The sequence below is a fragment of the Mustela erminea genome, chromosome 8 (genome assembly GCF_009829155.1).
Source record: "Mustela erminea isolate mMusErm1 chromosome 8, mMusErm1.Pri, whole genome shotgun sequence".
In the NCBI taxonomy this organism is placed as follows: Eukaryota; Metazoa; Chordata; class Mammalia; order Carnivora; family Mustelidae; genus Mustela; species Mustela erminea.
The window spans coordinates 38,173,846-38,410,000 of record NC_045621.1 but is presented as its reverse complement, the minus strand read 5'-3'; the positions used below and the strand labels follow the sequence as shown (position 1 = coordinate 38,410,000).

At 41.7% G+C, this 236,155-nt stretch overlaps 3 protein-coding genes across 7 annotated transcripts in view; 1 reads left to right on the top strand and 2 right to left on the bottom strand.

Moving 5' to 3' along the window:
• Window positions 1-49,836, bottom strand: part of CAB39 (calcium binding protein 39) — an 88,365-nt gene extending 38,529 nt beyond the window's left edge. The window contains exons 1-2 of the mRNA XM_032355124.1: window positions 49,735-49,836; window positions 14,268-14,423 (exon numbers count right to left, since the gene is read on the bottom strand). Of these exons, the coding sequence (XP_032211015.1) occupies window positions 14,268-14,381 (114 nt within the window). The 5' untranslated portion in view covers window positions 14,382-14,423; window positions 49,735-49,836. The remainder of the gene's footprint in view (window positions 1-14,267; window positions 14,424-49,734) is intronic.
• A 40,961-nt stretch (window positions 49,837-90,797) lies between these two features.
• On the top strand, window positions 90,798-123,673 carry LOC116597417 (nuclear body protein SP140-like protein). Of its 5 annotated transcripts, XM_032355127.1 has the most exons (7): window positions 90,798-90,932; window positions 93,984-94,061; window positions 115,958-116,114; window positions 117,020-117,188; window positions 119,546-119,629; window positions 120,966-121,043; window positions 123,330-123,673. In XM_032355127.1, the coding sequence occupies exons 3-7, from the start codon at window positions 115,959-115,961 to the stop codon at window positions 123,491-123,493; spliced, it is 651 nt and encodes a 216-aa protein (XP_032211018.1). In that variant the 5' UTR covers window positions 90,798-90,932; window positions 93,984-94,061; window position 115,958; the 3' UTR covers window positions 123,494-123,673. The 5 variants fall into 5 exon arrangements, with proteins under 5 accessions (XP_032211018.1, XP_032211019.1, XP_032211017.1 ...); XM_032355128.1 differs by lacking the exons at window positions 90,798-90,932; window positions 93,984-94,061 and adding an exon at window positions 106,162-106,253; XM_032355126.1 differs by lacking the exons at window positions 90,798-90,932; window positions 93,984-94,061 and adding an exon at window positions 106,167-106,272.
• Window positions 123,674-130,550: 6,877 nt separating this feature from the next.
• On the bottom strand, window positions 130,551-229,431 carry SP100 (SP100 nuclear antigen). Its single transcript, XM_032354323.1, has 27 exons — window positions 229,282-229,431; window positions 199,979-200,141; window positions 198,677-198,845; window positions 195,887-195,970; window positions 193,816-193,878; window positions 192,872-193,021; window positions 191,334-191,417; window positions 188,151-188,267; window positions 187,339-187,419; window positions 184,349-184,441; window positions 183,156-183,209; window positions 182,966-182,983; window positions 182,611-182,715; window positions 178,592-178,708; window positions 177,590-177,643; window positions 161,965-162,009; window positions 157,255-157,326; window positions 154,688-154,735; window positions 153,319-153,423; window positions 151,245-151,387; window positions 149,680-149,721; window positions 147,239-147,280; window positions 134,745-134,860; window positions 132,860-132,968; window positions 132,507-132,578; window positions 131,796-131,939; window positions 130,551-130,810 (listed from the first exon to the last, which is right to left on the bottom strand). Exons 1-27 carry the CDS (start codon window positions 229,311-229,313, stop codon window positions 130,685-130,687), a joined length of 2,448 nt encoding a protein of 815 aa, XP_032210214.1. The 5' UTR covers window positions 229,314-229,431; the 3' UTR covers window positions 130,551-130,684.
• Between the last annotated feature and the right edge of the window lie 6,724 nt (window positions 229,432-236,155).

Here is a 236,155-nt window from a genome sequence, read left to right as displayed (position 1 = left end):
CACAGAAAATCAGGTGCATTTCTATACACCAACAAGAAGACAGGAGAAAGAGAAATTAAGGACTTGACTCCATTTACAACTGCACCCAAAACCACAAGATACCTAGAAATAAATCTAACCAAAGAAGTGAAGAATCTGTACTCAGAAAACTATAGAATCCTCATGAAAGAAATTGAGGAAGACACAAAGAAACGGAAAAACGCTCCATGCTCATGGATTGGAAGAATGTTGTGAAAAGGTCTATGTTAGCTAGAGCAATCTACACATCTAATGCAATCCCTATCAAAATACCACCAACTTTTTTCACAGAAATGGAACAAATACTCGTAAAATTTGTATGGAACCAGAAAAGACCTTGAATATCCAGAAGAATATTGAAAAAGAAAAGCAAAGCTGGTAGCATCACAGAGTCGGACTTCAAGCTCTATTACAAAGCTGCAGTCATCAAGACACTATGGTACTGACACAAAAACAGACACAAAGATCAATGGAACAGAACAGCGAGCCCAGAAAGGGACCCTCAACTCTATGGTCAACTAATCTTCAACAAAGCAGGAAAGAATATCCAAGCGAAAAGACGGTCTCTTCAACAAATGGTGTTGGGAAAATTGGACAGCCACATGCAGAAGAATGAAACTAGATCATTTCCTTACACCACACACGAAAACAGACCAAAAATGGATGAAAGACCTAAATGTGAGACAGAAATCCACCAAAATCCTTGAGGAGAACAGAGGCAGCAACCTCTTTGACCTTGGCTGCAGCAACTTCTTGCTAGACACATCTCCAAAGGCAAGGGAAACAAAGGCAAAAATGTAACTTCTAGGACTTCATCAAGATAAAAAGCTTCTGCACACCAAAAGAAACAGTCAACAAAACCAAAAGATAGTTGATAGAATGGGAGAAGGTATTTGCAAATGACATATCAGATAAAGGACTAGTGTCCAAAATCTATAAAGAACTTATCAAACTCAACACCCCAAGAACAAATAATCCAATCAAGAAATGGGCAGAAGACAAGAACAGACATTTCTACAAAGAAGACATCCAAATGGCCAACACACACATGAAAAGGTGCTGCACATCACTCCCATCAGGGAAATACACATCAAAACCACAGTGAGATACCACCTCACACCATCAGAATGGCTAAAATTAACAAACCAGGAAACCACAGATGTTGGCAAGGATGCAGAGAAAGGTGAACCCTCCTACATTGTTGGTGGGAATGCAAGCTGGTGCAGCCACTCTGGAAAACAGTATGAAGGTTCCTCAAAAAGTTGAAAACAGAGCTACCCTATGACCCAGCAATCGCACTACTGGGTATTTACCCTAAAAATACAAATGTAGTGATCTGAAGGAGCATATGCACCCGAATGTTTATAGCAGCAATGTCCACAATAGCCAAACTATGGAAAGAGCCTAGATGTTCAATGAGGGATGAAGGGATAAAGAAGATGTGGTATATAAACACAATGGAATATTATGTTTCAAAAAAATGAAATCTTGCCATTTGCAACAATGGAACAATTAGAGGGTATTATGCTAAGCAAAATAAGTCAATCAGAGAAAGACAATGATCATCCATCTCACTGATATGTGGAATTTGAGAAAGAAGGCAGAGGCTCATAAGGGAAGAGAGGAAAAAATGAAACAAGATGAAACCAGAGAGGGAGACAAGCCGTAAGAGACTCTTAACCTCAGGAAACAAACTGAGGGTTGTTGGGATGGAGGGGGGTTAGAGGGTTGGGGTAGCTGGGGGTAGACACTGGGGAGGGTATGTGCTATGGTGAGTGCTGAGAATTGTGTAAGACTGATGATTCACAGACCTGTACCCCTGAAACAAATAATACACTGTATGTTAATAAAAAATAATAAAAAATAAAGATTTATTTATTTGAGAGAGTGCACACCCAAGAATATGAATGCGCACACATGAGCAAGGGGAGGGGCAGAGAGAGAGAGAGAGAGAGAGAGAGAGAGAGGAAGCAGACTCCCCACTGAGCAAGGAGCCTAATGTGAGGCTCAATCTCAGGAACCTTAGATCATGACCTGAACCAAAACCAGGAGTCAGGCACTTAACTGACTGGGCCACCCAGGCAACCCTTGTCTTATATTTTTCTTTCTTTGAATTTCTTTATACCCACTCTTTAGTAAAAGAAGCATTTTTAAACAAGTGTCCTCTAAATACATACCAATCTATATTTAATGCCTTAAATATCAATTCATTCTCAAAAAGGGATCTATTATATGATCTCATTGAAAAAAGGAAGTTTTTTTTTTTAAGGATTTTATTTATTTATTTGACAGACAGATATCACAACAGGCAGAGAGGCAGGCAGAGAGAGGTGGTGGGGGAAGCAGGCTCCCTGCCGAGCAGAGAGCCCGATGCAGGGCTCAATCCCAGGACCCCGGGATTATGACCTAAGCTGAAGGCAGAGGCTTTAACCCACTGAGCCACCCCAGGTGCCCCGAAAAAAGGAAGTTTTTAAATCAAAGTAAATTAAGATAAAGGATGTGAGATGGAATCTAAAAGAAAGCTGAAAAATATTGCTGGTGCTGAACATTTGATAAAAGCAATTCTATTTTCACATGAATTCTTGCGTTAATTAAAAAAAAAACAAACTACTCCAATAAACACAGACCCACACATCTCTCTCTAATAAAGAAAATGTCTCAGCAGTCTAAGCTGAAAGATCATGGACTAATAATAACCTATTAATAACCTTCTGGTGTCAAAGATTACTCTAAACAAGTTGAGTAACCATGAGTCACTGTCAAATGGCTATGCTAGAAAAGGCTACTCCCTTTGCCCCTCTTAAATATGCCAACATAGAGCAAACTTATTCCTCTCATGAAATGAGTGAATATAGCCATTCAACACTGTGAAACACATGTATTCACAGCAATGAAGGCACCCAAGTATAAGCTGAACAGGCAGTTGTACCTTCTTTATATAGCATGCGGTGGGCAAAAAGTATGTAAATAGCCATTACATACACAGATTTGTGTGGCTGTTAGCAATGAAAGAACAAATTCCACCCCATCCCACTCCACCCTCATGCCCCAGTTACCTAAAAATAAGGATGGTAAGATAAACCATTTTTTCCCTAAAAGTGTAAGGGAAGTAGTTTTCAAATTCTTTTAAAAAGGTGTGGCATGGTACCTAAGGAACTAATCTATTTTTATTATATACAATTCTTAATAAGGCAGCTGTGTACCATATAAAACAAGCAAAAATAATAACATATTACAAACGGGAGAATAAGCATTCAAATGTTGTATTTACCATCTTGTCTACAAAATCACAAGAAATGAATGAGAAAATGCCCATGGATATAACGAGTAAAGCAGAAACAGGCAAAGATTCACCATGGGTTTGGCAGAGCCGAGAGTGAAATCTCATTGTACTGGTTATATTAGGAACAACAGCTTTCTTTATATGGATCTTGAGAATAATGACAGGAAACTATTATACCTCAAAATAAGACGGATGGCTATTCTTTATGAAGGAACCTTGCAAAATATGGTGTTTTTTTCAACATAAGGATGTGTCAACCACGCAAAGCTTGTATTTCTTCTACAAGACCTAAGTGGGCTCTTGGCCTGTGTCAAATACATATCCAGAGACAGAAATCTGCTCTCCTGAAGGGAAGCCAATTTCTACCTATTATTTTTCCTAATAGCAAGATGAAATTGGACTCTCTGTTTTACTTCCACTTACAGGTTTTAACTCTACGTCCTGCCACTATCTGGAACCTTCCCTTTCCTCATATAAGATGATCTCCTAAAAACCTTTAACTAAGAGCCTAGGGCTCACATTTTATTCTTTCTCTACTTCACATCTCCATCATTCAATTATTCAATTATTATTCAATTAATCAATTATTCCTCATGGCAGAGTTCTCAATCTCTGTGCCAGATGGACATTCCTCTCCCAACACATTCTAGTTTCTCTATATCCTCAAGTATGGACTGGTCTATATACAGCAGAAGATAGTCACTTCGAATTTAAATACTGTATTTCTATTATTGCCACCTAGGCTTTCAATAGTCTTTCTGGGTACTTCACTACATGACCTCTTCTCAGGGCAAAGGCATGTGGTTTGTAAGCCACCTCTATCTCAGCTGGCCCATGGATCGTCTTTTCTTACTCTCTTTATTGAATTATAATTGACAAAGAAGAAACCACAGAGATTTTAAAGTGTACAATTTTATTAAGTTTAAACTTATGTGTATATCCATGAACTCATCAAGATATATTAAACATACCCATCACCACTAAGAGTCCTCTGAAGTCCCCTACTTTGCCAACCCCACCCTAACCCTCCACATCCCTGCCAATCCCAAAACAACCACTAATCTACTTTCTGTCATTATGGCTATCCATAGAATTTTGCAGAAACAGAACCATACCTTATGTACTCTTTACAGACTGGTTTCTTTCACTCAAAATAATAATTTTGAGATTCCTTCATGCTGTTGTGTACAATAATTCCTTCTTTTTAATTGCTGAGTAGTATTCCTTCATGGATGTACCACAACTGGTTTATTCACACACCTGGACTATTTCCTACTTTACACTATTATAGATAATGTTGCTATGAACAGTTATGTACAAGTCTTTGTGTGGACATGTATTTCTTGTTCTCTTGGTAAATACCCAGGAATGGGATGCTAGATGCAGAATTAGCTTTTAAAGAAACTGTTAAACTGTTTTTGGTAGTGGTTTCCCATCTTACATTCCCACCTGCAGTTTCAAATGTTCCGCATAATCACCAACATTTGGTACAGCCTGAGTTTTCAATTTTTGCCATTCTAATAGGTGTGTAGTGGTATCTCCTCATGGTTTTACTTTGCAATTCCCTAATGATTCATATCTTTTCAAGTGCTTATCCAAAAGCCGAGTGTTTTCTTAGGTGAAGTGTATATTTGGATTTCTTGCCCACTTTTTATAGGATTGTTTGTTTTCATATTGCTAAGTTTTCAAAGTTCTTCATATATTCTGGATGCAATCTTATATCAGATATATGCTTTGCAAAGATTCTCCCTCCTTCTATGGCTTGTCTTTTCATTCTTTTATTAGTATCTTTTGAAGGGCAGAAAGTTTTAGTGGTGATCAATTCCAATTTACTAATTTTTCTTTTAATAGAGTATGTTTTGGTAACAGGTCTAAAAATTCTTTGCTTAGCCCAAAGAACTCTGTTTTCTGTTTAGAAGCTTTAGAAGATTTTATGTTGTCTTTTAGAAGCTTTATAATTTTAGGTTTTACATTTAGTTGTGTGATCCATTTTGAGTTAATTTTCATATATGGCATGAGTTATGGGTCCAACATTTTTTTCACATATGTAGCTATCAAATTGTTTCAGCACCAACTGTTGAAAACAACTACCCTTTCTCCTCTGAATTCCATTTGCTCCTTTCTCAAAAATTTTCCATATACATGTAGGCTTATTTCTAATTCTGTTCTGTTCCACTGGCCTATGTGTCTTCTTTATGTTGATGCCACACTGTTTTGATTATTGCACCTTTAGAATTCTTGAAGTCAGATGCTATAAACCCTCCGACTTTGTTTTTGTTCCAATTTGTTTTGATTGTACGTCCTCTGAATTTTCCAGCTTGCCAATTTTTATAAACAAGCCTGCTAGGATTGCAGGCTTGTTTATAAAATCACAATTTGGGGAGATATGACACTTTAACAATATTGAGTCTTCCAACCCACGAACAGGTATATTTCTCACTTATTTAGGTCATTCAACTCTTAGCAAGATTTTGTAGTTCTTAGTGTATAGGTCTTTTGCTTTGTAAGATTATCTCTAAATGTTTTCTATTTTCTCGATACTACTCCAAATGATTTTTTTTTTCAATTTCAATTTGGGATTTTCCATTGTATTATTACAAAAATACAACTGTCTTTGTAGATTTATGTTGTAACCTGTGACTTTGCTGAATTTATGTATTAGTTCTACTAGCGTTTTTGTAAATTCCTTCAGCTTTTCTATGTAGATGATCATATCATCCACAAATATAGTTTTACATCTTCCTCTTCATGCCTTTTATTTTTTTCTTGCCTGACTGCACTACAAACTCCTAGAACAAAGTTGAACAGAAGTGGTAAAAGTAAACATCCCTTTTTCTTTTTCCCCTTTCTTATTCTTGTTCTTGGAAATACATGATTCAGCCTTTCATCATTATGTATATAGTGCTAGCTGCAGGGTTTCTGCAGATGTCCCTTGTTAGGTTGTAGAAATTCTATTCCTAATTTCCTGAGAGTTTTCATCAGGATCGTTTTTTCCCCCCTCTTCTTTCTTTTCACCTACTGACATGTAGTTTGTCAATACAATCAACTATACTGATTGATTTTTGAATGTTAAACCAGCCATGGGTTCTAGAAATAATATATCACTTGTCATGATGTATGGTCCTACTGTTAGATTCAATTTCCTAAAATTTAGTTTATAACTTGCGCATCTATGTTCACTAAGGGATATTAGTCTATAATTTTCTTGTAATGTCTTTGGTTTTGGTATTAGGGTAATCCTGGCCTCAGAGAAGGAGTTAAGTATTTTTTTCTTAAATTTCCTAGAGAAGTTTACGTAGAAATCATGTTATTTCTTCCTTAAATGTTTGGTAGAAATTTTTAGTGAAACCATCTATGGCTAGATTTTTTTGGGGGGGGGGAGAAAATTACTAATTTTGAATTACTTTAATGGATATAAGTCATCTATTTTTTTCCTTGAGTGAGCCTGGGCAAGTTATGTCTTTCAAAGAATCTGTCCATTTCATCTAAGTTGTCAGATTCATTGGCATGAAGTTGTTCACAATATCCCCTGATTACCCTTTTAATATCTGTAGAATCTGTGGTGATTTCAACTCCTTCATTGCAGATACTGGTGACTTGTGTCTTGTTCTGATCAGTCCTAGCTAGATTTTATCAATTTTATTCATCTTCTCAAAGATCAAGCTTTTTGGTTTTGAGTTTTTTCCCTGATTTTTATTTAATGAATTTCTGATCTGATCTTTATTTACTTCTTTTCTTCTTACTCTGTTAAATTTGCTCTTTTACTGGTTTCTTAAGGTGGGGACTAAGACCTTTCTTCTAACATTTGCATTTAATGCTATAAAATTTCCCCAACTAATGTTTTAAAAGCAACATCACACTAATTCCGATTTTGTGTTTTGTTTTTATTCCACTCAACTTTCTAATTTCTTTGATCCATGAATTACTCAGATGTTTAGTTTCCAAATATTCTGGAATTTTTCTAAGACTGTTATTGATGTCTAATTAATTTACTACATCTAATTAATTCTACTGTAGTCATGGAACATATATTATATAAATTTATCCATTTAAATGTAATAGAACTTCTTTTAAGGCTCAAAATATGGTCTACATTTACGAAAAATGTGCCATATGTCACAAGGGTGGAAGTGTTCTGCTGTGGTTCTGTAACTATCAGTCTATAACTATCAGTCAGGTCAAGTTGGTTGATAGTATCTTTCTGGTCTACTAGAAAATCCTTGCTGATTGTCTACTTACTTGTTCTATCAAGTACTGAGATTGGGGTACCAAAATCTCCAATTAAAATTGTGGATGTGACTGACTTATCTGGCAATTTTATCAGTTTTTGCTTTAAGGCTCTGTTACTAGTTGCATAAATATTTAGAATTGCTGTATCTCTTGGATTAATTGACCTCTGTTTTATCATGAAATGATTTTATCCCTGGTAATATTCTTTTGCTCTGAAATCTACTTTTGCCTGATATTAATAGAGGCACTCCAGTTTTTTCTTTTGACAAGTATTAATATGGCATATCTTTTTTCCATTCTTGTAAGCTGAGTCCTTATCTTTACTTTTTAAATATTCATTCATTCATTCATTCATTCATTTAGAGTGTACAGGAGTACAGGTGAGGGGAGGGGCAGAGGGAGAGGGAGACAGACAGCATCCCAAGCAGACTCCACACTGAGCATGGAGTCTGTTGTGGGGCTGGATATCATGACCCTGAGATCTCAAGCTGAGCCGAAATCAAGAGTTGGAGGCTCAACTGACTAAGCCACCCAGGTATCCCTGTGTCATTATCTTTAAAGTTCATTTCTTACAGGCACATAAAGTTAAATCAATCCAAATCAACAATCTCTGTCTTTTAATTGAGGTATTCGGACCATTTATATTTAATGTGATTACTGCTATGGTATCTGAGTCTATCATCTTGCTGTTTATTTTCCATTTGTCCCACCTGTTCCTTAATCCCTCCTTTTCCTCTTTTTCGGCCTTCTTTTGGTTTAATCAAGTATTTTTAGTGATTTTGTTTTATTTTCTCCTTTGGCATGTAGTTTTCTTGTTTTTGTTTTTAAAGATTCTAGTGTAAAGCTGTATTTTTTCTGTATTGCATTTTATTAGTTAAGACCATGCCGTTGCTTCAACCTCTGCACCACCACCCCTAGCTAACTCCCCTCCTCTGGTGTTGGATTCAGTTACATATAGAGTTTACTATCCTTCTATAGTATTTGTCATTCACAAACTCTGTTAGTAAGCCCTTTAATTCTCTTCATAGAAATCAGTAACAACAAATCAACCACTTAGAGTTGAGGATAGTATCTTATAACAGATCATTAGAACCCTGCCTAGAAGCTCTGAGTGGTCTACTAATCATGTCCACTAGGTATAATTATTCATCCAATCATTAAAAATGTCCCCTGGGCATCCTGAACTACAGGGGAAGATAATTAATGAAATAAAACTATATGGAAGACACTGGTTAGATCTCCTGAGAAGGGTCATTTATCTCACTACTTCTATGTGTGGTACTACTAAAAAGGAATGTGATTCTTGGCCAACATCATAAAAATCTTTAAGATATGTGGCTATTATACACTCTTATTAGTCATAAACTCAAAATACAAATTTTACATACTCTCAGTAATACCTGTTTTATCCTATTCAATAGGAATTAAGAGTTCAGAAGAGTCATAAGGTAACAGCATTTCAATTTAACTGTGCCTTATATTCCACTTTCAATAAATGTAAATAGTTTTTAAGCTGTCTTTGGAAGGTTTATAGTCTAACAGGGGAAGAAAGATAAACAAACATCATCCGTATATTAAAAATGTTAAGTGCTACAAAGGAAAATAGAGCAAGATCAAGAGGAACAGGAATGCCAGAGAGGAGAGTTGCATTTTAAATAGGGGGTTGTGTGGGGTGCCTGGGTAGTTCAGTGGGTTAAAGACTTTGCATTCGGCTCAGGTCATGATCTCAGGGTCCTGGGATCGAGCCCCAAATCAGGCTCTCTGTTCAGCAGGGGGACTGCTTCCTCCTCTCTCTCTGCCTGCCTCTCTGCCTGTTTGTGGTCTGTCTCAAATAAATAAATAAAATCTTAAATAGGGCGTTGTGTGAAAAGTGACATTTGAGCAAAGACTTGAAGGTGGGGAGTAAGCCAAGCAGAGAGCTGGAGGAAGAACATTCTAAGCAAAAGAAACAGCCAAATGCAAAGGCTTAAAGGCAAAAGCCTGACTGGAGTGTATAAAGAAAGGAAGTCAATGTGGGGAGAGCACCTGGGGAAGGGACCATTGAAGCCACAGTCCTGACTATCCGGGGCAAGGGTCATTGTGTATTTTTCCGCTGAAGGGTAGACAGCAAATATTTTAAGCTTTGCAGGCCACATAAGATCGCTGTTGCATATTCTTCTTTGCTTTTTAAACCAATCCTTTAAAAATGTAAAAACCAATCTCAGCTCACAAGCCTCATAAAAACAGGCCTAGACAAGGATTTGGCCTGTAGAACTTAGTTCAGACCCTTGTAAGGACTCTGACTTTTACTCTAAGGAAAATATTATTTGACTCATGTTTTGAAAGAACCACTATGCTTGTAGGGAGGCAAGAGAGACCAGTTAAAAGGATACTGTAGTAATCCAGAGCAGAGATAATGGTAGCCCAGACGAAAGTGGTAACTAGCAAAATGGGAGACGTGGTTAGAGTCTGGCTTTTTAAATTTTCTTCCCCCCAAATAAAGTGAATGGATTTGCTTCATGAACTGGATATGGGAAATGTGAAAGGAGTCATGCATGATGCAAGACTCTTGGCCTAAAAAACAAGAAGGACCGAGTTTTATTAACTATGGTTGGAAAGACTGTGAGCGGATGGTGAAGTGTTTTGCTTCAAAATAAAGTAGAATTTATATTCCTTCAATCCTGCCACAACTTTGTAGCTATTTTTTTACTTTTCTAGAACTTAAGAAAATTTTTTTAAATTACAAAAATCTTACTGGCACTTGAATTAAATTGCTTTAAGCTTAAAAATTAATTTTAGAAGAAATGGCATCTTAACTGTATGCCAGCTGATAACATGGACCAGGTATTCTTTGGTGCCTCCAAATAAGGTTTTATAGTTTTCTACATATAGGTTCTTCATACTTCCTGATTAAAGTATTCCCAGACATCTTATACTTTTTTGTTGCTATTGTAAATGAAGTACTTTCTCAAAATATAACAATTTCTAAATAGTTCTGATTGGCATTTAGGGGTGCTATGAATTCTCTATCAATTTAGCTGCCCTGGTGAACTCTCACTTTCAAATTGGTTTACTTGTGTTTTACACAGATATACGAATATCTCAACAACGTAATTTTCCCTGTTTATTTGTAGTAGATTTATGTTTATTTCTAAACAATTTCTTTATGTACTGGCTGGATTTCCAGAACAATGCTAACTAAGTCATAGCTAGCATGATTTTATTGGGACTACCTTCAAGTTTTCAGTCTGAAGTGTGAAGTCTAAGTTGTTTCTCATGGTTTTTAACGAGTGATGAGATTTTCATCTTCTCATTGTTTTTAGGTCTCAGTTCCCTCTTCACCATTTGCAGCAGTTGCTACTTTCTTTTGAAGCTTGATAACAAGGTGAGTCAGAAAATTCATGGTCCTCCTCCCTCTTCTTAATCTATTTCAGAGTAAATAATTTACATGGATTGCCTTTCAGAATTGTTCTTTTCCTCTGAAATGAAATTTTTCATAAATTCAACTATTTTTCTTTGCTTTGTTTATCCAAATAGCAGGAAGTCTATTTTTGCTAAGGTTTAAAGCAGCAGTTCACCTCAGTGTTACTGACATTTTGGGCCAGATAATTCCTGGTTGTGGGGGCTGCCCCATGCTTAGCACATGTCTGGCCTTTTTACTAATTAGATGCCAGTGGCAATCCTCCCTCCAGTGTTAAAACCGATAATGTCTCTAGACATTGCCAAATGTCCCATAAAGGGGAAAATTGCCCCTGGCTGAAAACCACTGATTTATTAGTAAAGTAGATGATATGAATTCTAACAGATAGAGAGAGTGTGAGAGTGTGTGTGAGCGAGTGAGAGAGAGCATTGAGAGAGCGGGGCTTGATCCCCAGAGATCATGACTTGAGCCGAAACCAAGAGTTGGACGTTTAACTGACTGAGCCATCCAGGCAGTCTTAAACTTGTTTTCTATAATTACAGAACTCATCTCCAATGCCACCTCCTCAAGGAAGCTTCCTCACATACCCCATCCAAATTAGGATACTCCCCCTACCTGATGCAACTGTCCTACACACACATACACCTTCCATTAGCCACCACAGATTTCAAAGTATAGACCTCTAGGGACCCTTAAGACCCTTTCAAGGGAACCATGAGGTCAAAATTATTTTCAATCAATACCAACACATTATTTGCCTTTTTCTGTTATACTGCCATTTGCATTGATAGCAATGACCTCCGAGACTGAGTCAAGACATGGACAGCAAACTGTACTAGCTATCACTGTAATCTATATCATCATGCACTCAGTTAACAAAAACAAACAAACAAACAAACAAAAGTCAGTTTCACTTAAGAATGTCAGGAGGAAGCAGGAACAAAATATTCATTTTATTAAATTTTGATCTTTGAGTACACATATGTCTTTTTAACATTGGTGTGATAAATGGGGAGCATGCATAAACACCTTCTGACCCTTCCGGAAGTATAACTGGCTGTCTTAAGGAAACATACTTGTACAATTGTTGAGTTATGAGCTGAACAAGCCACTTTTTTAATGGAAAATCATTTTTACTTGAAAGAAAACTGACACATCATTCAGGCTTGGACATCTGGCAGGTATTTTCTTGAAAATGAATGAAGTAAACCTGTCACTTTTAGAGGAAACACCCAACAGTATTTGTTACCAAATCTAAATTTTGAATACAAACTGCAGATCACTTCCCAATATGTAAGACTTTTCTGTGTGTTAGCATTTGGAAGATATGTGTCTATGTCAGTTATCTAATATTTCCTAAATGATCAATGAATGTTACAAAATCATACATGGATAAAAGATCTTTTCAAAATACAGAGTATTAGGGGTGCCTGGGTGGCTCAGTGGGTTAAAGCCTCTGCCTTCGGCTCAGGTCATGATCCCAGGGTCCTGGGATTGAGCCCCGCATCAGGCTCTCTGCTCAGCGGCGAGCCTGCTTCCTCCCCTCTCTCTCTCTGCCTGCCTCTCTGCCTACTTGTGATCTCTGCCTGACAAATAAATAAATAAAATCTTTATTTATTTATTATTTATAAATAAATAAATAAAATCTTTTAAAAAAAAAAGATCTTTTCAAAATACAGAGTATGAAAAGTATATTCACAATACTTTCAGGTTCTATTACAACCAAGGAACTATCAATTGTTGAATTTTGGTTTGGTATAAAAGAAAATTCAAAATTATTTGAAAGCCTTTTCTTAAAATATACCTCCTTTTCCTACCTATACATCTGTATGAGGCCAGATTTTCTTTATGTATTTCAACCAAAATAACTAACACATGACAGCAGACTGAATGCAAACACAAGTATGAGAATCTAGCTGTCATCTGTTACACCAGACCTTTTGTCTTTTAAGTTTTATCATATCATTAACATTTATCAATATCTTATGATGAGAATGTGAGAGACTAAAACTTCCAGGGAAGATCTAACTGACTAGCCTGTAACAAATCTTAATCCCACGAGTATGAACTTCTCTTCTTCACAAGAAGAAGAGAATGTAAACCAGAGCCTTGGACTTAAAAAAGATGTTAAGCAGTCGAATATTCAACAACCCAAGACAGGAAACAACCTTCTAAAAAAACAGGGTGGTAAATGTCATTCCAATGAGTGTTGAAACACTCATTCAAATAATAGTAGGGAGTCCCAGCCCATGGGAGTTAGGTACTGTGGAGGGCATAAGTGGACCAGAGATAACACATGGGTCAAAGAGCCCATGTTCTAATAAGGGAGACAAAAATCTGACACAAACAAAATCATGTTTAAGATGATGGCAGTGCTGGCATTTCCAAGGGAGGTGGCCAAAAGAGATAGGGGTAAGGATGAGGAAGGAAAGGGTGTACTCTGGGAAGCCATCTAGGAAAAAAGAAAGGTACAGGGTGGTTCTGAAAGATGAGTGGGTCTGAGGTAGAAATGGAGGGGGTGGATAAGACAAAGGCATTAAAAACAGTATAGCTGATTATTTGCTTTAGTTGCTCTAACAAACAGCGGCAAGCTGAGATTGTTAGAGTACACAGAATAAAGGGAAGAAGCGTTGAAAATCACCTAGAGAAGCAGAGACCAGGTCATGAAGGGTCTTGTGCGCCATGGAAGGAGTCTGCAAGGAAGGTTTAAAGTAGGGGAGTTATTTTACAAAGAATACTAAGGACTAAGCTACTGCTAAGGTCCTTAAGAAAGGTCATGAGGGTCTTCATCAAGTGGGAATGGATGTCATGATCAATTCATAAATCCCTTAGGAAGCAGGGGTTAATACTATTTTGTGAAAGATCACATCTTAAAGAAGAAGGAGATAGACTGGGATGAAAGCCAAGTTTTAGGCTATGGTGACTGGGTAGAGGGAAACACTAGTCATGGATAAAGGCAACACAGAAAGGAGGAAAGGAAACCAGGAGAGGTACTGCTCCAAGACAACCACCAGTGGAAACAGTGATTTCAGGAATCAGATAAACCACTTCAACAATGAAAACAAAACAAAAACAAAAACAAAACCACCATCCCCCCAATTTAAACAAACTTGAAAACCTGAAATGAAAAACCAAGAAAAAAGTTAGAAATCAATCTATTAGATGGCAGTACAGAAGAAAGCATATGGTGTTTAAGCATTAGCAAATGCTACTTTAGGACTCTATTTTAAAAACTCCAAATTGGGAATTATTGATCTTTTAAAATCACCCCATAATCTGTCTTGTATTTGATCCTAATCAAAAAATTGAAAACATAAAATAAAGCCAAATACATACCTTTTCTGCTTTTTTGTCAGATATGTCTTGCTTTTCCAGAACGGCCATGCTCTCCTTCAGGTTCTTCACAATGTCTGCTGGAGATTTGTGTGACTTCCCGAACGGGAATGGCATGGCGGCAGCGATGGATGCCTCGCTGCGCTCTGCCTGCTTTACCTGCGGACACAGAAAGGCACAGGTGAGAAAAAGTGGGGTCAAGAGAAAAAAACATGCTTTTTAAATCCTAACATGGGAAGAAAATCAGTGTTTGAGAAAGTCACTTTATGAAAGAACTTTCAAAATGAGCAGGAACTGAGAAACCCACAAATAATCAAAGGAAATGATAATGCAGAAATATCTTAGAATTACAGAACACTTTGTACTTTTCAAAATACCTTTTTATCACCTGCTCTCCTAACCACTCATTTGAGGAGGAACATGCTGGTGCTGATGAGCAGGGCAACTAGTACTGCCAGGCCCCATACTGAGCACTTTAATTCATCACCTTATGTGATCTTTTTAAACAATTCCCTGAGGGACATTACTACCATTATTAACTCCCATTTACAAGTGAACTTTAATGAGGTCAAGAAACTGACTCAAGGTACTAAACGATAAAACCAGCTCAGGTCTGTCTTGATCCAAAGTGTCCCTAGTCACTGGACTATACCTCTAATTAATAGATATCTCTATTTTACAGTTGAGGAAACCAAGGCAAAAAGCTAGGTAAGGAGCTCAGCCAAACAGCACTAGCAACAGGCTCATTCTCTTGGTCTTGGCCAGTGTTTGTTTACACTGTTTCCTCCCAAGCAACCAGTGGGCACACACCTACTTCTCTTTAGTCAGTCAGGGTCTCAGAGTTGGAGAGAATCTTGGACCGAGCCTTGAACAATCTCCAGGCAGATCCTCAAGTCCCTTAAGTAACAGTTTCAATGTGTACTCTTTCTGCCTGGATAAGACTATCTCCTATGAAGGAACTCACTGGATAAAACCCTGGGAATAATGAACCTCTGGAAGTTCTTGATTTTTTGTGGGTAGCAGAAAACAGTATTTCGACCACATAAACCACAATATTACATCATGTGAAAAGAGGACATCAACTATTCCAAGAAGTCACCATGAAAAAACAAAGTTACTAACAAGACAGACAATGGAATTAACTTGGGAACGTGTCAGAACTTATAATAACTTTTACTAGATAAACTGAAAGAAGTTAGTTCATAGACATTAAACAACCTCATATAAGATACCAAAAGGTAACATTTTTGAGAAGAACCTTACAGAGCACTTAGGTCAGTGGTTTTCAAACTGTGACTTTCAATCTCCTATATTTAACTGTCCCTGGGGCCCACTGCCCACCTCTGCCCAAGTTTTTTTTTCCCCATGTCAACACAAAATATCTCCACTGCACAGCATCATTAACACTTCTTTTGGACTTTGCCTAAGACTTTACTTGAATAAAGTATTTGAATGTTTTTTCTCTGAAGTCTGAAATACAGGGACCTGCATGTCTGTTTATAAACACACACTTGGGGGGAAGAGCATGCAAATTAACGCTAATGTTAAGCCTACAATGAAAACATGAATAAGTGTGTTATTTCTTGACAAGTTTTTTTGTTATTTTTTTTTTTTAAAGATTTTATTTATTTTTTTGACTGACAGAGATCACAAATAGGCAGAGAGGCAGGCAGGGGTGGGGTGGGGGACATGAAGCAGGCTCTCTGCTGAGCAGAGAGCCCGATGTGGGGCTCGATCCCAGGACCCTGAGATCATGACCTGAGCTGAAGGCAGAGGCTTTACCTGCTGAGCCACCCAGGTGCCCCTCTTGACATGTTTTGATATGACCTGTTCTGACCAATCTTTACACCCAAGTTATCACCTATATAACTTACCATCTTTCTATCAGCTTGTAAATCTGTTTGATCACAGGACCAAAGAGAACCACAGGTTCTCAAAATCCAAAGATGCATAAAATTTTATCTAAATATCTTTTCTATGACAAGAAGTTTAGATCAATTATAACTGAGTTATCCCCAATGGCTATTACATTATCTGATTACCTGAGTGGGTACACAAATTATGTTCATAGGCACAGATATCCACAAATCTTGCATCACTCTTTCCCATTACTTTTTTTTTTTTTTGAGGGGTTAATGCAGGTTGCTTTTTCATAAACACAGTGAATTCACAATCACAACAAATCCTCTGAAAATACAATCTTTCCTATTTGTACTCTGCAAATAACAGCAATGATGCTACAAATCAATGCTGGGTGGAGGGTAGGAATGTTTAATGGTATTTTGCAGGAAGTGTTACGGTGCTACGCAACAGAGATATTTTCAGCTCTGGCTCAATGGTTGAAGAAGTGACTTTCCAGGGCAAAGGGAGTTTTAAAAAGTTCTGCCATAAACCAAATACTCATCATAGCAGAAAGGGTACAGCTGCTGAAGAGAACCCATATAATGTGCTTCTGTGAGGGAAAAGAGGAAGCATGACACAATCATTCCTTTTAATTAATATACTATGCAGCCAAATTTTGCAGAACATATAAACTAGTAAGACTGTACTCTGAGGAAATACAGTTAGTAACAAGTACCCAAAACAAGAAGTGGACACTCCTCAGCAAGATCCTTGGAGATGAAACACACTCAGGCACATGTCTGAGTTTTGGAACTGATGTTCCCAAGTATGGTGATACCTGGGCGGAGAAGCAATGGTAAACAAAGATTAAGATGGTTAAAAGATACCTTTCAGCATAAGGACCTGCCTGCCTTTCCAGGTTCCCTCTTTTCCTTCTTTACCATCAGCAATATTTCATTACAAGTATTTGAAGGAGTTTTAGGGATTCGTAACAAGAGCCCATTGATGAAGGCCCTTCAATAATTCTGCACTGCCCTTATAATAAAATCCAAATTCCTACCACGGCCCTCCTAGGCTTTACCCATTTCCAAGTCATGGCCCAGGGCCCCGGGCTTTATCACAGAGGTCCAGCCACACTGATGTTCTTTTTGTTCCCAGAATATGCCACCTACTTCCAAGCCAGAGTACCATGTTTGCAAATATGGTACAAATCTTAATTTTTAAATCTAGATGGTGGGTACCTGGATTTTCTTTGTTACTCAACTTTTCCATATGTTCAAACTATTTCTTCATACTGTTTTAAAACTGCCTAAACTACGTTTTGGACATAACTGGAGTTCATGAACAGAAATGGACAAAAACATATAATTGAGGGCGCCTGGGTGGCTCAGTGGGTTAAGCCGCTGCCTTCGGCTCAGGTCATGATCTCAGAGTCCTGGGATCGAGTCCCGCATCGGGCTCTCTGCTCAGCAGAGAGCCTGCTTCCCTCTCTCTCTCTCTGCCTGCCTCTCCATCTACTTGTGATTTCTCTCTGTCAAATAAATAAATAAAAATCTTTAAAAAAAAAACAAAAACATATAATTGAAAAATCCATTTAGCTTTCAAATACAACCAATTTCCTCCATCCCTTCAAAAAAAGGTTTTTCGGTTCATAATATATCTCAACAGGATTCTTCAGGCTGAGCCAAAATTACTAATGCAATTGGGAGAAAACCAGCCACTGTTAGCATTCTAGAGGGCTGTGGAAACCCATACACCTACAGTTCTCAAACTGGAGGTAAGCTTGCTCCTGATGCTGAACTGTGCTGTATGCTGTATCTATCCCAAAGATAAAGAAGCCTTACACAGGAAATTTAACTTGAAAATTCGAGGCAGTCGACTGGGGATGGTGGTGGGGGCGAGGAATAATTAAATATACTGGTTTCATATTAAAACCAACATTTATGAACTCTATGCTAAAGCTGCAGGAAAGGAGTCTGTGTGAATACCAAGCACTGTATACCCCTTTGCTTCCATGCACTGCTCTCCCTTTCTTTCTGCATTTATTTCAATGACTCATCTTTACCACAACGTTGATGTCCTTCCGGGTTCCACCATTGGCTGTGTTCTTCTTACTCTATATTCGATTGATTTCATCTACCCGTGGTTTCTTTTTCTTTTAACTCTTATTTATTTATTTATTTGAGAATGAGAGAGAGAGAGAGCGCACGCACAAGTGGGAGGGAGAGAGAGAGAGAAGCTGAAGTAGATGGTGAAGAACGCGGAGCTGGATATGGGGCTCAATTCCATGACTGTGAGATCATCACCTGAGCTGAAACCAAGAGTCAGATGCGTGACCAACTGAGCCACCCAGGCACCCCTACCTATGGTTTCAGTAACCTGAAATCCATCCTGTTCCCCAACCAACTGGCCTACATTTCCAAGTACTGCTTTCTATAAATGTCCTCCAGGCAACTCAAAACTCATCCCCAAGCCCTACTTCTTTTTTTAAGTTCCCCTTCATGGCAAATGAATTCTTTCATCTAGTCCCAAACCCTGGTCATCATACTCGATTCTTTCTAGTTGCTAGCTCTTCCATATATAATCAGTTCACCGTTTCAGTCAGTTCTATTTTCTCAATCTCTCTATTCTCAATTTCTCAATCTCTACAGACACCAAATGCAGAACTTCATTATCCTCCACGTAGGGCAGTGGTTATAAATGGGGCCAATATCACCCTTAGGGGATGCTCTGGGATATCTGGTTCACATAATGACTAGGATCACTGAAATCACCAAGAAATTAAAAACAAAAACAAAAACCACTTTTTTTTTTAAAAGATTTTATTTATTTGACAGAGATCACAAGTAGGCAGAGAGGTAGGCGAAGAGAGAGGACGAAACAGGCCCCCAGCTGAGCAGAGAGCCCGATGCAGGGCTCGAACCCAGGACCCTGGGATCATGACCTAAGCCAAAGGCAGAGGCTTAACCCACTGAGCCACCCAGGTGCCCCCAAAAACACTTTTTGTACTTTTGTTCACATAAGCAAAGCTTCTATATCTTTGGGGGTTGGGGGGGGGAGTTGGGGTGGGGGTCAGAATAATGAAAGTCTTTGTATCTACTGCTGCACCTACGTGTATCACTGAGAGTTAAACTTCTACTTTAATGGTGACATTATTCATTATGCAAAATTCAAATATTAAAGGATGACTCAAGGTAGACCATGAAAGTCACCAGCACAGCCTATAGAGACAATGGGTATGAACAGTTCGGTATACATTCTCCTTTTCATTACTTGCTCTGTATTTGTGGTCTTTTGTACTGGAAGTCTACTCTCTTCAAAACAGATGGAGACCAGATGATACTAGAAATGGTCACTTAATATCTCCTAAGAGCGTAAGGCTCCACCTCAAAAAGTGCTGAAGAACATACAGAACACCTACGGGGAAAATAAAAGTCTAACACTGTTAGAGTGAGCACTGCAAGGCACTGCCCTCCTTAGGCATCTGACTGCTTCTGGCTTGTGTGACCCCCTCTTAACTGTAACTAATTCTATTCACCTATGAACTGATAAATACAGAAAAGTAGTCAAGTGGTCCATAGGACATGCAGCCATTCACGTAGTGACTGCGCACTCACTATACGCCACAAACTAAAGGCATCAGGGGCACCTGCTCTGAGGAAGACAACACTCCCATGTGCACGGATATGGGTGTATGTGTGTAGGGACAATAAGGAAAAGTGCTGAATGACGACACATTCCTAGGCAGTTGAGTTCACAGGAATCTATACTAACCTGTTAGATCTGACTCATAAACTTGGCGGTAAAAGCAAAAACTGCAAACAAACAAAAAACCCCACACACAGTAAGATGATTGCTACAAACAAAGACTGTTAAAGTACCTTAATTAAGCAGTCATGGAAAGTGTGAAATGTTGTACACACCTGAACCCATTTTTAGATAGCCAGTTCTGAGGCCTAATGTCCTGCTTCTAGGGCTCATGTTCCTTAATTCAAACAAATACTGAATATCTACAACATGCCAGATGTCGTGCTAGGTGCCAGACCATCCATACAGTTGTGCGGTGCAATCAGATAAAGCACAGTGGTTAATTACACGGCTTTAAAGATAACCTGCGTTCAAATCCTGATTTCACCGTGCTTTAGCTTACTCAGACTTTTCTAAGCCCCTTTTCCTCACCTCTAAAATGAGAAAAACAATAGCTACCTCAAAACTTAGCATAAGCATTAAATTACATGTGTTTAAATGTGCTTAGCGCACCATCTGCATTTGGTCAAATCTGAATAAACAGTAATAAAGGATAGCTACGCAGGCTTTTTTTTTTTCCTTCTAAAATCTGATTTGTGACTATTTCCACAATGAAAAATTAGCAAAAAAAAAAAAAAAAAAGAGACTATTCACAGACTGGATAACAAAATTAATGATCTTATTTTTCTTTTTAAACTTGCATCTTAAAAGTTTTGATTCAGCTTCTGGAGGAACAGGATACATGCCCTTCTCAGCTGTAAATAAGATGCAATGACTTAGCTCCATTAAAATAAACTATCAATAGCTTGAAGAAGCAATTGAACCTTTGGTTAATGAACAAAGCCACCAAATACATACCTCATCATTAACTATGTCAAAACCAAAATTAAGTGCCCAAGAGATACAAGACTTTGGCGTGTCTTTTGCAATTAATATACCCTGACTAGACTTCCAGGGGCTAAGGATGTTCAACACTGGACACTATGTAGGGGTCAAACTGCCACTCTTGCATAGCCTAGATGGTAAACCAGAGAGCTGTAGTAGTAGTAACAGTGGCAGTATTTAAAATAAGGTCTCTCATGTGACACTTAATGATTACAAAGCAGTGTTCAGTCCTCTGTTCAATACCTCCCGCTAATGACTTCCCATTTTATTCAGAATAAAATCCAAACTCCTAACCAAGGCTCGTAAGGCTCCCTGTGATCCATTCCTCTCTGTTCTCATCTCTTGTGCTTTAGACTTGAGGCACACTCTCTGGCTTGAATTCCCCGGCCAGGCCTAACACATTCCCCATACTGTTTATGAAGAGCTCTTAGCTCAAATCACCACCGCTCTCTCCTTCATTTTACTCACACTTCTACTCAAATGACACCCTATCAATAGGGCCTTCCCAGACCACTGTTTCCAAAATAGCACCTCTGCCCTGCACTCATCTCTTTATCTTCTTCATTGCTCTCTCAGCACTTATCACCATAAACTGACATGTTTATCTGCTCCTTTCTGTTAAAAAGTCCTATGAAAACAAAGACCTTATTGGTTTCACTCATTCACTGTTATAGACCCAGAAACTGGAACAGTTCCTGGTACATACCTTGAAATATCTGTAGAATGAATCAACTATTTCTTTTGATCCTCAAGGAAAGAGTGGAACTCTTTTGATCCTTCATTCCTAACAGAAGTTTTATTTTTTTCTGTTCTATAGACAAATAAACTAAGGCTCAAAAATACTGGATAATTTGGGGGCACCTGGGTGGCTCATTGGTTAAGCCTCTGCCTTTGGCTCAGGTTATGATCTCAGGGTTCTGGGATCAAGCCCCGCATCGGGCTCTCTGCTCGGCAGGGCGCCTGCTTCACCCCCCCCCTCTCTGCCTGCCTCTCTGCCTATTGTGATCTCTGTCAAATTAAAAAAAAAAAAAATACTGGATAATTTGTTCAAATATCATGAAGCTAGTTAGTAAAGTGCAAGGGCTGGGACTTCAAACAACTATGCACTATCAGGTTACCAGTATCTTTCATATTATAATGAGTGTTTATTACATAGCAGTAGGCTTAAAAAATGTTTCTCTCTGCTTCTTTAAGATTTATGTGCCAGGATGGCAACTGAATTATTATTTTCGAAAGTAGAAAATGGGGAAAACAACAAAAATCTTCAGTAAATATAACTGAACACTGTAAAGTCATCTAAAATAAATGCTTCTGAAGACTTCTATGGAAATGAAAAAATGCCCACAATTCTTCCTCCCTGAAAATATTTTAGATACAAAAGTGCAAATATATATACATATTGTGTCTGTGTATAAAACAATCCCATGTGTGATCTACATGTGCAGATACATATACTAAGAGAAAGAAATATCAAAGATTAGTAACAGGTAGTGAGAATATGAATTGTATACTAAATTTTTAAGGTTAAGTATTTATAATGTGCATGTAATACTGTTTTTTCTTGATAAAAGTGCTTTTTAAAAAAAAAAAAAGATTTTATTTATTTATTTATTTGTCAGAAAGAATGAGAGAGAGAGAGAAAGAGAGAGAGAGCACAAGCAGGCTGCAGAGGCAGAGAAGCAGGCTCCCTGCTGAGCAAGGAGCCCGATGTGGAACTCCATCCCAGGACCCTGGGATCACGAACTGAGCAGAAGGCAGCGGCCTGACTGAGCCACCCAGGTGTTCCAAAAGTGCCATTTTTAAAAATTAATACAAGCTCAGTCCTTGTATGAGGAACCAGGTCTCCACGAAGGCACAGGAAATACACAAACAAGATGAACTTGGGACATGTTAATTACTTCAGGAAGCAAAGATGAATGGGTTCGTGACAAAAAAGACACAGGAGTCAATCTGAAAGGCTCTCATAGACCTAAGAAGATATAATTTGGGCATTAAAAAAAATGACCACAGGACGCCTGGGTGGCTCAGTTGGTTGGACGACTGCCTTTGGCTCAGGTCATGATCCCGGAGTCCCGGGATCGAGTCCCGCATCGGGCTCCCAGCTCCATGGGGAGTCTGCTTCTCCCTCTGACCTTCTCCTCGCTCATGCTCTCTCTCTCACTGTCTCTCTCTCAAATGAATAAATAAAATCTTAAAAAAAAAAAATGACCACAATGAATTGACACACAAACATCTGAATATATATAATATATAAATTATTACATATTTAATATAGTTAATATAAGTAAAACATTAAAATCCATGAAAACTATAGTACTAAAAAAATCCATTGGTCATCTTGCAGTTTGTGAGAGCAACAAATCACTATCCCCAAAACTGGTAAATAAAAGAAGGGGAACAGCACATTTATCCTGTCTTCTCTGAGACAGGACGTGTCTGAGGGTAACCAAATAGGTGACAAGGAAAAGTACTTTCTAGAAGATTCACACAGCTAATAAACATTAAGAAAAACAGAAAATTGCCATTTTGTAATCCCTGATGAATCTAGGATCTAGGCAACAATCATCAGTGATGATCGTTAAAATCCTAGATGAAAGGGTGATGGAGAACTTCAGTGGAAACACTGGAGCTGAAAATTTGGAAGACACTGGTCTATTGCTAAAAATAGGACAGCCAGACATCAATCTGTCTCACAACATAATGCAATAGGAAACACAAAGCTTCATCATCTATAAGTATTTGATCTCCTTTTCCCTGACTATAAAACAAAAATTCTGAATCTAATCAAGTTTCTAGAGCCCAGTCCACAGGAAACTGGGGATAAACAACAATTTAAACAACATCACTGGAAGCAGTAAGTCAAGCCCAGAACAAGGGACAAGTCAATTAACTGGGTTTCTCCAACAGATGAAACAGCACAAGACAGGGTGGGGAGCAGAGAATATTAAGAGACTCACAAGACACAGTCAAATGTATGGATCTTCTATGGACCCTGATTCACATAAACCAACTGTCAAAGAGGTATCCTGGCAATCAGAAAAATTATTTACTGGAGAGATAATCAAGGAATCTGTTAATTCTGTCAGGTAGTATAATGGACTATCGTAGGTAAGAAAAAAAAATGCCCTTAGTGAAACATACATGCCAAAGTACAAGTAATTTGGGATTTGCTTTAAGATATTCCAAGTGCCCCTCAGAGTAAGGTGGGGTGGGGGAACAGATGAAACAAGGCTAGCAAATCATTAACAACTGTTGAAGCTGAAAATTCATTATACTAGATTCTATTTGTATATGCTTAAACACTTTCATAATTTAAAAAAATTAATAAAAAGTTCCTATTCTGAAGAATTGGTATGTTTCTTTTAATTGGTATGTCTATTGTGTTTTGCTTTGTCCCTTTATTTGCCAAACTGTCCAGGGATAAATTTATGGGTAACTACAAAAGACTACCTTAATCGATGTTTCTGACATAAAACAATCCATTCTCCTCTACAGAGCCTCACAGCTCTTTTACTTCACTGTTCTAATCTACACGTGTTCACTGTGTCCACTGTAGTTCCATAAACAAACTTTTCTCTTTACGGCAGATAGGAAGAGGAAACACATCTACAGAGGAATAAGTACATGGGCAAGTCCTTCAACAGCTGACTTACAGAGCCCCTCTTGGAAATAATTCTTGGAAAACTACTGCAATACCACCACGGGTAGCCCCTCCTTGGGAGCACCCTTCTCTACTTGTCCAACATCCGGCCCATCCCCATGTCTAAATGCCAGCCCCTCCAGGAAGAGCCCACAGTGCAAGTTCCCTCCCTCCTCACACGGAAGCTTTTAAAACCTTGACGAAGCTGTGCTCTTGTTATTTACAAACGTATCAGCCCCGATGACTCAGGAAGCCCAGTGGGGGCAAAACTGATTATTAACCATCTTGTTACACACTTTGTACAGGACTCCAGATACACTTATTGATGGACACTGAAAAACTCTTCTCAAAAACAGAGAAGGCCACAGAAATGACAGATATATAAACAAACAGGAGTTAACTTGAAAGTTTTAATTTGAAACCTAGCCAGAAAAGGGCCAGGGGCCACCACTTAAATGGTTTCGTAGGTGAAGTGAGCAGGAAATCTTAGGAAAGCACCTATAATTTACCTGTTGCTATGCACAAAGCCGGACCCCTACTTGCAGAGCAACTCTAATTTGCCCATCTGTATGCTGTTTGTGCCAAGGATATAAACATGGCAAAATTCTGATTAAAGTGCGATGGATTCAGATAGTTAACCAACATGGAATACTGCTGGGTTCCCAAGACCGAGGCACAAATGGTAGAACTATCCTCTTTTGGATATTCACAACTTTTTTTGCACGGACTGATTTTATTAATTTTAAATTAGAATAAACTTAACAATACTGATCACTTGTGCATTATAGTGTGATGTATATTCTCTAGCTCAGTGTCTACAGGCTTTTTTTTTTAGTTTAGTCAACATGCAATGTTATGGCAGTTTCAGGTGTACAACACAGCGATACAACAGTTCTGTGTATTTTTCAAGATAAGTGTCCTCTTAATCCCCTTCACCTGTTTCACCCTTCCCCCCCACCCCACCTCCCCCTCTGGTAACCTTCTGTTAGTTCTCTAGTTCAGAACCTGTTTTTTGGTTTGTGTCTTTTTGTTTTTTAATTTGTTCACTTGCTCTGTTTCTTAAATTCCACATATGAGTGAAATCATATGGTATTTGTCCTTCTCTGACTGGCTTATTTCACTTAGCATTATACTCTCTACCTCCATCCATATTGTTGCAAATGGCAGGATTTCATTCTTTTTATGGCTGAATAATATTCCATTGCATATAGTTACCAAATCTTCTTTACCCATTTATCTATCTATGGATTCTTGGGCTGCTTCCATAATTTGGTTATTATAAATAATGTTGCAATAAACACAGGGATGCAAACATTCCTTCAAACTAGTGTTTTTGTATTCTTACTACAATAAACACTTTCTATCCATAAAACTATCCCTCCCACCTTCTTGAACTCCTATGGTAAATACTTCTTATACATCTTTAGATTCATAGAAAAGGCTGGCCATAATGAGTATGGATATCAGGATTCAAGGCAAATCTCTTGACTCCAAATTCTCTTTGCATTTATCTGTCTTTTCATCTTACATATAGATCAAGGATTACAAAAGCATACAACAAAATAGTATTAAATTATCAGAGTATCCAGAAATAAATACTCACCAAGTGACTTTTTAAGAAATACTGATTTTTAAAATTCTGATCAAACAGACAAAAGGCAATTTCTAAGATTACTGAGTTAAATAAATGTGAAAAGATACCCCTGAATCTTCCTTACCCCCACAAAACAAAAACTGGCCCATCCTTCAGTTTCATACACTTTGGAATGGATTTTTACTGCTCATTACTGAGAACTGAAGTTCCTTTTCTATTAAACATCAGAAATGCACACATAAAGAGCTAGGCTATGAAAACTATATACACCCTTCCAAGTTCAAGTAAGACTGCCAAACACATGCAGAGGTCTGAGTGACCATGAGCTTTTCGATCCTCTTGTTTTAAGTGAATTACAGAATGAGTACTTAATGAAATGGGCTTAGTAAAAGTAATGTTTAGAAATAATTTCAATTTTGTGTTCTTCTAAAACTGGCTTTCTGTTCATCCTTGAGAGTTTCTTTTACTCACACTAAACATGGGAATGTCAAATTATGAATGCTTATGAAATATTCTCTAATGATAACGTTCATTCTAGATTTGAGCAACAAAGTAAGAGATACACATTTATAGGAGAGGGCTTTGCTTTAGTAGCTGATTTATAGACAAAAGTTATTTTACAAAAACTTGTTTTAAACCACCAGCCTGTGTTAAAAAAAGAAAAGACTCTCTGCTCAGCGGGGAGCCTGCTTCCCTCTCTCTCTCTGCCTGCCTCTCCGTCTACTTGTGATTTCTCTCTGTCAAATAAATAAAATCTTAAAAAAAAAAAAAAAAGGGGCGCCTGGGTGGCTCAGTGGGTGAAGCCGCTGCCTTCGGCTCAGGTCATGATCTCGGGGTCCTGGGATCGAGTCCCGCATCAGGCTCTCTGCTCAGCGGGGAGCCTGCTTCCCTCTCTCTCTCTGCCTGCCTCTCCGTCTACTTGTGATTTCTCTCTGTCAAATAAATAAAATCTTTAAAAAGAAAAGAAAAAGAAAAAAGCTGTGTGTTAATTTTATGAACAGGAACCTCCTGATAAATTTCACTTATTGAGAGAATCATATTACTCATGTCAAGTTTTACTGTGGTGATTTCAGTGTGCTATGCAGTCATTATGGACTTTCAAGACTAAAGTTATGATAACTAGGTACAAGAGAATATTTCAAGCTACCTCAAATCCTTTCTGGAGCAGGGTGGGGTATATGTAAACACCCACTCCAACAGTTCTACAATTCACTTTAAAGACAGAGTTGGAAGTATTTTAACTAAACTGAACACACAGCTAAGTAACTCTTAGGAGTTAAGAAGTGTACTAACTTGACTTCTGCAGAAAAAAGTGTGCTCTTTCTATACAGATTTGCTCTTCACCCCAGCTGAAGACTGGCCCCAGGAGCAGTTTTCAAATGGCTTTTGTTGTTTAAAGGCGGTCTGCTCAGGACTAAACTACAACCTTTCAGGTGTACTGAAAGGGAGTGCTCTTAAAAATGTTTTTCTTCTAGTTGTGACTAAATGAATACCAAAGTTTAAATCAGCTTAGTAATATTACAAATAAAGCTGAGTTCAAAAAAACTAAGGTCCATGTCTTCACGTTTCAACTTTCTGTATGAATATAGTTTGGCAAAACTTGGTATTTTATATCAATAATTCCATGCAAAATATACCTCTAACAATGTCTTTTAAATAATGCTTCAGAGCTGAAATTGTTGGATCAACACAGCTCTTTTCTGAGTCAGCAGGGGGTCACTGCAACACTTCCCCAAAGGACAGGCTGTTTTATAACTTCTTCAGCAAAAATACTCAGGTCACAGCTTTGGGTCTTATCTTTAATGGGTGACTGGATGTCCCCTCCCTTCTGGGCAGGATCTGCCCAGCTTTACTTTGTATTAAGGTATGAGGCCAGTTGTCCCGGGAAATCATAAAACAAGAGAAGATAAAGAAACTCCCTGCCTTCTCTCTACTAGCCAGATGCATCTGAGTCAGGACCGTCACTGAATAGAAGTGTCAGTTCTTAATCTTTATCAACACAGAAGAACCAACCCCTGCTCTGAGCACCTTAGAGAGCAATTTCTCATGAAGAATGACCAGCCAACAGGCTGCTCTGGCCACAAAAAGACCATACAATATTCTGTGCAGTTGTCGATGCCAGATATTCCAGTAAAAGAAACCAAGGAGATTCTGAGTGACTCAGGTAAGGCAGCAGTCTGAGAGTCGGAACATGGAAGATTCTCAACTTGTACCAAAAGCTTACACCAACTTACACTACCATCAACTGTGCATCAGCTAACCAACAGTAGGCTCTAGAAATCCTTTTGATTCCTGCCAATCTGTCAGATTAAAAACTGCTGTTTTCTTGATCTCCTCCTCTCCCTATACCTCTCAACCTTGCAATTCTTTTTATTTGAATTGCTGATCGTTGCTAGAATGAATGTATTTTCATGCCTATTGTCCATTTCATTTCCTTAGTAAAACTGTACATCTCTACTGCTCATTAGTCTACTGGGTTTGGAGTATGTCTTCTTACTAATTTGTAGGATACTGTATAATTATCAATATCATCTCTTTGGCTGTTTTGTTTTTTTTTTTCCCAAATATGTGTCCTACTTTGCCATTTGCATTTCAACTTCTTAAACTTAACATACAAATCATTTTCTTATAGCTTTATCTACAACCATTTTCTTTATGAAGTCCAGATTTTCTATTGGGCCTGTAACTACATGCTGAATTAAATGCGAGATTTCATATTTACAGGTATCAGACATAATTTACAATTAAACAATGACTAGCCTTCTCTGAAATGATGTTCTAGAACAATCTAACAAACCTCACTAAATTATTCAACTTGACAAAGCACATCAACTTTTTTTTTTTGAGAAAGGCTACTTTATTTTATTTTATTTTTTTAGATTTTAATTTATTTATATGACAGACATAGATCACAAGTAGGCAGAGAGGCAGGCTCCCTGCAGAGCAGAGAGCACTATGTGGGGCTCAATCCCAGGACCCTGGGATCATGACTTGAGCCGAAGGCAGAGGCCTTAACGCACTGAGCCACCCAGGCACCCCAAAGCATGTCAACTTTTATATTAACGCTCCTTAGTTGTGGGGAAGCCAATCAAGAAATCCACTATAACAGGAGTTCATGACCTTACTCTAGCTAATCACCAACTAATTAAGTTATCTGGAAGGGTGGGCAGCAGAGAATACATTCTTAAATATAACTACACTAAAACACATGTTAAGTAAGTACAATGTTAAATAAACACAAAACAATACATTTTTCAAAATTACAGGTGTATGATTTGAGAATATTTTTAAGATAAATCTATAGACATGTCTTTTATTTTTAAAAAAGATTTTATTTATTTATTTATTTGACAGAGAGAGACAGTGAGAGAGGGAATACAAGCAGAGGAATCCGGAGGGAGAAGCAGGCTCCCCACTGAGCAGGGAGCCAGATGTAGGGCTCGATCCCAGGCCACTGGAATCATGACCTGAGCCGAAGGCAGATGCTTAACTACTGAGCCACCTAGGCCCTCCTAGACATGCCTTTTAGACATGGATTCCAACATGATGTGACCAATTTCTCGTTCCTAGACTTTACCCCAATCTAAGCAAGCCAGAGGCAAATACCAGGATTAGAAGGAAACCGACAATATGCCATCAAACCGCCGTAGCAATTTCAGTGAACATGAGGTAGGAATATCTTGCGGTAGACATGTCTCCTCCTGTCCTAAGCACTGATGCATCCAGGACTAGGCTAAAAGGAAAGTGAGAGATTCCAGTAGAAGAAACCCAAAGCTTTCCTTGAGCAGCCTAATCAGACATGTTGTTATGTAAATTACTACCACCACACTAGCCTGTGAGCTGTTAGTGTGCAAAAGACAGGGATCTACCTTTAATCTGCACTGCACTGAGCATAGCTGGTAGCAAAATTCCTATACAATTTATCCAGTTTGGGTTCTGTGGCAGATAAAGATGAACTGTGGGGGAGCTGACTCAGAGGACCCCCGTTATTCTCCAGGGATTCCAGCTTGTCACCGTCCTTAAGAGTGCAGTGTTTCAAACTGAACCCTATATTCCATATGTGATCTGACCTGCCAAGACTACCCATCTGTATATTTCATAAATGTACTCTCAGAGTCCAAGAGCTTTGATAGTCACATACATGGCTGCTTTTTACTGAGCAGTTTAATTGACCTAAGTCTTCTCCACCTGTTTTATAGGGAGCCACATCTTCACCCACTGTATACTTCTACATTTTGAGACATACCTGTAGGACTGAACAATTCTTCCTATTGAGGCACTTCCATCTTAGATTCAGTATACAATAGGATATTTCAAATTTTTTTCTTGGATTTTAACATTTGTTACCCAGTGTCTTATTAGCTTTCCCTACCAGATTCCTGCCAACTATGAATCTGATCAGCAAGTCACAAAAAACAGTACAAATAATGAAGCTTTCCAATTAAAGCATGCCATCAATCTGTATTGTTTGTACAGCCATTTAAACAACCACAAGGCCACCAGGCCACCTAACTGCATTACCACTAGCAGTGACAGCTTACAGATTTCTCTGACCGTATGACACACATATATTCACACATAAAAAATAAGTATCATACACACACGTACAGTACCACCGAAGAGTACTTATCCTTACCTACTAAAATTACCATGTTACTCTCTATTCTATTTTATTCTGTCCTAGTCCGCCGTTTCCTTCCTCCCTCTTAAAATGCTAAGCTGATTTCACAAAAGAATAACAGGATGAAATCTGTAGTTTGTAAAACTTCGAATCAATCTGAGGAGCTCTTTTACTAATGACAGCTAACTTACTCATGATGTTGAACTTTTCCAATTATCGTAAGGTAAAAAGATTTCATGACTAAGCTTAAGACTCAAAATTAGGGGGCACCTGGGTGGCTCAGTGGGTTAAAGCCTCTGCTTTCGGCTCAGGTCATGGTCTCAGGGTCCTGGCATCGAGGCCCGCATCAGGCTCTCTGCTCAGCAGGGAGCCTGCTTCCTTCTCTCTCTCTCTCTGCCTACTTGTGATCTCTGTCAAATAAATTAAAAAAAAAAAAAAAAAAGACTCAAAATTAGGAGGCGCTTGGGTGGCTCAGTGGGTTAAAGACTCTGCCTTTGGCTCAGGTCATGATCCCAGGATCCTGGAATCCAGCCCTGCATCAGGCTCTCTGCTCAGCGGGGAGCCTGCTTCCTCCTCTCTCTCTGCCTGCCTCTCTGCCTACTTGTGATCTGTCAAATAAATAAATAAAATCTTAAAAAAAAAAGTCTCAAAATTAGTTACATACTACAAAGTCTTATTGAGAAACATCTGTAATACATGAATAATTAACTAGTTCCATAAATATGTTAATGGCCTTTTATCAATATGACTTGCCATCTTTAATTTTATCTACATTGATTCATTTACAAATGGTCTTAAGGATTTAAGAGTGACATTGTTATAGTTTTAGAATTAGTTCCAGAAAATGTGAATGTCACAACTATTTCTTTACAAATTAATACTGCATTAAGCTTGCGGTTCCATAGTGTAGTGGTTATCACGTCTGCTTTACAAATTAATACTGCATTTTAATAATACAAAAGGTCAATCAATGTCCTCATTTTAAAATGTGAAGCCATCAGTCTTCAGGCATGAAATCATATATCCATTTTTCTTCTAGTTAAATTTACTGCTCACTTTGCTGCAGGGTTGTGTAAACATAGTCCACATGATCATGGGCAAACATCATGGTTTCACTCATGTTTTAGTAAATAAGAAAAGCAAAAGCAAAAGCCAATCCTGCTCTTTTAAAAAGATGATAATTCCCTAAAAAGAATGTGTAATTAAAAACTGGAACTGTAAACAAGTGAGAAAATTGGAAACAAAGTTCAAATACTGAAAAAAAAAGGGCTTTTAGAAAATTATTTTTGTGTCAAGATAGATCAAAAAAGTAAAAGAAATGCTGTGGTGGGGCGCCTGGGTGGCTCAGTGGGTTAGGCCGCTGCCTTCGGCTCAGGTCATGATCTCAGGGTCCTGGGATTGAGTCCCACATCGGGCTCTCTGCTCAGCAGGGAGCCTGCTTCCCTCTCTCTCTCTCTGCCTGCCTCTCCGACTACTTGTGATTTCTCTCTGTCAAATAAATAAATAAAATCTTAAAAAAAAAAAAAAAAAAAGAAATGCTGTGGTTATAAAAGGGTACACCTGAGAGTGGTGAAATAATTTTTATTTTTTCTTTTTAGTTATTCTGATGAAAAAACAAGTGCCTTTTGAAAATTTACAACCTTCAGGGGCGCCTGGGTGGTTCAGTTGGTTGACCGCCTGACTCTTGATTTCAGCTCAGGTCATGATCTCAGGGTCATGGGATCGAGCCCCATGTTGGGCTCTACACTCAGCGAGGAGTCTGCTTGGGACTCTCTCCCTCTCCCTCTGCCCCTCCCCGCCAACGCGTATGTGTGCTTGCGGTCTCTCTTTCAGATAAATAAAATCTTAAAAAAAAAAAAATCAACAACCTTCAAACTTCTATCTAGAGGATCAGATATAAACCTGGAAAATCATTCTCCTTCAAGGTCCAGCACTGCTATTTCTGTTCTGGCCACACGCCCATGAAAGCACAAACATGCCACAAAACCAGCCTGAGCTGCAGCACCATAGTTGGAGATCTGAAGATCTGTTTCCTTTTTAAACTGCACTAAGGCCACCGTATAGTGGTATTTAGTGTAAATAGGCTTTTTCCAGCAGAAAGTATTCAGAATCACAGAATACACAGTTCCTGGGCCTTTTAGAGGTTTGTGTAAAACATTTTACTCAAAGAGGATTTCTCCTAAGGAGTCAACACATCCTTTCCACCCCTCAGCCTGTGGTACACATTTACTAGTTGTTGTTCCAGGCCTTTGAATACAACTGGGGAGACAAGGTGTACACACAGAAAGACTGTAATCTATAGAGACTAACGCATGCCACAAGACCCGTATGAAAAAGCCCAAATAAATGATATGAGGAGCAAGTTCAGAGGAAAGGCACAGTATTGTGTGCTTAAGACCTCAGAGTTAAACTTAGATCCTTCTTGAGCTGCGTTTTATAGATAGGATAAACTTGGATCAGAGTCAGAAAATGTATTACAATTGAGAGCTGGAGAGCTTCATGAGACAATCTGAATTATGATAAGAAAACAAAAATTATTTTGTAATTTTATCAAGCTCTGGTGGGTAATAAAGTATCAAGTGAAGAGGAAGACAGAAGGTAAAAAAAAAAAAAAAAAAAAAACACCTCACTGTAAACTCAAGGGCTGTTTACAGAATAATCACATGCCTTCTTTTATTGCCCAAAGAACATTCCACACTTGATGGAGTGGTGCTTTCCAGGTGAGTGCTGACATCACAATACAGTCACAATGGAAAACTTACTTTTTAATCTGAAATCTGTATCTAAAATACACAACAAAAACATCTTATATCCAAGGAAGGCCAAAAGTTAAGGTTTAGGTAGAGGCCCCCAAACATTCAGAAAGCACTATGATGGATGCAATTACTTAAGACTGAAAACACATTTCTTTTTACAAAAGTATTGAATGTGGGACTCCATGTTTCCTTTACTATTTCAGCAAAAGAATCTACTAACTCAAGTGAATGTGGGACTATAATATTTGTGAAAGTGCTCTATGATCTGCAAAAAAAAAAAAAAAAAAAAAACCCATATAGAGATTATTATTTCTACGCTGGCCTCAAGAATCTACCTTCTTGGTTTTTATTTCCCAAATGCTTGGATTATTGCTAGCCATATTGCAAAACTGTCAGAATCTTAGTGGTTCAAACAGGAAGTTAATGTTAATGAAAACAGGGCTTTCTACAAGTGTTTCTTGGCTGGGGGGTGGGAGGGCGGGCAGAGGGTAAGCCTGCGCCAGTGGGAGACTAGCTAGTGTCAAAGACATGTCTTTATTTATGTACTTACCCTGCCCCGGGAATCATTCTCTTCACCTTTCCTTATTTTTCCTTGGTTCCTTATGTGTTTGGGGTGAGGTGGGGAAGGAGGAGGGGACATAAGGGGGAAGAAAAGAGAAGGAACTATTACCCTAACTTTTCCATTTCGCTCAACTGGAAAGCAAGGAACATGAAAGAATAGCTAATTTTAGCATGAGGATGTGGCTTTTAACCTTACCATCATGATAAATTTGTTAAATACTGTGTGATCAATTCTCCTGTTTAGGTGAAAATAGGTGACCCTGCTAAGGGGACATTCTGTCTGGGAGAGATTACTACATCAAGTCAAACAGGGAAAATGTATCAAGGCAATCAGCATGTATGGGGTACAGTAAAATAAGGTACTTCTATCATTTTTATTCATAGTCAAAGAATTCTTACCTGTGTAACAATGGCCCTGGCCTTCAATACTGTCTCTCAAGCAGCCCCTACTCCAGTGCACAAGGCCTATTCAGTACCTGTCATTCTGGTAAGTAAGAATAAATAAAAGTATTTCCAAGTTTATTCAACATCTTTTTCAAGCCCCTACTAAGTGTGAAGCATCGAAGACATTAAGTTCTAAATGGCTGCCTTTACAGAAAAATACTTTTTAATCAGTTATATGAAATGTATTCTATTCAACAAATATTAAAAATACCATTCATAAACTAAAATGGTTGAGCTATACATTCAAATTTCTGTTCTATATTCTACTCTATCTATTCTATTCTATCTCTTCTCAGAAATGAGAAACAACAGTAAGAATACAAGTTGGGTAAGGGCGGGGCAGGAGGGTGACAGGCAAAGGGCACAAGGTAAATGTTAACAAACTACAAATGATGAGAAACTAAAATGCCACCCAATCAAATACTGGTACTTTAGACTAAAAGCAGATTAACAAAGCAGAACATTCCACCCTTGGGTAGCAAACATTCCAATCCCTCCCCATGTATTTCTGGGATTGCGGAAGGACTATCAGTGCAGTAGCTTTTAGTCAGGGGTGGAATTCCTTTGGGATTCTGTGATCCAGGCCTTCAGACTCCTCTGGGCCTTGAGGATATCTACGGGCAGAGGAGCCTGCTTTTCAGGCCAAAGTGAGAGATAGGGGACAAAATGACAATAGGAAGGAATATGTGGCCTCAGAATGGACAAATAACCAAGAAGTTCATCTGAACTTATTTTTGGGCACCTAAAACAAATCAGACGGGAGAAGAACCTCAATAATCCTCACAGTTGTGAAGATCAGAGGGTCATTCTACCTTGCACCCAGCACCATCTCCTTCTGGCAACTGCTCCCCACACCCAAACATTAACAAAGCTACAGTGGGAGGTGCTACAGTCCTATAAGAACCACACTCCTGTGGGCCCTAGCAAAGTAACCTAGAGGGGAAGGCAGACCTCTCCTTAAAGTCTCTAATTGCAGGGCTGACGCTCCATGAAAGCACATTTATGAAATGCAGATGGCCAGGCTTGCTATCAGGTGGGAATGACCTGTGTGCACAATGAGTCTGAGTAAGCAGCGAAACGCAGGAGCAAGTGCATGGTCATAATGGAGTTTGTGCTCCTGGTTCCAATCGCTGGTGAAGACCCTGGGGCACTGTCGCCTTTTCCCAAACTAGTAGCGTTTTGACTATGCCTGAGATAAGCTTTCACTAAATCCCTACCTTGTTGGAAAAAACAAGAATTCCAAGCAACACAGGGGCTACCTGTAAGCTATCTCTGCTCTACTCTTGCGCCCCAGAAAGACAGCTCTAAAAAAGGCAGGACTCAGACATTTCTCCTCTCAACCTCTGAGAGGGCCCAGATGGGCCTCACGGCCACTAAGACTGGCACTGTCTTTATTCTTGATGTACTCCGCATACCTGCATTTGCAGCTGAAGATCTGAAATGTGTCATTAAATGACAGAGGAAGAAACAGGAAAATAGTAACAACGTGAAAACAGGTGTGTCTGTTTATTTTCACAAACTGAGAATAAAGTTTGAGATTATTCAAACAAATGCAAATTAAATGTACTTTTCCCCTAGCCATCCTAAACTGAGCTCTCAAGGTGACCTTGTCAAATCCTGATTTTTCCTTTTGGATACCACTGCTCTAACACTTGGAATATGGTAAAGAAAGTATACAGATTTAAAAAACTACATAAATATAAGGGTCTGAATAGTGGTGTTACCACCTCCCTGAAAAGTTTTATGGCGCCCAAGAACAACCACTCAACTAGAACGCCATACCTTCTCTTCTTCAGTCATTCTTGAGAAGTGGAGGAAGAGTGGAAGAGATGAAATCTGGGCGAAAACAAGGTGTTTACATTTAGAGAGTCTCAGTGTCTCTCAGTGTCTGACTTGAGGCAAAGCAGAACACTGTAGAGATAGAACATCATGGCTCTCATTCAGAGACCAACTCAAGGCAATGGAGTGAAAAGCCCTCTTGTTCCTGAGGGACCAGGTAGCTGCTATGGCCCTGGAACTAGTGCTTCAAAATCAAGCAACTTGAGGATCTGACAGACAGCCTTGTACCCTGAGCACCAAAAACTGAGGACAGGAGGTCAAGAAACAGCTAGTTTTGCAACGGCCAATTTATCATCCTAACCAGGACAATTAGGCAAATGAAGGGGGATGCGATAAACAATTATGTAGGGACAAGAGGCATAAACCCAGACTTTCCCTGGCAAACAGGGCTTTTGGTCACCCATACCAAACTGTGGCTATCTTCCCTCCCCTATGACCAGCCAACTTTTCTATTTCATTTACCCTGAGGGCAAAGCACCCTCCACTTAAAGCAGAGCCACGCGGTCACCTGTACATAATTATTAGTGGTGATGAAAATCAGTCTCTCTTGGCAATATTTGGTTATTTAAAATCATTTAACATCTATAATTCACTGCATTTATAGAGGAAAATGCCCATGTCACAGATCCCTCCCACCTTAGGTGTTTCATAATGAGATTTTTCTGCTAATATTTTTATAACTGAATATTGCTAGAAAGAAAAAATGCTACAAATTTTTCATATCTTTATGTGGTATATGGTTCTCTTACTGAACTCTTATTTCCAGTTTTCAGTTGATTCTGTTGGGTTTCCTAGGTTTTATTGTAACATCTGCACATATTGTTATTTTCCACCATTTTTCCCTAATAGTTACATGTTTTATTTGATGTTTTCTTGTACTGGCCAGGGTGGTATAGAATATGAGAAGTGTTACCGGCCATGCCTATTTCACTTTCTTATTTCAAGGGTGAATTCTACTACAGCTTTCCCCTTGGTAGGCTGTTTGCTGTTGGTTTAAGGAAGATACTCTTTTATCTCCTACCAGCTTTTAAAGGGCTCATAATCAAGAACTGGTCAAACAGCATTGTTATGTTGGCACACAGGGGGCAATATGTACTGCTGTGAGACCCCAAGGGTTTGAAAACCCAGGCTCTGTGACTTACCACCAATTCATCCTGGGGCAGATTATTTTACCTCTTGATCTAAACTCCTTCATCTCCAAAATGAAGGTAATAATAACACCAATAACAACCTCCTTGTTGGGGTTAGTGGGAAGATTAACTGAAATAATTAGAATGGCTGGCACACAGTAAATACCAGGTGTTAGGTGTTATTTGCCCTCTTTAATTAAGAGAATTTCCTATTTAATTAATTGCTGATGTTTTACTTAGGATTTTCATGACTACTTCCATAAATGAAACTGAAACATAGTAGTCTTCCTTTGTAATGTCTTATTAGGTTGCTGTTCTTATATTCTATCAGGTTTCTAAGAGTTTTTGCTAGTTTTGAAACATAATTTTGTTATCTTTTGGTAGTCTAGGATCTAGAATAAATGAGTATTTATTGAAAAGTCTCTTTAAATTGTTAAAGAGAACTTATAATTTCTGTATCATCCAGATCCAGACCTCCACTCACTTTTTTGACTGGGAGGCCATGGCCTTTAAGCTGTATGTAATACATTCCATGATTAATAATCTTTTCAAGTGCTCCACTTCTTTTTTTTAAAAAAAATTATTTATTTGAGAGGAAGAGAGAGAGAGAGAATGTACATGGGGCGAGGGGTGGGGGGGAGAACGAGGAAAGAGGAGGACAGAGAAAGAAGCAGACTCTACGCAGCACTTGGAGCCCCACATGGGGCTTGATCTCACAACCCTGAAATCACAACCTGAGCTGAAACCAAGAGTCAGACACTTAATCAACTGAGCCACCCAGGCACCCCTTCAAATGCTCCACCTTTTTTTTTTTTTACACGTTGCATTTTTTTTTTAATTTTTAAAGATTTTATTTATTTATTTGATAGAGAAAGAGATCACAAGTAGGCAAAGAGGCAGGCAGAGAGAGAGAGAGAGAGAGGAGGAAGCAGGCTCCCCGCTGAGCAGGGAGCCCGATATGGGGCTCGATCCCAGGACCCTGAGATCACAACCTGAGCCGAAGGCAGAGGCTTTAACCCACTGAGCCACCCAGGTGCCCCAAGTGCTCCACTTCTTAAGATAGTTCTGAAAAGCAACCAGTTCCACTTTTATCATTAGATCTTTCAAAATTGTATATAACACACTCATTTAGACTCCGTTTTCTCTGTTCAATTCTTTCTGGATGTACTCCTCTGTCGTGATCCTATTATTTCTTATTCCTTCCTCCTTTCAACAACAAAATCCTCTGTAAAAGATAGTTTTGTCCTTTCCACACACCTATGGGGTGTTTGCACACAGTGTACTATGCTAGGCAGACTCATCTCTGTCTTCTTTCACCATATATAAGTTTAAAAGTGGGGCAGCCTTCCTAAGACAAACAAGAAAAAAATGAACATGCCTTACCCTCACTACCACTCCCATGAGGGTTTTACCTTGTGTGAAGAAGGAATGTACTCTACTGTTCAGCCCTCTTCGCATCAACACAGGTTCTAATCACATACTACATAGTGCTGAGGGATAAAAGCAAGACTAGCTCTTGAGTAAACAAATGGGTATGACCTATTATAAAGAACAGAGATGAATAATTTTAACAATATAAAGCTAGAAAATATTTACCACGCTGTGTGCACAAACCAGGAAGAAATTAACAGTTCTAGTTCCTTTAAGTGCCTTGCCTACTTGAGAAGGCAAGGCACAGGGATGTGGGCCATTCAATCTATGACTAATTTGCTATATAGCACTTAGAAAAAGCACCTTATACAGCTTATATTCTAATGCAATGAACATAAATAAAATAATCTTGTAAAAACATCAAAATAACTTCAAGTCCTAGCAAATATTCCAACTTACACACTTTAACATTTTTTATATAATCTCAAGTATGAATGAAACTATGAATCTTTACAGATACCTGTATCCTCCCTACATCCTTACCTAAGACATGGAGAATTCTATTACGAAAGGAAATAGTTACTAAACTATATCTGGTAGCTTCTAGAAATCAACACTTTGCTAAGGACTCACTCCCTTCTAGAGTATGTCCCAGCAATCGACATCAATTTCAGTCTCTATGATTTGTGCATTCCATCTTTCCCTTCTTTGGACAAACAGTGCATCAGCATCTCTAATCTCCCTGCACAGCTCCCTCTCTTCACAGCTCCTCAAAGGTCCCTGAAAGCAAATCAGTAATGTGAACATTCTCTCAGTGTCCTAGGACCTCACACATCCTGACCAGAAAACTGGGCCTCATATTTCTGTAACAGAAATTCCCTGTGTTCCTGGATGATTCTATGTTCAGTACCTTGTGGTGGAAGCAAGAGTTTGGTGGGTTAAGACTGTACAATCTGGGACCAGGGTTTCAAATCTAGGTGTATGACTTCAGACCAATTATCTAGCTTCTTTTTTCTGCATCTACTCGCCCAAAAATATGGGAATGAAAATACGGTTATTAAAGGATTAAATGAGGTCAAGATAGAGAGGCTTTCAACTTTATACCAGAGCATATATACCATATATATATGCTATGTTAGCGATTTTTAATTTTTACTTCATTTTTTTTGCTCATACACATAGAGAACCCTCAGGCTACCTCAACACTGAACTGGTATACCCCAACGATGCCAAATGGAACCTCTCATTTCAGCAACCCCAGGCCCTACTGAGGACAAATGGGCAATAAAAGAGACAAACAGTTGGGGTGTCTGGGGGCTCAGGTCATGATCCCAGGTCCTGGGATCGAGCCCCACAGTGGGCTCCCTGCTCAGCGGGAAGCCTGCTTCTCCCTTTCCCACTCTCCCTGCTTGTGTTCTGGCTTTCACTAGCTCTCTGTCAAATAAATAAATAAAATGTTTTAAAAAGAGAGAGACAGACAAACAGAGAAACATTTAATCAGGGACCGACAACACCCAACACCTCAGTAGGTGAACATAAGTAAAATAATCTTGTAAAAACATCAAAATAACTTCAAGTCCTAGCAAATATTCCAACATTATTGGTGAGGTAAATGAGGCCAAGCTATGCTCAGGACAACAGTGAACAGTCTACAAACTAGATTTGGCCCCCAACATTGCTAATCTCCTCTAAAGGTCCCTTTTCTTGGGTCAGGACACAAAATTAAACTCCCAATAGCAATATGAAATACTGAGGATGTGGGAATTTTAAAAACTGCAGAAATGAGCATAAAACAAGAAACAGCAACTTTTGCTTTGCCTTGTTCTTCTTTTAGTGAATTAAAACTATCAGAATGCCAAATCAATCAATGATGTAGGTATGTACATATCTGTACTTGATGACATTATAAAAGCAAGATTATTCTAAATTTAAGAATACCGTTACAAGAGAATAGTTTAAAAATATACAACAATATGGCATACAGATCACCAATTGTGAGTCCATTTGCAACTATGAGGCAAAACAATTTTAAGTGGGTCCTTTTGACTATTTTAAAACTATTCCAGAAGGCTGATATCCCAATGAATGACACATCTAGCTACAGATCAAAAAGAGTCCAGGTTCACTGAAGGCCACTTTAACACTTACAAAGGCTTAAAGTATTTTTGAAAATGTGTATGGTAGAGCAGAGAGTCTTAGAGCCTCAGTTATCACAAAAGCTAAAATGGACTGGGCACTTAGAGCATATCAGGCATGTTATGTAAAGCATTTCTCACTGAATTCTCACAAGTACTTTATGTGCAGGTTCTATTCTTGTTATTTTACAGATGAGAAAGCTGAGGCAAAATGGCATTAAATACCCACCCAACAAAGCACTGCCAGAATCTAAATGCAGGAATTCCAAGTCTAGAGCCCCTCTTCTTATCTCTATGCTGAGCTTTAGTTTTCTACCAGTCTCTCCAGGACCTTCTCCCAGTAGTACCTTAGGCATTTATAAACTCATGTAATCGCTCAGTATTTCTCAAATTACATGGTGCATTGTTTTAGTTGCTCATTACATTATAAAATAAAGCAGGACTAAAACTATTTGGACACATCGTACACAGGAAGGCCCACGTATTGTTTGACGAAACTTCACAGTTTTGACAGTGTGTTTATGTATGGTGCTGGGTCACTAATCGAAAATGTAATTTCTCACCATAGGCTGAAGTTAAAAAAAGAAAAAAAAAAAGGCTTAAAAAGGCCACTTATCTGAAGTGTCCATTCTTTTACTTAACAAAACTGAAAATGAATTATCCCAATCTTTGTTGGATTTCAAACCTGACATAAGTAATCATCCCAATCAAAAAGTAAATGCTCTCGCCTGGGTGGCTCAGTTGGTTGGACGACTGCCTTCAGCTCGGGTCATGATCCTGGAGTCCCGGGATCGAGTCCCGCATCAGACTCCCAGCTCCATGGGGAGTCTGCTTCTCTCTCTGACCTTCTCCTCGTTCATGCTCTCTCTCACTGTCTCTCTCTCAAGTAAATAAATAAAATCTTTAAAAAAAAAAAAAAGTAAATGCTCTCTGAATTCCACACTATGTATGGATATTAAAAAGTCTGTAAATAAGATTTCTCAAGGTGCCAGGATGGGTCAGTGGGTTAAGCCTCTGCCTTGGGCTCGGGTCATGATCTCAGGGTCCTGGGATAGAGCCCTGCATCCGGCTCTCTCTCAGCTTAGCGGGGAGCCTGCTTCCCCCTCCCCTCCACTGCCCCTGTCTGCCTCTCTGCCTCCTTGTGATCTCTCACTGTCAAATAAATAAATAAATAAAATCTTTACCAAAAAAAAAAAAAAAAGATTTCTCAAACTGTATTCCAGTAGAAACCCTTCAAACTTTGCGGGGAGTGTTTCTTGAGTGGAGGGGGTGTTCTTGTGACCAAATAAACTTGGCGAATTGGGAAATACTGCACATTATATTTCCTTTCTGGACAGCCTCAATGTACATTACTAAAAACTCTGACAAACTCTGATGAAAAACAGTAACACAATCACTACCAAAAATTAAAATCTGATTAACAGTTTTTAACCCAATGTTTTCCCAAACTCAATTTTCATTCTGAAACTTCTCTCACCAACAGCCAATCTCTCATAAGACTAATGTTGAACAAAACAGAATTTGTGAAAGTTTAAGTGAGCTTATCTGAAAAAGGGAAATCCTAATAAGCTTCAGCTATTATAGTTTGTAAACCTTGAAATAAGCACAAATATAGCAGAGATAAATAAAATACACAGAAAATGGTATTTTGGTTACTATTCATCTCTGCTGAGCAGTTTTATCAAACTATTACACATCTCTATCATTTAATAAGCATTTACACAAACAAGTATTCTAATTAAAAACACAGGTGGGAGAAGAAGGAAGAGAAGAGATATGAAAAAAGATTTAAAATAAATTACTATCTATTTCAAAGATTTCAAAGATTTCAAAAAAATTACTATCTACAGTACAAAACTTAGATACATAAGAAAAACTCACACATGAACACAAGATGAACAGAGAATAAAACCGTATTATACAGGGCCAAATGATCTGTAAAGGTCACATTCGTGACCTGAGTTCTGTCTCCCTGTCTGGAGAATTCAGAAGTAAATGAACTGGCTGATAACATGCCAGCAGAGAGAGAAAGAGTTGTTTACCTAGACTAGGAACTCTTTGCAACTGGCCTATAGAATAGGACTCAGAATAATGGGCTATAAAAACTGCTTGTGGAACAAATTAATTCATAATAGATGTTTAGGAGTTATGAACGCTCAGGGGTGGCAAACAGCTGCCATCTCTTATCAGTGAGAGAATCTCAGCTGAAAATGACCCTATGATCCAAGCTAGCATACCACCTTTATTAGCGGGTTAAAATCAATTACAGTCGATGAATACTTATCTTAAACATGTTCTTCACGTCTTCAAATGTGATTCTACATTTTGGTCCTTTCCACTCTTACTGCCTTTGTTGATATTTTTCCTTTTCCCAAAACGAAGAGTTCTTAGAACTTCACAGCATATATACTTAAAAGCTGACAATGAATTTGATGTAAAGCTTGAGGATTTGCTAATCATTAACTTGACTTACTAAGCTTGTACTTTACAAGCAGATAACATTTCGTTCTTAACCATTTATTCCTAAGTACAAAAGCAGAAAATACATACTGTGATGTTACATTACCTGAAGCAGAGAGCTACCATATGGTGAACTAAGACCAGGCACCTGGCCAACCAGAAGAGAACAATGTTAAAGAATGGTTATATGCCATAAAGCCCTTGTAAAGAAACGGACTTAAAGACTACAAAAGAAGAGGTTCGTAGTACAAGGGGAAAAAAGACAAGTCAGAAAAGTCTACACACAGGATCACTGAAAATACGAGCAAAAAAAAGGGACTTTCTGTCTGGTCCTATTCGCATAATAATGGCATGACTGAAGCCCAAAGAGGTGGAGTGACTTGCCTAGAGTGAAATGATTAGTCACTGAGTCAGGCAGGACCCAGCCCAGGCCTTCCAATCCCCAGGCTTCTGTGTTGCCCACTGTAACAAAGGCCTCCCATCTTCTGTACAAGACTAGTATGAAAAATAAACACTACCCACTGGCCTAACTAAAACTAGAAACCACTAATCAAATTACAGCTCTCAACAACCAGAGTATGTAGAACAAACCATCTCATTTTGTACTATAACATGGTTACTGTCTGGAAATCTACTAAAACCCTCATTAAGCTTTATTTACAAACCTCAATTCTGAAGTACTAAATCAAAAATGGTCAGGAAAAAACCAAGACCCTATTAAGGAAAATAAAACTTAATACCATATTCCAAGAAGTACACATTTTAAAATGAGGCAAATCTGGGTTCAAATCCCAGCTCAACTGTACAATGCCTGTGTGACCCTGGACAAAGCCCTCCACTTTCATTTTCTATCTGGAATATGTTAGAGAACTACCTACCTTAGAGGTCTGTCCAACACGCCATAGTACTCAATGGTAATTTTCTCCCCCGATCTATTTTGGGTTTTTGTCTATCCCAACTTTTAACCTCAAACAACCACCCTTAAAAAACTTGCCAGCTACATCAAAATGATAAACACGAATAAACAACTTTTAAAAAGGATTATGCACCAAAGACCATTTAATATGTGAATGTAAATGTTAGTGTAAATGTTCAAAAAGACATTACTGCATAAAGTATAAAACTTAATTTCTTTCAAGCAAACTAGATAAAGAATGAAGAGAAGCAGGCTCTGAGATCAGTCCCATGGCTAATAAGTCACACGACCCTGACCAGGTTGACACCACTTTGTAGAAAGCCCCACCAGTTACAGCTCAAGGTTCATCACGCACTGCTCTAGTAACAGTGGACCTGTGCCCATCTGCAGAAATAGGGTCTCTTAAAATTCTCACCTTTCTTCTCCCCTGAAATAGTCTGGCATCAGCAGCATCACAAAACTTACTAAGTCCAGCACTTCGGATGTGCCAGGCCCTGTTCTGAGCATGTTAAATGTAGTTACTACTTTAATTCTGCTACAGTTTTCTCAGATATGGTGTATATCACACCTGTCCAAGAAATCCAAGCTACAGTGAAGTGGAGGAACTTGCCTAACATCATAGAGGCCACAGGACAGTGAGGGTTCAATTATCCAGGGAGTCTGGTTGCAAGGAGTCTGCTAGTGCTTTGAAGCACTAGTAACAAAGCCACTCAGGAGTCAATAAATCCGAGTAGGCTTTAACTACAGACATGTAGAAAGAAATGTGTTTCTTCTTTGTGCCCAAATACAGCTCATAGATAATGCACTGTGGAGGGAAAGAACCATGAGTGGCGTGTTCACAGTTCCTTGTAGGAGATCAAGCTACAGTTCGTTAGACAAAGTTATAAAATAGCAACTTAAGATCAAGCTACAAAAGGTATATTTTGTTTCTTGAACATTTTATTAAAATAATCCAAGTGTTGTGATGTTTTTATTATTATACCTCCTTAGTCCTCAAGGAGTGATCTGATGGATAATGTTCCCAAGGAATAATTATTATATAAAACCAGACTACTACTAAATACTGGTTAACTAGACCTTCTCCATCTTTGTAACCGTGCATATGAAAATACGGATATACATATAAACAAGCAAACCCAAACCTACAACCCTGTACTTTGAGTATCAAAATCTCAAGTTAGACACACTGTATCATGTGAACAGGTGTGTGCTGGACACTGCCTACATAAATGGCCAGGCGGTCTTTACTCCCTCCTTTGGGGCCACTTCACACCTGACTGACCTCCTGCAATTCCCTGCATGCCAATCTTCCTTCCTCTGCCAGTTTACCATCACAGCTGCTAATAAAGCACAATTCTGCCATCCCTTCACCCCTTCTAAAAGCACAGTGGAGCCAGGAGGCTCAGTACAGTAGAGAATCATACCTACATATATGCACACACATAAATCCCAAAATAAAATGCTAATGGCAACAACCTGTTAACCTTCATTTCATCACTAGCAGTCCCGCATCTGTCACCCATCTTGCAGTAACTCTTCTCACCATCCTGGAAAGGCCTGAGAAGCAGACGTGGACTTGGAACAAACATTTAACATTTACCTGTCTACTTAGTAGTCTGGTCTACTCCCACATCTGCTGGTAGTAGAAATGTTTGCCTCACTTTGCTCTGCCATCATACTCTGGATTGATAAAGGCAGTGACTAGGGTCCAGTTGGATAGCATCAGAATGATGAGACAACAGAGGAAGAAGTCCCATATAGCTCAGTTCCTTCTTTAATTAAGGGTGGCCCCAACACCAGTCTTCTTTCCAGTAAAAACCAAACTACAGACTGATGACTAAATTGTTATGCAATTTTTAGGCTACTTGACTTAATCTGCGCTCATACAAATACAAGATCTTTACATCTTTAGAAATAATAAAACAAATCCCAAGCAACCTAACCTGATAGAGGTGGAATGTGATTTTCTTTCCCACAATTTTATGACACAACGAAGTTTTACCAACACTTTTGCTGTTATCCATACTAATCCACCTAACACACTCCTAGTTCTGGAACACCAGACAACATCCATAAAATAAAATTCCTAGTTAAAAGGAGCAGTGGAAAAGGAGAAAGTGGATTTGTAAAACAGAAACACCACCAGGAAGGTAACCAGAAGATACTACCTGAAGTGAAATTCTACCCTATAGTGGATTTTATATTTTGTGTGCTGAAGGTGGATGTGGATTTATGTCTGTATTTTTATGGCAGATGGCAAAGCTGTAACTAATCAATAATCAATCTCTCCTGGAAAAAATACTCTAGGGAAAGCATGGTAGTAATTACAGAAATCTGTAAACTGCAAAAGATGGTCAAAGAAAAAACTTTAAATATTCAAAAATTATAAAGGATGCTTTGTGGTATATACATTTGCAATATAAAAATAAAGATTCAAATAAAACCAAATGATAAAGCCAAACCCCATACCTACGTTAGACTTTCCTAACTACTCTTTTACACCAACTTTATGAAAATTTATACAATCTAACTCAACATCTCACTTTATATCCCATTAGAAACAGAAACAGAGAATTAATATTTAGAATGTAAAGCAAAAGGAAAAAAAACCCAACTAGTTTAAGCAAGAACCTGCAGTCTAAAATGCTAATGAACTAAAGTGAACTGTCTTGAAATGGAAAAAAAAAGTCCCTTTTGTTATAACAGCAAATTATTTCACCAGATTCTGTATTTTACTAACGAAACACCAACATAAAAACTACATGTAGCCTGCATCTTTGTGATGTCATGATCAAAAAGTATTAACCTATACAGATAGCCCTGGTATAAAGACTATTTTTTAGAGGTGGGAAGGCAGGGAGGGTAAGGTGGGATGGGGAGGTATATCACTGTGTATGGGAGATACTACACCAGATAAGAAAATCTTTTTAAAAAGTACATCTACTTTGGGCGTCTGGGTGGTTCAGTTGTAAATGTCTGCCTTCAGCTCAGGTCCTGGGATCAAGCCCCCACCCACCCCCCCAGCATCGCATACAGCTCCCTGGTCAGCAGGAAGCCGGCTTCTCCCCATCTCTCACTCCCCCTGCTTGTGTTCCCCTCTCTCGCCATGTCTTCCTCTGTCAAATAAATAAAATCTTTAAAAAACAATGTACATCTACTCATATAGCAGAGATGTGTGATCTCTTCCATATCTGATGACAATACACACCCTGAGTAATAAAGCCTCTCTTCAATCAGCAATAGGATCTAAATCCTACAAATAATAAATATACTTCAAACAAGGCACCTTTAGAAACAGTTTGGCCAAGGTGCCTGGGTGGCTCAGTGATTAAGCTGAGCCTTAGGCTCAGGTCGTGATCCTGGAACCCCTGGATCAAGTCCTGCATCAGCCTCCCAGCTCCCCGCCGGGAATCTGCTTCTCCCTTTGACCTTCTCCCCTCTCATGCTCTCTCTCACTCTCTCTCTCTCAAATAAAAAAACAAATAAATACACCTTTAAAAAAAAGTTCAGCCCACAGGAGCAGTTATTAAGCATGACTACTGCATGTTATCTGAGATAAATGCAACCTTGTCAGAAAAAAGGAATACACTTAAGGAATTCCCTTACTTGGGTAAAAATATTTTACGTAAAGATACTTAATGACAAAAAACTTGAATAAAATTTGTACATATATATATATATATATGCAGTTTTTTTCATCACGCAAGGAAAAAATAAGCATAAGAAAACTGAAAAGGAAATATGCAAAACCAAATCTAAGTGGTAAGATTACAGAAGATAATTTTTAAAAATTTTCCAGTACCTCTTGCACTTTATAAGCTTTTTTAACTGAAAAAAGTTGACATTCACTGATCATATAAACAAACAACAAACAAGTGTTTATGAAACTAACATGGGTTCTGAGCTGCTTCCACAAGTCATATATTCTAGACTTTGAGTAAAGCTAATTATCTGCTAGTAACTGGGGAAAAATGTACAAAATCAAGCTAGATTTTCACTTCTCACTCTCCCATATTTATGTAACTGAAAATAAAGAAACGTTTACCCTTCTTTAAAAAGTTTCTATCCAACTTGCCATTCCAGAATGCTAGTTAACAATCTGATTTTTAAAAATCATCAATTTAGACTGCTTTACAAAATGCCATTTCGAAGAAGTTATGATCAACTCAGTAATTCCAAAGTGCAGCCAGCTAATACACTGTGGGAGAAGTTTTGATGCATTTTAGTGAACCGCACCAAGAGAATTGCCTTATGTGCAAAGAGCTTATTTTACACGCATCTTTCCATTACCTCTTAAGAGCATGATACCTAAATGAAGCTTTTTGCAAAAGGTACTTTGCTTAGCCTGGACATGAATTTATTTGTAGCTGTCAAAATCGATCTCAAACTGCATTATATTCAAGGCACAGAACGTCAACCCTTCACTGGGCCTCCTCTTTCTTTCACAGGACGGCCTTAATATCTCCTAGCTTACATTTCCGGGCTCATGAGTCACTGAGTAATGAGCTCTAAGTTTACCTTAGAATGCCACTCAAATAGCTTCTCTACAATATTCAAGGGTCTGGCCCCCAATACCTCTGTAGCCTACCCTTAACTCCCCAACATGGCCAGAGACAACTGAATTATCCACTATTTCTAGACTATGCCTTTTTATCTTTTTCCTCTAGTTTGCTGTCTCTCCTCATACCGTCTCTTCCCCATCCGTCGTCTCCCAAACCCCACCGAGCCTTCAAGACCCAGCTTGGTACCGCCTCGCCCAGGAAGCCTTCCAGATCTCTGCTAGGCGGAAGTGATCCATCGGTACGGTCATCCCCGGGTGTCTTTCTAGCACTTTGTAGTTCTTTCACAGGACTTATCCCCTCTTTCCTGGTATCGAGGTTATTTGCGTACTGGTCTTATCTCCCACACCAGAGCGTAAGCTCCTCGAGGGAGGGGACCTTGGGCCCCGGTTCCCCTTCGAATCCCTCTGGCGCGGACCGACCACAGTGCCCGCACGCAGTGCAGCGCTCGGCTTGGTTCAACCGAACTCGGGAACGCTCCGGCCGCACAATTCCTAACCAGAAGTCAGTTAGGCATTTTCCTCAAATGAAGATCACAAAAGATGCTGCCTGCCTCCCCACAGCAGGAAGTTCACCAGGGGCCAGGAGTGAGGCGGCCAGAGCCGTGTGCGATGGGAGTGACAGCTGGCCCGACCCGCACCTCCCTGCTCACCCGACTCCGGCCGCGGACGCCCCCAATCGCCAGCCCTGCCAGAGAACCGCGAGGAGTGGCAGGGGAGCACCGGGCGCCCAGAGCCCCGGCCACAGGCCGCTGGGCGCCGCGCCGGCGGGGACTAGGAGGGAAGGCTCCGCAAGGGGCCCGGCCCGGGCCGAGCCGAGCCGAGCCGAGCAGGGAGGGCGGGCCACAGGGGCCCGCCGCCTCCGCCACCGGAGAAAATGGAGGCAGCCCGGGGGCCGGTGACGGGCCGGGGCAGGCGGAAGCCGGGCGGGCGTCTGCGCCGCGAGCAGGGCCGGGCTGGGGGTCACTCACCGGGCTGGGCCGGGCGGCTCCCTCTCCGCCTCCGCGTCGTCGCCGTCCCCGTCCTCGGCCGCCGCCGCCTCGGGCTGCTCGCTGGGTCCCCGCGGCGCGGCTCGGGCGCTCGGCCCCTCCGTTGTCTTCCGCCTGTTCCTGCTCCCGGCGACCGGCTCCCGCGGCGGCGGCGGTGGCTGCGCGGGCGGACGGTGGCCCAGGGGCTCCCGCGGCGGCCGCTGCACTGCTGCGCTCACTCGCTTGGGCTGCGGCTGCGGCTGCTGCTGCGGGACCTGGCGCCGCCTTCGCCTTCGCCGGCTGCTGGAGAATCAGTCTCTCCCAGGCCTCGCCGCTCCCCGCTCCCGGCCCGAGCCCGGCTTTGACGTACGCACTGCGCAGCCGCGGAGGGCGCGACGTCGGGCGGTGCCGCAACGCCCCCTGCGGCCTCGGGCGCGCCCCAGCGGCTGGGCGGACTCGCGACAGCGGAGTCCGCGCGTAGGCCGAAGCGGGAGGGGACCCAGAGAAAAAGCAGCAGCCAGAGCACACGGGAAGGTATGTGTGTGGGGGGGGGGGGGGGGGGGGGGGGGGGGGGGTTCTTTCACCTGCCGCTTCAGTGTTGGTGCTCAGCCTTTCTCAGCACTCTTCCTGGAAGAATCCTATGTCCGCCTTCTACGACCACTTCCTCAACCGTTAACAAAGCTTTATTTTTTCTAAATGCCAGGGGCCCACTTTGTGGAGACAGAGTTTTTCATACTTGCGAGGGACAGATAACTCTCAGGTAGTATCCTCTGGGCCAGAGTGCAGAAAGTGATGGAATGATCCAGATTAATAGGACTCAACAGTCTGGATTTAAACTCCAGCTCCACGATATGGTCTCCAATGGATTATTTCATGTCCTTGTGCCGGGGTTTCTTTACACACACACACACACACACACACACACATAACATATAGCAATACAGGACGATAGGCTTATGAGGATGAACTAGATAATGCATCGCAAAGCTCTGGCAGCAGAGTCCGCTACGTAGAAATGCCATGCATACATATTTTTGTTTCCCTCTGTTGCTTTGGTTTAATTTGTAATTGAACCGGGTATTTTCGAGCATCTACTGTGTGCCACTATTCTAGGCGGCAGGACAGTGAACAAAGCAGCCCCCGCTCCTGAGACGTGCCAATAAATAAGCCAACACATATAGGACATTGGGTGGTTTCTGGTGCTATGGAGACAAACAACACGGACTAAGGAGGGAAGAGAAGGGAAGCCACTGTTATTTACAGCGCTCCTCCAGGGAGCAGCTACGAAGAAAGCAGGTTGTGAGCTTTCTGTATGGAAAGGCAGAGGGAACAGCAAGGATGAAGGCCCTGAGATGGGACACCAGGAAGCCCAACGAGGCAAGCGCACTGAGGTTGGGGAGAGGGGAAAATAGGAGGAGAGAAGGGGGAACCAAACAGAACAAAGTGAGGAACTTTGGTTTTCACTCTGCATGAGATGGGAAGCTATTTGGACGGTTTCAAGCAGAGAAAGGCCCTGGTCTGAGCCTTCAAAAGGCTGTAAAGACCAGCCTGAAGGGCCTGTGGGTTTCAGCCAAAAGACTGGTTAGAAGGTCTTTGAAATAATCCCGTCAAGAGAAGACAGGCTCAGCCCTGGGTGGTAACGGTGGAAGAGGAAAGAAGTGGTCAAGTTTTAGACACATTGAAAAGGTAGAGTTTACAGATTCTTGCTGATTTCCAAACTTTTTTGGTTTTTGGCTTTTCAAGCAATTGGAAGATACAGTTGGTGAAATGAAGATTTAAACAAGCAGACAGGAAGGGAGCAACTCAATACATCTGGGGCCATATTAAGTTTGAGCTGCCTGTTAGACCCCTAACTAGGAAACTGGATATAGAAATCTGGGGTGTGGAGGAGAGGTGCAGGCTGGAGATAGAACTTTGGGAGCCCACAGAATAGGTAAAATCTCAGGACTCAGTGAGGTCATTTAGGGAGTATTAGTGAAGTACGGGGGCTGGGGATGAACCTGAGACCCTCCGATATTGAGAGGTCAGACAGGAAGATAACAAGGACGCAGCAAAACATTCTGAGAAAAGGAGCCAGGGTGGCAGTGAGAAGAAAACATCACATGCTGGAAGACCAGGGATGGAGGATGGATTTGTGCCACCAAATGCAGCCAGTAGTTCAAGTAAGGCTAGTGTTGGTCATTGGACATTGGTGTCGGTTACCACATAGGTAACTAGTGGCCTTAAGTGCCATTGAAATAGAGGAGGGTGGGAAAGCCTGCTTGGCATGGTCTCTAGAGAGAATGAGACCTAGAAAGAATGGGGCTCTAGAAAGAGACCATGACCACTTTTTCATGAAGTTTTGCTCTAAAGGGAAGCAGAATCAGGGTGACCGTTGGAGGGGAATGTAGGCTCAAAGCAGATTTTTGTTTTGTTTTGTTTCATTTTGTTTTGTTTTTAGAATGGAAGTGCCAATGGGAATGATTTAGTAGCGAGGAAAAATTCGATAATGAAGGTATGTGGGGCGGAGGGACATTTTCTGGAAAGCCATCCTTGAGTGAGCAAGAAGAGAGGGCAAGGGTACTAGGGTACCTCAGGTACCAGCAAGGCCGATGTTCACAGACAGTAACAGAGGGCAGGTGAGGTGTGGGCATAGAGACAGGGAGCTGGATGGATGAGGTACCAGAACGTGGGGACTTGTCCTTCTGAGAGCTTCTATTTTCTTACGGAAACAGGAAGCAAGGTCATCAGTTTGGAGTGTGGAGAGGGAAGAGGTGTCAGAAACTTGAGGGAAGAGGAGAAGGTGTAAAGAAGGATCAGTCAGCAGGGTGGTTCTGTGTTTTCACTGGCCACATTTGGCTGAGCAGGTGCAGGCAAAGGAAGATGGGGAGTAGGATTCCACCGGGGTTATTTTTGTGGAGAGAGAACGGGAAATGAAGGAGAGTTATGTATATGCAAGGAAGTAATATTGTACAATGACCAGCTGTTGAATCCAAGCCAGATGGGGGGGGGGTGAGGCAATTGGGCTGACAGGAGGTGGGGGCAGTGATAGAGGAGAGTCCCTGTAAACCTGCTGGAATCCATGGAATGATGGGCAGAAATTGTTGGAATCAGCACAGGAAGGGGGGTGAGCTGGAAAGAAAGAGGTCCTGGTGGTGGGAGAGGCAAGGTTGCTTGCAGTGAGATTATGTGAGGCACAGCTCTCAGTAAATGCAAGGCCTGGGGCAGCTTCTCAGACCATGATGTCCACGGGCATTCTGGGAAGATCTTGTCGAAATGCGGTTACTGATGGCATTGGCCTGCGGGGGGTGGGGTGGGGGTGGTGGTCCATTATCCCACATTTCCAACAAGTTAGGGTGGGATGGGGAGGATGCTGATTAGTCTTACTCTTATTAATAGCCTTGATGCCAAACCTCAGTTAATCTAGTATACACACACACACACACACACACACACACACACACACACAGAAAACTAGACTAACCTTGTTAGTGAACAGGTACAAGAAATGGCAGCACGTTAAAAGTAAAGTCCACCCTAACCAAGGACAGTTTATGCCAAGCATATTAGAAGCTCATTAGAAGAACCATAGCTGTTGAGGGGCTGTCTCTGCTCAGAGAGACATAAGCTGACAAGAAATCCAGAGCAAGCCCTGGGCTTGGGGAGTGGCTGATTCCTGGAGGTGTCTCTTTGCTTTTCTCTGGTAAAGGTGAAAGGGAGGTGCCCGGCAGTCTCAAGTGTGAGGACTACCAAGTTTTATCTAAGTTTGAAACTTTGTTTAATAAGGACTTTACCACACAGCGATGTGTGTGTGTGTGTCTCTGTGTGTGTGTTTAAAGCCAAGAGTTCCTTTTAATTGTAGGCCCAAAGGGAAAAGGAAACCTTTAGTGTGCTCACATTCCACAAAAACAACTGAGGAATCAATTTCCCCAAAAAATAAAAGAATGCATGGGGTTGATAATCCCCTATGCAGGGGTTTGATTCCTTTGTTTTAAGGGTCAGATCAGGATTCCAGATTAATCTCTTAACTGGGATAAAGCCACTGCAATGGCAAGATAGCAGAAATTTCTGGAGCCAGGGTTTGTAACAAATTCTGAAGCCCAGTGGAAGGCGTCATGACATTTGACTGCTTGAATTTATGCTGGGAGACACCCTATGCGTCCTTCTATGGAGGCTTCTGGAAAGCCCTTTCTACTAATGTATTTATTTGTAGGCACAACGTCTTTCTGAGAAATTCCTCTACCCCTTCAACTTGAAAACCCCTTCACAGAGGGCCTCCCCCACCCCCACCTTCTAGTGCAGCTAGATCTGCAGATCTCAGGGTCCTAAGGCGGGGTCCTCATGTTCAAGGAAAACCAATCAGTGATGGTCCTGTGTAAATGTCTTGTCACTTTCATTTCCTTTCCTCTCCTCCACTGAAGTTGGATCATCAGAGGAAGGCACCTCCCTCCCTTCATCACACCATCTGTGAAAGGACTTTGAAGCCTGACTCACAGCTTCCTCCCCACCCCACCCAGTGCCTGACTTCTCCCCGGGCAACATTAGTGCCACTCATCTAATATGTTGGACCATAGTTCCCCCATATCATCCTCCCTGGTGACCTTCACTTCCTTTGCACTTCAGCAGCCACTTAATTGGCCCTACCCTGGTCTCTGCAGTGGCCAGACTCTACCTTTGAAGCTTGACATCTGTGACTTTCCTGGGTAACTGCTTCTCCCATCCACCTACCCTCTCCACTCCCTCAGACCCACCAGACCTGCTCTAAATCTCATTGAAACCTTATTTATTCAACAAATACTTTTTGAAAACACATAATTACTGGACATAAGCAGTGGTAATGAGACGTTGGACAATGCAGAGTCCCTGCACTCAATGATCTTGGAGTCTGGGAGAGACACACAAGTAAACGGGCAGTTACAGAAGGCTGAGACATGGGGCATGAGTAAGAGTTAGGCCATTGAAGATGGAGAGAAATGTTTGGGAAAATCATGCAAACACCATAAAACAGGAAAGCATGGTAAATTTAGGGAAGTGCATGGGAATAGCTCAGATATAGAGCTTAGTTTTAAAAGAGAAATTTGTTTTAAAGATTTTTATTTATTCAACACAGAGAGAGATCACAAGTAAGCGAGAGGCAGGCAGAGAGAGAGGAGCAAGCAGGCTCCCCACTGAGCAGAGAACCCGATGCAGGGCTTGATCCCAGGACACTGAGACTATGACCTGCGCCAAAGGCAGAGGCTTAACCCACTGAGCAACCCAGGCGCCCCAGAAATTTTTTATTGCTATTTTTTCCTCCACTTTATTGAGAAATTATTGACACATAACATATATAAGTTTAAGGTGCACAATGTGATGATTAGACACGTGTGTATTGCAAAATGGCTACCACAAATCAGTTAATGAACATCTTTTACCTCGAATAATGATTTGGGTGTGTGGTGACAACATTTAAGACCTAGTCTCTTAAAAACTTTCAAGTATATATGTATAATACAGTATTGTTAATTATGGTCACCATGCTGCACATTAGACCCCCAGATCTTGTCTATCTTGTAGGTGGGAGTTTGTATCCTTTGACCATCTCTCCATTTCCCCCATCCAAAACCCCTGGCAACCATCATTCTACTCTCCATTTCGAAGGGCTCAGCCGTTCAAGATTCTGCATTTAAGTGAGAACATACAGTATTTGCCTTTCTCTGCCTATTTAATTTAGTGGAGGACCCTTGAGGTCCACCCCTGTCATTACAAGTGGCAGGATTTGAGGAGGGGAGTTGGCACCAGATAAAGTTGGAAAGATAATCAAAGGTCCACAGGACAGCTAAGTAGGCTGGGTTTCAACAGGAAGGCAGTGGGGGTGAGTTGGGAGGAGTGGGCTTTGAAACTTGAAGCCATGGAATGGTGAGCTCAGATCTGTACTTCTCAGAAACAATACTCTGACCCTCTGCACACTGCGGATGGGAAGAAGGCCATATTGGAGGTAGTGGGATCAGTAGGAGGCTGTTTTCATCCTGGCAAGGGAAAAACGGGGCCTCAGCTAAGATGGTGGCAGGGGCCCTGGAGGGGAATGAATCAGTTAGAAAAAAAATAGTTTTTAGAAGGTGGTACTTGGTGACTTGATGGATATAGATGGGGAGACCATAGGATGAAAAGCAGGCTTTTGACATGAGCACCTGGTTAGACAGTAGGGCTGTTTGCTCAGATGGACACCATCTAGGAGCCATCAGAGGACAGGAGGAAACGAAAAGCACATTTCCAGAGAGAGGCTAGGCGACAGTCCAGAGCTACTGGGGGATCAAGTAATACAAGGCATCAGTTGGATGTGGCAATGGGAGGGGTCTTGTTGACCCTGGAGAGAGGTCTACCATGGAGGGATGGGTGAAGAGACCTGCAGATGGCAGTGGGTTTAAGGTGTGAATAGGAGATAAAGTATGGGAGTAATAAGCACAGGTAGCACTTCTAATACAGGAAGGTAGAGAAGAAGGGCTGGTCAAGTGAGGGCCTGAGGGGAGCAGAGATGAGCATGTTTAAATGCTGATGGGAAGGAACCACTAAAGAAGAAGCTAAAGGTGCAAGAAGGAGAAATTATCAGATACCTTGAGGTCCTTCCATTGGGAAGAGGCTTTATGGGCAAACAGAAGGGAGGCTTCTTCTTTGCCATAGAGAAAAAAGAGGAGAGAGGTCTGAGTGAAATAAGGGGGAATTTTGGGAACTGAGCTATGCAGGATGTGTTTTGTTAAGGAAAAAGAGTGGTTTTGTCCTAAAGGAAAACGGCTGGTTTGTTTGAATGAGAAACAAGAAAGCGTAGGATATAACTGGAATGGATATTGAAAGGGTTTTCTTTTTTTATTAACATATAATATATATTTTCCACAGGGGTGGATATTGAAAGTTATAGAAGGTTCTAGAAAAGATAATTTTATCTGTTATGGTTAAAGCTGGCTGGATGGATTTATTTGTAAGATTTTCAAAAAGAGCTTTGGCATCCAGTAGGGTTGATGGGAAACTAGAATTTGGTTTCCTCTGTTAAAATGAGAAAATTATTGATCTGCCCTTCATAAGAAGTTTGTGGTAGATCAAACAATGGCCCCCTAGTGATGGCCACAACCCAATCCCTGGAACCCATGAAGATGCTATTTTACATGGCAAAAGGAATTTTACAGATTGAATTGAGGACCTTGAGATGGGGGAGATTATCCTGGATCACCCCCTGGGCTCAGTGTAATCACAAGAGTCCTTATAAGAGAGAGGCCGGAGAGTCAGAATGAAGAAAAGGCCATATAACAATGGAAGCAGAAGGACATTGAAAGATAAAGTGCTGCTGACTTTGAAGATGGAGGAAGTGAAAGGACTCGAGCCAGGAGTGAAAAGGACTGCTCGAGGGTGGAAAAGGCAAGGAAATAGATTGTCTCCTGAAGTCTTCAAGAAGAACTCTCTTTGCTGACATCTTAACTTTGAGACTGATTGTGGACTTCTGACCTCTAGAACTATAACATAATATATTTAGGTTGTTTTAAGCTCTTTACTTTGCAGCAATTTGTTGGAGCAGCAATAGGAAATGAATACGAGTTTGTTAGATGATTATTTACCTTCTGCTTAGTTTGCCTAGGTAACAAAGATTGTGTGCTTTACCAGAACCTTCTATGGTTTATGCTGACTTTCTGATGACCTTGATTATGTAAAAAAGAGCAAAATTCTCTCTCTTGAGAAGGAGCTACACTCTTTACAATCATGTTACCTTTCTGTTTATTTTTTAAATCCTTTATTGTCATTTTAAATAAGTAGCCAAGTACTATTTCTCAGGAATGCGGGATCCTGCCTCATTCAGTTATTCAAATATCCTGACAACTTTTGATGTTTTGCCTGCCCCCAAATTGATCCTGAGTGATAGCTTTTGCACCTACCACTGTCTTTGAGATTTCCCAAAGGAAAAACCATACATGACTTGTTCTTTCATTTTGTAAGAAGAGAAATGCTAGGAAATATTTGGGTTTATCTAACAGTTGCTATTGATGAGTCGTGTAGGAAGAGAAGCGACCTAGCCTGTCCCAGGTTAATAGGTAATAGGTAGTTGCATTCAGATTTCCAGAACTGTGCGTTGTGTGGGAAATTGCCAGAGCTTTGCCGATGTCCTCACTGGCCCTGACGTTTCTTGGCACTGCTGTAGCTGAGAGTAGCCAACCATAGTAGATGTTGTCAGTCAGAAAGTCAGCAGGGTCTCCAAATGGTAACTCACTTACAACTTCCTTCATTTGAATCTAACATCTTCTGGGGGGTGCGGGCGAGGCAGTTTTTCCACTGGATGTCCTATCACCTAACTGTGGAGCTATATTCATATGTACATATTTAGAACTTATTCCGGGAACGCCTGGGTGGCTCAGTTGGTTAAGCATCTACCTTTATAAGTTAGGTATAATATCCGCTCCTCTTTGAAAATAGAGTTAGTCATGGTGTTAATATTTTGTCTACAAGGTTTTCTGAATTAAGTTTATTTTTTAATATGATTAATAGCCTTGTAAATGACCAAATGTCCTTGTCAGTTGTCCTGCTTCTGTTATGAACACCCAAGAGATCTTACACTTTAGAAAATTGTCAATGGGGCACCTGGGTGGCTCAGTCGGTTAAGCCTCTGCCTTCCGCTCAGGTCATGATCTCAGGGTCCTGGGATCAAGCCCCGAATTGGGCTCCCTGCTCAGTGGGGAACCTGCTTCTCCCTCTGCCTCTGCTGTGCTCCTGCTTGTGCTCTCTCTCTTTCTCAACAAGATAAAATCTTTTTTAAGAAGATTTTTTTAATGTATTTTATTATTTGACAGAGAGAGAGACAGCGAGAGAGGGAACATAAGCAGGGGGAGTGGGAGAGGGAGAAGCCAGCTTCGGGCCAGCAGCCTGATGTGGGGCTTGTTCCCAGGACCCTGGGATCACGACCTGAGCTGAAGGTAGATGCTTAATGACTGTGCCACCCAGGCACCCCTCAAATAAATAAAATCTTAATTTTTTTAAAAACAGAAATATGTCAGTAATAGGTTAACCACAGCCATTTTATTTTGTCATGTGCAGATAGTTTTTTTGTTTTCCTCTGATGCTTCCCCGAAAGCACGAGCAGTCAGCCGCAGACTAGAGCGATTGTCACTGAAGCACGCTCAATTGCCTTGCAGCTGGCCTTTCCCCCAGAATCCGAAGAAGCTCTGTGAGCTGAAGCCCCATAACTTGGCATTAACCTCAAAGGACCCAGAACCGCAGCAGACCATGCATGGGCTAGAATTCTCCCTGAACCAGCTGCTGCTGGGTCACTAGGGAAGTCTGACAAAATGCTTGGGTCACACGTGCTTTTGAAGACTTCGGACAACGCCACCAAGAGCATGGCCATCTTAGCGTCAAGCAGCTCAGTGATATTGCTGGGTTTTTCTTCTGTGGACCTCTGGAATCCACTGGACTGGTTAATTCTCAAGGTTCAACTCCTGGCTCCTTACTCTGATGCAACTTCTATAGCATTATTTCTCTATTTGGGGCATCCCTCTTTTAAGATGCCAATCCTTAGGACCTTAAAACCACCGACCTTTGCCCCACTTCTTAAGAGATGGCTCAACAATTTTGCAGGAACGACATCAGCGAGAATCCTGGATGGACTATTTCCTAAAAGGCCTTGCTTTATCCCACTCAGGAAGTATAATGACCGCCTCTGAGTTATTCAGTAACAATATTCTTCTTGAACAAAATGTGGTTCTGTGAATGTTGAACTTCATCTGAGCCCTGTGCAGCCTCAATCATGAAACCTCCCCTCCCCTACTTTGTGGCGGAAATGGAAATGGAAAACCAGCTAACCACAAAGGACCACACTGCCCTGAGTGTTTCCAAGAGAGCTCTCATCTCCATCCTTTCTTGTGACTCCCATAAGACTCCAAGATTGCCCCCTCGTTTACCCTCCTCTGTAAAATTCCAAGCCTCCTTCCTTCCTTTCGAGTTGTTCTTCACTAACGTGCTTTTTACCAAAATAACCAGAATAAAGAATAAAGAAGGATTTTATTTATTTACTGAGACAGAAAGATCGAGAGAGAGATCGAGCATGAGCTCAAAGCAGATGCAGAGAGATAGGGAGAAGCAGACTCCCTGCTGAGCCAGGAGCCTGATGTTGGGCTCGATGCTGGGATCATGATCTGAGCCGAAGGCAGACGCTTAACCAACTGAGCCACCCAGGCACCCCAAAGCTCTCTTCTTAATTTTCAGGTGAAGTTTGCCTGTCGCAGCTCCAGGGAGAACCCCCCCCCTTTTGGTGGCGGCCAGTGCATCACCCCTGATTGTCCTCCTGAGGCAAAACCATATGCGCCCTGAGGCTCTGTTCAGCCCCCCCATGACTTAACCCTGGGGGCATCCACCTTTCAACAGCTCAAGACATGAGTGAACTGAGAGAAGGACGTGTGGCCCCAGATACCTTGGGTCCTGCTGGACTTGTGGAAGGGGGACAGGAAGAAATCAGTCTGACATCTTCCTGAGCTCGGCTAGGCATAGACACACTTCCAAAACAGGAAATGCTATTGTGACATCTGAGGTCCCAGCCCAGACAGGTGCTGGGCAGAGCACAGGTGTCACTCAGGTCTGGGGAGCTGTCCGAGTGGCCACTATGAAGATCAAGGGTGATCCTGAAAGTTAGAAATGCCAGGGCAGATCTATAAGCTGGGGTGGGGGGCAGAGGGGAGGCCCCAAAGAGAGAAAGTCCAGGGGATAAGACCAGCCAAAAAATAAAAATAAAAAAAAGAATAAATAAAATGTAAGTCTTTAACCAACCCTGACCCCTCTTATTCCTCTTCTTGTTGGGGGAGTGTGGGGGTAGGCAGGGAAGGCCACACTTCCCTGCGTAGAATGTGCAGAGTCAGGGGTGTCTGAAGGCAGCATGTGACAGGAGCCGCTGCCTCTGCAACTTTACAGCAACCAGAAAGTGGCCTTCCCAACTGCAGCAGGGACATGTCGCTGAGAAGGTTGAGACATCCAGATGATGCCACCATTGTGCAGTTATCTCTCTTGTAGCCTGAAGGCTCTAGACATTTGTGGTAGGTTTTCCTCCGACGTGCCAGAATCTGATTCCCCTGAGAGAAGCAAGCATGTCTGGAGTGAGGTCCCCAGGGCCAGTGATAACCAGCGGGTCCTCGGGAATTCTCAGGGTCCTTGCACATTCTCTGTGCTGTCCTCCAGTGGAGTGTGGTCTGGGACTGGGGAGACATTTCACAGTGCTGGAAATTGGAACTTCCTGTGCAAAGTGTGTGTTCTGGGTCATATAAAGACTGGCAAAGTCAGAAAACTCATCAGAGGCAAAGAATAGGTCATGTCTGACTTGTAGGCAGTGGTCATATTAAAAATATTTAACGACTAAACTACGCAGCACCTCCTGAGCAGGATGGATTCTGGCTGAAAATCAGCTCCGTGTATAGCAATGTAGGACTTATTTTTAGGCCCACTTTTTAAAAACAAAAACAAGGGACAGAAAAATGGATTGGGCGCATATTAAGCTTTGAATTATGCCTCCAGAATTGAGGTGCCAACTGAGGCCCAGTGGATTAGAACCTGACCTTGGTGAGTAGCGACTATGATGGCTGGAAGCAGTACTGGTCCAGGAGATCACACTTGTTGTCTTGATGATGACATCCATAACACCAGCAATTCAAGAGGCCAAGACCATCACAGAGTCCAGTTTTTCAGGGGGTCCTGATATCTGAGATGGATAAAGAAGGCTTCCGGGTCTTTCTGGACCTCACCTTGACTTTGAAGCATGTTCTGCCAGGAGACCTGACATCTGGATCCTTCTGTGTTGGCATCCTGGCAGCAATCCATACCTGTGCTCTGGCTTTTTTTCAGGGAACATGCTGGAGAGGTCTCCATGGTAGAGCAAGTCTCCCCTATTCTCTGCACCCTGGAAGTCCCTACAGAATGATGCAGGACTTGGTCCAGGAGCTGCTGACTAACAGCAAGTCTTTTGTTGGTGTCTGATCATAGCTACAATTTTTTTCATAATAGAGGATCTTCCTCAAGTTAGGTTGCCCTCAGTGGCTCCTATGGTTTGGGATGGTGTGACATGGTTTTTGTTGAGTGGTTACCTAGGCTAGTTGTTTGAAAATGCCAATCACTAAAGGTCAAGTGTCTACTCCAAGTGGCCAGAACTGAGTTTGCCTGTCTCTTAGAGTTCTTTCCATCCACAGCGGTTAGACTTCAAGGCCCACCAATGCCTGTTTCCATTGAGTTCGTCTCTCCAAGCCATGAAGCCCCAGGACATGGATTGGCTTCACACAGAACTGGAGTCTATGAAAAACAGGCGTAAGAGCAGAAGTTTCCTAGCAACATGGTGGGCCCCTATACATGGTTGGGAGGCTTCTACATCAGGCAGACAAGGGTGGGCTGAGTTAGGATAGCTTTGGATGAAGGCAGAAGAGAGCAAATCCATGGTTTCCTGAGGAATTTTTGCTCACTTTGGGGTCCAAATAATAGTCCTTTCATGTCAAGGGGGTCCATTGACAAGGTGGTAATGGAAAAGTGAGTTTTGGGATACCTACAGTAAACAGAAAATTTTTATTATTCAAATAGGTTTGCTGATTACAGAAACCTGGTCAAGTTAACTTCAAGTATTTTGAATAATATATGGGGGGGGATGCCAGCCAATCGTTTGCGGTTAGGTGGGGTTTCCAGCAGGGTTTATGGGTAGCAGTTGAGGAGCTGGTGGGCACACTCTTAGCAGCAGGGAGGCGCCCCAGTAGCTGGGACTCATCTGTGCTGGCTGGCTGTCCATACTGGTATGGGACCAGAGTTCAGAAGGCTCTTTGACACTCTGCAATCTGTCATGACAAAGACGATAGTACCTGCAATCCCATAGGTAGCCAGATCCTCTCTGCCTGGGGTTTTAAGGGTGGAGGGTTGGGTCTTAATTCCTGGTGAATGATATTATCCTTGGGGGGCTGGCAGGGGTAGATGCAAAAGAGCATCTCTTAAGCTGAGGAATGTGCCATGCATGGTTCCCATCCCTTGGATGGTTTGCCCATTTGGTGGTGAGGATGTGTGAGTGTGAAATGCACACAGGTGAACGAGCCTGTGTGAGCATAAGTATGAATGTGTGTATCTGTGAGGGAGGTATGGCAAGAGGACTGCCTGTAATACCTACATAGGAAGCCACTGACCCACCCCAGGCAGTGCATGCTGAGCTGGTCAGGAAGGCAGGAAGAGGGAGGGCTCTATTAACCCATTGTCTTCTGCCCAGTTCATTCCTTACAAAAACAAACAAACAAACCAGTTTGGGGTGCCAGGTGGATAAGCCCCAGCCAGTAGGGGAATCCCTGACCTCCCACAGAAGGGTGATCAGTGACCTCTGTCAGTGTGTGCAGTGGCTTACCTTCTGGAAGAAGTGAAAGGATCCGGGGACCAGGACCATCCAGCCCGACACTCCAGCAGCAGCCTTGGCGGGAGTTCAGCCTTCTCAAGATTCTGCTACAGTGGAAGAGAACCCGGGGAAGCTGCCAGCCACTGTGGCTTAGTCCCACTCCTTCCAGAAAGGATTGTTCAGACCTAGAATGGTGCAGAAGATAGGCTCTTTCCAGTCCAAGCGTAGCCTGGATGACAGCACTCCATGACACGTGCCCGGGTTGGTGCAGGTAGGACACAGTGGATGGACTTGGCACTTGGCCTCCACTCGCCAGCAGGGACCCCCAAGAAGGAGCTGCAGTATCTCCAGCTATTTTAGGATCAAGCAGAAAATGCTATTTGTACTGTCACAGTGTCTGAGGAACGGTACATAAGGCATATAAAATGTGTTGGAGATGGCCCAGATCAGATTTATCAAACTGAAGCTTGATTTCTTCGTTGAGGATCCATGTCTGTAGTCACAGTCTCGGTGCAGCTTCTGCCCACCCCAGTGCCTGCGGCCGTATGCTTCCAAAGCCGCTGCACCCTCTCTCAGCCACCCCCAGCACCGTGCAAATCCACTTTCAGCCATTTCTAGAACCAGAGGAGAGATAGGTACTGACTAAGCAGTAAACAAGTTTCAAATTAAGAGATAAAATTTACTTTCAAGAAATATAAAGTATCAACAGTGTAATATCTTCGTTAAGTGTCTATTGTCTGTGCGTAAGCCTGGGATGACCCCAAGGGTCCTGTTGGCCAGCCCCATTTTTTGGTGATTTCACCACAAAACACTCCAGAACACAGGCCAGGTTATGGGTAGATGAGATACTGCTAAAAACATAAAATCCCATTGAGTTCGCTGATAATCATTGTGTGCCCCCACCAAAAGTACCAAGCAAATTGACCCTAACACTATGGAATGTTTTCAATTAAAATTACATCAAAACAGCCCAGTTTCCATCTCAGTGTTTCAAATGTAAGTTCCATCACAGACTGTTTTGACAAAAATTATCTCTAAAGAAAAGGCATCTTGATTAAATTAAAGGACAAATGACATCATAGACATTATTTATAAACATGTTGTTACTTGCCAAGCTATCTTATGATCAAAAACTCAGTTCTGCATTTTTGTATGATCTGTATTTTCTGAATTTAATTCTGTCATACAGCTGTATACTTTCTTGAGCAGAATTTGCCACACTTATATAATCGTATAGTTAATCATAAGCAAAATGGAGCATTTTCAAATGAATTCTATTCAGCCATCAAGGTAACACACCAGTGGGCAGTTCTACTCCTAGAGTAATTCATTAATAACTCTCCCCCCAATAATGAACATCCTGAGTCACTACTTACATAAACGTCTTGGTAAGCTTATTTATCTTCTATTTTAATGTCCTTCCCTGATTCTTGTAACTGGGACCTGCAAAACCATAAACACTTGACCTCCTGCAGAACTTCTCCAGATCAATACAGATCAAACCTTGATCTTACTGTAAATATTACCCAACTCCATTAAGTAATGAAATCCTTTTACAAAAAACATTTCAAAAACCAATCTAAACATTCAACTATTAACGTCAAGTATTCATCCAGATATTCATACACTAACAAAATTGATAAAATCCAAATTAAGCAAATCACATATGTGTGTGTTTGTTGGGGGGATGCGCAATAAGTAGGGGAAACAGCTGGATTCTGAGCCAGAGGTCAGAATCAGACATTCTTTCCAGATCTGCTGCCAGGGACCTAACAGTGTTCTTCCATTTCTTTAAAAATCAATAGGGAGCTTTGCATCAAGCAATGGTCTCTATCTTTTCAATTAAAAGGAAAAAAAGAAAAGAAAAAATTGTACGTTTTCAGCTCACAACCTTATAATAATCAAAGTTCATGGTTTCTTGAGTCTTTCAGGTCTGGTTCTCCGAGGCTAAAGTTGATTGGTTCTGGCCATTCTTTGCTCCTTGCAGAATCAGTCCTTAGGCTTCATCATTTGCCTTTCCTAGGCTTGGAACCAGCATCTCCTACATTTCAATCGCCTTTGTAAGGTTCCAATGAGGTGATCAATTAATATTTCATCTTTCATTTTTCCTCTGCCCTTTCCCTCCCCCAGTCTTCTGGCTTTGAATTCCAGTCCCACCTGCAAAGCCAGACAGCCAAGTCCTGAAAGGACTCATCCTAAGGTGCATACAGAGTCTGAGGCACGGAGTCAAGCAATTCACAGAGACTCTGAAGATGTTTTTTAATATCTTGAAGTAACAGGGTTAAAATAGCATTTTTTTTTCTTGAGTCTATATTATGCTCAGGTCTTGTGCCAGAGGCTTTACCTACATGATTGCTGATCCAGAAAAAGGGAAATACCGTATGTCATCAAATCCAGCACACCCTAGTTGTAAGAACTACCATTACTTCATGTAACATTTAAAAAACCCCCACAACCAACTATATTGTAACCTGTCACTGATTGCAAATTGCATCCTAATTTCAGAGGTGTTAACGTGTGGAGGGAAAAAAAAGTGCATATTAGAACTGATGACAGAATTTTACAGAGAAGTTGGGTAATGGGGCCAGAACCCCAGAGCTGATAAGAGGCAGAGCTGAGTTTAGATTGTTCTAGAGTCCACTACCTCTTGGGAGGTTCAAAGGCTTTATTTTCCTGAGCAGTTCTTCTGCCCTGCCTGCCCGTAGTCCGCGACCAGTTTCTAAGCCATCTGTCCTGGAGAACAGAGCCTTCCCTCTAAGCTAGCCAGACTGCTAACTGAGCTAAAACAACCGCTTTTTTGCAACTACTTCCCCTCTGCAGGGCGCCTAATTATAGAGCTTGCCCCTTCTGCTGCTCTACACGACTCTTGGTAGGTCAGAGGGGAAGGAGTGGGTGTCAGGGAAGGCTAGTGACCTTCCTTTCTCTCCCACAGCTCCTTGCTTCTCTACTCCTCGACCCAGGCAGGCAGGGGCCACCACAGACTGAGTAGATTAACAGAATCGGGTTTAGGGAGCTAGAAGATGCTGGGATAATCCACTCACGCCTCTCCTTATCAGATCTTCTTGCTCTTCTCTGTCCAAAAGAGCTCCTGCTCTGATGGCCTAACTCAACTTCACCCCTCTGACCTGATGCTCAGGTATCTCTAAAGGTGAACTCCCAACTTCCGTGCCCATTGCCTGTTTGTTCCACTGATTGACTGACTGACTGTTCAGTTGCTTTCTATTTAGTGACCAGCTACTATGTGCAGGTGCGCTGACGACTGGCTGTAAGCCAACACACACACAATTCCTGCCTTTATGGGGTTCGCAGCCTAGCACGAGACACAGATGTCATCTAAGAAACTTGGAGATAGATGTAAAATGACAACTGCAATTAAAGGTTCTTAGGGAAAGCTGCGCAGAGATAACACTCCCCAAATACTCTGTGTGTTCTCCTGCGTTTTCCTGCCCTTCTTGGCCCCTCACAACCAGTGTCTTGCCCGTAGTCCATCCTTCTGTGTTGCTGTGCCTATTTCTCTAGGGGGACCAGAGGGCCCTGGTGGGGGCAGGAACCCTGGGAAGAATGCATCCTTCTAAGTTGCCCAGTTCACATGTCTGTGCTGCCCAGAGGCCTCAAGGGGGCATGGGAAGCTGGGCAGTCCTTGCTCCCCTCCGAACTGGTGCCGTGAATCCCCCCTGCTTCCCTGCTTCAACTGACCAAGCCTGGCTCTTCCATTTCCCAGAGGGGAGCTCTACCTGCCACACACCTGCTCAAAATCCTGCTAAGGTCTTCCCTTCGAGCACAGTGTAAACTTGGGCCTGGAGTCCAAGGACCCTGAAGCTCTGGCCTCTGACTACCTTCCTGCAGCTCTCATCTCCATCCCATCCCTCACTGGCCAAAGTCCTAACCCTGTGGAGCAGGACAAGACCTGCTGTCATGGGTTGCATGCTTGCTTAGCCAATATCTAGTCCCTGCTTCCTCCTTGAATTTTTAGTCCCATGCAGCCGTGTGCCCAGCCTCGGGGTGTAAATCTATCATGGCAGTCTCATGCCCAGTTCTGGTTCTCTTATAGCTGGGAAGACCATGTGGCTCCGTTACTTCAAGAAGAGCTAGGTGGGGATCTCCTGGGGGTGAGGCAGTGTTTTCCAGAAATGCTTTTGCTTTCCTAATAACTGGGAACACTTGTTACTGTTATGGCTGATACCCCCTCTTCTCCTCCTTCCCTCCTTGACTGCAAATGTGGTGGCTGGAGCAGGGGCAGTCATTTTTGAACCATGAGGAAATGGATGATGGAGGTCACCCTGTCATCAAAAGGTTATTGAACTATCATTAACATCTGTCAATTTCTGGACTTCATATTATGTATACCTCCTTGTTCATGTAAGCCACTGAACTCATTTTCTGTTGCTTGCAGATGAATGTCTTTCCTACATCATACTCCTGTTTGGGAGCCAAGCCTCGGATTTCTCTGATCTCCTCAATTCCAACGACTCTTACCTCTGCTTCATTTCAGCACCAGACCACATCCGAATCCTGGACCTTGTTATCACCTCGAACTACTCCATGCCCAAAATATACGATACAGACTGCCCATTTTCTGAGTCGAAGTCCGATCCTTCCTTAATCCCAGGGTGATGGTGAAAGGGTGTCATTGATTTGGAATTGGAAGATTATTTTGGCCTCCTGGTGGAAAGGGTCAGGATCCTCAGGTAAACTCTTCATAATATTTCTCTCCAGTGTTCACCCTGGATGGAGTGCGGCTGCAGCCTGGACATCCTACTTTCCCTTGCATTTCACACAACACCCTTCTACCCACCCTTGTCTCTGGGGATTAGGTATCCCTCCTCAGAGTCAAGTCCAGCCCCTCCACTTGATTCTGTTCCCTCTGGTGACTCCAGGACTTGCTCCATCCACTCCTATCACCCTGTGGTGCCTCCAATCTCTCCCGGCTTATCCTCCATCTGGAAATATGCTCAAACTTTTCTCCACCTGCAAAGCACCTTCCTTTGATCTTGTATTCCCGCTTTCCTTTCCTTGCACCCTGAGCTTAGTGAACGAGCCAACGTCACTGGGTGGAAGTCCCCCTCCACTCATCCCTCCCCTTCTATGCACTCTGCTTCTATGACTGTTTCCAGAAGTCCCCAGTGAGTTCCAGATGATCAAGCCCACTGGTTATATGTCATTCCTTATCTTCCTGGACTGCTTTGTTAATTTGATCCGGTGACCATGATCTCATTCTTGGGACTTCCCACTTCCTTGGCTTCCAAGATAGCCTCTTTCTCACCTGGCACTCGTACTCGTTAACCAGTTCTTCTGAGAGTCCATGATGGAGGCTCAGGGTCTTGAGACCTGAGTCTTGCTCCTCAGGGTTCTGTGCTCAGCATAGTGCTATTTTCCCCCATACCCTGCCTCATTTTCCCATCCACGTTAGAATTTCTATGACTTTGGGACACCTGGGTGGCTCGGTTGGGTGGCTGCCTTTGGCTCAGGTCATGATCCCAGTGTTCTAGGATCGAGTCCCGTGTTGGACTCCTTGATCAGTGGAGAGCCTGCTTCTCCCTCTTCCTGCCACTCCCCCTGATTGTGCTCTCTCGCTCTCTCTCTCTGACAAATAAATAAATAAAATCTTAGAAAAAAAAAGAATTTCCATGACCTCTATGCTGCCAATATCTTGATGTCTATCTTCAGCTCTTCTCCTGCTTCTAAGGTTTAATAAATCATTCGATCGCCTATGGATTACATCTCTAGCTGCCCCGTGAACATCACCACATGGCTGGCCACCAAGGCCAAGTTCCTCAGGTTGGTGTATGTGCCCTTGGGTCTCAGTTCCTGCTCTTTCTTCAGTCTTACTCCCTGCGTAGTCATTCCAGACTCACTGGGCTTCCCAGTACATGCTGTGATGCCTCATACCTCTGAATTTTGATACCCGTAGCCTGAAACTCCCTTTTCTGCTTCTTTCCTCCCTGCCTCATGCTTACTCATCGTCAGTGCACACCTTGGATATCACCTCTCTGCCAGGAAGTTTTACCTGTCTGGTGTCCTCAGGCAGAGCCACGTGCCCCTTTTCTGGGCAGGCCTGTGCCACTCATGGATCATGGCATACTGCATAGATGATCAGACCCAGCCTCCCTCTATCTCCCTCTCTCCCTCTCTTTCATAGCCCCCACCCCTCTGCACACTTGCTCCAAGGTCCCACTCACAGTTTGTGGAGTTTTGCCTTACCTGTGCTGCCATCACAGACTCTATGTCCCCTCCCAGCTGACTGCCCCCGAGCTAGCTTCCAAAAAGCAGCAGCACCTCTGGGTCTTGGGACCCACTTCCACATCCCCAGGAGAAAGTGATTAGCCCACCTCAGGTCAGGGATGGTCCATGGGAAAACTGGGGTTGGGGTTGGAGAGTCATCTCCTGAAACATAGGCTGCCTCTCTGTGGGAGCTCTGCATTGACTTTCTTGGGCCCTCACTCCTTGGAGACCAGTTGAGTGATCTGGGGATGGGGAGGCACAGGTTCAGACACCTAGGGGGTCTTGGGGCTCTCAAGGGCTAAATGGCTCCCACAGGATCCCAGGATCACCCAAGGAACCTCTGTCAACTCAAGGCTTTCTTGAAACCAGTTCTGGGGACTGAGCCAATGTCATTTCTGTGAGCCCTTAAACAGGAGGACTTCAGGCAAAGAATTGAACAAAATTCTGATTTTCACAAACATATGAATCACAATACAGTATTAACAGCCAGTTGATTAGCAGACAGCCCCCCCCCCCCCAAACTTCATAGGAACCATAATCCACTTGGAGACACTGGCTCTGGACATGGGGAAAAGAAGCCAGGCTTAATGCTGTTTTCTAGAAGTTTCTTGTCCTTGCGTTATTCTTTTAATCAGTTATACTAGAAATGGGTATCCTTTCCTTCCAGGCCATAGCTCAGATAGGCAACCCTGGTGGAGAGGACCACCCAGCAGGGTGTCTGGCCAGGCAGAAGGGAAACACAATCAAATGCCTATCCTCTGAGACCAAGCAGTGAGGGAGACACACACATAACTAATCTCTCTATGCCTCATCCACTTTGCTGCTTTGTTTATGTTTATAGAACTTCAAATCGGACATGCCATGTAGTTTACTTACTTATTTATATTTTTGTCTTCCTCCCACATACTTTAGAGTGTAGCTTCCATAAGGACAGGGATTTTTTGTTGTTGATCTTTTGTTAACTGTTGCGTTCCCCAGGACCTGGGACAGGTGCAGAGTAGGCACTTAAGTATTCGTTAGAGGAATGAATGAAACACTAGGAGCAAGGTCAGTGCAGGGTACTGGAGAAGTAATCCATTCTAGGGACTGGAGATGGCTTTCTTTAGCCAGTATGCCTAAGCTGCATCTCTAAGCATTTGCCAGGTGAATCTGGGTAGGAAGAGGAAAGAGGGCATCACAGGCAAAGGATAAAAGGAAGGAACAACCTGGTGTATGCTTGGAGCCCCTACTTTCGGTGTGGGAAGGCTTCTGGATGTGGGTGTGGCTGCAGTGGCTCCGGGCCCAGGCTGGCAGATACTGATTGGAGGAAGGAAGAGTGGAAGCTACAGGCATCTCTCTTTGGGGTGGGTAAGGCTGGGTGACACACAGGCGCTCAGTCCTGTGTTGGGACTTAGGAGCCAGACTGTTGGCATATGGCGGCCTCTTCCAGGAAGAAAGGATAGCCTGGATAGCCAACCAGTCACACTGGACCACAGAGCTATGGACACTTTAGGATTCGGTCTGTAATGGAGAAAGGCTCAGGATCTTGGACAGCGGTAGGACAGAAGGGGCCCGGGCCTGGAGATGAGCACTCCGCATGGCACAGGATTCCCATTGTTGGGGGGGACATTAAGTGGATGGAGATTTCAATCCAACTCCTCATTTTGGCTGCCGCTGCTCGTGCCCCTGCCACAAGGGAGTTGCTACTGGGAAAAAGGTCCGGCACAGAAGAAGGCGTCCTTGTTCTTGCTTGGGATGATGCCCTTGCTCTGCTTTTAGCTCCGACAGCAGAAGAGCTGGCCTTCCTGAATGGTCAGTTTACAGTCTTATGCTCAGCTGTAGTCTCTGAAGGCCATTCTAGGGGGAACTGGGGTCACTAACCTTTGTGTTGAACCTGAACCCTGAGACCTGTCGCTAGCTGTCCTCATGGTGATTTTCCCTCTGATCCTCATTTGGGACAACCTCAGTCCATCAGAGGTGCTCTTGTGATACCAACGGCCAAAAGGCCTAGGGCCAAGGTCTGGGTTGCTTTTGTTCTGGGAGGGCTCCATGGCCCTTATGCAAGGATGCCTACCTGCACCCAGGCAAGCTCTGCAGGGCAAGGAGCGATGACCTTGAACACTGGCTGCTGCATCGTCAGAGACCATTCTGTGGCCCCTCAATGCTCCCAGCTGCATCACACCTCTGACTGGTCCTACCTAGCTCTCTCGGGGGCAGAGGGCCCCTCTGGGGTCAGACTGGAGCTTGCACTGGTTCCACTAGCAGTTTGTTTGTGCCTTAACTCCTTGCTACATTGGCCCCCTCTGGGACACTCCCCATTTGGACGGCACCTTCTTCAAAGTGCAGCCTGTGTCCTCAGGATCCAAATGTGGCTTGGCAGAGCTCAAATGTGAGCTGAGCTTTGCTGGACTCCCAGGTTGACACAGGAGTGGCTGCTATTCCAGGCAGGTACAGACAGCTCCTCCCCAGAGACCTGAGCAGGAAGTAAGGAGCAGGGTCCGGTAGGGCTGAAGGAGAAGGGTTCCCCTCTCCCCTCACTTTGCTCTCACTCCACCTCCCACTGATTGGGACATACACTGGGACATACATTGTGTTGCTCTATATTCCCCTCTCCTAAGCTCTGCTCAGGCTACCTCCTGAGCTGGAGAGACCCTGCTCTTCCCTCGCTTCTACACAGGATGGGGAGAATACATTTTGTTAAAAGTTAAGTTGGAGGTAGGGCAGGGGAGATCAAGTAATTTAGAACATCTTTCTCAAGGCAATAGCTGGACTTGTGAGGCTGTTTTTTTCCCTCCATAGAAATTGAATGGCACCTAGATATTTTTCCTAATTTAACTTCCAAAACAAATCCTAAAATTTCCCTGGGCAGATGGAGCACAGACTAAGGCAAAAGCTCAAATTCTTATCAATATTTTTTAAACTAACCATATACATTGCTACTCAGCCATTCCTCACGTACAAAGTTCTTGATCAAAAGGAAAAAAAAAAAAAACCAAACACTTCTGTTTGGCTCTTTGAGGAAAAGAACTGAGATCTCCTCTTTGTTTCCATCTTCATATTTTCTGAACCCTGAATGAGTCAAACAAATGATGGAATCTGTTGAGGCAGCCTTTTCTTCTCTCATCCCAAGTGCCACCATCTCTGCTCCCTTTCTGGTCTCCCTGGGACCCCACAGCTGTCCCACATGCTACAGAAGAATGTAGGGTATCAACCTGTGGTTTTCTGCTGTGGAAAAACCATTCCCCCTGGAATGCAGTGCCAGCATCTCAGGACACGACCTGAACACACTCGACACGTAATTGTCAAGGGAATGCAAATGGGTGGGTGGAGCACTCTGCCATCTGGATTTTTGCTTGGGAGATGCATTTTTTCATACCTGTTTGTGTTTACTGAGTATTGGTGGAGAGAAGGCTCCCAGAGGAAACTGAGTTCCTTGCTCTGTAGGACTCCCTCTGTAGGATGTGAGATTCCCATTCAGAACAGAAAACCATAGTGAAGATGATACGGCAGCTCCATCCACCCGATCATCAGTGGTCTCCTCCCTCCCCCACCCCCACCCATCTCCATGGTCCCCTTTGCCCTACATCCTAACTCTGGCACCCAGTGCCTAAAAATCTGGGACCTGAGCAGCCAGTTCAGACTCTGCCTCTGCTACTCACTGGTTGTGGGACTCCTGTCCATCTCTCTGAGCCTCAATTTCCTTATCTATACATTGAAGTTTATGCTAGGACCCAGCCACAGGGTTTGTGAGGATTAAATGAGAGTATGTTTGGAAGGGATTAAGCACAGTCCCTGGCACGCCAGGGGTCAGGGACTCTGGTGATCCCAATTTTCACCTGCCTGGAGTCCATAACCAATTCTAGCTGAAAGAGCTCGAGCTGTTGAAAGAAGAGAGGGCGTTAGGCTCTGCTTGGGGAAATAGGACCAACTCATGGTGGGAAAACAAAGGGCAAATAACAGCTAACTTGTGATACTGGCCACAGATAGATTAGGGATTTGATAAGAAGAAAAGAGAGGACTGGGTGGCTGAGGAGGTCTCAGCACTGCTAGAGCAGGTGTCCAGTGGGACCCAAAGGATCCTCTTTGAGTAAATAGAAGCCATTCTCAAGAGGCTGGGTTGGGGCCAACCGAAGCTGAGTCAGCCCCCAGGTGACCCAGGTGAAGAGCTTGGAAGATTTGGTACCACCCCAGGGGCGGTTGCACTTGGACTTTTCAAGCACCTACTATGCGATCAGAATACATTTGTAGAATAGCCACAGTTTCACAAAATATTATTTCAGGAAATATAAATACACGACTTGCAGGCTTGCTGTTAAATATATACCTAGAAGCTTCCTGGGTAGATGTTTGGCAGAGCTGAAAGGCTTACTTGTTCTTCTGTGATGAGAATCCAATTTAGAAGTTTCTGAGGACAAATTCAGGCTTGGCTTGGTATGATTTTACTCTATAATCCCTGACCCTCCCTTATTTTTCTAGTCATGCAAAGCTTCTTTACTTAGAATAAATGTTAGTTACAAGTTGTTTTTTTAAAGATGTGTTTATTTATTTGAGAGAGAGAGCATGAGAGCATGCGTGCATGTATGATGGGAGCGGTAGAGGGAGAGAGGGACAGAGAATGTAAGCAGACCCTGTGCTGAGTGCGGAGCCCGACATGGGGCTTGAACTCATGACCCTGAGATCAGGACTCTGAGATCACGACCTAAACCGAAACCCAAGACTTGGAGACTTAACCGACCGTGCTGCTAAAGCAATCAGCTAAAGCTAAAGCTGTTGAGTCTCCATGTCTGTAGCCCACTCTCAGATGTTTCAAATACAGATAGGTAGATGGAGACGCAGGCAAAAGATTAGCAATTGTTGTATCTAGCTGGAGGTTTCATGAGTGCTTGTATATTCTTTCCATTTTACTCTATGTTTGGAAATTGTCCAATAAAAAGGTGGGGAAAACCCACTGGACTCTGGGGGAAAGACGAGGTAAGAGGAACAGCTGTCCCCTCCTGGCTGGTACTTTTGGGCTCTAGCCTACAGCACTTCCCTTTTCATGCCTGAAGCTGGAAAGCATTTCTCCATGTACTTCAGGGTTCTTTAAGACTTGGGCGTATAGGCCATTCACTCCAGGCGTCCAGTGTCTGCTGCCCACCTTGTCGCCTCCTCTGTGCCTCTCACTGGCTTCATCCTCAGCCTGTTGGACCTTCCAAGGAGCTACCGGACCCTGGCCTGGCTGCCATGGCAACAGAGAAGCAGCCCCTGGAGGAGAATGAGAGAGGATGGAGAGCGTCTTATTTTTAAGATTTCAAGATGTGGGTTCTTTGGGGGGAACATGTGGGATAAACCCTGAGAATCCCTGCAGTGCTCCTGTCATCCCCATGTCTTGGGCTGACATCTGGGATTCTGGGTGGGGGAGGGAGAAGGACTAGGTCCCTCTCCTGAGGTTTTTTTTTGGTGGGGGTAGGTATCTGAGGAGACAGGTCTTGTGGAAGGAACATGGTCCTGCTGGACTTAGTGAGAGGTTTACGCCTTCCAGATGGAGTTTCAAGGCTGATTTAAACTTTGAGCTCTTTGGATGTTATTTGCTAACTTTGGACCTAACCTCCGTGAGGCTCCTGATGCTGCTGTGTAATAAAGTGGTCATTCATTCATTCGTTCATTCATTTGTTTCAACCATACTTACCTAGCGCTTATTTGGGGCGCAGTTCCCAGTCAGCGCTGGGAACACAGGGTTCCACTGTGCCTTCAGTCTGCAGATGTCCCAGGCGCTGGGGGAGGAGAGCTCTCTCTGGGAAGAGGTGGTCAGGACAGCTTTGTTTGGAGGGGTGGAATAGGGGTAGGTAAAAGAGGGCTCGAAATGAGATGGAGGAAGGGGCTTCCTTGCAGGGTGGGTGCAGGGGACACTGTGATTGAAGGCGCCATCTGATCAATGTGCATTCTCCTGGCCAATGGAGATTAGTGGGCCTCAGGCAGGCTGGGGAAAAACCTAAAATTAGCCCGACCAGCTGGGCCTGGGCTGGGCAGGACCCCCCTCCCCAACCACCCCCACTCCAAGCCTCCTCGGATTTCAGAAAGCATGAGTGTGTGCAGGAACAGCGTGCTTTGCCTGGGTCACTGCAGGCAGTACGGGTCACCTGGGGCTAGGCTGGGCAAGGGGTGTAGCTCCCAGCAGGGATGTGGTTTCCCCTGTGGGGCACCCCCCCCCGTCCTGCAGGGCCAGGCAAGAGGGAAGGGGGAGCCCCTGCCCTTCCCCCTCTCCTTCTCAGTACTCCTTCCTCTTTTGCTTCCTCATTCCCCTTCCAGATCTGCAGCCTCTGGCACTGTGGCCAGGGGCAGGTCAGAATGCCGCCCGGGGCCAGTGGGCAGGACAAACCCAACCCGGGGCAGAGGCCAGGACAGGCACCTTCCTGGAGCATTGGGGGAGGGGCAACCAGAAAACCCTATCTTCACCCACTGTACCCCGTGCCAGCCTCCTTCCTGACCTTGCCTGAATTTCCCCCATTAGTCACCATAAGCAAAGAGCGGGCGCTGTCATGAAGACTTAAAAGTTGTTTGAAAAGCTAATCTTGCCTTAGAAGGCGCTGGGGCTGGTTTGAGACGGAAGGAGCGTGTGGCACCATGGGAATTATGGGCAGGGAGGCGGGAGGAGATGGCCAGCCCAGTGGTGGTGACAGTAGTGGGGGCTGGGGAGCTAGACAGCCTCTTCGGTGTCCCCACACCCCTTTTCCATTCAGCATCCATCCCCACCCACCTCAGATGTCCCCAGCATGGCTTTCCTTGTAGGGTGAACTGGGTCCCCCCAGTTTCATGTTGATGATCTAACCCCCAATGCCTCAGAATGTGACTATCTTTAGAGACAGGATCTTTAAAGAGCTCATTATGAGGTTGGGTCCTACTGTATTATGAGAAGAGGAGATTGGGATGCTGACACCCACAGATGGGAGATCATGTAGGGACACAGGGAGAAGATGGCTAGTTACAAGCCAAGGAGAGAGGCCTCTGAAGCAGCTATTCCTGCCAACTTGATCTTGGACTTGTTGCCTCCAGGACTGTGGGGAAATAAATTTCGGTTGTTCAAGCCGCCCAATCTGTGGTGCTTATCATGGCGGCCTCAGCCCACTAACACAGTCCTTCTCCCCAGAATGCCCAGTCCAGTGTCCTGTCTTCTCACCTCTCTCCACTCTGGGGTCTTCCCTTCTGGGCCACCAGCTCCAGCTTTCACAGTCTCTGTGACTGTTAAAAAAGCGAGCCCTTGGGCCTGTGATGTCTCCTGAATGGCAGGTGTGCTGGAACTTTCTGGAGAAGGAAGCATAACTCAGCAGGGCAGGAGGGCCCTGGGGGGCTTCCATAAGCAGGTGTGACAAGGGCAAGCCCCTAATACCCTCTTGTAAATGGCTCAGCCCGAGCTAACGGCAGCAGGAGCTGTCCTTCGCACAGCTGTCAACGTCTTGGAGCCCACAGGCCCAGCGGCATCATCCACTGAAATATTAACTTGGGGTTTCTCTCTCTCCACAACTGCCTTTGCCCCTTTTCCAGAACAACACCTTGCTCATGTGTCCCAGCCTTATGAACTGGTGGGACCTAGCATGGCCCGTCTATGAAAGACCTCAGCAAGAGTAGGCTGACCACGATTCACTAGGAAAAACAACAAAACTAGCATATAACCTCTGCTCCCCAGCTTTGCAGCCCTACTTTTGCAGAGGGGAGGGGGAAGACCTTCAAGAGGCAGCGATGAGGGGCTGTCTCCATCCCCCACTCATTGGTACCACACTCACGGCATCAGGGAGACCCTGTGGCGAGTGTGTGTGAGAGATAAGAGAGTGGCGGTCTGTAGAAATGGGGGCTGTGGATGCTGGTTCACAGGGCCCTGTGAGGAGAGGAGAGGGAAGGGCACAATGTTAGAGGAAGGGAAAAAATCTACCTACCCCCCGCCTGTTATTGCCATCCAGGTCCTCCAGGCTCTTCCCTCTCCTAGAGCTATGGCTGGTGATGAGGGGTGGTCCTGGGCTGGACTCTTGGTTCCAGGCTCTGGCCTCACCAGGAGTCTGCTGCACACTCCTCCCCACCCCTTCAGTACTGAGCTGGGCTGAGAACAGTGTGCTGGACACCTACTCAGTGTCTAGTTTCCTCTTCTTCCTACCAGCAGGACCCTGAATGGGGTGGGGGGGTAACCTCGGACCCAGATGAAATACTTCCTGGGAGCTTTTGGAACTGGTGGTGGCCATGTTGACCCAGTTCTGCCCAATGGAATGAGAGGGGGAAGTCAGCGGGGAGATATTAAAAAAGGAAGTGACTCATCTGGCATGTTCATCAGCCCTTTACCTCTGACTGCAGACTTCACGCTATCCCTTTTCTACCTTCCTAGAAGACAGATTAGGTGCCTGGAGGCACAGCAGCCATCTTCCAACCATGAGGACAAAAGCCAGGGGCTGAGTATGCTGGAGGAGGAGGGGACAGGGAGGCTAGCTGACCCGAGGAATTAGCGCCAGTCCTTGACTGCCGGCTCGAGCTTCTTTTTCTGTGCGAGATTTAAAAAAAAAAAAAAAAAAAAAAATCCTTTCTTTGTTTAAGCTCTTGTGATTCTAGTTTTCAGTCCCCTGCAGCCAAACATGGTCCTAACTGACACACAGCTCTTCCTACACAAAATCTGGTAGCTCCTTCTGAAATCTCAGCACCTAACCAGCCCCAGAGCAGCTTTGCCCATGCATGACTGGGCTTCTGCCCTGACCCCACCACACTGAGGTGATGGCCCAGAGGTGGGCAGGTGGTGGGGGGTCACATGTTCAGAGAAGGTAGGTGACTTGCCCTGTATCACACAGCTGGTAAGGAGCAGAGTCAAGCATCCAAGTCAGATTTTTTGTCCCAGGGACACCTTTTCTTCTCCAGTACTAGAGCTGGATGGGGCTGTGGGGTGGGTGAGCAGAGATGAGGGGGCTTACAGCCCAATAAATCTGATATTATTTCCTAGGAATAAATAATAATAATAATAATAATAATAATAATAGAGCAAACTCACTGAAGACTTTGCCAAATGTTACCTAAGTGAGGCCTACCATGATTACTTCTTCAAATTTCAATCCATATTTCCTGATCCCCCTTACCTTGCCTTCCCCTCCCGCCCCATAAATGGATCACCTTCTAGGATACTATACAATTTACTTGTATTACATTGACTGTGTGATGTCTGCCCCCTGTCCTCCCACCCCCAGGATAAAGCCCCACACAGATAAGGGTCTTGATCTGCTTTGTTCTTTCACACGTTTCTAAAAGCCTGAAATAATGCAGGTGCGCAGAAGACATTTGGCAAACTGAATTAATAGCTATGTGTCTTGAGCACCAAGTGTTCTGGGCTGACTTGCGTCCCCCCCAAATTCACACGTTGAAGTCCCCCCCAGTAGCTCAGAATATGACTATATTTGGAGATAGGGCCTTGAAGAGGTAATTAAGTTAGAATGAGGCCGTTAGGATGGGTCCTGATCCCACTAGAAGAGCTCATGAGGACACAGACACACAGAGACAGTGTGAAGATTGAGCAGGGAGATATCCAACAGCAGCCCAGGAGAGAGGCCTCGGACCAACCCTGCTGACATCTTGATCTCAGACTTCCAGCCTCCAGAATCACGAGAAATAACTCTCCATGGTTTTAGCCACCCGCCAGTGGCCCCAGCCATGGCACCTGTAGCACACGGACCCAGCAACCATGCCTGGCACAGTCAAGCCAGTTTTCGTAGGCGTTGTCTCATTTGATCTTAACCACAACCTGGGAGATAGTACCTACACCGCAGAGGCAAACACAAAGGCCCGGAAATGCTGATGGGGGAGCCCGAGGACAGCTATCTCTTGGGGTGCTGGGCCTCATTGGGAGGGGGGACAAAAGCCTTAGTCACTAACCCATCAGATCCCCCCCTTACCTGGAGTTCTGTGGGCAATCAGGCCCATCCTCTATCTGCCCCACTCCCAAACCCACCCCTCAACAGGCCTGTGCTGACCCCTTGTGCCCCAACCTACTTGCTACCAGAAGTTGGTTTTGTTTGTTTGTTTTTTAAAGATTTTATTTCTTTGACAGAGAAGGAGAGAGAGAGATAGTGAGAGACGGACCCCAAACAGGGGGAATGGCAGGCAGAGAGAGAGGGAGAAGCAGGCTCTCTGCTGAGCAAGGAGCCCAAACTAGGAATGGATCCCAGGACCCTGGGATCATGACCTGAGCTAGAGGCAGAGGCTTAACCCACTGAGCCACCCACGTGTCCTGCCCCCTTTTAAAAAAGATGTTATTTCTTTATTTGATAGTACCAGCAGTTTTGTCCAGAGTTCTGTCATCTGAGGCCCTGCCTGGGCTTCCATGGCCCAATTTCAATGCTGAGGCCAAAGGAGGGAGGAGAAGTAAGACAGTTTTGGGGAAGACGCATTCCCTCAGCGAAGAGCCCACAGTTCTGCACTGCTGCTCCTAGCCACTGCTAACGTCAGGCCAGTTCCTCGTACGTGCCAAGCCTGGTGTCAAGTGCCTGATATAGACTTGCTCATTCACTCCTCTGACCAGCCCTGCAAGATGGTCACCGATACTGTCACCATTTTACAGATAAGGAAACTGAGGCTCAGAGAGCTCAAGCCACTTGAGCCCTCAGCTAGCGAGTGGCTGGGCTGGGATCCCACCTGACTCCTGAGCTGGTTCGCATCCCCATTAACTGACATCAGTTGTATACCCTGCCATGTGCTGTCTTAGGCTGAGGTTGGTTGGGAACATTCCCCAAAGCCCCCTGAGCTGGAGAGAGAATTGGGAAGGAAGTTTGTGGAGGAGAAGATGGAAGCTGCCAGCCAGTGTGACAAAGACTGGAACTCCTGAGCGAGTGCGTGGCTGGTCACCTCTCCTCTTTGCTCTCCTAGCTCCTCAACAACGTCTCCCTGGGAGCCGACGCCATCCTTTCTGTCTAATTTCCCCCTCAAGGCCCCCTTGTGCTTATCTCAGCCGGGTTCACAGGGAAGACAGAGGGAGCCTGGCCCTAGCTCTGTGTCATCTGTGTCTGGTTGTGAGACACCATGGCCAGCCCACAGTAGGGGGGGGAAGCCCCTGGGGCCAGACTTGTCCAGGCCTTTCCCAGAGGAACAAGGACAGCCTGGAGTCAGTCTGAAGCAAGTACCGGCCGGCTGCTGAGCTGCCTGTGCTCTGTGACAGTGTGGGGCTGTTTCACTTTGTGCTCCAAGAGCCCTGAGGAGAGGCCTTCGGAGGCTTTGACCATCTGCTCTGTAAGCTCGGCTTCAGGCTCCGCAGCCTGGGACACTGGGGGTCAGAGTCTCTGTGAAGGTGAATTGGGGCAGTCCCTTCTCTACTCCTTCCAGAGGGCAGCTCCCCATGACCTCATGGCCTCTCCCAGGTGTGGGGGTAGCAGGGTCTGGTGGTAGTGGTGTGCCCCCCACATCTGATGGGCCTCGCTGTGTTGGGGGAGGGGTGTAGGGATGGAGTGCAGGTGCCCAGGAACATGACTCTTCCTGTGAGGGAGCCTGCCCCCTGTCAGCTAGCAGGAGGTGCTTGGCATGGGAAGAGGGTAGTGGTGTCAACAGACCGGGGCTCAGAAGCAGGTGGACTGGATGGCCTTGGTGGGAAGCCAGAGGGCATGACAAGGCGGCACAAGGCCACACCCACTTGCTGGAGTCTGAGGAAGTGACCAGGCCCCAGCTCCAGTGCCCGGCAGCCACTGCAGAGGCCAAGGGCTGTGCCCAAGCTGCGGCCTACAAGGGCTGGGATGGGTCCCGGCTGATGGAGGACAGCCTCATGGAAGGGCGTGTCCTTGTGTGTTTTTGTGGGGGCTCTCTTGGCAGGGCTTTCACCTTCTAACCACACTTATCCCACTGTACAGGCTGGCTTCTGGGCTCTTCTTTAGAAAAAAGCAGTGTAACACCCCCCATCACCTGCAACCCCTCCCAACCCCTATCTTCACTATCAGCTCCACAATACCCTGTTTCTCATCTCCCGAATGACTCTGCAGTTCTAGAAATTAGGAGCTGCTGTATTCTGAGAAGGTGCTTTCTGACTCCCCTGGGAAGCATGCCACACATGCCTCGTGGCTCTATGGGAGCTGGAGAGTGGGGCATTAGCTATCCCAGGAGCAGAGGGCCCCAGGGGCCTACCTGAGACGGCTGTGTAAGGCCAGCAAGACTGTTGAGATCACAGGGGGCCTCGGAGGAGGCAGCAGGGGAGCCTCCATCTGTGGGTAGATGTTCAGGTCAGGATGGGATTGGAGACAGGAGAACAAGGAACTTTTTTCTGGAACAGCCTGCCAAGTGTATTGCTTGCTGCAGGGGTCCTGAGGCTGTGCTGGGACCTACCCCCCGAGGGGGGCTGTCGGCTGCAGGAGGCATGGCCAGCCTTTGCTGTCTGGTCACCGTAGGGCTGTGGCAGAGGCCTGTGGTTTGGAGATAATAGCCCCTGGGGGGTCAGTTCCCCAGCTTGGGGGGAAGAGGCTACTACATCCCCCGTCTGGGGACCCCTACACAGCTGAAGGCTAGTTTCTCCCTTTCACGAAGAGCCTGGCCTGTGCAGGGTGCCTGGGAGAGAAAGGTGAACAATTCGCAGGAGAAGCAAAAAGCCCAGGCACCCAAAGAGGTCTTTTTTTTTTTAGATTCAGATGTGGGCTCTAGAGTGGGGCCATTGCAGTGGTCTGGGGTGCTGAGTGACTGTGAACGGGGCCCTGAGGGCTATATGGCCTCAGACATGGAGACCCCAGGGGCAAGGATGGTGGGAGGTGCATGGAATGGCCTGAGGAGTCACAGTGACAAGGGCAACAGCTAACAGTAATTAGGGATTAGTAATTGTAGGTCCAGTCACTATGGGCGTGAAACCAGATGCTTGGAGGGGCTGGCTCCGGGCCTGGTAAACAGTAGCCATATCACCACAGAGCTGGGCCCCCAGCAAACTGAAAGCCAGCCTGAGTTTTGAGTGTCAGCGAACCCGGTGGCTCTCTGTCCTCCAACCCCTTCTCTGTCCCCATGCGCGGAGCTGAGCCCTGGGTGCACCCTGCACTCCTCCACAGCCCGGCCCTCCAGAGCCAAGGGCCTGTGGAACAGCCGGCACCATTGTCGGCCTCTCTGCAGGGGACCAAGATGTCCTTTCATCTTGGCCTGGTCTTTTCCACTGGGGGTGACACCAGGAGAGGGGCAGGGGCAAATTCCTTTGCAACTTGGGGGTGATGCCTTCACTACCCAGAGCAGGATCCAGGCTGTCCTTTCTGTTACTCCGAGGGCCCAAGTGTGGTTCTGAGGCACTTTGGAGCACGTTCCAAAACCAGATGAGGAAGCCTCATCCCAGCCCCACCCACAGGAAGCCAGGGGGTCATTTGGATGACTCTCTGTGCCTCAAAATCTGCTCCTTATCCAGAGACGTGTTCCCATCACCTACCCAGGTGTTACTCTTCCCACCCTCCTTCCGACTCCTTTCTCACATGTATCCAGCCGCCTTCTTCTGGCCCTTCCAGACTCTCTCAGATCTTCCCTCCTCTCCTCTGCAGGCTCTTGTCTTCTCCTGCCAGTTGTTACATGAATGTCTCCACGTCTGGCTCCCATCCAGGCTCTCCCCTTCGGGGCCATTCTCCAAAGAGCTAAACAAGAATCTTTTAGAAATGCAAACCCCATGCCAGAGTTCCCCTTAATGACCCCCAATAATCTTCGAGAAAAAACCCAAATTCCTTAGCAAACCAGGCGCTCTGCCCCTCGATCCTTCTCTCTCCCACCTGTCCGCCTCCTGGACTTCCGGGTCCAGGCCCACTGATGTCCACCTGAAACCTGTGGACCTCGCTTTCTTGGAACTCCCACACCTTTGTACCTGCTCCCCGTCCTGGAACGCCCAGGCACCTCAAGCTGTATTTTCCCCTAACTCCGGCTCAATGTTTTCATCACTATCTTACTTTTGTTCATTTATTTATTTATTGACCAGCAGTGACCACTGTTTGCTGGCTGTAGGCGTGACGCACGATCGCCTCGCTCAGGGGTTCCCCCGGGTGGGAGGTTTTCCTCTACTCTCAGCCTGCCTGCTCTTCATGTGGACTTCCCAGTGCCCGTGATGAACACGCAGGTAGTCTGTGTGTAACCATGTGTTCTGCTGGTTTCTCCTATTGTATCCTCATAAATGATATTAGGTGCTTAATAAGGGTACTAATGAAAATATCTAACACGGAGCAGCAAATCCCCTTTCAAAGCTATAGATCCAAGGGTGTGAATTTCAAACAGGGTTTAATTATTCCACCATTGAAGTTTGTCCTCAGCCTCCTTTCTGCCTCATGGCGGACACGTTCGCCAATTCCAGAAACCCACCACCTTGGTGACCCTCGTCCCTCATGATCCAGTTATGCTCCATTTATTCCATTTTCTCCTCTTGCTTCTGTAGCAGAATCCATATGCGGGGGCGTCTCAGATGGGTCTAGACACGGGGGTGCTGAGGTGGGTCCCGGGGGGTGCATACTGAGGCCTCGTTGGCATCAGTTCTGTTCTTTGTTTTGCATTTGGCATCTGTCCTTGAGCCGTCACTGAGATGAATTCTCAGCAAGTTGCAGAAGACAGGAGGGGACAACCATTGAGTGCAGGGGCTGGTGGTTTCATTCATACCCAAGGGCTCCTTCCCCCTGCAAATCCCAAACCTCAAGGTCCCTCCCCGAGGAAATAGCACCTTAAGGAAGGAGGTGGTGGGTGTGCAACGTATCCACCCACTTCCCACTTCCTTCCTCAAAAGTAGGGAGGGACTCGAAGAGAGGGTAGACTTGGGAGAAATGTCCCATTATCAGAAGAGCCGTTATCCAGAATGAGTCTTTGAACATGAAAATAGCCCTGTGGGGTCCAGGTCGGTGGTAGGAATTCCTGGGCACTTTGTTCTTCATAATAAAGTAGGGAGGAATATTTTTGGAGTAGGAGTGGGGGTGGAGTTCTGGACATCAACAAAGGGGGAGAGTGGGGAGGGTAGAGGGTAGCGTGAGCCATTGGCAGAAGGGTCAAGGGGCCGTTCTAATTCACTTTGGTGCGGTGGACCTGTTTGTCTCCCTACACTTTCAATAAAGTAGGCTGCACCCAAATCGGAGTGTTCACCCTAGAAAAGGAAGGGAGGCTCTTTCCATGCCGTGTTCAAATTCCCGTCCCCTACCTGGCCCTTGGGGAGAGGCTCTGCGGGGAGGCAGCCGCCCTTACCCAGAACCTGCCTTCTTGATGTGACCACCAGCTAAGGGGTCAGTGCCTGGTACAGCAGACAGTTTTGAAAAGAATCACCTTTGAGGAGCAGAGACTCTTGGACAAACCTGGGGACAAACCCCCACCCCTCCAGGAACACATTTGGCTCTTCAATCAGCACCTGGGGTAATCTTTAGCTCAATAGACTGAAAAAGAAAAATTCTTCCCCAACTGGTCTGGGACAGAACTTTTTTGTGTGTGATGAAATGTATAATTTTCTTCCAGGAAGAAGTCAGCATTCCTGATGAAACACACAAGCAAATTTCCGATGAATTTCAGTAGAACTGAGACTGGGGGGAAACCAGTGTCCTGCCTGCCCAGTTGCCTTGAAGAAGGAAGGAGGCAGCGACTGTGCCCGTGTCTAGGGGAGGAGACATGGAACTAACTCTTTCCTAGCTCCTCCCACGAAGAGAAGCTATCACACAAATAATATGCCCTAAATATCACACGAGTAAATGCCCTAAAATAACAATAAAACATGCGGTAGAGGGCTCACTTGTGTCTTAATGGACACCAGCAGAAACAGGCTCACGGTGACTGTGTGGTGAGATGGGTCCTGGGTGGGAGCACCACACCCTGAGGGGGTTGGAAGCTGAGCACATGAGGGTGACCCTCGGTTTCTTTGTACAGATGGTAGTTACTGTGCCTCCATCCCTTGAAGGTGGTGATGATCAAATAAGACAAGGATTAGGTGGGAACATACCTGGAAAAGAAGAAGGCAACTGGGGATTCAGGGATTTATTATTCCTATCATCGGATAGGAATATTATTCCCTCATCTGCCCCACCCCAGTGAAGCTCTAGACGCAAGTTCTACTCCAGTCTTCTGGAAATAGGTCTTCTTTCCAATGGCCAGCAATTCCCCCAACCACCCACCTTCAAACACCCTGTGCATTTTCTCTGTGAGTGCTCCAGCTTTGAAGCCTCTGCAATACATAACTTCCTTCCTCCCTGCAACAGCTTCCTGAGTCTCCTGAGGCCTCCGCCCCAGGCTCCCCAACATTCAGACCAGCACAGCCACTCCCCAGCAGGCCACCCCTGCTCCGTTTTAAGCTGGGCCAAGGCCACCGGAGCTGGTACTGGGAGAACGGAGGCAGTGACCTTCCTAGCCCACCGCAGTCCCTGCCAGGCTCCTCCACAACCCCCAGCCCAGGATCGGGCGAGGTCTGCATCTCTGGGCTGATGATGAGATAGCTCATGGTTGTTAGGTCTGCTTGAATAAGCCCTTTTGTCCCAGAGAATTTTCCCATGTCAAACATTTAGTCTGTTGTGTTATGGGTCAGTGAGCAAGGAGATAAGTCTGCATTCTTAAACAACCTTGTGAACGCAAGACATCTGTCTGAAAGACAATCAAACAACATCTGTCACACTGTCCCCAACTTTGAAGACACTTTCTTAAGAAGCAAATCATTATTTTATGTTTTAGTTCTGAAAGAAAGGCATTTTCTTTGAAAAATCCAAATAGTACAGAAATGTATACTTTCGAAGAGGGAAGTTCCTCATAAATCTGTGCCTCCCTTTCCCCCCTCCCCCAAGGCCTGATAACTATCGTGAATAATTTGGTGTATCCTGCTGAGATATTTCCCCTCTGTACCTGCTAACATAGACAAGTATTATTATTTTCACCCTCCTCTCTATCACCAGACCATAGGTCTTGTTTGGCAACTTGCTTTTTAGATTTAATGCATTTTAAACTCCTTTCCCTATTAGGATCTCTCTAATTTAACAATTGCGTAGTGTTCCATTGTGTCTATGAATCATTTATTTCATAAGATCCCTACTGACAGATATTTGAAATTCTACCCCCTCTAACGCAGTTTTTCCTATATAGAAACACCACCGCATCTATGTTTTTACATAGTTGTGAAAGTGTCTCTATGAGTAAGAAAGCAGAAATTCTGGGTCAAAGGTAAAAGCACTTGAAATGTAGCAGGCATTGTCAAATTAACAAAGCAAGCATTGTTGTTCAGTCTGTTGATTTCCTGAAGGTGGAGAATGCCGGCAGACACCTAGAGGACTCAATGTCGGCAACAAGAAGTGGCTGTGCGTCTTGGGTGCCCTCGCAAGAGTGTTTCCCACCTGCTGCAAGGCTTAGTACGTCTTTTGAGTGTGAAGACTAACCCAGGAGAGATCAGAGGCATCAACTATCAGTTGAGTGAATTCCAAGAAACGTGAAGCCTGAATGACACAGACATATTTTATTTTTTGAAGACGTGATTGGGTTTATTAATATAGTCCTTATAGCAAGGAGAGAGATGCTCCCCTGAATGAAAAGGACGTTTATGAAATTGTCTGTCTGGCACCCATTCTGTCTTTTGGAACAGCACATCTCTTTGGGAAAGACCTCTTTCCAATGCCCGATTCCAGGAATTGGGTTCCAGTAGGATCTACCTAGATTACCGTTTGCCAGCCCAGGCAGGGATCAGTGAATAGAATCTCAGGCTAATTAAAAGCCTTCCCTAGAATTTTTTGGATGGGAAGTAAGAGGAAGAGAGGTCTTATTCCAGGTGAAGGGGTTGGAAATGTGTGTCCAGAGGGATCCAGGGGCCATAGTTTCTGTCCTGCAGAGAAAGATATTTGCAGAGACTGAAGCTCACATTAAATAGAAACTCAGTCAAGAGGCAAAGAAAGCTCCAGAGCCCAAGCCTTGAGTGAGGCCCTGATTCTTATCATCCCCAAGGCCCAGAGGCTTCCAGTCTCTTCCCCTACTTTTGATATATGCCAAAAAATTAGTTTTGCCTGTTTTTGACCTTTGTATAAATGGAGATGTACAATTTGTACTTATTTGTCCTGGTTTCTTTGGCACAACAGTACATGAGCAAGGCTCGCCCAGGTTATTGCCTATAGCACTTTTACGCTTCAACTGCTACATAGTATTCTATTGATGCTGACAGCCCATGAATAAGATAGTTGGGCCATGTGGTGACTCTAGGCTAACTCTGAGGAACTGCCCAATGGTTTCCCAAAGCAATCATGTCATTTTAAGCTCCCACCTGAAAATATGAGGTTCCAATTTCTCCAATTGCACACCGTACTTGATATTGTCTGCTTTGGATTCTAGCCATCCCAGAGGAGGTGAAGTGATAGTCCACCCCAGAATGATTTGCGTTTCCCTGATGGCTACTGATGCAGAGCGAATCTTCACATGCTCCTTAGACATTCGTGTATCTTCTTTGGAGAAAAGTCTATTCAAACTCTTTGCCCATTTTTAAAAATGGGGTTATTTGTCTTTCAGGTAGATGAGCTCTAAGCGTTCTTTAAATATTCTGGGTACAAGACTTTTATCACCTATATGATTTATAGATATTTTTCTCCTCTTCTGGGGCTGACTTGTGTTTTCCAAAGATCACTCTGGTTATTATTTTGACAGTAGACTGACCACGGAGAGGGGGCAGGGTTGGAGGTTGGGAGAACAGACAGGAGGCTCATGGAGTCATCCAGACAAGAGATAATGGCGGTCAAAATGAATTCTGGTTCCCTGAGTTGTAAGGCAGATCCTTGGGTCTGCTCTAAAATCTCCGTCTGGTTCTGTCCCTGGCATTGTCTTTGACTCTCCCTGGCTCTGACCTATTTATTTTTGCCTATAGTTTTGCTCACCTCTGCCTGATTTCATTTTATGTCCATGTCCCCATTTTCCCTTCCATTTCTTTATGTATATTAATTTCATCTTGCCAAAGTGTAGGCAGTTCTGTAAATCACCTCATATCCCCTTTGCAATGGGGATAAAGCATGGGAAAATAAAGATGAAGATGTGGTAGATCAGAAGATGGATGGAGGGACTCCTGGCTTCTGCCGACTTAGAGAAGTGAGGGTCCTCCTGGTACTAGCCCTTCTGCAGTTATTTATCGGGCTCTGATTTCCTGTTCCACTTCCTGGATCCCCAGTTGCCCATGATGTTCTGGGAGCCAGGTAAGTGACTCAGAAGTGGAGGGATGCAATCAAGCGAGAGCTCTGGGGGACAGCCTACAGATCCCTGAAAACACAGACACTCCATTCTTTTTTAGTCTATGGGCAGTCCCTCCCTAATCTGCATGTCACCAAACTTTGATAGGCAGGAATCATGGCACAGATGGCCCACATTCCTCTCTGGGAGTTAAGAGTCAGGGCTACAAAAGTTCCTGGATACAAAGTCTGTACATATGAATCAAATGAATTCTTACATATTAGAAACAAAATAGTAAAAACAAAAATTTTAAAGAAATATCATGTCGAACAGCCAAGGCTGGGATGAGGAGGTGTGAAAGATTTAAGGAAGTATTCTTTCTCATTCTCTCCTCTTGCCTGACTCTAGTCCTTGCCTTAGGAAATTATTGGGTGGTGCCTGGGTGGCTCATTCAGTAACTCTTGGTTTCAGCTCAGCTCATGATCTCAGGGTAGTGAGTTTGAGCCCCATGTCAGGTTCTGTACCCAGTGAGGAGTCTGCTTGAAAGGTTCCTTCCTTCTGCCCCTGCTGTCTTCAATTAAATAAATAAATCTTAAAAAAAGAAAGTATGGAAAAATATCAAATACCCAGGAATAAATCTAGTGAAAGATGCTCAATATTTCTGCAGCAAATATTTTGAACATTACTGGGAAAACTTAAAGAAGGACAAAATAAGGGTGTGTGGATGGTTCAGTTGGTTGGGTGTCTGCCTTCAGCTCAGGTCATCATCTTGGGGACCTGGGATCAAGCCCTGAGTGGGGCTCCCTGCTCAGTGGGAAGTCTCCTTCTCCCTCTGTCCCTCCTGTCATGTGTTCTCTCTCTCTCTCTCTCAAGTAAAAAAATCTAAAAATAAAGACAAAATAAGTAAAGATCTCCACCTTGTCTGTGGATTGGAAGATTAAATATTGTTAAGAATTGAATTTTCAGTTCTTCCTAAATTCACCTAAAAATTCACGGCAGTTCTAATAAAAATCCTAGCCGGTTACTTTGTGGCAATTGAGAAAATGATTCTAAAATTTATATGGAAATTTAAATGATTTAGAATATCCAAAGCAATTCTGTATGCAAACAAAGCTAGAGGACTTATATTACCTGGTTTTGAGACTTACTATAAATCTATAGTAATTAAGACAGTATGGTAGTGGTGCAAAAATGGACAAATAGGTTGATGGAATAACAAAGAGAGTCAAGAAACTGCCCTCACATATATGGTACCTGCATTCACTTGTTCCATGGCAAGTCAGTAAGGGAACAATGTTTTTTTCAATAAGTGTTGCGGGTCAATTAAACATCCATATGTAACAAACAATCCTGACCCCTACCTCACACTCTTTACAATGATAAATTGTAGTTCTAAACGTGAAAGTTAAAACAGTAAACATGATGGAATATCTTGATTTTGATGGTAGTTATGTGAACTTGTTAAAAGTTTGTCCATTTTGGGGGCACGGGGTTGCTCAGTGGGTTGAAGCCTCTGTCTTCAGCTCAGGTCATGATCCCAGGGTCCTGGGATCGAGCCCCACATCGGACTCTCTGCTCAGCAGGGAGCCTGCTTCCTCTCTCCCTCTCTGCCTGCCTCTCTGCCTGCTTGTGATCTCTATCAAATAAATATATAAAATCTTAAAAAAAAATTTGTCTACTTTGCGGTAGCTCATCTAGTCCCCTATGTTTTAAACTCTTTAAATCTATGAATTATACTTCACAATAAAATTTACTTAAAAAGCAAGAAAGAGGTATCAGAACTATAGCTGAAAATGTTTGAGTTTTACTGCATGTAAATTACACTTGGATTAGAAGATGGAAAAATAAAGTAAGTAAGGCTATTGGGCTGTTGGGAGCTAGCGACCTTGACATAGATCAGCCATCAACCCCAATGCTATGCACTGTGCATTGGGTGACCTCTGCCCCCACATACAATTCATCTTACTCTGAGGGCACCATGGGAGGAAGTGGAAAGTTTACTAGGCAGGAAGAAGTCAGAAGAGTTGTGTGATTAGCATCTGACTTTATATAGATTCAGTTTCAAGATGTGACGAGCATGCAGAAGAGAATGGAAAACCCCACTGTCTCCTGTCCCCAGGTTTAGGCAGGAAACTTTGTGATGAATCAAACCCCAGTTACCAGTGTGACTGATATGTTGAATGAACAAGCAGCAAGAAACCAATCTTTTTTTTCTCCTAATGGCAACTCCAACCTGATTTTTCAAATTATGTTATCTTTTCCTGGTGTCTTGGTTTGGGTGTTCTTTGAAGCAGACCCTGAGACATGAGTTTGAGAGCACGTGGTTTTTATGGAGGCAATCCCTGGACACGTTGGTAGGTAGAATGAGGAAGTGAGACAGGAAAGTGAACCAGCCAATGAAGAGGGAGTTTTCAGGCCCGAGAGCGTAGAGCTACCTGACCTGGAGCGACAGGAAGCTGTGCCCTGACCGCACAGCCTCCTGCCCCTCATTGGTTGAAGATGGCTTCCAGACCCTTGAGCTCTGCAGCATTTTCGGTTGGCCTCATTTGAGGTTCGGGTGCTTTCCCTGGCCAGATAGAAGCCCCCAGCCAGAGTCGTAAGTATTGGCAGTGTGCATCCTTGGTCTAGGGTTAATGCCACAGGGTATGGGTGTGACTGTGTCTGTTAAAACTGCTTAACATCTGAGGAGGGCCCATATTTTTTCCAGGCCCTTTAATTACAAGGAAAGATTCCTGTTAATAATCAAACAAGTTTCATATGCTCTAATATTTGATATTGTATCGCACTTAAATCTTCTCCCTGACATTAGCTGGGGCCTGACTTAGTCTGAGGACCAATAGGAAAGTGATCTGATGGCTTTTCTTTCCTAATCACTTATTTTCCTCTTTTACCATCTGCTTTTTTCAGTTTCTGCAGGGCTGCTGTGCAGGGGAGGAGAGGAAGGCGCAGGAAAGGCTTGGCTTGACCTGTTCCATTGTGATTTCATGCTGGTGTTCTTTGCGTGCCGAGGACCCCCACGTGCTAGGTTATTTTCTCAGGGAGCATTTTTGGGGGTCTTGGCAAGGATTCTGCCATTTTCGGTATCTTGTACCTGCAGTTGTTCCCTTGAAGTGGGTGATGTCTCCTCTTGCTGGCCAACTGATTACCAGTGAAAGACTCCCTTTTCTGTTTTCTGATTCCTTCACCTGCTGTACTCCCATGTGGGTTTCTTGGGTAGAGCCTCCCTCAACAAGACCTGTTTGGGCTCCCTTCAGCAAGCCCACCTCTGGCCGTTGGGAGATGGACATCCCATCCTTGTCCATCAGGACATTCCCACTACAGATAGCCATGTCTCTTCCTTCAGCTTCCAGCATCCTACAACTCAAGGGGTGTGATCTAGCCACAACCTCCGGCTTTTAGACTCTGCAGATATGGTTCCAGCCATATGTCCTTCTTGTTGAATTCTCCAAGAGGTCCTTTGAAAGCTCCTTGCACTGGCTGGTTTTTGGTTCCCAGCTGGTGGTTCACATTTTCTTCTCTGGAGATCCCACCATTTTAAGGGAGAATCCTGAAAGTCACACTGGCCCAATTTAAGATACCATCCCCCCGCAACTTAACAGTGACTCACAGGTGAGGGAATGGAAGATGCTGATGGGCTAAGCCAACCAGGGTCTGACCTGACTTTGGAATAGGTCCCTTCTTCCCCTGTAGTATGTGGTTAGCTGCCGAAATGATAATAAGAATGTTGTTAGAAAGGTTATATTAGTTATATTAGATGTTAGAAAGGTTATATTAGTTCCTGGGGCAGCCATAACAGAGTACCCCAGACCAGGAGGCTTGAAACAACAGAAATTTACTGTCTGATGATTCTGGAAACTAGACATCCAAAATCAAGATGTTGGCAGGGCGCTGCTCTCTCTGACAGCCTTAAGGGAGAATCCTTCCCTGCGTCTTCTAGCTTCTGGTGTTTGCTGGAGATCCTTGGCATTCCTTGACTTGGAGAAGCCCCCTTCTGGTCACATGGCTGTCTGCACCCGTGTGTCTTGATTCATCGGTTTCTCTCCATGTGTGTCTGTGTTCACAAAATGTTCCCGTCCTTTACAAAGACACCAGTCATATTGGATTAAGCACCCAGCCTGCTAGAGTCTGACCTCATTGTAACTAATCTGCAATGACCCTATTTCCAAATAAGGTCACATTCTGAGATACTAGTGATTAGGACCTCAACCTATCTTTTGGGGGAGACACCCACAAACATCTACTTAAAACTATTCTTGAAGCTTATTTTTGCACAGAATTGTTAATTTGATTATGTAACTTAATCATCACGCTTGCATCCAAAATTAAATTCATCTAGTTTTTATAAGCAGCTTCGCTTTAAAAAAAAAAAGAAATATTGACCCTCTCCGAAATTATTAAAAAGTGTATGTTATCTATTTTGAAGATAAAATATACACCAAAGAGGCATAACAAAAATATTTTTATCCAGGGAGCTTCATGGCAAATATAAGCAAAGCCTCCAAAGGGTAGTCTTGTGGGCACCTGCTCATTCAGTGAAACCCTTCTGGTGGGTTTGGGGAACAGTTGTGCATTCTATCCCCATCTTAGAGGAGCCTAGAAAAGCGTCAGAAGAAAATCTCAGTGGAGTGGTCTTTTCTGCTGCTCATATCTCAAAGGTTTCCCAACTGATCTGCCTCCCAATGGTTGTCCTGTGTGTTTTGTAATCCCATCCTTTCTCTCATATCTATCTCTCTGTCTTTCTATCTATCTCCACATGTCTAATCTGTCACTATCTTTATCATTATTTATCTATTATCTACCTATGATACATACGTATTTATCCAATCTACACATATTTAAATTTTTATTACATAAATAATTCATGTTTACTATAAATCCAGTGGTTGGGGTAGGGGTCATGATTTTGTTCCGCAGAAGATATTTGGCAATGTCTGGAGATACCTTGTTTGTCACAGTTGGAGGACTCTATTGACATCTGGTGAGTAGAGGCCAATGATTTTGCAAAACATCTGGAAAGACATTGGATGGCCCCACAATAAAGAATAATCTGGCCCCAAATGTAACTTGTGTCACTAGGGCTAAGATTGAGAAATCCTACTTTGGAACAATAGAAAATTCAAAGAAGCAAATGGAAAATCATCGCCTCTGGGCATTTTCCCAATTAACGTTTTGGCCAAATTCTTCCAGATGGCTTTTTACACATACAAGTATATGTGTGAATAATTACAGATGTATAGGGAAAAAATGTGATTATAATTATGCACGCTCTTTTATAACCCATTTTTTTTTCACTTAATGGTAATATTGCTCCATGTAATCTTTTCTCATTGAAAAACAAGGTTTTTTTTTTTTAAACAAAAGCATTACATTTATGTGGTTAAAAATAAGAATTGCAAAAGGGTGTACAAGAAAAACATGTTCTTTCACAAGTGCTTATGTATACTTCAGTAAACGTGATTCTTAAAAAGCCACAAATTGGATTATGCAATAAAACGCTGTATACTTTGCTCTCGTTACTTAATAATATATCTTAAGGCAATTTCCACATTGACGCAGAGATCCACCCCATTCTTTAGACTGGGGCATAACATTACCCATTACCCTATTGATGGATTCGTTCTTTCCATGTTTTTGCTGTCCTAATCAGTGATACAGAACACTTCTACACCACCTCTCAGTAGATCTGTGGACGACACCCCAAGAATTGGAACTGGTGAATTAAAAGGTATGCACTGACGTTTTTAGCAGCTATTGCAAAATTACTCTACAAAGAGCTTGTCTCATTTACCTCTCCCACTGTTCTTCCTCCCCATAGCCTCACCCACAAATATTTAAATTTTGCAAATCTGATTTAATAAAAATGATATCTAGTTGTTTTTTCCTTTGTATTTCTTTAGTTATTAATGAAGTGGTACATTTTTAATGCTTTTTTCCCCATCAACTGTTTATTTCCTCTACCCTTTTTTTTTTCTCTACTGGGTTATTTTTTATGTTGTTGACTAATGTAACCTCAGTGGATCTAAGTAGCTATACATCTATAAATACTTTCTCCTGGTTTGTCTATTCCCTTGCAGAAATTTACATTTTTTACTTGTAAAATTTTAATTTATAATTTATTTATATAATTTTATAATACATTTTTATTTATTTATTTTTATTCTATATTATTTATATAATTTTTTATTTAGAAAAAATATAAAATTTTTAAAAATCTTCCCATTTATCATTTCTGGATATGCTATACTACAAAGGCCTTTCTCTCTCTCTCTCTCTCTCTCTCTATTTTTTTTTTTTTTAAGATTTTACTTTTAAGTGATCTTTCTACCCAACTTGGGGCTTGAACCTATAACCATGAGATCAAGGGTCACATGCTCTTCCATCTGAGCCAGCCAGGCATGCTATACAAAGCCCCTTTTCATGCCAAGGACACAACTAATTTTATCCATGTTTCCTTCTTCTATGGTTTAATTTTTTTTTTCATTTAAAAAAAACTGTCTTAAATTTATTTTAGGAGTAAGGGTAAAATGTAACTACTCACCCTGAGACCATTCATCAAATCCTTTACTTCATTCCACTAATCTGAAATGCACCCTCACCATAGTCTCTATTCGTTAGGCATTTGGGGGCTATTTCTGGATCTGTTCTGTTTCAGGGATCAGTCCATTTTTGCACTGACACCAAACTGTTTTAATTACAGATGCTATATAATGTATGTTTAGATATAATAAGTCTGATCTCACAAATAATTTATTTATTTATCTTTAAAACATAATTATGTAATAACTCAACTGTATGAAAATGTACAAAGAAAAATACAATGAACACTCAGTTTAAAAAATTACATGTTCTTAGTAAGTTAAAGATCCTGGATTACCCTCCTCTCTTCTACTAGTAATAACTATTCTGACTCTAGTGTTTAGTTAGCATTCCATAAGCTTATAATACTTCTAACTTCTCTTTTTGCTTATGCCTATAATTATATGCAGTATTGTAATTCATGTTTTAAACCTGCTTATTTGTTATAGAAACTATGCACACTCCTAAACAAACCAACTGGTCAACTAGTCTATACAGTTGTGATGATTAACTTTATGTGTCAGCTTGGCTGGGCCATGTGCCTACATGTTTGGTTAAACATTATTCTGGATTTTTCCATGAAGATATTTTTGGATGAGATTAATATTTACGCTGGCAAATTTTGAGGAAAGAGGACTGCATTTTGCAATGTGGGTGGGCCTCATCTAATCAGTTGAAGTCCTCAATAGAATTTGAGATTGACTTAACCCCAAGGAAGAAAGAATTCTTCCCGCAGACAACCTTTGAACTTAAATGGCAACATCACTCTTCTCTGAGTCTTCAGATTGCTAATACACCTTGCAGATTTTGGATTTGCCAGCCTCCATAATTGCATAGGAATTCCTTAAACTCTCTCTCTGTCTCTCTCTCTCTCGATCCCATTGGCTCTGTTTCTCTGGAGAACCCTGATAATACATCAGGCCTCTGGCCTTAGCAGCACCAAGAACTGATAGAAAGTTTAAATTATGTTCTTCCCCATCCATGGCCCCAGTATCATATTCTAAGGAAGAGTTCCCCCCTTCACCAAGGGAAGGGGTGAAGTGGAAAGTTATCTTTGTTAAGCTTTCAAGAGTAACTGGATAGGAGAGAATTTTCTTGTTGACCAAATAGTTCTTTGGCCCAGGGTTGATCCAGTCTGTGGTCAGCAAAGAAAGGCCTCTCTAGAAGGACCATGTCACAGAAGCAAGACTCCTGCCACACTTTGAGTGACATTTTTCATGATCACAGATCCACAGAGTTACAGTTTCACAAATATCTCCTCCTTATAACTGTCTAGTTGGAGGCACTGTGTTAGTCTCCCAATGCTGCTGTAACAAATTACCACAGATTTTTATTTATTTATTATTTATTTATTTATGAAATTGTCATACGTTTAGCAGCTTTAAACAACACCGCCTTATTATCACCTAGTCCTTTTGGTCAGAAGTCCTAGCTGTGCTCAACCGGGTCTTCAGTTTAGGCTCTCATGAAGCCAAAAATTAAGGTGTTGGCTGGATCAATTCTCATTGGGAGGCTCTATAAAGAATCTGCTTCCAGGCTCATTCAGTTTGTGGGCAGAATGCAGTTCCTTGTGGTTGCAGGATTGAGGGTCCCACGTTCCTGCTGGCTGTCAGCTAGAAGTGCTTCTCAGCTTCCAGAGGACACCTGCATTTCCAGACTTGTGGCCCAGACTTCCATCTTTCAAAGCTAACAATGGTGTAGCATGTCTTTCTCATGCTCAGCTTCTCTCTGCCTTCCTCTTCTGATTTCAAGGGCTATGGGATTATGTTGGTTGGGTTCTCCCAGATAATGCAGGATCTCCCTATTTTAAGAGCTGCCAATTAATAGCCTTAATTACACCTATAAAGTCCCTTTTGCTCTGCAAGGTAATACAACCATAGGTGTGACACCGGAAAGAGAAGCCAAAATTCTTCCTACCACAAAAGACCATAGAGGTTTTTCCCAAACGAAAGGACTGGCCTCATTCAAAATTATGTTCAGAGCTCATCTCTTGAGAGAACGAAAATTGCTCTTCAGTGGACAATTTTTCCCACTTGAAGGAATCAAGGATTGTGGGATCACCAGCATGCAGACACAATGTATATTCCAGGCAGTGGGGATGGAGCAGAGACTAGAGAAGGGAGTGCCCATTCTGGGGGCAAAGCTGAACAAACATACCAGTTGCATGAGGACTCTGAGATGCCCCTGGGAAGGGGTTGGGGACCATCTCAACCTATCATTAAGACATTATAACAGGAATTCAAACAGAAACAATGAGTGAGACAAAGAGCAGGAAATGATGGTGGACATTGGGAAGGCTGCAGGAGAGACTTTCCAGGAGTTGCTGTGTAGAGGTCTGGCTTGAGAGAGCACTCAAAGAAGGGAGAAGAAGGGGTCCTTCATACATTCAGGAGTCTTCCATTTAGGGGAGGGAAGGATCATGTGGGATAAGGAAATAGAGAGACAGCTGAGAAAACGAATGAAGGGAAGAAAGTGGTGGACCCAGAGTAAAGGATGTAGGAGAGAGAAGCATAAGGACAGAAAACCATGAAACAAGAGGAATATTCTAATTCTAAAGGAAATTGCCGTGAATATTATTTAAATCAAGTTTTTGGATGTTCTGGCAAAATCCATAGCCTCCAGCCGGCCCTAGGTGTGTGTGTTGAGGGGTGGGTGTGGGGGCTCACAGCAGACCAGCAATGGACCTTTGTCCTCCCCAACAAAAGCTGTGGAAGTTTCCAGCATCTCACAGCTTCTTTCCCACGTGCTGGGTCTCTGACTTCTCTGCCTGTCAGATTCCTCTGCACACTGGGAGCTGGCTGGGCTACAGGCAGAGAACTTGAGAGTTCCCAGCACTCACTGTCCCCAGGAATGCCTCAACCAGTGGGGATGGGAGCAAGCACAGGGATGCTGCCTCTTTGCCCCTTGGGGGCCGGAGCTGAATGGCAGGGGACAGTTTGTCAGAGTTCCCCACCAGATGGAGCCCCAGATGTCCTTTCCCTTGGGACTGGGTCATTTGCTGGCGTCTCTCCCTCCCCCATCTCACCCTCTTTGTTACATTTGTGTCTGGGTCCATCTCACAAGCAAATCACCTGTCCCTAGGTCCTTGCCCCAGTTGGTAGCAGAGTCAAAACGCCACCTCTGTGTAGCTTAGGTTTTTGGCTGGGGCTCTTTAACAAAGAGATTTACAAAAAGAAAACAATTTGTGGACCCCTGCAGCACACACTATGTGAGAAAAACCTCTATAAAAGGTAGCCCAAAGCTGTGGCTTAGAACCCTGTTTTATTAGCATCTTCAACCAAGAGTAAAAATCTGCAGAGAAATGATGGTTGGAGGAAAGCAGTTTTAGGCCCCCAAGGGGGCTTGCTGTCAGAAGGGAAATACATGGGAGGCGACTGATAGGGTAAGGTTTGTTTGCAGATTCCTCTGGTGCTGATAAGTCCATATCCAGTACAAGGAGAATTCCCATCTGGTCGTTTAGGCCCAAAGTGGGAGGGGACAGAAAGCTTTTCCCGTTTGCAACATCTTAGTTGCTTTTGGCTTAAATATTATGTTAAAGAGGCATATTTGGGGCAACACAGGTGGTTTCTTTCACCTGCCTCTGGGGGACCCTGAACTAGCACAAGGCCATGGGTCTTGTGTGTAATAAGCGGATTTTAGAATGAGTCCAGAGCACATCACAGAAATCTGGGGAGGAGGCCCTTTAGAACAGTGCGATAACTTCGGCTTTTAGTCTGAGCAAGGTAAGAAACCTTTTAAGCAAACCGTGACAAAAAGTCACACCTTCAAGAATCATTCTAGTTCCAGGCAGAAATGTTGAGTAGACAATACTGGTTCAAATAAGCTGGGAGAGCCAGCTGCGGGACAGGCTTTGAGAATCCTCAACTCTTAGATATTACCTGTCCAACATAGATATGGACAGAAGCTGTGAGACTGGGTGAGATCTTGGAGAAATGAGCATAGTCAGGAAAGGCAAGAAGTCCAAGAACTGGACCCTGGGGCATGTCCTCATTTATGGGGACAAACCAGCAGGAGACTGGGGAAAAGCTGCAGAACCATTTCAATAAGATTCTCTCATCAGATTAAGAATTCAACAACATAAAGTTTGCTCCTGTCCTTGACCAGAGCAAGGTCAAGTGACCTTTCTGGTCACTGGTGACTGATGGGGTGAGACCCTTTCTGTGCTGGCTCAAGAGGGAAGGGAAGACAGCAAGTGGAGAGTGTGAAGAGCCACCTCTCTTTGGAGAATTTTGCTGTAAAGGCAAGACCAAAAATAGGGCAGTAGCTGGGGGGTGAGTAATGGGACAGAAAAGGGCATTTTTAGAATAGGAGAAACAGTCATGTTTTTATGCTGCTGGGAGGGACCCATCGTAGTGGGAGACCCAAGGATGTGGTAGGCAGAGGGTAGAATTGTTGGGTTGAGTATTTAAGAAGGAATGGGGTTCACTGTGCAAGTAGGAGGTGTGCTTTAGCTAAGGACACCCATGAATTATTGGTGGTAACTTTATAGGCAACCTAATAGAATATTACGTATGAAAGTCCTATTGTAAACATGATAACACACCTCAAAAAGAAGCAAAAGGTATGTACCAGAGTTCCTTCCCCTAGGGGTGACTCCACCTATTGGGATGATTTTATACATACAAATTTATGTCACACCTCAAATGTTACCTCCTTAAAGAAGCCTTCCCGACCCCCACAGCCTGTCAGATCTCTCTGATTTTCCTTGTAGCCTTACTCACCGTCTGAAAATAGCTTGTTAATCAACTAATCGATCAACCAATCAATTAATTCTTTGATCTCCTCCTCCTCGAAATATATACTCTGCAAGGGTTATGAACTTGACTATTTAGTTTGCTGCTGTATTCCAAAAAATAGTGGCCGGCCAGTGGTGTACAGGTAGACCAACTCTCTGGAGGAAAAAAAAAAAAAAATCCAAACCCTCCAAAACAACAAGACCCTGATTTGTAACATTTGCTGATTCCTGTGTGTAAACATTCATACCATGGGCACTTTCAAGCTACCAATATGGCATCAGTGAATAAGGAGTTGGAAAGGAAGGAGCACAGTTGGCTTTCATGAACTGGTACAAGCCAGCTGCACCATATTTGGCACAAAAGCAATGCTCAATCAATATTGGTTGAATGAAAGAATAAATGACTTATCATTAGCTCGAGCCATTATTCCATTAAAGATATTCCCGGAAGGTTTATGTTTTTCCTATTGCCTTTCAATCCTTTCCCTCTGCTCTTTTTCTTCCCCAGACATTCTGTAGGTCTCCCACATTGCTTTGCTGAAAGCCTTCCATGACGCTACTCATACCAAATATTCACTGGGTGTTTGAGGCAGTGGAGGGGCGTCTGTCAGGTCCGGACTCTGGGGGCATCTTCCTATTTGTCTCTCTGCCCAGGGCTCCAGATTGCAGGCTTAGTGCCACATTGCTTTCCTTTCCTAGGATCTGCTTCTTTAGAAACTAAGTGCTTCCCTCCAACGCATCTCTTTTTGGGTCTACTCAACTTAAGCTTGGACACATAGCCCCAAACTCATTAATGTGTCTCCTTGCCCCAAAAGACATCTCTCTATTTGGCATCTTGGAGCATCTTCTAGTATCTTGGAGCATAGTGTTGCAGCAGGGAAAACCCTACAACTCTTCTTTTTTTGATGAGTGGGGTTAAATTTGATTTCCACCTCCCCACTCCTTCCCAACAATCTTACATGTCTCAGGAGACAAAAATGACTTTTGTGAAGTTATTTTCTTTTTCAATGCAAAAAAAAAAAAAAAAAGTCTTTTGTAACAAGAAAGAGTCTAAATGGGAAGAGAGACAATTGTAAAAGCTCTCCCTGGGGAATCTTATTGGAATGGTTCTGCAGCTTTGACTGCAGTGCCTGCTTGTGTGGATGGTTAATAAGACTGTCTTCAGTGTTACCCAAATGGTTCTCCAACTCAAGACTTCAGAAGGACAACCAAGGAATTACGGATATGGAAAAGCCCAAAGATGAACTTTTGATTCCTCTTCTTAAATGAAAACTCACTTGAGCAGGGCTCTGAAATATCACCTTTCTGGTCTCACCAGGATTTCTTTTTGGTCATGTCCTGGTTTAGCTAATTCTGTTTGTGTGTTAAATGCAGATACTATCCTGCCCTGTTCTGCCCTGTGCAGCTACTTCCTGATACTTCAGCTTCTGAAACTGCAGCAGCTCCTAATGAAATCAAACTGTTTTCCAACTGTGATGAAGAGCGTTTCACACCAGTGCTCTCTGAAAAATGACCTGTTGCCCATTATTTATAAATTTGGGAATGATTGTTTTTTTCCTCTGTGCATGGTTCTCTGCCTCTCCTTAGCATTCTTTGCTAGCTGCCTTTGCATTTTCCTGTGTTGTTAATTGTTCACCTGGGCTGAGGTGGGAAAGGATTTATAAGTGTGTTACTTTCTTTGTGATGAGTTTTCATTATATAACAATATGAAGGCCATTCAATTTCCTGTGTGACTCTCTTAAGCCTCTTGCCTAAGGTTAGCAGAATTTCTGTTTTATCACTTTATAGCAAGCTATTAAAATACTTTGACAATTTTATGAGCTGATTAAACATTCTTCAACTTTTCATTTCTTCTCCAAACAACAATGGAAATAAAAATAGTGACAAAAAATACTTATTTATTGAGTACTTACCATAGGCCAAGAATTCTGCTTTTTTTTTTTTTTTGCATATTTTTAAACTTAATTCTCAGAAAAACCCTAGAATTATTCTTATTTTAATATAAGGAAACAAACGCAGAAAGGAATGTGCCCTAGGTCTCTGAAAGTAAATGACAGATCTGGAAATCAAATCCAGGCCTGGCTGATGCTGAAGTCCTTGCTGGTAACCTTCCCACTAAATTCTGAGATCTTCTCCTCAGGGCCTGTTGGAGCCAAATTATTCTCTGGGCTGGAGCACCAATAACAAGAGCCACACTCACCTCAGTAGTTATGAACTAACTCAAAGACTAAATCCTGCTCAAGAGATGGAGGTTGTCTACCTTTAGACCTCTTATGCTGTAACAACTTCTATCTCATTGATCAGTGTCTACTGAGATTGCTTCTTTAAAAATTATTTACATGGAGGGACCCCTGGATGGCTCAGTCAGTTAAGTGTCCGACTCTTGGTTTCAACTCAGGTCATGATCTCAGGGTTGTGAGATTGAGCCCCACGTTGGGCTCTATGCTCAGTGTAGAGTCTGCTTAAGACTCTCTCTCCCCTTTTTTCTGCCCCTCACTCCACTTGCTCTCTCTTTCTCTAAAATAAATAAATACATCTTTAAGAATATTATTTACATGGAGGCCAAAGAGATACCCAGCAATATAAAAGGTATTTATAGTCCTGCAGTAGATGGCCCAAGATGACTAATGTTAGAGAAATGCACTTGGGATTCACCACAATGACGATGATGGTGGTGGTGATAGTGGTGGTGATGGTGTTGTTATTGTTTGTGTTGTTAATGGGGGTGGTGGCTGTGGCTGTAGCAATGCTGTTATTGTGGATGTTGGTGTTGGTGGTGATGGTGGTGGTAGTACTGTTGTGGTTATTGTTGGCAGTGGTGTCAGAGCCGTTGGTGGTGATGATGATGGTGGTGGTGGTGACAGTGTTGCTGTTAGTGGTGGTGGTAGTGATGGTGTTGGTGGTGGTGATGGTGGTGGTAGTATTGAAGGTGAAGGTGGTGATAATGGTGTTGGTATTGTTGGTGTTAGTGGTGATGGTAGTGATAGTGTGGGTGTTGGTGGTGATGGTGATGGTGGTGATGATTGTTGTGGTGATTTTTTTAGTCGAAATTTATTTCCTGACTCAACAGCCAAAGTGTCAGATCTTGGACTTTTCTCAGATGTTTTAATTTCCCTGAAATATATAAGGAACTATCTCTCCTGTTTATGTTCAGTTTATACTTGAACACTCTTTTTCTAAAATCAGATTATATTCCAGCTACCTTCTCTGAGAACTTGGTAGAGATGCAAATTTTTGGCCCCAGCCCTGACCTGCTGAGCCAGAACCACTGTGGGTGGGACCCAGAAATCTGTCTTTTAAGAATCCCTCTAGGTAACTGTGAGGCTTGCTTGAGTTTAAAAACACTGGTGTAGACACTCATACAGCTCATCTTGTCCACTTGCTCTCCTCAGCAACCTCAACCACCCCTATGGTTTCAATGACTTCCAAATGTCTGAAGCTGAGACCTGCTTTCTGAGTTCTCAAGTCAATATATCTACCCACCCTGCTGGGAAGATATGCCATCTCTGCTTGGATATATCACCAGGACTTCAAATTCAGCAACTCAATAAACATTTGTGTTTCACCTTAAATGTCATTTTCTCATTGAACTATGTTTGTTTGGCCTGCTCACTTTGTCTTTGCATTTTATTAAAATTCCGTGTTTAAGTTGGGCCTCCTCTGCCATGTCAGAGCTTGGCAAAGACAGGGATCGGATCTGTCTGGGGATGGCTTACTTGTGAACACAACCAATATGTAGGTATGTATTTATTTATCATTATTTTTTGAAAGAGTTTATTTATTTCTTTGAGAGAGAGATAGAGAGCATGAGGAGTGGGAAGAGAGAGAAGCAGGCTCCCCTCTGAGCTGGGAACCCAATACAGGGCTTGATCCCAGGACCCTGGGATCATGACCTGAGCCAAAGGCAGATGCTTAGCCGACTAGCCACCCAGGCACCCCTATTTATTTTTATTTTAAAGAGACAGAGAAAGAGAGAGAGAGAGCTAGTGGAGGGAGGAGCAGAGAGAGGGGGAGAGAGAGAATCCTCAAGCAGATTCCCCACTGAGCACAGAGCCGAATGCCTTACTCGCTCCCAGGACTTTGAGATCATATCCTGAGCCCAAATCTAGAGTTGGACACACCAATGATGGAGTCACCCAGGCGCCCAGACACAGCCATGTGATTTGCTATGTGCTGTCTACAACTGCTTTTGTGCTACAGTGACTGCGTATTTGCTGCAGAGAGCTTCTGAGTTTGTCAAGCTCAAAGTATGTACTATCTGGTCCTTGATAGACAAGTTTGCTCCAGGCCACCCCTCATGCATCTCTAGAAAGGCCAGCTGCAGATGCTCTGGTGCTATCCCACACTGAGCCCTCTGGGGTGCCAGCCTGGCTCAGTGGGACCTTCGGGGCCCCACAACTGGCATAAACTTACTTGACACAAAGGCAATATCTAGGGGGAAACCACCATGGCTCAGGATGTACAAACAAATTTGGCATTTTTATTAACATAGAGGAAGGAAATGCTCATGGCCAGAGGCCGGGGCCGTCATGCCCCAGTTCCTTACCACGTCAAATGTACACATCCTAGTTCACACATTGTCAAGAAAAATGAAGAGATCCCTGTTTATTCTTTTACTGTAGTGCTGCTAGTGCAACTTTGGTTGAACTTTTATTGCCCCAGGTATTTTATAACTGCAAGAGATAGAGGTTAAGGAGCAGAGGACTGGTAATAACATACATGATTCTTATCAGAAAGTTTTGTAAATGAGTCTTGGCCAGAAAAATGCAAAATGAATTTTGTCTGGGAGAGGTACAACTGCTTCGTGTCTGGTAGAAAAGATGATCTCAGATAATGTCTTGTCCTGTGGCATAGTAACCAGTTTTGTACATATTAACAAATTCATTTCAGCATTCCTTTGACTTGACGGACATGAATCTCACTTCTTCCCAGTCTCCTTTGAACCAGTTTTAATATCTTCTGGGTCCCTCATTAATTAATGAATTGAATAAAACCACTGGTATGTGTTCATTTTATATTTGTATGAAGTTGTTTTTTATTTTTATTTTTTAAAAATACTAACATGAATGCAACCTATTTGTTCCCCCCCCTCCACAACCCCCATGGATTGCTCTGAAGTTAACTGTCTGGGAAAAGCTTCGTGCCACACACGTGAGGAAGGCAAGACCCAGGGGCACTTAGCAGGGGACAGGTTGATGGAACACTGTGGTTCAAGTTAACACTCTTTCAGAAGGCCATATGGAAAGAGTACCGATAAATTTTTGAAAGAAGTGACTGTATTTGTGCAGTAAAACACTTAAAATTTTAAAAATGTCTTTAATATTTATGTTGGGGAGAAGCAGATTAAACATTTCTTAGTTACTCAGGATTTTAACTCTCAGGATTTGGGACATGAAGTTCTTTGGTTTATAGAGGCTGCTTTCCCTTCATAGGACAGGAGAAACAGGTCAGCTCCAGACATTGTTCCACCTGCTCCAGACACTTGCTTGTCCCTGGCAGCTTTTCTGGGTCTGGGGCTGTGACGCCATTTTGGTTGCGGTTATCAGTCGGAGAAGACCCACCCTCTTCTCTGTAGGGGGCCCCTCAGGAACATATGGAGTGTTTGGTTCTTCTTTCCACTGCACATTTCACAGAGAGAGCTCCCGCTGGCAAAGAGAGCCCTTGTTATGTCACCTGTGGTGTGGAGCCCCTTCTCCACGAGCAATGGTCCGAAGCTGTGCATTAACCCTTGTTAGAAAATACTTGGGACGCTACAGGGATGAAGGCCTGCTGATGGCGTCTACCTCATACAATTATGTTTACCTTGATATACTCAGCCCTTTTTTTCTCTGTTCATGTGACTGGTGAGATTCTACTTTCGGGAAGCACTCGGAGTGGAGAATCTGTAGGACAAGCCAGTGGAAGCCAACAGGCTCTGTGCTATGATGGAGGCTGTCCAGAGCAGCTTCCAGAAGCCATCTCACTGCTCTGAGACTTCAGATACCCTCTCACCCACTACACGAGTCCTTGGAAGGGGGCTCAACTTCAGAACATTCAGCCTAAGGGGGATATCCAGAGGCCGGGGATATCTTGTCCTTGGGGAGCCCTAAACCCAATGAAGATTTCAAGAACCTAGGAAAATGGACAGCTCAGAAAGGGTGTGGGAAAGAGTCAAAGACACAGGGCTTCTCTTACAATTTGAACAAAGACTTCCCTGTCTAGGTCAGGAAAATCGTCTCATGCACCAATTCCTTACGTTATTCAACTCTTATCTGGAAGGACGCAATGGCACTTCTAACCTTGATATTGAGCTATTTGGTTAGAGGGTTGAGAAGAGAGTTCTGTTTTTCCAGGGTGGACAACAGGATGAGTTCAGAGGAAAAAAGTACAAGATAGTGGCCAAGGGTACTTGCAATAGCAAGACCATGCCACGAGAGGGCAGTGTAGACTGTTTATAGAATCAGAGAGGAAAAGGGGTGCGGAAAGAAGAGGGTGGGGAGCTGGAATGCAAATTTAAAATTTAAATTCACCCGCCGAATTTAGAATAACGCCTCCACAGTAGTTTCTTTGCTTTCATTCTGCTCTGTACCTCCTAATGAGAACCATCGCCCCAGAAGCCTGAAGCAAGTTCCTGAAGGACGCATTGGTATCAGGTCCCTAATTTGGGAGGTCTTGGGGTCAGGGAGTTAGGGAGAGCGGAGCTGGCTAGGGCAGCAGGTGGTGGAAGGTGGAGGAGGGCCTGGATCACCTTCCATTTCCATCAGCAGTGCTGCAGGGTTTCCGTCTCTCCACATCCTCACCAATACTTGTTATTGTCAGTGTGTGGGTTTTGTTTCTTTTAAAAATGTTTATTACAGCCATCCTTGTAGGTATGAAGTGGTATCTCAATGTGGTTTTGATTTACATTTTTATAATGATTAATGATGTAGAGCATCTTTTCATGGCGTTGTTGATCATTTGTATATCGTCTTTGGAGAAATACTTACTTGTTTGTTCATGTTGCCTTGAGTTATTTGCAGTTTTTTGTTGTTGCTGTTGTTGTTAAGCTTCCGAAGTTCTTTATGTATTCTAAATATGGACTCCTTATCAGAGAATGATTTGCGGATGTTTTTTCCCATTCTATGGTTGTCTTTTCATTTTCTTTTTTATTATCTAGAAAGTATTTATTTTTTAATTACAGTTGACATACAATGCTATATTAGTTTCAGGTGTACAACATAGTGATTTGACGTTTTTATAGATTATGAAATGCTCACCATAGTAAGTGTACTTCCCACCTGTCACTTTACAAAGTTATTATAATATTATTGTCTACATTCTCTATGCTGTACTTTTCATCCTCACAACTTAGTTATTTTATAACTGGAAGTTTTTACTTCTTAATCCTCTTATTTTGCTCATCGCCTTTCCCACCCACTTCCTCTCTGGCGATCACCAACTTGTTTTCTGTATTTATGAATCTCTTTCTGTTTTGTTTGCTTGTTCCCTTGTTTTTGTAAAGTGGTCCAGCCACTGTGAAAAACAGCTTTTTTTTTTTTTTTTTTTTTTTTTTAGGTTCCACATATAAGTGAAATCATGTGGGACTCATCTTTCTCTGTCTGACTTATTTTATTCAATGTAATACCCTCTAGGTCTATTTATGTTGCTGAAAAAGGCAAGATTTCTTTCTTTTTATGGCTGAGTAATATTCCATTGTATAAATTCCGTTATGTGTGTGTACATCACATCTTTTTTATCCATTCATCTACTGATGGACACTTAGGTTGCTTGTATATTGTGGCTGCTGTAAATAATGTTTCAGTGAACTTTAAAGGGTGCATATATCATCTTGAACTAGTGTTTTTGTTTTCTTCAGGTAAATACCTGGAAGTGGAATTGCTGGATCCTATGGTATTTCTATTTTTAATTGAGAAATCTCTATATTGTTTTCCAGAGTGGCTGCACCAGTTTTCACTCCCACCAACAGTGCATGAGATTATCTTTTTCTCCACATCCTCTCCAACACTTATTTCTTATCTTTTTGATATTGACCATTCTAACAGGTGTGAGGTGATATCTCATTGTGGTTTTGATTTGCAGTTCCCTGATGAGCATCTTTTCATGTGTCTATTGACAGTCTATATGTCTTCTTTGGAAAAATGTCTATTCGGGTGCTTTGCCCATTTTTAAATTGGATTTTTAAAAAATTTTTAATTTTTGCTTTTGCTTTTGTGTTTGGTTTTGGTTTTGAGTTGTATGAGCTCTTTACATATTTTGTATATAAACCTCTTATTGGATATATCATTTGCAAATAACTTCCTCCATTCAGTCAGTTGTCTTTTCATTTTGTTGATGGTTTCTCTCACTGAGCTAAAGCTTTTTAGTTTGATGTAGTCCTGACTGTTTATTTTTGCTTTTGTTGCCTCTGTCTGAGGAGACAGATCCAAAAATAATAATTGCTAAGACTAATGTCCAGGAGTTTATTGCCTATGTTCTCTTTTGGCAGTTTTATGGTTTTAGGTCTTACATTTAGATTTTTAATCCATTTTGATTTTATTTTTGTATATGATGTAGGAAAGTAGTCCCACTTTTATTCTTTTGCATGTATCTGTCTGTTTTTTTCAACATCATTTATTTTCAATGATTGAGATTCAATGATTGAGATTTTCGATCTCAAAAGAGATTTTCTTTTCCCCATTGTATATTCTTACCTCCTTTACCATAGATTAACTGGCCTTCCTTGTGTGGCTTTATTTCTGGGATCTCTATTCTGTTCCATTGATCCATGTGTCTCTTCTTGTGCCCATATCATACTGTTTTGATTACTATAGCTTTGTAGGATAGTTTAAAATCTGGGAGTGTGGTATCTCTAGCTTTCTTCTTCTTTGTCAAGATTGCTTTTGCTCTTTGAGGTCTTTTGCATACTAATTTTGCATAAAATTTGCATGCAAATTTTAGGATTATTTGTTCTAGTTAGGTGAAAGATTTTGTTGGCGTTTTGATAGGGATTACAGTATCTGTAGATTACTTTGGGTAGAATGTACATTTTAATAATACTCTTTCTTCCAATCCATAAGCCTAACATATATTTCCATTTATTTATAACATCTTCAATTTCTTTCATCAATGTTTTAGAGTTGTCAGAGTATAGATCTTTCACCTCCTTGGTTAAATTTATTCCTAGTTATTTTATTCTTTTTGAGGTAATTTTAAATGGAGTCATCTTGTTATTTTCTCCTTGTGTGTGTTATAGTGAATAGAAACACAACAGATTTCTGTAGAGTAATTTTGTATCCTACAACTTTACTAAATTTATTAGTTCTAATAGTTTTTGATAGAGGCTCTAGGGGTTTTCCATATATAGTGTCATGTCATCTTGAAATAGTGAGACAGTTTTACTGCCTCTGTACCAATTTGAATGCCTTTTATTCCCTTTTCTTGTCTGATTGCTATGGCTAGGACTTCCTGTACTATGTTGAAAGTGGTGAGAGTGAGCATCCTTGTCTTGTTCCTGATCTTGGAGGAAAACCTTTTAGCTTTTTACTGTTGAGTATGATGTTAGCTGTGGGTTTTCCTTTTCACTTTCTTGAGCATATATTTTGATGCACAAAAGGTCTTAATTTTGATGAAGTCTAATTTATCTATTTTCTCTTGTTGTCTATGCTTTTGGTGTCATCTCCATGAAATAATTGCCAAATCCAGTGTTATGAAGACTTTCCCCAAAGTTTTCCTCTAAGAGTTTTGTAGTTTTGCCTCTTAGTTTTGGGTCTTTGATCTATTTAGAGTTAATTTTTGTATATGGGGATTTTCACATATGGATATCCAATTTTCCCAACATCTGTTGCTGAAAAGACTATCCTTTCCTCATTGAATGATCATGGTGCCCTTGTTGAAAATCAACTTACTGACCATATGTATAAGGGTTTATTTCTGGTATTTTATTTTACTGATCCATATGTCTGTTCTTATGCCAGTGCCATACTGTTTCAATTACTGTAGCTTTGTACTGCATTTCAAAGTTGGAGAGTGTGAGTCTTCTGACTTAATTCTTTTTTTTTTTTTTTAAAGATTTTATTTATTTATCTGACAGAGATCACAAGTAGGCAGAGAAGCAGACAGAGAGAGAGGAGGAAGCAGGCTCCCTGCTGAGCAGGGAGCCTGACGAGGAGCTCGATCCCAGGACCCTGGGATCATGACCTGAGCTGAAGGCAGAGGCTTTAACCCACTGAGCCACCCAGGCACCCCTGACTTAATTCTTTTTCAAGACTGTTTTAGCTATTCAGGATCCATTGCAATTCCATATAATTTTGAGAATCAGTTTCTCCATTTTTGTGAAAAGGCTTTCAGAATTTTTATAGAGATTTTGATGAACCAATAGATTTTGGGGGGTAGCATTGACATCACAAAATGTTAAGTCTTCCAATCCATGGGTGCCTGGGTGGGTCAGTGGGTTAAGTGTCCACCTTCAGCTCAGGTCATGATCCCAGGGTCCTGGGATGCAGCCCCACATTGGGCTTCCAATTCAGTGGGGAGTCGTCTTCTTCCTTCCACACCCGCTTCTTGTGCTCTCTCTCTCTGTCAGTCAAATAAAAAAAATAAAATCTTAAAAAAGAAGTCTTCTAATCCATGAACATGGGATTTCTTTCCATTTATTTAGGACTTCATTAATTTCTTTCAGCAATGTTTGGTAGTTTCCAGCATACCATGGGAGCCTTTCACTTCCTCAGTTAGATTTATTTTGAAGTATTTACTTCTTTTGGATGATATGTAGATGGAATTGCTTCCTTAGTATATATATATTTTTAATTATTGGCATACAACTCTGGGCTGTGGATCAGCCTGAAGAGAAAGCTTAGGGTCTTTTCAGGTCTTTTCTGCATCTGTCCCTGGACAGATGTGAAGTGGCTTTCTCTTTCTTTCTTTCTTCCTTCCTTCCTTCCTTCATACCCTCCTCCCCCCATCCCTCCCTCTCTTTCTTTCTTTTTATTGTTATTATTATTATTATTATCATAAACCTGGTTCCAACCCCCACACACGTACACACAAAACCCAAAAACCACAAACGAATTTGTAGCCAAGCTAGCAATGTATAACTTGTGACAATTCCCTGATCCCAGGACCCCTGTCTTCACAGACTCTAGCAAAGACTTCTTCTAATCTGGGATGTGGGGAAGAGAGACATCAAACTATCGAAGGAAGAAAAGTCACCTGTCAGTGTTGAGAGCCCATTACAGAACTTAATTTTAACTGGGCATAATTTCCTCTTGAAGGTTGATTGTGGCGCTATGTTACCCACATTCTGGGGGGGAAATCTGCATATCTGAATGGTATCTTTTTTTCAGAAAGTGACATTTGTCTTCTTGCCAATTTTGTAAAATTTCAGTGATAGTATCCCCTGTTCCCAAGGCTCCTCGGGACTCCCCTTTTCCATGCAGAATCCACACCAGATATTTAAAACCTCTGGATTTCTATTTGCCCTCCGAACTCTGTGTTCTGGCACATGATGGTGGGTCAGTGTTGGACCTGTCTAGGGAGGCAATTTCATTTGTTAACGAGGCTATTGTGGGGGACTTATGGGGATCCCATAATAAGGCCCTGTACATGTTATATTTCAAAGCCACTTAACAGAGAGAGGGAGAGAAGGATCCAGGTAGCTGGAGATCATAACATCAACTTTATTATGAATCGAAACTAGATTGGGAGATGTGTCACGGCAATGAGTTTCCTCATACTGGGCCCCATGATTAGGGACCTCACCGCAGCCAGGCAGGGCCTGCTGTCACAGCACCCACACCTAGAGGCCTAGAGGCCTCCTCTGTGTCCCCAGGATGGCTCCAGAGAGACAGGCAGGAAGAGACCACACCTTATAGTCCATGAAAACATCTAAGAGCTTACCTCTCATGGGAAGGAAGAGGGGACAGTGAGGGACCAGGAATGTTGTGCTGACCAATGTCCCTCTCCTGAGAGGAGACACTGGGAACTGGGAGTGAATGTTCCCTACTTCCACATTTTTTAGGCTCCTTTCTGCTCTTTGCTTCCAATTCTCGTCCACAAGAGGAAGCCCAGACTTTCTGCAGCTACAGTGGCCTCTGCCCCTACTGCCTCTCCCTGCCTTGAATTCTGCAGGCCCAGGGAGCCTCGTGCTCTGGGTAATAAAACCTCTGTCTCAGCTCAGACTCATCCCTCAATAGGGATGCTTTTGGTGAAGTTGACAAAGATGGTTACCTCTGTGGTCTAGTAAGGATCAAGATACTTGCTGTCCCAAATCTTCCTCTGTTTCTGAGTGGTCCAAGCTTTGGATAATCAGAGCTGTCCCTGTGGGAGCAGAAATGTCACATGTCATGAAAAGGCCTCTGGTATTACACACTTCCTTCAAGTTCCACCTGGATCTTTCAAAGCTCTGGCTGCTTCTGAGGTTCTGGACTTGTCTTCTCTATGTGGGTCTGATGCCGTTTCTGAGAGCAGAGCATATTTTATCTTTCCTACCCTTCACTTCCTGACCACCAGGACAAAACCTTTTTATTAAAAAGATTTCTTTTTATTTCATAAGCATTTTTTCTTTTTAAAGGTGAGGTTATGTTCTGTTACAAGTTAACAAATACCTTGAATTAAATTGGCTTAGAAATGAGAAGGTACTTGTAGTGGTGAATCTAGCAGTAGGACATGGGTTTCACATTTGATCAATTCAGTGGGCCAGTGATGCCATCAGTCATTTGGGTACTTTTCATCTTTCTGGTCTGATGCCTCAGCACCAGCTCCAACCCCCAGTTGTTGGTTCCTCTTGTGGTTGTAAGATGGCTGCAGCAGTAGCTGGGTGACATCCTGCCTTGTTCAGAGCCACGTGGAGCAAAAGACTGGCTGGTTTTATACAGTACCACTAGGCAAACTTCTAGCAACTGACTGATCCATGCTGGCTTAGTCCTGACCATCCGTGAACCAGTGACTGGAAAAGTAGAGGAATGGATTACCACCGCTGGTGTGGACAGGTGGTCTGGGGAAGAAGAGTTTTGGGGAGCAGATCTGAATGTCTTCTTTCTTTGAGCTGAGTACTCCCAACATAGATCTGTCAATCCTCTCAGCATGTAGGTTTGTGTGAATTCTACTGAGAGTTCATCTACCTCAACCAAGAATCATATACCTCTCCCATAGCTTATGAACCCTCATTCTTTTTTATCTGTCTGCTAATAAATCCACCACATCTCTGGGACTGAAGCAACAGTCAGTATTCTGCAGTTCAACACTATAGTCCACCTTCTTCCCCTGGGGGCATGTGGTTCCATCCACGGAGGAGGGAAGATGGGGCTTCAGCAAAGCTTCACCTTTACTCTTTGTATCTGGCTGGAGTTCCAAAGGAGATAAAGGTTAAGTAGAAGTGGAGACAGTTAATAACTGACTGTTACCCATTCCTGGCTCAAATAGCCTGAAGACCAAAGAAGTGTGATGTTTCTCAATGTGGGGTCTATAGACCACCACATCAGAGCCACAGTCCCACGACAACTCTCAGATCCTGGTTTTATGTCATGTTCCCCCTTTTAAAATTTTCATTCCCACTTACATTTAACTTCTACTTATATATTTTAAGTATTTTAAAAACACTTTAGGGCTCCTGGGTGGCTTAGTCATTTAAATGTCTGCCTTCAGCTCAGGTCATGATCCTGGGGTCCTGGGATTGAGCCCCACATTGGGCTCCTTGCTCAGTGGGGTCTGTCTCTCCCCTCTGCCCCTCACCCTGCTGGAGCTCATTCTCTCTCTCTCAAATAAATAAATAAATAAAATCTTAAAAGAAAAAGTCATTTAAAAAAGTACACTTTAAATTGTTGAGTGATGGTAGAGTGTAAATGGAAAAAATCTTTGTGCCTATATTGCATTGTCTTAATTACTGTAATTTTATAGCAAGTTGAAATTGTTAATCTTTTTCAAGATTATCATGACTACGCTTGCCCTTTGGCATTTCCATTTATATTTTAAAATCAGTTGGTCAATCTCCACAAAAATCTTACTTGAAACCAACATTTTATTGAGCTCTCTCTCCTCCTTGGAAATCCGTGCCAGCAGATTTTCTCCTTGACGTGAACATCACAGACAGGGAGGTTATGACCAGCATTCCGCTTGTTGCCCTCCCTATAACCGGTGCATGAGAGGAAGGCTCCTTCTCTGGAACAGGCCACCACAGAGTGGGCTCGGTTTTATGTCATGTTTTATGTCAGGAGCAGAGCAGGCCCAGTCAGGTTTTGTTGGAGCAGCTAACCTGTAACAGCCCCAGAGGTATCAAGAGTTCATTCTCTTACCAAAAAACAAGAAAGAACTAGTATGACCCCTCGCTGGGTCCCTCAGTAGTGGCACTCAGAGTTCAAATATGAGAAGAGGATCAGAAAACAGTTAAAAAGGCAATGAAACTAATAGGCCTCCTCTAGGGTGGTGACTGGGGGAGGAGCTAGCCCTGTCCTGTCCCCCTCCCTTGGCCCTAGCTGACCTGCTACACAGTTACTGCAGGAGGTGGAACCCCCAGCCAAGCAACAGCACCAGTGCTAGCTCCAGGGGTAGCACCAACTCTCACTGTGGTTGGGGATACCCTGTCCCTGAGGTTCAGAAGCTCCAGAACCTCATGTTCTCCCTGGGGTTGGAGAGCATCCATAAAACTTCTAAAGACATCCCTCAGGTCTGTCTGGTTGTGGGTGAAGGCCAAGCTATGCATGGCCATCATGGGGAGCTCAGCAATGGGAGATAGCATCAATTTCAATTCCATCTCATCCCTTTGAAGTTCAGCTACAGAGCCAAGTTGCTGGGTTATCACTATGAAAGGAGGGTTTTTGATTGATGTAGTCCTTGAGATTGATCATTCTGAGACCTCCCTAGGTTCTAGGACATGTTCATACAGAGAAGCATCCCAAAAGAGCCCCCCCCCCCACCAAGAGCAGTCTTCCTTGAGACATTTCTTTTCTTGCATTGGTGTTGCCTGCATTGATGGGTGGCAGTGTTCAGAGCACTGGAACCAGGAGGCTTACTATCCATCTCTACTTACGTTTTACTGAAGTTACATTGGATCTGTAGGTGAACTGGGGAGAATTTACATTTTAACACTATTTAGTCTTCAAATCCATAAACATGGTATACCTTTGCATTTATTTTGGCTTTCTTTAAATTCTCTCAGGGAGTGTTTTGTCATTTTTCAGTGTAGTGTTCTTGCACATCTTTTGTTGGCTTTGTCTTTATTATTGTTGGTTTTTGATGCTTTTAGAAATGAGACTGTTTTCTATTTGTGTTCCAAATTATTTGCTGCAAGTATCTAGAAATAGAATTTATTTTTGCATATTGATCTTCAGTCCAATTATGAATGAATTCCAAAATTTGTCCATAATTTCTTTTAGATTTTCTAAGCACACAATCAATTATAAATAATAGTGGTTCTATTTCTTCCCTATTAGGTTTACTTTTAAAAAATTGATTTTCTTACCTTATTGCATTGGCTAAAATTTCCAGTTCATGTTAAATAGAAATGGTGATAGTGCACATTTTCTCTTATTCTCAAACTGAGTGGGAAAGTACTTAATATTTTACCTTTCAGTATGATGTTAAATGTTGGTTTTCAGCTTTTTGGTGTTTTGTGTGTGTGTGTGTGTGTGTGTGTGTGTGTGTATACCCTTTATTAGATTAAGAAAGTTATTTTTTTCTTTAGTTTTCTGAGCGTTAAAAAAAAATGAATAGATGTTGAATTTTATCAAGTACTTTTTCTGGGTCTATTGAAATTACTATATGGTTTTCTCCTTCAATTTGTCAATGTGATGGTACACATTCCTTAAATTTTAAATGTTAAAGAATTCTTGCATTTTCACACTAAACCCTGGCTAGTCATGATGTATTATCCTTTTTTATCTATTACTGGAATTGATTTGCTAACGGTCTGTAGGAACATATTTTTCCTTCTGCGTCTATAAGAGATAGTGACCTGTGCTTTTATTTTTGTAGTGTCCCTGTCAGGTTTTTTTGTATCAAGTTATGCTGTCCTACACTAGCAAGTTGGACCGTATCCCTGTTTTCTTTACTCCCTGACAGAATCTGTGTAAGATAGGTAATAGCCTTCCTTAAATGTATGTTTTAAATAATTCACAAGGGAAGTGTCTGGGCCTAGACCTTTCTGTTTGCTTGCTTCCCCCCACCCCCCATTTTATAAAACTTTGTTTATTTTTATTTTATTTTATTTTTTTATTGTGTTATGTTAGTCACCATAAAATACATCATTAGTTTTTGTTTGTTTGCGTTTTGTTTTGGTTTTGGTTTGTTTGGTTTTGTTGGGTGGGAAGGGCATCTTGCCATCTTGATGTTCATTCTGTCATTGTATTTTTTTTCCTTAGGATGTTTTCAATAGTTAAGAACAAGGAGATTTCCCATGAGACTCTTTTGAATCTCTTCAAGCAAAATAAGGTGGAGATAGCAAACGCAATAACAAAGCCATTTCCTTTCCTTGAAAGCCTCAGAGACCGCTCCTTTATCACGGAAAAACTCTATAAAGTACGTTAAGTCTATTATATCACCCATGATAACCCACCCCACCCTAATTGTTGTGGCAACCTGGATTCAAAATTTAGTGTATCATTAACTAGTTGATGGCCTTTTCATACTCTTCATGGAAAGACCTTTTTGAGTGAGTTAATCCTCTAAAAGTTTGGGGGTGACAGAACAGGCAGTCCTTGCTAACGAGGCTTCTGTTCTGATTGAAGCTCCTGTCTCCTGTGGGATGTGTTGCAGTGAGGTGGATGGGAATGGTGATATGGCTGAATGGAAATTGATAGCTTTTCATACAAAACCTATAGCAATTTATACAAAATGACAAAATTAAATAAAATTAAAATAATTAAGAGAATTGGGGCAGTATTCCATTATAAAATCCACTACATCAAATGAAACCCCCAGGGATTTTGCTATTATAAATAAATCAGTTTGTTCTGCTTTGTTGTTGTGTCCTTTAAGGTATGTTTTGTAAGGTGTTCTGGAGTCTTGGTATTCAGGTGAATTTGATCAGTGGGTCCTCCTGGGGAAGTAGAGGAGGAGCTATCCCTGTACCCTGTGACTGTGCTCCTTACAGCCGCAGCAGGATCCTCTCCTCCTTCCCAAAACCCTTGCCGGACTCCTCACACCTGGAGGGTGGGCAATGGTTGTTGAGTAGCCAGCAGAATTGCTCTAAGGTCCACTCGTGAAACAACCTACGCAGGATGAAAGTTCAAAAGTCAAGAAGAATGGTTCATTTGTTATTTTAAGCAGGTGATGAAATATTTAAGAAGTTCTAAAATACTATATGAAAAATAGTAGTCTATCTCCATGGGGAAAGTGGAATGAATGTTCTATGCAATCACTTCCCAGTGATTAACTTTGAAACTATTTCATATTCTTTTCCTATTGTACTTTTTTAAAGAAAGGATTCTCAAGAAGCCCATAAAAACTTGGTTCCTGTACAGAGAGTGGTGTATGACGTTCTCCACTGCCTCGAGAAGACCTTTGATAGGTCACTTCTACAAGTCCTGTTCAGCAGGGTTCATCTGAAGGAGTATCCTGATTTAATTCATGTTCATAGAATCTTCGAAAATGGTAATTGATATCCTCCCTTCCCTTTCAGGGTCCATGTCTACTTGTCATTCATTCATTCACTCATTTGCTGGTTTAATAAGTATTTGTGAAATGTTTACTCTGTCCCAGGACCAGTGCTTGTCAGTGTGAATGAGTCACCGTTAATAATTACAAACATGTTCTCTGGTCTCATCATCAAAATCATCAGTCATGATTACTCTGCTAGGGTCTCTTGTAGGTTTAATTACAGCCCTTTTTCTTCTTCTGGGAATGTGCGATTTATTCTGTGTCATAGGTGCCTGATAAAGAGGAAATGTTCCTGGACAAGTTGTGACATTTTTCTAAGATGACCAGACTGTCACCGATTCCCACAGAAAACCTTATTTGAGACCGTCTGACAAAAAGTTAGCTTCCCAGACAGAGAATTAAAAGGTCAAAAGAGCCCACCCTGCCAGAAGGAGGGCCAGTGTGTGGAAAGGTGTGGGAATAAGGAAGGCTGATTCTGACATGACGGTTACAGGCAGATTGTGCATTTCAGACACCCTAACTGAGGAATTGGAATTTTATTTTCATAAAAACAGGGAAGTCACACCAATTCTTAAGCAAGGGATAAAGTCAAAAGAAGCAAAAATAAAGTAGGGAGTGTATTACTTTGTGAAAATAGTACACTGATTAAAATAAGAACAATATAATTTCTTTTCTTTTTAAATATTTATTTATTTTAGAGAGAGAAAGACAGAGTGTGCAGGGGGGAGGAGCAGAGGCAGGGAGAAACTCAAGGAGACTCTGTGCTGAGTGAGGAGCCCACTGCTGGGCTTGATCCTGTCACCCCGAGATCACCCTGAGTGGAAACCCAGAGTGGGATGCTCAACCCATTGTGCCATCCAGGCGTCCCTGAGCAATATAATTTCTATATCAATACCCAAGTAAGAGAAAGGAATAGAGAAAATCAAATATCTGCACACAAATTTCAAGTGAATGATTTTTAAAAGCTTTATTTTTATACCTTAGGTCAATATTATATTTGTAACCAGCATGTCCTGGACCATGGGAACAGAGAGAATGGTGGATACTTGTACTGCCCACATCTCAGGGGCTCTGATTCTCTTCATGGACTGCAGGGACCCCCCACCCCTTTCCAGGTTCAGTGTGCACATCACCTGTTTTAGGTTCTGGGGCTCCCTGAGCTGGGGTGCCCTTCACCTACACTTGTTGCCACCCACCTGCCCCTGGGAGATGGCAGCAGTTGCCTCCCACACATTGTTGTCCACAGGAGCTGTGCATCAGCGACCCAAAGCCCAGAATCTGGGGGCTGTGGCCTGGGGTGCAGCACCCTCTCCTGCTGCTCAGTCCCACCTTCATCCCATGCTCAGAGCCCCCTGAGCCCCCAGGGGACCGCCTACACGCACACAGACCCCCTTCACCTTTCCCTTTGTTCTTCTTGAATCTTCCACCTGGTTTTGCCAGGGTGTGAGGCCAGGTCCTGAGATGACAAAGCATCCGTGGCTCCCACTGTTCCGTGCAACTCACGCCTGCGGGTCCTGCCCCAGGAGGAGCTCCTACCATGGGCCCTGGAGCAGCAGGTTCCCTGACTCTGTGGGGTCCCCTCCTCCCTGAACTCCCCACAGACATCCCCCCGACCTCCCTCCAGGCTTCCTAGTTTATTTTCTTCCTCCTATGTGTGCTGGGTCTCACTAAAGGCAGGAGGGCTGGGCTGGTGTCCCTTCCTCCCCTGACTGGTGATCTCCCCAGCCTTGGGCAGGCCTGTGGGGAGCTCCTCCAGTGCAGCTATCTGTGCTCCCTGCTCAGAGCTGCAGAGTGTCCGTCCTCTTTTCCTGGCATCTGGGCCCCTGGGAGGTCTGTCTTGTTCCTCCAGGTGTCCTCTGCTTTGTGTCTTTGGGAAGAGCTCACCCTCCCTGCCCCAACCCTCCTCTTGTCTAGCAGCATCTTTAGAGCATCTGGGCTTTCTCCATGGGTATGGATCTGAGAGCCTAGCTCTTCTCCCAAAGAATTCCCTCTGTTCCTTGTACGGGTCACAGAGACATTCCACTTAACAGAATTTATACTGAGATAAGTTTTCACTTCTCTCTGGCCATCTTGCTGGGTGATTAGTTACTGTTTATAACTTTTCCACTGCTCCATAATCCTAAAACCCGACAGGCTCATAGCCTGTAAGATTTGCGTGAGTGTGTTTTTCTCTTCGATGTGGCAGGAAAAGGAACAAATGACACCAAGGTAGGAGCCGCTGTGATGAACTGACCCAGGGTCCAGAAGTCCCCACCAAATACCTGGATTCTTGGGTGGTCCAGATTGTGATTATGAGGTGGTGTCCTTGTTTATTTGCGTGCAACCACTAATTAATTTTTTTCTCTGTTCAGTACGTGAAGAGAAATATTTTCCCCAGAAAAATGATAATGAAGAGAGACAAAACCTCCCCAACGCTGGGCCAAGCTCTGAACAAGGTAATTATGATAGAATACAAACTTTGTTTCCTGGTTACAAAGAGGCCAGAACTCAGGAAGGGCAACTGTGATGTTAGAGAGGGAATCCAGAGGGACATGGGGCAGATGGACGTGCGTGACTTTGTATCAATTCCAAAATGACATAACTCTACTTGAATCTAAGACAAAAGGTGGCAACGACAGAATTTCTGCCCAATAACCTGGAAGGTGGAGTAAGAATCTAAATGTGAATTTTGAGTTTCCAGCGGTGACCTTCAGTGTGAAGCTCCTAAGGGCTAAGAACTCCAGGCCCAGGGTCAACATCAAAGAGGGGACTTTTGATGATGGCAGAAGGGACTGATTTCAATGTTTTCAAGAGTCTAGATATTCAAGGAGAAAACTAATCACACAGAGACAAAAAAGAGGAGGTGGTAGAAAGATGGAAGGGAGGGTGTGGGTACTTTGAGTGAGAGAAGGGAAATGAAAGACAAGGAAGAAAAGGTTAGAAGACACACTAGAAATAGCTGTATTATTAACATCTCACTGGTTGAACATTTGAGGGAGCAGTTGTAGGTTTAGTGCTCAAACTGCCATTGGAGGTTAGCATTGCTTATGAGCCCATTTTGCAGATAAGGCAACTGAAATCTGGAGACGGCATGTGTGTGGTTGGCCTGGGGTCAGATGAGTAATCATGTGTGTGTGTCTTAATGGAGGTAAAATTCATGTAACATAAAATTAACCACTTTAAACTGTTTAGTGATATTTAGTGATATACACAACATTGGGCAACTATCCCCCATCTACTTTCAAAATATATCAGTCGCCTCAAAAGGCAACCCCATTTCACTCCCTATTCCCCTTCTCCCACAGCCAGGAGCCACTGGTATAACTAAAAGGTGTATCTTTTCATTTTTGTGTGTTGAGTGGAGGAAATCAAAAGTTGGAGAGAACAACAATGGAGCCTGACGTGGAAGATGGGAAGATGTAGAGGAAGAAAGCTGGGCCAGAAGGTGGAGGCAGGACAGTGGCTGGAGGGAAGAGAGATGGAAACACAAGGTCATGGAAGGCAAAGGAATCCGGGATGCAGAAATATTTTCCTCAGTTAGAAGCAGCAGTGCCTGGAAGTTGGATCCTAGTGGAAAATGGCAGGAGAGAGAAAGGGAATGAGGTCTAATATGATGGAAAGAGGCAGAGAAGGGCTTGGTTGCATTTTGGGTGGAGTCTTGGAGCAGGAGGAGTATTTCTGCCCCAGGAGCAGCTCACCCTCGTCTCCAATCTCAGAGCTCAGTGTCTATAAACTACTCCTCAGTTTGTTCCCTGGTCACTGATTCTGGTCTTTCCTTTCCTCTCTCTTTAGCACTGGATAAATCCACAGATTTAAGAATAAAAGAGAGGAAGTCAGAGACGGTGTGTACCCCGCTGAATGATGGGCAAGGTAACTATGACTGAATCCCATGTTTTAAATGAACAGTTCCCTGGGTAGCTCATTATGTGGAAGGAGGAGAGGCCATAGACTTGAGCTCTGCCTCTAGCTCCTCTCCAAGGTGTGGGGGAGGCATGCATGCGGGGTGAGACCAGCAGGGCCTAGGGGATGAAATTTAAAGAGAACCCAAAGATAGGTGCCTCCTTAAATTAAGTTCCTTAGGCCTCTTGCCTGTCACACCCTAGCCCTGTCCTGGAGGCAAGAGAGAAGGAGGAGCAGAAGTCTTTAGTAGAGGACGAGGATAGACAGGTAGATGGACTGGACCATCCAGTGGGAGTTACAGGGCAAGCATGGTTTTTCCTAAATGGACATGAGATCGAAAATTCTCCCATTTGGTGGAGGTTTTGACAGGGAGATAGTTTTATCCTACTCTACAGAAGTTGTCACAGGAACATGGAAATAATATGCATGATGGTCAGATTGGCCAGTAAGTGGGATCCCTGAGAACACCCTAGAGGTAGAGTTGGGGAAGGGGCCCTGAGCATGGGTCAAAGCCCAGTGAGAGACCTGGAGTGATGAAGGACGCAACCTTTGAGATGAGGGCACACACAAGAAAAGGACCGGGAGCCTAGAGGCAGGCAGAGGGTCCAGGTAAGCCTGAGAGAAACAGAGACAGAAAGAAGACAATTTACACCAGGGATAGTGACAAAGATCATATGGAGAGAGAAACATGAGGGACAAAGCAAATGCTGGTAAAAGAGAAGGTAGGGGAGGGGCAAAATGAAACCGTGAAGACAGTGTTCAGTGGGAGTGAATGGAATTTTGCTAGAGGTCAGTGTATAAGAGAGGAGACATGGTGGGATATTTAGCATCAGGGGGAGTCAACACACAGAAGCTTCTGCCGCAGGGCGTCGTCCCCACCAACAGTGAATTTTCAGAACCTTGAATCCTGGATGTATGTGTTGGCAAACATTACATTACTGATGTATTTGTATGGAAGGTTCTACAGAAACAGTCCTAAGAAGTGTGTTTATGTAGACATGTAGTAAGCCACCCTTGAAAAGGACACAAGAATAAACACAAAATTCAGCCAAGATAATTTCCAGCGAGTGAATGAGAATAGCAGGTTAAGAGAAAATAGCAACAATAAGAAGGTAGATTTCGGGGTGAAAAGGAAAACCCTGGAGAGATGGGAAGAGAAGGATACAGAGGTCCTGACACAGAGCAAAGCAGGAGCGGAGCAGGCGAGAGGCAACATGGCGGGGGGAACCCTCTCCGGTGGGATCAGGAGAGAGGGGAACAGGAGATAGGTGAGAGTTCTTTCTGGATCATTATGTATTTCAGGGGCAGAGATTGTCAGATAAGAACATCTAGTACAATCTTGTGCTGGGGGTCTGGTGGATAGACAGAAGACAATTGTGTCTTATCACCTCAAAATTAACCAAGAAGGCCAGCCAGCAGGGACAGCATATGTCCAACCACCTGAAATCATTAGTAAAGCTGGCCAAGGAAGTCTGATGTGATGACACTGTGTGTCCCAGCGAAGGTGTCAGGAGGCGGCCCAGATAGGACAGGATGGATGCAGGAGAGGGAGACCCTGGTGCTCAGTGAAGGAACTCTTGCCTAACAGAGGAGAGCTGGGAGGGAAGTGGAAAAGTACTGAAAAGGGGACGCTAAAGAGATGGGTAGAGCAAGATGGAAAGAGGAGCTGAAGGTACAAAAGCTGCATCAGGTCAGAAGAGTCAGAGACAGAGAGTGCTGAGAAGAATGTGCTGAGCTGAGAGGAGAAGGAGGGCATAGGAAACCAGAAAGAGAAGCAGAGGCAGAGAAATAGGGGGGAGAGAGAGCTGCAAGGGGAAGAAGAGAGGGAGTGGTCAGCAAATGGGGAGCACTGCGTCCAGTGAGCGTGCCTGGAACACCATTTACCTGTAGGTCCCTGGGTCCCGTGAGAATATGGCACCATCTGGCGCAGGGACATTCCTGCCTTGAATGGATCCCATCAGCCATGTCTTTCCTGATGTCCCCTCAAGATGGGGTTTCCTGGGGGCGCCTGGGTGGCTCAGTGGGTTAAAGCCTCTGCCTTTGGCTCAGGTCCCAGGGTGCTGGAATCAAGTCCTACGTGGTGCTCTCTGCTCAGGGGGGTGTCTGCTCCCCCACCTTCACCGCCTGCCTCTCTGCCTACTGGTGGTCTCTCTGTCAAATAAATAAATAAAATCTTAAAAAAAAAAAAGATGGGGTTTCCTGCTGGTTCCTTGGCCCCACATTGAGATCCCTAAGGGGTTTTGTTTCTCTGCGCAGGTTTCGGCGGTGAATCCAGTGAGGAGGAAGGGCCCCTGGAAGCTCTGAGCTCTGCAGGATGCCAAGGGCCAGAGGAGGAGGGTGAGGACAAGGAGGAGAGTGAGGACGACCAGCATTGGACTATAGACCCTGAGGCGTCTGCATTCAGAGCTCCTGCTTCCTGACGTGCCCTCCTTTCAGTGCGCTCTACAGCCAATGGTCCTGTTAACACTCCCAACACATTTCCTGTATTTACCTTTTGTGCCATTTTGGGAAATGTGGGAGACAGGGTCTTGGTCACTGAATATGTGTGTTCAGATATAAACGTTACAGTAGAAATAAACTAGAATATTTCTGTTTGCTTATTTTTCCTTTCATGTGATCATGCCTATTGTGATAGAATAAAAAATAGGTATTTAGTCTTTATCCCTAGTTGCTGGCACAGAGCTCCTCAAACCCTTGGAATTTCCCCAGTGGTAAGAGTGTCTCCATGACAATTAGAGGGTTAGAATTTTCAGTTCCACCCATCAACCTCTGGGGAGAAAAGAGAAGTGGGAGATTAAGTTCAATCACCAATGACCTATAATTTAACCAGTCATGCTTATATCATAAAAACCTCTGAACAATGGGGTCAGGAACCCCTAAATTGGTAAATCTGTTGATGTGCTGGGAGGGTTGCATGCCAGAGAGGGTGTGGAAACCCTGGCATGCCCCATCCCCATACCTCAACCGATATATTTCTTCCATTTGGCGGTTCTTGAGTTGTATTCTTTATAATAAAACTGTATCATAAGCAGAGTACTTTCCCGAGTTCTGTGAGTCATCCTAGAAAATTATTGGACCTAGGTGGGCATCTTGGGAGCCCTCAAATTTACAATTGGCTGTGCAGAAACATGGGTAGCTTGGAGAACCCATTTGTAGCTGGTGCCTGAAGTAGGGTCAGTCACATGGGACTGAGCCATTGCCCTGTGTGGTCTGTGCTAACTCTGGGCAGTTATTGTCAGAACTGAACTGAATTGAATTGTTCAACACCCAGTTGATACTGAAGAGCTGGAGAATTGATTGGTGTTGGAATAACCTATTTATTGTTGGAAAAGACACCACATGGTTGGTGTCAGAAAGAAGCCCACATACATAACCATACTGATGTCTTCAGTGTAAGTATTGATTTCTGCCTTAACCAACTTCTGTCATCTGTGTCATCTGATCACAAAAAAAGGTAGGTAATTTTTTATTGCCTTGATGCATATATTGTTACTGGAAACTTGGGAAGACACAAAAAGCCCAAATAAGTCTTTTGGACAGGTGTTCTCTATCATGCCATTAGCTTCTATGCAAGCTTTTCCAAAAATAATTTGGGAAATAATGTCTCAGAATTCTAAAACATCCAGAAGGAGTAGACAGAATAACTATTATTTTTATCCTTGTTTTGTAGATGAGAAAATTCTAGCAGGTAACTGTTTAAGAATCTTTTCCCAAATCATATGGAGAATTAAAGGCAGAGCCAGGACCATTGTCTTGGATGCTTAGATCTCAGTTCAGCAGATGTGTTTCCTTCAGAAGGAAGAAAGGGGAGAAAAACGAATCAGATGCATCTGCCAGTGTTAGTTGTTACAGGATTTATAACTTTTATCAAGCACTTATTATTTGTCTTCCATGGATTTTTTATGAACAAAACAAATTTGGAAATATGCCCTGGTGTAATAACAAATAAGATAACTTAACATCAAAATGCACACTTTTTTCCAACAAAAGATCCATTTTTATTGTTTGCTGTATTTTTTGTGAGTAATAAAACTAAATTATCTTTTAGGGAATTCCCATCATCTGTTTTTAAGCAACGTGTAGTGTCTTGAGCCCTAGAAGTCTACTTACTATTCATGGAAACAATTCCAACAGGTTTTGTGTTGGTAAGGGGGTTGAGTGAGACTTGGGCAAGTGGGGAGGAGAAGAGAGGGCTCTGATCCACAGTCATTCTAGGATCCATCTTCCAATGTTGCCCTGGGCAAGCAACAGAGGCAGAGGAAGTGTGTAGGGATTAGTTGGAAGGATACCATATAGAAAAAGAAGGTGTTAGGAAAGCCAGAGCAAGATAGAGCAAAGCCGCCCAAATGCCCAATTTTCTCAGCTCCTGGCAACTAAAAACAGTGTTAACCAAGGGAATGTGTTGAATTCAAAGAACAGACTGGAGTGCTTGGAGTTTCATGATCTTCTCTGGTCTTTGATAGTTTTCTTAAGGAATTTCCTTCTCTGTTGGCTTCTTGGCCACACACTAGCCATCAGATTGCTCTGTAGAGAGAGCAGCAGTGTGTGGAAGGGAGGGCTGCAGAGGATACCAGGAGCCTCCAGGTCACCACCTGGAATTATCAGTAGGATTCGAGGGATTCTGTAGCATTAAGCAACAGAGAATCATATAGCTGGGAAAAATGAACGTCCAACTAAGATTGCTAAGTTAGATATACAACTTGTTAACTTTTTATAGAAGAGTAAAGGAATACCACCTTTGCAGTTAACTTCTCTACCAGTCTAGAAAGTTCTAATAGTGTGTTAGTTCTGCAGTTTACCTCTACTCTTACCAGCCTATTCATTGCCCAAGCCTCTATAAGTTGTAAGTTGTTAATCATATGTATTGTCATATTCTCCCTGAGTGGCAGATTAAGGTGTATCAGGCAATGAACAAAAATTATTCACACTTGGCAATAAGGCAATAAAGCAAAAGGATACATGTCCCAATTTGTTATTTACTACTAATTAGGGCCTGACTTTATGAGCTTACATGTTAACTTACAGATTTTTGTCCAGTAGAGATGCACGGTAGAAAAGATAATGCCGGGTGCCTGGGTGGCTCAGTGGGTTGAGCCGCTGCCTTCAGCTCAGGTCCTGATCTCAGGGTCCTGGGATCGAGTCCCGCGTCGGGCTGTCTGCTCAGCAGGGAGCCTGCCTCCCCCTCTCTCTCTGCCTGACTCTCTGCCTACTTGTGATCTCTGTCAAATAAATAAATAAAATCTTTAAAAAAAAAAAAAGAAAAGAAAAGAAAAGAAAAGATAATGCCAAAGATTGTAGGCTTATTGCCTTATTAACTAATTTGGGCTCCAATTTAAGAAACTTGTTTCAGCCAGCATGCCTTTCCTGGCCAACTTTATAAACCTCTGTTCCTTGAATTCTGTTGGTGGACCACACATGCTGCAATTAACAAGGAAATTCATTAATTTATTTAGAGAACACCAGGGACAACTATTTGAAAACAAATATTGGAAAAGAGAAACAGGAAGTGTCTAGCTCACCACCAAAAGTTGTGTCAGATATGGTGTGCAAGTCTTGGGTCTGAGGATTTTAGGAATCTGAATTCAGAGCTAGTTTTACCTGATGCATTTTACTCTGAGCACCAAACACATGAAAATGAATCAGTGATATTAAAATCCCATTCACTGCATTTTCTTTTCCTATTTTATGTGCGAAGACATAAGTAATCTTTATAAATTCATATTTAATAGTATGAGCACTGTTGATTGAATAGGTGTGCTCATTTTTGATGTTGTAGAAATATGTTCATAAAACGAGCACTTTTTGATTAGCTCTTCATGCCTATCTAATACTGAAGTCTTGAATTTATGTGGTGTTTCCCACCCATTCTCTACCACCTCTTTATCTTTTATGGAGCACAGAATGCTAAGAACTCTTCTCCTGGATAATAATATTGTTATCATTTGGTCAAAAATCTTGAAAAGCTCAGAAGTCTTACTGTCTAATTACCCTTGAAGAGAAAAAAAAAAAAAAAAGACAGAAAGAAAGAAAGAATCAGACAAACACTGGCAAAGTCAAGTTTTAGATTTTGATGGACGTCTTCCAGCAAGTTGTCCTGATTCAATCAGTTTAAGATTCCCAGGGACAAAACAAGGCTGTATTCCAACACATTTATTGACTCATTAACAATTTGGGAGAGGACCATACACTAGAGAACCATGGACATTGCACTAAACGAAGACATAGATAGAGTTATTATACAGTTGGTGGAAGGGTGGAGTTGAAGTATAATTTATAGGATGCAGTGATTTGATAGGTTCAAACCGACCCAGAGTGCATGAAGATCAGGCCTGAATTGTGAAGTGAACCCAGGGTCCTTCCTATTGCTGGAAAACCACAAAGTTATGAAAATATGGAATATTGTCTTTAGAACTCCCATATTGGAAACTGTGCCCCTGGATTAGATATCAAGATTCCATCTCTTTACCAAAATAACTTAGACCCTCTAAACAAGGGTGAGATGCTTTATCCTTGCTGATACCATTTCAACAGCAAGTTTCTGATAGTTTGTCAATTGTGACAACAAAGTTCCTCAGTGAGTGAGGAAGCTCTAGTCATTCAAAGAAAGGTAAGACATTTCACAGCTGCAGCAAGTTCTTAGGAAAATGTTTCGCATTAAACTTGCAGCTGGCCTTCTCTCTGTTACTCCAGTCTCATGAATGACAGGGCAGATTTTTATCTCAGACCGAGCTAATTTCTACTTTTTCAATGCCATTGAGTAAGTAGTGGTTTATCAAAGGACTTTGCAAAAAGAATCTTATTTTAACTTCACCACAATCATGAGGTGTAATGCAAAACAAATGTTGATAGCCCTGTTTTATACATGATGAAACCAAAGCACACATGTTTAAGGTTCTCCCCCCTTTCTCTTTCCATAATGCCAAATAGTGAATGAAAAGCACAACTAGAATTACCATCCTTGATTTCTAGAACTCAATCCCATCGCTCTTTCTTTTCTTTAGAAAGGTAGAAAGAAATGATAATCAAAATGTCTTAATCCTGGGACGCCTGGGTGGCTCAGTTGGTTAAGCGGCTGCCTTCGGCCCGGGTCATGATCCCAGCGTTCTGGGATTGAGTCCCACATGGGCTCCTTGCTCAGCAGGGGGCCTGCTCCTCCCTCTGCCTCTGTATGCCATTCTGTCTGCCTATGCCCTCTCTCCCTCTCTCTTTCTCTGACAAATAAATAAATAAAATCTTTAAAAAAAAAATGTCTTAATCCTGACTGTGAAATGTCAAGATTTACCACTTGTCAATGTACAAATTACTGTTTCCCTCTCATTCTTTATAGACCCCATGGATATTGGAACTATTTTTACTCTGGACATACATGGTAGAAGAGAGATATGTGCAAATGAGAATTCTTAGTGTGCAAATCAATCTTTAACCACATTTCTACAAAACATGAAATCTAGTTGTTTGCTGGATCATTCAAAAGTAGGTAATAAATTCCAAAGAATCCAGATTCATCTTTTTTATTAAAGAGGCTTTCTATTATATGAGATAGAAACTGAACATTCATAATTGCCAAAAGAGAAGTTTCTTTTTCCTCCTCCTCTTTCTTCATCTCCTCCTTCTCCTTCTTTTCCTCCTCCTTCTTCTCCTCCTCCTCCACCTCATTCTTCTTCTTCTTCTTCCCTCCTTCCTTCCTTCCTTTCTTTTTTTATTTTAAAGTAGGCACCACACACAGCAGGAAAGCCTAACTTGGGGCTTGAACTCACAACCCTGAGACCCTGACATGAAGACCTGAGCTGAGATCAAGAGTCAGACATTTAACCGACTGGGCCACCCAGATGCCCCAAGAGAAGTTGTTTCTTGCTTGTAGGTATGATCTCTGTGGTCTTCCAGGCCATGACTAGAAGGAGGGGTATGGGGGAGATTGGGTGTGGATCAGTGTCCACTCTGGTTTACAGAGGATAGGCAAAAGTGGGTCCTCAAAGCTGCTGGCACTTCTACAGAATGTTCTTCTTACTGGTTTTGTAAAGGGAATGCCCGCTGGGCTCATCTGGATTACAAGTCATACAGCATGTCTCAGGGATGTCTTCATGTGATATACCCATGTGAACATTCCTACCTCTCTGAGCCTTCTGTTTCCTTCTTTGGTACTATGCCAAGGCTTTGGGGGGCATCTCCACCTTCTTTGCTAAAGGCTATCCTTTTGTCTAAGCTTCAAGGAGCCAGTTCCGTCACAGATAGGACCAGGCCCAGATGCCCTTGCCAGTGCCTTATGCCCTGATCAGAGGGGATGGCTTCCATATCAATGGAATCTCCATTCTCTAGTCTTATATTCTACCCTCCCTGGTCCTACATCCTTAAAACCCACTCCTACAAGTGTTTCTCTCTTGTTTTCAATATACATTAGCCAGTTCTTGATGGGCTATACTTATGGGCACTACACAACCCTCAAGTTTAAATGGCTTAGACAACAAAGTCTTCTTCTTGCTTACTCAAAGCCACAGTGGATCTGGGAGCCCTCCTGGTGTAATAGTGAATACACGGACCAGGCAAGGTCAATCTCTAGGCTCTGTCATCTCAAAACAAGACCTCTGTAATCAACATGGCAGGAGAGGTTACACAGGGAATTCTCACTGCCCTTCTGCGAATCAACTTGCAAATGACGTATGCCACTTCTGATCATAGTCCACTGGTCAGTGTCTCAGTCATTTAGCCATGCTTACTGCATGTGGCTGGAAAGTAACGAGTAAGTTCTGTGTGGAGAGGGGAAAAGAAGAAAAAACCTTAAGGACCTAATAAAGGAGTCATATAAATGGAAGCACATCATACCATCCCTATAGGAAGACCCGATATTTTCTATTGTAAATTTCAATCCAAATTATTGAATAAGAGAACTTGACAAGATAATTTTTTATTTTATTTAGAAAAATAAATGAACAAAAATGGCAACAAAAAAAGTTTGAAAAAGCTGTCTGCACAGCAACAGGCAGAACTGTCAGTGGGAAGGACCACAGTCCCTTATCATGTAGCTGCTGAAGACTCTTTTGGGGGTTTGAGAAGTTCTTTATAGATCTTGCATATCAGCCCTTTGTCTGTAGTGTCATTAGCAAATATCTTCTCCCATTCTGTGTGTTGCCTCTTGGTTTTGTTGACTGTTTCCTTTGTTGTGCAGAACCCTCTTATCTTGATGAAGCCCCAAAAGTTCATTTTTGCTTTTGTTCCCCTTGCCTTTGGAGACGTGTTTTGAAAGAAGTGGCTGTGGCCCATGACAGAGAGGTTACTGCCTGTGGAGGACATTAGGAGAAGGAAGGGAAAAATAAAGGGATGGGGATGTGAGATCAGAGTGGGAGATGAACCATGTGAGACTATGGGCTCCAGGAAACAAATGGAGGGTTTTAGAGGAGGGGGGTGGAGGGATCGGTAAGCCTGGTGGTGGGTTTAAGGAGGGCACGGATCACACATATCGAGCACTGGGTGTGGTGCATAAACAATTAATCTTGGGACACTGAAAAAATAAAATACCTAATGATGTACTGTATGATGATTGATGTAACACAATAAAAAAAATAAAGATATGTGAGCATTAAAAAAAACTGTTGGGGGGTGAGGGGTGGGCTACTTTAGGAAAGAGTGGGATCCAACTGAAAATTGTGCTCTCTTATTTCCTGAATCGCAAAAATGTTCCCAAAAGTATTCATAAATATGGCCTCTAGCTGAAGTCCAAGCTTGATAAATTTCTGGTTGTCCTGAAAAAACAAAGAGAAAAATGAGAATGGCCATAGCAACAGAGCTTGAGCTCTCCATGTTTCATATAATCCAGAGCTTCATTTTAGACTACCCAAATGTTAAGTGAGAATTAATACAGTTAGGAGTATTATGTTCCCAGATAGCTTGATCATTTCTCTTTATCTGGAGGATAGAGATGCAAAAAAGAGTACTGTATTATAGTCTAATTCTTCATCAGAAATTTATTGTTAATTTTTAAAAAATACCAGTGGCTATAGTTTCAAATACAGCATTTATGACTTACAGCACTACAATGGTACAGAAATGTTGAAGGCAAATTCATAGCGTCCCTCTTTCTCCCTCATCCCTTGAGATAATCCTTGTTAACTTTTGGAGATAGTGTTAAGAAATTCGAAAGTAAAGAAATCCAAGATTTTGAAATTTGAGAAATTCGATTTGGTATCTTCCTTTAGAGAAGAGAAATACGAGTTGCCTTTAAAATGCCCTTGTCCAGGGGAGTGATGTCGGAAGACCCGCTGCTACAGAGATGCCCCTCCCAGCACTATGGCCCCGTAGGTTCTGCCTGTAATCAACCTCCCATGCTCTGCCTCCGAATTGCAGCACTGGGAACCAGTGGAGATAGGGACAGAGATGTCCAGGTGTGAGGGGGAAGCCCCTGCCTACGCATTGCTGAGATCCTGGACTCCAGAGAGCAGGTGCACAGCCGGCAACAGCAAACAGTGTATGCGCACACTCTACGACTAGGCATCCGGGGGGGCCCATTGTCAGGGTGAGTTAGGATAGCCCTAAGGTAATGTCTGCAAGGAGACCTGATTTGTTACTGTTTCCACACCTTGGCCCCATGGGTTTTTAGAATATTTCAGCATTTGCATGTGTGTCGGTTTGCCACACGTTGAGGGAAACGGTAACAGTTACCTGATACAAGAGGATGAATGACCAAGTGGTTTAATGGAAAGAAAGAGGGATGTAGAGGGAACCACTCACCTTGTAAAAAGCCCTGTGGTTCTCAAAGATGAGACACATGTCCTGCACGAACCCCTTCACTCGGAGGTACAGTTTCTTATTCAGCTTTTTCTTGATTTTGTTTAACCACATGAGTTTTGTTGGGCCATGAGATGCATTGTTACTCTGTTGACAGAGGTGCGGAAGGGCAGGCTGTGAGCACAATTCAAGTCCACCCCCTGTTATAGACCGAGTATTTGTGTCCTCCCCAAATTCCTATGCTGCGATCCTAACCCATAGTGTGATGGTATTAGGAGGCTGGGCCTTTGGGACATGATTAGACTGTGCGATCCTAACCCATAGTGTGATGGTATTAGGAGGCTGGGCCTTTGGGACATGATTAGACTGTGAGGATGAGCCTCATGAATGGGATTAGTACCTTTATAAAAATGACCCCACAGAGCTCTCTCCCTCTCTTTCCATCATGTAAAGACACAAAATGAAGTTGGCAGTCTGCAGGATTACACAGGCACCCCAATCTCAGGCTTCCAGCCTCCAGAGCTGGGAGAAATAAATATCTACTCTTTGAGCTGCCTTGTCCATGGTACTTTATGGTAGCAGCTTAAGGGGCCAAGGACTAAGTAAGCTGACTCAGATGTCCATCAACAAGATGGAGATAATGATGAGTGGACTCACTGGACCCATATCCCAAATTTGACAATGCCGGTTTCGGGCTTTGTTGCTGTTACTTACATAATGTGGTCTTGAGGCAAAAAAGGGGCTTTTTGAACAGCAGTAGACCTTCAAGAGGACAAATTCACATTTCTGCAAAAGAGAGAGGAGATTTTAAGTGAGAAGCATCTTGGAGAGAATGAAGTATACATGCTCAGACAAAATGGATGGTTCCCAAACCTGTGGCCTATGAAACAAACATGGAATGAGAATTTTCTCTGGAATACAAATTTTAGTGTTAGGTCTTGGGAATCAAAGCACAGCAGGGGACAGCTGTTCGCCCCTGGGCACCATTCCTCCAGCCCCTGCAAGACTGTGCTGCTTCTCTCAAGTCAACAGAAAGGAGGAGAGTTCAGGTTTGTATTTCAACTCACCAACTGTTCCTCAGGCACCATCCGCCTCTGTAAGACCTCAGATATCTGGTGACATTGTTGACTTGGTTGAAGAGCCTTTATCATGCAGAAGATGCAACTCCATGGTTCCCTGGGAAGTTGGGCATAAGGTCAGCAAAGATAGATTTTCTGTGACTCAGCCACTGTTTCTACAGCTGCTAAAGTCCTCTGTTCAGGAATGACTGGTGGTTTCCACACTGTATCCAACTTGTCTCTGTGCTAGAGCCCCATTTGGGCATAGCTGGCAGATACCCCTCCCATTTATAGTGGTAGCAGTACTGACAGTCTGTTGAGTGAGCTGCCATGGTGGATGATAGTCTTTCATTCATCTCAAAACTTAAGAGTTCCTAACTGAGCCACTATGGGCTCAGATATGAGCCCTGCCATTTAAAATTGAGAATTGGAAATTGGTACCTTCAGCACTGGAGTCTTGGGCCTTAGTGAGCCATCAGACTACAGTAAAAGGAAACCAGCTCTTGTTTCTCAACTTTGCTGAGTAAGCGCAGAGTTATAGGCATCCTCTCCTCTGGCACTGCCATACCTAAGCCTAGAATCTGTGCTGCAGAAACTTCTTGGAAAGAAATCTATGAACAGAGTAGTGTCAGACATCTGCCATTTGACTCTACATTCAATGCCTCTGCCATTCTTCTCTGCTAAGCTCCCTGTGCTGAAGGGTTTTTGATAATCAGGAGGATACAGGGGCACCTGGGTGGCTCAATCATTAGCGCCTGCCTTCGACTCAGGTCCTAATCCCAGGGTTCTGGGATTGAGCCCTGCATTGGGCTCCCTGCTCAGTGGGAAGCCTGCTTCTCCCTCTCCCACCCCCCCACTTATTTTCCCTCTCTCACTATCTCTCTCTGTCAAATAAATAAAATCTTTTAAAAAAAATCAAGAGGATACAGTGATCCTTCCTAGATATGTCATTTGCCTCCTCTCTGCTTGGCTACTCCAGTGCTTGCTCAAGGGGCCCATTCCCGAGTACCCATGGTGTGAGGATGGGGACTATACATGGGCACAGCAATAAAGACCTGTCTTCTGCCTCTGCAGCATACCCAACTGCAGAGCTTTATGCAGAGTCCCTAAGATGACACTATTCCTTGGGAACTGCCTGGGAGCAGTTGGATTACATTAGACTCTCCCAGTACCAAGGGTGCAATGTTCTGTCTTCATAGGGACAGACACAATCCTGATGGAAATCATCCATCCTCCTTGGTCACAGAAATTCTGCCTACACTATCACTTACAGAATGCCTTATCAACCTTCATGCTATCCCTCTTACCATCATCTCTGACCAAAAATACGTTTTTTTAAAAAAGATTTTTATTTATTTATTTGACAGGCAGAGAGGCAGGCAGAGAGAGAGGGGAAGCAGGCTCTCCGATGAGCAGAGAGCCCAACATGGGGCTCGATCCCAGGACCCTGAGATCATGACCGAAGCTGAAGGCAGAGGCTTAACCCACTGAACCACCCAGGTGCTCCCTCAAAATACATTTTAAGGCAAAAGAAATATAGCATCCATGGTTATCTGAAGGCTCATCACAGTCCCAAATTTTTCAGCTTTTTGATGTTCCCAGAGCAGGTGATATATGCTTTAAACCAGCACCCTATGTATGATACCATCACCCCCTCAAAGTGCCTAGGTCTGAGAACCAAGTGGGAGATGTGGGGGTGACACTTGCAGAGTTTTTGCTTACCATTAATCTATTGCTGCTAACACTGTTCTACAATGGATATTGATACTGTAAGACTTGCTCCCTCTGCCTCAGGACACATACAACCAGAGACAAACACTGCCGGTTGAGTGCCCAGAGTGGGAGGAGCTGTGCCACAGGAAGGGAGGGCGAGAAGGGGCCAGGGCTCACTAACCGGTTAACATCTATATGGTGGATGTGGCATGTCTCATGAAAGGACTTTGGACAAGTATCACAGCAGAACAGCTTTCCAGGTCGACGGCACACCTCACATATATTTGAGTTTCCCGGCTAGAAGGGGAGGTAATGCAGACATCATTGGAATTAGTGAGATCCCGGAAGGTTGATACATTGAGACTCTAGAATCCATGGTCTTTGCTTGTGCCCGGAGGATGCTTGTAGATTTCTCTTCTCAAAATATTAAGAAATAACACTGAGTGAAGATTTTGGAAGAAGACATTCTGGTCTGCAGTGAAGTTTGGGAGGAAGTGAATATTAGACCATTAAAGTTCTCTTTACGAAGTCAAAGATTCTGACACAGACTAGCAACAACCACAAAAGAAGATGAATTAAAGATAATCTGAGGAATTTATTATTTTGCTGGCAAAACTTGGCTCGGGAATATAACACAGTGTCTTATCTAGTTATTGCATCATCTAATTGACTCACTGAAGAGGGATTTACCGAAGATTTAATGTAAGAGATTACACTTCTGACATATCACTACATCCTATTTTCTTGGCCATAAGTTTCCCATGATTTGAAGGGCCTGGGGGGGTAGTTCCTGCACTATGAGTTCTGTGCCTGGAGGACCCCTGGGCCAGTGACATACCTCTGGTTTGGAAAGACGTAGATACAGATTACCAGGTGGATGCCAGGGAGGACAGAGCTCTTTGGCTCTGGGAGCCTGGGGTAAGAGGTCCCATGATTTAGCTCGGCATGTAAGGTGTGGAGGTGCTGTCCCCAAATGGCCACAGATTGTGATAACAGTGACCACCACAACTGAAGGCCTAGGACATACCTTCATTTTCTGAGCACATGAAAGACCTATACTATACTATATATTGTAAAGGAGCCACAAAATTGGTTAATGCTAGGTTTTTCACCAGTCATAATATGTGAGACCTTAAGCCAGATTTAATTTTCTTTTTTTTAAGTTTATTTTATTTGACAGACAGAGATCACAAGTAGGCAGAGAGGCAGGTAGAGAGAGAGGGAAGCAGGCTCCCTGCCAAGCAGAGAGCCCAATGCGGGGCTCAATCCCAGGACCCTGGGATCATGACCCAAGCTGAAGGCAGAGGCTTTAACCCACTGAGCCACCCAGGCACCCCCAGATTTAATTTTCTTGAGTGAAGATAAACATTTGATAGTGTTTGTATCTAAGTATTGTGGAGAAACAAATGTGTGTTAAAAACAATGGACTTAATAGACCAAAATAAGACTTGGTCAAGGAATAAGCCCATTGGTAGGTAAAGAAATCACATTGTTTTCCTGGTGTGTGTGTGTGTGTGTGTGTGTGTGTGATAATCTATGTGAATAACATGTGAATCCCGACATACTACAATTTCTATGTAAGAGTGTGCCTGTGCTGCAGAAATTCCCAGAAGGATGAGCACCTGGCTCTTCTCCTGGGACCACCTGAACAGCAAGAGGGCCAACTGAAGAAGACTATGTGATAGGGAAACATTTCATCCAATGGGTGGCAGCTCTACACTTAGATGAAAATATCCTGTCTACACCATGGATTGGAAGAAGGGTTTACATCCTTTTGTGACAATCTAGGTAGAGAATAATGCACAGATTGGGGGGGGGTTGCTGGCCAACCCAGCTATGGGTGGTTGGGACTCTTGGTGGTGATGAGGAAGTGAGGAGGTGACAGGGAGCACCATTCCACCTCTTCCTTCTAGAAACACTCTTTATGCTTTGTTCCATGATATTATACTCTCTTGGATTTTTTTCTAAGCCTCTGCTTCTTCTTCTTCTTCTTCTTTTTTTTTTTTTTTTAAATATTGTCTCTTGATCTTTATTTGGCTTATTTAACTTTTGTGTAGAAAAGTCAGGTTGTCATCTAAACAAATGTCAGAAAAATGAAACACATATTTCTCACAAATATGTATTGGAAGAAGATCAGAGAATTCATTTGTTTTCACACAATTTAAGTGTTCATCTATATGTATAATATTTTAAAATTTTATTTATTTATTTATTTTTAATTTATTTTCAGCATAACAGTATTCATTATTTTTGCACCACACCCAGTGCTCCATGCAATCTGTGCCCTCTATAATACCCACCACCTGGTACCCTGACCTCCCACCCCCGCCCCTTCAAAACCCTCAGATTGTTTTTCAGAGTCCATAGTCTCTCATGGTTCACCTCCCCTTCCAATTTCCCCCAACTCCCTTCTCCTCTCTATCTCCTCATGTCCTCCATGCTATTTGTTATGCTCCACAAATAAGTGAAACCATATGATAATTGACTCTCTCTGCTTGACTTATTTCACTCAGAATAATCTCTTCCAGTCCCATCCATGTTGCTACAAAAGTTGGGTATTTGTCCTTTCTGATGGAGGCATAATACTTGATAGTGTATATGGACCACATCTTCCTTATCCATTCATCCGCTGAAGGGCATCTTGGTTTTTTCCACAGTTTGGTGACCGTGGCCATTGCTGCTAAAAACATTGAGGTACAGATGGCCCTTCTTCACTACATCTGTATCTTTGGGGTAAATACCCAGTAGTGGAACTACAGAACACTCATGAAAGAAATTGAAGAAGACACAAAAAGATGGAAGACCATTCCATGCTCTTGGATCGGAAGAATAAACATTGTTAAAATGTCTATACTGCCTAGAACAATCTATACTTTTAATGCCATTCTGATCAAAATTCCACCAGTATTCTTCAAAGAGCTGAAGCAAATAATCCAAAAATTTGTATGGAATCAGAAGAGACCCCAAATCGCTAAGGAATGTTGAAAAACAAAAATAAAACGGGGGGCATCATGTTACCTGATTTCAAGCTTTACTACAAAGCTGTGATCACCAAGACAGCATGGTACTGGCATAAAAACAGACACATAGACCAGTGGAACAGAGTAGAGAGCCCAGATATGGACCCTCAACTCTATGGTCAAATAATCTTCAAAAAAACAGGAAAAAATATACAGTGGAAAAAAGACAGTCTCTTCAATAAATGGTGCTGGGAAAACTGGACAGCTATATGTAGAAGAATGAAACTGGACCATTCTCTTACACTGTACACAAAGATAAACTCAAAATGGATAAAAGACCTCAACGTGAGACAGGAATCCATCAGAATCCTAGAGGAGAACATAGGCAGTAATCTCTTCGATATCAGCCACAGCAACTTCTTTCAAGATATGTCTTCGAAGGCAAAGGAAACAAAAGTGAAAATAAACTTTTGGGACTTCATCAAAATTAAAAGCTTCTGCACAGCAAAGGAAACAGTCAAGAAAACAAAGAGGCAATCCACGGAATGGGAGAAGATATTTGTTTCTTTTTTTCAAGTATCCAATTCATCACCAGTCCTGCCAATCCTGCCAGTCCCATCTCCTTCTCAATGCTTCTATGAGGTCTATGACCATGAGGACACAGATGTCCTACTTACAACACTGTCTTATTAGCCAAAGCACAGCAGCCTTTTTTCAGGTTCTAAATCATAACAATCAGAATATCATCCATGTACCCAGTGAGCTGAGGTGAATTGGGATATATCTCAATTTATAAATTCTTTCCATCTATAAATTCAATATAAGAAGAGAAACAAAAATCACACGTAAGAGGAAATTCTAGGGTCTGTATCTTGCCCACACACTTTGAAAGGGAAAATGTATGGAATATCCTATCAGGGACATCCCTGTATACAACCCCACATGGGCCTGGCATGGACCATGTAAATATTTCTCTTTTTTGTCATAACAGATGACACCCATGGATGCTGACCACTGCTGGGTGGAGGTTTCTGGACCATTATCTTATGAAGTGCACTATAAGTAGGCCCTGAGAAAGAATTAACAAATTTGCCAATCTTGTGTTGGAAGGCCTATAATCTATGAAGCCCACAAACTCAACATATATCTTTTTAATCTTTTTAGCAAGAAATTTGTCCTTTTGCTTGGCAGTGGTTCTCAACCTGCTGTACAATAGAATCACTTGGGGAGCTTTAAAAAAATTCTGATGCCCGAGGCCACATCCTCAGAGATTCAATTAGTTGCATGTGATTTTGATTGTTTGTGTCAGCAGGTGGGAAGGATATTTGCAGTTTGTTTTAAAAATCAAAACCTAGATGGTTTTCAGGTGCAGTCCTTAGTGGAGAACTCTGGCTTCTAAAGCAGTGGTTTCTGGATCAGCAGAAGCAATGTCCACTGAATCATGCTGGAAGTGTAAATTCTCAGGTGCCATCCCTCACTCAATGAATCAGAAGCCCAGGAAATTCAGATGGACACTGCAGACTGAACCGCCCTGGCCCACCATGGCCCACAACAGCCCACAACTCTGGCTGTGTATTAAAACCACCAGAGGAGCTTTGGAAAATCTTGACCCTTAGAACACTAGCATCAGAACCTCTGTGGGTGGGACCTCCAGTTGATTGCCATGTGTGGCCAAGGTTGGGAGCCCAAGGTCTGGTGGGATTTTTTCTGGCAAAGTGTGGGAGCTATGAGTAGAGTCATTATCAGTCTACAAAATCTGCCACAGAAAGGCTATGAAAAGGAGTGTGGACATTCTTATTAGGAGACTCTGGGAAACAAACTGAGGGTTCTAGAAGGGAGGAGGGTCGGGGGATAGATGAGTGTGGCATGGATTGCATGGAGCACTGAGGTTTATACACAAACAATGAATCATGAACACAACACCAAAAACTAATGATGTACTCTATGGTGACAAACATAACATAATTTAAAAAAAAGAGGAAGAACTGTTGCCTTTTTATCTCCACAGAGGGCTTGGATGTGAGCTGTGGGAATAACCCTCCATGTCCATTCCAGTTATCAGAAAGGCTGTGTAGACCTCAGAGATGAGAGCTATTCCACTATACAAGGGTCCCACCTCCAGAAGAGGAATCAAAGTCATGTGGTTGCATCTAGATCATGCTGGGCAATGCTAGAGGACCAGGGGGCATGGCAACCCTTTTCTAATCCTCTCTCCATAAGCATCCCTTATCAGTACAGCTGCACATCATTCTACAGTGAGAGCCCCCCTGGAGTGGTGCAAAAAAGTGATTCGGCCCCAAATTCCCATTTGTTGTAATAAAAGCAACCAAAGTGTGATTTGGCTTACAGGAAGTGGTCCTTTGTGATGTTGGCAGACTTTAATGCAGGCAGCCATAGTAAGCAGGGTCTTTAGATCATAAGGGTCCATATACAGTCAAGCACTAGCCAAGCAGTTTGAGTAAAAATGTCTGCGATTTGCTATGTGTTGATAATTTCCATCTTAGCCAGTTCAGGTTCCTGACGGCTTCCTTGAGATGAGCTCCAGGTCTCCATAAAGGACCCTATGATATTTATCTGCATCACCCACTTGCCCTATGTACATTTCTCTGCAGGGCTGGGGACAGGGTCTGCCCCTGAACTTGCCAGCTTGGCCCAGCCTATTCCTTCTGGTGGATGTTTCAAACCTTCTTAGCTCTGCCTCTGTCTAAGAGTGGATGTTGATGATCTTCCTTTCCTTCCTTATTACCTTCTTTAAGATACTGTTCTTCTGGGGGGAGGAGTCAAGATGGCGGAGAAGTAGCAGGCTGAGACTACTTCAGCTAGCCAGAGATCAGCTAGATAGCTTATCTAAAGATTGCAAACACCTGAAAATCCATCGGCAGATCGAAGAGAAGAACAGCAATTCTGGAAACAGAAAAACAGCCACTTTCTGAAAGGTAGGACCGGCGGAGAAGTGAATCCAAAGCGACGGGAAGATAGACCCCGGGGGGGGGGGGCGGCTCCCGGCAAGCGGCGGAGCAACCGCGCACAAAATCAGGACTTTTAAAAGTCTGTTCCGCTGAGGGACATGGCTCCAGAGGCTACCCGGGGCAAAGCCCACACGGGGTCAGCGTGGCCTCGGGTCCCACAGGGTCACAGAAGGATCGGGGGTGTCTGAGTGTCGCAGAGCTTGCGGGTATTGGAACGGGAAAGCCGGCTACAGAGACAGAGCCGACAGTAAGCTCGCAGCTCGGGGTGACCTTGAACCGGTCGCAGGCTCAGTGAGCTCGGAGCGCGGCCGGAGGTCGGGCAGACGGGAGTAACTGGGCGCTGTTCTCTGAGGGTGCACTGAGGAGTGCGGCCCTGGGCTCTCGGCTCCTCCGGGCCGGAGACCAGGAGGCCGCCATTTGTATTCCCGTCCTCCGGAACTCTACGGAAAGCGCTCAGGGAACAAAAGCTCCTGAAAGCAAACCCGAGCGGATTACTCACCCTGGCCCCGGGTAAGGGCGGTGTAATTCCGCCTGGGGCAAAGACACTTCAGAATCACTACAACAGGCCCCTCCCCCAGAAGATCAACAAGAAATCCAGCCGAGACCAAGTTCACCTACCAAGGAGTGCGGTTTCAATACCAAGGAGAGCAGCAGAATTCCAGAGGAGGAGAAAGCCAAGCATGGAACTCATGGCTTTTTCCCTGTGATTTTTTTTAGTCTTGCAGTTAATTTAATTTTTTTCTTTCTCATTTTTTGTTTTTTTTTTTCCTCGCCTTCGGGTAAAATTTTTTTTTTTTAACTGTTACCTTTTTCTTTTTTAACGATTTTTTACTAGTTTATCTAATATATATATATTTTCTTTTTTACATTTTTCTTAGGTGTTTTCTCTTTTTTTAATTCTTTTCTTTTTTCTTTTTTTTTTCTTTCTTCCTTTTTGAACCTCTTTTTATCCCCTTTCTCCCCCCTCACGATTTTGGATCTCTTCTAATTTGGTTAAAGCATATTTTCCTGGGGTTGTTGCCACCCTTTTAGTATTTTACTTGCCCCTTCATATACTCTTATTTGGACAAAATGACAAGACGGAAAAATTCAACACAAAAAAAAGAACAAGAGGCAGTACCGAAGGCTAGGGACCTAATCAATACAGACATTGGTAATATGTCAGATCTAGAGTTCAGAATGACAATTCTCAAGGTTCTAGCCGGGCTCGAAAAAGGCATGGAAGATATTAGAGAAACCCTCTCGAGAGATATAAAAGCCCTTTCTGGAGAAATAAAAGAACTAAAATCTAACCAAGTTGAAATCAAAAAAGCTATTAATGAGGTGCAATCAAAAATGGAGGCTCTCACTGCTAGGATAAATGAGGCAGAAGAAAGAATTAGTGATATAGAAGACCAAATGACAGAGAATAAAGAAGCTGAGCAAAAGAGGGACAAACAGCTACTGGACAACGAGGGGAGAATTCGAGAGATAAGTGACACCATAAGACGAAACAACATTAGAATAATTGGGATTCCAGAAGAAGAAGAAAGAGAGAGGGGGCAGAAGGTATACTGGAGAGAATTATTGGGGAAAATTTCCCCAATATGGCAAAGGGAACGAGCATCAAAATTCAGGAGGTTCTGGGCGCCTGGGTGGCTCAGTGGGTTAAGCCGCTGCCTTCGGCTCAGGTCATGATCTCGGGGTCCTGGGATCGAGTCCCGCATCGGGCTCTCTGCTCAGCAGGGAGCCTGCTTCCCTCTCTCACTCTCTGCCTGCCTCTCTGCCTACTTGTGATCTCTGTCTGTCAAATAAATAAATAAAATCTTTAAAAAAAAAAAAAATTCAGGAGGTTCAGAGAACGCCCCTCAAAATCAATAAGAATAGGCCCACACCCCGTCACCTAATAGTAAAATTTACGAGTCTCAGTGACAAAGAGAAAATCCTGAAAGCAGCCCGGGAAAAGAAGTCTGTAACATACAATGGTAAAAATATTAGATTGGCAGCTGACTTATCCACAGAGACCTGGCAGGCCAGAAAGAGCTGGCATGATATTTTCAGAGCACTAAACGAGAAAAACATGCAGCCAAGAATACTATATCCAGCTAGGCTATCATTGAAAATAGAAGGAGAGATTAAAAGCTTCCAGGACAAACAAAAACTGAAAGAATTTGCAAATACCAAACCAGCTCTACAGGAAATATTGAAAGGGGTCCTCTAAGCAAAGAGAGAGCCTACAAGTGGTAGATCAGAAAGGAACAGAGACCATATACAGTAACAGTCATCTTACAGGCAATACAATGGCACTAAATTCATATCTCTCAATAGTTACCCTGAATGTTAATGGGCTAAATGCCCCTGTCAAAAGACACAGGGTATCAGAATGGATAAAAAAACAAAACCCATCTATATGTTGCCTCCAAGAAACTCATTTTAAGCCCGAAGACACCTCCAGATTTAAAGTGAGGGGGTGGAAAAGAATTTACCATGCTAATGGACATCAGAAGAAAGCAGGAGTGGCAATCCTTATATCAGATCAATTAGATTTTAAGCCAAAGACTATAATAAGAGATGAGGAAGGACACTAGATCATACTCAAAGGGTCTGTCCAACAAGAAGATTTAACAATTTTAAATATCTATGCCCCCAACGTGGGAGCAGCCAACTATATAAACCAATTAATAACAAAATCAAAGAAACACATCAACAATAATACAATAATAGTAGGGGACTTTAACACTCCCCTCACTGAAATGGACAGATCATCCAAGCAAAAGATCAGCAAGGAAATAAAGGCCTTAAACGACACACTGGACCAGATGGACATCACAGATATATTCAGAAAATTTCATCCCAAAGCAACAGAATATACATTCTTCTCTAGTGCACATGGAACATTCTCCAGAATAGATCACATCCTCGGTCCTAAATCAGGACTCAACCGGTATCAAAAGATTGGGATCATTCCCTGCATATTTTCAGACCACAATGCTCTAAAGCTAGAACTCAACCACATTAGGAAGTTTGGAAAGAACCCAAATACATGGAGACTAAACAGCATCCTTCTAAAGAATGAATGGGTCAACCGGGAAATTAAAGAAGAATTGAAAAAAATCATGGAAACAAATGATAATGAAAATACAACGGTTCAAAATCTGTGGGACACAACAAAGGCAGTCCTGAGAGGAAAATATATAGCGGTTCAAGCCTTTCTCAAGAAACAAGAAAGGTCTCAGATACACAACCTAACCCTACAGCTAAAGGAGCTGGAGAAAGAACAAGAAAGAAACCCTAAACCCAGCAGGAGAAGAGAAATCATAAAGATCAGAGCAGAAATCAATGAAATAGAAACCAAAAAAACAATAGAACAAATCAACGAAACTAGGAGCTGGTTCTTTGAAAGAATTAATAAAATTGATAAACCCCTGGCCCGACTTATCAAAAAGAAAAGAGAAAGGACCCAAATAAATAAAATCATGAATGAAAGAGGAGAGATCACAACTAACACCAAAGAAATACAAACTATTATAAGAACATACTATGAGCAACTCTACGCCAATAAATTTGACAATCTGGAAGAAATGGATGCATTCCTAGAAACATATAAACTACCACAACTGAACCAGGAAGAAATAGAAAGCCTGAACAGACCCATAACCAGTAAGGAGATTGAAACAGTCATCAAAAATCTCCAAACAAACAAAAGCCCAGGGTCAGACGGCTTCCCGGGGGAATTCTACCAAACATTTAAAGAAGAACTAATTCCTATTCTCCTGAAACTGTTCCAAAAAATAGAAATGGAAGGAAAACTTCCAAACTCATTTTATGAGGCCAGCATCACCTTGATCCCAAAACCAGACAAGGATCCCACCAAAAAAGAGAGCTATAGACCAATATCCTTGATGAACACAGATGCGAAAATACTCAACAAAATACTAGCCAATAGGATTCAACAGTACATTAAAAAGATTATTCACCACGACCAAGTGGGATTTATTCCAGGGCTGCAAGGTTGGTTCAACATCTGCAAATCAGTCAATGTGATACAACACATCAATAAAAGAAAGAACAAGAACCATATGATACTCTCAATAGATGCTGAAAAAGCATTTGACAAAGTACAGCATCCCTTCCTGATCAAAACTCTTCAAAGTGTAGGGATAGAGGGCACATACCTCAATATCATCAAAGCCATCTATGAAAAACCCACCGCAAATATCATTCTCAATGGAGAAAAACTGAAAGCTTTTCCGCTAAGGTCAGGAACATGGCAGGGATGTCCATTATCACCACTGCTATTCAACATAGTACTAGAGGTCCTAGCCTCAGCAATCAGACAACAAAAGGAAATTAAAGGCATCCAAATCGGCAAAGAAGAAGTCAAATTATCACTCTTCGCAGATGATATGATACTATATGTGGAAAACCCAAAAGACTCCACTCCAAAACTGCTAGAACTTATACAGGAATTCAGTAAAGTGTCAGGATATAAAATCAATGCACAGAAATCAGTTGCATTTCTCTACACCAACAGCAAGACAGAAGAAAGAGAAATTAAGGAGTCAATCCCATTTACAATTGCATCCAAAACCATAAGATACCTAGGAATAAACCTAACCAAAGAGACACAAAATCTATACTCAGAAAACTATAAAGTACTCATGAAAGAAATTGAGGAAGACACAAAGAAATGCAAAAATGTTCCATGCTCCTGGATTGGAAGAATAAATATTGTGAAAATGTCTATGCTACCTAAAGCAATCTACACATTTAATGCAATTCCTATAAAAGTACCATCCATCTTTTTCAAAGAAATGGAACAAATAATGCTAAAATTTATATGGAACCAGAAAAGACCTCGAATAGCCAAAGGGATATTGAAAAAGAAAGCCAACGTTGGTGGCATCACAATTCCGGACTTCAAGCTCTATTACAAAGCTGTCATCATCAAGACAGCATGGTACTGGCACAAAAACAGACACATATATCAATGGAACAGAATAGAGAGCCCAGAAATAGACCCTCAACTCTACAGTCAACTAATCTTCGACAAAGCAGGAAAGAATGTCCAATGGAAAAAAGACAACCTCTTCAATAAATGGTGCTGGGAAAATTGGACAGCCACATGCAGAAAAATGAAATTGGACCATTTCCTTACACCACACACAAAAATAGACTCAAAATGGATGAAGGACCTCAATGTGCGAAAGGAATCCATCAAAATCCTTGAGGAGAACACAGGCAGCAACCTCTTCGACCTCTGCCGCAGCAACATCTTCCTAGGAACAACGCCAAGGGAAGCAAGGGAAAAAATGAACTATTGGGATTTCGTCAAGATGAAAAGCTTTTGCACAGCAAAGGAAACAGTTAACAAAATCAAAAGACAACTGACAGAATGGGAGAAGATATTTGCAAACGACATATCAGATAAAGGACTAGTGTCCAGAATCTATAAAGAACTTAGCAAACTGAACACCCAAAGAACAAATAATCCAATCAAGAAATGGGCAGAGGACATGAACAGACATTTCTGCAAAGAAGACATCCAGATGGCCAACAGACACATGAAAAAGTGCTCCATATCACTCGGCATCAGGGAAATACAAATCAAAACCACAATGAGATATCACCTCACACCAGTCAGAATGGCTAAAATCAACAAGTCAGGAAATGACAGATGCTGGCGAGGATGCGGAGAAAGGGGAACCCTCCTACACTGTTGGTGGGAATGCAAGCTGGTGCAGCCACTCTGGAAAACAGCATGGAGGTTCCTCAAAATGTTGAAAATAGAACTGCCCTATGACCCAGCAATTGCACTATTGGGTATTTACCCTAAAGATACAAACGTAGTGATCCAAAGGGGCACGTGCACCCAAATGTTTATAGCAGCAATGTCCACAATAGCCAAACTATGGAAAGAACCTAGATGTCCATCAACAGATGAATGGATCAAGAAGATGTGGTATATATACACAATGGAATACTATGCAGCCATCAAAAGAAATGAAATCTTGCCATTTGCGACAACATGGATGGAACTAGAGCGTATCATGCTTAGCGAAATAAGTCAAGCAGAGAAAGACAACTATCATATGATCTCCCTGATATGAGGAAGTGGTGATGCAACATGGGGGCTTAAGTGGGTAGGAGAAGAATCAATGAAACAAGATGGGATTGGGAGGGAGACAAACCATAAGTGACTCTTAATCTCACAAAACAAACTGAGGGTTGCTGGGGGGAGGGGGTTTGGGAGAAGGGGGTGGGATTATGGACATTGGGGAGGGTATGTGCTTTGGTGAGTGCTGTGAAGTGTGTAAACCTGGTGATTCACAGACCTGTACCCCTGGGGATAAAAATATATGTTTATAAAAAATAAAAAATTAAAAAAAAAAAAAGATACTGTTCTTCTCTCAGATTCGCTCCTTATCTGTCATGGGCAGGCCAGCCTTAGCTATTACCACTTAAAGTCCTGGCTCTAGAGACCCTAGTGGTCTAGCGCTCTGCCTCCCATACCTACTATCAAGGGGAAATAAGGGAACAGGGAACTTTCCCTGAACAAATGGAAAGGAAGTTTCACGCAGAGACACCAACTCCAAAATTATCTCCCTGGGGTGGAAGATACGTTTGTTCTCTGCTTGTCACACACAAGGACACACTCCAACTGAGTCTGAACATGCTTCAGGAAAACGCAGCAATGACACAGGTAATATACGGAAGGACAAGGTCTGGGTTATTCTGAGGTCACAGGTGGGGGAGTCAGTACTTACATAAGGGTCAAAAAAGTCCTTGCTAGGCTCTGGTGTTGTCTGCTGAAAAGGAAGAAAGATTGAGTGACAATATTGAATATGATTTTTTCACTAACCACGCATTTGAGTGAACTTCTTTATACAAAGGATTCATGCCACAGCCCTCCCTTTGCTTTATATCTGTGTTTATGGGTCTGTATGTCTAACTGGAAAATAAAAAATCATGAAATTTTATGTCACTGTCAGTTTGGCCCAATGCAAGCTCCATTCTCTCTGACTGCTCTTCCCAAAGCAGGCCTTTGTGAAGCCACGCAGGGAGCCTGGTCCTGGATTCCGCAGCTGGAGTTGGAGCTGCAATGAGGGACTCAAGCTGAGGACTGACTATCCATGGCCCCCAGTGACCACACCACCCAGCGTCCTGAACACCGTGCATGTGTCCCAAAGAACCACACTGTCTTCTGCAGCTCACCCAGGGCCTAGTCCTGAAAATAAAATGGTTCTAAGGTCCCCAGTCCTGTTTGTCTTCTTCCTAAAGCTAAACACCTCTGCACTTTCTCCTGAATCCCAAAAGGATGCATTGATCTTGGATATCTGTGGAATGACTTGGCCTCCTTCAGTTTGGAAGAACGGCTGCCTAGCTTCTACCTCCTGCCCGAGGCAGTGAGGCCACAGATACGCCACTCGGTGTGATCCAGAGTACAATGACCTGGGAGGTAGCCATGCCACTGCTAGACCACTAGAGTGGTGTAGTACCCCCCACCCCATCCCAACAGTTATTGTTCCATGTTAGACAATAAAGTTGAAAAAGTCCCTTGGATCTGTCACTTTGGCCTCCTGTGCGCTGCCACTGACCAAGCATATGCTTAGTGCTTAATGCTTGTGCCACAGGTGTTTGTTGAATGGGTACAGAAGGGCGCAAACAAATGAACACAGCTGTCACTCAGGAGATGAAGTTTCTTAGTAACCGGTAAATGATTAGCGTGGATGGGGTGCCTGGGTGGCTCAGTGGGTTAAGCCTCTGCCTTTGGCTCAGGTCATGATCTCAGGGTCCTGAGATTGAGCCCTGCATCAGGCTCTCTGCTCAGCAGGGAGCCTGATTTCCCCCTTCTCTCTGCCTCCCTCTCTGCCTACTTGTTATCTCTCTGTCAAAAAAATAAATAAAATAAAATAAAATAAAATAAAATAAAATAAAATAAAATAAAGATTAGCATGGACTTTTCTGTCTTACTATATTGGAACACCTCAGCTACCACCATCAGGTTTAACAGGAATCTTATGAGCAGGGAAACTGCCAATAGTACCACCTGTCATTTGATGGTGCAAGGGACAGAAGCCTAGGGACTGGGGAAGGAAAAGGCCCTCTGCAGAGATGCTCTGAGAATGGAGGTAGGGACACCTTAAGAGTTGTAAGTCCAGATGGAGATGGCATCTGTGATAAAGGGATGGGAGATGGCCAACTCAATTGACAAACACGGACTGAGTCACCTTTGACTCCCTAGCACTAGATAGAGATGTTTGCTCTTTTTTTTTTTCCCCAAGATTTATTTATTTATTTGTTAGAGAGAGAGCGCAAGCAGGCAGAGTGTCAGGCAGAGGCAGAGGGAGAAGCAGGCTCCCTGCTGAGAAAGGAGCCCGATGCAGGATTCGATTCCAGAATCCTGGGATCATGACCTGATCTGAAGGCAGTCACTTAACCAACTGAGCCACCCAGGCGTCCTGAAATGTTTACTCTTAAGCAAATAATGTGTCTTTCTCCAGAAAACCCAGTGGGTGCAGGCCCTTGTGACAGAGTTGTTAGCATAAAGTCAGTGGAGCAGGTAGCCCCAGAAACCAACTTTGTGAAGACTGTGACTTTTTGTACAGTAGAGATGGACCAAGGGGACCTCTGTTGGAGGTTAAGAAAATGGAAGCTCTTCCAGCTCCTTTTTTTGCACCACACAGGTTCTTTCTTGCACTTGCTCTTGGAGAGGACACGGAAAACACCAACTATCCTACCTCCTTCCTTGGAATCCATGCACCATGGAAACCACTAGTCCATGAACTCCACATGCGACTTTGAGGGAAAGAGAATTCACCTCCATAGATGGAAATGAGGTTTACAAAGCCCCTCTGGTGAGCCCTGATGCTTTCATGCAGACACCCAGCTCCAAAACTATCTCTCTGGTGTAGTCTCTCCACAAAGCAGATCTTCTGGGTTAGCAGTGTCTCACCCCTGGCACATCAGCCTTCCAATCTCTCTGCTCTCTAAGGTGGTATCTCCATAAAGGGAGTGAATGTTCCCTTAAAGAAGGATCCCTTGGAGAAGGACTCACTGTGGAAATGCACGTGTGCATGCGAAGCAGAGGAAAGATACAAAAGAAAGGGAGAGAACGCGATCTGGGTTGTTAGCTTCGCCAAGCGACACACGGCTATTATCCATCCCAAGGGGGCAAGACACTGGCAGAAAGTCATGTGATAATTACTTTTCTTCTTCTTCTTCTTGGTGGCTCTGGTAGATATTTTTTCTGAAAGAGAAATAAGATTAATGCTATAATGGGTCTTTGTTTCTACTCTGAGAGCTTGGCATTCCACCTGCCCTCCAGATAGGTCCCACTGTCAACCCAAATTCAAGGTGTCTTCATGGAAAATAATGTCCCTCTCCAAACCTGTAACACACTGTTCTTTCTTACCCAGACTAGATAAGATAAGCTTTTAAAATTGCATCCTCTCTTGTTTTCCTCATAGCCTCACCAGGCTTTTCCTCACCATGTCTTCTGCACCCACTGCCTCCTTTCCATCCTCCAGGACCTGTCTAGCTTGTGTGTCTATACCTCACATGCTACAACTACTCCACGGCCACATACCTGGGGAGGGACGGACAGTGGGTAGGCCCCATCAGTGACCCTGGGCACACAAAGGTGTCTAGGCCTTTGGGGAGACAAGTAGGATGAGCCTTACAGAATGGGTGCAGATGATGAAGAGTAAACCATGCTCTGACAGAGTGTTTTGGGATCCAGAGATGGGTGAGTACAGTAGGCTGAATAATGGCCCCCAAATTTGGTCAGACCCTAAACCCCAGACCTCTGAATATGTTAACTTCAGTGGTAAAAAGGACTTTATGGATGTAATTAAATTAAGGATCCTGCAATGGGGGGATCATTCTGGTTATCTGTGCAGGGCCAATGTAATGACCAGCATCCTGTTGCCAGGGAGACAGGAGGGTTAGAGTGAGGAGTAGGAGATGTAATGATAGAACACGATGTTGCAGTGATGCCAAGAAGGGCCTCAAACCAAGGAACACAGACAACTTCCAGAAGCTGAAAAAGGCAAGGAACAAATTCTCCCTGGAAGGCTCCAGAAAGAACCAGCCCTGACAACACTTTGACTTGAGCCCAGTGAAACCAATTTCACATTTCCAGCCTCCCGACCTGTTCAGATAATGGATTTGAATAGTTTTAAGCCACCCAGGTTGTAAAGGGAGCAGCCTCAGGAAACCAGTGTAGTGAGAGTGCTGTTTGAGTTGGGCCTTGAAGGCTGAGAAGGGGTGGCCAGGCCCAGAGGCCGTAAAGGTCAGGTGAGGTCTTCATGGCTGCCACTCTCCACCCTCCAACCCATCGTGCATTCTCTGATCAGACTAATACTTCTAAAACAGTGTTTCACCTGTGTTAGTCCCAAAACTCCTCGTGATTCCTCCATGATTAAAGGAAGGGTCCAGACTCCTTCCTCCAGCCTCCAAAGTCTAAGAAACCCCCCAATTTAAATTACGTTCTTGTGACCCCATTATACAGTGGTGATGATTTATGGCCCCATCAGGGCCACAATTTACTGTTCCACCTTCAAAAGGATAAGAGCTCATGCATTTAGAGGATTAAGTTATAATATAAAGCAGCCAAGATGCTTCTGAGTACAATGTTAGTAGGTAACACATGCCCTGTGGGCATCACGACAGTTTTCTGGACACTGAGAAATTCTGATAATGCTGGTGAATGATGGAGCTGGTGAACAATAACACTAAATCCTGGACATAAGCCACGTGTCATTGGGATACCTTAATCAGGTCTTTCAGGGTGAATCCGCCACATCTCACACTTGTCTTCCAGTTCTTGGATCGTGAGTAGTTTCCTTCAACTTCAAATTCCCTGAGGGTGAACCACCTTCCATCCACACCCTGTATACACTTCTCTGAGGTTCCTGTGAGACCAAAACAAGGAGTTGCCAGGAGTAACCCCTGCCCCCGACTGCAGAACCTCCAGGATGTAGTCTTCGCCATGGACCTGGGCCACATGTCTTGGGCTCTGAATCTACAGCAGGATAACTGACATGACTTTCAGTTGCCCACAGGCAGCCTGGAAGGCAAGGGTGGAAGAAAGCTCCTGGTCCTGTGTACCTATGTCTTTGACGTTTGTGCAACAAAGACAAGAATTAGCACCAACATTTATTTTTAAAAAGTATCTCAGTATATTCAAAAGAGGAAAATCTGAATGGCTCTGAAGATGAATGAGGAGGATTCTTTTCCTCCCCTTCTCTGAGAGCCAGGCTGAGTTTCAGAGGGGACAGACGAGGTCCCATGGGTGACCATGTGGCAGCTGTTGTCACACATCTTCTTCCTCTTGCACAATATTGACCATCCAGCTAATGGAAATTAGTTATTTCTCATATTTTTGGGGCACCAGCATGGCTCAGTAGGTTGAGCATCTGACTCCTGATTTTGGATCAAGTCAGGATCTCAGGGTCGTGAGACTGAGTCCTGCATTGGCATCCACACTGGGCATGGAGTCTGCTTGGGATTCTCTCTCTCCCTCTCCCTCTCTCCCTCCTCCTCTCTCTCCCTTTCTCTCTCTTCCTCTCAAAAAAATTATTTCTCATATTTTGGACTCATAGCTACTTTATGGGAAAAGTGATTATGGAAATGTCAAGTGGGAAAAGTTAAATTATACATCTGCAATATGGTCATAGGGCAAACATTGATACTTCTTGGTGCCTAAGAACTATATTTGGGGAGGAGGGGAATCAATTATGGCAGATGAACATTTTTACTGTACTTTAACAGTTATGATTTGTGAAGTATTTTATATCTGTCATCTCATTTTCCCCCCTCATAATAACATGGCGAGGCAAGTTTTATTATTATTCCCATTTTGTATGGGAGGAAGTTCAGGGTAAGAGAGACTGGTAATTTGGCCCAGATAGAACGACACTTGTGGTATCTGAAACTTGAATCTGAGTCCTCTAATTCTAAATTCTGTGCTCCTCCCCATTGGCACAAGACTGTACATATGTTAAGGGGAATGGGGCTGTGAACACTGTCGCCAGATTTTTCAAATGTGTACATATTCCACCCTGATATTGAAGTATTTGGTCTTGCATTGGGTGCTAGATGGGCATCCTGGGGACAATCTCCTTGGGGAAAGGAGAGATGTCCTGTTATATTTATTAACTACAAGTGTGGAAATGCCATCTTTCCTCCAGCCTATCTGGGATGCTGTACAGAAAAGAGCTAATGGGTTAGACTGGAGGCTGCCATCTTTAGAAAGTTCTGCTTGCAAGGTTGGATCTTGGCTGGCATTGGGGAACTTGCAACTGAGGGGGTGGGTATCACCATTCCCAGACCTTAAAAGAGTGTCTCACTGTCCTAAACTGTTTATATGAATAATATAAATGGTTTATGCTGAAAACCTGCTTTCCTTCTGGGAGTCTGGAATTTTGGCATGTGCTAGGCAGAGGACACCTATGTGACTAGCCTCTGATAAAAACCTGGACTCCAAGGCTGGGGGAAGCTTCTCTGGTAGATGGCATTTCACATGTTACTACAATTCATTGCTAGAGAATTAAGTGTGTCCTGTGTGACTCTATTGGGAAAGACTCTTGGACACTGGCACCTGGTTTCCTTTGGACTTTGTCTTGTGTGTTTTTTCCTTCCTTGATTTTGCTTTGTACCCTTCCAGTCTAATAAAATATCACCATAAGCTCACTATATGCTGAGTCCTATGAGTCCTCCTAGTGAATCACCAAACCTAGGGATGGTCTTGGGAGACCCCCAACACAGGCATCTACCCCCTGAATAATATATTATTCACATGGGTATTTTCCAGTTAAAAAGCACAGAAGATCATGAAACCCACCTTGTATCATTTTCTCCTTATATAAAGTCCCCTTTGCCTCTCCACAGGTCACAGGAAGTTCCAGAAGGTAAAAATTTATACTTGTATCTTTGGGAATTCTTGGACCTGTAAAGAAGCATTATTTTTTTCATTCCATTTTTCTGAACAACTGTGCACTGTTTTGATCACACCCATCTTGAGATTTTTCTTTTATAATTTAAAATGTATGGGAGGGCTTTCCCCCTGAACTCATTACCCTTCTAGGTCTTTCTTTTATGGCAGATTAGGAGCACAAAGATAATGTCATTCTCCGAAACCCTACATTAAGAGCTTTGTGCGGAGGTGTCTGAATCTCCAAATTTGTTGACCACAACTTCCCATTGTGCCATGATTTTCCTCCTTTTGTATTATTGCTTTGAAGTTGTGTAGCTGGAGATAAAATTCTCCACTTTTAGTTTTGTCTTGAGGAATCAGCTCAGAGACAGAAAGCAAGATTGCAATGGGGCATCTAGCTGGGGCAGTGTCTCTCTTCTCTCCTTGCTCTCTGCTTGTTTCACTTCTCCTTCATGTGAGCTTTCTCTGTCGCTAAAAAGGAAACTCAGAGTAGAGTGTGCTAGAAGTGCAAATTACTCAGGGAGGGGACCTCTGCACATACTTTGGGTGGGGGCACTGGGATCTGATTCTGCTGAAGTAGGCATTGCAAGTCTTAAAATGAAGGAACACCTTCAGAGGCAGGTGCTCTTGCCTTTCTGACCAAAACTGAGGGGGATTCATTAAAAACACAAACTGGGGCTTCTCTATGGAATGGGAAGTATGGGTGGCCATGGTCCTTTCAGAGTTAGTTCTGTTAGAGCTGGAGTGGGCCTAGAAGGTCACTCAGTCTAATTCACCTGTCACCCACCCATTTACAGAGAAGGAAATTGAGGCCAAAAAACAAAACAAAAACCCACAAATGATAATCCAAAGTCACACAACCAAAAGAAGTTTGGAAATTAGGACACAAGTCTTGTACTACCACCTAGGGTCCCCCTTGATGGGCAACCTGTGGCTCTCTATGTGGGCAAGAGGATGGTCAGTTAAATATCATGAAAGTCATATCTTTTATATTTTTCCTTATATTTCCTTCCTCAAAAGTTATCAGTGTAGTAATAGAAGCCCTCTACACGTCCAAGAAGGCCTGGGGTCTCTCAGATCAACTGGCTAATCAATGGAATGGGTATTATATCATCTTGTCTTGTTGTTGAAGTTAACCAAGGCCAATGACTATCCTAAAATTTGTTACTTATTCAAAAAGGCAATTAAGTAAACTGATTGATCACTCAAAACACAGAGTATAAAATAAGAATTTAGATACTTAATTATTAAAAGTATATTATTTACTTCCTTTTACCTCTTTTTCTGCCTCTTCTCAAAGACCTGGTGATGACTGGTTTTCTCCCTGAGAAAGTAAAAAAATAACACAAATGTCTCTTGTTTATAACATTACATTGCAAATGGTAGTGTTTTACAAAAATACCATTCAAATGTAACTTTTCAGAAGCCTGTCTAGTACTTGAAGAAATGTAGCAAATGTGTCAATGAATCAGGAGTCAGGAACTTTTTCCTGTAAACTAAGAGATAGTAAATACTTAAGGTACCTAATTGCTGTTGTGACTATTCAAATCTGCTGTTGTATTATGAAAGCATCTGTAGAGAATATGGAAATGAAAGATGTGGCTGTATTCCAATGAAACTTTACTTACAAACAGCCAATTGGCTGGATTTGTCCTGTGGGCCATAGTTTGCTGAACCCTGGCCTAGACTTAGTTACAAAGATGATACTTAACTGAGATTCATCCTATATTTCTTTTACTATTATCTCCAAATAAATTTGAAACAGTATTTTGTAGATTTCTGAAGCAACTTGGTGAGAAAAATAGTGAAATTAGACATCTACTAGGTGCTTCTTTTCTGTCAAGAACTATCCTTAGACCTTGCCTCTATTAACTTACTTCATCCTTAGAACAAATTATCAAACAGGAACTAATACTATCCCTACTTTACAGATGGGAAAATCAATGCTCACAGAAAAGAAATACAGATTAAATGAAGATGCTGAAGATTTCCTTTAGTAAAGAGACAGAGATAAAAGGCAGTAATACAAGGTTTCAAGGGAGATTTCATGGGGGAATCTACAGGTCAGATAGCTTCCCCAAACCCTAAACCTGAAAGAAGATATTTGTGCTGAAAGTGGTGGCAAAAATGAGCAAGGATATCAAAACTAACTCAATGAAGGGGAATTTATAGAAATTGATGTCCAAGTTCTAAAAGGCACAGGGTTAGAGATAGCCCAAAGGGCTGACTTTAAATACGTCCCAGAAGAATGTAGTATCTGATTTATGTTTTGATTGTATCCAAAGAAAGAGTGAGTCATGTCCATGTGCATGTTTGGGTCTGTCATTATTCAGATGTTCTTGAATGTTGGGGTCAGAGACACACACTTGATGCTTTTTCTATCTAAAGGTCTGTGCCCATGGCTGGCATCCTGGGGTACTAATTTGGATAGTTCAGATCCCAGGAGAAAAATCTGCAGATACTCAACTATAACTCATCTTTCCTTTAAATAGATTATGATCAGGTGAGGCTGGAAAGTTTTTTTTTTTTTTTCTTCAACCAATCACAAAAAGCCTTCATTTGTGGGGCCTTTGCTATAACAAATAGCCAAAGGTTTTTTAAAAATCTCAAGATAAAAATGGGCCCATGAGATGTTTATTGAGGAGTCCTATTCTGAGAGGAATCACATCCCAAGGTCAAGCATGTTCTACCCTACAAAGTATTACCTTAGGAAGTTTATCAAGATATTATGAAGGTATACTGAGAGAAGGGTTTCCCAAACCTGCATAAAAGAATCACCAGCATGGCTATTAGTACTAAAGACTTAAGACATGTAAAATAGGGAACATGTAGACTACAAATAAATAGATGAAGCTTTTTTAAAAAATTGCTCTGCACTGATGAGTTCCAAAGAACATGACTGTGCCAAGTAAGGTAGTTAGTATGATTGCCAGGTGTAAAAAGTCATCCATGTAAGTGTGGCTTTCTGTGGAACACCCCTCTCCTGTCACTCATGGTGCTGAAGTGAGAGGTATACCCAGGAAAACTAGCCAGTGCTGGTTCACTCTCCCAACCTTCCTCCCTCCTTACTGCCACCCCTCTCTTTGCCTGCAAGGGTCAAGGCCCACTGTCCCATGAGAAGATACCCGGGCCCTCTCTGCTTTCTCCTTGCTTTCTCTGTCCTCTCCTTTCTCAATGAGGTAGCCAAACTTATACTCCAGCTAGCCCTGGTCATAATCTGAGTCTGTTGAGCAGTAGCCATTATTGGCAAACATACATTCTCTTGCTCTCAGTTTCTCTCTGTTTAAATCCTCTTGGGACTAGTGTGTGAGCTAGATTCTCCTTTCATCAAAACCGCAGGATACGAAGCTCTATATGAGGCTGAGATGGGCCTTGGAGGACAGTCAAGCTATTATTATTTATCTTACTTTATAGATGAGTAAACTGAGGCAGAAGAGGTAAATTGACACCCTCCCGTCCACACGATTACCTCAAGGTCATGGGACATGAGGAAGGACAGGTACATCACCTATGAATTACACTGTGTTTCATGTCTAAAACTATGTCCAGTCCTGAAAGTTATCCATTCAGTGGAGGGAGCACTGCATTGTCACCAAGGGTCCTAGGTTCTGGTTGCAGATTCATCACAGAATTATTTTTTTGTGGTATTATCATCTTTCTCTCCATGTCACCTTTTGGAAATTGACTAGATCTGATATATTTCTCAACAGTACAGCTACATAAAGCAATAGGGAAGTAGGTTTGTTACTAAAAGCATAGAATAAAGCATGAGAATTTAGATGTTTAGCTACTGAAAATGGAAAATGTATGCTTTTTTTAAAATTAATTTTTTTTTCTTTTTACCTTTTTGTTTGCCTCTGTTCCATAAGGCTCTGTTACTCAGAGTTTGGATTCTATGTCTGCCTCTCCTTCTCACTGAGAAAACAAAAATATAAAAACGATGCTGCTGATATGTTACTAAACAGCCAATGAGTCAATGAGGAACTCAAGGAGAAATAAAAAGAAAACATATAGAAACAAATGAAAATGAAAACACAACAGTCCAGAATCCTTGGGACACAGCAAAAGCAATTTTAAGAGGGAAATATATAGTGATACAAGAATACCTCAGGAAACAAGAAATATCTCAAATACATGATCTAACCTTACACTTAATGGAACTAGAAAAAGCATAAATAAAGCCCAAGTTTAGTAGAAGGAAAGAAATGTAAAGACCAGACCAAAATTAAATAAAATAGAAACCAAAAGAAAAGAAAATACCAATGAAGCAAAGAGCTAGTTCTTTGAAAAGATAAACAAAATTAATAAATCTTTAGCCTGACTCATCAAGAAAAAAGGAGGGAGGAAACAAAATCAGGAATGAAAGAGGGAAAATAAGAACCAACACTACAGAAGTGCAAAGGATTATAGAGACTGCTATGAAAAAATATAGGCTAACACATTGGACAACCTACAAGAAATGGATAAATTCCTAGAAACATACAATCATCCAAAATTGAATTAGGAAGAAATAGAAAATCCAAACAGACCAATTATTAGTAATGGAATTAAATTGACAATCAAAAAATTCCCAAAAACCAACAAAAATCCAGGACTAGATGGAGTCACAGGGGAATTCTACCAAACACTTGGAGAAGAGTTAATGCCTATTCTTCTCAAACTATTTAAAAAAAAAAAAATAGAAGAGGAAGGAAAGCTTCCAGAGCCATTGTATAAAACCAGCATTACCCTAATACCAAAACCAGACAAAGACGAAGACAAAGATGAAGGAGGAGGAAGACAAGGAAGAGGAGGAGGGGAAGGAGGAGAAGGATGAGAAGAAAGAAAAGAAGAAGAAGAAGAAGAAGAAGAAGGAGGAGGAGGAGGAGGAGGAGGAGGAGGAGGAGGAGGGGGGGGGGAGGAGGAAGAAGAAAACAAAAGGAAAGAAAGTCAACTACAGGCCAGTATCCTTGATGAACAAAGATGCAAAAATCCTTAACAAAATACTAGCAAACTGCATTCAACAATACACGAAAAGGATCACTCACCATGACCAAGTGGAATTTATTTTAGAAATGCAAGGATGATTCAGCATTTGCCAATCCATCAGTGTGATATACCACATCAACAGAATGAAGAATAAAAATCAATCTCTATGAAAATACCAACAACACTTTTCATAGAACTGGAACAAATAATACTAGAATTTATATGGAACCACAAAAGACTCCAAATAGCCAAAGCAATCTTGTGAAACAACAACAGAGTTGGAGACATCACATTCCCAGATTTCAAAATCTATTACAAAGCTATAATAATTGCAAACAGTGTGATATTGGCAAAGAAACAGACAACACAGATCAATGGAACAGAATAGAGAGCCCAGAAATAAACTCACACTTATGCTAAATTAACTTACGACAAAGGAGGAAAGAATATACAATGAGTAAAAGTCTCTTCAAGAAATGATGCTGGAAAAACTGGACAGCTACGTGCAAAGGAATGAAACTGGACCACTTTCTTACAGTATATTCAAAAGTAAACTCAAAATGGATTAAAGACCTAAATGTGAGACCTGAAAGCATAAAATTCCTAGAAGAAAAGACAGGCACTAATATCTTTGCCACCAGCCTCAGGAACATTTTTTCAGGACCTGGCTCCTCAGGCAAGGGATATAAAAGCAAAATAAGCTATTGGATCTACACCAAAATAGAAACTTTTGCACAGAGAAGGAGAAACATCAACAAAATGAAAAGGCAACCTACTGAATGAGAGAAGATATTCACAAATGATATATCCAATAAGGGGTAAACATCCGAAATATTAAAGAACTTATACAACTCAATGTTTAAAAAATTGGTTGAAAATGGGTAGAGGATGTGAGCATTTTTTCTTTTCTTTTCTTTTTTTTTTTTTAAAGATTTTATTTATTTGTCAGAGAGAGAGACGGAGAGAGAGCGAGCACAGGCAGACAGAATGGCAGGCAGAGACAGAGGGAGAAGCAGGCTCCCTGCCGAGCAAGGAGCCCGATGTGGGACTCGATCCCAGGATGCTGGGATCATGACCTGAGCCGAAGGCAGCTGCTTAACCAAATGAGCCACCCAGGCGTCCCATGAACATTTTTTCTAAAGAAAACCTACAGATGGCCAACAGACACATGGAAAGATGTTCAACATCATTAATCATCAGGGAAATTCAAATCCAAACCAAAAGGACAAGAAATAAAAAGTGTTGGTGAGGGTGTGGAGAAAAAAGCAACCCTTGCGCACTGTTGGTGGAAATGTAAACAGTGCAGCCACTGTGGAAAATAATATGGAACTTCCTCAAAAAGTTAAAAATAGAAATACCATACAATCCAATAAATCTACTCCTGGGTATTCACCCAAAGAAAACAAAATACTAATTCAAAAAGATTTATGTTCCTATGTTTATTGCAGTATTATTTGCAATAGCCAAAATATGGAAGCAATTGAAGTGTTCATTGATAGATGAATGGATAAAGAAGATGTGGGGTGTGTGTGTGTGTGTGTGTGTGTGTATGTGTGTGTGTGTGTGCACGCATGCGTGCTCACGCATGATGGAATATTACTCAACCATAAAAAGGATAAGTTCTTGCCATTTGTGACAACCTCGATGGACTTAGAAGGTGTTATGCTACATGAAATAAGTCAGATAGAGAAAGACAAACACTATTTAATTCCACTTATATGTGAAATATAAGATACAGCACAGATGAATAAACAAACAAACAAAAAGCAGAAACAGGTCAGTAAATACAGAGAACAAACTGATGCCAGAGAAGAGGAGGTGGGAAATGAGCAAAATGGGTGAAGGAGAGTGGGAGATATAGGCTTCCATTTATGGAATGGATAAGTCACAGGCACAAAAATTACAGCATAGCAAATACAGTCAAGTCTAGAGATGGTGACAGTTTGGGGAACCAGCTATACACCCACTGGGATCATGAGAAAGCACGATTCTCATGGGCTTCTCTGGGGGAAGGGAGGAGGTCAGTTAGCTTTTCTTGAAAGATATTCTGTAAAGAAAGACGATTTGAATGGATGACATGGCCCTGGCAGGTATGTGGCCCTCCCCTAAGGCGGAAGTGGTAGGCAATCAGCTGGAACTCCTGCGTTAGAGGAACTTCAGTGGAGAGAGTCTTTCTAAAGAGGGGTTCCTTAAAGAGCCCATAAACATGGCTCATGCATTCTCCATATGTTGGAGACATGAAGGACATAGCCCATAAGAGGGCTATTCCTGCTCCTTATGCCCTTCTCTCCCTCTTCCACAACTTGAACTAGCTAAAAGCACTGATGCTGAGGAGGGTTAGACAAGAGTGTGGATAAGAGAAGAGGCTGGTCTCACCCAACTTCCTTACTGCATATCAGCTCAGGTTTCTTAATACTGAATGAGAGTAACACAGCTCCAGGGCTTACCTAAGACTTCATCTTGAGGCAGAAAGAGAACTATTTCAGAGAACAGTTTGAAAAGGAGTTAGAAGGAACAAAATCAATTTGTGCTTAAACTACCAATTTCAACATTTTAACAAAACAGGTAAGACAGGTTTCACAAAAACTCAGAGGAACAAAATCTTGGACCCGGGTAAGTATAAGCTAAGAAATAACTAAGACAATACAGGCAAATATGAAGATAAAATGATAGAGATGCTAGAAATATATATGTTCATTGTCTACTGCACGGACACAGTATGCTCTGCCTGAGTTTAGTTTAAATAACTGTGTCCCAGGCTTAGTTCTGAGGTGACACCAGGACTCTAGCTTCTGCTTAATTAATTCAAGTTCCCTGTTTCTCCCTGTTCTGTTGAGCGCTGTGTTCATTAGTTACCACAAACCTTTCTAACATTTTCTCCTGGTCCCTCATTTCCCATTCAGGGTTAGATTGTCTCTGGCCATGTAGCTCCGTGTTTATCCAGGTTCCAGCTCCTATTCTTGCCAAGGGTCTTAGGTGACAAGAGGCCAGGTTTGAGCCAATATGAGTCAGAGTTTTCCTCCAAATATGAAGAAGTCAGTGACTCTGGATAAAAACATGTAAGGCAAGTAGGCAGATTGCTATTTGTCCCCCACAATCACTCTTTCTTCCATAGAAATAGAGTTACAGTTAAACCCATGGCTGCCTCACTACAGTTTATAGTTCCTGGCCTCAATGGCAGCTAGCTTTGGTCATAATACCAAATTTTGGGCAACAGGATGTGAGCAAAAGACCTTGGATCTTTCCATTAAAAGAAATCAATAGGTGATTTCCCTGCCCATTTTTCTCCCCCTGGCTGGGAGACAATGGCAACCACAATAGCTCTTCTGGACCCACAGACAGAAACGATGTGTTGAGGAAGGCAGTCTCTTCCTTCCATTTCTGGGTTGTTCGATGAAAGAGAAATAAATGATATGGTTTAAGCCACTGTATTTCGGGCTCTCACTGTTACAACAACTTAGCCTGTACTCTAAACAGTCATTATTTATAAAATCCATTGAAGATTTCTGGGGTACAGGAAAGATGGGTCTAGCAGGAAGACCAGGGTTGCAGTAAGTACACAGACATGAATTCTCAGACTTTTACCTTTTTGGAGATTGCTTTTTTTATGTATATGTCTTCTCTTTCTTCCTTCAAACAGAAAAGAAAATAAGCTTAACATGTCAGTAAGCTTCAAATATTTTAAAGTCTTTATTCTACCTTTGTAGTGCTAAATCTCTGCCTACCAACACATCACCACACTGAAAACAAAAATAGCAACAAAAATAACTTACATTTATGCCAGTCATTTACAGTATATTTTTACCTACTTACGTGAGGTTTTCTCATTCACAATAAAGAAAACACAAAAGGTAGCTGAAATCAGATAGGAGCTGACAGAGAAGAGGAGGAGTGTCACAGGGGTCAAGGAAAAGTAGATTTCAGAAATCACAAGTGTATGTCCAGGAATTTAGGGGTTTGCCTTGAAAAGCTGAAGCTATAACCTATGTTTCTAACAGCCAGAACTTAAGTATGAAATAGAAAAAAAAAAAAAAATTGGAAAAATGATGACAAATTTAGAAGGGATAAAAGAGATTATTTAAGGGCGATTTATAAAAGATGAACCAGGAAGTTTAGAAAAATTAAGAAAAATTAGAAAGAAAATAATCAATGGAAGATAGTCAACAAGTCAGCATATTTCCTAAAGAAGAAAATCAAAATAATAGAAGCGCTTTGATATAAATTCAAGAAAAAAGTTTCTGAAATAGAACAAAAAACTGACTATACTTAAGTACATATATTTCTGCCCTACAGCAGAAAAAATTGACTCCAAACTGTCAACCTTGATATATATTCCAACAAATTTACTGGACTTTAAAGATAAAGAAAAAGGGGCGCCTGGGTGGCTCAGTGGGTTAAGCCGCTGCCTTCGGCTCAGGTCATGATCTCAGGGTCCTGGGATCGAGTCCCGCATCGGGCTCTCTGCTCAGCAGGGAGCCTGCTTCCTTCTCTCTCTCTCTGCCTGCCTCTCAGTGTACTTGTAATTTCTCTCTGTCAAATAAATAAGTAAAATCTTTAAAAAAAAAAAATAAAGAAAAAAATGGAATGGGCAACCTAGATAAAAAATGTTAAGTCATTTTCAAGGGAGGGGGATCTTGCTATAGAATTTTCTTTAGTAACAAACACCTAATGTCACAAGAAAGTGGAGAAAAATCTACAAGATGCTTCTAGAAATAGCGAGTAAATTATTTTTCATATATAAAAAATAAAACCAAATACTTTTGAACAGGAAAATTCTGGAACTTTTGTTCCTATGAATAATTATTGAGAAAACCACTTGAGAATCCACCTCAGCAAACCAAGATAAACTGGAAAAATTTTGGCAAAAAGGATTAAAGTAAAAGCGGGGATGAGGTCACAGAGCAGGATATTAAACATACATGTGCTGACAATATAGAAATGGTATAATAAAAAAATGTGTCAGGAAGGGGGAAATATGGGTGGTAGAGCAAGATCATTGTCTGTTGGACTCACGGCATGTTATTTGGACAAATCAAGGAGGGATGTCAAGCACATTTAAGAGCTGAAAGATACATATAAAGGTAACATCATGATGGATCTAGAGAGTATAATGCTCAGTGAAATAAATCAAAGACAAGGGTGCCTGGGTGGCTCAGTGGGTTAAACCTCTGCCTTTGGCTCAGGTCCTGACCTCAGGGTCTTGGGATCAAGCCCCACATCGGGCTCACTGCTCAGCAGGGAGACTGCTTCTTCCTTCTCTCTGCCTGCCTCTCTGCCTACTTGTGATCTCTATCCGTCAAATAAATAAATAAAGTATTTTTTTAAAAATCAAAGACAAATGCCATATGATTTCACTCATTTGTGGAATTTAAACAAAACAAATGAGCAAAGAAAAAAAAGAGACAAATCAAAAACTGGCTCTTAAAAACAGAGAACAAACTGATAGTTTCCAAAGAAGAGGTGTGTGGGGGAGATGGGTAAATTAGGTGAAGGGGATTACGAGTACATGTATCATAATGAGCACTGAATAATGTATGGAATTGTTGAATCACTATATTGTACACCTGAAACTAATATAACACTGTCTGTTAACTATCCTGAAATTAAAATTAAAAAAAAAAAAAACCTATTCGACACCAAAAACAAAAAAAATAACATTATGACCTAAACTTGGGTGGGAAAGGAAAGAGTGGACAAAGAAATAGGACACATGCTAAATTTATCAATTTGGGGGGGTAAGAAATTAATGGGTACTAGCTAAAGAGGGAGTATATAAAAGTAATTCTAAGAGTAATCACTAGATCAAAAATACAAACATTTCTAAATATCAGAAGTACACACTTACTCCTAACCAGTGAAAATATCAGAAATGAGTACAATTCAACCATTCATTTCTTTTAAAAGGGAAAGATCCAGAAGTGGCTCATATTTCTTCAGCTCTGAGGCCATTGTTGAAGTTCGAGAACTTCGTCACAAGGCTAGCCTCAGGGAAGACTGAGAGGTTTAGTCTAGCTAGGTAGTCATGTGCCCAAATATAACCACTGGAACAGAAATGCAAACCTTCCTATTAGAAGTACATACATGCACATGAATGCATAGAAGTCAGAATACAGAGTGTTGACATTTTCAATATCCAAGACACACTAGAATATGTAATAAAAATTAGTATGACACAAACAAGACCATGCATTTTGGTTTTATCTCTAAAAGTAAATGGACATAACTCACTTATTAAAATAAAGATTTTGAGATTGAATTACAGAGTAAACTCTAACTTTTTTTTTTTTTTTTTAGATCTTCTCATTTATTTGTCAGAGAGAGACCACAAGCAGGGGGAGGAACAGGCAGAGGAAGAAGCAGGCTCCCTGCTGAGCAAGGAACCTGATGTGAGGCTCCACCCCAGGACCCTGGGATCGTCACCTGAGGCAAAGGCAGATGCCCAAACGACTGAGCCAGCCAAGTGCCCCTAAACTCCAACTTTTAATCCTATACAGAAGACTTACGGAAAAAGATACTTTACAAATATTGAAAATAAATGTATAGGCAAAAGTATATTCAACATACATCAACAAAAAGAAACCAGGGGGTCATGGTCTGAATATCAAAAGAAATGTAATTCAGACCAAAAAGTTTTAAGCCAGTAGTAATTATGGGAGATACAATGAAAAATAGATAGCAACCACTCCTAGTAGCAACTTTATTTTTACCACCCCAGTCTATGAGAGGTCAAGTGCACAAAACGAAGAGGCCCAATTAATACATTTAACAAGGTGGATATGATTAATTCATATTCAACTCCATGTCCAAAAAATAGAGAATGCACATTTCTTCCCACTTGGGGCAAAGAGGAAATATAAATCCAAATGGTAGACTATCTAGCAAATAACGATAAATTATTTCCAATGAGAAACTATGCATTATCTAATTTTAAAAAACACTAATTTTAAAAAGAATGAAAAAAAATGCATAGTCTTCATTATTCATGGAGTCCATATCTGTGAACTCACCCACTTGCTAAAAGTTACCTTTTTAACCCCCAAATCGATACTCATGGCACCTTCACGGTCACTCAGACATGGGGAGAGCAGTGGATCATTCAAGTCACTGATGGGACATTTATTCAGTGCTTTCATTGGTGATTGTGTGTTTAAAATAGTAGTAGTGCTGATGTGCTACGTCATATTCCTAAGCACAAAAAGCTTGTGATGTGCTCTATGGAGAAAATCTGTGTTAGATAAGCTTTATTCAGGCATGCGTTCTAGTGCTGTTGGCTATGAGTTCAACATTTATGAATTAATGTATACATTAAATAAGATATCTTTAAATAGAAGCATTCACAAAAATACTCACAAAAAAGGGTATGTATTGATTAGTATGTTGTGGCCAGAGGTTCACAGGAACATAACCCTATACTTCCTCTAGAACCAATGGTTCAAAGTTAGCAAATTCTGTGTTTGGGTGACTTTATAGAACGTATCTACTTTGAATAGTGAAAATTGGCTGTATATGTACATCTATATGGATATGTATATATGAGTACACAAGCAATGTGTTTTCAGAGTCCATCCACTTTTTTTCATTGTTTTTTATTTTAAATTGTACTTTTCTCTTTTTTTTTCTTCAAATATTTTGCTTTTTATTCTCAGAATTTATATTTGGTCCTTTTTAAATAATTTCTATTTATTGATTGATATTTGCTATTTGGTGAGAAATCTTTTCTAACTTCTTATGTGGCTTTGTTAAACACGTTTAAAATAATTGATTTAAAGTCTTTTGTCTAGTAATTCCAGTGTCTAGTCTTCCTCACGTACAGTTTCTATGTTTCCTGAGTACGGAGCCATACTTTGTTGCTTGTTTTGCACGTCAAGTAATTTTTTCTTAAAAACCTAATATCTTAAATAATATGTGATAACTCTGGAGATCAGATTATCAGATTATTTTCCCAAAGTTTTTTGTCATTGCTGTTTGTTGTTATTCCCGTTGGTTTTTGTTGTTTATTTAGTACTTTTTTTCTGAACGAATTCTGTAAAGTCTGTGTATTTTGCCGTGTGATTTCTGAAGTTTCAGCTCAGTTTAGTGGTGAATTAATGACTGGAAGGAGATTTCCCTAAAGATCTGGAAGTGATAAGCCTCCCAGTATTTGCCAAGGGGCTAGAAATGCCTGTGTTGATGCATGCCTTCAATGCACAACTAGACAGTTGACAATTGCATCCTCGCTGTCACTTCCTGCTTGCACAGAGCCTCCTGGTTAGGCAGAGGTGACAGGTGAGGGCTATTTTAGGTCTTTCCTGAGCCTGGGCCCAGCCCTGGGTATCCTAGACCTTTGTGTGGCCTTCCAGATGGCCAGGAATATTGGGGAGTTCTAGATATACATATATATGTATCTATATTTATGTACTATATATAACATATAACACACTTATATGTATAAAAGTATATATTATACTACAATGCTATATATGAAATACTACATATTTATGTGTAATAAATAAGCTATATATGTATGTTTATATGTATAAAATACAGTTTTATAACTTTATGTTTTTTTACATAATTATGTATTATATAAATATAATATTTTTAAAGTTTATACATTTACATATTACATATTATATAATTTATAGAAATGTAGAAAAGACTCTGGCCCCCTGCTCCCATTCTCTTGCAGCTGACTTGTTTATACCTCATTTTTCTCCGGCATCAGGAGGCAGCAAGGGGTGTTAAAGACCTGATAACGGTAAGACAAAGAAACTTGTTTTTCTAGGCAGGCAGAGAGAAAACAACTATTTGCATTTTATTATCAAGAAGAGACCAAAAATTGAGAATACTTTGTCTTTTGAACAGAGTGAAAACCGTCTTTTTATTTTATACCAGTGTCTTTAAAATTTATTTATTTTAATTTTAGTTTATCCTGACCACACCTAAAATTTGTTTCCAAAGATTTTTCTTTACAAACTTTTTACAACTTTTTTTTGCATTTAGATTTTATCCTAAGCCATTTTTTTAATATAACCACCTCATTTAGGACAAAATTACCTTTTTTACCTTTAACAAAAATGTATTTCCATTTTTCATTTTTTTATATATCTCCTACTTTTTTACATAGAGAGTTGTGTCCCTTATTTCCATCTGACTTACAGTTGGTAGAATTTTTCACCTTTAGAAATTTTAATTTTCAGTGAAGACCAAAGAGCAACCAATTGTGAACTGTTACACCAGAATTCTTGAATGGCAAATTTGTGAATCAGTTAAGCACAAAACATGTTTACCAATAGACTTAAATATCCTTAGTTCTTTGTAGTAAGTTAAAAGCATAAACCTATGTCCAGTAATCAATGTTTTAGCACTTTATCCCATTTGGAAAAGACCTAGATGTTCAACAAATTTTATTTCATTTATTATTTAAGCAAAACTTTAAAGTTTCGGGTTACCAAAGATTTTGAAAGTTATCTGAACAATTACCCATGAAAATGTTGAGACAAACAATTAACTATCAGTTTAGTCATCTTTTTGTTAACAGATTTCAACAGAGATAATATGAATTTATTTGGCCTTCAGCAAACCTCAGTAGAGTAAGTTTTACATTTAATGCTGATAACTTTAAAGACATGCCTATCTTAATGAAACCAACAAACTTAACTTAGTTTAAATACTGATTGAGGTTCCACTTGGGCCCACCCTGTTTTCAATTTTTACCTGAGACACTGGGGTCTGTAAAAGTTACAGAACAGAGCGAATAAGAGTCCAGGTAGACCATATAGCAATTGGAATTGGTTTTCCTTTAGCAGGCAAAAGTTTTAACTCCTGTCCTACTTTTTCCCATGTCTGTAAATCTAAAGTCCCTAATATAGGGAATTAGGAGCAGTGTTCTTTAATTACCTTTAAAAGCTCCAAAAGTTTGCCCTTGCTGACTTCTGCTTTTCCCACCTTAGGAGCCATCTCAACAAACATACTTAAGGGTGATAGTCCTTTGTGCTCTTTATATTACCCGTATCCTGCGATATATTACCCATACCCACAATTCAGCAGCGGGAAAAAGGCAGGGCCGTGCAGAACTCATGTTGGGGCTTCTTCTCCTGTTTCATTTCTCTTCTCTCATGTCCCCGTTCGGGCGCTAGTTGCCGCCTCCGGACGGCAGTCCCTGATTTAGGCATGTACTGTAAAGCTTCTAAGGTTTTAACAAACTTCCCCAATACTTAAATCATGAACAAAGTCTTGTTGACTAATTAGGCTTACTTGTTTTAGTATATAACACTCTAGTTCTAACTGTTAAAATGTTAGGTATCACAAAATAACTTAGTTTCCTTGTCTAATCGTATCATAGTACTCTCCTATCAAATCATTAACAATGTCCATTTCTAAGTTTTTTTGTCATTTATAATCATTTTTATTCTCTTATAAAATAAGTAATATTTTAAGCAGTACATTATTCTAAGGGATGCTTATATCATATTTAATTATATGTAATTGTCATATTCTGTATATATTTTATTTATAATTTTTATGTATTTGCACATATGACACATTCATATTTATATATTATATATTCTCTTTATCTATATAAATACATTTCTATGTTATATATATTTTTATATTATACATATGTATGTAATTTAAATTATTTATTTGTAAATAAGCAAAACACATGAAATGTACACTTACATACATGTTGGTGTGTTATATGTGTGTTTCCAGAATCTGCCGATTTCTGAACACCTGCACTGCTACCGGCTCAGTCCAGTCTAGCAACACCCTTGCCTAGGTCATTACAACAGCCTCCTTACTGATCTCTCATCCCACCTCCTGAAGTCTATTCTCCACGTTGTTAACAGAGCAATCCTTTAAAAACTTAACTGAGATTATATCATTCCCCAACTCAAATTCTCCAGTGTCTTTTCCTCTTATTGAGACAAGAATCTAAAACTTTTATCATGGCCTATGAGGTCTCCATGACCTTAAAAATCACTTTCCACTCGCTTTCCTTAGCGCCCCAGCCAGTAGTCCCCTTGCCATTCCTTGAAAGATCCCACACATCCTGCCTCAGCCTTTTGGCCGGAGGTCTTCTCAGCCTAAGCACCATGGATTATTCCTTCACCTCATGTGACATCTACTTATGTTTCAGCTTGTCAATGAGGCTCTCACTGGCCACCCCATATAAGATGGCATGTTTCTGCTTATGCTAGGTTGTTGCTCAGTAAGCATATTTGCTGCAAGCATTTCACTACAAACATTTTGCTGCTTGACTAACTGATCGTGCGTAAGGCAACTCTGCCATGAAAGATAAAATCATGAAAAATAAAAGAGGGATATCCATTAAAAAGGACATAATGAAACATGAAAAATGAATAGCAAAATTCAAAGGACTTTATCAGGCAATTCAAAAATATTTGAATACATTCAAAATGTGTAGTGCAGATTCATGGCAATACTCTACAAGGAACTAATTTTATTTTGTGAATTATACCCAAGCACTTGTCTTCAAAGTCTTTTGCTCATAGTATTATACATTTTATTTTTACTTGTTGATTTTTCTCCTTGTTCAGCATGGCATTTTTTTCTTTTTCCACTAAAATTTCCTCCATCATTAAGAGAAGTATCAGTTTCCAAATACTGGGATGCATATCTGTAACTGAGCTTTGTATTGCATTGTGAAAGTTTCCTACAGTGTTGTTTATTCTGAGAATATTGTCACATGCCCATTGACAGACATTCCAAAATTCTATGGGAAATGTAGGCTCAAAGTGTACCACTGTATAAACAATTATGAAGGCAACAATTTTATGTAATAGAAAAATGTGAGTACTGAGTCAATGAAGAAATGAAACCAAACTGCTGACCAGTTATTTCTGAATTTTTTATGACCTTACAGCCAATTAGTTATGTGGGGAAAAATGTAGCAAAAATATCTATGGCAAAGATGCTTATAGTGAAAATGCCAGATATAGTTTCTTTTGCTCTATACCTCCATTACTCTATTTTTTTCCTCACTTGAGCTGAGATGAAGGGAAAAGCATCTGATGTGATATCAAATCAAGTGCCAAGGTCCTGAAGCAGAAAATTATTTAGTTTGTTCGAGGAGGTCAGAATGGTATGTGAAGAAAAGGATGGAAAGAAATGAGATTTTAAGAGGTAATCAGAGGCTTCTAAAATAATATATATTTATTTGTGTATTGTCTATATTACCCTAGCCAGAATGTAAGTTCAATGAGATTTTGTTCACTTCTTTACCCCTAATGGGCAGTTTTGGCAATATATACTTGTTGAATAAATAAATGAAGAATATAAAAAGAAAACAGAATGAATAGGTAGTGAGATATGTCATGTTCATGAATTGGAAGACTCAATATTTTAGATATGTCAATTTTTCCCAAATTAATCCTAAGCAATTTCTATAAAAATTAAATCAGATTTTCAAGGGAACTTGACAAGATGTTACCAAAACTTATATGAAAGTGAAAATGTCCAGAATAGCTAAGATGATTTTGAAAAACAAATTGAAGAAACTTGCTCAACTAGATATCAAGATCTTACAAAGCTGTAGTACTAGAATGTGCTATGTATCGATGCAGAATTAGATAGAGCAATGGCTCAGACTAGAAAGCTCCCCAACAAAACCATATAGACATATGGTGGCATGGTGCATGCCCTATGTGACATTATATTGGAGTAATTGGAGAAGCTGGGACAATTGGTAATCCATGTTGGAAGAAAACTAACCTCTACCTCATATCACACCAAAAAAGTTAATTCCAAAAAGATTAAAGATCTAAATGAGAAGAGAAATAGGAGTATCTTAGCCTGGTATTCCCCAAAGCAGATTTTGAGATAAGGGTTTGTGTTCAGGAAGTTTACTTGTGAAACTGTGTCAAGGATCTGGGATGGGGAACTGGGAAGAAGCAAAGAGTAGGAGAGAAAGCCAACTGGGATGGTTGCCACTATGGTTAACTGGGTCCTGATCCTGGTGGGGATCCTTTGAAGAACTATTTTAAAAAAATGTTCATCTTAGAAATGGAAGAGACTATTTATTCACTGAATCCTGTATTTCTTTGGTTAAGAAATGGATAAAAGCTCAAAATGGATAAAAGACCTCAATGTGAGGCAGAAATCTATCAAAATCCTAGAGGAGAACATAGAAATAACCTCTGACACCAGGCACAGCAGCTTCTTTCAAGACATGTCTCCAAGGGCAAAGGAAAGAAAAGTTCCAAAATGAACTTTTGGGACTTCATCAAGATCAAAAGCTTCTGCACAGCAAAAGAAACAGTCAACAAAACAAAAAGACAATACACAGAATGGGAGAAGATATACGCAAATGACTCTACAGACAAAGGGCTGATACCCAAGATCTATAAAGAACTCCTCAAACTCAACATTCAAAAAACAGATACTCACATAAAAAAAAATGGGCAGAAGACATGAACAGACACTTCTCCAAAGAAGACATACAAATGGCTGACAGATACATGAAAAAATGTTCATCATGATTAGCCATCAGGGAGTTTCATATCAAAACCACATTGAGATACCACCTTACACCACTTAGAATGGCCAAAATTAACAAGACAGTAAACAACATGTGTTGGAGGGGATGTGGAGAAAGGGGGAACCCTCTTATACTGTTGGTGGGAATACAAGTTGGTGCAGCCACTTTGGAAAACAGTGTGGAGATTCCTTAAGAAATTAAAAATAGAGCTACCCTATGACCCTGCAATTGCACTACTGGGTATTTACCCCAAAGATACAGATGTAGTAAAAAGAAGGGCCATCTGTACCCCAATGTTCATAGCATCAATGGCCCCAGTCGCCAAACTGTGGAAAGAGCAAAGACACCCTTCAACAGATGAATGGATAAAGAAGATGTGGACCATTTATACAATGGAATATTATGCATCCATCAGAGAGGATGAATACCCAACTTTTATATCAGCATGGATGGGACTGGAGGAGATTCTGCTGAGTGAAATAAGTCAAGCAGAGAGAGTCAATTATCCTATGGTTTCACTTATTTGTGGAGCATAAGGAATAACACAGAGGACATTGGGAGAAGGAGAGGAGAAGTGAGTTGGGAGAAATTAGAGGGGGAGATGAACCATGAGAGACTGTGGACTCCGAGAAACAAACTGAGGATTCCAGAGGGGAGATGGCTGGGGGTTGGGTGAGACTGGTGGTGGATATTAAGGAGGGCATAGATTGCATGGAGCACTGAGTGTGGTGCATATACAATGAATCTTGGAACATTGGAAAAATGAAAAAAAGTTAAAAAAAAAAAAAAGAAAGGCCATTATCAGGTGATCACTGCAGGCCACCCTCAGACAAGCCACGCTAGCTCCATCCTCTTGACTGGAGAAACCAATTTGTCAGGGACAGATTCCTTCACAACCCTTTAGGCCCAGGCTCCTGGGAAGAGGTCTGCCTCCCCTTCCACCACTGCTTTCCACACATGCTGCCTCCCAATGCCTCTCCTGTGAGGCCAGGAGGTTCACCCAGCTATGGTCAATCTTTATAGTCCTCCTGAGAACATGTAGTCCAGAGGTAGCCTCACCTTCATAATGGGATCTACAGAGAACCCTCATTAACCAACAACATTGATTACAACATTTCTATCTGTAACAAAGAGTCAACAATCAAAAATCACAAAACTTCAAATAAATAAATAAAATATTTTTAAAAAATCACAAAACTTCAAAGAAAGGGACTAGGGTGCCTATGTGGCTCAGTCAGTTAAGCCTCCAACTCTTGATTTTGGCTCAGGTCATGATATCAGGGTCGTGAGATCAAGCTTAGCGTGGAAACTGCTTAAGATTCCCTCTCTTCTGGGGCACCTGGGTGGCTCAGTGGGTTAAAGCCTCTGTCTTTGGCTCAGGTCATGATCTCTGGGCCCTGGGATCAAGCCCCTCCTCAGGCTCTCTGCTCAGCAGGAGACTGCTTCTCAGCAGTATCCCCACCCTCCGCCACCTTCTCTCTCTGCCTACCTCTCTGCCTACTTGTGATCTCTGTCTGTCAAATAAATAAATAAAATCTAAAAAAATAAAGGTTCTCTCTCTTCCCTTCCCTCTGCCCCTCCCCTAACTCATGCACACGTGTGTGCTTTCTCTCTCTTAAAAAAAAAAAAAACAAACAACAACAATCCACATGCCAATTTGTAATTTGTAGTTTTCTGATTTTTTTATCCCTCCCTTTACTTACTGTGCTTTCCTTTTTTTAGCCTTAAGTACATATTTTGTACAATTATATACGTGGATTCCATATTTCACAAAAAGAATTAATTTATTCATTTAAATTACTCACCCAAAATACTCTTGGATGCATCAATATGTAAAGGCTTAACTATTTCTAATGTACAGTTTTTTCTCACCTGCCGTGTAGCAGGAAGAAGGAATTCCTGTAACGCTAGTACATTGGACCTGGGGCAAGGACAGCTAAAGGAGGAAAACATGCCAAATATTTGGGGTACAACAATGACCTAACCTTGCAGAATTAGCCCTTCTCTGTTTCATTATTATAGGCAAATATGGAGCCTCTTACCTTGCATTTAAAACTCAAGATTTCTGCATTGTGGGGCTATGTGAATAAGCACAAGTGTCACTGGGAACAAGTGTTGTGATTCTACCTTAAGCCATGCTGCAAATGAGATCCTTGACTCTGCTTCCAGGTGAAACTTCAAGCTTAAAAAAGAAAGGGAGCTCTGGGTTCATCAGAGCTCTGACCCCATCAGTAGGGGTCACTGTGAATTGTCTGCTGTATACCTCCGGCTGAGCTATGGGGAGTTCATCTGCAGCCAACAAGGTTCTACCCAGTCTTTAGCATGAGCACAAGCTTGTCCAGTCTTTCAAAATTCTCGACTGCTCTACTGAAGCCTTCCACACCCCTGTTTAGGGAGATATTCCTATCACCCCCAAATCTGGCTCTTTCTTCCATTCTGCCGAATTCCTCATGCTAGTCCAGTCAGCAATCATAGACAGTTTTGAAGGTTGTGCATCTTCGCCCAAAATCAGTACTTTGAAGGAAGACTGAGTTTTGGTGGTTGTCAATGTATATGTGGTCTGATTTAAAAGGAAAGAGAAGTTGTGGATGGGTTGGGAGGTGCAGTGGGTAAACAGAGCAGAGAAAAAGGGATGTATGATGAAGCTCATGAGGATGAGTTCAGGTAAATTGAACGTGGATAAAGAAGGGTTGTCAGGATTTGGAGATAAAAGAAAAAATATAGAAAGTATCTTAATGATGCCAGTAATAATACTTAGCCTATATGTAATAATGTGTATATAATATTATTAAGATGTATTCTTTTAAGAAAAGGTATCATTGGAGGGCCTGGATGGCCCAGTCGGTTAAACGTCTGCCTTCTGCTCAGGTCAGGATCCCAGGGTCCAGGGTCCTGAGATCTCAGCAGGGAGCCTGCTCCTCCCTCTCCACCTGCCCTTCCCCCACTTGTGTTTTCTCTCTCTCTCTCTCTCTCTCTCTCTCTCTCTAAAATAAGTAAATATTTAAAAGGTATCATAAACATCATCAGCTAAATACTGAACAAATCATTCACATCATGTATTTAGGTAAAGACAAGAAAGGAAATCTGAAAATAAAAAACACAGGTTATCTCAAGCTGATTCTGGTTTAAGAAATAAGAGAAGAAGCCATAGGAGAAAAAAAAAAAAATCTCTATATACCTGTATTACTGTTTTTAGGTGAAATTCTTTTCATGCCTTTCTCTATTTTCTGCCAAGTAACTATTTCTGAACTCTATGGGCTTGCATTTCTTATATGGTTATCTAACAAAATCCAGTAGTCAGATTTGAAGAATATAAGTCTTTATAACTAACAAGTACAGGTGCCTGTGTGGCTCGTTTGGTTAAGCATCTGCTTTCCGCTCGGGTCATGATCCTGGGGTCCCGGGATGGAGCCCTGAGTCAGGCTTCCTGCTCAGCAGGGAGTCTGCTTCTCCCTCTCTCTTTCCCTCTCCCTCACTTGTGCTCTTTCTCATGCTCTCTCTCTCAAATAAATAAATAAAAGCCTTTATTACAGAAAGAGATGGAGGGAAATTTCTCCTCGGCCTATAGCTGTGGAAGGAGAGAGAGCACTGTGCACCATAAACTAATATGAAGAATATGATTTGACAAATTATTAAATTGAGAAATTTCATTAAAAAGTAAGTCTTATTCTCCAGTAAAATATGGAGATATGTCTATTCATAACCATTACCAATTTGTTCTTTTCTCTGTTAATAAAAATTTGTCCTTGGGAGAGTTAATTTGAATGGGTCTTGTAATATTCGCCCAAATTAGAAATTACCACTTCTCATCAAACCAGTTCCAAAGAAACCTTAATTCTGATTGGCTGTCTTGATAATTCTTGGGCCTGGCCATCAAAATTTTTAAAATTTTAATTCCCATGTAGTTAACATACAGTGTTATACCAATTTCAGGTATACAAAATAGTGATTCAACAATTCCATATTGGCTATCATATTTTAATTGATATCTGGATCCCTAAACTATATAAGTGCTTTTAAGATTTATATTAAATTAGAAAAAAATCCTTGGCATTCTGAGTTCCTCACATGCAAGTAGATAATAAAATGACCACAGATTTCCTACTTAAATAAAGACTTTGAGAGCCTTGTCTCATTTAAGTTCAGGTATTACGTAATGGAGAAAAAAGATATTCATAATAATAAATTTGTACACCATGTAAGAATTTTTTTAAAGTGTAAGAAAATTTTTATTGGAAGAACACTAAATAAGATGTGAAAAAGTAGTCAAAAGTCTCTGTTCTCCCAAAATCAATCTGCATTTTCAAAGCATTTCTTCCTTTTTTTTTTTCTGAGTTTTTGTTTAAACTCTAGTTAATTATCACATATAGTAAAACTGGTTTCAGGGGTAGAATTCAGTGGCTCATCACTTACATATAACATTCAGTGCGTATCTAATTAGGGATTCCAGTGGATTTGGGAAGGAGGTGAAGAGGGGGTCTTTTTGAATTTGATTCTAATATTCACCCCCAGTGAGTCATCAGGATTGTGCTACCTTTGAGATCTTTCTTCTTTTCTGCAGCCCCTTTGCTTGCAAGAGAAAATCTAGTATATAGACAGGCAAAGGCATTGTGTGATTAAAGTGGCAGTTCAATCACAATGTAGTAGTGTGGGTAATATTTTTGAAATTCCAACCTCACATAAAAACAAAAACCCGTGGAATTATAGATGTAAACATTAAAAATAACCAGGTGCTTCAAACATTTGATTCTAGAATCAAAGATGAGATTTTTTTTTAAGTCTTCAGCTAGAAATGGCTATTATAAAAATGATAGGAAACCCAAGAGCCAGAAAGAAAAAAACTGAGAAATTTGAGTACCTAAAAATTTATAACGTCTCTAGGACAATAGAGTCCATTAACAAAACCCAAGAGAAAAACAACAGAGACACCTGGGTGGCTTAGTCAGTTAAGCACCTGACTCATGATTTCGGCATGGCTCATGATCTTAGGGTGGTAAGATCGAACCCCCAGTAGGGCGCCATGCTCAGCAAGGAGTCTGCTTGGGATTCTCTCTCACCCTCTGCTCCCCCACTCCCACTCATACTTTCTCTGTCTCTAAAATAAAGAAATAATATTAAAATAAATAAATAAAAGGAAAACAAATGGGGCAATATATTAGCAACACATATGACAAAGATTTAATGCATATATCAGATAAGCTTTTCTATATTTGTTCAGCAATGTAAGAAAAAGACAAACACCACAACAGGAAACTGACACAGCATTCTATGACTGATACTTCAATAAAGAGGAAAAACGAATGACCAATAACAAATGAAAAATGCTCTACCACCCTCAGAGTGAAGGCTAGTACATGTGAAAGCACCAAATAACACTTTTTATAGTTCAGTTAAAATGTTGAATGTTTTTACTGCTTAGGTATATTAATTTTAAAAGGTAAGAAAAGGAAAAGTATGTATAGAATTACCACATGAAAATATATAAAAATATACTCCAAACTAAGTTAATATATAGAAAAATTCTGGGAAGACATGGACCAATGCTTATAAGAAACATATTTTAAAATCAGAATAAAATGCAACATGAAGATATAACCATTTTTGAAAAAAATCGTTAAAAGACATTCATTTTTTCTTATGAAAGGTATAAAAATGATGATAAGCTTTAGCATTAAACACCACTTCATTTGTAACATAGAAATTAAGCAAATTCTTATTCATTCTTACTTATTTTCTCATTGTGTTTTCCCGAAGTAGAATTGTTTCCAATATCCACGGTATCTAAAAAGTAACAGGTGGTGGTCATATAACTGTAATTTAAAAATAGAAGTTATAAATCTTATGACAATTTACACTGTGGAAAACTTGAGTTTATAATGATCTGAGTATCATTTCTCTGTCTTCCTTCTAAAGGAAACAGACAGGTACTGAACTGATATCAAAAGTCTTCCTTTATTTCTTTGGGACTTTGAAAAGGCTCTTAAGTTCTTAAGGACATCAGTTTCCTTGTTCATGAAATAGGTATAGCAACTGTTATCCTGTTCAGGCTTTAAATTTTTTATGACAATTAAATAAGACCTTATTTATAAAAGCTAATGAGAAATCACTGTATCAGTCAACATTCTGAGGGCATCCTTCAAAACTATATGCTATTTAAGAATAGTTATCTAGAGTCTTTGTTTCCTGACAGGTAAACAGGACCATTTGTCTTTTGAGGCTTTTCCATGGTTGTGACAAAGTGACACTATTATCTACCAGCTGAAGAACTCTTGGATTTTTTTATTCCATGGACAGGGGTGGATGTCCCTGTATAAATCCAATACTTTAGTATTGATTCACTAATATGGTAAATGAGATGCTGCCATTTTTACCAGTGTATTTCTACCAGATCATCCATGTAAATCCACAGGCCCACCTTGTTTATAAGGATCTCTTGCCTCCTTGCCATTCCCAAAAGGCTCAGGTTAAGCAAATGCGGAGAATAGGATTCTGGTATGGATGTATCCCTTCCTTATCAAAGTGTGCTAGGAGTCCAGTGCAGCAGGAAACAAAAACTCTGATTTCAGATTCCTGACATCCTGCAGCTGAGGGCCCAGTGACCTTTCACTTCCATAACCGGCCATTCCATTGGTGAGGTGCCTGATGTCCTTGATCTCTGATTAACTACATACTCAGGGTCTGTGGTATCTGAAGAACCACCTCTACCCCAAGACCCTCAGGCAGCCTTACCCATTATGTCAGATGCTTGGCTACTCTCAGTCCTTTCTCCTTGGTCTCTTGAAATACCTTCTGAAAAACACATGACACAGGAACACTTTGCACTTCCAAGTCCTTGTGGCTCTGCTCCTAAATTATGATTTGTAAAAAGTCTTCATTTGCATCTCCTCTCCTACAAAGATCCTCCCTTCCCCCACCCCTCCACCAAAGGATATCTCCACCCCTGAAATCTCTTTCTTTGTTCCCCATTGTCTTTGACCCTTCCTTTCAATCTAATTTTTTCTCTTTTATCCTTTTCTTTTTGCCCAAATATGTATTTTTGTTCACCTATTTTCATTAATAACTTTTCCTATCCATCCATTTATGACATTTTTAACATACTTTTATATTTATTTTATGTGATATTCTTCTCTAGAAATATTATTTTTATTTATGTATATGTATATATAGAATTAAAATAGATTCTGTAAATATTCTGTATAAATACTATAATAAGGTAAGTTTTGCCAGACAAATTTCCAAATGTTAGGATACAGGAAGTAAACAGTATTTTTCACTTACTCAAGGAGTTTCCTAAGCCTCTTTCAGGTGCCAGGTGCTGAGATAAAAAGATGGGTGCTGATAATAATTCAGACACAAGACTACTAAAGCATCAGTGCTTGTAAATCTTATGAGCCACCAGGGAATTGACACAGAAAAAAATGACTGAATATATTGAAATATGAAGAAGCATGTGCAAGGGTCTAGATTCAGCAAAAACAAGTAACCACAAGGAGTTTAGTATATCTGAGCATGAAGTAAAAGAATAAGGAGCATTGATGGGATGGAGAAAAGAGGCAAGAGCCCTAAGGTAAGTAGCTTTGGAAGTCACATGAAGGAGAACTGACTTAATCCTAAAGGAAGTTAAAGGACATGGGATACAGTTTTGAGAGATCAATTTAGCTAAATCACTTAGAATACATTTGGTGGGAACAAGATTAGAAGGAGAACAGGGACTTGTATATCTAGTTCAGGTGAGCAATGATACAGATATGGTCTAGAGTGTCAGCACTGGGAATGGAGAAGAAGGGACAGGTTGGAGATTTAAAAGGAAGAATTGCACACTGAGATTTTCCCGCTGGCCCGGGCTGGGAGTATTGATAGAGTTAGGTGACAGATGTGGTGTATCAATTGAGGAGATAGCGGTGTCATGCATGACTCCGTGAATTTCAGCCTGAAAGAATGGGAAATTAATAGTGTGCTTTAGAAACGGAACACTGGAGGAGCAGATGCTGATTTTAGGAAGACGGTGTGCTCAGTTTTGGAAATGTCGAGTTTGAAGGTTTTGAAAAACACCTAAAGTGGTGAAGGCTAGGAGCTTCAGAACCTTGGACAGAGATCATTCTGCCGTTGGATGGATGGTCTTAGCTGCATAAAGGATGAGCTTAGCTGCTTAAGAGGACTGGGCTAGGCTGGATATGTTATGTTTAGGTACTATTAAGTTGTGGATGGTGAATGAAATCATAGGAGTGGATGAGATGCCAGGATGATGTTTCTTGTAATCTGGGTGAGTTATAGGGGACACTGATACCTGGGAACACCTTGCCCTGAAAACTCACTGCTATTGTGAAGCATTCCTTGCACCAACATTGCTTTTGTCTCCTGACCATTTCAGAGCCCACAATTTCCCCATCTTGCTTCTCTTCCTTTTACACTCACCATTTTTCAATCATCTTTTAACTCTTTTTTTATATGGTCCTCGGTGTGCCTCTTCATTCTCTTCTCCATTAATTAACATAACATGTGTACTTCTTTCCATCTATTTTCCTATGCTTTTATCCCTGGATCTAGTTTTATTATTGAAGTAATCCTCTTTCTGCTGTCACTTTCTTTTCTATTTTCTTTTTGCTTCTAGTCTGTTTTTCTTAATCTTCTCTTGATCTTTTGGCTGTCTCTACAATTACAATCTTTGTCTTTATATTTTATCTATATTCAGCTTAATCTCACAGACTGCTACTGTCATTCATGAATCAAAGGCCTACTCTTTTGACACTGACCACACTGTTGGCCACTATTACTTTTGTCAGTTCTCTATGGGCTTTTCTACACTGCAAGACTCAGCCAGTCATGGACTTTATTACCATGTTTCTGTACAACTCTTGAGAGTTATCTTGAAAAAATCATCACTCTTCCTCACAAAACTCCCCAATCTGGTGATATTTGGGTTCCATGTCCACTTGAAAAAACTTGAAGTGTACTCAGTCAGACGTCTTCCAATTGGAGACCGCAGCCTGTCTTTTTCATTCTTCCTCCTCCATTATCCATTCAGTGTCACCTCCCTCTTTGAGGAGCACAGCTCTTCTTCCTCTTTTGGCTCCCTCAGACCTGCTGAAAGCAGTCCAAACCTGGGCACAAGTCTATGTATGGGAATGTGTGTGCATCTGTGTGTGTATGTACATGCTATGTTTTGTGGGAAGAGGTAAGTTAAAGAAAGAAGAGCTTTCCCTCTTTGCAGACAGGAAAACAAAGATAATTAATATCATAACTGGCTTCTCCATCAGATGCTTAAATGTTGGCATCTCTTCTAACTCTCTTCCTCTATTCATCTGAAGAGCTTTGAATTCAGAAGAGGATACTGAAGAGAAATAAGAAAATGACAGACTACAGACAGGGACCACTTTGATGTGGTCAAGCCTATTTATATTCACTATTCAGATCAATTGAGAAAACACCTACTCCAATGACTACACCTTATATCCAACAAAGATGTGCTCTGTCACTTTTTCTATCTGGCCACAACTCATTCTCCTTCTTATTTCTCAGTTTTCTGGCCACTTCCCTGACTTACCCATTTCTATCTCCATTACTTGATTCTGTGAACTTCTCTCCCTGATTTCCCTTGTCCTCTGTGTTGTTTTCTCTCTTTTCTCTTGATTTCTTAATCCCTGTGCCTTTTTATTTCTCTCTCTTTTTAAAAAAGACTTTATTTATTTATTTGGGAGAGAGAGAGCATGAGAAGGGGGAGGGTCAAAGGGGAGAAGCAGACTCCCTGCTGAGCAGGGAGCCTGATGTGGGACTCGATCCTGGGACTCCAGGACCATGACCTGAGCCAAAGGCAGTTGCTTCCAACTGAGCCACCCAGGAAACCACGTTTTTATTTCTCTATTCATTCTTTTGGTTCAGCCCTTCCAGGTATTTTGTATACCTTATAGCTGGCACCCCTCCTACCATCTTATTTTTCTTCATGATTTTCATTTTTATCTGTTTATTTATCTATCCATCTAATCATCTATATAGGTGTTAAGTAAGTTTTCTTGCATCAGGCACTGATATAGTCTGCTGATTATATCGCAGGTCCCTTATACCTCCTTTTTGGACTTTGATCACTGGATACAGCTCTTATATTCCTGCCTGTTAATACAACAGTCATACTTTTTGACCTTTGGTCAAATTGGGCAATTTGGTCAAATGTCTATTTCCTCATCCCAATATAGGGATAACAGAAATTAGCCTGCCTAAGTCCTGAGGATATTGTGATGACAAAGTAAGATCTTATTTGCCAAAGTACTTTAAAATAACACAATATAATCAAGTTACAATGTGGTGGACATCTGTCAAGAACTATACTAAAGTTTGAAAGTTGTGGATCTGAAGCTTTTATTTCTATCTCTAATTACATAGCAGACCAGTCGTCTTTTGAGAATTTTACAATTACAAATGACATTAGTACCAATCAATATATCACTATAGAAATCTAAGATCTTAGTGGTAGTAGGCATGACAGTAGGTATTAAAAAGATACCACCATTTTGCTATTCATTTCTTCCACAACAGCAGTATATAATTACATACATTTATTCGGTAGGACTCAGCCTGTTAAACATGAATTTATAATAATTTCCTGTCTCCTAGTTTCTAAATGCTGAAACGGAGTTCTCAGGATTAACTGGATACAGGTCTTCAAGGTGCTCAGAATAGAATGCATCAGGAAACAGTAGCTTTTAATTCCTGACATTCTGCAGACCAAGGCTTGGCATCCTAATCTTCTTTACCTGACCCACTTCTTAGGACTGAGCTAGAAGATTCCTGAGGTTCTTCTGTATCACTTAATTCTGAATAGTTAGCACTGCTGATCCCTGCAGAAAGAAACAAAATTCCTTAGCAGTCTCAGTCTGTGTCCTAGGAACCAATCTGGCACCAAATTCTTTAAAAGGAAAATTAGAAAAGGAAGTTCATGTAGGAGAAGCAGGAATATTCCTACTACCAGGCTACCTTGTAGCTCCATCTGACTTGTTGGTCAAGGTTGCTCCAGGAACCACCCCCAGGGCTTGGCTGGGGGACAACGTTGCCACGGAAGGCACTCCCTTTTGTCATCAAGTAAAGAATATACTTATATTGCACTTGTACCATTGAACTTTTTGAGGCCTACATGTTGTATCAATTAGTCCAGCCCACCCAGTTCAAAATGTATAATGTGAATCCTTTAAATTACCAACAAATTAATTTTTTTACTTAGGGGATATAACAAAATTTTTTGAACAAAGTTTTTGTAGTAAAGAAAGATATCTGTTACATCAAGATTTTTAATTGTTCTTACATCTTTTCCTCTTGGGTATCCCCCAAAGAGATTTGTTTCCAATATCCACAGGATCTAAAAAGTAAAGGAAAACACAACCAGTAATCTACAACTAAGAGTTGTAAATCTTATGACTACTCATGCTGTAGATATGATTTGGACTAGAAAGACACTATGATGATCATTTCTGTCTCTTCCCATCTAAAGGAGAAAGATCACTACTAAATGGAACAGAGAACCATAATCCTTTGGCCCCAACTGCAAAATCAAAGAAGTTTTGAAAATCCATATTTTTCCAATAGGTTTTCAGCTAACTACTTCGGCAGCAAATCTGGACTTGAGTTGACATGACTCCATGTAAAAACTTTATTTCTCACACTTGGTGTGAAATCACACAATTTGTTGCAGGAATATCAATATAGTATATTTGAGAATGGGATTCTGTCCCAGACCCTGTTGGATTTTTGGTGGTGGCTGGGGGGTAATATATAGGATATAAACCACATGGTCTCTCTATTTTCTGCCTGGCTTCAAATGTTTTGAATAAAATACTATGGATGTTTGCTAAGAGTCCAGCCTGTTTTGTCTCTTCTAGTAACTTTCCATACAAGATGTGTGAAGATCTTTAAATGTTTATGTGCCAGCATTTCCTCACCTGTGGAGTGGAGACAGTAACAGTTATCTGGCTACCTTTAAAGTTGTCATAAACATAAAAGGATATCTTACTAGTGAAGATATTTTCAAATATTGTATAGAACAATGTCATATTGGGGTCAACTGTCAAAAGGTATAAATTAAATTTGATGATCATAACCAGAAGCTTTTCTTTCTGCCAATAATCAGAGTCTATGATCAGAATCTACTGATTTTTGAAAATGTGTGCGACAAAATCAAGCAACAGCAGATACCCATTTTCTCTGCTCTCTAGAAAATCAGAGTGGGCAGGGGTGGAAATCACTACATAATTCAATACTTTGGGGTCAATAAATCTGAGAGCATGTCGTAAAAATGACACTACCATTCAACTAGAGCCATCTTGTTAAACCTGAATTTATAATGATTTCTCTTTTTGCACTTTTCAGAATGGCCAGATGTGATAAATGCAGAGAATAGGATCCTAGGCTGTGGAGTGTGCTCGGAGTTAAATGCCCAGGAAACAAGAACTCTGAACTCAGATTCCTCGTGTCTGGGAGTCCAGTGACGTCAGTACTTACCCTCCTCATCAGTATCACTTCTCAGTACGAAACACGAGGCTCTTGGGGGTCCCTCATCCTCACTGGATTCCAAATACTCAACAAATCTTTTTGCTGTGGAAGAAGCAAGTGTCTCTTGAAAGTCTCAGTTTATGACAAAGGAACCAAGATGGTTAAAAAGCCATGGCAAGAATATCCCCAGGACATCTTGGGAGTCTGGTATCAAAGAAGGCAGATTTCCCACTTGGCTGCTTCCCTAAAGCCCACTTGAAACAGAGTCCCGCACCCCCCCATCTCAAACTTCTTGGAAAGTTTACTTGAGGAAAAAAAAATTAATTCTATTGGGTTTGAGCCCTTGACTTTTTTGGGTTTGCTTGTTACAACCATTAGGCCAACTAATCAATACTAAAGTTAAAATACAAACCACCCTAAATTAAAACAAATTTATATTCTACTTTGAAAGATATAACAAAGAATTAGAATGGATCTTTTGTAGAAAACACTGTTCATTTGTAACCACCAAGAGTTTTTAGTTTCCCTTATCTACTTTCCAAACTCTTTCTTTGGATACAGGCAATTTTCTGAAATCCGTGGGGTCTATAAAGTAAAAGGGAAGAAACAACTATTTGTATGCAACGATCTTAAAAATTCTGTGACAGCTCAATGGGCTTGCAATTATAACAATCCTTTGATGATCATTTTTCTCTCTTTCCTTCAACTGAATCCAGTTCTGATGGCCTTGAATATAATGCTGGGTTCCTGCTTGGCTCTCCTTTGGCTCTCCATGTAAATTTTGGAAAGACTCTTCAACATTACTAGCCACAGTTGTCTTATCTATAAAGCAGGGATAACCTAGTTACCCTATCTCCCTGTTAAGGTTTTTTATGAAAATAAAATGAAGCTTTATTTATAAAAGCCCTTTAAAAAATCACAATGTGAGCCAATAGTTAAGTAATTTGGGTTTAAGAATAGCTGATCAGAAGTCATTCTCCCATCAATAATTAAATAGCACGAATTATTCTTTGAAGGCTTTTTAAAGTTTGGAACTGAAGACAATACTGTCAACAAACAGAGGTGCACCATGCTTACTCTTTTGAATAGAATATAAAGCATATTGGTAGAGAATAGATACATTACTGCAACCCTTTTGCATTAATACATGATAGTGCATAGAAAAAAAGTTTGTCATTTTACCAGCATATTTTTGCTACATTTTCTATACATCAGTCAAATGGGCCCATGCAATTAAACAACAATCTATAGTGCCTTCCTGCCTCCTTCTACTTCCCAACAGGGTGAGAAAAATTAAATGCAGAAAATAGTCCCTAGAAGTTATAGAATCAAGGCACATAGAGCATGCTCAAAACAAGGTTCATCAGAAAAACAGCTCCGGATTTTGACTCCGAGTATTTGTCCTCCAGGGCTGCAATCCTAATGCTCTTACCCAGCGTAATCTGAAGTTGTGAGCAGGTAGCTTCTTGGGAGTCTCCTCTCTCACTTGATTCTAATAAGTCAAGATTATTGGTCACTGCACAAAGGAAGAGGGCTTTTTAAGGGTCTCAGCGTGTGACCCAGAAACTGAAATACTAGCAGGAAATATCCTCATAAGAAAAGCTAGAAAAATCTAGAAAACCCATGCAAATTGTGGTCTGCAACAGTGCCACCCTGGTCTGTCCTTCTAAGCTACCTGCCTTCAAAGGTAGTCCCACTCCATTCCCTGTCCCCAGAGGCAAGGGGCAACTTTGCCCTGTTTGCTCTTCCCATACTATCTCCCTTCTACTTCTTACCCCTTCCACAGTCACTTCACACTTTCTTCATCTCTGCTGTTTCTAACCTTGGAAATCCTTTGTCAACAACCTCTTCTGGTCCCGCCCAACCCAGTGCATTTGCAAGGCTGAGAAATAATCTCTTGTGTCTGCCTGGTAGACATATTTGGGACTGCCTTTTAGAGCAGTTTGCTATACTAAGACAGAAGTTAAAATGTGTACCCTTTAAAACCTGAAGTGAATTTACATTTTACTTTGATGGATCTAGTAAGTAATAAGAATGATGTATCATTTAAAATATTGTTCTTTGGTAACATCAGGACCAGGTAATATTTTTACTTGTTTTTAGGTCTTTTCCAAGTATGTTTTCCTGTTTAGGCATGTTTCTAATAACTTCTGGGTCAAGAAAGTAGAAAGGGGAAAAAAATCACCCATGTGTACACAAAAGATCTGCAGACTTTAGGACCACTCATGCTACCCACAAAACTGAGGAAACATTTTGATAAATTATAAAATCATTTTTAGCTTCAATTTTAAAGAGCAAAAATGCAGAATCCAGGATGCTGTCTTGTCTGTCCCTTTAATTCTCCATGGCACTTTGTAGAAGACCTTTAAACACTGATGTGATTGTGTTTTCTCTACAATGTCTGAGGTACTTAAGAATTTTACAAATTAAAAAGTAAGGTATTATTTGCAAAAGTCCTTGGAAAAGTCATCATCAATGCCATGACTTGCTGAAGAACTTTCAAAAACAATACTTTGGGTTTCAGAGTGCTCTATCTGAATCTTTTTTCTGCTAACACCGGTTAGCTGAATGAGTTGTCTTTTGACACAATTCAGTTTGTGCTCAGATGATGATATGGTCTTCTAATAAAGGAATATTTAGCTTTCTGTTCCCTACAAAAATCACTGTAAAAATCCAATACCATATAAGCATAGAAACTAGCTAGTTAAAAAAAAATGTCATCATTTTGGTAGCCCCTTTCTCCTATATAATCAATACATGGGTGCTTGTATTGAAAAATAGGACCTATCAATTAATAGGCCTCATCTTAAAAAACTATATATACAATGATTTTTTAATCTTCCTGCATTTCCCAAAAAGGGAGAGTAAAATAAATGCAGAGACTGGGATTCCGGGATAAACTGCATCTATCATACAGAATAGGCACAGAATAAGGTGCATCAAACAGTAGATCTTAATTCAGCTTCTTGTAGCCAAAACCTGCTTTCTCACTTACTTACCAGGTCCACTTTCCAGTGTTGACATGGAGTCTTCTGGGGCCTTGTCTTCATCACTGGTTTCTTCCGAGTCACTGCTGATCACTGCACAGAGGAGCAAAGCCCTTTAGCTTCAGGGTGGGGCCAATGAGCCCACATAGCAGGCAATTCAGCAACAGGACCAGTAGGGAAACCTAGAAGCTAAGTTAACTCAAGGCACCCTAGACTGTGCTTGAATGTATCTGACCTGCAGGTTGCTCCAGTCCTAAACTAAAAGTGATGGAATTCATGCACAGAGGGCAGCGTTGCCCACCCCAGCCAACACTCTTCTTCCCCCACCTTCATGTGACCTCCTACCCCTGCCCTCGTGTGACCTCCTACTCTTCCCCCCGCAACCTTTGGGCTCCCTATATCTTTCAGTCACAATTTACTCCACTTTCTTCTTGGCTTTGCCTATTTCCCTGACTTATGCCTCTTTTTCTGGCAGTGGTATCCCACTATAACTCTCTCTGTCTGCATGTGTTTCCTTCTTCATTCCCTCTCATGAATTTCTTGGCTCTTTGAAGTTTTTTTCCTTTTCTTCAACTTCTATCACAATACGTTCTTCTTTCGCTTTAGAAATAGTCTTCCATACGTTAGTACTTAAATCTACTGTTTCTGTCTTTTTCTGATTACTGGGATTTTCTCCTGTGGAGCTCACTGTGTATGATGCTGGTTCCTCCCCTCTTGCCTCCATCCAAGGTCAATTGGGCTGCTTCGATGGACCCTGATGACAAGTCTCAGCTCCTTGCCTGGAACTGGTGACTCAAATTACACACTCTTTCAGTCAGCCTTACCTATTACGTCAGATGCCTGGTTAAGTGTCGAGCTGAAAAATGGTTTTTCCTTCTTTATATCCACCAGATGCACAGAACAGGAATTGACTTGGATTCCATGGTTGGATAGCGGTGAGCCTAGATCAAATTGTAATGAAAGAGGAATTTTCATTTGTCTCCCCAAAGGGAGTACACACTGTTCACTACTATCGATAAGTCCTTCTCCCTGTAAATCCACTGCAGGGGAGAAGCTCTGTCCCTCCATCCCCTTCTTTCATGCTGCTTAACTGTGTCCCTTTCTCTGTGCCTCCCTGGTTTGGGGGTTTTTTGGTTTGTTTTTATTTTCTCTTCTCATCTTTTGATGAATTATTTTTTGCTTTTCTGTTTTAAAGATTTATTTATTTATTTTAGTGTGGGCAGAGGAAGAGAGCATCTCAGGCAAACTCTGTGCTGAGCATGGAGCCCAACGTGGGGCTCTGTCTCACATCCCCGAGATCATGACCTGAGCTGAAACCAAGAGTCAGATGCTTGGTGGGTGACTGAGCCACCCAGGAGCCCCACTTTTTGCTCTTTTAAAAATAAAAATTATATTCTCAGTAAAATGTGCATTGAAAAAAATGGGCAAATCATAAATTTTGAATCATCACAAAGTAAGCATATCTGGGTAACTGTCACTGTGGTCAAGAAATGGAAGATTACGCATACCCTGGGAGCCTCTTAGTGATGCCTCCCACTGATTGTCTCCAGCATGTAGCTCAAGTTAACGACATGCTCATCCCAACTTTTTTTTTTTTTAAGATTTTTATTTATTTACTTGACAGACAAGAGATCACAAGTAGGCAGAGAGGCAGGCAGAGAGAGAGGAGGAAGCAGGCTCCCAGCGGAGCAGAGAGTCCGCAGCAGGGCTGGATCCCAGGACCTTGGGATCATGACCTGAGCCAAAGGCAGAGGCTTTTAACCCACTGAACCACCCAGGCGCCCCTCATCCTGACTTTTAATACTACTTATGATTAATTTTGCCCCTTCCAAAATATACATGTTTGTATACATTGAATTATGTCCCTTCCCTCATTTGTTCTTTCTCTGTCTCTGTCATTTGGTGGGGGCAGGGAGACAATTTGGCTTCCTTTCTCAACATTATGTTTGTGAGAATCATCTGTATTTATTTTGCTTTTTAATTTCTGTATAGTATTCCATTGTGGAAATAACCCATGAAAAAATAAAACCATAAAAAAATTCTTTTTTTGGGGGGGTTATTGGATCTTACTGTTTCAAGATTTTGGCTATTATGAATAATATTGCTTTTCTGTGTGTTTCTTTTCTCTTTTTGAACATAGTGTGCATTTCTATTGGTTTCAGCTGAGGAATGTAATTGTCAAGTCACAAGCTGTGTGTATTTTCAACTTTGGGACTATCTACCAAACCGTATACAGTGCAAAGGCAGAGATATAATTGAGAGAGCTTGACAATTCAAGTAAACAAGCAGAATTTGGTATGGTGGGAATGTGGTGGAAGAGAGTGTCAGGGGGAGATTATGCAACTGTATGGGAGGTACCCTTCAACACTCCACACCAAGTTATGTTGACCTCATGCTGAGGATCACAAGAGGGCACTAGGTTTAAATGGGAAAGCCATATGAACTTCTGCAATGCACTTCTGCAATGCTCATTGAGCTGAAGTATGGAGAACAGATTGAGGGGAGCAAGATAGGAGGGAGGAGGCCAGCAGGAAAGTTCCTCTACTTTGAAGTGAGAAGTGATAGGAATCTGAATTAGCGTAAGCATCCTGGACATGGAGAGAAATGGGCAGGTTGGACATATTTTGAAGTTGGAATTGACAGAAATGGCAAATAAAGTAATGGTTATTTTAATCCACTGAATTTCAAGACTGTTTTTTACACAACAACAGGTAACTAATATAGCTTCTGAATAGAAATGACTTTCAGATCTTTGATTACAAGTCTTCAGGCACCTAAAGGAATGAATCTTGAAGACAGGTCTGGAGCTACACAGGTGTGTATAGGAATCCACAGATCACAGGTGGTGACTGAAGTCATGAAGACATGAGATGCTTGGATAGAGGCCCATTTTTTCTCTGAGAGAGTGAAAGGGTCATTTGGTAATTATAGATACCTTAATGATGTCTTCTCAGTGGTATTAGGAAGAGCCCTCTGTGTCTTTTTTCTGGTGATCATCTTTTCAAATGGAACAATGTTCCATTTTTGTCTTCTCTCTCTTTATTTGGTGCACTCTCTTATCACTTTTTCACTCATGGTCCCTTAACCTATCCTCAACTCATTCCCTTTAGGCCTCCTCCCTATTTTTTCTATTTACTGGTATTAATTTCCTTCTGTCTATTTCTCTATTCATACTCTTTTTCTCAACATTTTTTATCACTATCTCCCAGGATCCAGCAGGTTCTAGGGTGAGGCAAAAGAGGTGCCAAGGGGACAAGAAAATACCAAAAATAAGATTTTCTTTCCATGTGTCCTAGGAGCCTCCTTGCCTCATCCTAGAACTAGCCCTGCTCTCCCCTACCAGATTTTTCAGTTTATCCATTCTCTGTTACATTTCCTACTTTCTCCTACTTGATCTCTGTTCCTTAATTATTAGTATGTCTTTCTGTATGCCTCTTCTATATTGATTTTTGTCTTTCTATTCATTTTTCTCATCTCAAGCATTCCAGTTATCACCAAAGTTCTCCTCCTATGTCACTGTCTCCCTACTCCAAGTCCCTCCAGTTGCCACTTTTTTTTCTAAAAGTCCTTCACCAGAGCTTCTGTACTTGAAAATCTGCAGTATCATGCATGGCTTCCATGTTTCTGTTACAACTTCTGAGAAGCAAGTTGCAACTCATTTATTTTCACCAACTCCACAAAATGGTACTGTTTAGATTCTATGTCAATTTATCTAAAGCCCATGTTGTTCCTGTACTTTGTCATTTGCTGTTCTTTGGTTCACTTTTTAAATATTTTCTCTCTCTGTATTCTCTCCTCAGGGACATGCCCTCATCAAAGAGCTCAGCTCTCTTTCCCCCTTGCATCTCACATGACTTAGAAGTAGCCAGAGGCTGTGCACAAGGCTGTGGGTCTTGGATATTGTTAGGGTCAGGGAGGTGGTTAGTATCAGAGAACAAAGGAAAGCTTTTGCTCTCATAGAAAAACAAAGATAGAATTAGAAAATTGGTAAGATAAGTGATAATTACTTTTTCCATCACAGGGCAATGGGATGGGTGTGTCTTCTCTTGTGTCTCCGTTATTCACTTGGATGGGTTCTTGTTCACAGGACTCTGAGGATAAAAAAGACCACAGCTGAGACCCTGCAGAGCCCTCCCTGTTCTGCCTATTTGCATTTTGTTACACCGCACTTGACTTCTCTTTTCTTCTCATGTTTCTCTTTACAGCTTGTCTGTAATATTTTGTCACCTTAACCTTCACCCCATGAAAGTGCTGGTGCTTCAGTGATTCTGTGATTAAGCTCTCCCTGACTACTTGGAACTTTTCTTTCTGTCTCTCTTCCCTCTTGGGGCACTAACTTTTCACCCTTTGTCTCTTCATTTATTCTTCCTAACTTTTTCCTTTCCTTTCCTTTCCCTTTTTTTTTTCTTTTCTCCTTTTCTCTTATTTTCTTTTTTAATTTAGGAAAACCTAATTTAATAGGCATACATATGGGGAATCCACATGGACATGGGATTCCAAACATCATGAGACAACATGAAGCTTATATGAGCTTGGGAGAGGGATAGGGGCCTGAGGATACATATAGGAGAAAAGTCATTAGCAAGAAAGTCAAAGGAGATGTTTGGAAAAACATGTAACATTGTTCTATTATACAGGTAAGTTCTTTCTTAGGTAAAGAGGAGTCTCTGTTAGTATTTCTCTTCCTGGAATAGGCTCTCCTTTCCAGGATATATTGAGGCAGTTATGGAGAAGGCAGAGCACCTTTCCTGCATCTGCTACATTTTTATTTTAACTCAAAATAATCTTTATGCCTAAATGGCAGCTTGCCCTGGGCCCCAACACTTAATGTATACTGTGAAGTTTTCTTTTTCTTTTTTCTTCAAATTTGGGTATCTTTAAACTTAATATCCACTTTCTTCTGCTGAGGCTGTATGCAAACTGATACTACTATAGCATGTCCTGATTTTCTCTGCCTTGCTCCTTAGCCAGAAACAGTCTTTTTTTCTCTTTAAATTTCTATAGCATGTACCCATGTCTCTCACATATTTCTTATTTTGCTTTGTATTTTATTTGTCTGTGTACTCCTTTAATTTTCTTAGTAGCTTTTGAAGATCTTAAAGTCAGAATACATTTTCAGCCCCTAGCACTGCAACTTTTCTATCAACAAGAAGTATTCCAACACTGAGAAAATTTAAAAGCACCAGGAACATATTTTGTATATTTTCCATTACATGTAGGCAAATATTGCTCTTTCAGTTAAACAGTACAATTTAGTTCATTTAGCATTTTTATCAGCAGGAAAATTGTAGAAGTTGGCAATTCCGATCTCACCCAATACCAGCTTTTAATCCAGTAAAAAATAAGTAGCTTGCAAAAGCTAACACTTCCTAATTTCCTTCCTCCCATCAATATATCAAGCTGCATTTCTTGCCTTCTCTGTATCTGCATGAGCTTCCCTTCTTTGTTAATAGATGTTTCCTTAATTCAGCATGACTCCATTCTTTGCCACCAACAAGACTGCTTAGGCCTCTACAATCAAGCAAACCCAGGCAATCAGTCTTACCTGCTGGCTCAGATTCTTGGGCATATTCCTCATTTGCTTGTTGGACTTCTTGTGCATCATTTTTGTCACTGGTTGTATCTGTTCTGTTTCCATTTATCTGCTCTGCTTCGCAGAGGTTCTCCAAGGGCCCATTTTTGGATGGGGCTGTACCTAAACCATGTTTTAATTCATAGATATTTTATTTGCCCTCTGCATCAATCAGGGTCCAACAAGAAAATACAAATCACTCTAAGGTTTTGCAGCAAAGAGGATTCCATCCAGGGGTTGGTTATACAATTGATATATACATTGAAGTCCAAATAGAAGAATGCAGTGACCAGAAGAATACTTAATAGGACACTGTGGGAGGGACCAAGGGTGTGCTCCGAGGTCAGGGTCACTGGGTGGATAGAAGGTGGCCCATGGGGGGCACCTGCAGCAGGGAGCCTGCTTTCCTTCCTCTCTCTCTGCCTGCTTGTGATCTCTGTCTGTCAAATAAATTAAAAAAAAAAAAAAAAAAAAGAAGGTGGCCCATGGCTGGCCTGCTTGGTGGGAAGTGGCATCATGGATGATATGCAGTCACTGTCAGATTTGTAGACAATGGCAGTGATGGGGAAATATCCAGCTTCTTCCTTTCTCCTGTTCTCTGATACCTTGTTAGTGTCCCATGTCTGCAGCCCAGCAGGAAGCCAGCAACAAAGGGGGCTAGCAAGTAAGTCCACAGGGGCCAGTGGCCAGTGGCCAGCAGAGCAGAACAGGGGAAGGTAAGGAATGAATCCTAGGGCAAACACCCCAGGACTTCCTTATAGAAATTGAGAAGTAAAGAAAGAAATTCTGGGCAATCAGTGATTAAAAACACACACACACCCCTGCAACCACCCTCCTCCTGGCCCCCGCCACCTCTCAGCACATTCCAGAATGGGACAAGAACACAAAGGGTCAGAATACAGTCAACAGGAACAGACCGTGATAAGATGAGGATTGGGGGCACGACGAGGTCAGGCTTTGATAACAGTTTTCACCAGTTCCTAGGGGGAAGAAATTGCAAGTTCATTTCAGAAATTGAAGTATTCTCTGTGCCATTCTCTCCTAATCCCATTTTTTGTAAAGCAAGAATTGAAGATCCCCTCCAGGTAGCCATACAGAGATTATGTGGACTTGACAGATCCCATGCAACCCTTGCAGTCAGACCCCAACTGGCAGAGTAGAGGAATGGGGTCAGCTGCACCCCGGGCTAAAAGGGTCTCAGCCAGACCACCTCACTGCATGCCCAATTCGAAGCACTTGAGTAACTGGTGATGGCTTATCCTGACTCCCATGGCCATAGTGAAACTGCCTTTGTTCCCAGAGCTTTCCCTGACCAGTGGAATTACTCAGGTCCTCCATAGCTCTGCTGACTCATCCCCACCTCCTCTTCCTCTACACCCTCCCTCTACACATCTGTTCCGTCTTTCTCATTGGCCTTTCCTTGAGGACTCCATGTCCAATTCTCCTCTACCTCCTTTCATTCTTGGTATTCTTTTTTCTGTATCTTTCTCTGCATATATTTCCCTTTTGTCTCATGCTTCTGTCTTTTCCATTAGAATACCGGAGTGGCAGTACAGGGTTAAGAATGCAGGCTCTGGGGGCGCCTGGGTGGCTCAGTGGGTTAAGCCGCTGCCTTCGGCTCAGGTCATGATCTCAGGGTCCTGGGATCGAGTCCCGCATCGGGCTCTCTGCTCAGCGGGGAGCCTGCTTCCCTCTCTCTCTCTCTCTGCCTGCCTCTCCGACTACTTGTGATTTCTCTCTGTCAAATCAATAAATAAAATCTTTAAAAAAAAAAAAAAGAATGCAGGCTCTGTCCCAGCCAGAAGGTAGAAACCACCCATCGTTAACTGAAGAATGAATAAGCAACATGTGATGAATATATCATACAAGGGAATGCTCTTCACCAAGAAAAAGGAACGAAGAACCACATTCATGCCACAACATAGATGAACCCTGAAAATACTGAGCTGTGTGAAAGAAGCCAGACATGAAGGGCGTGTTGATATGATTCCATTTACATGTAATGTCTGGAATAGGTAAATCCAAAGAGACAGAAATGAGATGAGTAGTAGCCAGAGGCTAGGCAAGAGGGGCACAGGGAGTGATATGGAGTTCCCTTCTGAGGCGATCAGAATGTTTTGCAACCAGACAGAGGTGGTGGTTGCACAATATTGTGAATGCACCAAATATCATTAATCATACACTTTAAAATGGTTAATTTTATGTTATGTGAATTTTTACTGTGTGTGAATTAACACATACACACACACACACACACACACACACACACAGGCTCTGGGTTCAGAAGGCCTGGGTTCACCCTTGCTCATCTGACCCTAGGCCAACAAAATACACAGCCTCTGGATTTCAATTTCCTTATCTATAAAATGGGCACATAAGCAATGCCAACCTCCAATGGTAGCCTGACCACTAAACCTACAACCATCCCCATAAATGTTCAACCAGTGAGATGTTAATAACACAGCTATTTCCTTTCTTCTCTTTCATTTCCCTCCTTCTCTCTCACTCAAAGTACCCACACCCTCCCTTCAATCTTTTTACCACTTCCTCTTTTCTCTCTCTCTGTGACTGGCTTTCCCCTTGACTCTCTGGGCTCTTGAACAACATCCCCCTGCATTGAAATCAGCCCTTCTGCCATCATTTTATTTTGACCATGGCCCCTTTACAGCTTCACATCAATCTTTTCCTACAGGGACTTTTTAAAATCACAATTACTTCCTCATAGCGAATCTGCTTAAATCTGGTTTACTCTCACACTGAGATTCTGTCCCTTTGTCTTGGTTATAGACCCAACGGTCTCTTGTCATAGCTACTCCTCCAGGATTTGGCCTCTACTTAGACACGTATGCAAACACCCCTCCCTGCCTTTTCCTTGGTCCTTAACACTTCTTCCCTGATTCCCCAAATACACTCAGGACTCAGGGCTGAGTTCCCTTTCTCCTTTTCTTCTTTGCAGATGAGAATCAGTGTTTATCAGGTTACAATCACCTTGTTCAATGCTCAGCTGGGTATTAGGACTGTTGTCCACCTCTTCTTCGTCACTTTCTTGGTAATTAATTTTCTCTTGGATTGCTGAAGACAGGGAGACAGAAGGAGGCAACAGGGATCCCATCAGAGACCAGGAACAACACCTCGAAATTACACAGTTAACAACTCCCAAGCCTCAGGTCACTCAAGCTCAGTGCCTCTGATCCTCCTTGTAAAGCTCCCCCATCATCCCCGGGATAGAAAGGGAACTCCCAGCAAGAAAGTCTATGTTTCCCACACAGAAAGGAGCCACTCCAATGTAAGGAAACATCATGATGCTGTTACTCTTATAAAAGAATTTGTGGATGGGCAGAAAAAGCATATATCAAAGTAAATAATAGAAGTGAAATGTGTTTCTGAACTGTTCAAACTGAAAGGAAGAAATAGCTATTTCCTCTGGGGAAGAGCTAGGCTCTCAGAGAGATCCACAGGTATGAAAGAAAAAGATGCTCTGAAGATGCTGCTAGACAAGAGGAGGGTTGGGGCAGGGAGGGTGAGCGCTTCCCAAAGACACAAAGCAGAGGACACCTGGAGGAACAAGACAGACCTCCCAGGGGCCCAGATGCCAGGAAAAGAGGACGGACACTCTGCAGCTCTGAGCAGGGAGCACAGATAGCTGCACTGGAGGAGCTCTCCACGGGCCTGCCCAAGGCTGGGGAGATCACCAGTCAGGGGAGGAAGGGACACCAGCCAGCACCCCCGCCTGTAGGTGACCCAGCACACATGGAAGGAAGGAAATAAACTAGGAAGCCTGGAGGGAGGTCGGGGGGATGTCTGTGGGGAGTTCAGGGAGGAGGGGACCCCACAGAGTCAGGGAACCTGCTGCTCCAGGGCCCATGGCAGGAGCTCCTCCTGGGGCAGGACCTGCAGGGGTGAGTTGCACGGAACAGTGGGAGCCACGGATGCTTTGTCATCTCAGGACCTGGCCTCACACCCTGGCAAAACCAGGTGGAAGATTCGAGGAGAACAAAGGGAAAGGTGAAGGGGGTCTGTGTGCGTGTAGGCGGTCCCCTGGGGGTTCAGGGGGCTCTGAGCATGGGATGAAGGTGGGACTGAGCAGCAGGAGAGGGTGCTGCACCCCAGGCCACAGCCCTCAGATTCTGGGCTTTGGGTCGCTGATGCACAGCTCCCATGGACAACAATGTGTGGGAGGCAACTGCTGCCATCTCCCAGGGGCAGGTGGGTGGCAACAAGTGTAGGGCACCCCAGCTCAGGGAGCTCCACATACAGGTGGTGTGCACACTGATCCTGGAAAGGGGGGGGGGTCCCTGCAGTCCGTGAAGAGAATCAGAGCCCCTGAGATGTGGGCAGTATAAGTATCCACCATTCCCTCTGTTCCCATGGTCCAGGACATGCTGGTTACCAATATAATATTGACAACTGCCTTTATTCCATTTCAAACTGGACTGACCTGCTGTTGAAATTATTTTGTTTTAATTAGATAGGGTGACTACTGACACAAGTTGACAAACCACATGCTTTATACATGCTTTTTAATTTTTTCCTTGTTTATAAAAACTGTTGATATCCCTTTATTGCCTAATAACCTTTCAATTGCTTAGCTTTATACGGTTCACTTTCTAAAATTTTCTTCAAACTTATCTCTCATGAATCAGCTCCACATTCTGCTTCTCACTCTCTGAGACAAATTGAATTTGTCTATGAGGACACACTAGGTCCTTTCACACTCCATGCTTGATTGCATAGTGCCAACCCTCTTCAGGACACAGTGACATTCTTCTTATGTTTTTATCCCTTATCTGGAGAACTCCACTGGCACCAAACTGTGTTGGAATAAAAAGTTTCCCAGTCAAGTTAAAATATATATATATCTATAAATATAGATATATAAAGAGCATTCTCTTAACTCTTGCAGTTCTTAAAATAAATTAAAATAAAGTTATTTTTAAAATAAAATAAAAATCATGTTTTCCCAGGAAAAAAATTGAGAATTAAGCCTTTAGTTTTGTGATTATTTGAATAATGTTCGTTTCACCCCTTGTGGAGAAAGAGTTAACAGAACCAATTCTCCTTCTTTAAGTGTAAATTTGACCTTGGGTTAACTTTCTGGCTCATTACTTTGGAAACCTGAAGAAGGTGGGTTTTCTTCTACTAGGCCAACATTGGCCTAGTTAATACCTAGTTTAGCCCTAGTTTAGAGTTAAAAATGATTGGTAAATTGCATGTGGATGGGGAGGGACCATCTACAGACTACAAAGCAGGCTTTGGTCTTCCTTCAAAGTGGTGACACTTACAACTTGATTTGTCCCTAGTAGGGCTCCCGAATGTTACAACTATAGCGCTGTTACATGACTGAGCACTGTTGCATGGGCATGGTGCTGCTAAGCCAGAGTGCAGCCTACATCCACAGACACTCGATGGAGTCGTAGTTACCTTGGTGGACCGCTGTGTGGGTCTCCACAAGGAGTCCCACAGAAGAGGAGCAACTGATGCTGCCCTGTGGGGATGCTGGGTTTCCTATCATTTGTCCTTCTGAGTAAATCTGAAGCCACTTTGGCTCTGATTGTCCTGTGAGTCTAAATGCCTAGTTAAGCAGACCTATACTCTAGGTGGTTGTTGTACCATAGTTATTATACCATAGCTTTGAGAAGGTTCACAATTTGTATTTTCTCTACTGTTATATCCCCCTTGCCCCAGCACTGCCTGTGGAACATTGTAGGCGCTCAGTATATATTTGTCCAAAAAAAAAAGTGGCCCTGGGTGTCAAAAGGTAGATAATAACCCAATTACCAAATTCGAAGCTCTTGTAAATGTGATTTAAATTAGGGTATTCTTGCCTGTTGACCTCACTGAACAATGCTTCCAGAAGTGGCAGGTCAAATGTCTTCTCCAGTTCATTGAGAACATTATACGCCACTCTTGGTACAGGGACCAGGTTTCTACAAGAATCTTGACAATCCTTAAAAAAATATTAAATGGAGAAAATATAAATACAGACTTCCAAGTTACAGAAGAGCCCTAGAAAGTGATTTCATGGGTAATGTTTTCCAATTTCCCTGCACATGTATCTTCTCATAAAGTTTTAGAATTTCTATTTATTTGTTTAGATACTACGTGAAACAAGTAAATCCTGCCTCCTTAAAAACATTCCCTTGTGAAACAGATCTCTCTTCACCTTCATCTACATTAAATCACATATAAGTAAGAGCAGTTTTGAAAAATAACAGTGGGTTCAAAGCTAAATGATGTGTAGCCCTTTAGGAATCTGGCCAGATGTTTTAGGAGTAGACTAAGAGCAGCTGTCCTGTTCCAGGGATGACCTTTCCCCTTTCCCCATGACGGACTTGGCCTGGAAGAACTCAAGGAAACCATGTGACAGTTCTCTCCTTTTGTGAATTTGGCCACAGAGAATGTATATTCATACGGCAAAGAGAAGACTTGAATCTCTGTATGTCCAGCAATGCCTATTGATCAAATCAAACCCAAATTCCAAGACTCCAGAAATACCACAAAAAAGAAAAAGAAATAGAAGAAACAAAACAAAAAAGCCCTAAAAACTGAAAACTGCTAGCAAAAGAATAATAATCATCAATTCCCAAATTTCCTAATGGGACATCAATTCCCTGTAGATTTTAATGTTCTCAGATCTAATCACTCAAATTAATGCCCACTGAAATGATATCTGTCAATTATTATTTTATTAAATTAACTCACTTAAATTTTACATAAATTTATTAAAATTACCTTTAATTCTCAGTTTATGCTATATTCTACATGTTCCTACAAGGCATTACATATCTATGGAGCACCTCTGTTTCAGGTTCAGCCCATTTGCTATGCTATTCAGCCCAACTCCAGGGGGCAGCACAAAGCACCTTTCCTTCAGTGAGAAGCAGGATTATCTCTGGTGACAACTGATTCTCCTTTTCCTTTTTACCTTATGGTAACACCTGCAACAATACTTGAAAAAGTTCCCACTCATAGGAGACTCCTCAGTCAGTTAGTTGTGCCTGATGTTTGGGTCCAAGATATCAAAATATAACTCCATTTGGGGCCAGTTTACCAAAGAGTGACATAATAAACATCACTTACATCATACATTTTATTGCTGATGAGTTCACGGTCCCGGAGGCACTCAAAGAAAGGAAATGGCTTTTTTATTGCATTTGAAATCTCCACCTTGTGTCTTTTGAAGTGTTTGAATAGAGTCTCATAGACAAGTCTGTCATCATTGTACTGGTCTTCCGTGGATGTCCTAGGAAGGAAGGATACCATGTGAAAATGGTCACGAAGATTCCAAGATGCTTGTGAGGCTGTAAGATTTATATGAACAATAAGCGGGGCAAAACTAACATATATAAAGTAAATAGGGCTGAGCAGAGACAGAATAAATGGAATTGAAGTAATAAGCAAAGACATGATGAAGAAAGCATGAAGGTTAAGAAAGACTTAAGTGTGGGACCGAGAAAGTCTATTCCAATCTGTGTGGATCAAAGCCATTATAAAGATACCTTCACATACCTGAAATATTTTTGTAATTTAAAAAATTAAATTTAAACAAAATTGAGATGGAGTGAACAAAGGAATGAAAAGCAATGGAATAAACTGTACTCCTTTTAGAAAAAAGGAAAGCAATGGGATAAAAGTTTAACCTTGAAAATACTTAACAACTAAGAGGAAAAAAAAATATCAGAAAGATAAAAATCAGTTCTCCCCCTATAGCTGTTAAGAGAAATGCTATCCTACATTATAAAATTAGTTTATAAAGGATAAGATGTGGTTAATAGTGATATGAAACAGTATAAATTTATAATATCACAAGAATATCAAACATTTCTCCTGGGACATCTGGTCCTACTTTGTGTTAATATAAATCTATCCTGATTATTGTTATATATAGTGAATCTTTTCAGGCATCTGAATTTCAGAAATCACTGATGTTTCTTGTGAAAGTAATTTTAAACCTCAGTCTCTAATTCCAATTTTTAGTTGATCATTTTATTGCTCTAATAATAATGTTTTAATCAACATCTTGTATTACAAAAAGACTTAGAAGCTTTCTTTGTCAAACCAGAAGAGAATTATTGCCACTTCCCAGCACTTAGTATGCCTCGGGGAATAATAATGTCACATCGTTATGTCAAATTCCTGCAAAAGAAATGTTTCAGTTCAAAGACTGCAGATAGAAAAGAAGCATTTGTCTTCTCTTTTATTAAAAGCCCTGCTAAAATGATAATAAAGAAATTCACAATGACAAAGAGAATTGTGGGGCAATGAGCCCAAGAGAGATTTCAATGAAAATCTCAATGACAAAAGTGGTCAGAAGAGTGCTAATAATTACTGTTGTAGGTGAAGGGTGTTCTCAGAGGTCAGAAAAACAACAGGTATGCCCTGAAGAACCCCGAAGAGGCAGTAGAGATCACAAGGGAGACAGGGTGCTGAAAATGTACATGTTATTTTAAAAACGGAGAACGGAATAGTGTACCTCTAACCCTCACCCTACCAGCTGACCACCTAGAGCCAGGCAGCCTCTCAAAGGCAAACACTGCTGACCTATTACTTGTGTGAATTTTGCCTCTTACTGGCTTTCATATGCATGGATAATCCATCATGTTTCCTTTATGCCTGACATTTGCTCATCATCCATACTGCTGGATGAATGGAAGTTTGTTCCTTTTTGTAGCTGAAAGTATTCCATTGTGTGGACCTACCACAATCTGCTTATTTATTTTCCTGTTGATGGACACTTAGATTGATTCCAGTGTGGGACTTGTATGAATAAAGCCGCTGTTCTTGTACACTTCCTTTTATGGCATGACGTTTTCATTCCTCTTGGGTAAATAATTAGGAGCAGATCATTGCATGAGTATGCTTAGCCACTTTAGAATCTGCCAAACTGTTTTTCGCAGTCTATTAGAAATAGTTTTTCTCATTTTACCCATTCTCATGAGTATGATGTAGGATCTCATACAGTTTTAATTTTATTCCTTTAATGACTCATGACATTGAGCACGCTTTCATATGTTTATTGGCAATTCATGAATCTCCTTTTGTAAAGTGTCTGTTCAAGTTTTTGACCCATTTATATTGTCAGGTTGTCTTTTACTGTTTACGGATGTGTAGCAGTTTGTTTTACATTATGGAGAGAAGTGTTTTCGTTTAATTCATGTATTACAAACATTTTCTTCCAGTCTGTGGTTCACTTAACCATGTGTTTTGATGAGGAGAAATTTTTAATTTTGAGGAAGCCAATTCCATCAGTTCTTTTCTTCTGTGGTTAATAACTTTAATGTACTAAGAAATCTTTGCCTACCACAAGTTAATGAAACTATTAAAAAAGCAATTTACAATGTAAGCATGGGTTTATTTCTGGATTTTCTACTTTGTACCACTCATCTGTTTGTCTGTCCTTATGCCAATAGCATATTGGCTTGCAGACTCTATAGCTTATAGAAAGTCTTGATGTCAGTTAGGGAAAAATTGTCTTGGCTTTTCTAGGTCTTTTGTTTTTCCATATGTCTCTTAAAATCAATTTGTCAGTTTCTACAAGAAAAGCCTTTGGGATTTTTATTCAGTTTACATTGAAACTTCAAATAAATTTGGTGACAACTGATAATAATATGGAGCTCCAATCTGTTAACATTGTATAGCTCTTAACATTGTATAGCTCTCCATTTATTTAGCTTTCCTTCCAGAAGAGTTCATAGTTTTCAGTACAGAAGTCATATACCTCTAGGCTGGGGAATTTTAGAAACAAAACAGATGAACAAAGGGGAAGGGAAGGAAAAATAAAATAAGACAGAGACAGAAAGGGAGGCAAATCATAGGAAACTCTTAACTATAGGGAACAAACAAGGTTGCTGGAGGGGAGGTCATGGGGGGATGGGGTAATTGGGTGATGGGCATGAAGGAGGGCACTTGATGTAATGAACACTGGGTGTTACATGTAATTGATGAATAAATTTTACCTCAATACTAATAATACACTACGTGTTAACTAAATTGAATTAAAAAAAGAAGTCATACACATCTTTCATTAAACTTATTCCTAACTAGAAATGGTATTGGGAATACTCTGTTACAAGGTACCTGTGCTACAGATGAAATGGTAGAAACTATACTGAAATCTGTAGGCAATCACTAAAAACATTTGAAAAGAAGTACATGAGAGACTGTAGATTCTGGGAAACAAACTGAGGGTTTTGGAGGGGAGGGAAATGGAAGGTTGGGTGAACCTGGTGGTGGGTATTATGGAGGGCACATATTGCATGAAGCACTGGGTGTGGTGCATAAACAATGAATTCTGGAACACTAAAAAAAAATTTTTTTTAAATTCCTAAATTCATAGAAGTTTGAAAACTAAAAAAAAAGAAAGAAAGAAAAGAAAAGAAGTACAATTGATATGTTAATAGAAGAGACAATATAGGATCATATAAAATGCTAACTTAAAACCAGACAAGGCAGGAAAAAAGAAAGAAAAAGAAACAAAGCAAATGCAAGGACTAAGGAACAATAACAAACATGCTAGATATTGATGCATTTTATAAATAATTACATTCAGTGTGAATGGTCTAAATACTCCAATCAAAAGCAGAGCTTGTCTGTGGGGGAGCTAAGATGGTGGCATAGTAGGACCCTAGGCTCATCTTGTCCCTCAAACACAACTAGAAAATTATCAAATCATTCCGAATACCCAAGAAATCAACCTCAGGACTGACAGAACAAACTGCATGATGAGAGGGAGAGAAGAGGCCACATTGAGGAAGGTAGGAAGTGCAGAAACATGGCTGAAGAGTGATACAGATCACAGGTGCTGCAGAGGGAAGGGAGCCCTGGTTGTGGAGAAAGGTGAGGGAGAGAGAGAGAGGAGCATACAGAGTTATGCACAAGGAGAACACTTCCCAAAGTCACTGGCTGGGAAAATGAGAGGGGCTGATTTTTGTGAATTCTTGCCACCAGTAGGGCTTGAAGACTGGAATTTTAAAGGTTGGTGGGCATGGTGAGATAGAGCCCTGAGGGCATTGCTCTGGTCCTGGAGTAAAGGCGGGGGAACAACCCTGGGACAGATGGTACAACAAGAGGGTCCCCTGGGCATGCAGTGGGGAGGTGATTCACTCTTCTTGGAGCACATCCCTGAGAGGAATCATTCACAGAAATGCCTCTCCAGAGACAAAGTTGCCAATGAACACTATTTCTGTCCCCCACCCCTCAACCTAAGCACGGAGCCACCTGACTAGAGCAGCTTAGTTCCAACACTGGCTGTCTAGTCTGCTTGCCCCAAGTCCCACACCCCTGCAATCTGGCATGACTACCCTTCTCAGTTAGATCTCCCTCAATCCAAGCACAGTGAGACCCTCCCCCAGAAGATCAGCATAGGCTCCCACCACAGCACATCCTTAAAGTTAAAAACTTTAAAATTTTTATTTACTTATTTTTTTAGAGTGAGTGAGTGCAAGCAGGGGGAGGGGCAGAGGGAGAGAATCCCAAGCAAACTCCATACCAAGCACTGAGCCTGACACAGGGCTCGATCTTAGAACCCCAAGACCATGATCTGAGCTGAATCCAAGAGTCAGTCACATAATCAACTGAGTCACCCAGGTGCTCAAGTTTGGAGTTTTAAAAGTTAGCAGGTTTGGGATAGAGCCTGGAAGGCACTGTGCTGCTTCAGGAGAAAAGGCAGGTAAGCAACCCAGAGGCAGACAGTGTGAAAACAGCTATCTGAAAAATGCCTGGGATGCAAAGGGGGATATTATCCACTCTTCCAGGAGTGCTTTCCTGAGAGCAGCAAGCATGGAGACCCCTGTCTGGAACAAAGCAGCTGGCTGGTACCATTTCCTTGCTTCACTCCTCAGCATAAACACAGAACCACCTGCAGTAAACAACACGGCACTGACACTAGCTGCCTAACCTGTTTACACCAAGTCCCACATCCCTGTGCTCTGCCAGTACTTCCATTCTTGGTCAAGTTTGCCTCAATCCCAGCCCATGGGCCTCTTCCCTAGAACACCAGCAGAAACACCTGCCCAGCCATATCTCCCAATCAGATTGTTCTGCAAGCCTTCAGTTCTAGTGGAAGTAGCATCAGGTTTCATTTAATAAGTAGACCTGAGCACATCTAGTTAAAGCTTGTCACATGCTGACCAAGGAGCAAACATTGCCCACTGCAGAAGGGAGAGCCTCTGCAGATGACTAACCTGAAAGACAGAGCAGCCAAAGTGCAAAAGCAGACTGCATGTAGCACACACCAGACCCAGTCCCTGAAGCACCAGGTCCTGGACACTATATGACATCTTCTTCATGAAACCATTACTTGCAGGAGCAGAGAACATAATGGGCTTTTCTAACACATGGAAGAAGACAGAGACTTTGATAAAATGCAAAGATGGAGGAACTCATTCCAAATGAAACAATAAGATAAGGTCACAGCCAGAGAGCTAATTGAAACAGATATAAATAATAAATTTGAGGGAGAATTTAAAGCAATAATCATAAGGACACTCACTGGGCATGAGAAGAGAATGGAAGAGTTCAGGGAGGCCCTTACTGTAGAGATAAAAGAGTTAAAAAACAGTCAGGAATGAAAAATGCAGTAACTGAGATTTGAAACAGATTGGATGTAATGACCATGATGGAATAAACAGAGGAACAAATAAGTGATATAGGAGAAAAAATAAAGGAAAATAATGAAGATGAATAAAAGACAGAAAGAAGAATTACAGAACATGAGAATAGACTTAGGGAATTCAGTGGTTCCATAAAGTACAATAACATTCATATCCTAGGAGTCCCAGAAAAAGAAGAAGAGAGAGAGAGAAGGGGGCAGAAAATTTATTTGAGGAAATAATAGCTGAAAACTTCCCTAATCTGGGGAAGGAAACAGGCATCCAAATCCAAGGGGCACAGAGGACTACCATCAAAATCAACAAAAGCAGGCCAACACCAAGACATATTGTAATTAATTTGCAGAATACAGCAATAAAGAAAACAATCCTAAAAGACAAAAGAAGTCCCTAACTTACAAGGAAAGACCCATAAGGCTAGCTTCAGATGTCTCAAAAGAAACCTGGAAAGCCAGAAGGGAGTGGCATGATATATTCAATATGCTGAGTGGGGAAAATCTGCAACCAATGATACTCTATTCAGCAAGGCCATCATTCAGAAAAGAAGGAAAGCTAAAGAGTTTCTCAAACAAAAACTAAAAGAGTTCATGACCACTAAACCAGCCCTGGAAGAAATATTAAAAGGGACTCTGAGTGGAAAGGAAAGACCAAAAATGACAAAGATAAGAAAGGAACAGAGAAAATATCCAGAAATGACAGAACAAATAATAAAATGGCATTAAATGCATATCAATCAATAATTACTCTGAATGTAAATGGACTAAACTCTCTAATCAAAAGACATAGGGTATCAGAATGAATTAAAAAAAAAAAACTACAAAAAACAAGACCCATCTATATGCTGCCTAAAAGGGATTCATGTTAGACCTAAAGTCACAAGCAGATTAAGAGTGAGGAGATGGAGAAATATCTACCATGCAAATAGATGTCAAAAGAAAACTGGAGTAGCAATACTTAATCAGACAAACTAGATTTTAAACCAAAGACTGTAACAAGAGATGAAGGACACTACAAAGGACATAATAAAGGGGACCATCCAAAAAGAAGATCTAACAGTTGTAAATATTTATGACCCCACATGAAAGCACCCAAATATATAAAACAATAACAAACAAAGAAACTCATTGATAATAATACAATAATAGTATGGGACCTTAACAGCCCACTTGCATCAATGGACAGATTATCTAAGCAGAAAATCAACAAGGAGACAATGGCTTAGAATGACACACTTGATCAGATGGACTTAACACATATATTGAGAACATTCCATCCTAAAGTAACAGAAAGCACATTATTTTCAAATGCACATGGGACATTCTCCACAGTGGGTCACATACTGGCTCACAAATCAGGCCTAAACAAGTACAAGAAGACTGAGATCATACCATGCATATCTTCTAACCACAATGCTATGAAACTTGAAGTCAACTACAGGAAAATTTGGAAAAACTACAAATACATGGAGGTTAAACAACATGCTACTAAATAAATGAATTAATCAACCAGGATGTCAAATAAGAAATTTAAGTATACAAGGAAGAGAAAAAGACAAAGACAAAAGGGTGCCTGTGTGACTTGGTTGGGCATCCAACTCTCAGGTCATGATCTGAGGGTCATGAGATTAGGCCAGTGTCATTTTCCATGCTGAGCATGCCTGCTTAAGATTCCTTCTCCCTCTCCCTCTGCCCCACCTCCCTGCTCACGGACTCTCAGTCTCTCTCTCTTTCTCAAAAGCAAACAAACAAACAAACAAACATGGAAACAAATGCAAATTTGTTTGTTTGTTTTTCCAAAACCTTTGGGATGCAGCCAAAGGAGTCATAAGAGGGAACTATACAGCAATACAAGCCTGCCTCAAGAAGCAAGAATAATCTCAAATAAACAACCTAACGTTACACCTAAAGGAGCTTGAAAAAGAATAACAAACAAAGCCTATGGCCAGCTGCAGAAGGGAAATAATAAGGATTAGAACAGAAATAATTAGATAGAAACTAAAACAAACAAACAATAGAACAGATTAATGAAACCAGGAGATGGTTCTTTCAAAAAATTAATAAAATTGATAAACTCTTAACTAGACTTATGAAAAAGAAAAGAGGAAGGAAACAAATAAAATCGCAAACAAGAGAGGCCAAATAACAACCAGCACCACAGAAAAGCAAACAATTGTAAGAGAATATTATGAAAAACTATATACCAACACATAGGGCAATCTGGAAGAAATTGGTAAATTCCTAGAAACATAAACTATCAACACTGAAACAGGAAGAAATAGAAAACTTGAACAGATTGATAACCAACAAAGAAATTGAATCAGCTATCAAAAATCTCCCAACAAACAAAAGTCCAGGGCCAGAGGGCATCACAGGTGAATTCTACTAAACATTTAGAAAAGTGTTAATACCTATTCTTCTCCAACTATTCAAAAAAAAAAATAGGAATAGAAGGAAAAGTTCCAAATTCATCAGCATCATGCAGATCCCAAACCCGGAAAAGACTTCATTAAAAAAGAGCTACAGGTCAACACCCCTGATGAACATGGATGCAAATATTCTCAATAAAATACTAGCAAATTGAATCCAACAGTATATTAAAAGAATCATTCACCATGATCAAATGGGATTAATACTGGCTTGCAAGTGTGGTTCAATATTTGCAAATCAATCAGTGTGATAAACCACATTAATAAAAGAAAGGGTAACATCCATATGATCCTTTCATATAGGTGGAGAAAAAGCATCTGACAAAGTATAACATCCATTCATAACAAAAACCCTCAACAAAGTAGGGTTAGAGGGAACAAACCTTGATATAATAAAGGCCATATACAAAAAAAACCCCTATAGCTAATATCATTCTCAATGGGGAAAACCTTCTATAGTCAGGAAAAAGACAGGAATGTCTACTCTCACCACTGTTACTTAACATAGTACTGGAAGTCCTAGCCACAGCAATCAAACAACCAAAAGTAATAAAATGTGTCCAAATTGGCAAGGAAAAAGTCAAACTTTCACTATTTGCAGATTATATAATACTCCATAGAAAACCTAAATGACTCCACTAAAAATTGCTAGAACTGATATGTGAATTCAGTAAAGTCACAAGATACAAAATCAACATACAGAAATCTGTTTGTTGATTTTTCTACACCAATAATTAAGCAGTGGAAAGATAAATCAGAGAATCAGACTAATTTACTATTGTGCCCAAAACAATAAAATACCTAGCGATAAAGCTTACCAAAGAAGTAAAAGATCTATACTGTGAAAACTATAAAACACTGATGAAGGAAATTGAAGAGGACACAAAGAAGTGGAAAAACATTCCACACTCACAGATTAGAAGAACAATTGTTGTTAGAATGTCTGTATTACCCAAAGCAACCTACACATCTAATGCAATCCCTATCAAAATACAAACAACATTTTTCACAGAGCTAGAACAAACAATTATAAAATTTGTATAGATCCACAAAAGACTCCAAATAGCCAAAGTAATGTTGAAAAAGAAAACCAAAGCTGGAGGCATTACAATTCTGAACTTCAAATTATATTACAAAGCTGTAGTGATCAAAACAGTATGGTACTGACACAAAAACAGACACATGGATCAACAGAACAGAATAGAAAACCCAGAAATGAACCCACATCTATATGATCAATTAATCTTTGACAAGGTAGAAAAGAATGTCCAATGGGAAAGAGTCACTTCAACAAATAGTCTTGGAAAAGCTGGATAGCGACATGCAAAAGAATGAAGCTGAACCACTCTCTTACACCACACACACACACACACACACACACACACACACACACCAAATTCAAAATGGATTAAAGACCTAAATATGAGACAGGAAACCATTAAAATCCTAGAGGAAAACACAGGCAGTAACCTCTTTGACATTAGCCAATGCAACTTCTTACTAAATATGTCTCCTGAGGCAAGGGAAACAAAAGCAAAAATAAACAATTGAGAATCTATCAAAATAAAATCTCTGCACAGTGAAGGAAACAATAAACTAAACAAAAATGCAACCTACAGAATGGGAAAAGATATTTGCCAGTGACATCTGATAAAGGGTTGGTATCCAAAATTGATAAAGAACTTTTAAAAATCAACACCCAAAACCCAAATAATCCAGTTAAAAAATGGGCAGAAAACATGAATAGACATTTTTCCAAGAAGACATACAGATGGCCAGCAGACACATGAAAAGATGTTCAACATCACTTATTGTCAGGGAAATACAAACCAAACCACAATGAGATATCACCTCACACCTGTCAGAATGCTAAAATTAACAACACAGGATACAACAGGTGCTGGCCAGGATGTGGAGTAAGAGGAACACTTGCACTGTTGGTTGGAATGCAGATTTATGCATACAGTCTGGGAAACAGTATGGGTGTTCCTCAAAAAGTCAAAGATAGAACTACCCTAAAATCCAGCAATTGCATTATTAGGTATTTACCCAAATAATACAAAAATACTTTTTTGAAGGGATACATGCACCATGATGTTTATAGAAGCATTTTCAATAACAGCCAAATTATGGAAAGAACCCAAATATCCATCAACTGATGAACAGATAAAGAAGGTGTAATAAATAAACAAATAAATAAATATGTATACACACACACACACACACACATACACACACACACACACACACACACGTACATACAGTGGAATATTACTCAGCCATTAGAAGGAAAGAAACCTTGTCATTTCAAATGATGTGGATGGAGTGTTACATTAAGTGATATATATCAGTCAAAAAATGATAAATACCATATGATTTCACTCATATGTGGAATCTAAGAAACAAAACAAATGAACGGGGGGGGGGAGAGGAAAATCAAGAAACAGACTCTTAACTACAAAGAACAAACTGATGATTAACATAGGGAAGGTGGGCAGAGGGATGGGTTAAATAGGTGATGAGTAATAAGGAGGGCACTTATTGTGATGAGCCTTGGGTACTATATATGTGGTGAATCCCTAAATTCTATACCTGAAACATTATATGTTAACTATCTGGAATTTAAATTTAAAAAATTGGAAAAAAAAAAAAAAGCAGAGATTGCCAAAGTGACTGCAGAAACAAGACCCAACCACATACCATCACCAAGAAAAAAACTGCAAAATATAAAGATTTAGGTTAAGAATGGAGAAAGAGATACCATGCTAACACTAACAAAACAAACATACAAAAAAGAAGGAGTAGTCACATTATTTCTACACAAAAAAACTTTAGAGCAAGAAAAATTTTCAAGGAGAAAGAGGGTATTTTGTACAATAAATGTTCAGTTTTCCAAGAAGACTTAATAACCCATGACATATATCTACCTAAACACACAGCATCAAATTACGGAAGGTAAAAGTTGATAAACAGTAATAGAAATAGACTACAATTGGATATATGAAAAGCCTTTTTGTAGTAATTAATAGATCAAGCAGGTGGAGAAGCAATAAGAATGCAATTGACCTGAACATCACTATCAATCAACTTTATCTATTTGACATTTTTAGAATACTACATCCAACAGCAGAATACACATATTTCTCAATGGATTACAGGGAATAACAACCCTCACTAAGACAGACCACACTGTAGGCCATAAAACACATCTGAACAAATTTAAAAGAATAGAAATCATAAAAAGTATATTTTCAGACATCAGGGAATTAAACTACAAATCAATAACAGAAAGAGGTAGAAAATGCCCAATACTTGGAGATTTAAAAATACACTTCTAAATAATGTCTGGGTCAAAGAAGAGGTCTCAAGAAAAATTTAGAAATATTTTGAACTGAATAAAAATGATCATACAACTTATCAAAATTTGTTGGATGAAGGGGCACATAGGTGGCTCATTTAAGCATCAACTCTTGATTTCAGCTCATGTCATGATCTCAGGGTTGTGGGATTGAGCCCCATATCAGACTCTGTGCTGGGTAAGGAGCCAGCTTAAGGTTCTCTCTCTCCCTGTCCCTTCCCCCACCCCACTCACTTGTGCATGCATGTCCACACTCTCTTTATTTCTCTTAAAAAAAAAAAAAAACTGTGGGATGCAGAAAAAGCAGTGATCAGAGAGAAATGCATTCATTAAATGCAAATATTAGAAAAGAGGAAAGATCTAAAATCAATAATCTATGTTTCTCCACTTAAGAAACTGGAAAAGGGAAGAAAGGAGCAAGATGGTAGAGGAATAGGAGTCAAAAATATCCCAGGAGTTCAGCTATATAGTTATCAAACCATTCTGAACACCTACAAACTCAACAGGAGATAGAACAGAAGAAGAGCAGCAATTCTAGGAAAAGAAAACCGCTTTCTGAAAGGTAGGACACAGGGAGAAGTGAATCTGAAGCGACAGAAATATAGACCTCAGAGGGAGGGGCCACCTCCCAGCAAGTGAGAGAGGAGCGGAGCACAAAATCAGAACTTTTAGAAGTCTGCTCCACTGAGGGACATCACTCCAGAGGCTAAGTGGGGGTGGAGCCCTCATGGGGACAGTGTGGTCTCAGGACCCATAGGGTCATAGAAAGACCAGGGATGTCTGAGTGTGGCAAACCTGCCAGGGATCGGAGTGGGGAAACCAGCTCCAGAGACAGAGCCGAGGAGTGCACTCTCAGCTCAGGGTTACCTTAAACCGTGATCTGAGGCACAGTCGGGCCACTGCTCTTTAAGCAGGGACCTCACAAGGGGAAAATCCAGAGAGACCCCCTTCTTCCTCCTAGGGGAGGAGTGGTGTGGAAGTGCATGGCAGGAATCTGCTGGGTTTGGAGACTCCAAACAAGGCCATGCCCAGAGACAGAAATGCTTGGTCACAGGCTGGGTGAGCACAGAGTGTGGCCAGAGACCTGGGAGACAGGAGGGACTGACTGCTTTTCTCTGAGGGCATATTGAGGAGTGGGGTCCTGAGCTCTCAGCTCCTCCGGACTGGAGATTGGGAGGCCGCCATTTTCATTCCCATCCTCCAAAGCTGTATGGAAAGTGTTCAGGGAGCAAAAGCTCCAGAGAGTGAACCCAAGCAGATTGCTTAGCCTGGCCCCTGGCAAGGATAGGGCAGTTCTGCCTTGGGCAAAGACATTTGAGAATCACTGCAACAGGTTCCTTGCCCAGATCAGCAAGAACATCCAGCCAAGTCCAAGTTCACAAATCAATGAGAACTGCAGAACTCCAGAGCTAGGGGAAAACAACACATAGAATTCATGGCTTTTTTTTCCCCATGATCGTTTGGTCTTTCAAAATTAAATCTTTTAAATTTTATTTTTTTCATATTCTATTTTTTAACTTTTCCTCCTTCTTATTTTAAAGTTTTTAACTATTCTATCTTATCAATATCTTTTTAAAAATCTTCTTTTAATTTCTTATTTTTAATTCAATTTAATTTTTTTCAGTGCTCCAAGATTCTTTGTTTATGCACCATACCCAGTGCTTCCACGCGATACTTTTAAAATTTTCATTGTTACAGTCGTATTTTATCCTGTCATTGCATTTAACCTTATTTTTTGTATACATATGGGGGTTTTTCCTTTAAAATTTCTTCTAAATAGATCAAAATATACCCTAAACCTAGCACATGGCTTTGTTCTAGTCTCCAGCCTGATCACATTCTTTCCTCTTTTTTTTTTCTTTTTTCAAACCAACTTCTTATCAATTCCTTTTTTAGAATCTTTTTAAATTTTCATCTTTACAGTCATATTCCATCCCTTCATCGTGTTTACCCTTACTTTTGTATATAAATCAGTTTTTCTTTCTTTAAAATTTTGGTAGGTAGTTTCTTCTAACAGATGAAAATATACCCCAAATCAGCTGTGTGACTCTGTTCTATTCACCAGTCTAATATATATATTCTTTTTTCCCACTTTCTTCTCCCCTTTCAGGTCTCTTCTGATTTGGGTAGTCTATATTTTTCTGGGTTCATTACTACCCTTTTAGTATTTTGTTCTCTCATCCATCCATTCACATCTGGATAAAATGACAAGATGGAAGAACTCACCACACACACACACACACATACACACACACACACACACAAACACACACAGAACAAGAGGCAGTACTGATGGCTAGGGACCTAATCAATATGGACATTAGTAATATGTAAGAATGAGAGTTCAGAATGATGATTATTAAGGTGCTAGCTGGGCTTGAAAAAAAGCATGGAAGATATTAGAGAATCCCTTTCTGGAGAAATGAAATCCTTTCTGGAGAAATAAAAGAACTAAAATTTAACCAAGGTGAAATTTTAAAAGTCTTTTAATGAGATGCAATAAATAATGGAGGCTCTTACTGCTAGGATAAATGAGGCAGAAGAGAGAATTAGTGATAGAGAAGACCAAGTGATGGAGAATAAAGAAGTTGAGCAAGGATGCCTGGGTGGCTCATTTGGTTGGGCAACTGCCTTTGGCTCAGGTTATGATCCTAGAGTCCCAGGATCCAGTCCTGTATTGGACTCTCAGCTCCATGGGGAGTCTGCTTCTTCCTCTGACCTTCTCCCCTCTTCCTTTTTTCTCTCTCTCACTCAAATAAGTAAATAAATAAAAACTTTAAAAAAAAGCTGAGCAAAAGAGAGACAAACAACTACTGGACTACGAGGAGAGTATTTGAGAGGTAAGTGATACCATAAGATGAAACAATATTAGAATAATTGGGATGCCAGAAGACGAAGAAAGAGAGGGGGCAAGGTATATTGGAGTAAATTATAGCAGAGAATTTCCCTAATTTGGTGAAGGGAACAAGCATAAAAATCCAGAAGGCACAGAGAAGCCCCCTCAAAATCAATAAAAATAGGTCCACACCCCATCATCTGATAGTAAAACTTACAAGTCTCAATGACAGAAAACCTTGAAAGCAACTTGGGACAAGAGGTCTGTCACATACAATGGTAGAAATATAGATTGGCAGCAGACCTATCCACAGAGACCTGGCAGGCCAGAAAGGACTGGCATGATATGTTCAGAGCACTAAATGAGAAAAATATGCAGCCAAGAATACTATATCCAGCTAGGCTATCATTGAAAACAGGAATGATAAAAAAAACAAAAGCAAAAAAAAACAACAACAACAAAAAAAAAAACTTCCAAGACAAACAAAAACTAAAATAATTTGCAAACACAAAACCAACCCTACAGGAAATATTGAAAGGCATCCTCTAAGCAAAGAGAGATCCTAAAAGAAACAGACCAGAGACAATATACAGTAACAGTCACCTTATAGGCAATACAATGGCACTAAATTCATATCTTTCAATAGTTACCCTGAATGTAAATGGGCTAAATGACCCAATCAAAAGACACAGGGCATCAAAATAGATAAAAAGACAAGACCAATTGATATGCTGTCTACAAGAAACTCATTTTAGACCCAAAGCCACCTCCAGATTTAAAGTAATGGGGTGGAAAGCAAATTACCATGCTAATGGACATCAAAAGAAAGCTGGGGTGGCAATCCTCATATCAGATAAATTATATTTTAAGCCAAAGACTATAAGAAGAGATGAGGAAGGACACTATATCATACTTAAAGGGTCTGTCCAACAAGAAGATCTAACAATTTTAAGTATCTATGCCCCTAACATGGGAGCAGCCAATTTTATAAACTAATTACTAACAAAATCAAAGAAACACATCAACAATAATACAACAATAGTAAGGACTTTAACACCCCCTTTACTGAAATGCACAGATCATCTAAGCAAAAGATCAACAAGGAAATAAAGGCTTTAAATGACACACTGGACCAGATGGACATCACAGATATATTTAGAGCATTCCATCCCAAAGCAACAGAATACACATTCTTCTCTAGTGCACATGGAACATTCTCCAGAATAGATCACATCCTGGGTCACAAATCAGGTCTCAACCAGTACCAAAAGATTGGGATCATTCTCTGCATATTTTTAGACCACAATGTTCTGAAACTAGGACTCAATCACAAGAGGAAAGTTGGAAAAAACTCAAATACGTGGATACTAAAGAACATCCTACTAAAGAATGAATGAGTCAACCAGGAAATTAAAGAAGAATTGAAAAAATTCATGGGAACAAATGAAAATGAAAACAACTGTTCAAAATCTTTGGGACACAGCAAAGGCAGTCCTGAAGGAAAGTATATAGCAGTACAAGCCTTTCTCAAGAAACAAGAAAGGTCTCAAATACACAACCTAACCCTACACCTAAAGGAGCTGGAGAAAGAACAGCAAAGAAAGCCTAAACCCAGCAGGAGAAGAGAAATAATAAAGATCAGATCAGAAATCAATGAAATAGAAACCAAGAGAACAGTGGAACAAATCAATGAAACTAGGAGCTGGTTCTTTGAAAGAATTAATAAGATTGATAAGCCCCTGGCCAGACTTATCAAAAAGAAAAGAGAAAGGACTCAAATAAATAAAATCATGAATGAAAGTGGAGAGAACACAACCAACACCAAAGAAATGCAAACAGTAAGACCATATTATGAGCAATTATAGGCCAGCAAATTTGACAATCTGTAAGAGATGGATGCATTCCTAGAGACATATAAACTACCACAACTGAACCAGGAAGAAATAGAAAACCTGAACAGACCCATAACCAGTAAGGAGATTGAAGCAGTCATCAAAAATCTCCCAACAAACAAGAGCCCAGGGCCAGATGGCTTCCCAGGGGAATTCTACCAAACATTTAAAGAAGAATTAATACTTATTCTCCTGAAACTGTCCCAAAAAATAGAAATGGAAGGAAAACTTCCAAACTCATTTCATGAGGCCAGCATTACCTTGATCCTAAAACCAAAAAAAGACCCCATCAAAAAGAATTACAGACCAATATCCTTGATGAACATGGATGCAAAAATTCTCACCAAAATACTAGGCCAGTAGGATCCAACAGTACATTAAAAGAATTATTCACCACGACCACTGGCTGCAAGATTGGTTCAACATCTGCAAATCAATCAATGTGATACAATACATTACTAAAATAAAGAAAAAGAACCATATGATACTCTCAATAGATACTAAAAAAGCATTTGACAAAGTACAGCATCTTTTCTTGATCAAAAATCTTCACAGTGTAGGCATAGAGGGTACATACCTCAATATCATCAAAGCTATCCATGAAAAACCGATAGTGAATATCATTCTCAATGGGAAAAAACTGAGAGCTTTTCCCCTATAGTCAGGAAGTGGCAGGGATATCCACTATCGCCACTGCTATTCAACATAGTACTAAAAGTCCTAGCCTCAGCAATCAATAACAAAAAGAAATAAAAGGCATCCGAATCACCAAAGAAGAAGTCAAACTCACACTCTTTGCAGATGATACAATACTTTACGTGGAAAACCCTAAGACTCCACTCTAAAACTGCTAGACAGTGACATAAAATTTGTTAAAATCAAATATATGCAAATTTTGATATTCAAATGTAAACAAAACAAAAAATAAGGTTATTCATAACCATATCAAAGCAAAAATCAAGAAACAGATAATGGAACAAATGTTCTATGGATGTTGAAAACACTTCACCTCTAATTTTGAACACTTCACATATTAAAAAAATGATTAAAATATACACACTCTGGGACCCCCTGGGTGGCTCAGTCAATTAAGCATCTGATTCTTGATTTTGGCTCAGGTCATGATCTCAGAGTGGTGGGACTGAGCCCTGGGTAGGTCTCTGTGCTCACAAGAGAGTCTGCTTGAGATTTTATCTCTCCCTCTCCCTCTGCCCCATCCCTCCAGCTCTCTTTCTCAAAATAAATAAATAAAATCCTTGGGGCGCCTGGGTGGCTCAGTGGGTTAAAACCTTTGCCTTCGGCTCAGGTCCTGGGACCTGGGATCGAGCCCCACATCGGACTCTGCTGGGCGGGGATCCTGCTTCCTCCTCTCTCTCTGCCTGCCTCTCTGCCTACCTGTGATCTCTGTCTGTCAAATAAATAAATAAAATCTTTTTAAAAATTTAAATAAATAAACAAATAAATAAAATCCTTAAAAAATACACAGGCTCTGGATAAATAAGCAAGCATAATTTATCATTTAATCTTGTGACATAAAAATAAGGCACACGCCATTTCCCCCAATGTCCATGAAATATGTACAATCTGGATCATAATCTTGGCCACAAAAGAAATCTCAATAAATTATAATAAGTGGATGCTGAACAGGCTGTAGGTTAAAGAAAATAAACCAAACAGAGAGTTTACAAAAGAAAACAACAAGTACTGTGTTGGATCAAAGATAATATAGACCTTGCGGTTAGAGACTATTTCCAAAATAAAAGAGGAGTAATATTCCATTGTATATATATACCATATCTTCTTTATCCGTTCATCTATCAATGGGCACTTGGGCTGCTTCCACATCTTGATGGTTGTAAATAATGCAATAAACACAGGGATGCATTTATCTTTTTGAATTAGTGGGTTTTTTTCTTTTGGTAAATACTCAGTAGTAGAATTACTCAATCATTTGGTATTTTATTTTTAATTATTTAAAGAATGAGATCTTGCTATGATCTCATGATGAGATATTATGCTAAATTAAAGAAGTCAGACAGAAAAAGACAAGTACCATATGATTTCACTTACACATGGAATCTAAAAAACCAAACAAAACAAACAAACAAAAAAACCCCAAAATCAGACTTTTAAATTCAGAGAACAAACCAGTGGTCACCAGAGGGGAGGTCCAGGTGATGGAATGGGTGAAATAGGTAACAGTTATTAAAAGATTCAAAGTTCCAGTTATAAAATAAATAAGTCACAGAGAGGAAAAATACAGCAAAGGGGATACAGTGAGTAATATTGTAATAATGTTGTATGGTGACACATGATTATACTTATCCTGATGAACACTGAATAATATATAGAATTGTTGAATCAGTGCCTTGTACACCTGAAACGAATATAATATTGGATGTTAATTATGCTTCAATTAATAAAAAGATCAATAATTAAAAAATTTAGCCTTAGAAACATGAAACCATCATAGCAAGGAAAAAAAGAGGAAGAAAAAGTTAAATAATGAAATGAGTAGAGATGGTTCAACATTAGGACATCTCCTTAGATAATTCAGTACATCAACAGACAAAAAGGAGGGGAAAAGCACATAAGTATATCCCTAAATTGTTTTTTATTATCAATTATAGTGGTTATTTTTATTTAATTAACATATAATGTATTATTTGTTTCAGGGGTACAGGTCTATGATTCATCAGGCTTACACAATTCACAGCACTCACCATAGCACATACCCTCCCCAGGGTCCATCCCTCCCACCCCTCTCTTCTCCAGAAACCCTCAGTTTGTTTCCTGAGATTAAGTCTGTTATGGTTTGTCTCCCTCTTTGGTTTCATCTTGTTTCATTTTTCCCTCCCAATGATCCTCTGTCTTGTTTCTCAAATTCCTCATATCAGTGAGATCATATAATTGTTTCTCTGATTGACTTATTTTGCTTAGCATAAGACCCTCTAGCTCCATCCACGTCATTGCAAATGGCAAGATTTAATTTTTTTATGGCTGCATAGTATTCATATGTGTACACACACACACACACACACCACCTCTTCTTTCTTTTTCTTTTTTTATTTTAAAGATTTTATTTATTTGAGAGAGAGAGAGATCACAAGTAGGGAGAGGGAGAGGAAGGGAAGCAGGCTCCCCACCTAGCAGAGACCCCAATGTGGGGCTCGATCCCAGGACCCCGGGATCATGACCCGAGCTGAAGGCAGAGGCTTTAACCCACTGAGCCACCCAGGTGCCCCCCACCTCTTCTTTAACCATTCATCTGTTGATGGACATCTAGGCTCTTTCCATAATTTAGCTATTATGAACATTGCTGCTATAAACATTGGTGTGCACGTGCCCCTTCAGATCACTACATTTGTATCTTTAGGGTAAATACCCAGTAGTGCAATTTCTGGTTCATAGGGTAGCTCTACTTTCAACTTTTTGAGGAAACTCCATACTGTTTCCCAGAGTGGCTGTGCCAATTTACTTTCCCATTCATAGTGCATGAGGGTTCCCTTTTCTCCACATCCTCACCAACACTTGTTACTTCTTGACTTTTTGGTATTAGCCTTCTGAAAGGTGTGATGTGATAGCTCATTGAGGTTTGGATTTGCATTTCCCTAATAATTAATGGTGTTGAGCATCTTTTCATGAGTTTGTGGGCCACCTATAGGTCATTTTTGGGAAAATGTCTATTTAGAGCTTCTGCCAATTTGTAAATCAGATTAACTTTTTGCTATTGAGTTGAGTTCTTTATATATTTTAGACATTAACCCCATATTGAACATATGATTTGCAAATATTTTCTCTTATTCATTAGGTTACCTTCTCGTTTTGTTGATTGATGCCTTCTGTTGCTGTGCAGAAGCTTTTTAATTTGATGTATTCCACTTGTTTATTTTTGCTTTTGTTGCTTTTGCTTTTGGATCAAATACAAAAATTCAACACCAAGACCATTATCAAGTAGTTTATCAACTATGTTTTCTTCTAGGACTTTTATGGTTTCAGGTCTTACATTCAAGTCTTTAATTCATTTGGGTTAGTTTTTGTATACATTATATTCTATTTATGAGGGGGTATATAAAAAAATGAAACTTCTTCAGTCAAGAAGACTGAAAATAAAGGGATTGGAAAAGACACACTAAGCAAATGCAAAGAGTGTTTTGCGAAAAAACCTAAAATTAGAAGCAAATAGAAGTTATGTTGAAAAGCCTTACAAATAATGTAGGTTATTTCATACTGATAAAATATACACTTCACCAGACCATATTGTAGAAGTCATGATCTATAAGAAAATGTCTTTAAAATACTGAGGGAATACATTACATGTTAATAAAAAAATAAAAAATTTTTAAAAGATTTTATTTATTTATTTGACAGAGAGAGATCACAAGCAGGGAGAAAGTTAGGCAGAGAGAGAAGGGGAAGCAGGCTCCCCGCTGAGCAGAGAGCCCGATGCGGGGCTCGATTCCAGGACACTGAGATCATGACCTGAGCCGAAGGCAGCGGCTTAATCCACTGAGCCACCCAGGCGCCCCCAAAAATAAAAAATTTTTTTAAATAAAAATAAAATACTGAGAGGACATATTTTATAGCTAGATAGTGGCAGAGCTAGGATTCAGAACACCCCTCCCCAAACTTTCTAAATACCCCCTAAGCTCCTATCCTCCCTCCTGGCCAGCATTAAATAGCACACTATGAATCACTATATTATATTACTTTTCAAATATGGAGAAGCTGCAAAATCACATGTATTAGGCCACAAGAAAATTAACAATTGACTATGAAATGAAAGAGAATCTTAAGGAACACTTCTTCTAACCACATTTGATAAGACCAGAACAAACAACCAGGACAAAGAAAGATCTCCTTCAATCCTATTCACTGAGAAATTTTCAAAACTCCTTCCAAATAGTCCTTAGTTCTTATTGTTGTTGTTGTTGTTTAAGATTTTATTTATTTATATGACAGGCACAGATCACAAGTGGGCAGAGAGGCAGGCAGAGTGAGAGAGGTGGAAGCAAGCTCCCTGCTGAGCAGAGAGCCTGATACGGGACTCAATCCCAGGATCCTGGGATCATGACTTGAGCTGAAGGCAGAGGCTTAACCCACTGGGCCACCAGGTCCTTAGTTTAAAAAGTAAATCAAAATAGAAATTACAGAAGAGTAAGAAACAAACTATAATGAAAACATATAAAACCACAGACATATAAAAACCAGATATACCCAAAGTGGCACCAATTCATGGCTTAAAATGTATTTATTAGAAAACAAGAAACATTGAGAAGTAAATTAAATTTTAAATCAAAGTATTAAGAAAAGATGTCAAGGTAACCCCCAATGAAGACAAAAATGAAGAAAGGAAAAAAATACAAAAATATAATAAAGAACAGTAGGATTTAATTAAATTTCAGACAAAAGATAAAAATAATGGATCGATAACAATCAATAGGTGATTCTTTGAAGAGACAATAAAATGCAAAGTTTGATCAAGAGAACAAAAGAAAAGACATAAATGAACAATGCTGGGAAGAAAGAAAATGAGTTAAGGAAAGATTAAAACTGCAATTAAAGAAAAGGTTAAAACTTTACAAAAGAAATCCTTGTATAATTTTCTACCAATAAATATGACAATCTAGGAAAAATGGCTACTTTTTAGGAAAATATGAATCATCAAAACTGAGCCTCAACATGAGAACTAAATAGAACTAAAAGTAATAGGAATGTATAATGTATTTCAAGACCAATCCTAACCCTGCTGCCTCCCCTACTACAATATCAGTTTCAAATAGTTTTATAGACAATTTCCAGCAACCCTTCAAAGAACAGATAATATCCATATTAAATAAACCATTCCAATACAATTTTATAAATTTTCTAATCGCCCTAAATCATATTTTTAAAAGATATTGTTTATTTATTTGACAGACAGAGATCACAAATAGGTAGAGAAGAAGGCAGAGAGAAAGGGGGAAGCAGTCTCCCTGCTGAGCAAAGAGCCTAATGCAGGACTTGATCTCAGGACCCTGGGATCATGACCTGAGCTGAAGGCAGAGGCTTTAACCCATTGAGCCACCCAGGTACCACACCCTCCATCATTTTAAGACTACTTTATTTCTGCTATAAATACCAGATAAATGAAAGTCCTCAATAATTAGCAAACCAAATTCAGCATGCATTAAAATGATCATACACCATGATCACATGGGACTTATTTCAAGGATACAAGGTGGTTCAATATCAGTAAAACAATCAACATGATACAAATTTAAATAAAATGAAGGACACAAGTCTTATGATCATCTCAACAGATGCAGGAAAACTATTAGACCAAACTCAATACTCATTTATGATAAAAACTCTCAACAAAGTAGGGTTAGAGGGAACATATCTGAACATAATAAAGGGCATAAAGGACGTACCAACAACTAACACCATGCTCAACAGTGAAATGCTAAAAGCTTTTCCTCTAAGATCATAAACAAGGTAAGGATGTCCCCTACCTTGCTACTTGTTTTCAACATAGTACTGGAAGTCCTAATAATAGCAATCAGACAAGAAAAAGAAATAAAAAGCATCTGAATTAGTAAAGAAATAAAACTGTCACTGTTTGCAGAAGACATGATACTATATATAGAAAACCCTAAAGACTCCACCCAAAAAACCTGTTAGATCTAATAAACAAAGTTGGTAAAGTTGCAGGATATAAAATTAATATACAGAAATCTGTTGCGTTTTCTATATGTGAATAACAAACTTACAGAAAGAGAAATTAAGAAAATGCTATTTACAATAGCACCCCAAATAACAAAATACCTAGGAATAAATTTAAACAAGGAGGTCAAAGACTTGTACTCTGAAAACTGTAAGACACTGATGAAAGAAATTAAAGATGACACAAATAAGTGGACAGATACACTATGGTCATGGATCAAAACAAATTAATGTTAAAATTTTCATACTACTGAAAGCAATATAATTCCTATCAAAATACCAACAATATTTTTCACAAACTAAAACAAATAATCCAGAAATTTGTATGGAAACACAAAAGACCCCAAGTAGCCAGAGCAAACTTGAGGAAGAATAACAAAGCTGGAGGCATGACAATCCCAGATTTCATGCTATACTACAACACTATGATAATCAAAACAGGATGGTACTAGCACAAAAACAGACAGAAAGATCAGTGGAACAGAATAGAGAGCCCCCCCCAAAAAACCCCACATTTATACAGCCAAATAATCTATGATAAAGGAGGCAAGAATATACAATGGGGGAAAAGACAGTATCTTCAATTAGTGAGGCTAGTAAAATTGAACAGCTACATGCAAAAGAACGAAACTGGACACTATCTTACACCATACACAAAAATAAACTAAAACTGGATTAAAGTCCTAAATGTAAGACCTAAAAGATAAGACTCCTAAGAGAAAAATAGGTAGTAAACTCTTGAACATTGGTTTCAACAATATTTTTTTAAAGTAGGCTCTATGACCAACATGTGGCTTGAACTAATGACCCCGAGATCAAGAGTTACATGATCTACCAACTGAGCCAGCCAGGTGCCCCAAATGATCTTAATGATATATATGGATCTCTTTAGGCAAGGGCAACAAAAGCAAAACTAAACAATTGGAACCACCTGAAACTAAAAAGCTTTTGTACAGTAAAAGAAACCATTTACAAAAGGCAACCTGGTGGAGGGGAGAAGATATTTGTAAATGATCTATTTCACAACAGGTTAGTATCTAAAACATAAAGAACTGCTACAACTCAACACCAAAAAAATAAGCAATCCAATTAAAAAATGGATGGAGGACCTGAATAGACATTTTCCCAAAAAAGACATACAGATGGCCAACAGACAGAGAAGATGCTCAACATCACTGATGATCAGGTAAGTGCAAATCCAAACCATGAGATGTCACCTCACACCTGTCAGAATGGCAAGAATCAAAAAGACAAGAAATAACAAGTGTTGGTGAGGATGTGGAGAAAAAGAAACATTTAATGCACTGTTGGTAGAAATGTAAATAAGTACAGCCACTATGAAAAATGGTATGGAGGATCCTCAAAAGATTAAAAACAGAAATACTGTGTGAGCCAGGAATTCTACATCTGGATATTTATCTGAAGAAAATGAAAATGCTAATTCAAAAAGATATGTGCACCCTCATGTTCACTGCAGCATTGTTTACAGTAGCCAAGATATGAAAACAATCTAAGTTTCCATCAATAGAGTAATGGCTAAGGAAGATTCGGTAATATATATTATATAATGGAATATTACTTGGCCATAAAAAAGAAGGAAATCTTTGGCATTTTCAATGACATGGATGGACCTAGAGGGTATGAAATTAAGTAAAGTAAGTCAGAGAAAGACAAGTACTGTATGATTTCACTTACATGTGGAATCTAAAAAAATAAACAAATGAATAAACACGACAAAACAGAAACAGACTCATAAATATAGGGAACAAACTGATGATTGCCCAAGAGGAGGTAGGTGGGGGGAATGGGTAAAATAGGTGAAGGGGATTAAGAGGTACACACTCCCAGTTATAAAATAAATAAGCCAAGGGGAGGTAGGGGCACCTAAGTGGCTCAGTGGGTTAAGCCTCTGCTTTCAGCTCAGGTCATGATCTCAAAGTCCTGGAATAGAGTCCTGCATCAAGCTCTCTGCTCAGCAGGGATCTTGCTTCCCCCCCCTCTATGCCTGCCTCTCTGCCTATTTATGATCTCTCTCTGTCAAATAAATGAATAAAATCTTAAAAAAATTAAAAATAAAAATAAAAAAGCCAAGGAGATGTAGAGCATAGCACAGAGACTACAATCAATAATAATCTAATAATTTTGTATGGTTACAGATGGTAACTAAACTTACTCTGGCAGTGGTTTCATAATGTATATACATGTCAAATCACTGTGCTGTACACCTAAAACCAATATAATATTATATGCCAATTATACTTCATTTAAAACAAAAAACAGAACCCAATAAACAAAAAGACAAAACAAAAGACACCAACTTGCAAATTTAAGAAAGTCTAGAAACCCCAAAAAGGATAAACACAAAACAAAAAAACAAAATTTAAAAATTTAAAGAAACAAACAAATCTAGACTTACTACAGTATAAGTGCTGAGAGAAAAATCTTTAAAGCATTCATAGGACAAATTCAGGAACCACAACCAAACCTCAAGCAATAAACTTTGAAAACTGACAGTTAATCAACTAGCCAATCCATGACTGTACATTCCTGGTATGGTGGGGCAGGATTAAAAAATCTCCCCCAACTCCCACAAGCAATATAGCTTTCTGTTGGAAAAACTGTGAAAGTTGAAAATAAAATTTAAAAACGTTACTGAAGAGATGGAACTATGGTAAGGCATTAGCAGGCAAAAGTAAAATCAAAAGGAGAAACCAGAGACGGAAGCAGGCACAGAGCCACTTTTGACTTGATGGAATGCTGATTCAAGGGAATCAGAACCTCAGGTTTGACAACTTTAAGGGGTGAGGGGGACAGAAGTGAAGTCTGGAGTCCACACAAGGTGGAGGGTCCAGCGGGAGTCCCGGCCACCACCACCACATCTTCCCAGTGAGAATGGAGTGCAGCGGGCAGCTCTGGAAAGACGTGGCTTCCTCCAAGTGCTCTCAGACCCGGACCTGTGTTAAGGAGTTCCTGGAGGCACCTGAATGTGGCAAACCAAAACTCTTTCCAAAGTCGTACCTTCATTGCAGTCCTTGATTTTACCTAAAAATAATTTCCCCAATACAGTGCTAGTACACAAAGACACTAAGCAAAAAAACCTTTGTGAACAGAACATTATGTTTCCCTTTTCTTTGTGGGAAGCGGAAAATGGTAACTTTTTAGTGGAGAAGCCTGGCAAACACCACCTTCATTCAATGATGAAGGTCAACTTCTCTGGTGATAAGTCAGGTTGGCATATATCCCCTGATGTGATGTGATGAGGAGGGCACTTCACCTCCTTGGTACACTCTCAGAAAATCCATCGGCCCAGGCTAATCCTGAGAAAATCATCCAGATGAATGCAAATTAAAAAGAACTCTACACATTTCTGCAAAGAAGACATCCAGATGGCCAACAGACACATGAAAAAGGGAAATACAAATCAAAACCACAATGAGATATCACCTCACACCAGTCAGAATGGCTAAAATTAACAAGTCAGGAAATGACAGATGTTGGCGAGGATGCAGAGAAAGGGAAACCCTCCTACATTGTTGGTGGGAATGCAAGATGGTGCAACCACTCTAGAAAACAGCTGGAGGTTCCTCAAAAAGTTGAAAATAGAACTACCTTACGACCCAGCAATTGCACTACTGGGTATTTACCCTAAAGATATAAACGTAGTGATCCGAAGGGGCACGTGCACCCAAATGTTTATAGCAGCAATGTCTACAATAGCCAAACTATGGAAAGAACCTAGGTGTCCATCAACAGACGAATGGATAAAGAAGATGTGGTATATATACACAATGGAATACTATGCAGCCATCAAAAGAAATGAAATCTTGCCATTTGTGAAGACGTGGATGGAACTAGAGGGTATCGTGCTTAGCAAAATAAGTCAATCGGAGAAAGACAATTATCGTATGATCTCCCTGATATGAGGAAGTGGAGATGCAACATGGGGGGTTAAGGAGGTAGGAGAGAATAATGAATGAAACAAGATGGGATTGGGAGGGAGACAAACCATAAGTGACCCTTAACCTCACATAACAAACTGAGGGTTGCTGGGAGGAGGGGGTTTGGGAGAGGGGGGTGGGGTTATGTATATTGGGGAGGGTATGTGCTATGCTGAATGCTGTGAAGTGTGTAAACCTGGCGATTCACAGACCTGTACCCCTGGGGATAAAAATACATTATATGTTTATAGAAAATTTTTTTTTAAAAATTTAAAAAAAAAAAAAAGCAGTCTACAGAACGCCTGACCAGTACTCTTCAAACTGTCAAGGTCGTGAAAGAAAAGGAGAGACTGAGAAACTGTCACACACCAGAAGTGAGTGGAGTCCTAGATTGGATTGTAGAACAGTGCATTAATGTTTATTAATGGAAAAGCTGATGAAACTGAAAAAAAAAAAAAAGTCCAGAGTTTAATTCACAGTGATGGTACCAATACTGGTTTTTCAGTTTTGAAAAATGTGCCACAGTCATGTCAGAGGGATAATGTCACAGGAAATGAAACTGGGTGTGCTGAATGTAAAAGCTTTGTACTCTCTCTGCAACTTTTCTGTAAATGTAAAATTATTCCAAAATTAAAAGCTTGTTTTTAAAAAAAGTATGAGTGAGAAGCAGCAGAAACAACAGAAAACAGGGCCAGCTACAAACACCTCCCATGTTGAGAGTATTAGATACCAACCTAAAATTTCTTTAATCTGTTAGCTCTTTTATAAAACCTTTTTATAAAAGAAATCTACAGCAAACATCATCCATAACGTGCAGTGATAAAAACTTTCCCTTTGGGATTAGGATCAGGATGGAATCATTGCCATCAGTACTGGGGATAGACTTGAATCCACCATCTTAAGAGCTCAGGAGCTGTGGCTGAACACCATGCACAGAATTCATCGTAACTTTTCCCCCTCACATGAATTATTTATAACAGAGGGCGCATCTAGCTTATGAAATCAATAGCATAAAAAGTCTACACTGTAAATTTTAAGCTTTAATAAGGTCGAGTCATCATAAACAAAGTTCAAAGACAAGGAGAGTATATTTATAACTTTCAGAATATTTAGCAAATTCTCCTTTCTCGTTAAAGAAACGACAATCATGTCAACTGAGTAACACTGGACAATAAATGAACCAGCAATTTATGGAAGAGGCAAATGGCCAAAAAACACTGTCCAGCCTCCTGTGGAATCAGGAACATGCACAGTAAATCAAGATGCAACTTTTATCCACCACCTTTGCAAAGTTTGGGTGTGGGGAGAGGATTTCTCTCATTTGATATTGGCTCAGCTACTTAGAAAGACAATCTGGCAGGATGTATAAACAAGTAAATATTAGTAACCTTTGCTTCCACAATTCCACTTTTTTGGTTGTTGACATGAGACAAATACTTGTAAATGTACAAAAATATAAGGAAATAGATGATTCTTATTATAGCTTGTTGGTAAAGCGAACAACTGAATATGACCTAAATGTCCATCAGTGGGGGCTGGGGGGGATGGTTTAAGACTTACGATATATCGATTCTATGGAACAGCATATAGCTCTTAAAAAGAATGGAGTGTATCTATATGAAGGTGATCACTAGGGTTTTCACTCTTAAAATAAGAGAAAATGAAAAATGCAAAATGGGATATACAATATAATCCCATTTATTAAAAAGGCAAGACACAATATGCATATTTAGATAAAGAAGCTATGTATAGAAATGCACAGAAAAAGATCTGAAAGGCTCTTCAGGAAACACTTAATAGGACCGGACTGGAAGTTGCAGTGGGGTAGGTGGGATACAAGGCTCCTGCTCTTGACATACTTCCACTTTGTTTAAAATTTTATGAACGAGAATGTAACATGCATTTCTTCTGTAGTAAATAATAAATTGATTAAAATATTAAGTAATATTATTTCTGACCCATTACTAGAGAAAAAGATAGGATTTTCTCCCACTACACACACACCCCCCCTTTTTTTGGGTCAGAGACACAATCCATTCCAGAACAGAAAATCATAGTCAAGATCAAACCCCTGAGCCTGCACTTCTCTTGGGTGCTCTGGAGCCTTTCTCCTCCTTTTAGGACGGGGACCCAGCCAGAGAGGAGCAGGGCCCGAAGGAGGCCTGTCCAAAGGATAGGTGTGAGCCCACAGCACCCCACGTGTGAGCGTAAGTCAGGTGTTGACTCTGATCTTCATATCTTTTCAACAACCTTCTTTGCGGTGAGTCAGGAAAGGAGAGGAGGCCGGAGGGAAAGGAGAAAGTTCAGAGGTCATGAGGAGACAGCAAATCCCTGTCACAAGCCTCATAAAGGACCGGGGCTTCAGACAGGCCTCCAGCTGAGCCCGGTGACCAAAAAAAAAAAAAGAAAGAAAGTCCTATGTGTGGTGGAAAGCTGGATGAACACCTCATTTCCTCGTTACCCCTTCCTACCCTTAGTATATTACAAGCCAGCATTCTTATAAACCGGGTCTCAAGTAGAGATTTAGTTTAGTGTCCCAACTTCAGGGTCCTTAGAAAGACAGGGAAGCAGTCCATGGCCAGAGAGAGACAGAGGCGAGAGGGAAGGAGATTGAGACTGACCTGGTGCTGAAGCCACTGCCTCCATCAGCCATCTTCCCCCTCTGGCCCACCTGGGCCCTGCCTGGGCCTCAAGTGTGGCCTCTGAACCCTCCGTCCCGCGGCCTGGTTCAGGGTGGCTGCAGGAGCCCAGAGCAGGAAGTTTGTGAATTGCCTCACACCCAGAGAGCTCCGCCCAAATGGGGAAAAGAGAAGTGAAAGTATCTCTGAGTTGCCGGGCATTGTTTCCCTCCTAAAGCTCCACGAAGATTCTTAGGCCCCCAAGACACAGAACAACAGGAATGGAGGCCGAGGAGGGACGATCAGGGCCCTGAGGAGCAGAGCCAGGCCCCAGGGGGCCACTTGTTGGCACAAAAACACAGAAACATCTATGTGTCCTCCAGTGCTTCCTGACCTGTCTAAGAAGGTTTCTGAGTATAATGAGTATAACAGTGGGGGGGGGGGGCGGGGGGGCGGGGGGGGGGGACTCCTTATTTGCCCCTTCCTCTCACCGACATGGCTGGGGGGCGAAAGAGGTAAAGGGAAAGTTCACATCTTTTCCCTTCCTGTGGGAGAGCCTGGACCCAGCAAGATGCCAGCGTGGGAACCCAGGACTGGAGAGAGCCCAAATTCTCAGCATCCTAAACCAGGGCACGTGCGCTTAGTGTCCCTGGAAATCCACCAAAGGTAAGAGAGAAATCTGCAAGGCCACAGCCAAGGCGATGACGTTGGTTAACATCTCAGGTGCCTGGATTTAAAGTGTATTTCCCAAATTCAGCCCTGAGACACCTGAAAAGCAGTCAGTCACTAGGTTGCCGAGCAGCATCGGCTTCCCTTGGATGGACAGGGAGGTTGGAACCGACAGGACCTGGAAGCCAATGGGCAGGTGAGCCCCGTGGGGAGGAGGACCCTCTGCCTCAGAGTCCTGTCTGTCCACGATGTCTCCTTCAGATGTGAATCATCATTCCACAAAGCCTGAGAAGTGACCTAGAAGACTTCATTACATTTGAAACCGCCGGGGGAAGGAGGTTTCTATCCTGTTTCCATGGATATTCTGTCTTTCCCCCAAAGGGGTAAATGGCAGTCTGGCTGGGATTCCAGCTTGTTGACAAAGACTCCTTTACCCGTGGGCCAGGTGTCTATACCAGGAGCAGCACACACCTGGATCTCTCTCCCTCTCTCCCGCTTTCCCTCTCTCTCTCCCACTCTCCCTCACTTGCAGGGGTAGCAGGACTGGAAGCTGAGGCAGTGTTGAGCACATCTGTCCTCTGCTTCTGGCCTCCATGGGACACAGATGACTCCAGCCTTTTCTAGTGTCCCCTGTCTCTCTCCTTCTCTGTCCCTGGGCAGTAGACTGACCCAAGGCCATCACCATACTGGGTATGGGCATATATGTGCCAACTTTTCTATGGGTCTGCATAGGGCATCTGGAATAGAGGCCACTGAGTGGCCGGCAGGGGTGGGGACATCTATGGGTGGCTGCTGCTGTGAGGAGCACTGACATCAGGGTGCTGTCCTCAAAGTAGCCCAATGCTGGACCTGGAGGCCTGGAAGGTGGGAGAAGCATGCTGAGGAGGAACTATGGGGCAAAGGACCCACCAGGGGATAGGCTCCGTGAATGTCCCCAGGAGCAGCTTCTGTTCAGACTTTCATAGCAAGGCTAAGTCTCCAATTCAGGAGATCCCTTTTGGGACCAGAGGTTTGTCCCTAGGAACTCAAAGGTGGGAAGTCTTGGTGACAGCAGCCACAGTGGCCGCTAGGGAAAGGACATAACAGCCTTGGCACTTCTGTGGATGTGGAATCACAGAAGCACCTGGGATGTGAGTGGGAACACTCAGGCCCTGCTCCAATGTCCCTGAAAGGGACATCCATCAGTGGGACTCATCTGGACTCCCTAACCTTCCCTCCTTTCTGCAGAGACTCTGGTGGAAGGGGTGAGCCGGCTCCTTGCTGGGTCTCCCAGGGCTCATGGCGCCTGGAAAGGCTAGGTCTCTGTTGGCTTTTCCAAGGTCAAGTACACAGGGACAGGACGTTGAGGGAGGTTGTGGGAGGCTGGGGGGGTCTGATTGATTAGAGCAGCCTGAGGCGGTGTGGATAAGTTCAGTTTGGGGGTTCAGTTTGAAGGATCCCTTTTTGCTATATACATGAGTCCCAATGTAGCTTTTATCAGGAAGAAAGCTGGTATTTTGAACCCCATCTATTCAGTTTTATACCGATCTGCCTGCTGGTGTGGAACTCAGGTGAGGGAAAGGGAAGCACTTTGAGGGGTAGGGGCAGCATATGGGTACACATCTCTTTCCACCAGTTCTCATCCACCCGTGCCCGGGATGAGTAAAGAGGCTCAGAGTCCTACCCTCTTACCATTGCATGGTCATAACCCAGTCATCCCGAACGGATTCTGTGGGTATTTGGCGGCAATATTTCTGTGTTGAGGGGCTGAGGTGGGGGCGGCGCCCTTTTCCCACTAAACCAGAATCTCAGGGACCCCACCGTTGGTGGCAGAGGCGCAGACTCCTGTTGCTGCCAAGTTTGTACAAGGCCAGAGGGATTGCTGGGGGTGAAGTGTGAAGGTTTCTACAGGGAAGAGAGTGACTTCTTGGAAAGGGGGCTGGGAAGAGGCATGTGGGGAGAAGAGGAAGTGGTTAAGGGGCGTGGGTTGTGGGGAGTGACAGAGAACTCCCGGGCCCCTTGAGAAGTACGTCTGGGCCACTTTCCGAAAGCCTGCACCCCCCCTCTAGTGGTCACACTAGGCATTGCAGTCTCCTTAGACCAGACGTCCGTCGCCTGCTCCGCCTGTTCCCAGAAACCGAAACCGGAAATTGTTCTTGTAACTCTTTAACCCCTCGAAATTACTAGCAGGAGCGCCATTATTTCTTTCTACATGAAGGTTAACCAATTTAAGGATTGGGTCCTGAGATGATTTTGAGATGCACACATGGACAAGCTTCTGGCCTGGACAGGGAGGGTCCTCCACACCTGCTGACCATCATCTGGAGGTGAAGGGGAGGGAGAGAGACTGCTTTACCAGCAGGAGCTCTGACTAGAAATGGGTGTGGCTGGGGAGACCTTGGACACTCCCAGGGCACTCGTGCCTGGGGCTGAGAAAGTCCCACGCAGAGGATGAGGTTGGCTTTCACAAACCTGCAGCTTAACGGTCCTGGGCCAGGGGAATCCCAACTAGAGTCTAATGAGCTCCCCCCTCCCTGCTAGGGCCAAGTCCTGTACTTTTTCCCCGGCCTGGGGCCCGTTTTTCTCACATGTAAAAGTACTGTGCTGGTGAAATGGGCTGGCATCCTGGAGGATCCAGCACACTGGTACACAAGGAACATGTATGTCCAGCCAGGTCATCAAGTGGCCCCGGGAACACAGAGATATGCCCTGAAGCTCTCCACCAGGCTCTGTGGGCCATCCCATGTCTCACCTTAGAGTGAAGTTTGTCAGCAACAGGTATCCTCCCGGGTCTTCTGGTCCAATGGTTCATGGTCAAGACCACAACCAGCATAGTTGTAAAGATTTCTCGAGACAATGACATTGAATTTAAAACCTCACCACTCTCATTTGACTCAGGCTCATAAATTATCCTAGGGCATTAAGGGAATACAGGGAAAGTTCCCTGGAGGTCGGATGCCATTTCTGCAACTTCTCCCACCTTTTGAGAATGGCCAGTGGACTCTGTCGTATAGGTGAAACCCTCCCCTCCATAGAGAAGGAAGACCCCTCTGCCTCTTCTGGGCATTCCATCTATAGTCTATGGCACCCCCTCCCATGAATAATTTAAGGATGGAAGGGAAACTTCAGCCTCCTGAGGGTGAAGCCAGGGTGAGGGGCTCTCATGTGTCCAAGAGCCTGGATCCCAGGCCAAGATGTGAGAACAATAAGGGCTTGCTTGAGCTGTGCCTGCAAGAACCCCACATCGGAAATTGGGTCCTTGTCCCCTAGGGAACTTCAGCAGGTTGGGCCTGGATTTACTTGCCATCAGATGAAGGTATCGTGTAGGAATCCAGGGACTGTCTTGTATTTCTTGAATACACACGAAGTAAAGGCATCAGCCAGCTCCTACAGGGCACTTCCACCACACGCAGGGACACAAGATTTTGCAAAAACTTCAAAGAGTGGACATGTCCAAGGGCATGCTGAGAGCATCTGCCACGGGCTCCGTCACTGTTCTCAGAGACCCTGGGAAGTGGTCACAGACACCAGACAAGCCAGAAGCTGGGGCCACATCGTTTTGTAGCTAAGGTTCATGCACCTGAGATCTCAAGGCTGGGGTCCTGCATCTTCCTCCCCATCCAAACACAGGCAAGCGTAGATGGGCCCTCGGAGATGGTGGGATGGAGTGTGGTCCTCCCTGCCTCCCCAGCAGCTCTGGCAGAGCTCAGGGCCACCCCTCCCCTGAATACTCCCCACTCTTGTTTCCAGTGGAGATACAGGTGTGAATACCACTATGTTTGGTATGAACTAGTGTAGACTCTTTCTGTCCCACACATGGGACTCAGGGGAAACTCTGGAGGATGACCGGGGAAGAGAAAAGTCCTAGATTTGATGGAAAGTAGGAATCAGTAGTTCCAGGTCAGATGAAAAATCTCAGACCCATGGGTCTGAGCAACAGGGCCTGCTGAAGTTATAATAAGAATCTGATTACTGTTTGGCACAACTCCTGTGTCCAGGCTGGGTCTATATTTACTAAACTGGCAGCTATTCGGCACCTCTTGCTGGACTTGGAATGATCACTCACAAGGCCCGGCTCAGACACCACCACCCCCCCCACCCCCCGTCACCTCCTCATCTTCAGCTCAGACTAGTTCAGCCTGCTTTCACTTGGTCCCGGGCCATCAACCAGCAATGTGGGGAGGGCTTAGACACCGGGTGTTCCTCTCTATGACTTTCTCTTTTCTAGCATTTCCCCCTCGCTACCCAGAAAGCTTAGGGACTCAGGCCTTCTTCCCTGGCTTTGCTGACCAGAGGGAATGTGGGATTTCTATCAAAGTTTTCGTCACCCCATGCAAGACTGGCCCGGCGACTCTGGGGCCAGGTGATAGTAAACAGTAAACGTCTTATATTGGCTGTTTCCTCTTGAGTTCTGACTTCCCTCCAAAGTCGGCCTGCTTTGGTTTACTTTTCAGAGGCCTCTAGGGATGGTTTTTTTGTCCAGAGCTTCTAGCTGTTTTCCACAAGAGGCTGGTTGGTGAGGAACCCAGGCTTGCAGGTCTAAAGCGGACCTCCTCATCCTCAGTCCGAAGCCACAGGCCCGTCCTTCCCCCTCCCAGACCCAGCCATGCTTCTGTAGACGCCAGTGGTTCCAATGCCGCCTAGCCCTCTGTCCAGCCAAGCGAGAGAGAGACACGAGTGTGTAGTGCATGCATCAAACAGAAAGCACCCCTTGGTCAGCTGAGACGCAGCCAGAACTATGCCCGTTGTGTTCTTCTGTGCCCATGGGAACACAAATCTCACCTACTTAAGGAGGGTGGGGGGGCTTATTCAGTAAACAAAATGACAGAGCAAATGAAATGCCTGGGGGGAAATGTGGATTATTCTAGAATTTCAGTCAGAGTTAATACTTATAGATCTATACAGATAAGACATATAAATTGTTGCTGAGAAGTCTAAGACCACTTTTTTTCTTTGTTCAAGGAGGGATCTTGTTTTTGTTTCAAAGGGCTTACTTAAGCAACCTTGTCTTTCCAAGGAATTGGGGCCACAGCCCTCCCTCTGCTTGCCTCCTGCACTAACTCCCCATCCACAAACTAGGAAAGAAAGAGTCCCCGACTGGATGTGTGTAAGTTGGTATTTGGCTTGATAGGAAACCCAGCCATGCAATTCAGTTCCTGGGCCCTGATTTCGGGCCTTCTGAAGCCTCACTACCTGGTTTGCATAGAAAGAGCTAAAGAACCCCTCTCTCCTCTCAGCCCAGCAGAGCAGGGGGTGAGCCCAGTAGAGCTGCCTTGGGAGGTTCAGGCTGAGGGGTCCTTACCAAGAGCCTCAGGACCTCAGGAACACCAGGTCCTCCTACAGCTCCCAGGGCCACGGTACACCGCCCCCTATAAGGTCACGGCCAAGATCCCCAACATCTCAGCAAACAGCCTGCAACTGAGTCCAGGTAAACCGGACTGATGGAGTGAGAGGCTTAGTGTCCTTCATTGCCCTTTGCTGAACTGGAGGGGAGGGGAGTAGACACCTCCTTTCAAGCATGAAGACCATCTCAACCTTCATCTCCACAGCACAGAGCAGTGGGACCTCAATCAACCTGCTCCATTTGGTTGGGGGACCTCAGCCCCTCTGAGCAGCCAGGCACTGCCCTACCCTCCGTGAGACACAGGGCCTGCTGCGGAGAGTCGGTGGGTCAGACTTCATCTCCTTGGCCATCCAGCCTCTTCCCCCACTTTCCTAACAGCTCCCAGTTTCCTCTGGGTAGACAACATCTCCCCTTTACGTGCAGGAGCAGAGCAACTGCTGATCAGTATCAGGCCGCTGAGCGAGCCATACCCATCAGCTGCTTTGGGGAGTTGCACTCTTGAGAGAAGTTTGCTATGGAGTTAAAAAAGAAAAGAAAAGAAAAGAAAAGAAAAGAAAACATTCCTTCTGTGGTGGCTCCTTGACAAGATGGCAGAGTTGTTCCTGGAGCTGCTCTGCTCCCTGACCTGGCTCTGGGGCTGTTTGCAGGCTCTGGGCCCAGCTTTCCTGCCCTTTCATGAGCCACTGGGTGTCTGTTCAAAGAGTGTCTTTTTGTTCAACCTCCGTAGAGCTAGTCTGGCTGGCAAAGAGCCCTAACTGATACAAGGATGTTTGTGAGTTATTTACTTACTATTTTCAAGACCAGGAACTTCTGAGGAGCACAGCAAATATTAACTCATTAATACTCATGTCCCACGAGCTACATACCACTTTCTTTATTTTACAG

What these genes read in the sequence shown, in the direction of transcription:
- LOC116597417 (XM_032355127.1), top strand. Translation starts at nt 115,959, where the DNA reads ATGTTTTCAATAGTTAAGAACAAGGAGATTTCCCATGAGACTCTTTTG. An exon ending in TGGGCCAAGCTCTGAACAAG is followed by an intron (nt 119,630 to 120,965) that starts GTAATTATGATA and finishes CTCTCTCTTTAG; the next exon opens with CACTGGATAAATCCACAGAT. An exon ending in CCCGCTGAATGATGGGCAAG is followed by an intron (nt 121,044 to 123,329) that starts GTAACTATGACT and finishes TTCTCTGCGCAG; the next exon opens with GTTTCGGCGGTGAATCCAGT.
- SP100 (XM_032354323.1), bottom strand. Translation starts at nt 229,313, where the DNA reads ATGGCTGATGGAGGCAGTGGCTTCAGCACCAG. An exon ending in TTACAAGAGCTTCGAATTTG is followed by an intron (nt 195,971 to 198,676) that starts GTAATTGGGTTA and finishes CCCTGTCTTCAG; the next exon opens with CAATCCAAGAGAAAATTAAT. An exon ending in AGGACTTTTTTGACCCTTAT is followed by an intron (nt 134,861 to 147,238) that starts GTAAGTACTGAC and finishes CTCCCCTTCTAG; the next exon opens with CCGGGAAACTCAAATATATG.